This window comes from Puma concolor, chromosome B4 (genome assembly GCF_028749965.1).
Source record: "Puma concolor isolate L17-30 chromosome B4, mPumCon1.1.hap2, whole genome shotgun sequence".
Lineage (NCBI taxonomy): Eukaryota > Metazoa > Chordata > Mammalia > Carnivora > Felidae > Puma > Puma concolor.
In genome coordinates, this window is record NC_141673.1 from 49,992,056 (window position 1) to 50,280,413 (window position 288,358).

The following is a 288,358-nucleotide window of genomic DNA, read 5'->3' on the forward strand; positions in this document are numbered from 1 at the left end:
TTTTTTCTTGGCATTTATATTGTTTGGCATTCTCTGAGCTTCTGTGCTTTGGTATCTGACTTCAATTGAGGAGTAATTTTTAAGTCATCATTGTTTCAAAGATTTTTTCTGTTCCTTTCTCTCTTTCTTTGCCTTGTGGTCTTCCTATTGTGCATACGTTATATCATTTGTAGCTGTCCCACAGTCCTTGAATATTCTAGTGTTTTTGGTGGGGGCTGTTCTCTTTACTTTTCAGTTCTGGAGGTTTCTATCGAGATATCCTTGAGCACCGAGATTCTTCCCTCAGCTGTGTCCAATCTACTTATAAGCCCATCAAAGGCATTCTTTATTTCTGTTAGAGTGTTTTTGATCTCTAGCATTTCTTTCTGGTTCTTCTTTAAAATTTCCATCTCTCTGCTTACGCTGCCCGTCCGTTCCTGCATGCTGTCTCCTTTATCCACCAGCGCTCCTGGCGTATTGATCGTTATTGTTTTAAATTCCCTCTCTGATAATTCCAACATCTCTCGCATGTCTGGTTCTGATGCCTGCTCTGTCCCTTCAAATTGTGTGTTTTGCCTTTTGGTATGCCTTGTCATTTTTTGTTGGTAGCTGGGCATGATGGCCTGGGTAAACTGAACTGCTGTATGGAGATGGCACGGATGGGGAGAGAAGCGTTCTATAGTCCTGTGATTAGATCTCACTCTTTTAGGGAGCCCATGCCTCTGGGCCGTGAACTTCGCAAGGGTTCCTCAGATTTTTTTTTTTTCCTCATCAGGTGGGACAGGATGGCCAGTGTGGGCTGAATCTGGGTATTTCCTTCTCCCAGGCGGAAGGCTGGAGCCAGCTGGAATTTGGTATTTCTCTTCCCCTGGGGTTAATTAGGCTCTGATGATATCCCGGCAGGCTAGGTGCCAGTTAACGCGTTTCTGCTGATGGAAGGCCTTATTAAGGAGAACGGAGGGCGCCGGCAGATTTCAAGATGGATCCTCTTCGTCTCAGCCTCCTGGGGGCACATGAACTTTTTCTCTGCTATTTACCATGAGAACCTACTGGAGCTCCAGGAGGTAAATCCCACAAAACTGTGGGGTCCCTTCTATGACTGGATCTCCCTGGGGTTTTTGGCTCTCAGAGTCATCCACTTGGGGCATCCAACATTCATCAGGTGTTCACAGCCTGGCTTTTCCACCCGTGATTCTCTGCCCTGGTAAGCAGCGACTCCCTGCTTCTCTCATCCTGGGGGCAGTAGTCTGACCTGTGTCCTCCCCTCTCTTATGAATCCAAGAAGAGTTGTTGGTTTTTCAGTTCAGATTTGTGCTGGTTTGGATGGAGTGGCAAGCTCCAAGCTATTTACATGTGGGACGAGAAACTGGACATTTGTTTGCTTTTTAAAAGCCTATATAAATTGCGGGGTGCCTGGGTGACTCAGTTAAGCGTCAGACTCTTGGTTTTGGCACAGGTCACGATCCCACGGTTTGTGAGTTTGAGCCCCGTGTTGGGGGTCTCTGCTGACAGCATGGAGTCTGCTTAAGATTCTCTCTGACCCTCCCCTGCTCACACACATCTGTGCACTCTCTCTCCAAATAAGTAAACTCTAAAAGCCTGTATAAGTTATTAATTTTTAAGTAAGTCCTAGCTATTAATCTTGTCCACTGTGAATTCGGTCTTTGTTTTTATGTTTGGGATAGCCTTGCCCTCAATAAAGTGAGAAAGTAACGGATCCATGTTTCTTTATAATTTGGTGGGGTTTTTCTTAATTGTTTAAAGTTTATTTATTTTGAGAGAGAGAGACACAAAGAGAGAGAGAATCCCAAGCAGACTCTGCACTGACAGTGCAGACACGGAGCTCAATCGCACGAACCATAAGATCATGACCCGAACAGAAACCAAGAGTCAGACGCTCAACTGCCTGAGCCACCAAGGCACCCCTCCTTCTAGTTTTGTAAAAGTTTCTTACGTTGTGTGTGTATGGGAAGGTTAGAAAGCAGTGTTGCAAAGATACTCCCCTCTTCTGCAGTATGGTTTGTCCAAATCCTGGTTGTGCAACAGGCTTCTCACTAAAGAACCAGGAACAGGGAAACACTGAAAGTCGACATGTTTCATGATTGTAATAGGAGTTGAGAAGCCAGCTTCTCTTTGTTCCATTAGCATGTGTACTTCTCCATAGGAAGGATATGATGGGGTCTTTCATCTAACGTATGGTAGATGGAATAAGATCCTCCAAAAATGTACATATCCTAGTCCTTGAAACTTGTGAATATGTTCCCTTCTGTGGCAAAGGATTTTGCAGATATGATTAGGTTAATGATCTTGAGATAATGAGATTATCCCAGAGGGCCCAAAGTAATCACAAAGGCCTTTGGAAGAGGGAGAACAAGGGTCAGAATCAGAGAAGGTAATGACAATGTAAGCAGAGGTCAGAGAGAAAGAAAGAAATTTGAAAATGCTGTGCTGCTAACTTTCAAGATAGAGGAAAGGGCCATGAGCCAAGAATTGCAGGTGGCTTATAGGGGCCTGGAAAAGTCCAGGAAATAGATTCTCCCTTAGAGCTTCCAGAAGGAATGCAGCCATGCTGACACCTTGGTTTTAGGACTTCTGACCTTCAGAGCTGTAAAACAACAAATCTGTGTTGTTTAAGCCACTGCGTTTGTTTAATTTGTCACAGCAGCAATAGGAAACTAATATGGGATTGTCAGAGTACAAGTCAAGTGCAGGCCAAGTCCCCGCGGTGGTTCCTGAACACCACTGTTTCCTAGCCTGGGTCCAATTTAGTTGGCTGTTGCCAGGACAGTGGGGTTGATTTCACCACCATTGCGTGGTCTCGGAACCCTGCTATCTTATCTTACCCGGAAAGAGCCAGCTGGAGTCCTTTGCCTAAAAGTAAAAGGGCAGGAACTTGAGGCTTTTGGTTCTTCTCCTTGAATTAGCCCAGAAACATTCATAGGAGTCATCAGAATATGTCATTCTGATTAGTTTCTAACAGGGACAAACATCGGCCTCCTTTTCCGGTTACTATGAGGATTAAGAGTTAATACATCCAGGTGTGGCCCTTAAAACATTGCCGGGCACTTTTTAACGTCTTTAGTAGGTGTTAGCGGTTATTTGTATTAGTCATAGTTCTCCAGAGAAACAGAACCAATAAGGGGTGTGTGTGTGTGTGTGTTATACACATAGAGAAATTTACTTTAAGGGTTTGACTGACACAACTGTGAGGTCTGGCAAATCTGAAATCTGCAGGGCAGGCCAACTGACTGGAGACCTAGGGAAGAATTAATGAAGTCTTGAATTCAAAGGCAGTCTAAAAGCAGAATCTGTCCTTCCCTGGGGACTTGAGTCTTTCTCTGAAGGCCTTCCACTGATTGGATAAGGCCCACCCACATTATGGAGAGTTATCTGCTTTATTTGAAGTCTATGGATTTAAAAAAAATTTTTTTTCAATGTTGATTTATTTTTGAGAGACAGAGTGTGAACGGGGGAGGGGAAGAGAGAGAGGGAGACACCGAATCCAAAGCAGGTTCCAGGCACCGAGCTGTCAGCACAGAGCCCAAAGTGGGGCTTGAACTCATGAACTGTGAGATCATGACCTGAGTTGAAGTCAGACGCTTAACCGGCTGAGCCACCCAGGTGCCCCTCAAAGTCTGTGGATTTAAAAATTAATTCCACTTCAGGGACTCCTGGGTGGCTCAGCTGGTTGAGTGACCTCGGCTCAGGGCATGATCTCACGATCTGTGGGTTCAAGCCCCACGTCGGGCTCTGTGCTCAGAGCCTGGAGCCTGCTTCTGATCCTGTGTCTCCCTCTCTCTCTGCCCTCCCCACTCTCATTTTGTCTCACCCTGTCTCTCAAAATTAAATCTAAAAAAAATTTTTTTTTAATTAATTACACTTCAAAAAATCATCATAGCAACATCTAAACGGATATTTGACCAAACGTCTCAGTACCATAGCCTCGCCATGTTGATGTGTAAAATTAACTATCACATGGTTAATTGTTCCCTATCTTCTATCCGTGGCTAAAGCTTCCAGAAAAATATAAAATCCTAAAAGTAATCCTGGAGATCCGTATCCTGTTTCTAGTTCTGACAAGAATGCTGCCCAGGTCTTCAGTTGGTATCTCTATTAACTACAGTTAAGAAACTATTCTCTAACTCCACTTTAGTATATTTTTAATCCTAAATGGGTACCATCTGCTAAGATGATTATATAATTTTTCTCTTTTGACTTATTGAAGTGTTTTATTTATAGGTTTCCTATTAATAAACTATTCCTTGCATTCCCATGGTAAATCTTACTTGGTCAGATTGTAGTCTTTTCAAAGATGCTGCTGCATGTAATTTCTTAGTATTCCAGTTCATTTTTAATTTGGATTCCTAAGTCGGTGTCAGTTGTCTGAGGGTTTTATTTTTCATGGTTTGGGCCGGAGGGTCTGTTTGTGGGACCTTTGTTAAAACGTGGTATTTCTGTTTTGCTCCCGTCACAAAGTGGGTTGGTCAGCATGCCGTGTTTCTGTGCCATGTGACGATTCATAAAGCATGGGACCAAACGTGTTCTTGCGGCAAGATACATAGACTGTATCATTACGAAAGTAATCTGGTGTTTCCTTCCCTTGCAAATTCCCTTCCATTGGCTCTGTATTAACATTATATCAAATTAATATTACGTTAAACACCAATATTTTTTAAAAATGTACCTTACCCTTACAACAACATGACCTTTCTTTTTCTGCCTTTTGGATCTCCTACATGCTTTCTGTAACTCTCTGTAAACCTCCCCCCTAAAAAAAAAAAAAAAATCCTGTAGGAATAGCCAGCCAGCTGTTTTTCAAGAGGGGTAGCCATCCAAACCCCCGGTCTCTTTATGAGTCATCTTGTTTTAGGAATCCATCCTATGTTCTTTGACAAATGTAACTTTCCTCTTCAAAAGCATCACTGTGTGGAGCTTCTTCTACACTGAGACCAGCCTAGGCTGACTTGTTTGACACTTCATGTGGTTTCCTACAAAACGAACCCAAACAAAAGTCGAAAATATGTGTGGCCATTCCTGACTTTAAAAAGAGAGTCAGTGTTTGGCCTGGGTGGTCCTAGTGAGGCTAGTGCAGAACTCAGGCCTTTTCTTCAGGGGATGGAGGTGCTACTTAGAGGTCTGGGTGGCTTCTGTTTCAATTTTTTTTTTTTATGTTTATTTATTTTTGAGACAGAGACAGAGCATGAAGGGGGGAGGGTCAGAGAGGGAGACACAGAATCTGAAACAGGCTCCAGGCTCCGAGCTGTCAGCACAGAGTCCGACGCAGGGCTCGAACTCACGGACAGTGAGATCATGACCTGAGCCGAAGTCGGACGCTTAACCGACTGAGCCACCCAGGCGCCCCTGGGTGGCTTCTGTTTCAGAGTGAAGCCAGCAGTTAAAACAGTAGATTCTGATTAACTAGTCACACAACTAAGAATTATTTTCACAAATGAGCATCATTGAAACAGTGCTCTGGGGCACGCTAGTGAGGTTAGTAGTTCTAAGAGGAAAATAGATTCTGTCTTCAAATAAACTTGGGACAAGGTGGGTTACACAAAACTCTACTGACCGCTTTACTGCACAACCCCACAGAGCTGTGAGTATGTTAATATTCTCTGTGACCTCTGAAACTTTTCCCCCACATTATAGTTGTTAACATACCCAAGTGCACTATTCCTGGGTGGAATATATTTTGAGGAATATTAAGTAATCATCATTATCATCACCTACACTGAGTGCTTACTAGATATTGAGTACTGTTGGGGATTTTACATGCTGTATCTCACTTAATCCTTTCAACATCTCTGGGCAATGGGCGCTATTCATTGTCCAGTGGTGCAGAGCACAATGACAGCACTAGTGAATCACAAATCCTAATATGCATCCAGGTCTGTCTGATTCCAAAGGCTGCATGCTTAGCCAGTAAGCTACATTTGTTATAGCACTACTGAACTTTGAAATAGTCACCTCGTGGAGTAATACAGTGCATGACATTGATATATACTTTCCTGATACTCTGAGAACTATCCTATCTTCTCACGCCCTGAGATCCAGCCTGGCAGATCCGTCTATCAGTGAGCACCTTCCCACCATGCTGCAGCCACTCAACCAATGAGAGCTGTATCAAGCATACTGGAAATGTGCGTTGTTTTCTTCCTGAGGGCCTCTCTGTGTGACCTCTATGTATGTGTCAAGAGATGTCTAAATGATGGCACCCGACCTCCTACAGAAAAATAACAAAAGACACCAAGCTGGATGTTAAAGTTTGATAGCGTGTCCGAGGACACAGTGGAGGAAACAGAAGGTAAAGATTAGTGGGCAACTAGGGGTTGGTGGCAATCCTTTGGCAAATGAAGGGCACCACTGTGGCCTGGGAGCAGTCACCAGCCATTGTGTGAAGCTCTGGCTGGAGGCTTGCCCATAACCTCAGGATCTGAAGAAGACAGAAAAGCTAACGCCAAAGAACTTGCTGGAAATCCCTCTCCACGGGGGCCATTCCGTATACTGCCGTGATTGCTCCCATTTAAAGACCCTATCTCCTGTGCTAATGGGACAGCCTTGTGCGGCCTCTTCTAATAGACTCCACACGTCTCAAAGCAGTGACCAGACTTCTTCCACGCTGCACTACAGTCTTCCACACCTAGGGATGAGAAGTTGGCAATGATATAATTCTGCCTATCAGAGAACTATTCCCCGAGGGCTATGGCAATATGTTCTGTGGGAAGAACGCCCAGTCTGAAAACTTCCCATCTCAGGAAATCTGGGAATAAAAATGGCCAGACTTGGAAGACCTGGTTTAGGGGAACCCTATTCCTATTCCCCCCTCTCTTAAAGTGTCCCCTCATCTTCCCCATTCAAAAAGTTAGGACTTCTCCATGCATACGAATTAGGCTTTGTTACATAAGAACCCACCTCTAATGCTAATGGCTTAAAATTGCTTGCACTTGTCTTTTATTATGAATCTGATTGGCTGCGGAGTTCTGCTGATTCGAGCTTGACTTAGCTGATTTTAGCTGGGCATACACATGCATCTGTGGTTGACTGGTTAATCGTCAGGAAGCGGGCTGCCCTAGTATGGCCTGAGCTAGGAGAACTCCCCTCTATCTCTACCAGGCTAGCCTGGGTTCATTCTCATGGTGATGATGTGGGTTGAAGAGAGGAAAAAAGTAAATCCCCACATGTGAGAAGTTTTGAAGCCACTGGCTGTGGTACGTTTGCTAACGGTCCACCGGCTAACGCAAGTCTCATGATGAGCTCAAGGTCAGAATGGAAGGAAACAACTGTAGGGCGAAGGCCAAGATAGGCACTCATAGACCTCAAACGAGTCTCTCGACTTGAATTTAAATCGGATGGTGAACAGAATGGTAAAAGTAGCTGGGTTACAGCTAAGAATCCTACCAACCGAGGCCCTTCAGTGACTTGTAATTCTAGAATTAGCCTAAAACCTCATTCAGAATACTGGATTGACCGCTTTGTGTAACTGACCAACTGAAAGAATGCAGTAATGCCAGAGACCAAGATATGCCACCCCCAAATATGCCATTTTGATATCAGAATTGTTTTAAACTGAAGACATTTGAAATTCAACAGATGCAGAATGGTGGCTTCATGGAGCTTATCTGATGAAAAGCAGAAATTCCTAGAAAATCAGGCCACCATAAATTCCCTCATTGGGGTGGGTCTGTTCCTGGAACAGAGACCAAGAGTAAACCTACCATAAATCCTCTCTCTAGGGAAATTTTATGGCCCTGAAAGAGCGTATATACAGCATCATTCCTATATAGACCAGCATCACAAATCACAAATCTCTCTTGTTCTCCTAAAACTTCGTCATCCTAAAAAAAAAACTCTTTGTTTCCATAGAAACGTTTTCTCCCTCTTTTTCCCCTATTAAGGTGTATGAGCCCCAATTCTAACCCCTTTAAGTAACTCCTCATCAAGCATGCCTCCGTGTATCCACGTTGTGTGTGTAAATCATTTTTTTTTTCTCCTGTTAATCTGTCTTTTTGTCAACTTAATTTGCAGGGCTCAGTCACTCCACATAAGTGAGTGCAGGAAAGGCTTTCCCCTCTCATACAGCACCATCTCTATGGCCCACCAGGTCAGGAACCATACTCTAAGAATGCCCTTGCTATTTAAACCATTTAAGTTGGGGTCTTCTGTTGCTCACAGCTACTAACATCCTATCTAATCGAATATTACGTTTGAGTTGCTTCTTGAATAACTAAAGGGAGCTATGAAGGAAACAAATGGACACGTGAATCTATATTTGGAAATAGAGATAAGGTCAGGAGATAGATATTTGAAGGTCCTAGGCATATAGATGTTACTTAGAGTCACGTGACTAGATGAAACCACATCGGAAGGATTGTAAAAAGAGCAGAGAGCTCAAAATGGTGCCGTGGGGCACTCAGATATTTAGAAGTTGAGCAGGGGAGAAGCTATCAAAGAGACTCAGAGTGACCAATGAAGTAGAAGGGAAACCAGAACAGGGTGCTACCAAAGAACAAAGGGGAAAAAAGGAATCTCAAGAGAAAAGAGGAGTTGGATTGCGTTGAACATTTGTGAGAAATCCTGCTCTAAGTGCTTCAGGACCTACAGAGCTTCCTCTGTTCCGGAACTTGCACCCTTGCCCCCTATGCTCCAGGTTACTGAACTTCCTCTTCCTCTGTGTCACATCTCAGGCTGTACTCTCCTTACCTCTGGCTTCACCTACGTTGCAACCGCCACATGAAACATTCCCCCCCTTCGTCTCCCCTCTCCAACTCCTGCTGCTGTTCCAGGTCTCAACTCAGACACTGCTGCTTCAGATGTGGTTGTGGGGTCCCTACCCTATGCCCCCCAAGAACCCCACACTTCTCCTGTTGAATTTGTCTCGGCTGCCATAACAGAATCCTATAGACTGGGAAAATAGAGGCTTATTTTCTCACAGTTTTGGAGGCTAGATGTCCAACATCAAGGTGCCATCACTGTTGGTTTCTGGTGAGGACTCTCTCCTTGGCTTCCAGACGGCTGCCTTCTTGCTGTGCCCTCACGTGGCCTTTCCTCTGTGCGTGAATGCAGAGAATGCGCTGGTGTCTCTCTTTCTCATAAGGACATCAGTCCTGTAGGATGAGGGCCCCACTCTTAGGCCCTCACTTAGCTTTCCTCACCTCCTTAAAGGCCCGATCTCAAAAACAGTCCATTGGGGGTTCAGGCTTCAGCACGAAAATTGGTGGGACACCGCTCAGTTGATAACACCCATCGGACATGTATTGGAAGAGAACTTGTCTCTGTTGGACTATAAGTGCTGTGGAGCCAAGTCCAGGCAAAGTGTATATTCTATTTTCTATTATCTTCACATACCACAGTGCCTGGAGGTGCTAAAAATATTTACGGCCCAAATGAATGAGATCATGAATGTAGGGTCCACCTCTGCTATACCATCTGGCTAACCCACATAGCTAGCCAAGGCTTTACCCTAATTGGGAATTCTCCCAGGAGTGTCCCATTTTCAGCGCTCAGTAAAATCTCACCCATTTGGAATAAATGGAGGGAAGCCTAGTGTGAATTAGGGAGAAATTATAGGATTTTAAAAGTTTTGGTATTTTCGAGGAAGCTCAAAAAAAACAAAAAAAAACAAAAAAAAAACAAAAAAACCCTTATCTGAAATACTGCTTTGTAATCTGTTCACTGTTTGCCTTCAAACAAATGATGTTACAATTGTTTAAAATGTGATGAAAACACCCTTTCTTTAGTAAATGAAGCAATCATCCCAAAATGAGTTTTTACTATCCTCTTACTTCGTAAATTCTACTTGCTACATACAGATGAGGCAAAGGTAAACTTAACCAGGCTTCCAAAAAAAAAAAGTGAGTCCCAAATTCAGGATTCCAAAGGTCTCTATACTTTAGGAAAGCTAAAAATGATGAGAAGAGGGCATTGCAGATGGGCTCAGAACTGCAGTATTTCAAAGCTCTGTCTTTTGCTATATAAAGTCAAAGTAGTGAGTTTGATTTATAGATATTAGGATACTATCTTTAGAAATAGGAAGTCAGCAGTGGTATATATATTCTCCTTCCCTTGAAGATTGCACACACTTTTTTTTTTTTTTTTTTTTTAAGATACAAAGATGATTTGGGAGCATAGAGAGAAACTTGTTTTTTTTTTTTTTTTTTTTTAAGGGTATCTCATTTCTAGGTTTTCTTAAACTCTAAAATACGTTAGGGGGGAAAATCTCTTAAGTTCCTAACCGTTCACTAGTGGTAACCCTTCAAGGATGCCTTTCTTCCTTTTTCTAAAAATAGAATGTGTTTAGGTAAAGGCTGACTTGGGATGTAAATGCCTAGTTGCAGTTAGACAGAGAGAGAAAAGGCACTCAGCTCCCGGAGGGTTCCAGCTTTCTCTGTGGGGCTGGATTAGGGCTATTATCCCAGTGGTTGCCCGGTGAGGCTCAGTGACATGTGACAAACAAGCTGACACGCAGCCCGTGCTGACCCAGACGGTACTAACAATAACACCCGGGCTGCCACACTCAGGCCTGCCCCTCCCTCCAACCAAGACCGTGTCAAGTGGAAACATGTCTCTGAGACGCGGCACAGACAATACCTCTGGCTTTAAGGACCATCACACGGAGCCGATTCCTTAAACAACTGTACAGCGCCACAGGGAAGGGACAGAGGCCAGGAAAAAACTACTACACTTGTCTAATTATTTCAGCGCAGCCCCAATGCAACGTTACCTTGACCACTTTGACCCTTGGCGTAAATGCAGATTTGTGGAGATCTCCTATTCCATGGGCGAGTTCTTGTGATATCATAAAGAGGAACACTATGGCTCAGGGATTTGAAGAGATTGCCCAGAATCAATAACACCCAAAAGGAAAGAGTGCAGTGACCACGTGCACCATGGGCGGATTCCGGGGTGGCCTCTTTGTTCGGATTTATTGATAATTGTTCTCAGAGAAAAAGCCTCTGGCAAAAGCCACCTTATAATGAGTACTTTTCTCTTTGGCCCACAGGCAGTTCCCTAACGTAGCTGTGGCCCACAGGCCCTGAATTATGAAAAAAGCCTTCAGTTTCGTCACAATGCAGAGTTTGAAGGTAAGCGTGACACCATGTTTGAATTGAGAGAGTGTGAAGGTTTGGGGGGAGACCATTGGATCTGGTGGATATCTGTAGGTGAACGCTGTATCTTAAATGTCTGGATGCTCTTGGCAAGGTCCAATTTGGCCCCGCAAGAAGATGATGAGTCTCTCTCAATCACAGAGTCTGAGACGATAAGAAGCACACTCTGGTCCTGGCAATAACCCACCGATAAGATTGCCTTTCCTTGTCCTGATGGGATAAGAAAGACCTTGGCACTCTTCAGGCACTCAGGCTGCCAGGATAACACTGATGTGCACACGCGCGCGCGCACACACTCCAGCCTTACGTGTGCACCGGCCCAGCTTGCTGAAAACAGCAATCCTTGCTCTCCTTTGGCCTGGGACTCTCTCCTTCCTTCTCACTGAATTTATAGGCTGTGGAGACTATCAAACTTATTTTTATTTTGCTCCTATCTGATAAATCAGAATCCCCTCTGGAGAGGAGCCTGTTCAATCAGCTTCCCCTTAGGAAATAGAGCATCAGTGCTTAGCCAGAGTATACTCACAAACGCCCCTAGGATTGATTTGCTTTCACAGTTTCCTGAATTTGGGCCTTAGTTTTTTCATTGTGCAGTGGGATTACAATCACTTCCTCACAGAATTGTTGTGAGGCTTGAATAAGAGGAAACGATGTATATGACAGCTTTGTAAACTGGGGGGGCGGGGCAGGCTGGGGGAAATAACCATCATTAAGAAGATCCATTGATCAATAGCCAAGTTTATTCATGTAGATATAAGAAGAGGATTCTGGGAGCATGCATTCTTAGCCATTTTCTAGCGGTATGAACTTTAACAAGCTAATTCAATTCTTAAAGGCTTGATATTCTTACCTGTATTATTAAGAAAACAACGCCCACTCTCACCAAGCTATGGCAAGAGTTAAAAGGATACCCTCTTGCACTGCGATGCCTAACACATAGTGGAGGCTTTCTAAATGGTCGTTATGGCTGTTGTGTTCACCCGGAAGAAGTTATGGCTGCTGTGTTCACCCGGAAGAAGTTATGGCTGCTGTGTTCACTGTACAAATAGAATATTTCTTTCTTCCCTAACTTGTTAGCGTCCTTCTCTGCTCAAGAATTGAATCCTGACCTCAGTTATTGCTATGAGTGTGTAAGACTGTGGCCAATGAGACTGATGTTTGGGGCATGAAAAGAAATAATTCACGGACCGCGCTCTGAACACTTTGTTTGCATTTATGTGAGGCTTAGTATTTCAACTTCCTAGATTGAAAACAGAAAAGGTACCAAGAAACTTAAAAGGCGGGGGGGAGGGGGAGCAAACCGAAACAACTAACGAACCTTCCTAGTACACAGTTTGCTAAATTTTCTGTCAATTTTGCGAGAGGTTGGGTTCTTTACTGACTCCGAGGTGAATGGGAAGAGTTATATATTAGGCCTACCAAATGATAAACTGTAACTTTCAACTTCTAAGTTTAGTAAAGGAAAAAAGCCCCCGAATTCTTTCAATAAATAAGGTAGCTCTCAGAGCCATATTATGGTCTGTTGAGAGAGAAAGAAGAAAAGAGCAACATCAGGAAGCAGTGGGTGAGCTACAGGGAAACAGTCTTCCCTAAGGTAAAGATCCCATCGTAGGACCCTGGGATACGGCCGCGTCCCATATTTGCACCCACGCGCTTATGTGAGGCTACCTTGTCCCTCTTCTCACCGAAGTTATGTGACACAGAACTACACAAGTTCCTAGATGAACTTTTGTACATTTCTGCTATTATTCAGCACCCGAAAGAAGCTGATGGGCCTGGGGACCAGAGTCCCCCATGGCTGGGCTGACACTGGATCCCATTATATCCTCCAAAGAAAACAGGAGCTGGTGTTGAGGTGAAATAGCAGAAACCAAGGAGGCAGGAGTTAGAATTGCAGTGGGCTGAAAAAAAAAAAAAAAAAAAAACAAAACCAAAAAACTGTAGCGCCTCCATCCCCCAGGCTCAGAGCTCCTCTCTGTCTCTTTCTCTCTCACACGCACTGAAAGGTGATATCCACTCACTCTTCCCAGGATAGTTCCATCTTGGTGCCATTTTTGTGAACGCAGATGACATGGCAGTGCAGTGTTGGGTGCTGCAAAACTTTGTCCAGGAGCGTAGTAACCTGACGCCCAGTTTAGGAGTTTCTCTCTTAACAACCCTGAATAGCGCGTTCTTATTTGTCGCTTTGCAAACAAACATATGGAAAAGACCGAAAACACCGTAGAGACTGCAAATAGATCTCCCCTCCCACGCCAACCCGCATCACCGAATCCTGCGTAGAGAATGGCTCTGAGGCCATTTTCATGTGTGGTGGTGGTGTGGTCTATCAGGGAGGTTCACGGAGGGCTCTGAACGGTGGAGGGGGGAGACACGAAGGATGCATTTACCATCTTCGAACTACAGCTGTATTAAATAGACGCCCAAAATAATCACATGTGCATAGCAGTAGTGTTAGTGTCACCTAAAAATTACCTCCTCTGCAGCATGTTCGTCTTTGGGTTATCGGTTGTTCTTCAAACAGACTTGCCCCACCTCCAGAAAGGTATCACCCCTCGGATTTTCTCACACTAAGCTTGCATTACTTGGAGTTTCTGCCCTATCTGGGTTGGGTGTTGTTGCTGCTATAATTCTCTCTCTCTCTCTGTCTGTCTTTGTATCTGCAAAATCTCACCTGAATTACACTTCTGAGAAATATCTCTGGCTAGTTATGAAAGTTGATAACTCTTTGTTTGAATCTCACACACGTTGTCTGTGATATCTTTCATTTAGGTTCACTTGGCTCAATTTATCCTGCGCAACCCTAACCAGATAACGAATCTGTGCCTCTAACTGTGCTTTTTGCATCATTTCTCAAGGTAGTGATTTGTCTTTGGCACCTGCCCCCTTAAAGTAAGTCTAAGGTCTTTGGGTCCTTTAACACCACAAGCTTGCCCAAGCAACTGCCAAGTTAATGACTTCACTGACTACGAAACATTTACCCCAGGCTCCAATAACCACAGGATCCATACTGGCCATCAATAATTCTCTGTGTGTTATTGTTCAGGTCCCGCTTCCCAGGAGGGGCCACCCTATGATGTGGTGCAGGAAAGACCAGCTTCTAGGCAGACTGCCAACAAAAGTTCTTAAGAAACTGACCCATTTCAAACACGTCCCCTTACCTAATTAAAATGACTGCTACCTCTGCGGAAGAAGTCCTTTAAACCTTCAAGACCTTTTCAGACTCTTGCCTAACTTTGGGCAGGTAGCAGACAACAGTTTCAGTCCCATCTTAGGGCGGCCACAAGTGCAAGGAGGCAAAGAGGAAACAGAAGAGGGATTTGACAGGTGACAAAGATACCTTCCCTTGTGCCAAAACTGTCCTTGCTTTCATCAGCTATGCCTCTGTTTGTCTCAAGTGCCAACCAACCCCGCACTGCCTTATGCATAGAGGCAGCCCAGAGGGGGCAGAAACCCTTCTTCACAACAGGGAGAGAGTAGATGGAGCTTGTTAGCTTGAAGGGGGAGAAATGAAAACAAAATAGTTTTGCGACTGTCACCTGCCCCTTTATATACATCTGGCTACGTGAGTACACTCCTTCAGACTCTTTCTGGATGTCTTATTTTTTTTTTAATGTTTATTTATTTTTGAGACAGAGACAGAGCATGAACGGGGGAGGGTCAGAGAGAGAGGGAGACACAGAATCGGAAGCAGGCTCCAAGCTCTGAGCTGTCAGCACAGAGCCTGATGCGGGGCTCGAACTCACGGACCGTGAGATCATGACCTGAGCCGAAGTCGGACACTCAACCTACTGAGCCACCCAGGCGCCCCGATGTCTTCTTATTTAAAAATGACAGTAACCATCTGATGGTGCCATCATGGCCACCAAAAAAAAAAAAAAAAAAAAAAAACATAAATTCATGGAAATGAATTCAAAATAGATTATCAGGCAAAAATTAAGCGTGCACCTGGCAGATATCAGGGTGAGTAGCTCCCGGGTTGTCCAATATTATTAAATCGATAAACAACTGTCAGAATGGAGAGTGAAATGGGTGACTAATTGGATCCTGAGAAAAATTAAGGTATATTTATTTCTCAGATAGATTTACCTTCCAGTCTTCCACGTGGGAAAAACATTTTGCTTTCTTTTCATTTTTTCAGCCACTTGCGACAAGTACACAGTCTCGAATTCCCATGATAGGATTACATCACTATAAATAGACCTTGGAAACTCCACTCTGACTTTTAGACCCTGCCATTTACATTCAGGAATTTCCCCTCTCCCTTCCTGATATTTAAAAAGAGAAAAAATCTTTGCTATGCTTTTTTGGTCTGTGAGTTTCTCTTCTACATGATTTTTCATGCTACATGATGAAAAGCCTGCAGGAGGACCAAGAATGCAGAATTGTGTATCGTTTCTTAAAGTGAACAGAAGCCTTGGAATAAATGCCTACGTGTGATCCTCAGAGCCAGTCAATAATTCCAGGCACCTGCAGGCGGCAAACGTAAATTTGATAATCTGAGAAAATCCTATTCTAACAACTGGCCTATTTAAATTAATTTACAGTGTGCTTAAATCATATATCCTATTCAAATTACAAACAAATAAATATGTAATGCTAACCATATCTCTGAGAGATGGGTTCATGTAGCTCCTACCCACTCAGAGGAGGTAGCTGTGGGCTTACCGAAAAGCTAACTTACCTTAAATTATGCAGATGTCTGCTTGGACACATTGATCTCACAGGATGGAATAAAATAAAAGATATCAGTTCATTGTAACCTGGTTTTAATGGGGCTCAATCGAACTGAAAGGAAAGAACGTGAATCACAAGAGACACAACTATTATACCAGAATCTATACCCTGAAACTTGAGTGTTAATAAAAAGGGGCTTTGCCATTTCTCTAAATTGGTGATGGATATTATTTTTAGAGACTAAATTTTTACTGTTCTCACTAGGTAATCTTAGTTTAAGAAACTCTTCAGTTGACATGCACATGTATGAACTGTGTGTAGAGATAGAATTCCACCCTACTATTCCTACACCCAGTGCCCCGGTGAGAATATTTAATCCTGAATATTTGGCACTAACTTGGTAGGCTAAATACATTGTTAATACAGTAGTTGTATGTTAGATTGTAAACTCCCTCCAGACAAAATATAATTAATGTGCAGTCAAGAGGTGTATATTGTTTTGGTGACAATGATGGTTGGGTGTCTTCAACATTTTACCGGCTACTCCTATCAAACGCATTAAAAGAGGGGCGCCTGGGTGGCTCCGTCGGCTGAGCGTCTGACTTCATCTCAGGTCATGATCTCACAGCTTGTGAGTTCGAGCCCCGCGTCGGGCTCTGTGCTGACAGCTCAGAGCCTGGAGCCTGCTTCGGATTCTGTGTGTTCCCCTCTCTCTGCCCCTAACCCGCTCGCATTCGGTCTCTGTCTCTCTCAAAAATAAACATTAAAAAAAAATTTTTTTTTAAACGCATTAAAAGAGTTGTCATAATATGGCTCTAAGTTTCTAGGGGACATAACTTTTAAAAAATTTTTTTGACAATGTTAGTAGAAAAATCATCAAAGCCAGAAAGTAGAACGATCCCTGGAGTCAGCAATAAAGACAGGAAAATATTTCGTGGGGATGATACAAAGTGATTCCTATAGGCCCATTAATGCAAAAGGCCCAAGATTGGGATGAAGAAAGCATGGGTGGAGTCTTGTGAGGAAGCGATAGGATGGGAAATAAAAATCCTCTCGGTGTCTGAAATGAGGTAAGTCTAGGTTAAGAATGAGCATAAGGTGGTGTTTTTCTTCAGGGTGCTCTGGAATAAGGGAAGAAATATTGGTGTGCGGGTGCAGGAGGAAGAAGCTACTGACTCCCTCGCATCCAAAACTGGACCAGTAGGTCCCCATCAACGGCACGGGACCTATGAGCGTAGATGTTACTGCTACCGTCTACTGATGTCACAGCTCGTGATGCCTGTGACCGTGTGCCTTCTAAATACGTATGGGCTGCCCTCTGGTATATTCAGATCTGGCCACTCAAGGCACACTGGTCGTATGGCAGACAGAAGAGGTCAATCACCCTCTGCAAGTGGAGATCTAGGTTTTCATCCCCAGTGTTTTGACTCTGAGTGACATGAAGAAAGTGAGTAGTCGGTCCTCCTGGCGGGTTTGGCTGAATAGGAAGAACAAGTCAAACCAAATAAATAATGACCTCCCTTTCAGCAAGTTGAGGTATTCACTTCAAAGACACCAAAGCATCCTTCCCTGAATCCCTCCCATTCCTGCTCCAACCACAGTGGTTGCCTGTTTACAGAAATAACCCTGAAGGGAGGGGCTGGGAAATGAACATGACGGCTGCCACTGGGGGCCGTGCTCGCTCGTTTCCCCACAGTTGGGAAAGTCTTGGTTTCTCAAGAGTTCCGACAAATCTTGCGGCCAGTGTTCCCGCTCCCAGGGTTCTCTTCAAGACCTGCTACTCCGTCCCTCAGTAATGGAGAGTCCTTCATATCCTTCCTGGGTTCTGACCTTCAAGTCTCACTTAGTATTGTGTCCCAGTGACCACATTTTAGGGATTGAGCATTCTGCAATGTAATTGTAAATCCTATTGCCAGGCACTCAAGAAGCCAGTCAGGTTAGTCTAACCTTTAAGAAATACACTCACCACTATCTAGAAAACAAGCAAGATATGAATACTCCAACGGCTAAATTTTGTCAGCTGGCTTTTTTTTTTTTAATGGTTGTTTATTTTTGAAAGAGAGCAAAAGGGAGCAAGTGGGGGAGGTGCGGGGGCGGGGGGGGGGGGAGACAGAACCCAAAAAGCAAGCTTCTTGCTGTCACTGCAGACCCTGACATGGGGCTCGAACTTCCGAGCCGTGAGATCATGACCTGAGTCGAAGACAGATGCTCAACCAACTGAGCCACCCAGGCGCTCCTGGAGCTTTTTTTTTTAATGGAAAAATTTTGTCTAGAACACCCTATATACGTATTTGACACTTCAGAATATTTCTAAAAAAAGAATAGCATTAATGCGAGGATGGCTATAAAAAAATTTTACAACCCTTTATTTCCCAGATTAAAAAAAAAAAAACAAACCAGACACAGAGACTAAGTGACTCGCTCAGGGTAATTATACTCCAAAATTCCTTTTAGGTTCTTATTTAATCAAATAAATTTAATAAAAATTGAAAACTCCAAGCCCGATATACATTTTATCAACAAGCCTGTGGCTCTGACTTTTGTCACAGTGTGAAAACCACACTGTGCCTGGGGGATCCTTTCTGCTCAGGACGGTGTTTCCTCTCTTTCGTTCAGGAAACGGTCGGCGGAGTGAGCAGACCCTGCCCGCAGATGGTCACGGGGTAGGATTTTCCTGCTGCACAAAGAGAACTTGTAGACCCAAGAGAAGGATTCCTTCTAGATCAAGCCTTCCTGGAAAATTCCACTTCAATCCGTGAATCAGAGAAACACTGGAGACAGGCCCAGTCTTAAAGTATAGCAGTTCTTAACCACTGCTCAGTATGCCCACCTCGCATCTAGCAGGAGATGGCAGGGGAGTCCGCTAACAGACTCAGTCTTGCTTAAAACAGCTGCTGTCCCAGCCACTGGTTTCCTGGCTCTCCCGGGACTTGGAAAGGGCTTCAGGGAGGAAAAGGAAGGCCCCAGTGCCAAGCGTGGCATTTTCTAGGGACACTGAGCACATGGAGAAAGCAAGAGAGCCACAGTGGCCGCCCCTGTCCCCCTCCAACCCCACCCTCACCCCTACCTCTCCCACCCCCTCAAAGCTTCGCAGGAATTCTTTGGCTTCCTAATTTAACATCCTCCAGGGCGTCTGGCTGGCTCAGTCGGTGGAGCCTGTGACTCTTGATTTCAGGGGTTTAAGTTAGAGCCCCATGTTGGGTACAGAGATGCCTTAAAAATAAAGAGACAAACCTTTAAGACAAAGAGATAAGATAACATCCAGAGAAATTCCCAGGGAGGCCACACCCCCAGTTATGTCTATTTTCCTTGCTTTCCCAACAATTACACAGAAGTTAAGAAAACCTTGAAATATTAATCACTGTTGTTTTCTTTCTTTCCAGCACTTCCTGACCTTTCCCCTAGTGGGCAGAAGTATCTACTTTGCAGAAGAACTAATGTTGTGACTGGAAGGCTGGAAGGAAAGGTTAGTTTTCAGAAGTTTTATTTCCACCTAACAGATCACAGATCTACCTATAACAATGGATATTTTGCTACTACACATACTGCTGCAATGAACTTGGACATACATTCCTTGCTCACTAGTCTATTCCTTGTGACAATTCCTATCAACAAACTTTGCTAGATCAGATCATAGACATTTTTTTCAAGGCCTCTGATACATATGCCAAAATCGCGTCTCCCCCCCCAGAAAACTTGGCCTCATTTTCAACCTCACTGACTTCATGAGAGTGCATTAAAAAAAATTTTTTTTTCAACGTTTATATCCACAAAGATTAGTGGTGGTCTCTCCAGGCAGGCTTCCTGCTCCCCCCCACCCCAACCGGTTCCCTTCCTGGCTGCATGGGGGGCCTCCCGCCCTCCCAGGACATGTCCCCACCATCCCACGTGATCTTCCCCTGACCTGGGCAGTTGCCGAGCCCGCCCGAACTGCCCCCCACGTGGCCGGCCCTCTGTCCACAGTCCAACAGCACTCACAAACTGGACCCGTTGACCCCTTGGCAGGCGTTCGTGAAGGGGAAAGACCCAGCCTCGTAGGTCAGTGGACATGGGGCTGGAGTGGAGGAATTTACCCCATAACACAACAAGCTGTAGGGTTTCTGGATGGGCAGAGTATTTTTAAACAGCTCACCACCACAACAAAAGTTGCCAATGCCGGCCTTTCTAAATCCCAAAGAATTCTGGGAAGGTGCTGGCTAAGGTGGATTGTGACCCTGCAGCGGTGGTGGTATTTACCACTGGCCACCATTAATTGGTCTGTGCCAAGCCGGCAGTGTGTACTTCCAAAACATTGTTTTATTTCGTTCTCACGACAACCCAACTATCTTATGGATGGAGGAACAAAGACTCCAGTGCTTCTGACCTTGACCACCGGACAATGCTCCCTCCTAACGAGAATAAAGATACTACTTTCCCCAAATACTCTACTCCCTAAAATATATTTTTATGAAAGATTCTACTTTAAATAAATACAGGAAGCTGTACTTTTCATTAGGACTTGAAAGGTTCCCCCCTGAGTAAAATAAAATCTGGCCTACCAGGTGGTTTAAGACTCAGCTTCTAAGTGGGCGAATATGTCCATTTAGTACAAATGTGTACGAGGAAGGGTCTCCTTGGTCACTCACATGAAGGCATGAGAATCAAAACTGATTCTTTAAGGGACTAGTGAAAGCAGCCATGAACCTTGACCTCCCCTTCAGGGCATGGAGGTCCTAGCAGCTTGTCCCGTACAGCAAACTGGTCCTGTCACCTCTCCCTGGACCCCCACTTGAGAAGTCCTGACAGGTGTAAGCTTTTGGAGAGTTTGGCTAATGGCAAGAAAGTGGCAAAGCAGACATGTTCCTCCTTAGTGTTCATGCCCCGTCCTTTCCAGGGAAATTTGCTGGGGAAGTCCCCTTCCATCTCAGAAGTAAAGAGGACAGTTCTCCATGTGACCCCTCCCCTCTCAACACAGATTAGTGCAACAGAATGAGTGGGTAAACACTGACCAGGTCATAAGGCTAATTTTAGGAGGTTTTAGGTTATTTGCCAATTAGGTCCTTTGATTCATTTCCCCCCGTGTGCGTAAAGCAACATATTTCTGCATCATTTAAGAGAAAAGAGAATTAGTATGAGCTACCAACAGCTGGCTGACAACCTTGAGCCCTGGGTGTGTTGGCACTGATCCAGATTTCACATGAGGAGTTCATTCTTGGTTAGTCAAAAAAGGGAAGGGGTTGGCCCAGATCCTGTTTCACACGTTCAGGAGCAAGGATTCGCCGTTCCCTTCAGAAATTGCTGGAGGGTGGCTCTGCAGGTGCACTTGTCTCTCCACCTGATACAAAAAGGGCCGTTCAGCTGTCTGGGTTCTCCCTCTGACAAGTCTGTGCTTCAGTGCAGCAATTACACCAAGCAAAGGTTAATTCCCCTTTTTCTCCAAATCCCCTTTTATAAAGATCTATTATGTCTGCAGATTCCAGATTTTTTCTTAAGCTTCTTTTTCTTCCTCATGAGTCCTACTCACCCTCACTTCGAGGTTAGTTTTTAGACTGAGGCTGAGTTTACTAGCACAATAAAGACCTTCATATTTGTTGGAGAATGAAATCCTCTTAGTTTCCTAATCTGTGAGTCACCATTTCAGAATAATAAAAATTTCATGTTTCAAAATGGTCCTAGCCTTTCTTATTTTCATGTAACAAGTAATCAATGCAAAAGAAAATTAATTGGGATAAAAAAAAATCCTCCCAAATCCCACCACTAGAGAAGACTAACCACCATTAACATTTTAATGTCTATGATTTTCATTATTTTTTCCCCACAAATTACAAGCTATTTAATAATTTGATTTTTTTTTTTTTACATTTTGGATGTTAGATGAAAATAGAATAGATAAATGTCACTGTTTTTAAGAGGGGCAGAATACTGCAAAATATTAACATGCTTTAATCTACCTATAACAATGGATATTTTGCTACTACACATACTGCTGCAATGAACTTGGACACACATTCCTTGCTCACTAGTCTATTCCTTGTGACAATTCCTATAAACAAACTTTGCTAGGTCAGATCATATACATTTTTTTCAAGGCCTCTGATACATATGCCAAATCGTGTCTCCCCCCTCAGAAAACTTGGCCTCATTTTCAACGTCACTGACTTCCTTAGAGTGCATTAAAAAAATTTTTTTTTCAACGTTTATTTATTTTTGAGACAGAGACAGAACATGAACGGGGGAGGGTCAGAGAGAGAGGGAGACACAGAATCTGAAACAGGCTCCAGGCTTTGAGTTGTCCGCACAGAGCCCAATGCAGGGCTCGAACTCACAGACCACGAGATCATGACCTGAGCCGAAGTCAGACTCTTAACCGACTGAGCCACCCAGGTGCCCCTAGGGTGCATTTTTAAAATCCAACTCTCACAAATACTAAGTAAAATAGGTCTTTTTAAAATTTTTGCTCATTAGGGGCGCCTGGGTGGCGCAGTCAGTTAAGCGTCCGACTTCAGCCAGGTCACGATCTCGCGGTCCGTGAGTTCGAGCCCCGCGTCAGGCTCTGGGCTGATGGCTCGGAGCCTGGAGCCTGTTTCCGATTCTGTGTCTCCCTCTCTCTCTGCCCCTCCCCCGTTCATGCTCTGTCTCTCTCTGTCCCAAAAATAAATAAAAAACGTTGAAAAAAAAAATTTTTGCTCATTTGAGAGAGGAAAAAAATGGTACCTCCATGCTTTTTTAAAAAAAAAAATTCTAGTATAATTAATATACAGTGTTACGTTAGTTTCAGGTGAACAATACAGCAATTGAACACTTGTATACGTTACTCAGTACTCATCATGCCAACTGTGCTTTTAATCCCCTCCACCTCTTTAACCCATTCGCCCACCTGCCTCCCCTCTGGTGGCCATCAGTTTCTTCTCCATAGTTAAGAGTGTTTTTTGGTTTGTGTCTTTTTTGTTTGTTTTGTATCTTAAATTCCATGAGTGAAATCATGCGTTATTTGTCTTTCTCTGACTTATTTCACTTGGCGTTATACTCTCTAGGTCCACCTATGTTGTTGCATATGGCGAGATTTCATTTTTTATGGCTGAGTAACATTCTATTATATATATACCACATCTTATTTGTCAGTTCTATGGATGGATGGACACTCAGGCTCCTTCCATAATTTGGCTGTTGTAAACAATGCTGCAATAAACATAAGAGTGCATGTATCTTCTCGAACTAGTGTTTTTGTATTCTTTGGGTAAAGAGTAGTGGCATTACTGGATCATATGGTCATTCTATTTTTAATTTTGGGGGGAAGCTTCATACGGTTTTCCAATGTGGCTGCACCACTTTGCATTCCTGCCAACAACGCAAGAGGGTTCCTCTTTCTCTATATGCATACCAATATCTGTTGTTTCTTGTGTTGCTGATTTTAACCACTCTGACTGCTGTGAGGTGATATCTCACTGTGGTTTTGATCCGCATCTCCCTGATTAGTGATACCGTGCATCTTTTCATGTGTCTGTTGGCCATCTGTATGTCTTCTTTGGAGAAATGTCTGTTCACGTCTTCTGCCCATTTTTAAATTGTGTGTGTGTGTGTGTGTGTGTGTGTGTGTGTGAAGTTGTATAAATTCTTTATATATTTTTGATACTAACCCTTTATCTGACATGTCATTTACAGATACCTTCTTCCATTCAGCAGGGTGTCTTTTAGTTTTGTTTATTAGTTCCTTTTCGGAGCAGAAACTTTTTATCTTGATGCAGTCCCAATAGTTTATTTTTGCTTTTGTTTGCATTGCCTCAGGAGACCTATGCAGGAAAATGTTGCTATGGCCAGTGTCAAAGAGGTTACTGTCTGTGCTCTCTTCTAGGGTTTTTATCAGGATTTTTCACGTCTCACAATTAGGTGTTTAATCCATTGCAAGTTTATTTTTGTGTACGGTGTAAGTGGTCCAGTTTCATTTTTTTGCATGTAGCTATCCAGTTTTCCCAGCTCCATTTGGGAAAGAGATGGTCTTTTTCCCACTTCTCATTCATGTCTCCTTTATCAAAGATAATTGACCATAATATCATGGTTTTATTTCCAGATTCTCTATTCTGCTCCATTGATCTATGGGTCTATTTTTAGCTAGTATCATAGTATTTTTGATTACTACAGTTCTGTAGTATATCTTGAGATCGGGGATTGTGATACCTCCAGTTTTGTTCCTTTTTTCCAAGATTGCTTTGGCTATTTGGGGTCTTTTGTGGTTCCACACGAATTTTAGGATTATTTGTTCTAATTTTGTGAAAAATGCTGTTGGTGTTTTGATAGGGACTGTATTAAGTCTGTACATTGCTTTGGGTTGTGTGGACATTTTTTTTTCTCTTTTTTTTTTTTTATATTTTTATTTATTTTTTTTTCAACGTTTATTTATTTTTGGGACAGAGAGAGACAGAGCATGAACGGGGGAGGGGCAGAGAGAGAGGGAGACACAGAATCGGAAACAGGCTCCAGGCTCTGAGCCATCAGCCCAGACCCTGACGCGGGGCTCGAACTCCCGGACCGCGAGATCGTGACCTGGCTGAAGTCGGACGCTTAACCGACTGCGCCACCCAGGCGCCCCTGTGTGGACATTTTAACAAAATTTGTTCTCCCAGTCCACAAGCATGGACTTTCTTTCCACTTGTTTTGGTCATCTTCAGTTTCTGTCATCAATGTTTTTATAGTTCTCAGAGTACAGGTCTTTCCCTTCCTTGGTTAAGTTTATTCCTAGATACTGTTTTTGGTGCCATCGTAAATGGGACTTTTTTCTTAAATTCTCTTTCTGCTATTTCATCATTAGTGTATATAAATGCAATGGATTTCTATATATTGATTTTGTATCTTGCAACTTGATTGAATTCATTTATCAGTTTTGGAAGGTTTTTTTTTGGTGGAGTCATTAGGGTTTTCTATGTATAGTACCATATCATCTGCAAATAGTAAAGGCTTTACTTCTTCCTTACCAACTTGGATGCCTTTTTTGCTTTTTCTTGTCTGAGTGCTGTGCCTAGGACTTCCAGTACTAAATTGAATAAAAGTGGTCAGAGTAGACACCCTTATCTTGTTCCTGATCAGTTTTTCGCCATTGAGTATGTTAGCTATGAGTTTTTTATATATGGCCTTTATCATGTTGAGGTGTGTTATTCCCTCTCAACCTAAGTCACTGTGTCCTTGTTGATTTTCTGTTTGAATGAGCCATCCATTGATGTAAGTAGAGTGTTAAAGTCCCCTAGTATTTTATTACTATCGATAATATTCTGTTTGTTTGTTATTAGCTGCTTTATTTATTTGGGTTCCTCCATCTTGGGTGCATAAATGTTGATAATCGTTTATATCTTCCTATTGGATCGTTCCATTTATTATTACGTACTGTCTTTCTAAAGAAAGACGAAAGACTCTTGTTACAGTCTGTTTTAAAGTCTATTTTATCTGATGTAAGTATTGCTACTCTGGCTTTTGCACTTCCATTTGCATGGTAAATGCTTTTCTGTCTGTTCCCTTTTCATCTGCATGTGTCTTTAGGTTTGAAATGAGCCTCTTGTAGGCAGCATGTAGATGGGTCTTGCTTTTTTATACATCCTATCACCCTATGTCTTTCGATTGAAGCACTTAGTCCCTTTACATTCACAGTAATTATTGATAACTACATACTTATTGCCATTTTGTTACTCGTTTTTGTAGTTCTTCTCTGTTTCTTTCTTCTCTCGCTCTCTTCTCTCATGGTTTCTTGGCTTTCTTTAGTGATATACTTGGATTTCTAAATGATAGCCTCGACAGATAGAGTATTCTTGGTTGCAGATTTTTTTTTTTTTCTCTCAGCACTTTGAATATATCATGCCACTCCCTTCTGATCTGCAAAGTTTCTACTGAAAAACCAGATGATCGCCTTGGAGAATTCCCTTTCCACGTAACTGTTTTCTTTCGCTGCTTTTAAAATTCTCTTTTTATCGCTACCTTTTGTCATTTAATTATTTTTTTTAACGTTTATTTATTTTTGAGACAGAGAGAGACAGAGCATGAACGGGGGAGCGGCAGAGGGAGAGGGAGACACAGAATCGGAAGCAGGCTCCAGGCTCTGAGCCGTCAGCCCCAGAGCACGACGCGGGGCTCCAACTCACGGACCGCCAGATCGTGACCTGAGCTGAAGTCGGATGCTTAACCGACTGAGCCACCCAGGCGCCCCGCCTGGCACTTCAGGAGCATTTCCTGTGTGTGTTGTGTGCACCCTACTAGTGTGGCTGAGCCACGTTTTCCTTCAGCCCAGTCATCTACAAAGGCTCTCTTTGCCTGTTGGCAGGGTTTGGTCCCTGTGCTGTCAGTAGGCCAGTCCAGGGCCCCCTTGGGCTTGAGTTGAGTCAGAAAAGGCATTTGCCAGAGCTAGATGCTTTCCCTGGGTTATCCCCCCGAGAAGCTTTTATTGGTGGCCATGACCTGGAGTCAGACCACATGTCTTCTCCCAGTCCAGTGCTGGAGCTACAGTTGGATTGGTGTGTGTGGCTATCTTCCCCTCTCCATTTTGGAGTGGCGCTGACCCTTGTCGGGGCTGCTTGCACACTGCCAGGCTTACGGCACCACTTCGGATAGACTCCTGCCAGTGGCAGGTCCATAGAAAAAAGGCAGGGTCAGAGCTGTGATGCCAGCAAGGTTCATGCTGGTCTGCTATGGAGGGGGTTCTGCAGTCACCCAGGAAGACTCCTGCTGAGGCCAGGAGGGAGGAGGCCAGTCTGCAGGAGAACACAGGGGCAGAACACATCGTTAGCAAACTAGGTGGAGAGTTTTTGTGCTAAGCTGGTTCCCATGGGTGTCTGTGTATCTAGGCTTGGGGGTAAGGGAGGGAAATGGCACTTGCCAGCTCCTCTGTTCTTAGGTCTCCCAAGGATCCCTGCCTCTCTAACACAAACTCTTAGATCGGTAAGTAAATCTCCCTCCCGTATACCCCAGGTATTTTTCAAATTGCTTCTTCTAAGCTATATCTCTCTTGGACCGTTTGTTTTGCTCCTTAAGGACAGGGACTCAGTTTCCTCTCACCATCCCTGGTCTCACAGAGATAAGCCCGCTGATTTTTAAACTTCCAGGTGGTTAGCCCCACTGGATTATAAGAACTCAAGAAGTTAAGCCTCTCTGTTTTCAAAACCAAATGTTAGTGGTTCATCGTCCCTATGCAGGTTCCCCATGCCTGGGGTGCCTGGGGTGCCTGGGGTGGGGTATGCTCCTCCCCCTTCTCTTGGCACGTGACATCCCTCCCTCCAGCAGACAGTCCCATGGGTCCCTTTAGTTCCCAACTGTATCTCCATTCTTTGTGGCCTCTTCTCTACATTTTGCTCTGGAGAGTCTGTTCCGCCAGTGTTTGGGTTGCTTTCTGGGTCAACACCTCTATTTCTGATGTAGGTGTTATGTAGGTGTAACCATGGGACAAGGTGAGCTTAGGGTCCTCCTACACTGTCATCATCCCTGAGAAGTTTGTGGGGGTTTATTATTATTATTAACAAGGTTTTCATATGCTAATAACTGTTTGCACTTTTTTTTTCTTTTTTGCATTGTCTATTCTCTTGTGCTCATTTTTCTTTTGGGATATTTATATTTTCCTTCCTGATTGTAGGAACTCATTACACACAAAGATGACATTTTCTAGACTCTATTTCAGGGAATTTATTGCACTTTGAGATGTTAATAGGTGTGTTGAGGGGAGGAAAAGACTTCCACGGTCAGATTTAACACATCATTTCCTAAGCTTAATTGACCATCAAACATTTTCTTCTCCTCCTCCTCCTCCCCCTCCCCCCTCCTCCCCTCCCCCTCCCCCTCCCCCTCCTCCCCCTCCCCCTCCCCCTCCTTCTTCTTCTTCTTGTTCTTCTTCTTCTTCTTCTTCTTCTTCTTCTTCTTCTTCTTCTCTCCCCCCTCCCCCCCCCCCCAGAATACCCTCTGGCATCATTCAGGACACGAGTGTTCTGGGCAATAACATTTGAGAAAATGTTCTATGTAAGATAATTAATGTTTTATGTGTTAGGTATGTGGCATGATTTTTCCCTATTACCGTTTGTCTTTTACTCTGCATGATTTTTTCCATACACTGTTTAATTCATGTATTGAAATCTCTCCGTATTTTCCTTTGCCGTTAAGTAATTTAGAATATGGACCCTGAAGTCACAATTATTTGCTTTGAATCCTGGCACCATTACTTGTGGGGATCTTGGGAGAATTACTTAACCTCTCTATGGCTCAACTGTATCATTGAGAAAACGGGAAAAGTACATATAATAAGTACCTATAAGCTTTTGTGAGGATTAAATCACTTAATACAGATAAAGCTTTAGAATTGTTTTTGACACAGAGTGTCATATAATGATGATGGGTTATTTTTTGGATGATGGAGAAAGTCTTTCCCCATTATACATGTTGTGAAAAAAAAAAAAAAAAACTATTCGGGGCGCCTGGGTGGCTCAGTCGGTTGAGCGTCCGACTTCGGCTCAGATCACCATCTCGCGGTCTGTGAGTTTGAGCCCCGCGTCGGGCTCTGTGCTGACAGCTCGGAGCCTGGAGCCTGGTTCAGATTCTATGTCTCCCTCTCTCTCTGACCCTCCCCCGTTCATGCTCTGTCTCTCTCTGTCTCAAAAATAAATAAATGTTAAAAAAAAAAACACAAAAACTATTCATAGTATTGTTTTGGAAGTTAGTATTTTTATGGAAATTAATATGGGTATTAGCTATAAAGCAAAGAGTTTACTTTTTCCCCCAGTGGTTGAGTAAGTTTTTCCAACACCATACATTGATAACGTTTCCCTTTATCATTTCCTGTTACTTTCTTTTTCTAGATTTTTCTCTCCTGATCAGTCTGTTCTGATGCCAAGACCCCTGCTTTCCTATTTCCTTTCAGAAAAGTCACAGCTACGTTGGCCGGAATCGAGAGCACATGTTGGATTCCCCCTTAGAGTTGCCCCAGGAGACACTTGGGCAGGGTGTGAGGGACCTTGAAAGTAGGATTTGGTTTTCTATGATGCAGATGGGAAAGATAGGCCCCACGGGCCTTTGATTTTAACTGTTACGGTGCCTGCCAATACTCATGTTCTGCTGAGGCCTAGTTGGGATTATAGCCTGTTGGATTCCCTCAGGAATGTTTGAACCCTGTGTGCATTCTATCACAGAAAAATTAGTGTCTTCAAATTCCATCTGGTCTTTCTCCTTCCTGTGGCCTCAGCCACGTAACCTCTAAATTACTAGGAAAGATGTGAGAGGAAGGAGACATTAACCTGATCCATCACAGGTGGTGGGAGGAGAACCAAGTGGGCCCAGTTGGAAGGAAGATCTGATACTGGGAGGCTTCCTAGAGGTGGGACCAGAACAGCTTTTGAGGACATTTCAGTCACAGCTGAGGGAAAACCAGAGCACTCAGAATTATCCACAAGGCCCAACGCAGCCGCCTTCTTCTCTGCACCCCGTTATCTCTTGTTCCCCCTGTTCCCAACAGCCTCTTTACTGTTCCTCAAACATATTCGTACCTCAGGGCATTTGCGCCTGTGCTGATCCCCCTGGAAGTTTCTTCCCCCAATACCCACATTGCTTGTTTCCAAGTCAGTGTGAGTGCTGTGCTCAAACGTCAGCTTGGTGAGGCCGTCCCTCACCATCCCATTTAAACCTGTGCCGGCCCTTCCCGCTCGCTGATTTACTTGTCTCAATAGCCCTGGTCACTGCTCAACACGCTATTTTACTTCTTGTTTATTGTCTGTCTGTCCACCCAAGAACGTGAACTTCCTAAGAGGGTTCGCTGTGTGTTGCGTCTCTTGAAAGTTACAACAGGCACGCGCCTATGGTGACTTCTTTCATTAGATACCTGAACTTCATACCTGAGGCTTCCACAAAAGCCAAGCAAGACGAAATGTAAGCTGAAACCACCGTGCGGTATCACCACACACCCACCACGCTGGCTAAAACGAAAATACAGAAAACGCCAACCGTGGCAAGGGTGGGGAGGGGAGAATTCTGACACGTGTTGAAATACCGGTAGCACAGAGCTGAAAGGTCGACGAGTGCCCCTGCGAAAGACAGGCGACACGATGTTCACAGCAGTACTGTTTACAGTGGCCGAAATCTGGAGCAAAACAGGAAAATCGATTTTTGAAAATGTGCTATGTTCCCGGAGTAGAATACCGCACCGGACATGAAATGCATGATCTATGACCCCGTGCAATCATGTGGATGAAGTGCGCAGACGGAACGCCGAACGAAAAAGACACAAAACAGCGTCTCGTGTGTGTTTCCATCTGTGTAAGATTACAAGCAAGTAAAACTAATCCGTTCTGCTAGGAAGTCTGGAGAGACTAGGAAGGCATGTGAGCGGCACTCTGGGCTTCCGATGGCACTGTGCTTTTTGATCTGAGCGCTGGTTGCACAGGGATATCCATCTTTTGAAGATTCGTCGAGCTGTATACTGATATGTCGACTCTTGTGCACGTAAAATTTGCTGAAAAGCCTCAGAGGTGCGGGCCGCTCATTTGTTAAAGCGACTTGGCACTTCCTACAAACTGAACCTATTCGGGGAAGCCCTGCTCCAGCCCTGTGGAGGTGGAATAGGGTGGGGTGGAGGGCACCTTCCAACTGTGGCAGAAACACACCGCTGAGATGCTGCCAGAATGCAAAATGGCGGGAGCCTGATTGGGGGGGGAGGGGGGAAGAAAGCCGGTGGAGAGCCTTGAGTGCCTGCTGTCTTAGGTCACTTATGGCCCCAGGGCAAACGCTGCCTCCCATCGGGGCAGAATTGTGAAGACTCTCCAGCCAGCCTTTGGGAGAGCAGCCACAGGCTGTGCAGGGCGCTTTTCTAACCAGATATTGAAGGAGAATACCCTCTGCTTAGAAGCTGAATGTGGAAACTTTGTTTTAGAAGGCGGCAGAAAAACAGCAGAGAGAAAACATAGCGGGAGGGCAGGTCCTGAGTAATTTCCGAAGAGAACGCTGCAGCAGAAACTGTGGCTGACAGGCCAGAGATAGCCCCATGTTTCTTCCCATTAGCAAACATAAACAGGAAAAGGAGGGCCAGAACATATAGGAGCTACAAGGCCCCTCTAGGGTGTTGATGGCTCACCCCACCGCCGACCTACACGCTTTGGAGCACGCAGCGCAGCGTCCCCGGCAAAGCTTCGAGGATCCCACTGCTAACACTGGAGAGCGTAGTCCTGGGAGCAAGGCAGGACCTGAAGGAAGAAAAAGACGATCCCGTGACATTCAATCGCTGTGGAAAGGAAGGGGACAGACAAAGACCTGTAGCTGAAAGAGAACCTTTCTTCAGTATTGCAGGGTTATAGGCCCCTTGGAGAAGGTTGGGAAACAATGAATTAGCCAGGGATGTGCATCCTTTCCAGCCTTCCAAGGAGCAGGCTCTTGCTGGAGACAACCTCCAGCCCTCAGTCCCCCGGATCTGGATAAGGCCCAGCAGAAAAGGCTGCCAAGAGAGGAGAGATTTGGATCTCAGCGTTGCTAGTTAGGGAGTCTTTAATGACACTCAAGAGCCAGCACCTGCACCAACATCCTGGCCTCGGATTCTGCGGCCGCAGGGCAGAAGCCTCCCAGCACTCATATACGTGAGAGACAGAGAAGGAGTGGGAGTGGGTGGTGGTCAGAGAAGAACACGGCAAATGCAGGATGTTTGCAAGAGGTAGATGGGTGCACAGGGCCGGCTCTAGCATGCTTACTGTACGTGTCCAGACCTATAGGCAGCATATTTGGGCAGTTAGCATGGCTATCCTTAAGCACGCCCCATGTGCAGAAAGCTACACAAATATTCAAGCGCTGGCTTGTCCCATTTCCTCTCCCAAACCGATCCCTCAGAGGATGGAAAGTTTCGGTTGTTTTACCTGAGGAAATGCAGATGAGGCTAATAAGGAGGTTCCAAGCCGAGGTCAAGTCAGTTGACCTTCTGCGAGCGCAGGGTTCACTGTTCCTAGGCTGAGAGCAATCTAGAGTCGACAGACAAAACTCCTGACCATTTAGGGAATTGCACTTTCTGAGGAGAATAAGAGATAGCAGCTACTAGCTCTGAGCCTCACCGCATGTGCGTTGGGAAGAATAAAAATTCAGATAAAAGTTACATTTGGGTAGACTATTGCTTTCTAAAGAGACACCAAAAGAGACCCGAACCTGAAACCTAGGTCGAGAATGCCCAACACTGCTTACCGGAGACAGTTTTTAAAGCCGATTTTCAGGAGCAAACAGAATCAGACCCAGATGCTACCAAGAACAAGGAAAAGACAATTTTGCTGCCTGGTTTTAAGTGATATTCACATAACTGAGGCACGTAACTGCTGCCTCAGTTTTAAGTGATATTCACATAACTGAGGCACATAATATGAGGCACATAACTGCTGCCTCAGTTTTAAGTGATATTCACAAGATATCCTGGGGCTCCTGATACTTGCAAAGGGTTGATAGAAAGGATGATGCTGATATGAAATATACGGAAGTACTGATTTCTTTAGATAATAACATATTTTACAAGGCCTCAGGAGCACAGGAATTCTGATCCCCCAGATTCAGAGCTGCCTGGAAGAATCAGGGTTGACCTTGTCCATTTTCAAATACAGGCTCCACCGGATGCATAGCATCATAACAAGGTATGGGCATATCCTGAGTGGATCTTTCCTAACACTCCTTGTCCATTTCCCACAAATCTTGGAGAATCAAAGAACTCAGAGGCTTAGTGGATATTATAGGAGATTTGAGGGTAGCCATGCCATTAGGACAAACCCTTTCTCTGACCTGACCCAGGAATATCAGGCCCAAGCTAAAAAGAAAAGGGGCCAGAAGAGGCATCCGTGGACAAAGAGACGCCAGAGCGGAAGTCTTTGAACTCTGGTAAGGGAAGACCGACAGGCAGATGCTCAAAGCCTTAGTGGCCCTTTTTCAACCAGGTTCTTGACTAGTATCTGCTGATAGCACCTGGTTTTAAATCCCTTAGTTTAAACACACTGACACCTACATGGGGAGCTTCAGAGTTGGACTGTCTCAGGAAGATGCTGAAACATGGCTCAATTTTGCTGCAGAAGCTTGAACTCCGTGGGATCCAATATCCCATTTGCAAATCAGAGATTCTGGCCCTAAGTTAGGCAGTGAGATACAAGTTTTAGGAAGTGTGCATGTGAGGTACAAGGATAATCAACAAAAACCCTCTCACCTCTGGGCCCACCATGCCAAGCGGGATATGACAACGGTAGCGGGTGGTGGTGTTGGGTGACTATTTTCAGGACTGCTGTCTTCTTGTAGCTTCATCTACAAAATGCCACACATCTCTTGAAGGAGTCAGAGCCCTGTGAGATCCCCAGGGTCCAGGGAGATAGTTTTCTTTACGCGACAGAACTTGGGGGCTTTCCAGGATGGAGCCAGTGAGGCTTCTTACTTCTGGGGCTCTGGTAAATCTAATAACGGCTCCAGCAGGGAGGGGCCAAAGGGAAACTCAGAATAGCTAACGGTCAAGGAAAGAGACCCAGTCCTGTTGGGCTGACCAGAGTTTTCTGTAGGTGAATTTGAATGTGACGTTGAGATGAGCACAAATTCCAACTATGTATGTTATTAAAATGGGTACTGGAATGTCCTCTATGAAGACACTTTCCCAAGAGTCCTATAGTATGGTTCTGAAAGACGTACAGAGCTTTGAGTGGAATATATGAATGTTGGAAAGCTTTACACCTGTGGAAATCTTTAGTGGGCAGAACTCGGGTGCCGTGTCCTCTTTATACATCCCACCCTAACAGTTTTGATGGTACTGAAAATAATAACTTTTAAAATTATATTCAGTTCTCTAAACTAAAATCTGAGTTTTGTTACTATGACTATTATCCCAGAACTCTTCCTTGTTTTCTCCTAGGCGTCACTGAGAGGTCTCCAATTTCTTTTCTTTTTTTTTTTCCGGATAAAGTTCTAGCCATTTATTTCTTGATATCTATCTAGCTCGGCCTCCCACCCGCCGGCACTTTCATTCCCGTCAAATTTCACTTTATAGATCCCTGTATCTGATCAGTGAGTTTCTTGCTTAACATCTTTCAAGACCTCCTGGAAGTATCTTGCCGGAAACCCACTGTCCCATCGTTTAAAAAGATAGGGGCGCCTGCCTGGGTGGCTCAGTCGGTTAAGCGTCCAACTTTGGCTCCTGTCATGATCTCATGGCTCATGGGTTCGAGCCACAAGTGGGGCCCGGTGCTGACAGCTCGGCGCCTGGAGCCTGCTTCAGAGTCTGTGTCTCCTTCTCGCTCTCTGCCCCTCCCCCACTTGTGTTCACTCTCTCTCTCAAAAATAAATAAACTTTAAAAAATTCAGCTAAGTCTTCATTTTCCATATTTTTTTGATTCCGAGGGTAATAATACCAACCAAAGTGCATGTAACCTGTGTTTCCTAAGGCCTCTTCAGCCTGGGATTTTTAAAGGATCATATTAAACCCTTAATTATTCCTCTTTGCTTCTTCTCCTTTCCAAGCCAGTGTGCCTGCAGAGAGATCACAGAGGGGAATGACTGTCAGTCAAAGAGCCACTCCCTAGATGGCTTGAGGCACTCCTAATCTACTTCAACCAGTTAATCTCAACCCTAGTTTTTGAATACAATTACCAGGGAATTTAAAGAAAAATACACTAATGTCAGGTCCTATCCCACACCTTAGCATAAAGCTCTAGCATCAGAATTAATTTTTTTTTTTAGGGGCACCTGGGTGGCTCAGTCAGTTGGGCGACCGACTTCGGCTCAGGTCATGATCTCGCACTCCGTGAGTTCGAGCCCTGCATCGGGCTCTGTGCTGACAGCTCAGAGCCTGGAGCCTGTTTCAGATTCTGTGTCTCCCTCTCTCTCTGACCCTCCCCTGTTCATGCTCTCTCTCTGTCTCAAAAATAAATAAACGTAAAAAAAATTTTTTTAAATGATTTTTTAAAATACATTATTTAAAAAATATATATATTTATCTTTTTTTTTTTTTAATTTTTTTTTTCAACGTTTATTTATTTTTGGGACAGAGACAGAGCATGAACGGGGGAGGGGCAGAGAGAGAGAGGGAGACACAGAATCAGAAACAGGCTCCAGGCTCTGAGCCATCAGCCATCAGCCCAGAGCCTGACGCGGGGCTCGAACTCCCGGACCGCGAGATCGTGACCTGGTTGAAGTCGGACGCTTAACCGACTGCGCCACCCAGGCGCCCCTATATATTTATCTTTAAGAAAGAGAGACAGCATACACAGGGGAGGGCCAGAAAGAGAAGAAGACACAGAATCCCAAGCAGGGTCTAAGCCCTCTGTGCAGAGCCCGATATGGGGCTCGAATTCACAAACAGATCATGACCTGAGCCAAAATCAAGAGGCCACTTAACCCACTGAGCCACCCAGGTGCCCCCCTGCAAATGATTCTAATGTGCACCCGCAGTTGTGAGGAACCACTATGAGCCATGGTAGCCGTGAGTCCTTGCTGAGAGCATCTATGTGTGTCCAGATGTCAGTGCATGCAATCACGGCACGGAGAAGTAGCACAAGGAATCTCCAAGTCATCCACATTCCCCCACTCACTGCTTTCTGCCTTTTTTTTTTTTTTTTTTTTTTTTTTTTTTGCCTTTCCTACTCTTCAAAGCAGCGCTCCTGTCATTCAAGTGACTTCTGAGAACACAAGGGTGCTCTCTGTTCTTTCATGAACTCCTCTGCAAATTTCTTAGCAATTAGCACTTCAATCACTATCATCCATTCAGAAAACGTAAATCACCTTTTTGCTTTGAGTTAATCGTTTTCCATTTTCCTAAGGTGATTCAGAAATTCAGAGCTCCCTGAAAGTGAGTGAGCAGGTGTGGGGGGCTGTGGACACACTTCACTGTTCCATTAATGGCAGAATACACCTTGAGAGGTAACTGGCAATGCCAACAACAACGAAAATGAGTATTTGTCCAGCTATGATAAAATAGAGAGCCTAAGTCTGAAAACAAATTTTGATTTCTCTAGATTTCGGGCAGCGTTAAAATACACAATCAGTTCTAACCTTGTTTGCGTTAATCTCGACAGATATGGCCCATTTGTTTTCAAAGCATCGGGTTGGAACATTTTGCTGCTACGTGGAAACCATGTCAACGATCATACTCAGGACGTGAAATCCACTTGCACAGGGAGTCTGTGCAATTTTAATAATGTCTGCTAACCCGTTGATAAGCATACAGGAAGGAACATAGAAGAACTAGAATAGAGAACCATTAAGCCAGCAAATGTGTACTTTTAGAAAGTCCTCACTTTCTGTGATTAATTAGTACCCTCACCAGCCCTCTTACCAGAGGTTAAGTCATTTATTTACTCATTCATTCATTCAACCAACATTTTCTTAGAGATCTGTTTGGGTGCCACGTTCTGTGCTTTGAGTTAGGGCTGGACCAATGAACAAAATATAGTCTCAGCCTCCAAAATCTACGGTCTATAATCATATAAGCAGAAAATGACCTTTGCAAATTCTTTTTTTCTCCCTGGTATGCTCTTCTCCCATATCTTTGTCTGGCTAATTCTATTCAACTCTTTAGAGCTTGACTAGGATGTTACTTCATCTGGAAAGCTTCCCTTAACACTTCAAGTGAGGGGGCACCTCAGTGGCTCAGTCTGTTGAGCATCCAACTCTTGATATCGTCTCAGGTCATAATCTCATGGTTCATGGAATTGAGCCCTCTGTCAGGCTCTGTGCTGACAGTGTGGAGCCTGCTTGAGATTTTCTTTCTCCCTCTCTCTCTCCCTCCCCAACTTGCACACACACACACACACTCTCTCTCTCAAAATAAATAAATAAACTTAAAAAAAAAAAACACTTCAAGTCAGGGTTAGGTGCCTTTTCTATATATTTCCATAGCAATCATAGCTTAGGACTTTGTACTTTTTTTTTTTTTTTTTTAAATTTTTTTTTCAACGTTTATTTATTTTTGCGACAGAGAGAGACAGAGCATGAATGGGGGAGGGGCAGAGAGAGAGGGAGACACAGAATCGGAAACAGGCTCCAGGCTCTGAGCCATCAGCCCAGAGCCTGACGCGGGGCTCGAACTCATGGACGGCGAGATCGTGACCTGGCTGAAGTCGGACGCTTAACCGACTGCGCCACCCAGGCGCCCCAGGACTTTGTACTTTCTAGTATAGTTACTTGTTTACGTATCTTGTTTACATATTCCCTTACTAAATAATGAGGAACTTAAGGACAAGTGTCGTGTCCATCTTTCTGTCTTTGATGTCTAGCACATAACAGTAACTCAATAGATAATTAAATAAGTGATGGATATGTTCACAGGGTATTATGAGAATGCAGAGACGATACACCAAAAGAGACCTCCCGTAAAAAGTGGCTGCTAAGTGAAGTCGTAAATGCAACATCAGAGTTACCCAGACTTAGGAATGCTTGGGAGGTAGAAGCAGGAGGGCAACACGGTCTATGTTAGAAAACCCCAGCAAAATGGTGTTGCTAGAGGGCAAAATGTGAGGTAGGGTAGAGTAGAGGACAAGTTGGGGCAGCTAGAATAAGGTCATGGAGCATGGAGGGTTGTGACCAAACCAGACTCAAACTCTATTTTCCCTTTTGTTGCCATCGAAATAAATGAACACACAGCTTCAAACAGTCTCAGAAGCTGATCTCCAGGGGTTACCCATTTGTTCCCAGCATAGACAGGAGTCCCTGAGACACAAAACACACTAAAAACTCTTCTCTAAGAACCATTCTATACCCTGCCCCATGAGATTCAGTACATGGGTGGAGGGGAGCTCCACGGGGGAGTTGCCATGTCACCTGCTTGACACGCGTGGAAGGTTTCTGTCCTTAACTACAAATTATGGGTAAAACACCTTATCAAATGTGATGGGCTCATCTTTGCTCGGTGTCCTCCTCAAACCCAGCTCTTTTTGTTCAACCTGGGCAGGCCTGGAAAGAGTATATTGCCTAATTTCTCCTTACTCCATTGTGTTTTTAATATAAATCTTAGTAATTTAATGATTTACAATCAGTGCAACCCATTGAAGGCAGTCCCAGGCCTTTAGAAAACCTGCTTCTGTGTTAAGATCAACTGGTAGGATTCAGTCATTAATTAACTCAACAAGCATTTGATGACTACTTTCTTTTTTTTTTTTTAATTTTTTTTTTTAACGTTTATTTATTTTTGAGACAGAGAGAGACAGAGCATGAACAGGGGAGGGGCAGAGAGAGAGGGAGACACAGAATCCGAAACAGGCTTCAGGCTCTGAGCCATCAGCCCAGAGCCTGACGCGGGGCTCGAACTCACGGACTGTGAGATCATGACCTGAGCCGAAGTCGGACGCTTAACCGACCGAGTCACCCAGGCGCCCCTAATGACTACTTTCTAAGGGCACCTGGGTAGCTTAGTCGGTTAAGTGTCCGTGTCCGACTCTTGGTGTCAGCTCATGTCATGATCTCATAGTTTGTGAGTTCGAGCTGCACATCGGCTCTGTCCTGACAGTGCAGAGCCTGCTTGGGATTCTCTCTCCCTCCCTCTTTCTCTGCCCCTCCCCCAATCTCTCTCTCTCAAAAAGAAATAAGCTTTAAAAAAATTTAATGAGCACTCTCTCTGTGTCAGACACTTTGCTGGATTCTGGAGACCTGATAGTGAATGAGGCATGGTCTCTGCCCTCAGACTGCACAGTGGAAGAAGCTCGAGGACATGGAAACTGCTTATGCACAGACAGTGTTGAGGCCACAGTTGACCTGCCCGAGCTAGTGCTTCTTGTAATGCGGTCATCTGGGAACTGCTTAGAAATTCACAGCCTGTGGTGTCCATTCCAATTGAATGCGGACCCCCAATTGTGGGGTGACAATTGGATGGAAGTCGATGGCGGGTCCTGAAAGAATTCACCCAAATCAGAACAAAGGAGATAGAAGTTTCTTGAGTCCACCACAAGCGGAGCAGTGGGCAGGACAGTGAGGGAGAGGCTGTCTGCAATGTGCTAGTGGGTGGGGGCTGTATCTAAAGGAGGAAAGTGAGGGGATATGGCAACGTATGGGATTTCCCCTTTTTTGATAACTGTGTCTGGTTGTCAGTAGCCCCTTGGTCAGTTAGGGTCTATGGGTATTTTGAGGTGGGTCACCTGATGGGCCTGTCTGTGTTTAGCCAGGGGTTCTCTATGGGCCCCTGTCTACATTCCATCCCTCAAGTCTGTTTGCCTAAAAGCAGCCTGTACATGACCTTGAGCCCTTCTTCCAGATCTACTGAATCAGAACTTGGGACGTTGGGCCCAGCAATCTGGGTGTTAGCAGGTCCTGCAGGAGACGACAGAGCTCATTTCTGTTTGGGATTCTCTGGCCTAAGCTCGGCACTGAATCATTAGCCATTCCCAGACTTCCTGTCCACAATTCCCCTTCTCAGGGAACTCCTGACAGAAATGGAAAACACCAACCCAGAGTGACACTACCCAAAATAAAGTAGAATGCTGTTTTATCCTGTAATGGCAACCCCAGACCCTTCCCGCTAGAATCACAGAGATGGACAGCTTCATGAAGATTGTTATGGTATGGACTAGACGGGTCAGAACCATTTCAGTGTCATCATAGACGGAATCAACGGGGGTAATGTCATTCTCGTCTCCATTCTGCTCCCTGCCACTTAGCGGTGGAGACGAATTTTTTTTTTTTTTAATTTAAATTTCATTAAAAAGATATTTTTAAAGACCAACCATATCAGCTCGGCTGCACAAACCAACCAACCGACCAACCAACAAGGAGCTTCAGAGTTATTTCAGCGCATGGGAATAGAAACAGGATAAACTGAAACCGTAAAACAAGCAACTTAAATGCTTCAGAAAATAAAGGAAGGGGGAGTGAGATCACAATCTGAGCATGTGTGTTTTGCAATCCTGTGGTGGTTCTAAACAAATTCAGGCAGATTGCTTTCTTTCTGGAGTTCCAGCAAAATGGATCTTGCCACCAGTGGACGGTTCAGAGATCCTGGCTGAGGCTTTTTGGCTTATTGCCATGTGTCATTAGTGACCTAGTTTCAATGCGGTGAGACCAGCCATGTCTGCAGGCCCCTGAATCAGCAGTTTCTCCTCCACTCACTAGCTCCAAGCTGGCAAAGCTGATACTACTTTTCACAGAATGTGCCCTCCCCTTGCCCCTGCACTCCCCCTACGAGCAGGGAAAGCACCATTTTTTTCATAAAGATGTCGGCTTTGACCGGAGGCTGCCCTGAGAGCCCAGCTGTCATGACTCCTTCAAGTAAGCTGCTAAACTCGGAATTATCTTGGCCTAATAATTAATCAGGACTAAAAATAGCCCCAAACTGCCCGAGCTTTGCTTAAATCCCACCCAGGTGGGAGAGGTGGTTTTAAAAAAGGGCTCATTGCAAAACCATACTTTGTGAGGCTTTGCACAAAAATATGAAAATAATTAACCAACATGCCAGCGTGGGAGACAATTCACATTTAATCTGACCCTTTAAAAAAAAAAAAATAATGCAACCTTTTCCATTGCACACTGACTTGAAATTATCAGCTCGTGGTGGATATTAAAAGCAGCTAGGAATTGTACTCAGAATATTCTAAGAATACCCTCAAACACAAATTCAGGGAAAGAAAATAACTATTGGTTTAGAGCTACAAAATATAGTCTGTTGTCAGGCAGATTAGAGGATGAGTAGAGTTCCACCAGAGGGCGTCTTTGCCACCCTTCCGTCAAACCCAGTGCTCGGCATTTCCCAGATGGTTGGCAGGTCTTTGCCCTCTACAGTGTGTGCTCATAAAAGCAAAGGCTCTGTGTCCTGAAGAATGCTGCTTCTGTGACAGCTTTCTGGCTGCAAATGCTATCTCTGTGACATCACAGAAGCAGTTTCAAATGAGGGGAAAGCAAGCAAAACTTTAAAAGGGAAAAAAACGAATACATCTAGGTTGACTTCTCTCCATCGTGATCTATGTGTGTTCACTTTCTTGACACTCTAATGGTAAGAGCATGATAAAACAGAAGTACATTTATCACAGTTATCTGTGTCCAGCCCAAAGTCAGGAACCGCCATGGCACCAATCAAACAGTGACAATTGGCAGGGCCAGGTGTATTTCAGCACACCCTTCACCCTCATCATCATTTCCCTCCTCCCCCTACACACACCTCTGCCTCACACTAAGCTGTGCCCCTAGGGCCGTTTCTTCCTGATCTAAATCCCATGGCCTCTATCCTACTCCCTCATCCCCAGTTCTAAACTCACCTCCTCAAGGACAGTCAGGGAGGACTAACTGATGAATGAAATAATAGATGTGCCCCATCTAGCCACAAGTGAAGGCCATCTAGCTTTGGTCTCTCCTGACCAAGGGAGTGACATAACATACTAGGCAGGCAGCAGAGCTTTGCGAAAAGACCTTTACTCCCACCCCCACCTACACCCCCCACATATCTGAATTCAGAAACCAAGATTCTACCGTGGACCAGCAGCAGAAATTAGAGGGGTCACTCATCCCCTCTGAGTTCAGCCTTCTTATTTGAAAAAAAATGATAATAAAAATATCTGTTCTACTGTATAGGTTATTCTGGGGCTAACATAAGATACTGTACGTGAAATTTTTTGTGAGTTATAAGGAGCTATGTAAACATACTGAGTACCTAACCCTGGAGCTGTTCAAACATTAATTGATTCGCAGGAGTAAATATGAGAGGAGGGAAAAGTTAAATTAGGTTGTATTATTATTTTCACATTTCAGCAAAGAAAGGATCACTGAGTTTCTTCTTGAGAATCTATACTATGAATCTCTCTTGTCATAGATGAATCAGTGTTATAGACTGAATGTTTGAGTCCCCCTAGAATTCCCATGTTGAAACCATAACTCACAATGTGGTGATATTAGGAGGTGAGGGTCTTTGGGAAGTAATCAGATGAGGTCATAAGAACAGAACCCTCATGAATGGGATTAGTGCCCTTATAAGAGTCATGAGAGTTATTGCCCTCTGCTTTCCACCATGTGAGCATACAATGAGAAGTTGGTAGCCTGCAACCCCCCACCCCCAAAAAATGGTTGTCACCAGAATTCAACCATGCTGTTACTCTGATCTTGAACAATGAGAAACAAATTTGTTTATAAGCCACCAGAGTGTGGTATTTGTTATAGGCAGCCAAAATGGGCTAAAACATCCAAGTTACCTTGACTCAGGGAAATGTTCCTGAAGATAAGTATCTAGAGACGCTTTGCAAAGATTTTTCTGTGAGAAATGTCTATTATAGACTTCTGTAAAATTGGAAACTCTATCCCACAATGGAGTGGTTTCATTAAATCTCTCTACATAATGAATTATTATGCATCCATTAAAATGACATAGAGCAACATGTAATAATATTAAAAAGAGTCCATAATAAGGAATTAACAGAGAAAAAATAATCAAACAACATGTATATAGTAGACATTTAAAATGTGTGCACCTACTCAGGTAGAATGCATACTGAAGAGTCCAGAAGAATACAGGTCAACAAGCATGTTTGTTATAATCTAAGCAGGTTGGAATTAAGAATTTTCTTTAATTTTTATACTTTTGGCCTTTATTTTTTACTGTTCTATAAAGAACATATATTATTGGGGTATTACAGGAAAAAACCCTATTAATAGTTATATTAATATATTAATTATATTATTAATTATAATTATATAAATATTATAATTGTATTATTGATTGTGTTAATTATATTAATATAACTATTATATAATATATAACTATATTAATAATAATATAATTATATAATATAATAACCCCTACTAAGAGTTATATATAAAATAAATAATTCTGGCCTCTGGAGATCAATGGGAGACTTTTGAGGCCAGGGGTTCTTTGAGGACACCCTGCACTTCTATGGAAGAAGAGGCACCCCGGCCAGAGCTCTACCCCACTGGAGCCCTTATCTAGGATGACTCAGGCCCTCATCTGAGATTTCTGTTCAATCAGCACTATTGTGCTCACTTATCAGAGGAGGCCTAAATTAGAGATAAAGAGAGAGTTGCCCCTAGAGTGTGGGTGGAGGAAGAAATAACATCAAAACCTAATAAAAATATTTAGTCTCAAGCCGATGAGTGACCAATGGGTGACTGAGCAACGTAATGATTCTGTAAAAGGAAGAAGGTCTCTAGAATACAGCAAAGGTGTAAACTCCTCATTCATTGCCTTTGACATGGGCTGGGTAAGAATCATAAAGAATAAGAGAAGAACTGTGATAGTTGTCACAGAAATACTATTCGTCTTGAAAAAACTCTTGCTCTCTCCTCAGAAGTATCTAATAGACTTTATTAATGCATTTTCCCTACTTAGTATCGTCAGTCAATGTGTAATAAGAGTCCTGAAGGTCACAGCTTATATTATTAAAATTCTAGTAAGTATACCAGGTCCTGGGCTTGGAAATGCATGCAAATCTCCTCATTTTAATAGTTGATTTATTATTGTTAGTTCTACCCTATATCATCTGGTTAGAGCTCAGATCTAATGAAGCCTCAGGAGCTTATTTTATTCCCATACAGGCTTGTTAGCTTCAGAGAGAGAATTTTCCCCATAGCCATAAAACCTAAGCCCTTAACCTAGATATGTCAGAAGGAGCATGAGGCATCATAAGTCCTGGGAAAACATCCCTAAATCCTTGTCCCACTGAGACAGTATCCCTGTGTTCCCATAAACAGGAAGTCATTGGTCATTTGTTGTGGGGTGGCCAGAGGAGGCTAGGAGGGAAGCTTGGTTTGGCAAAAATGAGGCAGATGGAACAGGAAAGGTGAAAAGATAATGTCTTCAAACTACCTAGAAAGTCAACCAAATGAGCAGTAATGATTTGTGGCCTGTGGGTCTGCAGAGTCAGGAAAAAAGAAGAAAAGGCAATGGAAGCACCTAGAGGAGGAGACTGGCAGAAGCACAGAGAGGCTTTTCTGCCCCTCTTCAAAATAGTAGCATCCCTCCTTTCCCTCCTCTGTGTTCCCCACACATCCTGTTTTACTTCTATTAAAGCACTTGTCACCCCATGTAACTCTTGCCTATTGGTCTGTGCCTCTTAGTAAATTTCAAGCTTCCTCTGAGTAAGAGCCATATTTACTCATCTGTAATGGTGGGTAGGTTGGTATTGTCTGAGCCTTGCACACTGCAGGTTCATAGTAAATGCTTGATAAATATGAATCAGTGAATGATGTATGCAGAAATTAGTCCTAAAGTAGGAATGAACAACACATCCTAACAAAGATGTACACAGCACAGAACTTGGAGATCAAAGTCAGCCCCTTGGGTGGACTTCAGGGACAGGTTTTAACAAGGAGGCAGAGAGAACTCTGTCATTACTTGTTGATGAGATGAATGAGCCTCTGGAATTGAATTGGCCTAGAAATCTCGTGCACTTGCAACACCCACTTTGTGTGATATGAGTTGTAGAATATTTTCTTTGGTTCCTTATGCCTTTTTTTTTTAAATGTTTATATATTTATATTGAGGGAGAGAGAGAGAGAGAGAGAGCAGAGGAGGGGCAGAGAGAGAAGGAGACAGAGAATCCCAAGCAAGCTCCATGCTATGCTGTCAGCACAGAGCCCAACACAGGGCTTGATTCCACGAACCATGAGATCATGACCTGAGCTGAAATCAAGAGTTGGATGCTCAACTGACTGAGCCACCTGGGCATCCTGGTTCCTTATATCTTTTAATTTAACTCTGTGGGAAAAATTGGTTGCTATGTATTTTAAATACTCCCAGGACTGATGGGCACATAAACAGAAAAAGGATGGAGGGAGAGAGGCCACGTCACCAGGCAATTTCTTTTAGGCATCTTGGGGCACTTGTATAAGAACGCTCTCATGGGGCATTACATTGCAAGTAAGATAGTTCTTAACGTCTAGCAAATAATTTTCCTATCTGAAAGCTGCTTCTCTTTCTCCTACATCACTGACTTATAAAGGGAGTTTTTTCACTCCCAATTCTTCTTGATAAAGCCCATCAATACAAACCAGGAGGCTGGTGTCTGTTCACAGGTGTCCTTTCTTAAATGGGCATTCTTAAATCCCATTAAAAGTTCCCAGACTGAGGTCTATGTCTGAAGATTAAAGGTCACAATGTCTAGTAGAGGAGGAGGTGGGGGAAGAGTTAGGAAAAACTGTATACCAATTTTGGCTTCAGTAAGCATTGTAGACAGAGATCTCTGCAAAGGTTTAGGGAGCTTAGCTAGAAACAGGGGTAATTGAGGAAAGGCAGTAACTTGAAGCCCGTTATACCATCTGTGTTACTCTCTTTGTTAGAAAACGCCCGGCAAAAGGGGAGAAAATCAGCAGCGAAGTAGACAGCCCATTTTCTTAAACCTACGGGTTTAAGTGACATGGCTTAGGGAGCAGAAAACATCTGGGAGTCTGTATGCCCAGCTGTTTCAATGTCAGTGAAACAGCACTAATTTCTCAGCACATGAGCTGGGCCTTTTCCGCCCTCACACTTGAGTTCCCCTAACAGAGACTGCTCTGTCCCAGATCCCCCTGTCCTCAGGTCTCAGGTCAAATGCACTTCTTCAGAGAGGCCTTCCTAGGTATGCCCCTCCTTGGTCATTCTCTAGCGCGTCACTCTTTCTCCTTCATTCACTGTCTGAAGCTGTTTTGTACACAGGCTTGTTTGTTTTATTGACTGTGTCCTCCCACTTCATAAAAGAAGGGACCCTGTCTCTTTTATTCACTACTTTATTACAAGCACTTAGAACAGCATCTGGCACATAGTAGGCCCTCAATTTACAAGTAAACGAGTGAGTGAATGAAGGGATGACTGAATGAATGGAATAGCCTGAATATGAGGTTCAAAATAGCAATGAGAAAGTACTTTCCATTACCAGTAGGGTAGGTCTCTTCCCTTGAAGAGGAAATAGGCATTTCCTAACAGTAAGGAACAAAGTGGATATTTACATCAAAGGGAAAGCCCTTTATTTCCACATTGAAGCGCTAATATTTCCTCCCCAGAGGAAATATTTCCACACCAGAAGGCAGCTGTGAAGCTGGGTTGGGAAGGGAGCGGGCTGGGGGCCAGGCAGTACGGAGTTACAAACTCGCCGAGTTATCACTGTGATGTAGAACAGAGTGTTTACATACAGCCCCAAGACACAGAGGCTGGCTTTGTCTTACCATTTGGGCGCAGTGAGAAAATATAACTAATCAAAACTCTCTGGGAGTTTGTGTCGTTCCTTTGAACAACTGCTGTCCACGGGAAGGTGCTCAGGAAAGGGACACGAGCAAGCCCAGACAGCCCTCGTTCGGTTGTTTCCCATCTATCCGTGCAGCTCAGAAGACGAAGGAGAAATGGGTCTTTCCACGGTGGCCCTCACTCACGGTGCACACCCTCGGGCCAGTTCTTCCAGGAGCAGTGGTGGCCTGCCCCCTCTGTCCAGAGGTGTCCCTGCTCTAGCCTCCTTCTCTCTGAGTACCTTTATTTGGTAGAATGAGGGAAGATATTCACCATGACTACTTAACAGTATGGAGTTAACGCCTTATTTGTCGATCACTTCACTTATAGAAGATGCAGTGTTCTAACGAGAGGGGTGGGGGAAAGGCATGCTGGGAACAGTAACCCTCCCATGAGGTTGTTCGGTGCCTGATGCAGTTGATAGCTCCCTCATACAGATCGTCTTGTTTTCATTGGAATCCTCATCACTGCCCTTCATGTAAAAAGGAGCAGGTATTTTTCCACCATCATTTTATAGAGGAAAAAAATCTGAGGTCAAAAGAGGTGAACGAGTTGCTCTAGGTCCCGGAGGTGGGAGGACCCAGGTGTCCTCATCTCCAGATGCAGCATCAAAAGGCAAATTTCTAGGGAACAAACAAAGACTGACAGTCTCTTTTGTCACAACCAAATTATCTCTACGTAAAGTGTATTTTTGTTTAAGTTTGTTTATTTTGAGGAGGAGCGTGAGTGAGCCAGGGAAGGGCAGAGAGAGAGGGAGAGAGAATCCCAAGCAGGCTCATTGCTGTCAGCACCCAGGCCAATGTGGGGCTCAAAATCGTGAACCATGAGACCATGACCTGAGCTGAAATCAAGAGACAGTCACTTAACTGCCTGAGCTGCCCAGGTGCCCCATTATCTCTACATAAAGTTGTATGCAGATACAAGAAGAACCTGTCTTATAATTTTGTTGTGTCTGATCAGGATCCATGGCTAGACAGGCTTAGTGTGGTGCCTGGCACATGAAGCAATTATTGAATGGTGAAAAGAAAGAAGGAGGGAAAGGGAAGAAGAAAGTTCTTCTGTTGTAGGGAATGACATTGGCCACACAGTACACCCAAACCCTCCTTATGAGAATGATGTTATGGCAGAAACCCACTGCAGTTGACTCACACTCAGTAAATAGGAACTGACTAAGCAGAATTCTGGAACTGACAGAGACCTTAGAGGTCATACTAAGCCATGCAGTTTTGTTTGCTAAGTTACTTACGCCCCTCTGCGGGCACTTGTTTGCCCCTGACTATCAGCTGATCTCAACTCACATTCCACACACCAATATTTAAAGCAAATACTTCCTGGACTAAAAATAAAGTACACATAAAAGTCTGTTTAAATGAATCATTCTTCTTTTGGAAGCTAAAAAGGAGAGGGAGAAGAGCAGCTGATATGCTCTGGGACTACTGGCAATGTGAACAGTCTCTCTTTGATCCTCTGAGAATTTCCAAGTTGAAAACACCATGTGGAGATGACTCCTTCCCTCGGGATATGGGCTGCGTCTGACCTTCCCCTATGAGTGTTAGTTTTGACTCTCTCTCCCTCTCTCTCTCTCTCACCCTCTCTCTCCTCCCCTTCCCTCCCCCATCACTCCTTCTCCTTCCCCTTCCTCTCTCCCTTGCCTGCCTGTAAATGACTTACTCAGTAAATTGTGGCTGAGGAAATGAGAGAGGCTGCAATGTGTCCTAGCCTGGAGCCAAACAAGGAACCTTATTTAAAATAAGGTTAGGGGTGCCTGAGTGGCTCAGTGGGTTAAACATCCAACTTCAGCTCAGGTCATGATCTCACAATTCATGGGTTCAAGCCCCGCGTCAGGTTCTGTGCTGACAGCTCAGAGCCAGGAGCCTGCCTTGGATTCTGTGTCTCCCTCTCTCTCTGCCCCTCCCCTGCTTGAGCTCTCTCTAAAAAAAAATAAACAAACATTTAAAAATAAATAAAATAAAATAAAATAAAATAAAATAAAATAAAATAAGTTAGAAGTTGGCCATTAAGCCTGTGGAATGGCCTTCCTTTTCCTCTCACCTCCCATCACATGTTCATTCATTCATTTGTCCTACAAACATTCACTCATTGTCCACATATAGGTACATATACGAATAAGAAATCATCTCTACTGCCAAGGAGCTCTAGTCAAGTAAGGAGGAGCAGGTATGGGGGGAAGGTGCAGGAACGAGGCTGAAGAGTGGTAGAGAGAACACACAAAGGGCCTCGTGTGCTATTCTAAGGAATTTGCACTTGATCCCACAGGTCACTATTTCCTGAACATGGTGTGGAAAATTGTGTTGATCAGTATTCTAAAAAAGAGGGGTGCCTGGGTCGCTCAGTCGGTTAAGCGGCTGACTCTTGGTTTCAGTTCAGGTCGCGATCTCATGGTCCATGGGTTCGAGCCCCACATCCGGCTCTGGGCTGACAGTGCAGAACCTGCTCGGGATTCTCTCTATCCCTCTCTCCCTGCCCTTCCCCCTCTCACCCTCTCTGTCTCTCTCTCAAAATAAATAAACTTAAAAAAATATTCTAAAAGAGAACGTATCACCTATTCTTATGTATCCACAACTTATTTTTATTACAACATCATCCAGATGTATACAAACACAAACCAGGTATAATTTCCCAATGTTTATAACCATGATACAATAATAAAACCAAAACAAATTTATAAAATAAAACCCAATCTAATTCAAATTAACAAAACCCACTCGAGGCAACGCAGGTTATTATTTAACTGGAAGCAAATGACTACTGGCATGTGAACACGGCACTCACTACAAGCATGTGTGTTATTTTTAATTCAGCATGCCTACATGACCATGCACTAACTCTTCCAATCCTTCTTTCTAGTCAAACTAGCATGAAACTGTCATCAAAAGAGACTGTGGTGATGTCACGTGGCCACCACATCCCTTGCCTGTGCGTCAACTGCACTTCCTTTCTCGGTAGCCTGGGACAATAAAAATAGGGCAACTTGGCTCCTTGATTACAAGTGGTCATTAAATGTCCTAGAAGATGCCTCTATTTACATTTTAAACTGTCCTTAAAATTAAAAAAAAAAAAAAAGATGCTTAAAAATGTCTGAGAGAACCCATCAGCCCCAAGAGCACTTTACTAAAGACCATAGCCTGAAGTTTGAGGAAATATTACATAAGTGCTTGGGGCCCATCGCTGACAGACTTTGAACAAGAAAGTGATGTGATCAGATTTCCATCTTAGGGCAATTATGCCAGGGGCAGCAATGATGGCACATTAGAGGAGAGAGATACCAGGAGAGAGGAGGTCACTTGGGAGACAACTATGATCATGTAGGCAAATGATGATGAGTGACCTTGCAAGCATAAGATGAGTGATGAGGTATAAGAGAATAGACTGGAAATGTCTGCAAAAGGCAGAATTCATAGAACTCAAAGACTCATTACTTGTGACAGGTGAAAAAAAAAAGGCATTTCTAGCTTAGGCAACACTGTTAAACCTGGGGGAGGATGTAAAGGTGAGTTTAGTTTCAGACAGGGCTCCTTTGGAGAGGCTGTGAACTATTGGCTTGGACACAGGCAAATACAGCAGGCTCGAACTGAAGAGAAAAAGCTTCTGGGTGAAGCTGGCATGCCAGGATGGCCAAGTAGTCACCAGCCTACCAACTGTAACTTCTACATCCAAGATTATCTCAGTGCCCACTCCCCCAATTCCCAAACACAATGTTTGTCCTGCCTCCTAGTTGCCACCCAAAGTTCCAACCCCATGTGATCATGGCTGCAATAATCTAATACTCTGATACTAAAGTACAAAATCTGAAAAGACTGGCACTTAGTCTGACACTTAATCTGACATTTAGTGTGTGATTGATGGTCTGAATCCTGAAGTGCTACGGTGGACAGAACATGAAATTTGCAATCATTCAGACCATCATTCCAATTCCTACTCCACCACGTAACTAGTTGTGAAAGCTCAGCAAGTCACTTACTTCTTGCCTTCCTTTTTGCAAATTGGGGTTATAAAATTTTATATCAAAAGCTCATTAGGAGCATTAAGTAAAATAGTGCTTATGGTATCTCGCACAGTGCCTTCAACATCTTGGTCAATGAATCTTTCCCATTCTCCTTATATAATAACTAAGATCGTGGACAAAACCAGACTCTGTGGGTCCAAACCATGCTCTACAACATTCTACTGACATCACCTTGGGTAATTAAACTAACTTCTCTGTAACACAGAGGGATAATTATATTCTCTAGTGCAGAGAGTTATTAGAGTAAGTCATTAACTCAACATTCACAAAACTCTGGGCACCATGTGTCTTGCACATAGTATGCACTAAGCCTAAGCTATTATCAATATAATCACTCTTTCCACTCTTCTAATCATTAAGTTTGAGATTCTTTCTTAGTCATCATTTTGATGGAAGAGGATGAACATTCAACATGGCGCTGGGTACCTAAGCCACTCGGTGTGAGGCCCCACACAGAGAGGAAGAAGAGGAAGGTTGATAGCCCTAAAGACATTCTTTGCCTATTTCTCGATACAGGCTGGGCTCTGCAGTGCAGCAAGGAGGGAGACATAGAGTGACTGAAGTCCAAGGTCCAGTGGTGAAATGAAAAGACCGTCAGCAGATATTTGACCCAAGAAGGAGGCATCCGGATGGAAGTACTGTGAGTTCTTATGAGGTATGACAACACTCATTGTTTTCAGCAAACTTTATTTTTCACTTAATGGTAGTTAAATGCCACAATTATGCAGGATTTTGTCCCAAACTAGGAAAAGAAGCAAAACACACGCGCGTGCGCGCGCACACACACACACACACACACACACCCTTCAAAACCAACTTTCATATACCAAGGGCTAAATCCAGAAAAGTTAGAGCTGGAGAAGACTAGTCAGGAACATGGGCCAGTGAGCAAACATAGATTTTTCTGATATATTCAGCCTTATCATGTCAAGTTTCTGACCCTAATCAACCAAGGTGATGAACAAACTAGTCCCTTTAAAATGTTTATGAAAGAAACCGCTGTGCATTTTTCTCTCTGGACTCTCACTTGGAATTCAAATGCAGCCTGGCTTTTGCAACAATTTAGGCCTGAGAACTGAGCTGAGTTCTCAGTGATTTGCTGCCTCCATCAGGATCAGAGAAGAATATTCTTTACTGCATTTCAATCTGTTTAATCCATAGAGGAGGGAATGACTTCTGTGTCAAAATGGAGCAGAGGGGTCTATTGGAGATGGACATTGTTTATTCGGGTATAAATTTTAATTAGACTTTTTCCCAAATTAAAAAAAAAAAACATGCAGAGGAATAATGTAAAGGTAGTTCTGTCTTTGGGTGAGGCAGATATTATATCTAATCCCAGTTCTGCCACCCACTGTGTGATTTGGGGCATGTCACTTAACCCACTGAGCTCATTGGCCGCAAGTGTAAAATTACAGTGCTACCTGCCTTATAGGCTGGTTATAAAATCCATCATGCTCTGTCCCTAACTCCTGCCTCTGTTTTCTAGCCACTTCCCATGGGCACAGTGTTCTTTAGTCATAACAGGCTACTCAGGGCTCCCTCTGGTCTCTGGTTCTCATTCAAGTCAAGATTCATCTGTCTGAAACAATCTCCCACCCCACACCCATTTTCCAGGCTGATAGCCTCTCATCCAACAAGCCTCTTTATAGATGTCACTTCCTCCAGGAAGTCTTCTTTAACACCACCTCCCCCAGTTAAAGTTTAAGTTGTGTGCCCTCCCATGAGTCCAGGGCATCTATGCATATTCCATCGAAGCACTTGTTACACTACCGTATTGATTTTCCATCATGTCCCTGGACTGTGGACTCTGTGTGAGCAGAAACCATGTCCTTCTAATGGCATAGTATCTCTAGGGCTTAGTGCAAGACAAGACATATATGATGCATCCAATATATGTTTGTAAAATTAATTGAAATTTTAAAAAAATTTTTTAAAAAAGTAAATGCTGTTCCGTTGCTGTTTATGTGGTTCTGAGATGAAAGTTAGTGCATTAGAAGTTAGACATATTAGAGCATGCTCCAGGATATTTTTCCACGTTGCTGTGGCTAATACTTGCAGTTGTCCTCATGGCCAGACCTTCCTCCCCCCCTCCCCCCCACTTTAGCCCAGACTCCACCTTCCCTTGAAGCTGAGACTTCTGGCTTTCCTTTTGAACACATTCTGCCACCTACCTATGACACTCCAGCCAAGACCCCAACCAAACAAAGCTCAATGCCTGATCTTCTCCTACCTTTGTTGATATAGCACAGCCCGACTCAAAGGGTTACATAAGATTCACTCTAACTTGCTATCTTTGAAACCATGTGACTAAATAACAGTTCTATTGGTCTTTAGTGAAGAAAGATCTAACTCAAGTATCCTCCTTTCTTCCTCTTCCCCTCCTACAGGTCAGATTTTCTAAGAACATATTGGAAGGGGAGATATACTTCACATCACTTCTCTACTTGGAACTTGCTTCTTAGCACCCTGTTCTCCTTCCCATTCTGCCATGGGCCTCTGCCCCTCCTCACTGATCACCACTGGGAACTCCCAGTCAACCCCCTTTAATGGGTTCCTCTCCCTTCTCATAGGATCAGACAAGAGGTTGATGTGGGTCTGACCACACCTCAGTCAAGTGTGTGGACCTTCCATTCTACATTGTGTCAACACAAAGGAGTAGAGGTATTTTGGTCTTGTCTGAAAACTAGGGTAATTCAAGAAACAAACAACATATTTTCCTATTACAAAACTCAAGTCTGTACACTGCTCATGATTCTTTCTATGGCCTAAGGGAGAAATATCAAATAAGTAGATGTTTCTCATGGGGTTTCCATCATGGGCACATGCCTATTCCCGAAGAGGCTCTCACTTCTTCAAATGCCTCATTCTTCCACTCTGCAGAGCAATGACCCCAAACTGAAAAATCTAACTCACTACCCAAAACTGATCCAGAATCTATCACCTTCCCAGTGATACATTTCTCTAAGTCTGGGTCAGTCAGCCTAAGGAAACTCAGAGGCACTTCATCAGCAATGGGGGAACATCCTGATTCCAGTGAAGTCTGGACCCCAGAGTAGGAGAGTGCTGTGGCTCCAAGCAGGATTTCTGCACCCAGGTGACCAGGGCTTGAATATGGCTCTGATTTTCCCAGCTGTGTGACTTTTGTCACGATTCTTTTTTTTTTTTTTAATGTTTATTTATTTTTGAAAGAGAAATAGAGCACGCGAGAGCTGGGGGTGTGGTGGACAGAGAGGGGGAGGACAGAGGATCCATAGCAGGCTCTAATGTGGGGCTCAAATCCGCAAACCATGAGATCATCACTTGAGCTGAAACCAAGAGTCAGACGTTCAATTGACTGGGCCACCTAGGTACCCCTGGTCATGTTTCTTAACCTGTCTACACCTCAGCCTCCTTATTTGTGATATGATGATAATAATAGTGATACTTTGCAAGTAGTCAGGCTTTAAAGAGTTAAGACATTAATAGAACAGAGCTTAGCAAAGAAAAAGTGCTCAATAAATTTTAGCTACCGCTATATATACATTTCCCCATTAATGTAGACATGTCTATCACTTTTTCTGTTTAGCAAGTAATTGTTGAAGCAGACATAAACACATTCACAGGCATCTTCTGAGAACAAATACTAATTCCCAGAGATAGCACAATCTGGAAACATTTTTCTGAATGACTCAGGAGGAAATCTCAAAGTGGAGTCAGTACATCAAGTTCACTCCTTATGAACCTTCAACTTACAGGGGTCCATTAGGTGCAAATAGAACTTTTCCTGCTCTCTGCATTTTGGCTGGGGTCCCTAAGGTGACAACAATAAATAGCAAGCACCTCCTTCCTCAGTTCTATAGGGACCTACTGGATACCAAAACTCACTAAAAGGTAGCCCACCTGGTCTTTCACACCCAGACTATATAAAAGGAGACTAAGCCACACTTGCTAAAAGCCTGGAGAGACTAGAAAGGGACATGAGGGGTGCTTTGTGTACTGATAATACTCAGCTTCTTGATCTGGTGCTTGAATCTTGAAATTCTCAAAGGGAGCTCATCGAAGGGAATTCCTAGGAATAGAGATCACTTGGTTATTTTTATTTTGCTTTGAAGGTTTGAGGACATAGTAGTTGAACAGAGACCACAGCCCGCCTCATGTGCAGACCATTTCTGAAGGCAGGAGTCTGCCTGAAGCTGCCCAAGAGAGCAGGCAAAGACAGCAGCAGCAGGGGAGCATGTTCTCATGATGGTGGAGCATGACTGTATGAGTCCTCATGAGCCTTGTGGGCACCATGAAATATGTATTGAGACATCTTAAAAGGACCCCACCCTACAAGGTGGCCTGCTAGAGCAAGGAGACTCCCATATGGGAGGAGACTCCTCCCATAAGAGGCAGGAGATAAGACCACTGGGACAGGAGTTGAGATGGAAGGAAGAAAGTGGGTCACAAGAGGTCAGCTGAAGAATATATCACCCATTTCAGGAACCAGTACAGCGCAAAAGTCTCAAAGTGGAGGATCTACAGATGCACATCGTGAAAAAAGGTATCAAAGGGCCCAGCACCTTAGCAGTGCCAGCCAAGAGAAAATCAAAAAGAGCCCCAATTACATAAAAGGCTATTTGCCCTTCTTTCCCTTTTGCCTAACTCCTTAACCTGGAGAAACCAAAAACAGCAAAGAAAGTGGAGGAGGGGGAGTGAGTCAGAAAGAATATTGCTTAAGCAGACTCTAAGATCAGACCCTCCTTCCCCATTTCAGGACCCCCAGTCAATGGTCAGGCCTATGCTATGGAAACAAGAGAAGTTTTGAATTGGATCTGAGATCCAAGATTTGATTTAGACTCTATTGAGTCTTTTAATACTTGAGGAGTCACAATTAACAAATTAAGATTTGTTTGTTTTTTTAATGTGAAAATGACCAGACTTTAGAAGGGGACAGGGGAAGAAAACTGAGCAGCATACATTTTCAAGGCGGTCGTGGTGGCAATAATTTGGCAGGTTCCTGTGCGTAGCTGTTGGGCAATGCATTCACAATACGTTAGTCAAAACAAAACAAAACATATGCCAAGCAAAATTTCATCAGTCCTGCCCTCCACCAACAGAGACTTCTGAGTTGTTGCTTGCACAGGCTTGTCATAAATTGACCTGATCCTTGGCAAAAAGGTCTTTGTCTGTAAGACTGTTATGAAGGACCTAGTTCATTCCTTTCTTTTACTCCCTTTTCCTCCAGCCTGCTGGGCAGAGGAAAGTATACCCTTCAATCACTCCTTGAACCCACAAAGACCTACCCATAGGTCTCAATTTCTCTCTAGGGAGAGACAAGTGGCATTTTTATTTTTCTGGCCACAAAGACTTTGGGTATTTAATGCTGGGTGGAGAAGGAGAGGTACAATTTAGTTTGGAGAAAAGTAATTTAAGGACCTTTCCCAAGAAATAAAAACTTTTTCAGAAGGAAGCAAATTTAGAAATCCAAATGACTTCAAAGAGGGCTCAAGAATGGACTGGAATGATCCTTCCTTTCTCAAAACAATAAAACAAATCACAACAAATCACAACAAAAAAACCCATACCATGCCAGTAAACATCAAGAACTCAGGGATGTATGTGGACATCCCCTTTTCTCCTTCTTTCCTCTTTTCTATTCACTTCACTCTCATCCAGGATGAACTCAAATTGTTTTTCCGTCATTTATCCCACCTTGTTATTGGTCCCACCATTCTTTGAAAGCGAGCCACTTGGTCAGCCATATCTTCCTTTCACAGAGACTCAGGGAAGCAAATAAAAATTCCATGTGGAAACCAAAAGAGCCCGGAGGAAAGTGCTGTTCATTTTCTTCTGATAATCTACTCTCCTGAAAGCTTACAGTTTGGTAGACATTCTGAATTTTCTTGAAGTAACTAGAGGTAGCACAGCTGGAATAGCAATATCTAAATAAAAATGCTGCCGACCTGCTGATATTAACTAGTCTAAAAATACCATGAAGCATGTGGTTTTCGTTACAGCAACAAAGCAACTATAGTATGACAAGCAGCCTGCCTTCCAAGATTACCCTCATTTACATGATATTATGTTACACGTGGAGCTGGACTCTTGGGCTTAAAGAAAAACAAGAGTTCCACGGCAAGAGGTGAAATGAAGAGTCAGGCACTCCGCCAGAGGTTTGAGATTACCCAGAAATGACTGAGCTCACAGTCACATGGCCTCCCTCTGCTCAGCACTCTAGCCTCACGTCATTTATTCCATTCATTTGGAACTTCTCACACGTGGCTCTTATCACAGGCCATTGTATGTAAGATCGGGGCAGAGACTACCTCTTGATCAAAACCACATAGAACCTTCCACATAGTCTTCAGCACCCATGGAGCTCACGGGCAGTGATGCCATGTAGTTAGATGCAATATGGGTGGAAGGAACACAGACTCTGGTGCCCCAGAGCTGAGTCTCAAGCCTAGATGGCCTCTTTAAAGCTGTTTAACCTTCGGCAAGTTTTCCACTTCCCCAAGTCTCAGTTTGCTCATAAAAAGAATATTAGTATAAAAGTGGATTAATGCTATTATATTCAGACGTAAGATTCATCGCATGCTTATAACACACCATGGGTTCCACTTCACGTTGTCACGTGCACTATTTTATTGACCATCCACAGTCCTCTCACGAGGAAAGTAGTAGTATTAACCCCATTTAGAGATAAAGATACTGTGGGCCAAGGAAATTACAAAACTTGCCAAGATGACACGATAAGTAAGTAGCTGATTCAGACCCAAGTCTGACTCATGTCAAAGCTTGTGCTCTCATCCACAGAGTTTAAAGTCAACACCTAACATGACTACACCAGGCAAGGAGCAAAGTGGTTAAAGCAGAGACTCTGGTCTCTACCAGTTCCTTGATGGTACTTGTCTGAACTTCAGTTTTCTCACCTGTGAAACGGGGACAACAGGACCTACATCTGAGTATGGCTGTAAGGATAAAATGACTTAATATGCATATGGCTATGGGATAATTCCCAGTACATAGAGGTGACTCTGCTATGTTTACTGTTTTTATTTTGATAAACCACTGACATATCAGTGATGGCGGGGGCTGAAATAAGAGAATAAGAAAGAATAAGCATGGGAGGCCACCAGATGACTGCTCTGTGGCACTTGTAAAACCCCCATGGGAAACTTGCAGAGATGACTAGGAGCAATTTCAAGGGTGCTGAGTTCATACTTATGCAGAAGGAGGGATCTCGGAGATATTAACATTTTACCATATTTATAGGATTCTAGCTGGTACAACCAAGAGACATCTAGAAAGAAATGTAATGCTAAGCAGATGTATACTTCACGTATGGCCTCACAGTTGAAGTCTGGAGAGTCAGGCTAGAGCAGTGCCCTGATGGCTTGGTCCCGGCTGCACCCCTGGAGGTACCGCTCCAGCCATGATGTCACTATGTGAAGTCACGTGACGATCATGAAGCTCACATGCCAGCTGATGCACCGTGAGGGAGCTGACTTGCCCTGTTCGTCAACCCCATAAAATCATGTTCAGATCACGCCCATTTTGGAATGCTAGAAGGATACCTAGTGGGAGGCTTCCATGATGATAAGATGTTGTACCAAAACTGACCTGGGAATTTCGTAACAAACCATGCAAACAAGAAAAACAAAATCTCTCTAAGATGTGAGGTGAGGTGGGATTCAATGATCAAGGAGAAAATGCAAACCACTTCCAAATAATTATGGAATTGCTGTCAACATTAAAGCTGTGGAAACTGATCAACTCTCATTTCCCAAATAAGATCTGAAGGAAGAGCTTTTTAGTCTCAAGATGTAACTGAGGGACCAAGAAAAAAACCTTTACGGCGCAAAGCCAGAAACAACTTCATCTTGGGGTGTGTTCCTGGATTTTGGTTCCACGTGTGAACTTCTGGCTGTAACAAAAATGATAAGCAAGTAAGTAAGCATTTTACCTTTTTCCAACTCTTTATTGCACAATTAGATTTAACCTCAGGTCTATTATTTTAGTTTTAATATCCGTCACCAGCTAACTCACAGCGTCCTGGATATAAAGCCTTATCTTACCAAAAAAAAAAAAAAGAAAAAATCTAAATAAGAGGATGGCAAGGCTGCTTATGGGAAAGGCCCTCAGCCTTAGGAGGCAATATGTAGAAATGACCAAAGACAATGGAAAAAAAAAAAAAAAAACAGGAATATAAAATCCGGCCATACTGCGTTTTATGTCTCCTGACTCAGTGATTTTAAATTATCGCTTTATTTTGGCAATACTATAAAAGTAATGCTGATAAGCTAGTTACTAAAATCTGGACATGACTTTAATAGAACAAGGAAATAACAAAATTTTATTTTTAAAGCTGTTGATGAAATTTCTCTTAAGGAGAAAGCACCTTTGGCTTAGCAAAATGCCTTGAAGAGCCATTTGGTTGTGGAAAAGTAGGCTTTTGAAATATTGTTCAGAAGGAAGACCATTAAGCCCAAGAAAAGTATATTTTTGTACCCAATACTATAAGAAAAAATAAGTTTCCAAGGGCACACTGAGATGGTAGGGACAGAATAAGTTGATAGAAGAAATAGGTAGGTAAAGACGCAAGGCAGGAAGGAGAGGATCCAGGAGAGGAGAGCTCAAGAGAAATTCTCACACTGGTGGAAAGAGCTGGGAATATCTCAATCTAGAAATCCATAGAGATATCTCATATGTAGTTTTAAAGAATTTGCTGTGTTCTGAGGCAATGCAATCCCCGCTGTCTCAAACTCTTTGTAAAAATGGGCTATACACAAACGGCATCAAAGAAAAAAATAACTGTGTTTGAGATTGAGGAAAGAAAAACCACAGGAGGCAAGTTAGAAGCAAGATCAAGAATTTAGTAGAAGCAGAAAAGCTAGAAGAGTTACCCCACCCCACCCCAGCCCCTGAGAATTTCCATAGAGGGTGAGTAGAAATGTACGCTGGATTTCCCTTTACGTGCATGTGATGGGGGTCTCAAGCCATTTTTTTATGTGAGTGCTAATGGGTAGGGTGATCTATAAGCCTGGCAGAATTGGGGAACACGCAGACAGACGGTATCTGGATTACATTCAATAAGTGTCATCTCGCCTGATGCAAAAATCTCCCTTATTAAAGATTAGGTAGCATCACTACTGTCCCTGCAGCTGGGGCCATTACCAAAATATTCTGATAATCATTAGGAAAGCAGCTGGTGAAATTCAAATATAGCCCTTACAGCTAGAAAAATAGTTCTATCTCAAAAGTGATTACTCAGGATACAGCTGCCAGAGCAGGATTTCTTTATGTACAGAGAAAACTTTCCTATGAGCTTTTGGGGTGGCAATGGAACGAGCAATAAATCTATGGGCCTGGAAATCTGCACGACTGTGACAAAGACATGATTTTAAGGGAAGAGTCAAGTTGTTCCTCTGGAAGAAGGATGAACTTTCTACTCTGGAAGTGATGTCCTCTGAAGTCAGTGTATCTTAAAGATCTGAGAGGCACTATTAGACGTACCCAGCTACAGATCTTACGTTGCTGAAAGAGGGTATTCTCTTAAGATTTCTACACCCACGATGGCAAGTATTATAGAAAGTTCTGACAGTAACTGTGTGTCAAATTGTTCCGCCATGGTCTGTTGCAGACCATTGTAAAGAATTGCTTTTCAATACGGACCTCCCCATCGCTTTCCTCTTCAAGTCCTTCTGGGGGTCATTCTACTTGTAATCTGCCCTTACTTCCTGTTCTCTCCTGAACTGTTCTTTCAAAGGCCAATGGTGGCCCCGCTAAGTGAGAACTGAGCAACCTCTCTGCAGGCTGAGGCCTGCCTTACCTCCCTACCTTGCCTTACCACCTAAGGTAAAGTAAGAATGACACAGGGCTGAACTGACCAGTCTTGAGAACTGTGAAGGCTCCGTGGGATCTCTCCTATTCATTTTTATTTACTGCCATTGACAAAGCTCCTTCCTTTGACCAGTTCTGAGGCAGGCTCCTGTAAGTCCGATCTCTATCCTTGGCTCACTTAGCCCAGTTTTAACAAGAAACCTGCCGTGTCAGTTAAGTAAAAATCCCTCACTCTTAGTATCTGATCACCCTTGACGTCTGATCAAATTCCTCACCCCGCACCCTCGATGTCCGATCACACTAGTCTGCCTTCAGTCAGAGGCCCGTCACATCAGTTTGGCCAGACCGCCCTAGCCTTGATGTTTTCTCTCGGTAATTTTCTATCCACTGACCCCTACTCTGCTCCTTGGCTATACATTTCTACTTTTCCTTGTGGTATTTGGAATTGAACTTGATCTCTCTCTCCTACTGTGAAACTCCCATTGCAACAGTTTCTCTTAATAAAGCCATCCTTTTGGTCTTTAACAAGTATCTGAATAATTTTTCTTTAGCACCAACCATCCAGGCTGCTTCCATGGCACACTTCTTTTTTTTTTTTTTTTTTTTTTTTAATTTTTTTTTTTTCAACGTTTATTTATTTTTGGGACAGAGAGAGACAGAGCATGAACGGGGGAGGGGCAGAGAGAGAGGGAGACACAGAATCGGAAACAGGCTCCAGGCTCTGAGCCATCAGCCCAGAGCCTGACGCGGGGCTCGAACTCACGGACCGTGAGATCGTGACCTGTCTGAAGTCGGACGCTTAACCGACTGCGCCACCCAGGCGCCCCGGCACACTTCTGGAAAAGCCGCCTTTGCTCCCTTCTCAGACCTCTCAGGACCCTGAACTCCAGATCCACTCTCCCTGATTTTTGCCTCCAAACCCTTCTCCATCTCATTGCTAGTCGCTTAGATCAGGCACTGTTGGCTCTCCTCTGACCATGTGATCACTCTTATCTCTGGCCTTCTAATGGTTTCACTGCTTGTTGCCAGATCATTCCCACCTCCCCTGATACCCCCCACACACACACATACACACACCATACTTCCTCCACACTGATGGTCACAGCAACACAAACACAGCTCTGACCTTGCTCCCTGATGTAAATCCTTCAGTGTCTCTCCACATACACCAAGATACAACTCTGCGTCTAATTCTCCAAACATTTTTTTTGCTGTCCCCCTTGCTCAAAAAGGTCACTGCTGTTTCACACTCCTGGACCTGATGCTTCCCCTCCTGGAACTATCCATTCTTCTCCCTCTGTCTTTCTAAATGTACTTCTAAAGTCAGTGTAGCCATCACCAGGCTTCCTCCAGGAAGCCTTCCCTAACCCTGCCCAGTGAGAAGTGGGGTCCCTCCTGTGCCTGAAAGAATCCTAAAGAGAACTTGGTAGGCTTGGTGAACTGAGCCCCTCACACACACATCTCACAGAAATGAGAAGTGAGTACGATAATGGCAACGTGCGCATTCTCACCAGGGCCACACCGTTCAAAAATCAGACAGGGAGGGAGTTGGTGGACGTGGATTCCCAACGTTCCCCTTAACTTATGGACACCTACTCACATTGGTGGTGTTATGGCGACGTTCCGTAAGGTTACGGTGAGTCTCGAGTCGTGCCCTACAGGCCTTGTAGAACCCTGACCACATCAACGCAAAAGTCCAACATTATTAATTTATGTGACTTGGAAAAACAGCCTGTACCAGAACGTACCTCCTGCGTCAACACCCTAGTTCGTCCAGCACAGCGCCACCACCCCGCCTCCTGCACAGGCCCACGGCGCATGCCCATGGTGCTGCGGCTGCGCAGTGGGGATCACCGCGCGGGCGGGTAGCACCCGTTTTGCCTCCATTATCATGGGAGCTGAAAGGCACTGAAAACAGCAGGTTGGCCAGAGGCTATGGCAGTGTTCTCATGGAATCCTAATTAACGTGTCAGAGACGCATTAATCTATGAGAGCCTTTCGTGGCCTGAGAGTTGTAGTAGTTGCCTTTCTCGTCAATCAAGCTGCGAATTCCTTGAGAGCAGAGGCCATATCTCCTTCAACTGTGTATCTCAAGGAATTCCGCTTGGTAAGCAGTCTATAAACTTTGTGTGGAGGGATGAATAAAACTGAACTAAGAATTCCATGAGGACAGGGTCCATGCCACGCATCTTCCTGGCACTTAACGCAGTGCCAACACTTAATACGTCAGATGTTCTCAATTAGGAGTCTCCAAAGGTAAAGATATATGTGTGTGTATATATCTATGTCTATCTCCACATTTTTCATGTGTCATTTTTATAACATATTGACAATATATGTAATATTACAAAAATCCTAAACTATAACATTACACTCAACATTGCTGCTCATAGCAGAAATTGTAGGGGCGCCTGGGTGGCTCAGTCGGTTGAGCGGCCGACTTCGCCTCAGGTCATGATCTCTCCGTCCGTGAGTTCTAGCCCCGTGTCGGGCTCTGTGCTGACAACTCAGAGCCTGGAGCCTGTTTCAGATTCTGTGTCTCCCTCTCTGTGACCCTCCCCTGTTCATGCTCTGTCTCTCCCTGTCTCAACAATAAATAAAACGTTAAAAATTTTTTTAAAAAAAAAGAAAGTATATCAGTTTGATGTAGAAATGCTGGTTTTAGCAAATGACAATATGTTCTGATTCATTGCTTTTTATAAATTGATTTATTTCATAGAGCAAAAACAAATCCATAATTATTTAGTACAGTGTTTTGGTAAGCAAAATCTTGCACACAAAGAAGAAATAAAAGGGGTTCTTGGTGCTGAATAGCTTGAGAGCCAGTGCAGTGCAACTCAATTTTGAAAAATTAGATATCTCTAGTATTTACTTTCGTCAAAAACTGCGGTCACAACAGCTGTGTCCTTAGTTATACGACATGGCTACGTGAGGTGGATGCAGAAGAATCAGGAGACTGAGTTAAAACTTTCAGGTATTCCATATGGATGACAGAAAAGCAGGAACAAAGCAAAGCCTTCATTCGTTCATAGCTGATACCAGGAGCTAACTTACTGGCCCTCACGAGGTCCTCCTTGGGATGGTACCAGTATGTGGGGTAAATGAATCCTATTTGTTCACTTCCTGTTTGTGTGACCAGAAGTTTCTGCATATGTTGTTGTATTGGTCAAGGCATTGCCAGTTTCGAATGACGAATATCCAACTTTGTTTGACCCAAATGTCAATTTATTCGTTCTCCTATTTGAAAAGATGAGGAGGAACGGGTCTGAGTTCAGGTGTGGCTGGATCCAGGACATCAGATTATGTCATTAAGATGCAGTTGCTCCAGCTCCCCCTTTAGGCTCTGCTTCACTCCTCCTTAAGCAAGTTTTCTCTACTTGATGGCACAGATTATCTCAGCAGCTACAGACTTCAATGGGTCTTTGCTCTTGCAGTCTTCAGAAGGAGCAAACTTCTCTCTGTGAGCCCCTAATATGACTCTGAATGAATGGCTCTGCTTGAGTTGGATGTCTACCACGGGACATATTGCTGTATTAGAGAGATGGGGTACGACTGTCCAGTCTGGTTCAGATGCCCAACCCTCAGGGGAAATCTCCTTGTGAGGGACAGACCACCAAATATGGGAGGAGAATTTCCCAACTGAAAGATGCTGGGCAGACAGAGTCAGAGCCAAGATCTATGTGTCGTGTCTCCTCAAGCACTGTGTCTACAACCTCCCTATATGTGGCCTAATCGTATATTTTTCCTGAAAGGCCTGAAAAATTTACTCCTAGGTGTAGTTCAAAGTAAAGCAAAGCAAAACAAAACAAGACAAAAACCACTTGTGATTGGAGAAGCCATGAGGTTCCAGACGCTGTAACAACATAAAAGACTTTGAATGCTCAACTTCTGACAAATACTCGCTCAACCGTGATGCCTCAGTTTCAGCGAAAAAGTGCGTGTTCTTTAAAAAAGATTTACCTCTTCAGCTAAGATGGAGATTCTGAGGCAGGATAATTTAAGAGCCGGAAAAAGCCAAATAACGTTTTCATCAGGGGAATAAGATAGCATCCGTTCTCTGGACTGGACGCCACCCAAGAAAAGCCATTACCCAGCAGTGACACGTGAAAGATCTGCTTTGATTTCATGCGGGAGAGTATTTAGCAGTGTCAAGACAAAAACATGCCAATTCCCATGGGTTGTCAAAAAAAATGCCATTATAAGCACAACCCTGAAAAAAACAAATCCACTCCCATTGCAAGTGTCACCAAGCTTTTGATGGAAAATGGATACATTTGCCAGCCTAGAAGAATAAAGAGAATGCTGGAAGGAGTGAGAGAAGGGAGGGAGGGAGGAAGAAAGGGAGAGAAGGAGGGAGGAAAGAATAAATGAAAGAGAAGAAGAGAATATGAGAGAAAGGTGACCCTTTAGCCTGCTCCAGATTTGTGTGAAAAGTGTAATAATTAAGAATACAGGCTTTGACCAGAAACAGAAAGACAAATACTGTGATGTGAAATATGTGAAATAATAAAATAGTCAAACTCCTAGAAGCAGAGAGTACCATGGTGGTTGCCAGGGGTTGGAGGGAGAGGGAAAAGAGAGGTGATGGTCAAAGGGTACAAATATTTAGTTTTGCACGATGAGTAAATTCTGGATATCTGCTGTACAGCCTGGAGCCTGGAGCCAACAATACCATTTTGTATACTTAAAATTTGCTAAGAGGGTAAATCTTATGTTAAGGGTTTTTACCACAATAATAATGATAATGATAGTGTCAATGATGATAATAAAGGGGGCAGGAGGAAAGTTGGGGAGGTAACGGATAATGTCTGTGGCCTTGATGGTTGTGATGTTTTCACGTGTGTCTGCTTATCCTCAAACTCATCAAGTGGTACACATTACATACGTACAGTTTTTTAACGTATCAATCCTACCCCAGTGAAGTAGTTTTTAAAAAATTGATTGCCTTGGGGCGCCCGGGTGGCTCAGTCGGTTAAGCGTCCAGCTCAGGTCATGATCTCACGGTTTATGGTTCAAGCCCCGCGTCGGGCTGTGTGCTGACAGCACAGAGCCTGCTTGGGATTTCTCTCTCCCTCTCTCTCTCTGCCTCTCCCCTGCTTTCTCTCTCTTAATAAATAAGTAAACTTTAAAAAATAAAATAACATTTAAAAAAATTGATTGCCTTAGAGAGTGATCGTTAAGGGGCTCAGGGTTCCCTTTTGGGGTGATGAAAATGTCCTAAAAGGATTATAGCGATGGTTCTACAATTCTGTAAATATAAGAAGTCACCGAATTGTATACTTTAAATGGGTGAATTATGTGATGTGTGGATTATATCTCCATAAAGCTGTTCAAGAAAAAATATTTCAATTGAAAAAAGAAGAAGACCGGCTTTGGACTCAGGATATCAAGGTCGGACCCTGCCACTGAATTGTTACCTAAAGTTGGTCACTTGACCTCCCCAGGTCTCCGATTCTTCACCTGCAAAGCAAGGAGAAAAATAATAGTGTGGTTAACGCTTAAAAGCAGCGATGGCTGACAGTGCTGAGCCAGGTGCCAGGGCAGGGCTTGCAGTAAATGCTCAGGAAATTAGATGTGGTGTCACTATAGGCTGATGGAGACAGCGTATCCTGGAGCTCCGTGGAGAACATTTCCTGTACAGAGAAGGTATTTAAATTCACCCACTTCAAAATGCCTGGTTGGGAATCCTGAATAGGCTTTGCCTCTGTATTTCATAGGTAGAATGGCAGGCTGTAAATAGAAGTACACTCTTGTTTGACAGCTGGAAACTAGGAAATGACATCTAAAGAATCTTCTGCCTTACGGAGCTCGACTTTTCGCAGAACACTAGAGGTCCCTCTTGGCACTGAATCTTCCAGCCCTCGTGGTGTAGAATTCAGAGTGACAATTTTCTACCTCAGCCCCACTAGATGTCTCTTCAATAAAGTTATAAGACAGTGCTCTGACATCGGTTCGGTGCCCACAAATCATCGCACAGAGAGGACACAGTTTAAAAGCCAAGCAGTTGGCCTGAATGTGCATGCATCCTAGAAGCCACCTTCTGCTGCCACACATACGATCCCGATGGAAGAAGTCGTTCTCCGGAAGCATTTTCTGGTAGTAAGATATGGGGGGTGGAGGGGCAGAGGCAACGTTAATTAGGAACCATAGAGGGTACTTTGAAGTCATAGAGGAAGTGCTGTGTAAGACATTAAAAACAAGGTTGCTCTCCCAGAGTCAAATTATCAAGTCAGCAATGGAGGTGTTAGAGATGGGCAGTTACCTTAAAACAGATAAAGCAGTCCACAGGCCAGAGCAAGACTTAGCTGTGTGTTGTTGGAAGGGACTGATGCATCCAAAGCAAAACAGTGTTCCTTTGGCAGCTGGTCATCCCAGGAAAGCTGGAGAGAGCGAGAGAGACATGTTTGGGTAATGTAGCAGAGAAAGAGGTTCCCTGACCCTGGTTCTGTGGCAGCATCGTAATCCCCAGTGAGTGATTGGACCATCTCACTACTGAAACCTCAAGTGCCTTAGCAGTCACATCACCAGATTCCACCCTGACCGGCATGGCTTCTGTCATTTGAGCCCCTGTGGTCATCTGCCGACGGGGAGCGAAGATGCCACTTAAGCCGCGTGGGTGAGAGTTCTAGTCCGCATGGGTAACAGGTCCATTTCTGATTCTGAACTTTATATCTCACATTCTGGCATGTTCTTCAATCCCTTCTGAATTTGGTAGCATGAGTTAGCCTCCCCCAGACTCATGAACTCTAGGACATTAACAAGATTGAGGTTCCCACCCTGTGAGGCATGTCCTGGGTTGGGGTGTTTTCACCAAAGCAATTCTACCTGTTAAGCTGGTAATTCTACCAGCTAGCTCCTGGAAATACCTCCTGTAGATACATGGCTTCCATGCTTGGATTTCCAATTTACATAGTCCTGAATCTTGTTTTGCTGCGAAGCTAATTGTTTTTCAGTGTCAGTAAATTGTGCTGAGACAGTGCTCTCCATGACAGTGTTGACTGAGGGGCTTTCCTGAAGGAAAACACTAAAGGATAATCTAATGCTAGCATTCTTTGGGCTTCTTTCTTATTTTTTTTTTCAACGTTTATTTATTTTTGGGACAGAGAGAGACAGAGCATGAACGGGCGAGGGGCAGAGAGAGAGGGAGACACAGAATCGGAAACAGGCTCCAGGCTCTGAGCCATCAGCCCAGAGCCCGACGCGGGGCTCGAACTCACGGACCGCGAGATCGTGACCTGGCTGAAGTCGGATGCCCAACCGACTGTGCCACTCAGGCGCCCCTGGCCTTCTTTCTTATTAACAGAGGATGACAACTCTAATGACCTCTTGGCTGACACCAGGTTAAGTAGCCGTGGCCAGGCTGACCATAGAAACGTATTCAATCGTTCAGCGAATATTGAATGAGCACTTGCTGCCTCCAGGTGCTGTCCCAAAACCAGGATGCGGCAGTGGATTAGACCAAACCCTTGCCCTTGGGGGGCTATTAGTTATCGTTGCATAAACGTAACTAGTAAACAAACACATAACTAAAGTACAGAATGTACTCCCATCGTGACGAGGGCAGTGAAAAAACTAACGCAAGGAAGGAGCACCAGAATCGCCGGTGATGCAAGTGATCAGGGTAAGCTGCACTGAGGTCGAACTCGAAGGAGGCGAGGGAGCCAGCCATGTGCTTCCCTGGGAGAGGACTGTTCCAACAAAATACAGCAAGTACAAAAGCCCCAGGGTGAAAGCCTGTCTGCGGCATCCACGTGGCTGGTGTGGAGTGGGCGAGAGAGAGAAGGTAATGCCACAGACATAAGGTTGGGAGAGGGGATTTGATTAAGCCAGGCATTTCGGAAATGTAAGCATAACCCTAAATTGAAAACGTGCTAGAGACGCCTGGGTGGCTCAGTTGGTTAAGCATCTGACTTTGGCTCGGGTCATGATCTCACGGTTCTTGAGTTCCAGCCCCGCATCAGGCTCTGTGCTGACAGCTCAGAGCCTTGGAGCCTGCTTCGGATTCTGTGTCTCCCTCTCTCTCTTTGCCCCTTCCCTGCTCACGCTCTCTCTCTGTCTCTCAAAAGTAAATAAATGTTTAAAAAAATTTGTTTTAAAACATGCTAATAATTTTCCTCATTTCACAATCAAGGCTGGGTTTGCCACACACACACACACACACACACACACACACATTAAGAAAGTGTGTTCTTACTACTTTTTAATGAAACCATTAAAACTATGAGCAGTGCACCGAGGGAATGGCAGTGTGCTGGTGTATGTCATGCCTATATGGTGACAATCTCTCCCCTATGGCTCTTCTCCTCTAAGCTCCTTCACATCCCTGGGATGGCTCTTTCCACATAGTCATATAGTTACTTATCTACTTGTCTGTCTTCCCCCTGATTATGAATGACTTTCAGGCAAGAGCTTCACTTGTTTTTTGTAACTCCAGCACAAGCTAACTACAGGGCACAAAACGGGAGCTGAATAATGGCCTTCTCATTTAAACTGAACTCAGTGGCTACTTAGTATGTGGGCAATAGCTGCTAACTTCTTGAGGAGCCCTCAGTATATCAGTTTAAAAAAAAAAAAATCCACACCTATTCTTGAGAAAAGAAGTGTAACACAGCGAATCACCTCCAGAAACTCAACATACGTTATTCTGATAGGGTAAGAATGTATAATGGGGAGAGCAGGCTTTGGGTCAATGCATTGACCGAAATGCTGAAAATTGAAGTAGGAGCACAGAGGTAATCTGATTATATTTCAGGATGGCTAATTACATTCCCACGAGACATGCAAGCACAGTAAGCAAAAAGCACTGCCCTCCAACTTGGCCTGGGTACAATGGCATCGTGACCACAGACTCAAGCCCATTCGAGTCAGACTGCCCTGGGTTCTACTCTCAGCTCTATTCTTTATTAGCCAGCTGGCCCTGGGCAAGTTACTTAACCACTCTGATCCTCAGTTTTCTCGTCTATTAAAAAAAGGGGGGGGGGGTCATAAAATAGTACATTCCTCAGAAAGATCTGAAGTGTAATAAATGATATTATCAATGGTGAGCACCCAACACGATTCCTGACATCCTGACAAAGCATTCCACCTGATGTGATGTATTATAATGGACAGAAGAAGCCAGTATTCCACCTTTTATCATCCTGTCTAACTTTCATTTGGTTTTCCTAATTTTCATAGTTGCCACTTGTTTTTTCATCTGTGTTATGGAGCACTACAGATCAAAATCTACGGTAACAGATCCCTGAGCCAGTCCATAGTGCCTTATCTGCAACCAAAATACAGAAAGACGTAAAAATTTGCAAGTTTTTTCACATGTCCTTTGGAAGTAAAATCTGAGCTGACCTAGGTCACATGGTTGTACACCCTTGCTGGAACTCCTGAGGAAATCTATTTAGTCTTTATTTACTGTACTTGATCGTGAACAGTCATAGTTTTGCTGCCGACATATTAGTGTATTTGGGTATGAGGTACGGCCCCAGATTCTGCTGGTATGTTGCATAATACACGGCATGTGCTCTGCATTGCTTTTCTAAAATCCAAAAGCATCTGGATTCGGAAACACATCTGGCCACCAGGGGTTCAGGTAAGAGCTTGTGGGCCTGACAGCACTGAGGGGCGGGATCTGTGCATTGCTCTGCGTGCTGGGATTGACCAAGGTCCTCATTTATGCTTACGGTGGCCTTGATGGCCCAGATTCCACTTAGCAGAAAAGTCAGACATCTGACTTCTGACTTCCTCAAAACACAAAGGGAGAGAGCGTGCCTTCCTGAAGGAAGGCAGTGTCTCTTAGTCACCTCTGAGGAAAGCTGTATTGAGTTGACCTTGGCTGTTGTTTTCTTTCCTAGGGAACCCTGAATACCAGGATGGTACTTGATTACCACCGGCTACAGATTCTCAACAGCCCTAGTTTTCCGGGTGCAAACCAGCATCATCAACCAGGTAGTTCAGACAAGATTTTGTCTCCCACTTCACAAGCTTCACAGCTCACAGGGTCACCTGGCCTTCACATCCAGCATTTAAACATCCGTCTCAATGGATGATGGATCACCTCTTGGGCCTAATAACCGGTTGTGGTTGTGTTTTGTGGCAAAGCACGGTGGTTGTGTTAGGGGAAGGGAGGGAGCTGCAGACAGGAAACGTCACGTTTGGGAGGTCTAACACCTCAAGGACTCTGTAGTTGGGGCAGAGGAGGCTGAGAGGAGCTGGGGGCAGGGGTGAAAGGGTGTGTGGGTGACTGCAAGGAACTTGGGCTACACCGTGGTTTGAAGACCCTCTAATTAAAAGGCCTCAGGCGTGGCACCCACCCTGGGGAGCCACAATTCACAGCATATCCTATTATCTTAGGCCTGAGATAATTTGATAGTATTAAACGCCTGCCCTCTTTGGCCTGGGCCAGAACTTACATCTATTTATTTATTTATTTATTTATTTATTTATTTATTTATTTAGGTTTGGGGGGGGTGGGGGAAGAGGTAACGGATAATCTTATTTTTAAGAAATGCACACTGAAGTGTATGAGGGTACAGGGACAAGATAAAAATCCAGATCTACAAAATGAGACTCTCTAGAAGTGAAGCCCAGACACCAAGCAGCTTGTAGAAAATGGGCCAAGGGATTTTCAGGCACACTCAAGTTTGAGAACGCATGAAATATATATCGTCGCTGCTGCAAGTGGGTGGTGCTCACGGCAGCTCTGGCCTCATTTGGGAGCTCGTTAGAAACGTGGAATCTCTGACCCCACAAAGACTGACTGCATCTGACCCTGCATCTTTAATATGATCCCCCAGGTGATTCCTGACACCCTGAAGTTTGAGAGGTCCTGATCCAGATCACCTGCTTACAAATGCAGGTGTTACAGGTGCACAAAACTCATTTGCCAAGGTTTTCTTAAAGGCTTTTCTTTGCTGTTCTCCCTGGTTGCCTTCAGCCGCCAGGAAGAAGGAAGGGTAGGGAGAAGGGCAGCCTCAGCAGACATAGCTGTCATTTATGACGACCGTCACTCTGCATTCGGCTCTGGTGGAAAATTTACTGCTGTTTCACAGATGTCACTGGAGTCCGTCAGGGCATCACTCTTACGTTCTCCCTTCCAGACTCACTGCCTGGGTGGGACATATCACGTCCGACAGACACATCAGTTGCTGCCCCTGATCGACCCTTAGAGCTGGCATAGCAAGTGTCACCACGGAGCTGGAACTACAAGCTTAGTCAGATACCGGGCAGGAGTTATTCCTGATGCCAAAGACTCACTTAGAATTGCAGTAAAAGCACCTTTTGAAATGGACCTAGGTTGTTTAATGATACGAACAAAGCAAAACAAAAAAAACTCTTCTTGCCTCAAAATATGTGAAACAGAACTGATCAGGGGCGCCTGGGTGGCGCAGTCAGTTAAGCGTCCGACTTCAGCCAGGTCACGATCTCGCGGCCCGTGAGTTTGAGCCCCGCGTCAGGCTCTGGGCTGATGGCTCAGAGCCTGGAGCCTGTTTCCGATTCTGTGTCTCCCTCTCTCGCTGCCCCTCCCCCGTTCATGCTCTGTCTCTCTCTGTCCCCAAAAAAATAAATAAACGTTGAAAAAAAAAATTAAAAAAAAAAAAAAGAAACAGAACTGATCTTCCAGTGCTGAGGATAAGGCTTCTCTAGTCACCAGGAAGCATTCTTTCCTGAAGAATGTTCCAAAGAACACTAGCCTAATAGATGCTCCTGGCAAAAAAAAGACTCCATAACTGAATAAGGAAACACTATATTTAGGACTATAGTTTAAAACACTATATTTTCAATTTCTCCTCTTGGAAATTGAAAATGTACATTAGCATGTTAAATGCTCTGAGAAGTCCTGCATTAAAAAAAAAAAAAGTCTGGTTCTGCCTAGCAGTGTTTCCCAAATGTATTCTTTGATGGGATTCCGATTTTCTCCAGTACTTACATTTTCTAAAACTCGTGTCTTAAGGGAAACATTGAGGGAACATCTTGCAGAGAATTTATATATAAAGGAAGAGCTCGATTAGTCCCATAAATGGACAGTCAAAAGGAGAAAGAAAGGCAGTTGTGAAGAATATCTAAAAATATTGACCAGGCCTCTGGACATGGGAACTGGGCTTCCATTCCGTCAGGAAACTGCCAGAGGGGTAAAGAGGCTCCTCGGATCCTGAACAGAAAAGAAACAATATTCCTCGTCTGCTTTAGAGTGAAGAATTGGGATGATTAGTGAGCTTCCAGAAGATCCACCTTCCCCCCCCCCCCATTCTTCAACCCCCTACCCACTCCACCACCAAATCCTACCTCCCTTCTCAGTATCCCACTTCTCACACGCCCACTGCCCCCACCCTGGGTCCAGCTGCCTGGGCCACTGAAGGGCCAGCGATGGCCAATGCATGGCCATCCATTACTGGATCTCCCGACCTCCACTTCTGTCCCCCTAATGTGCCACCCACACTGCAGTCCACTGGTTAAAACCTTCCCAGAGCTGCCCTTTGCCAGGAAGAAAGCAGAACAGGCCTGGCATTTTCCAGCTGACTCACCTCGATTGATTCCCCCACTCCTTCTCACGTTCCAGCGGTATGCGCTTTCTCCTGCCATCTCAAACATGGACTCTCCTTCCCATCTCAGTTTTGCCTATGCCTTCGTCCGATCACTAAGCAGAAGTCGTTTCCTCTAGGAAGACTTCCTGGATTTGATAGTCTAGGTCCACAGTTCAGTGCCGGTCCACAAGCTGTCCATAATGAGATCATTGCAGAAATGGAGAGATGAGCATTTAGAAACGTTGACAGTATTTTAATTATGACATCCAAACACGCGATCAGTAGACAAATCTTGTTGAAAAGGGAAAGGACCGGGCCAAATGTCATCTAACTCATGTGGTGAGTCTCTCATGGCGCCAAGTGATACGAGTATCGTCCATGACAGATTAGAGAGGAAAACTGATCCTCTATCACACAGGGTCCGAGAAGCATGGGTCAAGGTCACGTTGCCACGTGATACCCACTCATAGTACCAGATACCTTCCATTCAAAGCATTTATCATGAATGGTAGTTTCCCATAGATTTTTTTTGTTTTTTACACCGTCTCCTACACAGACGCCTAGCTTCGTGACAGCGGGCACCAGGCATGCTGCTGTCAGTGTCCTAGCCTAGCACAGTACCTGGCACAGACCTGATACTCAATAAATGTGTCTAATCAATAAGGGGAAAGAGTGAGCCTTGTTGATTTTAACTGTGTCACCTCAATAGCAATCTTTGTACTTCCTGAGTCACCTGTGGCTTATATATGAGGTTGGGAGCATGGTGGGGGGTATTGAGAGGGAGCTAAGAGAATTGTTCTATTTCGTGAACTCAGCCACACCCTTCCAGATCATGTTTCAATGGCAGAATGAACGTAAAATGCAAAGCAGACAGCGTTGTTGACATGAGTACAGAAGAACATTCTGTCGTGGGTAACTCAGATCTGGAGCTTTCTACTTTCACCCATCACAGGTGTTTTGTTTGATATTTCTATTTCACCCTAATTAAGTAACATCAGAAAATATTATTGCCCTTACAGGAACAGAGCTGGACACAGGCCAGCTTTCTGCGGTATTTCCTCATACAGCTCTCCCCTCCATGCCTTTGTTCCTAGCTGTTTTGCTGATCGAATGGAGAGAGAGAGACCTCGTGAGCTGGTATGACTCTGACAGCTTGACTTCTGGCAGCTGCTGGACCTCAGAGCATAATTTCCTCCCTCGTGGGTTATCAGAATCAAACACCCCTGGCTAATCAGGATTTCAAAGGATGCAGATATCCAGTTTAATTTAAGAGGATTATTCCAAAACAGCTCCGAGTAGGGCATTTGGACTTTGAGCCCCCTAACCGTTCGCTCACACAGGCATCAGAGGCGGCTGGAATCTTGAACTTTTTCCAAGAAAGGGAAGAGATTTCAATATAAAAGAGCAGTGGATGTCTTCAGACAGTCTTAGCCCCAGCACTGGGAAAGGTACCTAATCCCCCTGGGCCTTTACTTCCTCATATGTTTAAAAAAAGAGGATTTGACCAGATGACCTCTCCAATCTCTTCTAGCCCTGAAATTCTCTGACTGTAATCTCTAAGGCCTCTTCTAGCTGTAAAATTTGGGAACTGAATAATTCAAACTCCTCTCGGCCACAAGCATCAAGAACGCTGAAGAGCTCCGTATCTATTCCCTCTCTGCCTCAGTTTGGTACTGAAAGAGGTGGCAAAGGTCATATTTATACAAAGGACTTCCCATGTGCTACTCACTGAGTTTCTACTTTATTCTGAAAAGTCTGCGGCGTACAGCCTCACCCCCCATACTGTGAAGACAAAATTGTTTACAAAATCCCACGACTCGGAGATCTAACGCTAGTTCTACAGACGGAAGCGTATATACTAATATCATTCCTAAGAAGAGTGTGCCTGGGAAAAAGGCTCTAGGGTCACATAAAGTTCCAAAACACCGTCCTTGGTCCCCTCTCATTGATGGATCACCTTACAGAAGAGCATATTGGAGCGTAACACGCCCTGCACTGGAGAAAACTTCTTGAACTTTGCTTGCCTTACCATTTCCCAACATTTGACCACCGAAGTCTATTTATTTTCCCTCTGAAACATTTATTATCATTTTCTAAACTAGACCTCCACAAAACCTACGTAGGAAATGCTGCTCTGAGCATCACCTCCCACTTGGTAGATGCAGGGCGTTCCTTCAACCGGCAAATTCTTCAGCCCCACCCCCTGATTTACTGAATCAGCATCTTTGGAGATGGAGTCCAGATATATCAGCCTTCCCAAGCTCCCCAGTGGGAGCTGGAATTGTCCCCAGTGGGACAGTGCTGTAGTGCCGCTGGTAAGTACCAACTTTGAATAGCAGAATCAAATAGTTAAAATTTCAGGAACGGTAGGAATTTGTGAGCTAATTGATGCCATGTCGGTAGACTGACAATTGCCATGGTGAGAATATTTACACCATGAAAATCGGCAAATGCTACAGTGCAGGGCTTTTCTCTCTCCCGGGCTGAGGCTTGTTAGACATTTATTTGCAGATCACTGCCTCCAGGGGATCCTTATGTACAGCACAGTTTGAGAACCAGTAATAATGCAAATATGTGCTATTATTGCTAGGTGTTATGTGTCCAAATTCTGTTAAAATTGTAATCACTAGTTTTCCCATGCTTTTCGATATTTCCAAAAAGAACAAAAAACAAAAAACAAAAAAAAAAAAACAAATATGGTATGCAAAAGAAAGTCTTGCGTTTTGTCTTCAAAGTAGTTAGGAATTATCCAAGAATAGAGATAATCAAATAAGCAGAATCTCATCATGAAGTTTATGTTTTTACAGACTTTGTAAATTGAGACGTAAAATGGGCTCTGCTGACAGATATAGCTTTGTTATGGTCTAGTCTTTTAGTAATCTGGGGAAGAGAAAAATCTAGAGGTATAAAAATATTCCCAGACTGGTGTTGGTCACTTTTTCCTCTTAACTTTGTAAACTTCTCTTCACCACCACATTTTAGACTCAAAGGCAATATACCGCACACTTGTTGAGATTGTCTCTGGGCTCCCTTGTCCCTGGAGTGTTGGTGGTGGGGGAGAGGTAGAGTACATTTTTCTTCCTTCCTTCCTCCCTCCCTCCCTCCCTCCCTCTCTTTCTCTCTCTCATTCATTCATTCATTCATTCATTCTTAATTTGAGAGAGAGAAACAGAGCACAAGCTAGGGAGGGACAGAGAGAGAGGGAAACACAATCTGAAGCAGTCTCCAGGCTCCCAGCTGTCAGCACAGAGCCCGACGCGAGGCTCGAACTCACAAACCATGAAACCATGACCCGAGCCGAAGTCAGACCCTCAACCGACTGAGCCACCCAGGCGCCCCTATGTTATTTCTTTCGTAAAATGGACTCCTTTGACAGATCCAATTACAGTCTCATTTCATGTTCGATAGTAAACATAGAGCCCAGGGTGATCTTTTCATCATTTCTCTGGTTCAAGCAAAGTGCAAAATCCAACGACAGAACCAGAAAGTACCTTGTGAGACTGAGCAGTTTGAGTTTCCACTTAACATTTGTCCTTCTATTCCCTCTGAAGGTGGACAGCCTCAAGGTGACTGCAGGACTAAATACAGTTTTGCTTGAACAGCTTATCTGGCATAAACACACTCCAGTGGATGTCATATCCCCAGTCATTAGAACCTTGACCCGCCATCAACAAGTATTTAATCATTGTGAATCTAACAGCTCATTCTGACAGCCAAACACAATGACATTGCCTATCTCTCCTGTAAAATGCCAAGTGGTATATGCTTAAAGGCAGAAATCCCTCTTCTCCCCCATGCAAGCCTATGACTTCCCGACAGCCCCAAAATATACCTGAGGCAAAATGGTGACTAGGAAGGAAACGGGGGGGTGGATCCTGTGTTCACTGAACACTTAACATTTGCCAAGCTCTGTCCAGGCATGTTGTATATTATTTTAAGCAATCTTTACAGAAAACCTAAGAGATTATTTGCCCTGTCCATTCTTGTCCTGTCCTTTTAAACCAAGGGTTGGGCGCCTGGGTGGCTCAGTTGGTTAAGCGTCTGACTCTTGACTTCAGCTCAGGTCATGATCTCACAGTTCATGAGTTTGAGCCCCGCATTGGGCTCAGTGCTGACGGTGTGGAACCTGCTTGGGATTCTCTCTCTCTCTGTCCCCTCCGCTGCGTGCGCGCACACTCTCTCGGTCTGTCTCTCTCTCTGTGTCAAAATAAATAAATAAACTTTAAAAATATATAAAAAATAAATAAACTGGGGCGCCTGGGTGGCGCAGTCGGTTAAGCGTCCGACTTCAGCCAGGTCACGATCTCGCGGTCCGTGAGTTCGAGCCCCGCGTCAGGCTCTGGGCTGATGGCTCGGAGCCTGGAGCCTGTTTCCGATTCTGTGTCTCCCTCTCTCTCTGCCCCTCCCCCGTTCATGCTCTGTCTCTCTCTGTCCCAAAAATAAATAAAAATAAAAGTTGGAAAAAAAAAATAAAATAAACTAAGGGTCAAATTAAATACCTTTGAGGCCAGACAGGTTAATAAGGTAAATAAAGGAAATGAACAAGGTGAAATAGTAGAAACACAACTAAAACTGGCGACTTCTCAGTAGTGAGGAGACACAGGGAATGGCAGAGACTATGGCAAAATCTGATTTTCATGGCAATACTTTAATTTTTTTTTTAATATAGCCAAGTGGTTCAGTTAAAAACAAAACAAACAAGGGGCACCTGGGTGGCTCAGTCGGTTGGGCGTCCGACTTCAGCTCAGGTCACGATCTCGCGGACCTTGAGTTCGAGCCCCGCGTCGGGCTCTGGGCTGATGGCTCGGAGCCTGGAGCCTGCTTCCGATTCTGTGTCTCCCTCTCTTTCTGCCCCTCCCCTGTTCATGCTCTGTCTCTCTCTGTCTCAAAAATAAATAAACGTTAAAAACAAACAAACAAACAAAACTCTGTGGGCTGAACAAAACATATATGTGGGCTGGATCTGGCCGCCATTTTACATCATCTGCTTCAGACACAGTCCATCCAATCACCTACTGCTTCCCAGAGACCTAGCACAACAGCTGCAGGATGAGCTGGTTCTAGGCAGTGATGCCCAACCCTTCAAAAACGCACTAGCTTCACGTTTTTATGTATTTCTGGTCCTAAGCCTTCAGAACAGTGCTCTGGCTCTGGATGCCTCCATTTCCCTCCCCCCTCTTACACTCTTGAACCAGGTTTCCTCACTCACGTTTCAGCCCAGCTCTCTCTCTCTCTCTGGTGCTGTCGTCACCCCATAGTGAAGGGGAAAACTTCCTAGCCCATCCCTGGCCTTATAGACTCTACCCTTTAAACCTAAAACTGGGTTGGAGTGGAGTGGGAAGCATTTCCTAGAGAAAAATTAGGTCATCCCCATTCACAAGTGAAGAATCTGAGATCTACTTAGATCAGGTCATTTGGCTGGGAAGTAAAGTAGGGGCAATTTGGACCCAGATTAATTCCTCCTCCAAAATCCCTTCCTCAGAGAGTCTCTCCTTTTCCACTAAAAGAGCTCTGAACTGAGCAGGAACCTCTAGAAGACCTGGGATGATACATTTTACCGTGAAATTCTATAGAAATGTAGCTTTCTATTCCGCAATATATTTGTATTTGTTCTAATAAAGAATTTGATATTTTTTTCCTGCAGGTAAAAATAATGTCTCAAATACTTGCTATGCTGTTATGTTAAATCTTCTTATTCTCTAGACTCTGAACCACATCTCCAGGGGCACATGCACCCCTGTCCCATTGGTGACATGCACGTGTCACATTGATGCCATCAATACTGCCATCCTCTTCCTCTACCAGCCTCTCCCAGGCTCCCCCAACCCAGACCGCCAACAGTCACCCCATTGTTAGAAGGCAAAACTTGCCACCTGGGTCTCATGAAACTTGTAAAAAAAATCAATCAATAAAGTAATTCATTGATTTTTTTTTACCTTGAAAATAACAGTTGAAAACCCCCAATTGTGAGTTTATTTGTCTGTTTTTTCAGATCAGATAAAGTGAGCTCAAGGCTCAGTCACTCAAACCGTTTTGTCAGCAGAAAGGTGACTAGCCCTAGCCACCGTGGTGGATTTGACTGCTGTACAGTTTTATAGTGTTTATTTTTTGTCATTTGTCTTTTACCTATAATGGACCCTTGTAAAGAAAAAAAGCATTGAAATTTAAGTCGATGTGGAGCCCCAACTTAGAATCATACTATATTAATTCAGCAAGTGCATCACCTGGTTCTTTTCATCAGATACATACGTTACATGCATCTGATCAAAATGTATATACTGCATCAAGATGTTTCTAGTGCTTTTTTAAAAAAAAAATCAATGCTAAAAAAATGCAGCAACTTTTGCACCCAATTTGGCTTTAAACTTAATGGAAATGGAGACCTTGCATATTGGAATATGCTACTTGCAGAGATGTGCTTAAAAATAACAGCCTAACTCTTTCTGTCCTATCAGATAATTATGGCAGGAAAAACAAATTTATTTTAAAATTTCCCAGTTAATTTTTATGGCTCAAATGTTAAGAATGTGAGCATCAGATTTTGAAAAACAAAATTCATCTCTTTTCATGTTGTATTTTTAAATTTCAGTCTACATTTTTAAAAATATGTCTACTCAAAGCATGTCACTTTAAAAATATTGTAACATTTTATACTTTTATTTAAAGAAAGTGAAATACCTCATATCACTTATTGTTTTTTTGAATTAGAAAAGTAAAACGTATCTTTACATAGTTGAGCATTATGACATTTAAAATTAATTTCAAAAATATAATATTTAAGATTATTTTTTTTTCAGAAAGTTACTTTTTTCTCATATGCTTCATGGAGAACTTTTTAAAGGAAGTGTTTAAGATTTTGAATTAATTTGAAAATGGTTTGGAACTTGGAAACATTTTGCTAATTCTGCTTTCATGTAAATTCATGTCACATGAAGCATATGTTCTTTAAAAGCTTGCCATATTGGAATAACAACCCAAAGAAATGAGTCCCAAATGGTAGAGTGTCCAACCCATAACAGGGAAATATTTGGGTGAAACCCTTTTATCAAATTCTTTTAATCTAACTACAGAGGTGAATATCTACTTCCCAAGCGGTATAGATTATTCTATATTTTTAGCATATTAACCAAAGTTTCAACTGAAGTACCCATATTATAGATATGGGATTCCATATTGTAGGTATAGGATGTTGACACACTGTAAGTGTACAGAATTTATAAAGGAAATATTTAAAACCAACTTAAAGAAAATATAAAAACCATATATAAAAAGTGATATTGAGATGCTCAGCCCGAATAAAGATAGGCAAAGGAAGGATTTATGAAGAAATTTTCCTCTGTAGAGCTATTAACATACTATGAGTCCCTACACCACGCCCTCTACCCACAAGACTCTACCTTAAGCCTGTAGAAATGTAGGAATAGGTCGCCTGTTGTTCTGCAGTTTAAGGCAAGGGATGCATGAATGTTTCCCTTAGACAGATGCGGGCCATGGGAGAAAGCCAAAGTAGGGTCAGCAATAGGACCTCCCGCAGTGCTGGAAGAAAACTATCAGCAAGAAGCTGGAGGGGAAAGTTGGATGTCTACCGGTTCCAGAAGAAGTTAAAAACGACTGCTCAAACTCTAGACAAAGCAGTTAGCAAACTTGTTTTGGAAAGAGCCTGATAATAAATAATTTAGGCTTTTAGGGCTGTATGATCTGTGTCACAACTACGCAACTCTCTGTTTGTAGCATGAAAGCAACCATAAACAATCCATAAATAAATACATATGTCTCTGTTGCACTAAAACTTTATTAACAAATACAGGTAGCATGCTGGATGTGGCCCACAGCCATACTTCACCAGCTGTGCTCTAGACTCATCAGCCTGTCCCAAAGGAAGAGGAAGAAAGCAGAGCAGACCCCGGCTGTGGAAAAGCCCATGAAGACCCAGTCTACCCTAGCATCCTGCCATCCTGCTACCCTCGAGGAGTTAGAAACTGACTGGCAAGCTGGAGAGGGAGAGAAGGAAAAGCCAGATGAAGAGATATAAAGAGAGAGCAGCAACCACCCTCTCGTCCCAGGAAGCATCCAGCCTGAGGAAGACTGAGCTGAGAAAGAAGACAATATTTGAATTAAATCCATTTCAGAGGTCTTGGGCCAAATACACTTAATTTCTGAACTCAGAATGCATTTCCAATTTAAAATGACAATAGACCTGTTTACCTAAGAGTCAAAAAAGTCATGACTGAGGTTGAGAAAAAAGAAAATAAGTTATATGTTGATTTAACCACACTTGCTTTTCCAAAATACTAGGGCGTATACAATCGCAGAGTCCAGCATTTTCTTTTCTTTTCTTTTCTTAGCTGAAGACCCCAGCTATTATGGAGAAACAGGTGGTGACATCACCCACCTCAGTCGCCTTTTGCAAACTCTTGACAAGGAGCTCACCAAAAAGGCCACTCAGCAGTGTGAACGTTATTGACTCATTGTCCTGTCCAGTTTCTCCAACAGTCCAAGACAGATATTTGGTTAGAGAAGATAACTGGGGATTCTTTCGTCCTGCAATAAATATCATGACTAATTTATGTCTTTCTTCAAGTAAAGTGTGCACATCCACTTAGATGCTTTTAATTTGCCAGCAGGGTCACCTTTCTGAGGGCTCTCGTGCCTTTCCAAGGGCTGCTGGAAAGCTTATCTGTGGCCTGCGATTCAGAGCAAATGGCTAATTATAGGGGGTGCTGATCTTACTCTGCACTGAATGGGGCCCCTGGAGCATTTGCAAGGATCGGTGGAAAGCTTTATTCATTCTCCGCTCTTACACTAGCGAAGACAACAGTATGAAAATCCATCTGACTTTTGTTAAGACATCTGATTTGTTGGAGCTGAAAAGGTTTTTTTTTTTTTTAATTTTTTTTTTCAACGTTTTTTATTTATTTTTGGGACAGAGAGAGACAGAGCATGAACGGGGGAGGGGCAGAGAGAGAGGGAGACACAGAATGGGAAACAGGCTCCAGGCTCCGAGCCATCAGCCCAGAGCCTGACGCGGGGCTCGAACTCACGGACCGCGAGATCGTGACCTGGCTGAAGTCGGACGCTTAACCGACTGCGCCACCCAGGCGCCCCTGAAAAGGTTTTTAAAGCAAATGGCGTCATCTTCTATTGATCTTAGTGCCTTTGTGCTATGCATGTTATGTCATCAGATTATCTAACTCATTCATCCACCTTTTCCAAAATGTGTGACTCCTCTTCATTGTCTCCAACTGCTACCACACAGTCACGCTTTTCCTGATAATGGTATAATTCTATTATGGTATTTCCCGGTGTTTTGCTTTGTGTTTGATCACAGTGAAGTTCTCTTCTTAACGTATTAGCTGCCACTAGGGAGCATGGATACGTGTCTATCTCCTGATTTATACAGTTCTCACAGGTGTAATATGCATTACAGGTGTCATATGCATCACATTTACTTGGATAATTTTTCTTCTTTTAAAATTCCATAACATCCACCCAAGAAATGGCGATGAGAAAAAGAGTGAGAGAGAGAGAGAGAGGAGGTTGATGGTTATATGAATCTTGGTTGACTGCCAACTCCAATAATCATTTTATTTTTGAGAATTTTATATATATGCAATAGCAATTATTTATCTAAAGTTAGTAGTGAATTGGGTTTTTACCCCCTCTTTTGCTTTCTTTTTTCAGCATCTCATTGTCATCAAGAATAAAAGACTCTTGGGGTGCCTGGGTGGCTCAGTCAGGTAAGCATCAGACTTTGGCTCAGGTCATGATCTCACATTTTGTGGGTTCGAGCCCCATGTTGGGCTCTGTGCTGACAGCTCAGAACCTGGAGCCTGTTTCAAGTTCTGTATCTCCCTTTTTCTCTCTGTCTCTGTCTCTCTCTCTCCCAAAAATGAATAAACATTTAAAAAATTGATTTTAAAAAAAAGAATAAAAGACTCTAAATCAAAACTGAACTTTTGTCTTCAAAATGTTGGATTATGTGGAAAACTGTCAGAGTGCTATTTTCAGGTTTGAGTTATAAATACCATTCTTAATGAAAGGAAAATTAGGTAAGTTCAGCCTTTCACACTATTCAACATTTCTTTTCTCATTTTCATTCAACAAATACGTAGGGAGAGCCCACCACATTTGAGAAAATGTGGGAAAATACTAGGCCTTGGGATATGACAGAGAAAGAGACAAGGCCAAGAACAGTATTAGAGGGTGATCAATGTTATGCCAGGATGTAAAAGTAGGAGGAGGTAAGAGAGTGACTTTGTAGTAAACTTAGATTGAGTGGGTCTAGGAAAGGCCTCTCTTTGAAGGTAAATTAACACTGGGGATGCCTGAGTGGCTCAGTCTGGTTGAGCATCCGCCTCTTGATTTGGCTCAGGTCATGATCCCAGGGTCGTGGGATTGAGCCCCACATGGGGCTCTGCACTGAGCATGGAGCCTGCTTGAGATTCTCTGTCTCCCTCCCTCTGCCCTTCTCCCCAACTCGTGCTCTCTCTCTCTCTCTCTCTCTCTATATATATATATATATATATATCTCTTTCTCTCTCTCAAATAAAAAGAAGAAAAAATAAAGTTGATCTGTGTGATGAGAAACAGTCATGCAAAGATCAAGGAATAATAAACACATTCCAGAGAAAGATGTTAATGCAAAGCACCTACAGTAGGAACCAATTGCAGGGAGCCAAAAGAAGCTTAGTGTGGCTGGAGAGTTGTTGCTGATGTGAAGATGCTAAAAGTTGAGCACAGGGTCGTAAGATGAGGCCTTCCTAAGAAGGGATAAAGACTGGATTTTTTTCCCCCAAGTTTTAGAAGAACTCAGACAAGAAGGGTATTTAAGTCGGAAGAATAACATAACCATAATCTGATCTACAATGTTTTAATATTGTGTTCTGGCTGCAATGGGAAGAATGGATGATGAGGCAAGATAGAGAATTAATATGGAAACTGTTATATTCCTCCAGAGAAGAGATGATGATGTCTTGGATTAGGGGATAGTAAAGATGTAGAAAAGTAGAAGAATGCAGGATAGATTTTGAAGTAGAATTGGTAGATCTTTCTGAGAGATAAATGTTGGAGTAAAGGAAATAGAGGAAACAAGGATAATGCCTAGATTTTTGTCATGCCCAACAGGATGGGGTAGTGGTGCCACTTACTGCAATGGGACCTAAGGAATAGGAGCAGAGTGAGGAGGTCCACAAAGAATGGTTGTTTTAGTGGTATTAGGTTTAAAATATCCTCTGGAGGAGTACCTGTGGGGCTCAGCCGGTTGAGCATCTGACTCCTGATGTTGTCTCAGGTCATGATCTCACAGTCATGAGATTGTGGCACGTGTTGGGCTCTGCACCGACAGCTTGGGGTTCTGTCTCTCCTCCTCCCCTACTCACTCACTCTAAATAAATAAATAAATAAATAAATAAACATTTAAAAATAAATAAAATATCATCTGGAAACCCAAGTGGAGTCGCCAGGCAAGCAGACAGATTTTGGGGAAGTCTGTGCTGGAAACAAGTATTTGAGGGTGATGAGTATAGAAATAGTATTTGATGCCAAGAGGATAGTTGAAGTCACCAAAGGAGAGAAGAACAGAAAGAAAAGTAAAGAAGAAATCCAAGGTCCAATTGTTTATATTAAGAAGAAAGAAGCTCCATCAAAGGAGCCTGCAGAAAGGTAGCCAGCAAAAAGAAAAACCAAGCAAATGTGGTGCCACAGAAGCCAGAAAAAGAAAGTGCCCTCTAAAGAAAGAAGGAACCAACTGTACCTAAAGCTGTGGAGATGCCAAGTAAGGGAAGGGAAGAAGGGTGACCATCATAACCAGTAAGCAGCACAGATGGCACTGGCGAGTAGTTCCAGAACAGCCTCGATGGAGGGGTCAGGTCAGAAGCCCAGTAAAATGGGGATGATGTCCTTAACCACAGAAAAGTCACTTAGGACGTTTCACTGAAAAGAGAAACAGAGTAATAAGGAAGTAATGGAGGGTAATTTTGTCCCAACAAATATTTATTGGCCAAGTGCTAAGTGTAAGGTGCTCTGCTAAGTACTGCTAGGGAACAGAAAGGGGAATACCACATAGTGCCTGTTTTAAAAAGTCTCACAATGGTTGGTAAAGCATTGGGAGAGTATTAACAGTCACCTAGATTTGTTATCTATTGCTGTAATACTACATAACAAAGTGTCCCCAAACTCAAACACAGCAAGCGTTTATTATTGTTCATAAGCCAGGTGGGGGGTTCTGCTGATCCAAGTCTGGCTCAGTTACGCGGGGATGGGCTTGTTCACATGCCTGTGCTCAGGTCCCTTCCAGTGCCAGGACCTTTGTGAGCATGAGAGTCACATACCCATGAGACTGGCCTTGACCACTAGTCTGGAAGAAGACCACGTGCCAAAGAAAAGAATGGGGCCAGCATCCAAAGAGGAACAGAGATAATCACTGAAGAGTCTTAACAGTACCATTGAGCCTGAATCCAAACATACCTGGTGGTTTCCATCCTAGACTTCCTAGTCATGGAACCCCAAAACTTCCCCTTTATGTTGAATATAATCTGACTTAGGCTCTGTTACTTGCTTGCAACCCAAAGAGTTCTAATACACCCAAGTTAGAATTTTTGGACCTTTAAGAAAAAATATCCACTGATGATATAATCAAAGAGAGATTTTTTTTTTTTTTTTAAGGGGGATTTAGGAAGATTCTTTCTCACTGGTTAGGAGAGATAAGCACCTGCTGAAGGGAAGTCCAGCTGGCGAGAATTTCATAATTTAGTTCCTGAGGATAAAAAAGGAGAATCCCATTTCCCTGTCCCCCAGCTGATAGGGGGTACACACCAGGGCAGCCTTGCCAGTTGCTTAATGCCAGCGTCCGTTCTGATAAGGAACATCCACATTTTATGATTGTTAAGTATCTTGATGATCATCCTTGCCCATCCCTGCGCTGCAATATATTTTCAATAAAGTGAAATGGCTTCGAAACGTTTGAGAATTCTGTTTTCTGCCTGCCTGTGATGTGTGACCTCAATTTTTTCCACCTTGGATATCAAGATGCAACAGAAATAAATTTGCCTGCAGCCTGGATGAACTGTCTCCCCATGAGAGGGACTGACTTCGCTTGCTCTTCTCCTTTGACCAAGTCGTGCTGAAATAATCAGAACAGACCCAAGTGGAATGCAAATGGCAATAACATCCAGACTGTCAAAGACACAGACAGGAGGCTGACCTCTGGCCGCAAAGTGCCAGGAGCAGACAGGCAGGAAGGAAGCCAGGAAGAAACAGGGATATGAGTAACTACAAGAATTATGTTGGCGATGCACGATGTGCCACTGAGTCAACTTGTATTATCAACAAAATCCGGAGGGTCATTGTACTGTGGAATACACCCAAAAAGATGGCTGCTCCCCACCCCCAAACACTGTCTCATCCACTGGCTACTTCTCAAACTTCCGCCCCACACGTGATTCTTTCGTCTAAGGAAATAATCAGGCAAACGGGCAGTGACTGAAACTTTATTTATAGCAGAAATAATTCAAAAACAGTCTCCATGTGTAGAGCTTCCGGGGCTCGAACTCACAGACCGTGACATCATGACCTGAGCGGAAGTCGGACGCTCCACCGACTGAGCCACCCAGGCGCCCCGAGAATATTGCTGTTTTGAACAAAATCAGAGTTGTCTTCATCAGAAAGAAGAATGGATATTCATAAGCAACTTGCTACATCTGTCACACAGCTTAAATTTCATGAAATACGGGATTGTTTAAGTAACGAACGGTACAGCCACGGGGTGGAATACTCTGCAGCTGTCTGTAGCTATTAGGAAAGATGCCGTAGGAAATTGTATAGTAAATGTTCTGCACATTTTAAATGAAAAAAGCAAGGTAAAGAAATGTGAATAATAGGATCATGAGTGCGTGTGCGCATGCATGTATCTCATTCATGCACGTGAAATATTTGAAAGGATGTATAAGAAAGTGTTATCAGTAGTTACTTTTGGAAGATGAGACTAAAAAAGAGTATGACATTCACTTTTCACTTAAATCCATGCTATTTCTTTTGCAATTGGAATCAGAATTTCTTGATATGAAAATACTCCATTCAAATCTGGTAACTTGCTTCCAGATAGGTCTAAATATAACAACATTCTGGGAAATTTTGCCTCAGCCCTGCCCTCTGAGATCATTAGCAAGAAGTGTGTTCACCATGATTCCAGTTCAGCAAAGAAGGCTCATCAGAAGAAGGAAGCACACCCCCCAGGTGAGACTCCATCTCAGAGAGAAGACACCCAAGGTTTGGAGGGCAGCATATCCAGTCCGCTCCACGTTACCCTTTTCTTTAAGGTAAGAAGTATATTCTTGTTTCTAAATTCACTTGATGATCTGATGTGTTTGTATTCACCCTGATGAAAGTCCTCCTTTGTATTGAAGTTAAAAATCCTCTGTGTATCCCATAATTCTAGTTCTTTTTTTTTTTTTAATTTTTTTTCAACGTTTATTTATTTTTGGGACAGAGAGAGACAGAGCATGAACGGGGGAGGGGCAGAGAGAGAGAGGGAGACACAGAATCGGAAACAGGCTCCAGGCTCTGAGCCACCAGCCCAGAGCCCGATGCGGGGCTCGAACTCCCGGACCGCGAGATCGTGACCTGGCTGAAGTCGGACGCTTAACCGACTGCGCCACCCAGGCGCCCCAATAATTCTAGTTCTTTTGAGCTGGTAAGAAGTTGGTCACCATCTTCCTCCATGTTGTAATTGAAAACTGGGTGCTTCTAGATGGCTAAAGAAATTAAATGTGTATACCCAGGATTCAAAAAACTAAACCATGGCAACTCAGATGAAAGCTTAACATTTCTTTTGTGTTTTATGTTAACAATTTGTGAGAATTTTGCACTCTCATCATATAGCTATGACGGAGTCACACAAAAATGATCTTCTCCCAGGGCACCTGGGTGGCTCAGTCGGTTAAGTGGACAACTCTTGGTTTGGGCTCAGGTCATGATCTCGTGGCTTCGTGGGTTTGAGCCCCACATCAGGCTCTGTGCTGGCGGCTCAGAGTCTGCTTGGGATTCTCTCCCTCTCTCTCTCTCTCTCTCTCTCTGCTCCTTCCACACTTGTGCTATCTCTGTCTCTCTCAAAATAAATAAACTTAAAAAAATAATCTTCTCCCCCACACTGATATTTACATAAATTGATGCCCTGGGAAGATGTGTCATGTCTTTGCAAAGACCACCTTCAAAACTATATTCCCACAGATTATGCTTCCATATGACCGCACCCCACAGACTTCTCAACTTTTCAGTCAACCACCCCGATTCTCTTAACCCATGTACATGGGCCTCAACTCTTCAGTCCTTCACATGTTTCCATCATTTTTCTCCAAAGCCTATTCTTAAAACATGGTGCTCAAAAATTCACTGCAGCACCCCAATGAGATGTTGTTTTAAAAGGCCCATACTCATGGCCCCCTCTTTCTCTCCCCTTATTTGTACACCCCCTACTTATTTGTACCTCTGTACTTCCTGGAAAAAAAAAATGAAAGCACTGAAAAATCAAATCAATTAGTATTACTGAGCCTCTCCACTAAAGACTCATGTGCCATTGTATGGTGCACCACAGGATTAACATGCCAGAATGAAGATACTGGAAGAATAAACTAGAAAAGTCCAAGAGAATTTTTAATAGACTGCATGAGTTATAGAATAGAAAAGTGGACAGAAGTCAGTAAGAGATATAGGAAATCAAGCAAGTATTGCATAAAGTGACAACCAAATGGTAAGTTTCTAATACCTGGCATCAGGGCCAATCTGCCCATTGCTTCCCAGCCTGAGTGAGAGGGCACCCCAAGAAGTCTCCTTTGTTCCCTGAGCGATACCAGGCCATCCTGCCTGGCCACACCCCACACTCATATTTTCTAGCCTGTTCTGATGACTCCAGCATCAGACATCTCTTGTAAGCTGCTGCCTCTGACCTCCTTACTTTGTCCAATGCCAGATATTATAGCTTCTCTCATAGCGAACTTGGTTCCCTGAAAGTGCATTCACCCCTCAAATTACATTTGCTCCAGAGAACATCCAGGCATTGTCCAGCATGTCCCCCAGACAAAATCCAGGCTGGAACTAGCCAGTAAGATTGAAGTTGCTTCTGGGATGGTGTCAGGCCCTGAAGAGAACTGAACAGTGGTCTGGCAAAATTTCCAGCATATTTTAAAAGGGAAATGTTTTTGTCCAGATATACATAGTTGGACTTGAATAATGCACATATAATAGAACTGGAAATGTGTGAAGGATTTGGATAGAAGCTAGGAAAGAATAAGCATAGAATAAATATAAGGCAAAACATGCTTTGAACCTTTCATTGTAGGTGGAAATTTTTATTTGGTTGTAAAGAAAAAGTTTCTGACTCTCAGGTCAAAAAATAAGAAGAAATGTTTCAGATTATGAGTATCTTTCCCTGAAAACCCTTTAAATAAGATCTTTGCTATCCAGAAGCCAGAGTATACAGTAGATCGGTGGTCCCCAAATCTACTTAATTAATAGCATCAGTAAAGAAGATTTTAAATGCAGATTTCAGATTTAATGAATCAGAATCTTAAAGGAGAACCAGGAAACTTATTTCTAAATCTAAACATCTAAATCTAAATTTGTTTCTCGTAATTGTCCAGGTTTGGGAGCCATTGTGAGTATGACATCCTATTGAACCTTCCAGAGCTAAGATCAAAATTTTGTTTAATTTTTTTAATGTCTATTTATTTATTTTGGGAGAGAGAGAGATAGAGAGTGTGCACTAGCAAGGGAGGGGCAGAGGGAGAGAAAGAATCCCAAGCAGGCTCCGCACTGCCAGCACAGAGCCCGATGCAGAACTCAAAGTCGTAAACTATGACATAGCCCATGACCTGAGCCAAAATCAGGAGTTGGACGCTTAATTGACTGAGCCACCTAGGCACTCCATAGTTTCAAACTTTTTGTTCTCTAAGGCTGCTCAGTAGTTAACAGGTTTTTGTCTTGCTTTATTGAACTTTTAAATAATAATCCCTGCTTTTGATCAAGCCTAATGTCATACACTTTGGAGTATGTTTGCCCCACTTACAACAATTCTTCCTTCTCCAAGAACTTCCCAATCTATCGGGAGGACCCAGCAGACCTTTTTATATGATACAACTGAATTCCCTGGTCTCAGTTTAGTGGAATGAGAATGTTCCAAGCTGAGCAAGTGAGAAGCCCCAACCTCCTAGAAATCTGAAATTGGGAGCAAGAATGAAAGTTGGTCCCTCAGTGTGGCTAGACCTTGTGAACATGGAAACTGCTGGCTGCCATCTTCCACTGGGCTGAGACACAGGAAAAGCTGTTCCCCAAGAAAGAAGGCAACAGATGCACAGAAAGAAGCAAGAGACCAGAGAGAGTACTCAGGATTTCCCACAGGTTTCCAGGCAACTATTGCAACCTTCCCAAGGCCCAGCTGCATTCTAGCCCTTGGGTTCCATAAGCCACCCCTCTTTCTTATAATTATTTTGGCTATTCTAAAGATAGCAACCTGCAGCAAGGGATCTACCTAATGTGCCTACTTACACTTGATAATGAATGACATATTCTCGAGACAAGAGACGTTCCGTGTCCCTCCCCCTATGGTGACTGAAGTCATTCTTTTTCCAACTATAACAGTTCGGATGACATATGACAGCTTCCTTTACATTTGAAGATCTATATGCACAACATGTGTCTGTGAGTACTGATATGATTGAAAAAATCAGCTATGTTCTTTATTAATATGGAAAAAATGCCCAAACGTGGTCTGATTACAAAAATCATTTTATAAGATTATTTACAAATTCTTCTGGGGAAAAATTACCATTCCTGAATAAAAATGCTTAAAGGATTTTCTGATAAACTTTAATTAGCCTCAGATCTCTTCTGGGAACTTGCTACCCACACTTTCAGTTCTCTGTCAGGAATCAAATGGTATTTAACCAGACATTGTTTTTGTTTATTCCTGTCAAACAAAGACTATCCAGCCATTCTCTTTTCCTAGAAAACATTCTTACCGAAAGAATATCTTTGCATTGGTAAGATCTCTTTGCTTGTAGCAGGTGTGAAATGAAATTTAATGCCAGCTCATAGCAAAATTGTCTGAAAATTTAAAAAATCATTTGGTTGGGTCTTTATAAAGGCCTTTTTAGTTTATTGCCGAAGTTTACATTAGCCAATTGGCTGTGACTTTACTTTAGACTGCTTTAGAGAAGTCTTGTATTGCGTTGTTCAAAAACATCCGAGTTACTTTCGATACTGGATTAGAATATTTGCTGTCCTTTTAGAGCTCTTCAAAATCCTGCCGCTATACCATTTAAAATGCTTCAGAACTATGCCTAAAATTTTTGCCTGTCCCCAGCTCTCTCACTTTTACCCCTTGCTCATTTAGAGAGTGGTTTGGCATCTGGTACAACTAATTTGCTCCTTCCAGAAAAAATCCTTTCTGGCATTACTTAGATCCTGATTGCTGGGCATATTACAAAACAACATCACTCTCCTTTTCTTTTGCCAAATAATGTATGTGTGTGTTCATTCATTACTTCACCATCTTTATTAGTATCCAAAATGTGCAAAGTATCCTTGACGTTTCCTGTCCTCGAGAAGCTGAGGGAATAGATGATAGAAAAACAAACTCAGCCAGGCAACAAATGCAGACCACCTCATGTTTCAGAATGGCGTTGCGCTTAAACACATCAGATGACATTGAAGAAAATTTTTAAATATTGAAAAGAAATGTATAAATGTACTGAAGTCTTTCAAATAAGCAACTAACAGACCTGACAGTGTACAACCCAAAGCAGCTGTCCTAAGGATCCTTTCCTCAAAACCCTTCAGTGTCTGCTTCCTTTAAATCTATTCTCCTATCCCAATTCCAGCAAGGGGTTACCTTTTTCTTTCTCTCTCGCAATCCCCTTACCTTAGTCTAACATCCCAAACTAGACCTGTTCTTTCAGAAGTAGCTCCAGGACCTTTGTAGCCATTGAAGATTTTTTTGTTGTTGTTGTTTGGCTTTTTTTTTTTTTTTTTTTTTTTTGAGCATGTGCAGTTTTATTTTCTTAATGAGTAAAGTCCAAGCCTGGAAGCTGTTCCACCAATCAAATGTCCTTTGCCTTTACTAGTAGGTCCAAGGGAGTCAGCAAGACTGTTTCTACTCACATAACAATAACTCTGTCTCCAGTAGAGCTGTGATGTGATACAACATAGGATAAGGGCCATATACAAGTTCGAAGGTACCAAGGGCATCTAGAAGAGCACAACCTTGTGAGGATTAGCCAAGTTTCATGGGCCAAGGGATGCAAATCAACTCAAAGCTGAGACATGAGTCATGTAGACCACATCAAGCCTGAATAGCACATGGATATAAGACAGGAACTTGCTACACCAGACCTCCCTTTCTGATACTCTGCAGTCTGGCCAAAGCCATTCTATTTGCATGTCTGTCTAGATATTGCAAGTCAATTTGCTGATAGACTGGGCCAAGGTTGTCATGGACCAGCCACATGGAAGAGCATGAAAGAGTTTATGCTAGTAGAGCAACCTACCTGTCCAAAAAGGAGTAAACACAGCAGTCCTGAAAATGCCGCTTTCTAGAAAGGCCTGCTACCAAGCTTGCCCTCTGACTGACACATGGGAACTTGGATTTCAGGACAACTCCCACCATTCCAAGAACTGATACTAATGGCTTACTCTCCAAAATTGTGCAAGCCATGTGATCTATGCTGAACACCTGCTTTCTTTCTGGGAGTCTAGAATTTTAGTGTATGCTAAGGAAAGTAAGCCTATGTGACCAGTTTCCAGCAAGAATCCTGGACATTGAGTCTCTAGTGAGCTTTGCTGGTCACAGCTCATTGCTGAGGAAATCAGGTACAAGGAAAAGTTAAGATGGCAGAGAAGTAGGGGGACTCTGGGCTTTCCTTGTCCCTCAAACACAGCTGTGTTCAGGTCAGATCGCTTGGAATACCCAGAAAATCGATCTGTGGACTGACAGAGGGATCTCCACAGTTGGAGGGAGACAGCTTGGTAGGTATGAGGTGTGTGGAAGTGAATTGGGGGAGAGAAAAATGGCAGTGCTGTGGAGGAGAGGGAACCTTCTGTGGAAAGACAAAAGGGAGAGAAAGAGAAGGGGTTGAGAAAGTGTGGCATTGAGTTAGCACAAGAGGAAAACCTCTCTAGACCACAGAGAAGTACTGAGTGTCCCAGTTATTTTTTTTTGCAAATGGCATTTGAAACTCAAACCCTAATGTTTGAGTTCTGCAACTTTCTCTGGAGCAGAGCCGTGTATGTGCATTCCTGGGGAGGAGGGTGCTGGCCCTGAAGAGCATAGCAGGGTGTAGCAGTCTCAAGGGTGCACTGAGAGAGAATAGTCCCCTTCCTGGAGGAGACACTGCAGGCACTTTCATCAGCAGGGTGCAGAGGCACACCCAGAGAGAATATAACCTTTGCTGCTTTCAGCAGTGCTACACCATAGATTTCATGCACTGTGCAGGTGTGGGGCTGTTTCTCAGGGACAGAAGACTTCACATAGCATAGAGGGGCCCTACTCTGGAGGAGGGAGTCCTTTAAGATTCTTTTTCAGTTTATTTATTTGGAGAAAGAGGGAGAGAGAGAGCATGAGCAGGGGAGGGGCAGAGAGAGAGGGAGAGAGAGAGAATCCCAAGCAGGCTCCCCACTGTCAGCACAGAGCCTAACGTGGGGCTCAAAGTCATAAGCTGTGAGATGATGACCTGAGCTCAAATCAAGAGTCATTCGCTTAACCAACCGAGCCACCCAGGTGCCCCATAAGATTTTGGGTTTTGAATTCTAGCCACCCACCAAGGAAAAAACGCAGGAGAGTTGTGGCTCAGGGTGAGCTTACTGCCCTCGCTATTCTGTGACGTCTGTCTGAACAGAAGGTGTATGAGATCCACAGTCAGAGAGGAGACAAGATTGGGGAGGCACAATTTTCCCCCAATACCAGCACGGTGGGAATTCAGAGAGCAACACAGTGGTTGCCCATGGAGGCAGAACCCACTTATGCCAAACCCCAAATCCACTCACCCCCATGCCTGGCAACTGCTTATTTACTGGGGCAAGACTGACTCTAAGCCAAAGCAGCAGACCTCTCCTCTAGAAGACCAGCGCATCCAACACCCCCCATGAACCAAGTGCACTGAAAATCCGGAACTTCAAAATGACACCTATAGTTCTTTTTGCTTTGTTTCTTTCTTCTTCTCTTTTTTCTTCTTGAATCAGTCTTCTAGTTTCTTATTTGTTTTTTTTTTTTTTTATTTCCTTTTTTCCTTTTTTTGGATTAGACTTTTTTTTTCTTTGTTTTTCTTTTCTTCTTCTTTTTTCTTTCTTCTTCTTTGGAATAATCCTTATAGTTTTTTGATTCTCTGATATTTTTTGTCCCCTTTCCTTTTCTCTTTTTTAAGGATCAGGCTTTCTCCCCAATGTTTTTTCCAGGGGTACTTCAACAAACAAATCAAAGCACACCTAGTTAAAGGTCCAAACGCTCCACCACTGCAAGGAAGGAGGAGCTCTGCAGAGGACTGACCATGAGAAAGAGCAGCCAAAATGCAACAGCAGAGTGCACACAGCAAGTGCCAGAAACACTTTCTGAAGTTCCAGGCCCTGGACAGTGTATGATGCCTTTTTAATATAGCAGTACTCTCAGGTGCAGGAAACATAACAGGCTTTTAAAACACACAAAAGACAGATGTAGCCAAATGATAAGATGGAGGAACCCCTCCCACCCACCCACCCTCCCCACACACACACATAAAGTAAGGCCAAGAATAAGTCACAGCCAGAGACTGGCTCAAAAAAGATCTAAGCAATATAGCTGAACAAGAATTTAGAACAACAGTCATAAGACTCCTAGCTGGGCCTGAAAAAAAACATAGAAGACACCAGAGAAACACATGCTACAGAGAGCAAAGACCTAAGAACTAGTCAGGATAAAATAAAAAATACTATAAGTGAGATGCAAAACAAATGGAATGCAGTGACAATGAGGATTAAAGAAGCAGAGGAGAGAAGAGGTGAAATAGAAGATAAAATTATGGAAAATAATGAAGTTGAAAAAAAGAGGGAACAGAAGTTAGTAAGTCATGAGGGGAGACTTAGGGAACTAAGTGATTCCATGAAATGAAGCAATATCCACATCATAGGAGTCTCAGAAGAAGAAAAGCAAGGAAAAGGAGTAGAAAGTTTATTTGAACAAATTATAGCTGAGAACTCCCCTAATCTGGGGAAGGAAACAGACATTCAAGTCCAAGAGGCACAGAGAACTCTGCTCAAAATCAACAATAACAGGTCAACACCATGACATAACATAATGAAACTTGCAAAATACAAAGATAAAGAGAGAATTCTGAAAGCATTTAGGGACAAACAGTCCTAAACCTACAAGGGTAGGCACATAAGGTTAGTAGTAGACCTGTCCACAGAAGCTGGGTAGGCCAGAAGAGAGTGGCAGGAAATATTCAATGTGCTGAATGGGAAAAATATGCAGTCAAGAATCCTTGATCCAGCAAGGTTGTCATTCAGAATGGAAAGAGAGATAAAGACTTTATCAGATAAAGAATAACTAAAGGAGTTTGTGACCATTAAACCAGCCCTGCAAGAAATTTTAAGGGGAACTCTGGACAAAAAAAAGAAGAAGAACAAAGCAACAAAGTCTACAAAGGATCAGACAATATCACCAGAAACACCAACTCATCAGGTAACACGATGGCACTAAATTCATAACTTTCAGTGATCACTCTGAATGTAAATGCACTAAATGCTCCAATCAAAAGACATAGGGTACCAGAATGAATAAAAAAACAAGACCCATCTATATGCTGCCTTTAAGAGGCAGACTAGATTTTAAAACAAAGACTGTAACAAGAGATGAAGAAGGGCATTATATCATAATTAAGGGGTCTATCCATCAACAAGATATAATAATTGTAAATATTTATGCCCCCAACTTGAAAACACCCAAACATATAAACCAATTAATAGCAAAATAAAGAAACTCATTGATAATAACACCATAAGAGTAGGAGACTTTAATACCCCACTTACAACAATGGACAGATCATCTAAGGAGATAATCAACAAGGAAACAATGGCTTTGAATGGCACACTGGACCAGATGAACTTAACAGATATATTCAGGAGGGTGCCTGTGTGGCTCAGTCAGTTGGGCATCTGACTTCAGCTCAGGTCATGATCTCACAGTTGGTGAGGACCAGCCCCGCTCTGGGTAAGCCCAAGCCCCACATCATTTGAACATGAGCCCTGCTTCGGGTGAGCCAGCGCTCTGCTTCTGGTGAGCTCCAGCCCAGCTTCAGATAAAAACACAAGCCCCAGGTGAGCCCTGCTTTATTCTCTCTCTCTCCCTCTCCCTTCCTCTCTCCCCTGCCCCCCCCCCCCCACCATCATGGGATTCTGTCTCTGTCCCTCGCTCACTTGCACCCTCTCTCTCAAAAAAAAAAAATATATATGTGTGTGTGTATATATATATATATATATATATATATATATATATTCAGAACATTTCATCCTAAAGTGGCAGAATACACATTCTTTTCAAGTGCACATGGAACATTCTTCAGAATAGACCACATTCTAGGTCACAAATCAGTCCTCGATAGATACAGAAAGATAAAGATCAAGATCATACCATGCATATTTTCAAACCATTAGTGAAAGTCAACCACAAGAAACAATTTGGAAAGACCACAAATACATGGAGGTTAAAGAACATGCTACTAAAGAATGAATGGGTTAACCAGAATATTAAAGAAGATATTAAAAAATACACAGGTACAAATTAAAATGAAAACACGACACTCCAAAACCTCTGGGATGCAGCAAAGGTAGCCCTAAAAGGGAAGTGTATTGCAATAGAGACTGATCTCAAGAAGCAAGACTCAAATACACAACCTAACCTTACACCTAAAGGAGCTAGAAAGGGAAGACAAACTAAGCCTAATGTTGGTACAAGAAGAGAAATAATAAGGATTGGAGTAGAAATAAATGATATAGAAACAAACAAAAAACAACAACAACAACAACAACAAAAACCTAGTAGAACAGATCACTGAAACTAAGAGCTGGTTCTTTGAAAGAATTAATAAACTTGATAAACCCCTAGCCAGACTTAACAAAAAGAAAAGAGAGAGGACCCAAATAAATAAAATCATGAATGAAAGAGGAGAGATCATAACCAATACCACAGAAGTATAAACAATCATAAGAGAATATTATGAAAAATTATAGTTCAGCAAACTGGGCAATCTGGAAGAAATGGATTGATTCCTAGAAACATACAAACTACCAAAGCTGAAATAGGAAGAAATAGAAAATTTGATCAGACCCATAACCAGCAAAGAAATTGAATCAGTCAGCAAAAATCTCCCAAGAAACAAAAGTCCAGGGCCAGATGGCTTCCCAAGGGAATGCTACCAGACATTTAAAGCAGAATTAGTACCTATTCTTCTCAAACTGTTCAAGAAAGTAGAGATGGAAGGAAAACTTCCAAACTCATTCTATAAGGCCAGCATTACCTTGATTCCAAAACCAGAAAAAGACCCTGCTAGAATGGAGAATTACAGGCCAATATCCCTGATGAACATGGATGAAAAAATTCTCAACAAGATACTAGTAAATTGAATCCAACAGGACAGTAAAAGAATTATTCACCACAATCAACTGAGATTTATTCCTGGGCTGCAGGGGTGGTTCAATATTCACAAACCAATCAACGTGATACACCATGTTAATAAAGGAAAGGATAAGAACCATATGATCCTCTCGACAGATGCAGAAAAAAGCATTTCACAAAATACATCATCCGTTCTTGATAAAAACCCTCAACAAAAAGCATAGAGATGGAACATACCCCAACATCCTATACGAAAGACCTACAGCTAATATCATTGTCAATGGGGAAAAACTGAGAGCTTTTCTTCTAAGGTCAAAAACAAGACAGGGATGTCTACTCTCACTATTATTATTTTTTTTTTTAATTTTTTTTTCAACGTTTATTTTTGGGACAGAGAGAGACAGAGCATGAACGGGGGAGGGGCAGAGAGAGAGGGAGACACAGAATCGGAAACAGGCTCCAGGCTCTGAGCCATCAGCCCAGAGCCTGATGCGGGGCTCGAACTCACGGACCGCGAGATCGTGACCTGGCTGAAGTCGGACGCTTAACCGACTGCGCCACCCAGGCGCCCCTCTCACTATTATTATTTAACACAGTACTGGAAGTCCTAGCCTCAGCAATCAGAAAATAAAAATAAATAAAAGGCATCCAAATCAGCAAGGAGGAAGTCAAACTTTCACTATTTGCAGACAACATGGTACTCTATGTAGAAAACCTAAAAGACTTCACCAAAGAATTGCCAGAACAAATACATGAATTCAGCAAAATTGCAGGATATAAAATCAATGTACAAAAATCTGTTGCATTTCTATATACCAATAATGAAACAGAAGAAAAGGAAATCAAGGAATCGATCCCATTTACAATTATACCCAAAACAAGATACCAAGGAATAAACCTAACCAAAGAGGTAAAACATCTGTACTTTGAAAACTACTGAACGCTTACCCCCAAAAATGGAAAAGCATCCCATGCTCATGAGGCGGAAGAATGAACATTGTTAAAATGTTGACACTACCCAAAGCTATCTACATTTTTTTAAATGTTTATTTATTTTTGAGACAGAGAGAGACAGAGCATGAAGGGGGGAGGGGCAGAGAGAGAAGGAGACACAGAATCGGAAGCAGGCTCCAGGCTCCGAGCCATCAACCCAGAGCCCGACGTGGGGCTCGAACTCACAGACCACGAGATCGTGACCTGAGCTGAAGTCGGACGCTCAACCGACTGTGCCACCCAGGCACCCCACTATCTACATTTTTAATGCAATCCCTATCAAAATACCACCAGCATTTTTCACAGAGCTAGAACAAACAATCCTAAAAATTGTATGGAACTACAAAAGACTTCAAATAGCTAAAGCAATCCTGAAAAAGCAAAGCAAAGCTGGAGGCATCACAATTCTGGATTTTAAGCTATATTACAAAGCTATAGTCATCAAGACAGTATGGTATTGGCACAAAAACAGACACATAGATCAATGGAATAGAAGAGAGAACCCAGAAGTAGACCCACAAATGTATGATCAACCCATCTTCGACAAAGCAGGAAGAATGAAAGGAGTGTCTGGGTGGCTCAGTCGATTAAGTGTCTGACTTCGGCTCAGGTCATGATCTCATAGTCTGTAGGTTTGAGCCCTGTGTCAGGCTCCTCACTGACAACTCAGAGCCTAGAGCCTGCCTCAGATCCTGTGTCTCCTATTGTCTCTGCTCCTCCCCCACTTCTCTCTCTCTCTCTCTCTCAAAAATAAATAAACATTTTTTAAAAAGAATATCCAATGTTAATAGTCTCTTCAACAAATGGTATTGGGAAAACTAGACAGCAATATTCAGAAGAATAAAACTGGACCATTTACTTATACCATACATAAAAATAAACTCAAAAATGCATGAAAGACCAAAATGTGAGACAGAAAACCATCAAAATCCTAGAGGAGAACACAGGCAGCAACCTTTTTGGCCTTGGCCACAGCAACTTCTTACTAGACACGTCACCAGAGGCAAGGAAAACCAAAGCAAAAATGAACTATTGGGACTTCATTAAGATGAAAAGTTCCTGCACAGTGAAGTAACCTGTCAATAAAACTAAAATGCAACTGATGGAATGGGAGAAGATATTTGTAAATGAAATATCTGATAAGGGGTTAATATCCACAGTCTACAAAGAACTTATCAAACTCAACACCCAAAAAACAAAGAAGCCAGTAAAGAGATGGGCAAAAGACATGAATAGACACTTCTCCAAAGAAGACATCCAGATGGCCAACTGACACATGAAAAAATGCTCCACATCACTCATTATCAGGGAAATACAAATCAAAACCAAGATGAGATACCACCTCACACCTGTCAGGATGGCTGCAATTAACAACTCAGGAAACAACAGATGTTGGCAAGGATGAAGAGAAAGGGGAACCCCTTTGCACTGTTAGTGGGAATGCCAACTGGTGCAGCCTCTCTGGAAAACAGTATGGAGGTTCTTCAGAAAGTTAAAAATAGAACTACTCTGTGACCCAGCAATTGCACTACTAGGTATTTACCCAAAGGATATAAACATACAGATTCAGAGGATTACATGCACCCTGATGTTTACAACAGCATTATCAACAATACCCCAAATATGGAAAGAACCCAAATATGGATAATGGATAAAGAAGATTTTGTATACACACACACACACACACACACACACACACACATACACACACACACACAATGGAACATTACTCAGCCATCGAAAAGAATGGAATCTTGCCATTTGCAATGACATGGATGGAGTTAGAGTGTATTGTGTTAAACAAAATAAGTCAGTCAGAGAAAGAGAAGTAGCATATGATTTCACTTACATGTGGCATTTAAGAAACAAAACAGATAAGCATTTGAGAAGGGAAAACAAAGAAAGAGAGGGAAGCAAACCATAAGAGATTCTTAAGAGAACAAACTGAGGGTTGCAGGAAGGCAGGTGTGTGTGTGTGGGGGGGAGGTTGGGCTAAATGGGTGATGGATATGAAGGAAGGCACTTGTGATGAGCACTGGGTGTTATATGTAAGTGATCACTAGATTCCACTCCTGAAACCAATATCACACTATATGTTAACCATAATTTAGACAAAAATTTGAAAATTTAAAATGAATATATCCTCGCATTCAGATCAAAATATCCAAGGAAGTAGGATTCTTAGAAATCCATTCCAGCATCTTCCATCCTATTAGAAGTCCATTTTACATACACTGGAATTCCTTAAAAAAAGAAAAGAAAAGAAAAGAAAAGAAAAGAAAAGAAAAGAAAAGAAAAGAAAAGAGAAGACTGCTGTTCTTTGTATGTGTCCTTTCAGAGCTGGTTTTAGCACTTCTCCTAAGACACTGCAAACATTTTAGTCCCTAGTTCAAACAGCTGGCTGTAATGGACCTGAACTCATGTTTCACTGTGAGACTTAGAAATTAGTGATGATCCTGCTTGCTATTAAGTAAGAACTCATATTCTGGCAAGGTAGTGCTCTGTCAACATACATCAAAATGCTTACTCCCTAGTGACCTTCTCCTCTTTGCATATATTCACAAGAGTTATAAAACAAATGCCAAATGCTGAGCAATAAAAAAAACTTCAGTTTATATTTCAAACGTCAGTTGCTCTACAAAAACACAAAATAATATTGCCAAAATATGAAACAAAGAGAAGTACGAATAACTTCCCTAATGACTTCCTTTTTTCCAGGAGCTCTTGGATCACTCAAAGGACTTGACCCTATATTCTAAAAACTGTCATTCTTAACTTCTGCCAAATGAAAAAAGCAGAGGTCAAAGACAAGGGCTCTTCTAAAATGCACTGCTATTTTTTTTTTCAACGTTTATTTATTTTTGGGACAGAGAGAGACAGAACATGAACGGGTGAGGGGCAGAGAGAGAGGGAGACACAGAATCGGAAACAGGCTCCAGGCTCTGAGCCATCAGCCCAGAGCCTGACGCGGGGCTCGAACTCACGGACCGTGAGATCATGACCTGGCTGAAGTCGGACGCTTAACCGACTGCGCCACCCAGGCGCCCCTAAAATGCACTGCTATTTAAGGACTCCTTCATGATCAGCGTTCAAAGCCAGCAGATTTCAATGAAGTACTACAGCTCATCTGGCTATCTAGGATAAGTTTTTATTTTGCAAAGATAGGGGTGTGTCTTAGGTATAGAAAGAGACCTCATCTTGCTTTACATTTGGCTGTCAGAGACATGATGAAATTTGCTAGATGCAACCTCCTTTGCCTTTGTTGTGCATGTCTTTGGCCTTGACCTAAACTGTGCTAACCTTTCAAAGTTAAACCTCCTACCACTTCCCAACGTATACCTTAAGCTTCTATCATATTTGAAATTGTCAGTTATTTAGATATGCCAAGGTCTTTTACATTTCTGCGTCTTTGTACACAACCTTTCTCGATCTGTATGTATTTCTCCTTCCTTTTCTACCTTGAGGAAAACTACTCATTCTCCAAGAAACTGATCATGCAATTCCCTTGGTGAAACCTTCCCAAATTTCCCTCCTGGCTCCCTCCTCTGTTACCTTTTGGGGAAACCCTGGTTATAGCACTTAGGATATTATATTTTAAGTGTGTGTGTGTGTGTGTGTGTGTGTGTGTGTGTGTGTGTGTGTGTATGCATGTGTTTCTCCCCTGCAGCCAGGCTGTGAGTTCTTTGGGGCAGCCAACTTCATTCATCTTTGTATATTTATAGCTTGGTAGCTTCATAAATGCTGATCAACTGAGTAAAGAATCAGAATTGAGACTTCAGGTGTTTGACTCCAAGTACTAACCTTTGGACTGTTAAGATAAAGAAAACTGAATGTAATACGTTGTAATGTGTTGGATATTCCATTTATAGCATTTGAAAAGGTTTGACACACAAAAAAATTGAAGAATTTTATATACCAAAGGAAGCATCAATTATGTCCTATCTTCTTTTAAATACAAACAGGCTGTATATCAAAATTTTCTTCCCTCTCGGGGTATTAGAGCCTATACTCTATAAATTTTGTTCATGGTTTATAGAGTATAGAACCCTCTGGAGCCCAGCCCCCCACCCCCACCTCATTGAGCTTGTGTGCTCAGGGAGGTCTTTACACACCAAGGGAATGTTAATACCCAAGCTTTATGGAAGATTGACTGTAGAAAAATTAACTGATGAAGCCCAGGACCATAGGAAGAGAATTATGGTATCTGTGGCTATTTATCTCCAAGAAGATTTACTATCTCACCTGAAGACATACGCTGCTGTGTGACAGGAATTTATTTACAGTTCAAGCCTGACCTTTTTCCATGTTGAGGGAGATTGCATTACTGGGTAGCTTGGGGATTTATTGTCCCTGTTTAGCCACAGTGACATTTCCTGACTATTGGCTGCAGAAGCCCTTCTGAGCTCAAGCACAGAAAATCCTGACCCTGATGTCCCACCTCTACCTAGGGGCACATTTCTTGGGGCAAAGTATTAATAGGTTTAAAGGACAAAGTTTCTTGGAAGAGAGCGAGAGCACAGGGGACAGACAGCGTGATGCCTTGCCACCTCCTGTAGAAATCAAGACGAGTAAGTTCAAATAGAGTTGGGTCCCTAGAAGCCCTGCAGGGTGAGAAGACAGGTGGCAGATGTGAGGATGTGAAACCACAGGAAAATGAAATAGGACCCCCCTCTCTCTGTCCCCTTTGGTGTCCCTTTGCACCAGATCAAGTCACAGCACCAGTTTTCCAAACCAGAGAAGCAATTCTCAAACTGGCTTCTGCTTCCATTTCAGGGAATCTTTATCCATATACTGAACAAATGCCAAGCAGCTCCCTGTATCCCAGGTATATTTTAAATTTCCTTTTGCTAAATCCTTATTTTTCTTTCTTTTTCCCTCCCCTCTCACCCTTTCTATAAACCTTGGGAGTTTTTTAAAAATATTTTTAGGGGCGCCTGGGTGGCGCAGTCGGTTAAGCGTCCGACTTCAACCAGGTCACGATCTCACGGTCCGTGAGTTCGAGCCCCGCGTCGGGCTCTGGGCTGATGGCTCAGAGCCTGGAGCCTGTTTCCGATTCTGTGTCTCCCTCTCTCTCTGCCCCTCGCCCGTTCATGCTCTGTCTCTCTCTGTCCCAAAAATAAATAAACGTTGAAAAATAAATTTTTTTTTAAAAAAAATATTTTTAAAATACTTCCAAGGAAATTCCAAATTAATAAAAAATACCTCTCAGACTAAGAAAACACAACGTATTGGTAATTGTGATTAATAAAACCAATGTTCCCAATTAAATTAGATAGTGAAATTGATTCAATATAAGGACATTTTTAACTGAGAGAACTGTTTATATGAACTGAATTTATTTTATTTTATTTTTTTTTTAATTTTTTTTTTCAACGTTTATTTATTTTTGGGACAGAGAGAGACAGAGCATGAACGGGGGAGGGGCAGAGAGAGAGGGAGACACAGAATCGAAACAGGCTCCAGACTCTGAGCCATCAGCCCAGAGCCCGACGCGGGGCTCGAACTCAGGGACCGCGAGATCGTCACCCAGCTGAAGTCGGACGCTTAACCGACTGCGCCACCCAGGCGCCCCTGAATTTATTTTTTTTAATGTTTTTAATGTTTATTTATTTTTGAGAGAGAGAGCAGGGGAAGGACAGAGAGAGGGAGACACAGAATCCGAAGCAGGCTCCAGGCTCAGAGCTGTCAGCACAGAGCCCAACGTAGGGCTCGAACTCACAGACGGGGAGATCATGACCTGAGCCCAAGTATGATGCTTAACCGACCGAGCCACCCAGGCTCATATGAACTGAATTTAAAGAGTCACTTCAAGTAGAGCCTGCCTGACTTCATTAGATTCACAGAGATAAATATCATATGCAGCAAATAGCCAAGAGAATGTCGATTCCAAGACTGCCTTTCCCCTCTGCAGTGTGTTCCATTAATCGCAGTCATATATAAAATTTCAAGCCACAATTGGACAGGAATTACTGTGTTCTTCCAACGGCATTTCTTTTTAAAATTACATGCGTCTTTCATTCATGTTGCAAGTTACATCTACTGCTTCAAAGTATGGAATGAAAAGCTAGAAAGAAATCTAGTTATCATCTTGGACAGAGTTTTTCCAACCCATTTGTTAAGCAGAGAAACTCCTCCCACCCCCGCCCCCAAAGGCACAACAAACTTAAAAAAGCAGAGTTTCTCATCAGGAAGGTCTTAGAGACCCATTTCTTTGGGGCTTCCTCCCTTCCTTGCTATTGGCTGGCCCCCAGCCCAAGAGCTCCTGGAATATCAATGTAGGGTATAGAAGTTGAAAGCAGATATCTGGGGGGAAAAAAACCCTCTCGTTTTATGGTTAAAACGAATCCACAATAGTTAAACTACTTTCTTAAATTGACACAATCAGCTGGTTGCTAACCTGAAACTAGAATCTAGGTGTCTACGACACCAAACTAAACCAAGCAGTAATTTGCTGCTGCCTTCATTATATTTTTGATTATATAATTCGATATAGCAGTTAATGAACATCTGTCAAGCCACAGTCATGGTGTTTCTTCTGTTAAAAATAGAACTGTTGTACTACTCACAAGAGCCAAGGTGTGGAAACAACCTGTGTCCATCAGCAAATGAATTGATAAAGAAGATATGATATATGTACATACACGCAATGGAATATAAAGAAGATATGATATATACACATACACGCAATGGAATATTAGCCACGAGAAGGAAGGAAATCCCACCTTTTGTGACAATGTGAATGGAACTTGAGGACATTATGCTCAGGGAAATAAGCCAGAGAAAGGCAAATACTGCATGGTGTCGCATATATGTATCATCCTTTTTAAAAAATCAAACCCATGAAAACAGAATGGAAAAGTAGCCAGGGGCTGGGGGTTGGGGTAAATAGGGAGAGGTTGGTAAATGGGTACAAACTTTAAGCTATGAGATAAGCACGTCTGAGGATCTAACGTAAAACATAGTGACTGTAGTTGATGACACTGGATTGTATAACTAAAATTTGCGAAGAGAGAACTTAAATATCCTCACCAAAATAAATAAATAAGGAAACAAATAAATAAAAAGTGAGGTGATGGATGTTTTAATTAACTAGACAGGGGGAATCTTTTTGCAATGTGTAAGTTTTTTATTGTCACCATGATGTACATTTTAAATATCTTATCATTTTACATGTGAATGATATCTCAATAAAGCTGACATTTTAAAAAAAATTAGGCGTATTCCACATAATCTATCGCCATGTATCTCCACCAAGAACAACCCTCTGATTGTCAAATTTGTCTTATGAACAACTAATAATGATTTAAAAAGCATTAAAACAGGGGCGCCTGGGTGGCGCAGTCGGTTAAGCGTCCGACTTCAGCCAGGTCATGATCTCGCGGTCCGTGAGTTCGAGCCCCGCGTCGGGCTCTGGGCTGATGACTCTGAGCCTGGAGCCTGTTTCCGATTCTGTGTCTCCCTCTCTCTCTGCCCCTCCCCCGTTCATGCTCTGTCTCTCTCTGTCCCAAAAATAAATAAACGTTGAAAAAAAAAAAAAGCATTAAAAAATATAAAGTGCATAATTGAGACATAAGAATATGAAGTTGTTTCCTAAAACTGAGAACACGGATCCTTAAGTCTTATTGCCTAAACACTGGGTACCTGTCTATGTAACAGTTGCCTCTCGCCAGACATCACTGATATAATGTCACAGACAAAAGAGAGCAGCCAATGACACAAAGAAGCAAATATGGTCCACAATTGAAGTGGTCTCTTCAGACATTCAGATGTTCAGAGTGGCGGCTGGCTGTATGTTCGTTGTTTGTTTTCTACAGTAAGCTTGTATTTCTCACCATTTACATCAACCCTGAACTTAAGGTAACTATTTCCTGTCACTGTTCATTTTACTTTGTCCTGGAAAAAAAAGAGAAAAGGAGATAAGGCATTTCTGGTATAGTATAAAGTGATCCAAGCTAATTAAATGCAGTAAGAAAGAGCCAAGTGACGGATTAGCCTTTCATCCCATTAGCCCACATGCATAAACCAAAGTCATAAACATTTAGCAAGTTCTTTGTCATTTATTTTAATGCTTTTTAAATGTGCTAAGGAGAAAAAATTTATGAGGTGTTTCTACAGCATTCTGGTTATGAAGTTTCTATTTATCAATAGCTAATTTATTTCTATAATGGAATACCAGGTTACCAAGAAAGCTTCCTATAATAAATATGAGGAATTAATGTAAGAGTCACTAATTATTGAATAATATAGGTAAGAATATAAGTAGTTACTGAAAAAAAATTACATGTACTGAATCTGCAAAAAACAATATAAGGAGGTATTAGGTATTTTAGGGGAAAGACCGATTTTTAAAAACCACACAGGTAAGACAAATACCATATGATCTTATTTACGTGTGGAATTTTAAAAACAAAACAAAACAAGAAAACCAAGCTCAGAGATCCAGAGAACAGATTGGCGGTTGCCAGAGGTGGGATGGAGATTGGGCAAAATGGGTGAAGGAACTCAAAAGTTACAAACCCCAGTTATAAAATAAATAAGTCACGGGAACATAATGTACAGCATGGAGAATATAGTTAGTCACATTGTATTGCATTATTTGCAAGTTACTAAGAGAGCAGATCTTAAAAGTTCTCATTACAAAAAAAAAAAAACTTCTGTAACCACGTATGCTGACAGACGTTAACTAGCCTTATTGCGGTGATCATGTCGCAATATATACAAATATCAAATCATTACATTGTACACCTGAAACTAATATCATGTTACATGTCAATGATACCTCAATAAAAAAATAATAACAAAATTAAAATGCTAAAAAGTTACACAGGTTCAAAATTTTCCCATAAATAAAGGGTTCCAAAGCTCAGTTTACCATCCACTCATTAAAAGCCTAAATTCCAGTCCAAAGAATTTAGCACCACCCCAGCAAGGTTACTGTAATAGGATTTAAAGGATTACCACGATATATCTGTTAGGTAAAAATGACTAACTATGTCACATTTGCTGGGAGGTTTACTTTAGTTAACCTATTAAGTCAAACGTAGTCACATAAGTTTAATCCAATAAATCCAAAGCTTCATTATCACCAGCAGTTTGCTAAACTTGATAAATTAACCTGGCATTCCATTATTTAAAAATACCTTAATAGAAACAAAAATCGTAAATAATTTTAAGTAATTCACCTGTTTTCTGTGTGCACACTGCTCCAGCATCGTCCCAGCTAAGGTTCGCTGGACCTTATGTTACACAACCAAGTTTTTATCCATAAGGTGGCTGAAATTGATGACCATTCTTCTCAGTCACAGGTGGTGATCTTATAACGGACCACACAATTTCTTTGCTATAACCACCTAACTCAGCTTGATTTGAGTGTTTATGGGGCCAATGCATCCTGACCAAAGGAGAGACGGTAGCAGTGAAAAATACTTGACATGTATTGAGGAATATTGAAAGTATATGTCAGTGCAATTCTCAACATTCCTTTATGTCGCAAGGAAAACCCAGCCCCAGGCAATGGAGGAGACCCTCAGAAGATCCACTAAGGAAGGCACTCCTTTCTCAACCGGTTCTAAGATGAACCAAGCTGCAAGCAACCCAGCTGCTCACAGAAAGTTACTAAGCAGGTCAAACCACAGACATAATATTCAAAGACCCTATTTGGTCTGCCCTCCTTTAAAACAATTCAGTTCAAGTCTTCGAATATGTCTTTGAAGTGTGCCCGTTGTGCATGCTAAACACCAAAATTCTATTGAGGAGACAGGATATGCACAAAAGTGCTCCAGCGGGCTGTGGCATGGTAACTAGAATACAAAAGGTACATAAGTCATGGTTGACAGTACTAGGTAATCTCAGAGAGATTAGACAGTCTGAGAAGGCCTTCTGAGAAAAGGGGGTTTGGCTCGCCCTTAAAGAGAGGAGTGATACTGGGGTGCCTGGGTGGCTCAGTCGGTTAAGCGTCCGACTTCGGCTCAGGTCATGATCTCACGGTCTGTGAGTTCGAGCCCCGCGTCGGGCTCTGTGCTGACAGCTCAGAGCCTGGAGCCTGCTTTGGATTCTGTGTCTCCCTCTCTCTCTCTCTGACCCTGCCCCTTTCATGCTCTGTCTCCGTCTCAAAAATAAACATTAAAAAAAATTTTTTTTTAAAGAAAGGAGTGATATTGTAAAGGTAGAAAAAATAGGATAAGGCATTCCAGGCTAGGGACCCAGAAGAGCAAATCTATAAAGGTGATGGTGACCAGGTCTCATTCAGAAGATAACAGGGACATTTTCCTGAAGACAGGGCACCTGTCAGGGTGTTGATGTTGGGGGAGGGGCAAGCGGATAGTAAGGGTCTTCATTGCTGCAATGATGACTTTAAATTTCGTTTAATAAGGCCCCCATAAAAATGAAAATATCATGTCAAATATGTCTTCTTCCAGATTTTTATTTAACTGCTAGTTAATTAACCTACAGTGCAATATTGGTTTCAGGAGTAGAATTCAGTGACTCGTCAGTTGCACACAACACCCAGTGCTCATCCCAACAAGTGCCCCCCTTAGGACCCATCACCCATCTAGCCCATCCCCCACCCACCTCCCTCCATCAACCCTCAGTTTGTTCTCTAAGAGTCTCTCATGATTTGTTTCCCTCTTTTTCCTCCTTCCTGTATGTTCATCTGCTTTGCTTCTTAAACTTCACATATGAGTGAAATTATGTGGTATTTGTCTTTCTCTGACTGACTTATTTCACTTAGCATAATACATTCTAGCTCCATCCACATCATTGCAAATGGCAAGATTCCATTCTTTCTGGTGGCTGAGTAATATTCCATTGTATGTATATTCCATGTCTTCTTTATCCATTCATCAGTTGATGGACATTTGGACTCCCTCCATTGTTTGGCTATTGTTAGTAGTGCCGCTTAAATTATGTTAAATATTATCCCATTTATGAGTGAAGAATAGGCAGAGGTGCATATTTATCCCCACATAAAAATGCTCAGAAAACAATCTGTATGATACACACAAAGAAACTATTATCAGTGGCTGCCTCTGGACTGGGGAGGAGTTGGAGTTGAAATGGATTAAAGAGAAATATTAGCCTTTTATTTTATACATTTCTGTGTTTCATGGTTTTCTGTTTTGAGGGTTTTTTAACAACAGGTTGTATTATATTTCACTTATATACATACCACTTACATACATTTAAAACACAAATTTGGCGGGGAGGGGTGCCCGGTGGCTCAGTTGGTTAGGTGTCCAACTCTTGATTTGGGCTCAGGTCCTGATGTTGCAGTTCGTGAGATCGAGCCCTGCCTCGGTCTCTGTGCTGCAGTGTGGAGCCTGCTTGGGATTCTCTCTCCCCCTCTCTCTCTTTGCCCCTCTTCTGCTTGCACGCTCCCATGCTCGCTCGCTCTCTCTCTCTCTCTCTCTCTCTCTAATAAATAAACTTAAAAAAAACCACATTTTTAAGAGTAAATTTATGGTGGTTTGTTCAATTTTTAAAACACAAATGTGACCAAAACCCAACACTTAACCAATTTTTAGGTAAAAGAAGAAAATAAAATCCAGCGTCAACTTGTGCGGCATAGTCTTTGCTGACTGGAGCCTCGTGCCATTACTCTTGACATTCTAAATGGAAGCGCTTCCTCAGATGTAAGTGTGTATTAAAATGGAAAGACGCTTGGGGCGCCTGGGTGGCTCAGTCGGTTGAGCGTCCGACTTCAGCCAGGTCAGGATCTCGTGGTCCGTGGGTTCGAGCCCCGCGTCAGGCTCTGGGCTGATGGCTCAGAGCCTGGAGCCTGTTTCCGTTTCTGTGTCTCCCTCTCTCTCTGCCCCTCGCCCGTTCATGCTCTGTCTCTCTCTGTCCCAAAAATAAATAAACGTTGAAAAAAAAAAGAGTCAAGGAGTTGGAATTTCAAACAGAATCTATGGTTTGCTCTCTCAACACAGACTCTTGGCTTCAGGGGCTGGTGCATGGTATGTGGCTCGAGGACATAACCTTCAGGATGTCGGTTCGTTGACATGAATTGAGTCAACAGGGAAGTCTTGTTTTCACCCTTTTTTTTTTTTACAGATGACGAAACAGACGCATGGACGGGTTATATGACGTGGTCCAAATTACACAAGCAAAAGTGGTGTTCCCAATTCATTGGATCCCTGAGCCTGGGTTCTGAGATCTTATACCATCAGGCCATCAGCTGATGGCCATCAGCTTCGCATCACAGCCACCAGCTTTATGACCCAGCTTCTCTCCAAACTCCAGATTTCTCATCTGTTAGGTAAGAGTGAAGTGAGATCTTGGATTAAAGAACCTGGCCTACTGCCTGACCCATGTTAAGTGCTCTATCAATTGTAGCTGCTCTTATTATTATTATGATTATCTTATTATATAATGTTGGGGATATAACAATAATGCCAATCCAAAGGCTTCCTTTTTCTGATTTGACCACAAGTTTCTAAAGGCTTCCTTGAGCGTGCCTCCCATTTGCAATGGTTTTTGTGCCACACAGACAAGCTTAGAGCACATCGTTCTGGAAAATCTGTGATTAAAGCAGAGCTGCAAGAAGGGCTGACATTGAAATGCGGGAGGGGCGCCTGGGTGGCACAGTCGGTTAAGCGCCCGACTTCAGCCAGGTCACGATCTCGCGGTCCATGAGTTCGAGCCCCGCGTCAGGCTCTGGGCTGATGGCTCAGAGCCTGGAGCTTGTTTCCAATTCTGTGTCTCCCTCTCTCTCTGCCCCTCCCCCGTTCATGCTCTGTCTCTCTCTGTCCTCAAAAATAAATAAACGTAGAAAAAAAAAAAAAAAAAGAAAGAAATGCGGGAGACTTGGGGCTCCTGGTGGCTCAGTCGGTTAAGCACTTGACTTTGGCTCAGGTCATGATCTCACAGTTCGAGCCCCGCGTCGGGCTCTGTGCTGACAGCTCAGAGCCTGGAGCCTGCTTCAGATTCTGTGTCTCCCTCTCTGCCCTCCCCCACTTGTGCTCTTTTTCTCTCTCTCAAAAATAAATAAAACATTAAAAAAAAAAAAAGAGGGCCACCTGGGTGGCTCAGTCGGTTGAGTGTCCGGCTTCAGCTCAGGTCATGATCTCACGGTCTGTGAGTTCGAGCCCCGCGTCGGGCTCTGTGCTGACAGCTCAGAGCCTGGGGCCTGCTTCAGATTCTGTGTCCCCCTCTCTCTCTGCCCCACCCTGCTTGTGCTCTGTCTCTCTCTGTCGTCCAGACATGAATAAACATTTTTTTAAGCATTTAAAAAGAAAAAGAAAGAAATGCAGGAGACATCTCTTTCCTATTCATGGGACGGAGGGCCTGCCAACTTACAAGCAAGGAGAAGGCCTACAAATTGCCACTCTCCAGAATATCTACATTCATGCACATGTGCAGTTTTCTACTGACTCCACCCCGGATCTCAAAAGGGAGCCATACGTCAAAGGCTGTTCACTGATCAATCATCATTTTTGGAGGGTTTGGGGTTTTTTTTTAATCAATTGAAACCTTGCTCATTGATACATTTTCTGTAATGAAAGTTTAAATTAAGCATTAATGCAGCCTGTTTTGTGAGGGCTTTTAAAGAGCAATTTAAAATAGAAAAAAAGTTTAAATGCTGTCGATCTGTGTGGATTGAGCTACCCGGGGGGAAAAGGTGTGGGACGTGAGCTGCGTGGTGTTGGTGAGCAGCTTTTGCGTTCTGTCCTCTTCAACCTCACTTTGTTTCTTTATCATCATTTCCTCTGTCAACTGGCAAACTTGAAAAAGCTTTAAGGCTTTCAAATATCTGTGGTGACAAGTTGCAAACGAACCTAAAACAGTCACGGTTTTTTTTTCTTTTTCTCTCCAGGTGATTCTCGCTCATGCCTTTCTGAGAAAATGTCATGAATATTTCATCAAACGTGAGAGACAAGAATGCCATCACTGTGAGCATATTTTTTTATTCTATTATTTTGTTACGCAGCTGCTATTGAATTCTTTCTGATAGAGCACCTACTATTATTCAGGTCCTTTGTGATTTTGGTTTTCTCAAGCCATCTGCTCCCCCTCTAACCACAAGAAGAACTTTTAGTTTCCCAAACTACCCACGGCTGAATTCACAAGGTTTGGAGGGACAGAAGTGACCCATTTGTCAGCAACTGCTGGCTTTCTAGATAGCTCTTTGATGATCCCTTGATTCCCACTGTCTTATATGAACACTGCAGAGATACTGACCATTTCTCATTCCTACAGCTCACTTTGTGCCTTGGGCAAGTTACTTCTCCTCCCTGAGTCTTTCTACTCATCTGTAGTAAGGGAATAATGATACGTACTTTGTGGGTCATTATGGAGATTAAATATATGTAAAGTTCTGCTTGTACTACCTAGTACAGAGTAAGCCAATATTTGATGCCTATTATTATAATTATTTGCCTTAAACTTATCTGACTACTTAAGTAAATGAAGGAGGTGCCATTATAATGAAACGGTTACAAATGAATAACCCTGTTCTATGGGCCTCCAGGCGAACTTGTCCTTTGGGTCAGAATGGCCAGGCTGTCCCTGTGGGAAGTCTCTTCCCAGCTTCCTTAGTGCCTGCAGGAGTGACCCCCGGGGCGTGTGTCAGAGGTGATAGGCCTTGGTGATGCCATACTCACCGTGCGGACGAAGACTGGGATTTCAATGTCAGCCCCACCATTTATTAGCTTGGGACTGTGACAGTGAACACTATTCAATCTCAGTTTCTTCATCTGTAAATTGGAGATCGATTATAATAGTATCCCCAGTAGCTCTTGCAAGGATTGAATGAGACAGTGTCGTCAAACACGCAGTGGGATTCAGTAAACTCTCACTAGTCAGCTTGCTAGCCCAGTCCAGGTGGTGGTCAGAAGGATCAAAGGCATGTGGATTTGCTCTCCTTTCCGTCTTGACAGTTGTATCCCAGCCCTTGGGGTCAAGACAACCTCACCATAGCTTTTTACTGTTTTGAATATTAAGACGTTCTTATATTGAATCTGCTTAAATTAGAATTCCCCTCGGGTGCCTGGGTGGCTCGGTTGGTTACGCGTCCGACTTTGGCTCAGGTCATGATCTCGCGGTTCGTGGGTTCATGCCCTGTATCGGGCTCTGAGCTGACAGTTCGGAGCCTGGAGCCTGCTTCGGATTCTGTGTCTTGCTCTCTCTCTGCCCCTCCCCACTCTCACTGTCTCTCGCTCTCTCAAAAATAAGTAAACAGGGGCGCCTGGGTGGCGCAGTCGGTTAAGCGTCCGACTTCAGCCAGGTCACGATCTCGCAGTCCGTGAGTTCGAGCCCCGCGTCGGGCTCTGGGCTGATGGCTCAGAGCCTGGAGCCTGTTTCCGATTCTGTGTCTCCCTCTCTCTCTGCCCCTCCCCCGTTCATGCTCTGTCTCTCTCTGTCCCAAAAATAAATAAACGTTGAAAAAAAAAATTTAAAAAATAAGTAAACATAAAAAAAAGTTAAAAACAAAAAAGAATTCTCCTCTACTTAGTTATCCAAAGACAATCATCCTTACTGGTGTTTACTCACAAGCCTTTATAATACAAGCATTGAGTAAATGGATTTGCACATCAATAATCAAAGCTAAGACCTACCGAGGGCTTCTGTGTCAATCACTTGTGTCATTTAATTTCTACATCAATGTTTTGAAGTGCTCTTCTCACTCTACAAATGAAAAAACTGAAGCTCAGAGAGGTAACCTTACCCAGATTTACAGAGCTAATAAGTTATTACATTATTACATTACATTAGCTATTACATTAGCTAATAAGCTAATAGACCCTGTATTTGAATATAGAGAATTTAAATCCACAACTACTTGTAGTATGATATACATCCCTCAAAATGCTTTACCACGTTACATACCATATATATATATATATATATATATATATATATATATATATATATATAATTTCAACCCATGTGTGACAGACCTCTCACTGACATGCGCCCTGGGGACACCACTCCGGCAGGACCAAGCCCTCCACTTCACCATTGGATTGTCCTGAATCTCTGAACCTGGGCCAAGCTATGGCCATTGTTCATGAAAATCTTTCCATGGGATCGTGCAAAGAAAACAGAGAGGAAATGCTAAAAACCCAATAGCAATCTAGAGCTGACACACTATATAGAGAATGGGCAGTCTGTCAATCAAACATTCTAGTTAAATCAGAGGTTTTAGCATTTGTATGGGACATTAAATGTCAGTTCCCAAAGAATATGCATATAATTTCTAAAACCCAAACTGAGCATGTTTTCATCTTTCTTTGGCAATTCAGAAGTCATGGGTTGTGTCTCCAGGTCATTATCAGACACATTAGTCACCTCAGTATAAACTACCAGCCAAAAAGGAAAGTGCAATTTAAATGGGATATACCTGGGGCACCTGGGTGGCCCAGTCGGTTAAGCGTCAGACTTCGGCTTAGGTTACGATCTCACGGTTTGTGAGTTTGAGCCCCACGTCAGGCTCTGTCCTGACAGTTCAAAGCCTGGGGCCTGCTTCGGGTTCTGTGTCTCCCTCTCTCTCTGCCCCCCACCCCTGCTCACACTCTGTCTCTCTCTCCTTCAAAATAAATAAACATTAAAAAAAATTAATGGGATATACTGGATTATAGAGAGTATATTGTATTTGACTATTGGCTGAAAGTGTCCTAAGTTTTCATTTCCACATTTCATCGTACTTAATCCGTAATTCATGAGAGCCCTCAGCTAAGCGAAAACCATGTGAATGTTTATTTGCCTAGAATAGTTTACATCATGTTCATTTGTAAATGTGCTTTTTCTGTTGCCTTAGCCCTTGCAACCTTCCTAGTGTGGATTGAAGGATGAGAACTGTGAACACAGAGATGGGCAAATGGAAAAGTCACTGGGATCTGTCCAAAACATTGGCTTAGGAATTTAGGGAACATCAGAAAAATGCCCCACTTCTCAGGGTCTCCCTTTCCTTTATCCTCTATTAACCACAGAGAAACCGCCTCCCTCCCAGCCCTGGGAGTCTTTCTCCACTACTGTATTCTTTCAGCTTCCTTGAGGTTCAGCTTCAACGTGCCAGGAGACCTTAGTTCTAAGTCATCACTTTCTCAATCCCACTGCCCCACGTGAGGTCATTAGTAAAGCCATCTCCAGCTCTAACCTGATCCCTAGTGGGCTGTGTCAGATGAGGGAGTCAGCACTTTGAGAGCTAAGGCAATGCTGACCCTCTACAGATACCTTTGGAGTCTTGGTACGTCTGGGCTAAACAGAGAAAGATTATCTATGGATTCTACTTTATGTATATATATTGTTGGTTCGAAACCTCAGAAGCTTCCCGGGTAAAATCTGAAACTGGCCCAACACACAGAGGGTAAGGAGAGACCTGAGAAAGAGGCAGGCCACTCCAGATTGGTAGGTGGCAGTTTTAATAAGCAGGGAACTTACCAGTCTCCTTGTGGGTGGCCACAAGACAAATAGATCTCCACACCACCTGCCACATCTCAAAAGTTTATACAGAGACCTTAACTGGGTCCAGTCACATACACTGTCCAGATGGTCTTAACAACACATTGCTCTCTCAAGGCTGCATCCTTGAAAACAGCTCTGGCTATAAGAACCATGGGCAGAAGGTACATTCCAAGGACAGGGGAGGGTTGAGTAGCCTCCAACTGCCTGGGTCTAGTTCCCTGGTCCTGTCCTCTCCATGACCTCCTGCAACGTATTTCCAGTGACTTTATAAACACACAAGTGATTTCTCATTTCAGTATATATGTAAATTCCCTTTGGTTACATTAAAATCTATTTCTGTATACTGACTACATAATTTATTGATCATCTGATGGTCTTCTTCTTACAAACTAAAAATATTAGAGGTAGCAGTGATGTGGAATTCTAAATCAAACTTTGCCACCAATCCACATCTGGCCAAGGAGACACTAATGGGTGACCTCCGCTATATTCACTGCTATGGTAGACAGAACTCTAAAGATGGCCCTCCAAGATTATTCAACCAAACACAAATCTAGGTATTGTTGTGGGAAAAAAAAAAAAAACAACTTTGCAGATGTAATTACATTTACAGATCTTAAAATAGGGAGATTATCCTGGATTATCTGGATGAGCCAAATATAATCAGTGGAGCCCTTAAAGGAGAGCTACGTCTCTGGCTGCAGTCAGTGGGATGTAGCAGCAGAAAGCAGCAAAGAGAAGATGAGGCAGGATCGAACGAAGGTCTGAGAGATATGAAGTGTCATGAGATCTGAGCCACCTTTGTTGGCTTTGAAGATGGAGGAAGGGAACCATGAGCCAGGGAATGCGGGTGGCTCTAGGAGCTGAGTAAAACCTCCTGTGGGCAGCTAGCAAGAAAACGAAGACCTCAGTTCTTCAACAGCAAAGAACCAGATTGAGCGAACAACCTGAATGAGACTAGAGGGAGAGATTCTGGCCGAAGAGCCTCCAGGAAGGAGCACAGCCCTACTGACACCTTGATGTTAGCCTGTGGGACCGTAAGATGAGCCTACCAGACATCTAACCCACAAAACTGAAAGAAAAGAAATGGATGTTGTTTGAAGCTACTAGGATAGTGGTAATTTGCTACAGCAGCAGTAGGAAACTAATGAACTAATCTCCAGTGAGGAGTTCCTGTTTTCCAAATCCTATTCCCTATTTGGTTTTCTTACCAAAATCATCTTTGATTCAATTGCTCACCTTTTCACTCCCATTTACTGGGATATAGAGATAGATCCATAAAGTCTATGTTCAGTCTAAAAATGAAATCCAGGGGCGCCTGGGTGGCGCAGTCGGTTGAGCGTCCGACTTCAGCCAGGTCACGATCTTGCGGTCCGTGAGTTTGAGCCCCGCGTCGGGCTCTGGGCTGATGGCTCAGAGCCTGGAGCCTGTTTCCGATTCTGTGTCTCCCTCTCTCTCTGCCCCTCCCCCGTTCATGCTCTGTCTATCTCTGTCCCAAAAAATAAATAAATAAAAAAACGTTGAAAAAAAAAAATTAAAAAAAAAAATAAATAAAAATGAAATCCATATCCATTATAAAGTGAGGGTCATACTGAACATCTAATTGTGTGACATTTTTCTGCCATTGACACACTGTTAGAGTGCAGGAAAGTCATTGTATCATAGAAATGCGTGGGGTTTTTTAAACACAAAGCCAGTCAGTTTGGAGAGACAAAAGAAAGGCTTAAAAATTCAGTCAAATGCATTTGACCTCAGCTTACACTGAGCTTTTATAGGAAAGAGACCCACTTTTGGAAGTAACCTTTAGGTACCTAAATTGAATGTTGGAAAGTCTCAAACGCAAAGTCCCAGGAATGGATACAGTATTATTTTTCACAAAACCTTGCAGTGGAAATTGAGCGAATTCAGTCAGAAATGCCAACAGTTATGGTAGACCTTAAGGAAGCCGTGGTTTATGGCCTTCGACCATTTTGTTCACAGCTTGGATCCCATTTATAACAAACGTGATGACAAATAATATATATTGTGTAATGTCTCTCAGTCATAGTTCCTAAGTGAAATTTGAAAGAGCTAACCCAAGAACAGCACAATTTTAACAGGATTTGGTTTATTGGAATTCGTGATAATGTCTCTGCCTTTGGAACCAACAGCAAGCATGAAATCCTACGGCAGCAACTAGTAGGTAGCCTTACCTACTGCTGAGGAAAAGATTAGAAAGATGGGTGGGCTCTGAAACCCAGTATGCCTGCTTTCCCACTGAGACTTCTCTTTGTGATAAAATCACTAACGACCAGTAAGGAGACTTCCAGGGCTCTGAGCTGCCCTCTCTGTGTTGACGTGGTGTTGACATGAAGACAAAGAGAGTTCTGAGGTGGACCTAGCCTGGCCTGGGTTTGGGCATTCTGCATTTCTGCTCACCAGAGTGGACTATAGAGTAACCAAAGGCACAAGCATGCATTTTGTGCGCAGTTTAAAAAAAATAATTCCTATTGGTATATGTTTTACTCCGGATCTATTTCCTGAAACAGTGAAAAAGGAAACGCTTTCCAAAGAAGCAAAAGCAGCCAATTAGCTTTCAATGGACCAAGGCTCAAAAATCTGGATTCCATTTGTGGTTCTGCCGGTGACCCAGAATGAGAAAATTAACAACTTGAAGCTTGGGGGCCTTTGGCTTACTCTTTCTACCATAAAATGACAGAAAGAAACAGTGTGGTGCCTAAAGGCACAGACTCCCAAGTCAGACAAACCTTGCTTCCTGTCCCAGCTCTGTCGCCTAGTGCCCATGTGCCTCCGCATTACTTAAGCTCTCTAAATGTCAGTTTCTTTACCTTTAAGTGAATACAACAGTATCTACCTCAAAAAAGATGATGTTATAACCAAATAACCTGATAAGTTTAGCACAATTTCTTGCCCGCAGTGAGCACGCACAAATTTGAACTGTTAGTATTATGACAGCTATTAAGGAGGACTCCCACCGCCCCTCGTGTAACACAGACAACTTACGTTCATCGGGCATTCCTAACTTTGCACTCATCTATAGCTTTCCATCCTCAGCACCAAGTGGCGACCAAATAAATTGCTTTACATAATCGATTTCATAAAAGTAAAAGTAAATCTCACTGGACTCACACCTTCCACCTCCACAACTTTGTATTCCTGACATGCCCTAACCTGTAAAACTGCCTTTCACGGTGTGAATGCAAATGACACTGCTTGAAAAGGAAAAGAGAGAGAGAGAGCACGCGCGTGACAGTGACAGTGTGAGAAGGAAGCTGTTAGGACAGGGCAAAGCGGACACCCAGAGGGCAGACAAAGCACATCTGTCTCTGTCATTGCCACCTGGCCCCGTTTCCAGCGCTTAGAGACCGTTTTTGTGTGTTCGGTGTATTAATTGGGTTTCTGTCACCCACAGAGTCCACCTCTGTCAGTCTCAAGGCAGCGTCGAGGCCTGGAGTCTCGACGCTCACCTTAGGAGGAAGCTTCCTAAAAGCCACAACTAGGAAGGCTGGGAGGTGTCACAGCAAGGTGACAGTCCCTGCCAGTGCCTAGGGAAAGGAGGAACGGTGCTTACTCTCCGAGGACTGATGCATTTCTCTTTGAATCGATCAAGAAACGTTTCAGATAAGTAAACTTGTCAAGCAAATGGAAATATCAAAAGAGTGAGGTTACCATATCTGGGTCTGCTGCTCACATGTATGCTGGCAAAGAATGAGGCGCTAAGAGGCAACATTTGCTTCCTTGCCACCATTTGATGACTGCGAGAAGCTAGACATGGATATGGGCAGCAGTTACATGAGCCTCTGAGTCAGAAAATAAGGGTTTTGACTCTGGATCTCTGTGGCCTTATCTAGTAAGTTAAACTGCTCTGAGTCTCAGTTTCTTCATCTCCAAAATAATATAGATAGATAGATAGATAGATAGATAGATAGATAGATAGATAGATGTTAGATAGATACAGATACAGACAGATATAGACACTGATACAGATATTGATAGATACAGATATAGATACAGATATAGATAGATCCTGTTCTATAGAGAGATCCTATATGTACAGAGTGGTAAAGAGTTAAATGAGGCACCACATGGAAAGCCCCTGGCTTTAGGATGTTCTTAATAAATCTTCATGTCCTGCTTTAAGTCCTTGACCTCTACCAACTCCGGGTTATTCATCAGTTGATTACATTGGTCAGGGATTGCACAGATCTTTTCTCACACTCTTTCCTTCTCTTTGTGTTTTGTCATTTTCATAGTTTCTAGTCTCTTCATTTAAGGCTATCCCTACCAGAAGGGGAAAGCAAAGAGGGGACTTAGCAAGCATTCTCATAAGACATTATAAAAGAAAGTTATTGGTACTAGGCTTAAATAAAACTGGTGAATTTTATTTCTCTAGATTTTCCTTAGAATCTATCAAAAACTCGAATGTGTAGTAGCATTATAGGTATAAATAAGGGCCAATATTATTTCTTTGAGCCTCGCTTGGCTTAAAAAGAGCAGAAACCTGGGATAGTATTTCAATAGCAAAATCATTTTGCATCAATCAACACCATTTCAGAATGGTTATTATTGTTAAGAAGCATTTTCATAAAATCTTAATTTCTTATTTTACCTTTCTTACTTAAAACATCGTAATAAAATTTTCCTCTGACTTCCCTGGCCTTGATAGTTACCCAAATAATATTTGAACTCACAGGAGAGAATTAAATGGCTTCTGTCCAAATGAGATATTATTCTAGTTAATTATTAGCCATTAAAATTCCAATTTAGTGTTCAACACACCAGTAGACAGATGCTGCCCCTGCCGTGGGTCAGTGCTTTTGTAAAAAACAATCCCATACTAGTCAGGTATGAAATTACTCTGAAAGGTTGGATGAGCTAACGGCACCGTGTATTGCGAATGTGTGCTCAGATCTCTCTGCACAGAATAAAGCCCACAGAGGTTCCCTGGGGTATGTCTAGGACTTTGGAAAGTGAAGTTCATTTACATTCTGCAAATTGCTTCTATTAATAGCATTGAAAGAAGAAAATATAGTAAAGAGCACTCTGGGGGATTTCAAGAGAAACAGCCCCTCTGGCTCCTGGAGGGGCCGTGAGGGTGGAGAAAAACGAATCACATGGAGAACAGCTTTAAAAAGTAACATACCGACATGCCTCCCTTAAAACAGTTCCGAGGCCTCGTCTCGTAAGCATTTAGAGGGCTCCAACAAAAAGAAAGGAACAGAGATCAGAGGACTCAGTCAGGAAAGTCTTTGAGGGGTGAGTAGAAGAAGCAGTAAGTGATGATCTGTGTAGATGCTTGAGTCAGAAACGAGCAATTTATGTGAGAAAGGAAGGAAATGTACTTGCTGCAGTAGAAGAAGGTCTGCAGCAGACTAATAAAAGGTGGGAACATCTGAGAATTGTTCTGTATTTTGACAGTGAGGACGGTTGCCCAGGTGCATACATTTGTCAAAGCTCACTGAAATATAAATGTTAAATGGGTGCAATTTTGTAACTGTAAGTTATATCCCCGTAACGAATAGTTTGAAAAGATGAAAAAAAAATTAATTAAAGAAGTTCAATCAGCAGGGAATGAACTTCTTCAAAAGATGATTTCTCGACCTTTTTTTCTTTCCCTGTTTTAAAAATTGAATTTCAAATCTAATAGAGAGGGACTAGAGAGCATGCTTCCCAAACTTAACGTTTTTGAAAAAAGGCACTCATAAAAATCACACTTTTGGAATTGGATACAATTTTGATTTAACTGTGTGTACACTTTTATGACCAATGGCAAACTGAATTTGGAATATTTTTCATTCTCAGCAGCTGATTAAACTAAGATTTTGTCTTCTTGTACATTCTCTGGTAATGTATTTAGACCTTAAATCCTCAGTTGTAGATTAATACACAATTTACATAGGCTAAGCAAGTATATTGCCTTGTCTCGTGTAAACTACGTTGGAATTTGAAGGTGTAGGTCTCCAATCACCAGCATCAGCACTATTAAATGTAAAATAGAATGTCACAGGTTACAGAGGGCCAACATTCCCACTGCAATAAACAAAAGACAAACTGCAAAAAAAAAAAAAAAAAAAAAACCACATTATTTTAAGATATTAGAGTTTTCTGGAGGCAATGAGGTTTAGATTAACTCAAAAATCCCATCCAGAGTAGGGAAAACTCTTCCTAGGTGAGTTGACCATAACCACCTGTTTTCTTCCTTTGGGGCACTCACCAAGAGATAAATGCCATTGGTGAGAGACCAGTGATTGAGCTTGGCCCAGGTAGAGTGAAACCAGCAGAGCTTTTTGTGTTCACACACATCCAGCATACTGAAAACTACAGGACACCCAAATGCAGGGCTAGGTTTTACCAGGGATCATTGGCTGCCCTCAGTCTTTTGTTGCATAGAAGGCAAAATCCTACTGGAAAGAAGGAGGCTGCAAAAATACAACTGGTCTCCTCCCGAAGATAGTTCTCAGATTTTGAATTTGCATGGGTCTGAAAGTTAGAGAGTTTAACACTGCAGAATCATCAAAGAGCAAAACTTTCAGACTAAAGAGACAGACTGCCACCTACGCCTGGGTACAAAACGGGCTGTGCACAACTCGTCCACCAGAGGGTTTCCCTTCCATGCAGCAGCTGGAGTGAGCAACTTTTCTGAACCCAGCCACTCTATTCCTAGGTATTAACTCAAGAGAAAGGAAAGCGTACGTCCATACAAAGACATAAATGTCCATAAATTGCCCAAAAAATGTTCATAGGTTTTATTTGTAATGGGCGAAAACTGAAGACAGCCCAAATGCCCATTAATAGAGGGATAACCAAATGGGGGCATACTTGGCACAATATGGATAAATCTCAAACTAATGACACTGAGTAACAGAGGCCAAACGAGAAAGGGCACATGCTATATGATTCCACTTCTGTAAAATTGTCAATGCAAACTTACCTACGGTGACAGAAAGCAGATCGCTGGTTGCTCAGGGATATGTGTGAGAGAGAAGGGAGGGACAGGGAGGGACAGGTGGTAGGAATTACAAAAAAGACAGCAGAAAATGTGGGGTAGTGATGGAAATTAACTTTTAGTTCCGTATTCTCAAATGCTTTCGGGGCGCCTGGGTGGCTCAGTCAATTAAGCGTCTGACTTCAGCTCAGGTCATGATCTCACGGTTTGTGAATTCGCAGCCCCACGTGGGGCTCTGTGCTGACAGCTCAGAGCCTGGAGCCTGCTTCAGATTCTCTTTCCCTCTCTCTCTCTGTCCCTCCCCTGCTTGTGTACTTTCTCTCTCTCTCTTTCTCTCTCTCTCTCTCTCTCTCTCTCTCTCTCTCTCTCAAAAGTAAATAAATAAACATTAAACATTTTTACATAATAAATAAATAAAGTTACAAGCACGAGGTTCAAGATCAAGATCTAGGACTTTAGAAAAGTTATTCAATCCAAACCGCACCTTCTTCGTCTGTACCACAGAGATAAATGGTCCCTGACCCATTTTCAGTCACTGGGTTATTGTAATTTTCAAGTGAGATCATGTCTATAAGGGCATTTTGAAATAAAATCCTTAAAGGTCTATGTCACTGCGATAATAATTAATTTAGGCAGAGCCCTGCCTGCTATGTGGGGCTCTTGTACAGAACAGAACAAGAAACTCCCTCTGGGTGCGTGAATTACATACAGGTCCCCATGGGCTGCCTCAGTCCCCACAGGGTACACAGTAGGAAAAATGGCGCCACTTGGCCAAGAAAGGGGCAGAGCATGGTGGGTGATGCACAGTTTGACTTCTGCCCGGGCTTGGTATTTTGGGTCACTGCAAAAACCCTGACCCTTCCTCTGTGGTTCTGGGCGTAGTCCAATCCTTCCTTTCAAACTAGGTAGGAGCAGCATACCTGTGTTAGAGTTTAAGTTGAGTGGATGAGAGGCGGAGGAGGAAGAGGAGGAGGAGGGTGTACCCCGAATGTCAGTGACTGGCAGACTCACAGATTCCTTGAAGGCCCGGGATACTTATGAAGCAGGTGCGAAGGAGAAGGGAGGACTCAGCAACAGGACCACTACCTCTTTCCTGCAAGGTCTTGCCTTGGCCTGGCCCAGGCTCTGCAGAGCGGAGCTTCATTTGGAAGGCGAATAAACCATGTGCACCAACAGACCTGAACCGGAAGCAAGCCAGGGTCAAGCTTCTGTTTCCTTTCTAAATTACCTTGCTCCAAATTACTAAACCAAATGCCATTATCTCAACATCATAAACCTTATTTCTAATTAAGATGATCTATGCCTCTTTCAGAATCACACATTCCAATTAGCCAGGGAATAAAGTTATTCCTATTGTGTACTGACACGTTAAAATTATCATGAAAAAGTAAAAAATTACTTCAATTAAAAGAAAGTATTACTCTTCTGCCAGGCTTGTTCTGAAATATGGATTCTTCACACGGCATTACAACTTCATTAAATATATTTTTGCTTGTAACAATATATATATTCTTCAATATTTTAACAGAATGTCCTCAATGCTTCTAAGTGGCAGCACGTATGTCCATGAGCTGTGAGAGCTCATGTCCCATGCTCAGGTTATTTGCATCTAAATCTTCTAACATTATGACAGGAGATAATTTTGCCCTAGGGAGACATACAAGACCTGGTATCAGATTTCCTTTCGTATTTCCCCCTCATGTAATTACTCGGTGTTTTTTTCTAGAAAAGCTCCACACATTCTATAAAAAGAAGATTCCGGGAAAATAACCGTAACTACGTGTGGTGATGGGTGTTAACCAGACTTATTGTGGTAATCATTTTGCAATAAATCATGTTGTACACCTGAAACAAATATAGGATAAAAAAAGTCAATTATATCTGAATTTAAAAATAAACACTGACAATCCCATGTATTTGCAAGGATGTGGAGCAACTGGAACTCCCCTACCCTGTTAGTAGGAGTGAAAATTGGCTTAAACACTATGGAAAGCTTTTGATAGTATATTTAATAAAAATAGATATACACGTGTTTTATGACCAAGCCAAAAAAAAAAAAAATCCCGTTAGCTCTCTTCTAGACACACAGACCAAATAAAAATTCAGAAATTTGATACCTAAGAGTTCAGCCTCGTGGAGGACATGAGGAACTAGATTCGAATTCCAGCTCTGCCACTCCCCACCCCGTGGCTGAACATTCTCTGGGTTTAGGTTTTATCACCTGCCAAATGGGTTCTGAGGAGATGAAGTAAAGTAATATATGCAAATCTCATGTCATGTAATAGGTGCTCATGAAATGCCAATATCGCCTCACTCAATATCTTAGCCCTTCATGGTGGCTTCAAAAATATTTATTCAGTCAACTGAAAATGGGAGTCCCAAAGAAGTTTTTATTTGTTCTGCAAATCAGGGATATTCTTTCTGGAAGTAAAGTTTGAAGAGGCAACAGGCTAAGTTCTGGGCAAAATTTCCCGTAAGTCAACTGCCTTCCTTGCTCTTTCATGCTGCCTAAATGTATCTTGGCAATCTTCCCCTTCCCCTACTCCACGCACAGAAACTCCAAAATCCTGTCCTTCCCTGATGTGCATTATAATCTCCAAGAAGGCTTAGGTTGCTGGAAAGCAATCCAGTTAAATCAATTCTTATTTGGCAGTAACTGCCTAACCCATCTAGAGATATTTGCATTTTAAAAGGAAGCCCAGAGTGTTCATTCAAAAGAACACATTGGCAGAATTTCAGGCAGCAAATCAAACAGAAGAAATCCTGTTGGATAGGAGAGGCATTTAGGGTGAGGACAGGCTTGGCACCCATACCCTTTAAATTATTGTATTAACGGGAGCCCTTATTGGCACAATGGCCAAGGTGGTCATTCCTAAGTGTCGCTTCTTTGGGGGGAGATGACTCTTACACTGTGGGCGCTTTTTCTCCTGGAGACCCTTTGGCTATACTTTTTCCTCCCTTGGCACCATCACTCTGACTCCAAGAAAGATCAGTGCAAAGTACCAAAACCAAAGTTTTATTTCACAAAACTGTAATAACTGTAATAGTTCAATAACTTTAACGTTTTTTCCCCCTAAAGTCGGAATTTGTGACAAAGGAATATTCTTCTTCATATAAGAAAAAACCCATTGCGTTACAAATTGCAAAAGTAATTCGACTTGCAGAAACTGGGAATTGTTTGCATTAGGATCATAGATCATCTATGAACCTAGATGTTACTTTCTGTCATCTTTCTCAACCTGCCTTACCTCAAATATTTCATCAAAGATATTGATAAACAAGAAAGCCAACCAGTTTTACAGATACTAGAACATAATTATGATGACTCCAACACTGGTGGAGATCTTAATGAGAAAAGGAAAAGCACAGACAGGGGAAGAAATGGAAAGACATAGAGAATCTATTAGCTGAATGATTTCTGAATCATTTATCATTTTTCCTTGAAATAAAATCTTTGACCTTGGCTTTGAAAGTGCCAGAGACAGTATTTTCATATCAGTGTGGTGGGAAATATCTATTACCATGTATGAACCTATTTCTTTTTTGTTTCTCTTGTGTCTAATGGGTTTTTTTCCCCCTTCTAATCCTTATAGCTCAAAGCAGAAAATAAAATCATCAAAAGTTTCCTCCAAAAGTACCAGATGACCTTTGCTCAGAATTGTTTTCCCTTCAGATGAAGTTGGGTGAGGATATCACTGGGAAACCAGAATTTTAGACTCCAGCGTTTCCTCTTAAAATATCACCCCCAGTGATATTTCCCAGTGATAAGCACAGTCTCCTCTAAAGCACAGTGAGAATTTTTCCTCAAAGCTTCTTCACGCCCTCCCTCAATTAGAGCCTCACTGGTAGCCTCTGGGAACAAGTGTTTTAGAAGAATAAGAATTGCCAACATCCACAGCATCTTCGGAAATGCTGCTGCCAGACCCCCTAGGTAGTTTGACTGGCAAGAATGGCCTCCCAGGTAGCTTGGCTCCTAGAAACGTGAACAAACACAGCTGGCTCTCCATCACACTTGAGATACACTTGAGATAAGCGGAGAGCACTGAGCCCAAGTCCTCAGCTCCCCGGGGTGGAGTGGCACCTCAAGGGCAGGGCCACCCCACACTTAAGCAAGCCGAGAGCCTGCTCCAAGACCACGCCCCCTTGGCTGCTGTTCCGAAAGAGTTTCCATGGCTGCTACTACCCGCCCTGATGTAACAACCAGCTCACACCTTGCATTCACTCTCACTTCTTTTTATCAACCTCTCCTATTCTTCAAACACCTCCGTTCTCCTTCTCTTGCTCCCTGCCAACCAGCCAGAGAAATACTGAGTAGTTGGGTTGACATCCTCCCTACAGGGCGCTAGTGAGGCCCTGGAAGAAATGGTGGCTTCCTGCCTTTGTGAATTGCAGGGTTGCCTCACCCTTTCCCCTTTTAAACTCTCCCAACACCTCTCTAACCAGTGTCCCTAATAAATACCCTCTACTACCTGTGGTGGGTTCTGCCTTCCTGACTAGACCCTGACCAATGCAAACACACCTCAACAATGGTTATCGGCATGTGCTCCAGGTTTTGCGGGTGTTTGAAGAATGGCTGATCTTCTGTGGGCCTCTACAACATCCTCTGAGGTCCCTTGTCTCCCTTCAGGCCTTAAGGGGCATTGAGCCGATGTCTCAATAGGCTACAGTCTATGATCCCAACTGTTTGCCTCCAGTTAAGACAGGTCCTCAAATTCTGCACCTGTTTCTCTGACCCCAAACCTCTGTGGTTCTCTGGCTTCTGAGCACCTCCAAGTCCCTTCATCAGGGCACACAGGTGCTCTGAGGTCTCCTGAAGGCTGTGGTTCCCCATGGCCTCAGGCTGTCTCTGTCTCACTCTCTTTCTCTCCCTGTCCCCCACCCCATTCCACTTTACTGCCTTTTCTCCTATTTTGGATATGGTGTCCACTTAAATACAGGGTGTCTAGAAGCTTGCATCCTTCCCTAGGCTATTCCCATGGAAGCAGGCCACTACCTTCAATTCCATTATGTCCCCTCATGCTTACATGGGTGTGTGTATACCTCACCCCTCAGCCCTAAGAGAGGAGGAGAAAGCACAGACACCGATGTCTCACTCTACTCTACTCTACTCTACTCTACTCTCTGCTGTCTACTTGTCTCCTCCTTAGATCAGAAACATCTGCTTTTACTTCTTTGTCTTATTTGATGGAGACTTGCCCCAGATTATTTCCTTCTCCCCAAAGTGTTATTTATATTCACTGCTTTCTGGGGAATCATACTGACAGAAAGGCTGTAGGAAAACATGATTTCAAGTTGGAGGAAAAGGAAATGAAAAATATATTCATTTAGTATTTTAACATCTTCCTCCCACTGCGTGCTCCCTCTGGTATATATATTTTTGTGCCCTCAGAGGACCTTTTTTCTTATCTAGATCTCTTTGTAAGTGAGAGCTAGCCCCCTGCATTCACCCCGTGGGTCGGTGCTGTTCAACATGGTAGCCACTAACCACATGTCGCTGTTGAGCACTTGAAATGTGGCTCATCCGCGTTAAGATGTGCTCTAAGTGTATTAAATGGCACACCAGATACTGAAGACTAAGTCTTAAAACAGAATGTAATATATTGCATTCTTAATCTTTATATTGGTTGCAGGTTGAAAAGAGAGGTTTGATGTACTGGGATTCATAAAATAGACTAAGATTAACTTCACTGGTTTCTTGCTCCTTTTTAACGTAGCTGTTGGAGAATTTCGCATTACACACACGCACATGGCATGTTTCTGTTAGTCAGCTGCCGGCTTCACGGGACTTAGGATAGTTGCTGTGTGTTGACTATTATAGTCATGGCTGGTACCCCATACATTTGCCACTGGGGGCCCATACCAGCTGTTTACTGATGTGGTCAATTTGGGTTGGTGCCTTGCCATCAATTGTGATTAAATACCTTTCCTATCACTTGAGTGGATGGCCATCGGCTGGCACCGTGCTGGCCTATAGCACTGGTTGAATGAATGAATAAGTGAACACTCAGGTGATACTTTCCTTAGTTTCTACAGTTACTGCACAACGCTGACATGACAGAAAATTACATGAATCTGTCACACTGGCCAGATCTCCATTCTCTGCCCTGTGATTAGAAAGACCAAGCTAGAGGGTTACATTAATGGCCAACTACAAATGGTTTAAAAGAAAAGCCTCCTGCCCTATCTCTTGAGTGTGATGAGGTCATATTAGAGTAGGGTGAGTTCCTGATCCAATATGACTAGTGTCCTTATAAAAAGGGGAAATTTGGACACAAATGTGCACCACGTGAAGGGATCAGGGTGATGCTTCCAGAAGCCAAGCGACACAAGGATGGCTAGCCAACCACCAGGAGATAGGATAGATGCACCGAACAGAGTCTCCTCATGACCCTCAAAGGGAACCAATCTTACTGAAGCCTTGATCTCACACTGCTAGCCTCCAGAAGCGTGAAATAACAAATTTCTGTTGTTTCAGCCTCTCTGTTCTTGGTACTTGGTTACAGCAGCCCTAAGAAATTAACACACTCCCGCAGTCTGAATGAGAATCCGGGCTCCTTTGTCTCCTATTGGTTTCTTCACGGTAGTGGATTACTTCCAACAATAATCTGTAGATATTTTTTTCGGGTCTGTCGGTGTAATGTCTGGGTCCCGTTTTTCTCTCCAAATTCAGTGAGACACCAGTGTCCGCTTTGCCCCCCATTGTATACCCAGCATCTAGAAATAAAGAGCCACTCCATAAACATGTTATAACGAATACATGGGCTGTCCTACCTACCGCCGGAAACAGAATTAAAACGGTTCCAGGACCACACACATCCCTCCTCAGGAAAAAAAATGTCACAAAGCCTGAGAACGTACACTAACAGTTTGTCTCAGCAGAAACAAACTCCTTTTTTTTTTTTTTAAGTTTTTATTTTTCTATTTTGAGAGAGAGAGAGCTAGTGAGGGAGGTGCACAAGAGGGAAGGAGAGAGAATCCCAGCAGGCTCCACACCGCCAGCGCAGAGCCCAGTGTGGGGCTCGAACCCACGAACTGTGAGATCATGACCTGAGTTGAAGGCAAGAGTTGGGCCCTTAACCGACTGAGCCACCTAGTTGCCCCAGCAGCCCTCCTTAATACAAGCTAAAAGGTGACATTTATCCTAGATCTCTTAGGCACAGGCTAGTTCATCAGATTAGCTGGATGGTATTAGACAGGGACTGGGAGTCTGAGATAAGTTCTAGAAATAGAACCCTATGCCTCTGGAGACAGCAGGCCTACAGGACGCACCACAGTGTGCATGCAACTTTGAAAAGGCTGGGGGGCGGGGGGTGTTTCCCTAGGATCACAGCAACAAGCAAGCAGAGGGCACCAAGCCCTCACTAGTGGGAAGGGAGCCAGCCAAAGGGAGACAAGCAGAAATGATCACCGTAGCTACCACTTACTGAATCTGAACCAAATACCATACCAAACGCTGGACTTAACATTATTTCATCCGATTCCCACATCGAGTATTATTATTCCCACTTTCCATGAGGAAACTAAAATTTAGAGACTTTCAAGAATTTGCCCAAGGTCATACAGTTAGTGAGTGATAAGACAGGGCTTAAAACCGGGGATTTGCTGTTATGATATTTTCCCAGCTTCCCAGTCTAGCATACAGCTGGCCTAGATGACCCCTGAAAGCGGAAAAATCCATGTATTTTAGAAAGTACTATTTACCGATGTCGGTTCACTTGTTCATCTACGAGACAGCAAACATCTTGAGACAGCAGTACTTTGTCTCCTTTATATGTGCGTACCCAAATTTAATTAGGTTTGCATTCCTACTTCCTAACACAGGACCCAGCTTATAGCAGGAGCTCAAAAATGTGTGTGTCATGAATAAATTGGGTAAACACTTGGTGGTCACTTATATATACGTTAAAAGAAATTAATCAATCTTAGAACCCTTCTTGTCAGTAAAAGAGCAGTTACAAAAATACTGGTCTGGAAAGGAGCATTTATCTTTGCCACTCTTCAATTATGGAGCACTGCAGTATGGTTCTATTTTTTTGTGAATAGAAAAGTATTCAGGGGACGCCTGGGTGGCTGAGTCAGTTAAGCGACCGACTTTTGCCTTCCGCTTAGGTCATGATCTCACAGTTTGTGAGTTCGAGCCTTGCATAGGACTCTGCCCTGACAGCACAGAGCCTGCTTGGGACCCTGTCTCTCCTTCTGTCTCTCCCCTCTCCTACTCGTGCTCTCTCTCTCTCTCTGTCTCAAAATAAATACACTTAGAAAAAAGCATTCGGGGCCACCCTACGGAAAGTCCCTATCCTTAGTTGCCAAGCTGCCCTTGGGAGCTGGCCTCTAGATGCCCAATGTCTCTCCCCTTCTAGATTCTTTTTCTTCCCCTTCTAGATTCTTGTACTTCATTCTCCATTGGATTCCCTTTTGCTCACCTATTCCAATTTTTCTTGGAGTTGTTTTGCTAAATCAGGAATTTTTATTTTAATAAAACCTCCAAGGTAATCAAACAATTGATATTTTCAAATTAGATCACTCTGAAAGGTCGCTAATTTTAGACAGGCAGCTACCGATGATAGACCTCAGAATAATTCCTCCCTTCTAATAAGGAAACCAGAAGTTCGCTGGTGGATGGACAAGCAGGATGCAGAATTTCCATTCCCAACCAAGGTCATGTGAAATGGTTTCTTGGCAAATATCCTTTTGTTTCTTTTGCTTGCCTGTATCCTAAGCGGAGAAGGGAGGCCGGCCAAATACCAACTTGAACAGTCTGTAGAGTTGCCAGTCCCCAGAGAAGGCCTGGGTTCTCATTAGCAAAGAGATATGAGAGCCTATTTTGCAATGAAATAGCTCACACAGGGCTCAAATCCTGAATAATTATCCACACTAGTGTAGGCTCTAGAATGGGAGGCCTTGAGGGGGCCAAACCCTTGCATATTGTAATTTGATATTTATGATGTTCTATCGCCATCTCCTGGAAGGAAAGACCAAGAACACACAAAAAGGATATCAGGCTTCCGGGAAGAGAATTTTCTTCACTTCTCAAGAAAGGTGAAGACCCTGCAGTCACTGAAGAGACATACTTACATCACGTTCCAGGTGAATTAGCATAACGTTGGGCAACCAAGAAAGCTAAGAGGCAAATGTTCAGAACGCCAGCGTCTGTTATTTGAGAGCGAGAGATAACATCAAGCCTATGAGTGATGAGTCTTTCCAGTTGCCAGTCCCCAGAGAAGGTCTGCATTCTCATTAGTAAAGAGATACGAGATCCCATTTTGCAAGAGTCAATTGCACTCCAGGAGCACAAAGAGATACCGAAGGAAGGATTTCCATGCTTGGCATCGAAAGTAATCATCCTTATCTTTGCTTTTTAAGTCTCAGAATTTGGCAAAACCGTGCCAAGGATTTTAAAACATTATGAATGTTTTAAGAATTTTTCCAGATTAACTCTTCTTCCCAGGCTAGCTGGTGTTGGAGTTATGTACACATTTGGCACAAATACAGCCGAATGAATTGAAATGCTTGACTCACTCTACACAAGATCCCATCAGTCTTCATATCTCAAGGTTTAGTTTACATATCAACAAAGGCTCATAGTGTAACTCTTTAAAATATTGTTTTAAAACAATTTTATTTTGGTCACCATGTCTTCTCCATCAATATCCTCATGCAAGGGGGGTGAAAAAAATCATAAAACCGTAGAATAAGAAGTATTTTAGTCCAACCACTTCATAGTCCCAAATCCAAGCTTCAGTCACACAAAGAGGGGGACTCTAAGGTTAATTCTCATGAGTCATCTGTTCTCCCTGAAATTGTTCTCCCATCCTGCCCCACCATCCTGACTTTGGGGGAGTTTTACAGCTTATACAACTCACCAACATCCTGAAGTAGCCAGGAATTGTTGACTTCTTTTCTGAATATACATTATGCTTATTCACAAAGCACAGAATATGAAACAGGTTTCAGATTTTAGAACTGGAAGGGACCTCTCCTTCATAACCGATAAAAGTGATTTGTTGGTGATACCTGATGGCCTATTTTGAAAGATGGCAGGTTTGAACATGGCATTGAAATATGTCAGGCCTTTTTTTTTTTTTTTTTTTAATTCAACTTTTCCTGAGGGCTTGCCCTGTAAAAAGCACTGTGAGGAACTTCTAGAAGATTTATTTCTATTCCCCAAAAGTTGACTATGTTGTCTGAATTGGGCTTCCCAAGCTACCCATAAACTGAAAGGAAAAGTCCGTTAGAAAAGTGGATACAAAGAAGCCTCATCCTTTCCTGGGTTCTGTCTCTTTACAGTGTATCTCATGCAACATGATACTCAGGAGGGTTACTTGACAGTCAGTCACCACCTCGGAACTCTTTCCAAAGCTGCTGGCCAGAAAGAGAATTACCCTTTGTTACTGCTAAATTTCTTACGACAGGAACTCTGCCCACACACCCTCAACAACAGTTCAGCATCCCAGCCTCGCATTCAATCCACATTTGGGGTCAGAAGTGCAATGTTCATAAGTATCCAAAAAATCGAAGTGCTTCACTGGCACACAACCAAATTCTTGGAATCTTTACAGTCCGTCCTGTCCTCCTCTTTTTTTCCTTTTCCTCTCTCACGATGAAATCAGGGTTGCCTCGACAATCGAGCAGTTTTGGGTAAACTTCCCGTTCATCTTTCAGCTATTTGCCAGCTGAATATTTGCAGAACATCATTGTGTTTAACGATAAATCCATGGAAGTCAGACATGTGACCAAGACATACAAGGTTTTGATGCAATTGAGTTGGCGATTATCTTTCAACTTCCTGCATCCTGTCCTCAAAATGAGACAGCCATGTGCTAACCTGACAGTAAGACTACATAAAAGTAAACTGAGAGGCTGGCTGCCTTCATCAAATTCATTTCAAATATATATCTACAAATATATTTCACAAATATATCTAAATTGCCATGGATCCTTTCCCTGTAGATTTCACCAGTCTCTCATGGGTTGAGTTTAGACAATTTCTCATCTTCCAGTCTCTCACCACGAGCTCAACTAGTAGCACACAGAACTACTTAGAAGTTTCTCGAAATGTGCCAGGTTCCCTCGGGTCTCTGTGCTTCACCTACGCTCTTGCTTCTTTCTGCCTCTAATAGCGTCCCCCTTGACCTCTAGATAATGCCTATTTGTTCTTTAAACTGCAGCTCAGAAGTTGCTTTCCCTTTATCTCCTCCAGGGAGTCTGGAGTCCTTCACCTCCACGCTCCTACAAGACCCTGTTTATACCTCCATCGTGGTGCATTGCAAACCAGTAAAGTTGTTTGTTTTCCCCTCCTGCCACCCATGGGTAAGGACTAACCATTGACTACCTTAGCACTCAGGACTGTGTCTAACACACAGCAAGCAAGTTGCAGATGTTTGCATGGACACTATGGACAGCCTGCCAGTTCACACAGGCAGGAAGACAGGACCACTTACTTTCCTCCTTCTCCTTCTTACCATCTATTTGGTGTTCTAGACAGTCCCATTTCCCCATCAGCCAAAGTTTTGGACCCACAGGAGTAAACCTTTCGTGGAAGTGGTTATAACTTCTCAGCTTTTCCAGGCTTCCCTGGAGAACCACTACGTCTCTCTGAAGTCCAACAATGAATGGGCCACCCATGCCCATGTGACTAGTCCCTCTAATATGCAGGCACATAGCACCATGCCAGGCATGCCATGACACTTGGGTATTATGCAAATCTGATTTTTTTAGCCATGGACTCAGAACAGACATCAGAACTTTCCCTCTTCTCCCAGCTCAACTCGCTCAAAATCTAGGCTTCATTATTTTTTCTCCTAAAGTCAACTTTGTTATAAAGGGAGTTCTGTTTCCAGTGTAGAAATTAACTAATCAGTCCAGACTGAAAATTTCTCACTGACTCTATAAAGGCACCATTACTAAATCCAGAGAAGGAGGATATTCGGGCAAATCTCTTAACTTCTGAAGAGCCTGTGACCAAGGGAAACCGCAGCTCCCCAAATTAACATGCTTTGGTGTCAATGTCAGAAAATACCAGGCTTGCTAGAAAACAGACTTGACATATAGTTTCCAATATTATTTACGATCTCAATATTCCAGATTATGAACTGTCAGCTTACTCCTTTCACCAATTTTGATGATCTGCGGAGACTTGAGATACATAAAGGTCAGAACGCACATATTTTATAATGTCAGTTTTTCGGTCTACTCATCACTAACACTTTGTTCAAATATCCCCTTTCAGGAAAGCCTTTTTTTTTTTTTAAGTCTCCAAGTAATTATTTTGCTTTCAATAGTACACTTTTGCCATGCTATAATAATAGAGTAATATCTTAATACTGACCTATAGTATGTGTCCCTGCCCCCCTTCCCCCCCCCCCCGCCCCCCTGCAGCTCTGGGCCCCACACCCACACTGGGGCAGCCGCAGGGTTTCCCCTATAGGTGCTGCCTTCAATTGCAAAAGCCCTGGCTTTCAATTGTAAAAGCCGGGACTTTGAGAAAGAATGGCTTCTTGGTTTTGTTTTTTGGATTCAGCTGATTTTCTGTCTTTTGTTTCTAACTTCTAAAACACTAGGCCTTAAGTATCATACACTCAAGGACCGAGGACACAGACTTTACACAATAACCCCTACAGTGCAATGACAAGAGTTGCTACCGTACTCCTGAAATAAATAAAACAAGAGTTTGACTAGAGAGCGGAAAAGGGAGAATCAGAAGGGCTGTGACAGCATAAAGAAGCCGGAGGGTCCCGCAGAAACGCCCAGCGCTCCAGGCCGTAGACCGAATCCTGGGAGCAAGGAGACGGCAGGACTACAGAAACTACAACAGAAATCACAGGAAAATGTGAGGGGATCCCAGAGCAGAAGCTTCCCAGAGTATTGTCCAGGAGGGTACAAGTCTTAGGAAGAAGGCCACATTTAATCTGGTGGCAAAGGACAGAGAAGATAAGTAGGCTGTTGGGTGTGGGGGAGGTCCCAGCAAGTCCCACCCTCCTCACTCCCAAGCTTCCAGAGAAGTGTACGAAGTGGCTGAGAACTGGCCCGCAGCTCCCAAGAGCTGCCTGGGGAAGCAGCGTGAAGGCGGCGGTGGTGACAACCAGGGGATCACAGTCCCCTCAAGGGAAGTAATGGCCGTGAGGCCTGAAGCCTGAGAACCAGGCGGAGACCCACATCTCCACGGAGACTGGACTGACACCCAATGCCAGGATGAGGCCTATCATAATCCGTTCGGGCTGCTAGAACAAAATACCACACACTAGCTGGCTTATCAACAACAGAAGTTTCTCACAGTTCTGGAGGCTGGGATGTCCAAGAACAAGACACCTACAGATTCCGTGTCTGGTGACAACACTCTTCCTGGTATGTGGCTGTCTTCTCACTGGGTCCTCACGTGGCAGAAGGGGTGAGAAAACTCTCTTGGGCCTCTTGTATAAGATCACTAATTCTGCTTCTGAGGTCTCCACCCTCATGACCTAATCACCTCCCAAAGGCCCACCTCCTAATACCATCATTTTGGGGGTGATTAGGTTTTAACATAAGAGTTTTGTGGAAGTCAGTGGATAGCAGGCCCTGAGGAAGTTAGGCCACCTGAACCTCTTCTGAGGAAAAGGGTAGAGAATTCTGAAAGAGGCGGAGCCTTAAACCAGAACAGACTACGAAAGACTGAGTTTTCCATTACCCAGTAAAAATGGAGGCTTATGACTTACGCCAATTTTAATTTTAATAAAATAAATTTAAGCTTTTTCAAATATATTTTTAAAACAAGATTATAAGTCTGTGTATACTTTTTTGAAGTCCTTGCTCTATAAAAATGACAACGTAATACATTGACATCATTCATTCATTCAACCAAGAATCGAATATTCCAAGCACTATAATGTAAGCTAGAGATATAAGGTAAATAAGATGTCTTTAAGAAATTTATGTTTTAGTGCAGCAGACCCTACAGTTACATGTGATAAGTACTATTGTAAAGGCATATGTATTTGTTTTCTGAGGCTGCTGTAACAAATTACCATAAACTTGGTGACTTGAAACAACAGACAGTCATTTTCTCACACTTCTGGAGGCCAGAGTCTAAAACCAAAATTGTGGTAAAATCAATATTTGCTAAATTAAGAAATCCAGGAAGCACTAATATGCAATTCACAAATCATACATAAATCTGTCCAATGATTATGGAAGAATCTGCCAATTAAAATAGAGTGATTTTTACATATTTTATATCACTATACATAGTTAAAATAACTAAACTACAAAACTGAGGTGAGGAAGCTGATGTTGAAAAACAGTAACTTAGGGGCGCCTGGGTGGCGCAGTCGGTTAAGCGTCCGACTTCAGCCAGGTCACGATCTCGCGGTGCGTGAGTTCGAGCCCCGCGTCAGGCTCTGGGCTGATGGCTCAGAGCCTGGAGCCTGTTTCCGATTCTGTGTCTCCCTCTCTCTCTGCCCTTCCCCCGTTCATGCTCTGTCTCTCTCTATCCCAAAAATAAATAAACGTTGAAAAAAAAAAATTAAAAAAAAAAAAAAAAAAAAAAGAAAAACAGTAACTTAGCATGTTTTCTCTGCTGCCTTTTATCAGTTTGATTTTTGAAGTGCTTGATTCTTTAAACAAATTACCTTTTAAATCGACATAAGCAGCCTACAACGGTATGAGGCATTTTTGTAAGCAAATTCTCTACACTTTGGTTGCATTTTATTTGAAAGTATGGGATCTTTATTTATCAAGGCATTCAACAAATGGAGGACCAAAAAAACTTCAGCTTGCTAAATGTTTTAGGAAATTAAGGCTATTGAAAACAGACATTACAAACAGACAAGCAGGGAATGTAGTCCCCATGAAAGCAAGGAACTGAACGACTGTGACAATAAACGATTAAAATGGTTACAGTGTTTAATTTTGAAATTTCATAATTGCGCTTTAAAATGTCTTGACTTGGGGAAAATCTTTTGAGATGGAGCACCTATTTTTAATTAGAGAAATTGCATTCAGTTCCAGAATAGAACGGAATATGGTTGAGAAGCTTATACTTTTACAACATTTGCATTTGGTGAACCATTTCAAATAATCATAAAGACAACCTCTTTGATGAATTTTGTCTTATAAAAATACATGTCAAAGAAAAGTATTCTGGATTGAAACAAAAATATCTGGGCTAAAATTTTTACTCGCTTTAATATTTAAAAAAATAGAACTGAGAATATCTTCAACTGAGCAGAATTTGCTCTGAGCTTACTAAGTACCCCAGCGCCCACAGAGAGAATATATTCTCATTAAAAATAGGATCTTCAGAGAAAAGTCAATTAAGAGTGTCAAAAACTTCCAAGTTATATACCATAAATCCAATTTTGAATATTATAGGGAATTTTATGACAATGTTAGAACTATAGTGACAAAATGAAAGAAAAAGGAGAAATACAGTATCATAGATCCAGCTAAGAAACAAAATAAAATACAGTAATGTTTCTAGAATAATTGTTATACTTATGTTATTTTTAAACATTTAGATAATCAGTATGTCTGCTTTAATGCTGTTATAAAACCTCATTTTTTGGAATTGTTTTATCTATCCACCAATAAGATAAAGCCAATTGGTTGATCAAAAAGTAAACGTTTCCAAAGTCAGATGATTTTAATTATTTTTAAAATAATTACTTAATCTCAAAAACAATTTGGTTCGTAAATTATATTCTTATCGAAACTCAGTCCAAGTGCAGACTGGGGGGCAACACCGGAGGGTGGAAACAAGGCCTTTGAGGCCGTGCTGAGGGGCTCTGATTGGATCCTGACAGTTCAGAGGACCAGACCGGATGCAAGAGGAGAGAGGAGGTGAAGCCAGGCAGACAGGTCCCCCCCCACCCACTCCTCCGCCTGGAGCAGCTCAGCCTATGTCCAATACCTACTGGACTTCCACGAACACTCTGATTTGAAGAAATGGTCCTCTGGCTAAAAATAGGCCTGAAAACACCACTGTGGAGCAATGGAGTGAGTGTCAAGGATAAATTTTAAGCAAGGGAGTAACATGATCAGGTTTGCCTTTTTAAAAGTCACTCTGGCAACAAGAGGGAGGATGAACAACTTAAGGGAAGTAAACAGCGGGATATGTGGGTTTAGCACCTGCATGGAGGACCACACTGAGGTTTAATGGCTTTTACCAAAACAAAAGAAAACAAAAACAAAAAAAACAATTCTGTTTCTAGAGCCCCTAATGTGAGGATCTACGCATTAAATTATGATTAGAAGTCCATGAAAAGTTCTGTTTCTTTAGACCACCTAATTTGATTTCAATTACGCATCACCAAGAACTATCTTACATAATGTGTTTCCTTGTTTTGATCTAGCTGCCTGGGTGCTCAGAACTAAATTAAATGTTTGAGTGTAGCAACTAATTTATTCTAGCTACTTGAGTGCAATTTTTTCCTCTACTCTGTTTCTTTGTTTTGTTTTGCTTTTTTTCCCCCCTGAATTGACATTTTCAGTATCATTTGGGAGTACAGAATCTAAGTGACAAGTAATAACTGTAATGATTGCTAACATTTTATAGGACTGACATATGTCAGACAATGTTCTAGACTCTTTATGTACATTAACTCATTTATTCTCACCAAAAATATGGAACTCTCTCTGGCTTTGTGATTAGTAAACTTATTTAGAAAACACTGGTGATATCGAATGGCATCTGTTTCTCTTCATCACCAGTCTAGGCTTAACTAGTCATGTCTGTGTTTAAAACCTATCAAAGGATTGGGGTGCCTGGGTGGTTTAGTCAGTTAAGCGTCTGACTGTCGATCTCAGCTTAGGTCTTGATCTCAGGGCTGTGAGTTCAAGCTCCGTGCTGGGGTCCATGCTGGGCGTGGCATCTACTTAAAGAAAAAGAAAAAATCAAAGCATTGAAATAGCCAATTTCAAGAAAATAACTTTTATGAAATAAAACGAGAATCACTAGAAGCCCCCTCTCTGATCCTTAACTCCCTGTTACTTAAATTAAGTATTAAAATGATACACAACAACGGCATAGGGAGTTCCGACGAGAAAATTAGTGCAAAGTCATGTTGAACATTTTACTGGGGTAAACAAATGTCAGTTATTGTTTTTCTGAGAAAGCTACAACGAGGATGTCTCTGTTACAGTCTTACGCCTCTCATGGGCTCCATGGGCAACTCATTCTTCACAATGATTCCGGAATTTGATCACTTCTCAACACCTCTGCCCTGGTCCAGGACACCAGCATCTCTTACCAGCACCACGGCCACAGCCTGCTAATGGGTCTCCTGCTACACAGTCTTTCCCCCTTGCACATGACAGGCAGGGTGATGGCTTTCAAAATACCATGCAGAGGGGCCCCCCGGGTGTCTCAGTCGGCTCAATGTTGGTTTCAGCTCAGGTCATAATCTCGCTGTTCGTGAATTCGAACCCCACATCAGGCTCTGCATTGATAGTGCAGAGCCTGCTTGGGATTCTCCCTCTCTCTGTCTGCCCCTCCCCTGTATGTGCTCTCTCTCTCTCTCTCTCAAAATAAATAGATAAACTTTAAAATAAGGGAAGCAGATATTGCCCCCTCAGAAATGTCTGAGTCCTAATCCCCGGCATCTGTGGATATGTTCCCTTTCGTGGCAAAAGGATCTTTGCAGATGTGGTGAAGTTAAGGATCTTGAGGTGGGGGTAGATTATTCTTGATTTTCCAGATGTAATCACAAGTGTCCTTATAAAGAGGGAGGCAAGAGTGTCAGAGTCAGAAAAGGAGATGTGACCACAGAAGGAGAGGTTGGAACTGTGTCGTTGCTGGAGGAGGGCAATGAGCCGAGGAATGTGGGCAACCTCTAGAAGACAGAAAAGTCAGAAAACGGGTTCTCCCGTGAAGTTCCCAGAGGGACAGCAGCCCTGCCATCACTTTGACTTTAGCCCCAGGTTATAGACTGAAGTGGGCCTCCCCCCCAGAAATATGTAGGAGTCCTAACTCCTAGTACCTCAGAATGTGACCTTCTTTGAAGATAGAGCCTTTACAGAGGTAATCAAGTTAGAACGAGCTCGTCAGGGTGGGTTCTATTCCAATATGACTGTTGTGTTTATAAAGAGGAAATTTGGAGACAGACATGCTCGGGGCGATGCTTCTAGAAGCCCAAAGAATGCCAAAGACTGCTAGCAAAATGCCAGAAATTAGTGGAGAGGCATGACCTCCTTTTGCACTTCCCCTCACTCCCTTTGTCCCAGACCCACTGGCCTCCTTGCTGTTCTTTGAACATCCTCGCTCACTCACCCCAGGGCCTTTGTATTTGCTGCCTCCTCTGACCAAAGGTTCTTCCTCCTCTTATGCTGCCTCACTTCCATCAAGTCCCTGGTCATACGTCACCTTATCAGAGAGGCCTTCCTTCAACCTTCTATATGAAAGAGCACTCTCTGTCTCCTTTCTCTGCTTTAATTTTTCTTAGCATGTATCACCATTTGACATGCTCTGCACTTGTTAATTTGTGATCATCATCTCCTTTCTTCCCCATGAGAACATGAGCACCTGGAAAGCAGGGGGTTGTCGGGCTCACTCCTGTGTCCCCACTGCCTATCACAGTGCCAATTGCAGAGGAAACACTCAGTACATCTTTCTGGTTTGAGTGAATTCAAACCACTGCTATCTTCTGCCTCTAGACTTCTTTCCACATCAACTATTTTCGGTATCTTTGTCTTTGCGCACGTAAACAACGAAACCACAGGTTCTGGGGTCAGAAATCCAATATTCGCACTCCATGTGACCTTCATCAAAACAGATTGGAAGATGAGCTCATAAGGGAGGCAGCGGCGCAGCTTTTCCAACAAAACTTCAAAACCTTTCAGACCAGATAGTCAAGCGCACAACGAGGCAGGCCGCTCCTGACCAGAGAAACCAGTCAGTTGTAATGACAGCTCTGGACTTATAATTAATCCCAAAAGGCTGGCTCGGCAATTAAGCCTGGGTTTGGAACTAGATGTTAAAATATTAACACACTAAAACATTTTTAATGCAGTAATAAAAGGGGGTAGATGTGGGTTGTTTATAAGGAATTCAAAATTAATTATAGCTTTCAAAAGCGCTCCCATTTCCAACTTTAAATTTTATCTCCTAGGATGTGCCTGTGGTGACAACATAGGCAGGCTCGCGATGAAAGTTACAATGCGGGTAGATAGGCTGGGGAGTGCAGCTCGGAAGGAATCTGCAGCTCGGAAGGAATCTGCGGCTCAATCCCACGCTCTTGCGATTTTTTTCCCCTTAAACTTAGAAGTCAGATCAAGCTCAACATGTGAGTATAGGGGAAGATATAAGCGCTTTTGTTTTAACCATAAGATAAATAGCATGCAGTCGATTCATCTCACATCTTGGGAGATCCTTCTAGACTCCTGTAATCGCCGTCATAGGAAGAGGCATGCTTCTGCCCTCCCTAGACAGTCTCAACAGAAGGAGCCAATCTGATTGGTCAGAATAGGACATGTTGATTAATATGTTTCTGGTAGCTGTTTCCCTTGGGTGAATCTCTGCCTCCTGTTCATTCCGTAGGGCAGGAATAGTCCCTGGGTCAGGGCTGCCTCTGGGGCCCAGCAGTCTTGCTCTGCCCCGTCACATGCCCACACATGTTGGTCACTGATGAGAGAGCTCCTCTACTGGGAGGCCAAGCAGAGGTGGTAAGACTCCAAACTTTGGCTGTAGGCTCGAGAGGAACTCAGAAGTCCCATTGAGGCCTCAAACGTAAGCCAAAAGTTCCCTTCATGTATACCATTGAGAGACCATATTGGCCTAGTCTCCCCTCCCCCCCAACAGTGAAGTGACCCCTTTCCTTTGTTTCCCATGTGCTACTGGTCCTTATATCCATCTCCCCCTTGCTCAATATTATTAGAACTCTGCCTTTTATTCCACTCTACATATAATTTCCCCCTACAGTGTACAGAGAAACGTATCCACTCTGGCATGATCCCTTGGGTTTCTTAATGAGCATGACAGCACAACGGCCATTGGCTGAGAACCACCCCGGCGATTGGTGGGGCTCCCTCACCAGTTAATCGGCTCTCCCTAATTTAGATGATGTGAAATTATATTACAGCGAAACCACATGAACCTGCAGGGCTGCTTGTGAGCAGTCAAATCTGTCAGCGTGAACTGCAAGATTGCTGTGTCCACTGTTTTATTTTCAGCAATGTCGACATTCTGTAGATTCCTGCAGGCAGCCTTACGTAGGTGTTAAATGCACGGGCTGAGGAGTTAGGCAGCCCGAGACGGAATTCTCAGCCTGTCATCACAAAGTATGTGACCTTGAGCATATTCCTCGGGACTTTGTGTCCTCAACTCTCCAGAGGGAATAATAATACTTACTTGATGGGTTTTGGGGAGGATTACACAAAAAGCATTTTTCACGATGTTTGCCACCTGGCGAACACTCAATAAATGTCAGGAGAGATTGCTATTGTTACTCCTATTGTTACTTCATTACCAAACGAGTTAGTCTCCATAAATACAGAAATGATGAAGACTCACTCAATTAATGTTCTTTTTGGAAAGGCATCTAAAAGTAAAGCCATCCTACAGTTTTACATGGGGAAATAGCATACATAACTAAATAGAACAATCAACCAGTCATCACAGTGTGCCCCCATAATAACCCCAATGTCCTGTTCTAAAGCCTCAGAGAGAAAAAAAAATTGACCTCCATGGAAAAAGAATACAAAGTATGGCAAACTGGGGTTTTCCACTGCTATCTAATAAATTACCAAAATTTAGTGGCTTGAAACAATACAAACTATTGCATCACATGGATTAGGTGTCCAGGTACATGTTAGCTGGGTACTCTCCTCGGGGGTCGTATGAGGCTAAAATGTCAATCATGGCCTCAATCTCATCCAAGACCTGGGTCCTCTTCCAAGTTTGCTGGTTGTTGGTAGAATCAGTTCCGTGTGATTATAGGACTGTGTCCTCATCTTTCTAGTTGACTGTTGCCTGGGAATTACTCTGTTACTACATGCCATCTTAGGTCCCTGACACATGGCGCCCACCAGGAGCATTTCACATGATTGTTTGCTTCTTCAAAGCCAGCAGGAGAACATCTCTGCTGCTTGGAATTTCCCTGACCTATAGATTTCACCACCCACCCCCACCCCCCACCTGATTAGGTCCAGCCCACCCAGGACAAATTCCCTTTCAATTAATTCAGTCAAACGACTGGGTCAATTAATTCAGTCAAATGACTGGGTCAATTAATTCAGTCAAACGACTGGGGACCTTAATTACATCTGCAAAAAAATCCCTCCATCTTTGTCATGCAATAACATATGTTTGACATATGATAACATATATAACCTAACCATGGGTAACCATGATATCCATCACTTTCACACCTCCTGCCCCTACTCAAGGGGAAGGGATTACATGGGGTATATACACCAGGTGACAGGAATCATGAGGGCTAGTTTAGAATTACACCAACCACAATCGGAAATCAAATACTAAAATCATAAAACAGAATTCACAGATTTACTTATTCTCAGGTCAAGTAACATTTGCATTACTTTTAAATAAAGATAGAAATTGAGAAATCACAGATTCTGGAATAAACATAGTGGGTTGAGCACATTCACTTATCTCCTCTGTCCCCCCCTAAATGCACTCAAATTACAGTAAAAGAATAACACAAGGCAAAGCTTCCAGGACAAGGAAAATAAGAGTATGAACAAGAGATGTTGATAAGCATTTGGAAAATGAAAATGGATAGAGACATGGTGAACGGCCCTGACAGAAGAGAGAAAACTGAACCCAAGTGCTCACAGAGGCAGATAGCAACCAACAGAAACCCAGAAAGACGCAGGGATCAGGGTCCCTATGGTAAGGAGCAGGTTAAGGAATGAAGAAGAGCCTCTCCCAAGATCAACATCCCCCACCACGGTGATACAATCATCACAACTGATGAACCCACATCGACACATCATAATCGCCCTAAATCCATAGATTACATTAGAGTCCACTCTTGGTGTTGTACATTCTGTGGGTTTGGACAAATGTATAATATGACACATATTCATCACTATGGCATCCTGAAGGGTATTTTCACTGCCCTGAAAATCCCCCATGCTTTGCCTATTCATTGCCCCTCACCCCTACAAACCTCGGAAAACACTCATCTTTCTCCTGTCCTAATAATTTTACCTCTTCCAGAATATCATATAGTTGGAATCTTACAATATATAGACTTTTCAGATTGACTTCTTTTACTTAGTGATATACATGTAAGGGTTCTCTATGAATAAAGCTGCTATGCGTAAACATCCGTGTGCAGGCATTTGAGTGGAAATAAGTTTTTCAATTCCGTTTAGGTAAATACCAAAGAGCATGATTGCTACATCATAAGGTAAGAATGCTTAGTTTTTTAAGAAACCACAAACTGTCTTCCAAAGTGGCTGTGCCATTTTGCATTCCACCAGCAATAAATGAGAGTTCCTGTTGCTTCACATCCTCACCAGCATTTGGTGTTCCTGTGCGAGATTTTGGCCATCTAATAGATGTATAGTGGTATCGCCTTGTTATTCTAATTTGCATTTCCCTGATGACATTTGATCTGGGGCGTCTTCTCATATGCTCATTTGCCATCTGTATATCTTCTTTGGTGAGATGCCTGTTAAAGTCTGACCAATTTTTAGAATCAGTTTGTTTAATTTTGCAGGCTACAGAATTCTAAATTCTAGGTTGATGGGGTTTTTTTTTTCCCTCTCCATGCATAAAATATTTTACTTCACTCTCTTGTTTACATGGTTTCTGAGCAGAAGTCAGATACAATTTTTATCTTTGTTCCTCGACACTTAAGGTGTTCTTTCTTCCTCCTCGGGTTTCTTTGGGATTTTTTTCTTTATCCTTGATTTACTTTCATTGGAAAATGATATACCCAAGTGTAGTTTGTGGGGTTTTGTTTGTTTTGGCATTTGTCCTACTTGGTGTTCTCTGAACTTCCTGTAGCTATGGTTTAGTGTCTGACATTAATTTGGGGAAAATTCTTGGGGCACCTGGGTGGCTCAGTCAGTTAAGCCTCTCACTTTGACTTAGGTCATGATCTTGCGGTCCGTGAGTTCGAGCCCCTCATAGGACTCTGTGCTGACAGCTCAGAGCCTGGAGCCTGCTTCAGATTCTGTGTCTCCCTCTCTCTCTCTCTCTGCCTCTCCTTGTTTGCATTCTGCCTCTCTCTCAAAAATAAATAAACATTAAAAAAATTTTTTTTTAATTTGGGGGAAATTCTCAATCATCGTTTCAAAGATTTCGTCTGTTCCTTTCTCTCTTTCTTTTCCTTGTGGTATTCCCATTATGAATATGTCACATCATTTGTAGTTGTCCCACACAGTCCCTGGATATTTTACTCTGTCCTTTTCAATCTTTATTTTCTTTGCTTTTCAGTTGTAAAGGTTTTTATTGAAATATCCTCAAGCAGCGACTCTTCCCTCAGCTGTGTCCAATCTGCTAATAAGCCCATCAAAGGCATTCCTCATTCCTTTTACAATGTTTTTGATCTCTAGTATTTCTTTTTGGTTTTTTTCTTGGGATTCCCATTTCTCGGCCCCCGTTGCCCATCCTTGCATGCTGTCTGCTTTATCCACTAGCACCGCTGGCATTTGATTAGAGTTGTTTTAAATTCTCTGTCAGAGAAAGACAAACACCATGTGATTTCACTTATACGTGGAGTCAAAAACAACAACAAACAAACAAATGAGCAAACAAAAAAATAGAAACAGACTCACAAATACAGAGAACTTGCGGCTGCCAGAGGAGATGGGGTGGGGAATGGGTGAAATAGGTGAAGGGCATTGCTAAGAGGTACAAACTTCCAGTTAGGAAATAAATAAGTCAAGGGAATGAAAAGTTTAATGTAGGGAATATAGTCAGTAGTATTGGAATCATTTTATGTGGTGACTGTACTTATCATGGTGAACATTACGTAAGATATGGAATTGTCAAACCACTCATTATAATTAATATAACACCGTTATACGGGGCGCCTGGGTGGCTCAGTTGGTTGAGAGTCCGACTTCGGCTCAGGTCATGATCTCACAGTTCGTGGGTTCGAGCCCCACGTCGGGCTCTGTGCTGACAGCTCAGAGCTCAGAGCCCGGAGCCTACTTCCGATTCTGTGTCTCCCTCTCTCTCTGCCCCTCCCCCACTCACACTCTGTCTCTCCTTCAAAAATAAATAAACATTAAAAAAAATTAAAAAAAAAATATATATATAACACCGTTATAACCATAGTTCAATAAAAAAAAACAAACAAACAAAACCCTGTCTGATAATCCCAACATCCCTGACACGTCTGGTTCTGATGCCTGTTCTGTCTCTTCAGTTGTGTTTTCTGCCTTTTGGTATGCTTCGTGAGTTTTTCTTGATCGCTGGACACGATGGACTGGGTGAATTGAATTGATGTAAGTAGGCTTTTAGTAATGTGGTTGTGAGGTGGAGGGGGGGGGTGGGAAGAGAAGCATTTTTGTAGTCCTAGGATTAGGCCTCAGTCTTTTAGTAAGCTGTGAACTTCACAGGTGTTTCTCAGTTCCGCCCCTCTCAGGTGGGACAGGATGGCTAGATTGGGCTGAAGTTGGCTATTTTCCTCCTCCCGTGTGGAAGGCTAGAGCCAGCTGGAGTTGGGTATTTCCATTCTCCCTGGTCAGTTAGATGCTGATAATACTCTAACCCGTTAGGGTGTGGTCAATTAGTTTCCCCTGAAGGCAGGCCTTATTAAGAAGAACAGAGTGCTCTTGCGTATTTCAAAATGGCTCCTCACCCTGCTGGAAGCCCAAGATTTTTCACCAATAGTTACTATGAGAACCTGGTCAAACTCCTAGAGGTAGGGAGTGTGGGGGCCCCCTAAGACTGAGTCTGCGTGGAATTCTTAACAGAGTGGTCTGCACCAAGCTCCCGGCAATTTGCAGTTACAGTTGCAATTTCCTTCCAGCCATGCTTTCCAATATGGTTTCCACTGGTCTCTGTTCAGGTAAGCTGTGACTCCCTGCATTTGTCTGTCTCTCCAATCTTAGGGACAGTGGTTTGTCCTGTGTCCTCCTCTTTCTTCAGATCCCAAGAGAGTTGATCCTTTAGTCTGGTTAGCACTTGTCAAGCTAGCTCTTGTCAGTTTTCATCTGGTCTAAACATTGATTCTGTTGTCCTTTTCTCCCATGTTCTCTTTTTCCTATCCATCTTTTCACAGCCTGCAATTTAGCTTTCTCTTCTATTCTTCTATCCCCCCTGCATATGCTATTTTCATTTTCCAGTACTTCCATTATTCACCTATCAAAATCTTATTACGTGATTTAAGATTCTAGTGGTTACAAGTGGAAGAAAAAACAACTCAAGCTGAGGTAAGTATAGAAAGGGAATTGGTTGGCTTATGGAGCTGAATTTGTGGGGTAAGCTGGCTTCAGGAATAACTGGATTAAGGGCTCAAAATTTGTCCTGGGGACTCTGTTTTTCTCCATCACTCTGCTTATCCCTGCTTTTTGACATGTGTTGATTTAATTCTCAGTGACCTCACACTAGCAAGTGGCTGTGATAATTCCAGCCTCTATTCTTGAGGCTTAAGTCTAGCTAGGATGAGAGAATATCTCTTTCCAGGCATCTCAGTAGCTCTGACTGACTCAAGTCATGTGACCACCCCAGCCCCAACTGCTAAACCCAAAGAAAATGAAAGCATTTGTTGGCTTAGATCTGGGTCACCCTGTTTGTCATGAGCCTATCCCATTGCTCCACCAGACCACAAGGACTAAAAATAGCAAAGGGATGAATCTTCTGCTAAAAAATGGGGGCTGTTACCCTAAGTAGCATAAATGGCCACTAGATGACTAAAGCACAATTGTCCACTATTTTTTTAAGACTCAGTTTAAGCATCCCCACTAGACTGAGGATGCTCTTTAAGGGCAGGGATTATGTCTTTTTCATCCTTGTATCCTAATTCCTTAAACATACTAAGTCAATAAGCATTCATTAACAAATGAAGAACGTGCCTACAGGAAAACAATAGGGGCAGTGATTAACTTCCAGGGGAAGTTAGGGGAAGTTTCAAAGAGAAGGTAGCACTTCAAACAAGTCTGACAGATGAGTTTGGATGCACCAGGAGTGGGGGAAATAGCAAGAAGAACATCCAAAAAAGAGTAACAGCTTGTGAAAATGCATGGACTAGCAGGGAATGTGTAAACCTAAATCATCTAGATTAGGAGAAGTAGGAGATAAAGTGGCAGGTGAGGGGACAGGACAGGGAGATGGGGGAACGCTTAGGAAAGACCAGAAGACAGTGAAAACCTCAAGATTTATACTTATCTCTAGGCAATGGGGAATTACTGAAAGATTTTAACTGAAAGATGAATACCATCAAATATTTCACTTTTTTTTTTTTTAATTTTTTTTTTTTCAACGTTTATTTATTTTTGGGACAGAGAGAGACAGAGCATGAACGGGGGAGGGGCAGAGAGAGAGGGAGACACAGAATCGGAAACAGGCTCCAGGCTCTGAGCCATCAGCCCAGAGCCCAACGCGGGGCTCGAACTCACGGACCACGAGATCGTGACCTGGCTGAAGTCGGACGCTTAACCGACTGCGCCACCCAGGCGCCCCACAAATATTTCACTTTAAAATGTTCATTTTGGGGCACCTGGGTCGCTCAGTCGGTTGAGCGTCTGACTTCGGCTCAGGTCATGATCTCACTATCTGTGGGTTGGAGCCCTGCTGCATCCAGCTCTGTGCTGACAGCTCAGAGCCTGGCACTTGCTTTGGATTCTATGTCTCCCTTGCTATCTGCCCCTCCCCCCTCTCATGCTCACTCGCTCTCTTGCTGTCTCTCAAAAATAAACATTAAAAAAATTAATTTTTATTTAAATTTAAAATAAGTTTAATAAAGTTAAATATTTTAAAATTATTTTTAATGTTTATTTTTGAGAGAGCAAGAAAACACACATGCATGCAAGTGAGAGAGGGGCAGAAGGGGAGGGAGAGAGAATCCCAAGCAGGCTCCACGCCCAGTGCGGAGGCTGACATGGGGGCTCAATGCCACAACTGTGAGATCAAACACCCAAGCCAATGCCAAGAATCGGTTGCTCAACCAACTGAGCCACCCAGGCACCCCAAATATTTTACTTTAGAAAGACAACATTGATTTCTTTCTTCTTCCAATGTATCCTCCCCACTGCTGTGAGAGTCAAAAAACCAATTAGGAGACTGGTACCGAATCAGGCCAGAGGATATGAGGGAAATCAAAAGAAGTATTTTTTAGGAGGTAGAATTGAGAACTGATAGTGATCGCATCTATTCAGAGACGGATGCATGAGAATGTAGGAGATTATCAGACTGTCTGACCAGGTAGGTGGCAATGTCATGCACAAAAATAAAGAATGCAGAAAAAGAAAGGCATTCTGAAATATGCCTCTTCCTTCTCTTTGCTATTCTGTGCTGTTTTGCTTTGCTTTTCAATCCAAGAAAACCTTCAACCCATACTATGTACATCACAGTTAGGTGAGATCTCCCCCCAAGTTGACTATCTTGCCAAGGCTCTACGGACAAACATGGGGTGACGTTTCTCAAAACTTGTAAAGAGGGGTTCTGGTGTCAAATCATCTGCGTAGATAATCATTTTTCCAGGAGAGCATGATGGAAAATAGAGCGTTTGAGAAATCTGACCATAGGACCAAGTCCTTGCAAAGGAGAAGGGAAGGCAGGGAAAGTGGCAAAGATGAGGTCTAATCCTACATTTGCTGACAGTAACTGCCTTTGCTATTGTTAGAGTATTGTATTTCAGGACTCTCTGATAGGTCAGTCTGGGCTTTAAAGCACTTACAGTAGAAAGATTAACTTCCTTTTTGGAGTCCGTGAACACCAATCCCCTGTACATATGGGAGAATCACACTCCTACTATAATACTATTAAATGTTCTCCTAACAACAGGGTCTGCCTTCTTAACCATTTTATATCTAATAGCATCCTGTTGTTGGGGGTTAACCATGATCATGATACCCAGTATTAGTGGGAGTGGGGGAATTGGACACTTTCAGACAGGTTCAGGTGTAAGTTTTGAGCCTTTCTGGCCAGGACACTATGCTTCAAGAAGGCTTCCTATGTGTATAATGTCTTCTCCTGCAATTCCATTTCCAGGGAGTATTTTTGCACATGTGCAAAAATTTACTACAGGTACGTTTAGGGTGTTCTTTAATCATAAAGATTGGAACTACCCTAAATATCTAAAATTAAGGATGTTTAGGTTTTTTCAAAATAATGGACTTCATTCAGATAATGAATTTCAATAAAGATATTGAAGTGAATACAGATGTGTATGTATTGATTGTGACAAGAAATTGTTGACATTTTAGAAACTAAGACACCTTACAGAACAGAGGCTATAACCTAGTGCTATTTTCTGAAAGTGAACTAGAATACTACTTGAAAGTATTAATTATTCTTCACCCCCCACCCCCATGATGATCTCCCACTCAGACTTTGAAACGCGGGGCCCCCAAAACACTAGGAGGAGTTTTAGAAATAGATTAAGAAAGAAACTAAAAAATACAAAGAAATTCTTGTCTCCCAAGTTCAAGAGCAAAAGGCTGAAGTATGAGAAAGTGAAGATTTGAAAATGGATAGGAGGTGGCCAAGCCAGTTTTTTCCTGCCTCTTCAAAAAAAAAAAAAAAAAAAAAAAAAAAAAAAAAAAAAGGCTCTCAGAGAGGAGGGAGAGAGGATTCAAGTAAACTGGAAAAGTAGACTAGAATGTGTGCTGCCCTCCTCCGTGGGCTGAACCTTACAGGTGGACTCCCTCCTGCACTTAGAGACTGGAGAGCAGGGTGACCTTCCCGTCAGAAGTCTGGAAGTCCTTGGTGTCCAGGTGGAGAGGAGTTTGGCCCCACAAAGGGAAGGAGAGGACAGGAGTAGGAGATTGGTCACTGGCGGGACAGCATTTGCCTCCCAAGCTCCCCTCATTCCAGGGATGTCCCAGGGGGCACCCAAGGACTGAGCTGAGCAAGGTGGCTCTGCCTGTGGCCTTGCTGCCAGGAGGAAGGGTTACTCAGCAGAGAGGGGGGAGGGGGAAGGAGGTGTCCCTGCTGAGCTTCAAGTGAGGGCTCAGCTGCAGCTACTCAGGTTTCTTATGGGGGGTGGAGAAAACACCAGAGAGAAGGCACACCTGCTTCTTACAAACCAAAGAGGTCCAAAGCAACCTAGCTCACTTCTTCACTTCTCACCACCTAGCTCACTTCTTCACTTCTCACCACCTAGCTCACTTCTCACCGGATTAGTTCCCCATCAGGAACTCCTCCATTTTTAAACTGCTCTTCGTGTAGGTGTGGCCGTGGAGTTCATGGCTGGGCAGCAGCCTCCCATTGTCCATCCCACGCTGTGGAGAGAGGAGCACACGTGTTTGGTTTCTCCTATAGCTTTACCCCTGGTACTTCTGAAAAACTTCCAATATTTACAAAGAATGTATAAAAACTTCTAGAAGCAATGAAAGAGATTTAGCGGGTAAAATATAGACGTTCATTGGATTTCCATGAAAAAAGCGATAATAGCAAGGGAGCACCAGCTTTTGCGTAGGGTGGCAGCGTAATCTTTATTGTTTGCACTGAAATGAAGACAAATACTAGAAATTGATCTATGGACTGTGAAACTGAAGATTTAGTGTGAGTTGTAGTCTCTATATTCCAAATTTAGCAGTATTCAATCTACAGTTGGTATAATTGGACTGTTGTTGGTAGTATAAACTTCTAAAAGTTACATAAAAATGGTTTAATAACCATTTGATCTAGTAATTTTACTCCTGGAAATTTATTCTAATAGCGGCATCAAAACATGCACATTTTAACCATAACTAGATAGATGATAGATTTTTTAATTGGTACTAGAAGAAACAGAAAGAGTATAACCAAAAATAAGACCAATAAGTAAACAATGGTACATACGCTCCATGAACTACTAAAACTAAATTAGAAATAAGTTTTAATGACCAGAAAAAATTATTACTATATAATAAGTATAGACGGTATAGTTTAAAATTGTATGTACTACTTGACAATTGTTTAAGAAAAATCTATGCGTAGAAAACTCTGGAAAGCGACTTACCACAATGCTATATTTTAAGGGATCAAATGATTTTTTTCTTCGTGTTTTAAAATTTTTAATGACATTACTAGATTTAGAATAAAGGTTATTTTAGACATCCTATGTAAACTTGCCTCTAACCATTAAAAGATAATACAGATGTTTGTTATAGTAGAATATTTAATTTGATAGTGTTATCAACTGAAAATGAAAGTTTTGGCAACTTCCTATCAATAGTTGATGATAGTTTTCAAATTCCACTTAAAATTTTTAATGAAACAACCTAGGATATTACCTTGTACAAAGTTTCATTTCCGTTAGATTTTTTTTAACCCTATTTATCTTATGGAATTTTAAATTCATAAATCATTTCTTTTCCTGTAAGTATTTAAAAGCCTAATATTAAATATGCATTTTTCATGATTGTTTCCTTGAAGGAAAAAATTAACTTCAGTAAGCAAAAGCTGTATAGAGATCTATAAGTCTATAAAATAAGGCTATTCTGGGATAGCCTTCAGAATTTCCTAGGCTTTGAAAACATTATACCAATATCACATAATTATCATGTCCTACAATTTCTTTATCTCGAAAACACTTTGACCTTTAAATATTACATGTTAAATATTTTCCCATTTTCATTGCTAGTAAAACAAGTCCAAGAGTTTCCTATCATAATGTGTGGCTTAAACTATTTTTGATATTTATTTCTAGAGAAAACTCCTTTCTATCCCCATTTATCACTTCAACTCCTTCACAGTTAATTAGAATTGTTTACTTATTTGTACTTAAATTCCCACACCTAAGGCTATTATAGAAGTCACCAAAGTAAAATGCTGACAAGTTCATTTTTATAATTCTTTGTCTATGGAAGGGTTCAGAAATTTTATAGCCAATACTCCATGAACATCAAATACTCGTAATTCTTTTCTATTAAGGCACCAAATCTGTAGAGGCAAAAGGATCAAGCGAAAACCCAAAGAAAAAATAATTTCCACCACAAGATACACATTAACACTCAACTAAGTCTTAAAAAAGTTAATAAATTTAATTTAAAAAATAGATCACTAGTCTTTTATGTATATTTTGACTGTTAACTGTAGAAAAGTTATGTAAAGAGCAAATCCGGGAAAGAAGACACCAGAAGTTGTGGATGGAGGACAGAGGGACAGATGGGCCAGACGGGGTGGACAAAATGACAAGCCAGGCCATTTGAACCCACTTGAATCAAAATCATCCTATCTAAAACCTAAATCTCTGGAGCCTTACGTTTTATGACAAAAATAATATGCAAAATAGACATAACTGACTTTTACTGCCTCTAGTAACCCAATCCTGACTACAGGAGACTTATTCAGTTCTATATTTGGGTTTTTTCACCTTGTGTGTGTTATTACCATTATAAACTATATATGTTTAAAATACAAAAATATTTTAGGGGCACCTGGCAGCTCAGTTGTTTGAGAGTCTAACTCTTGATCGGCTTAAGTCACGACCCCAGGGTCATGGGATTGAGTCCCCACCCCCCACCCCGCCCCCGCATGGATCCTCTCTCTCTTCTCCCCACTCAGCCTCCTCCACTGCCGTGCTGGTGCACACGCTCGCTCGCTCTTAAGTAAAAATAAACATATATGTATTTATATTTTATATGTAAATATATATAATTATATATATATTATGTATATATAATTATGTATAATTTTTAAAAGTCTTTTAAAACTGAGTTAGCCTCTAAGGATATCCCAATCCTCTCTCTCAAGACACCATTTTAAAGGAGTTTTTCAGAGCACCTGGGTGGCTCAGTTGGTTGGGCATCAGTTGGTTGGACTTTGGCTCAGGTCATGATCTCCTGGCTCGTTAGTCCCAGCCCGGGTCGGGCTTTGTGCTGACAGCCTGGAGCCTGCTTTGGATTCTGTATCTCCCTCTCTCTCTGCCCCTCCCCTGCTCACACTCTATCTCTCCTTCAAAAATAAACGTTTAAAAAAAATTTTTTTAATGAGTGTTTCAATCTTAAATATAAAACATGTTTATAACTGAGACAAGGTATCTGTTATAAATCTGAGGATTGCCTGTGCCATCCAGACGTGAGAATAAGGGATCGTATTTTGCTCCAGATTCGGCCTCCAACTTCTCACTCTCAGGGAAGGTTGACAATAGCATAATTGTGACTTGCAGGGTCTAGAATCCATTCTCAGGATTTTCAGATTGAAAACAATGTCTCATTAAGCAATGACTTACTAGTAAAAATGTACATTAATAATGCTCAAAGAAAAATAATTTATAAAACCTAGATTAGAAAATGTGCAGACAATCTGCTTTGGAAAATGGATGGCAGTGCAGTAACCTCGTGGTTATACAGCTTGCCTGCAGCATCGTTCAGAGGCAGGATAGACAGAGCACTGGGGGCGATGGAGCATAGTAAGGAAGAAGTTCAGTAACGGGGCAACTGCAGAGACCGTCTGACCCATACTGATCCTGATTCACACCCTAGGAATGGTAGCTGATGATGAAGTAAGGCTAAATATGTTGAACTTTTAATAGGGACATTTTCGTGTGGTCAAAACAAACCAAAAGAGAAGAAAAGAACAATTGGTTTACAAACTACTTCGTTAAAATATGTTTTAAGTCACTTTATTTAAACTAAAATCAAAAACAAAAAATGTATCCATTTTCCCACCTGCCTATTGCAAACAGCAGTATGTTCTCTGTATCTATGTGCGTGCTTTTTCCCTTTTATTTACAGTCCACCTATAATAGAGCTCTCCCTATCTGACTTATATCACTTAGCATAATGCCTTAAGGTCCATCCATGATGTTGTAAATAGCAATAGTTTCTTTTTTTTTTTTATAGCTGAATAATATTCCTGTATGTATGTGTGTGGTGTGTATCTCATGATTTCTTTATTCACTTATCCATCAATGAACATGTAGACGATTGTAAATAATGATGCAATGTACGTTGGGGGTACATATATCCTTTTCTTCAGATAAATGCCCAGAAGTAGAATTAATGGTTCATAAGGTACTTCTATTTTTCATTTTTTTAGAAACTTCCAAACTGTTTTCCATAGTGATTGTACCAATTTACATGCCCACCAACAAAAGAAGTTCCATTTTTTCCATAGCCTCACCAACACATGTTATTTCTAGCCTTTTTGATAAGAGTCATTCTACCAGGAGTGAGGTGATATCTTATTATGGTTTCATTTGCATGTCCCTATTGATGAGCAATGTAGGGTATCTTTTCACATACCTGTTGGCCATCTGTATGTCTTCTTTGGAAAATGTCTATTCAAATATTCAGTCCATTTTTTAATTGGATTGTGGGTTTTTTTTTTGCTACTGAGTTGTGCAAGTTTTTTATACATTTTGCGTATTAGCCCCTTATCAGGTACATGATGTGAAAATATTTTCTCTTTCAATACATTGCCTTTTCATTTTGTTGATGCATTCATTTATTTGCTGTGCAGAAAGTTTTAATAAGCAAGATGTAGTCCCACTTGCTTATTTTTGCCTTTGTAGCTTTGGCTTTTGGTGTCAGATTAAAAACATGACTGTCAAGACTGAGGTCAAGGATATTACTGCCTGTGTTTTCTTCTAGAAGTTTCTTTTTTAAATTTTTTTTAATGTTTATTTTTGAGAGAGAGAGAGACAGAGTGTGAGTAGGGGAGGGGCAGAGAGAGAGGGAGACACAGAATCCGAAGCAGGCTCCAGGCTGCGAGCTGTCAGCACCGAGCCCACCATGGGGCTAGAACTCATGAAATGCGACATCATTACCTGAGCTGAAGTTGGATGCTTTAACCAACTGAGCCACCCAGGTGCCCCTAGAAGTTTCTTTTTTAATTGAAGTATAGTTGACATATAAAGTTATAGTAGTTTCAGACGCATAGCCTACTAATTCAACAAATACATTATGAAATGTTCACCACTGTCCTCGCACACATTCATTTCAATATTATTGACTATATTTTCTATGCTATACTTTATTTTATAACTGACAGTTTGTACCTCTCAATCCCCTTAACTTATTTCACCTATCCCTCTTACTCCCTGTACTCTGAAAACCACCATTTGTCCACTGTATTTATGAGTCTCTTTCTTGCTGTTCATTTGTTTTGTTTTCTAGATTCAAGATATACCTGAATTCACATAGCATTTGTCTTTCTCTGTCCAACCGATTTCACTTAAGATAATACCGTCTGGGTCCATTCATGTTGTCACAAATGGCAAGATTTCATACTTTTTATTGTAGCTGAGCAACAGTCCATTTTATGGACTTTAAACATTCATCTATTGGGAGACACTTAAGTTGTTACTATATCTTGGCTATTGTAAGTAATGCTGCAGTAAACATAGAAGTGCATGTCTTTTTGAAATAGTGTTTTAATTTTCTTTGGAAAACACCCAGAAGTGGAATTACTGGGTCCTATAGTACTTCTATTTTTAACTTTTTTTACTCCTCTTAATTTTTTGAGTAACCTCCATACTGTTTTCCATGGTGGCTTCACCAATTTGCATGACCACCAGCAGTGCATAAAAGTTCCATTTTCTGCACATCCTTGCCACCTCTTACTTTTTGAGTTTTTTATACTAGTTATTCTGATTGGTGTGCGGTGATAGCTCATTATGGTTTTGATTTGGATTTGCATTTCCCTGATGATCAGTGACATCGAGCATCCTTCATGTGCGTGTCGGCCATCTTATGTCTTTGGAAAATGCATATTCAGGCCCTCTGCCCATTTTTATTTTCAGTTTAAGTATTTGGGTGTTTGGCAACCATTCCCAAATACAACACACCAAACAATTTACAAATATCTTCTCCAAATCAGGTTGCCTTTTCCTCTTGGGAATGGTTGCCTTCACTGTGCGAAAGCTTTTCTATTTGATGTAGTCCCTGTTGTTTATTTTGGCTTTTGTTTCCCTTGCCTGAGCAGACATATCCATAAAAATATTGCTAGGGCCAGGGGCGCCTGGGTGGCGCAGTCGGTTAAGCGTCCGACTTCAGCCAGGTCACGATCTCGCAGTCGGGGAGCTCGAGCCCCGCGTCAGGCTCTGGGCTGATGGCTCAGAGCCTGGAACCTGTTTCCGATTCTGTGTCTCCCTCTCTCTCTGCCCCTCCTCCGTTCATGCTCTGTCTCTCTCTGTCCCCAAAAAAATAAATAAACGTTGAAAAAAAAAATTAAAAAAAAAAATATTGCTAGGGCCAACGTCCAAGAGATTACTGCCTCTGGTTTTGTTTAGGGTTTTAAGGTTTCAGATCCTTAATCCATTTTGAGTTGAATTTTATATACGGTGTAAAAAAGCTGCCCAGTTCCATTCTTCTACACGTAGCTCTCTGGTTTAACCATCACCGTATGTTAAAGAGACCCTCTTTTCCCCACTGTGTATTCTTGCCTCCCGTGTCATAGATTGACCACTAAGCATGGGTTTATCTGGGCTCTCTATGCTGTTCCACTGAACTATGATCTATTTTTGTACCAATGCCATACTGTTTTGATCACTGTAGATATGCAGTATTGCTTAAGTTCTGGGATTGTGTTTCCTCAAGCTTTGTCCTTCATCAAGATTGCTCTGGCTATTGGGGCCCCTGGGTGGCTCAATCAGTTAAGTGTCTGATTTCGGCCCAGGTCATGATCCCATGGTTCATGGGTTCAAGCCCTGTGTCTGCCTCTGTGCTGATGGCTTGGAGCCTGGAATCTGCTTCAGATTCTGTTTCCTCCTCTCTCAGCTCCTCCCCCACTCGCACTCTGTCTCTCTCACAAAAAATAAACTGTAAGAACATTTTTAATTTTAAAAAAAGAAAAGATTGTTTTGGCTATTTAGAGCTTTTTGTGTCTCCATACACATTTCAGGGTTCTTTGTTCTCTTTCTGTGAAAAACACATTGGAATATCGGTAGGGATTGCAATGCATCTGGGTATTACTCTGAATAGTATGGGCTTTTTAACAATATTCCTCTAATCCATGAGCATGGAATATCTTCTATTTGTGCCATCCTCGGTGTCTTTCATCAATGTCCTATTTTTCAGAGTACAACTTTTTACTTCCTAGGTTAAATTTATTCATAGGTATTTTATTATGTTTGATGCAATTTTCATTGGAATTGCTGTCTTAATTTCTCTTTTGGATAGTTTGTCATTAGTGTATGAAAACACAACAGATTTCTTTTTTTTTTTTTACAACAGATTTCTGTATATTGATTTTTGTATCTTGTGATTTTATTGAATTTATTTATTCTAATAGTTTTTTGGTAGAGTCTTTAGGATTTTCTACATATCTTACAATGTCATGTGTAAATAAGACATTTTTACTTCTTCTTTACCCATTTGAATGTCTCTTATTTCCTTTTCCTTACTGACTGCTGTGGATAGGATTTCCAGTACTATGTTGAATAAAAGTGGCAAGAGTAGGCATCCCTGTCTTGTTCCTGATCTTAAAGGAAAAGTTTGCAGCTTTTCACCATTGACTATGATGTTTGTTGTGGGTTTGTTTACATGGCCTTTATTATATTGAGGTGTGTTCCCTTTAAACTCACTTTGCTGAGAATTTTTATCATGAATGGATGTTGAATTTTGTGAAATGCTTTTTTGCATCTATTGAAGTGATCATAATTTTTATCCTTCATTTTGTTAATGTGCATTACTTTGAAATGTGGATAATAAATAAGTCTTGAATCCCTGGAATATTCCCACTTGAATGAGGTGAATTATTTTTAAAATTATTTTTGAATTCAGTTTGCTAAATATTTTTGCTTTTTTTTTTTTTGCATTTTTTTATATCTATGTTCATCTGTTCATCAGGGCTATTGGTCTGTAATTGTCTGTTATTTACTTCTTTTTTGTTGTCTGTGTGTGTGTGTGTGTGTGTGTGTGTGTGTGTCCGTGTCCTTAACTGGTTTTAGAGTCAGACTAATGCTAGCCTTGTAAACTAAACTTGGAAGCCTAAATTTCTCCTCTTTTTTGGAATAGTTTGAGAAGGATAGATATTAACTCTTCTTTAAATGTTTGGTAAAATTTATCTGTGAAGCCATCTGGTTCTGGACTTTTGTTGGGAATTTTTTGATTACTGATTCAATTTCATTAGCAGTAATTGGTCAATTCAGATTTTCTATTTCTTAGTCAATCTTGGGAGATTGTATTTGCAGTCTATCCATTTCTGCAAGGTTGTTTAATTTGTTGGCAGATAATTTTTCATAGTAGAACCTTATATTTCTTTGTATTTCTGTGATGTCTATTGTAATTTCTCTTTTATTTCTGCTTTTGAGTTCTCTCTTTTTTTCTTGGTGAGTCTAACTAATGGTTTATCAATTTAATCTTTAAAAAAAAGCACTTAGTTCTATTGATCTTTTTTATAATTTTTTAGTCTCTATTTAATTTATTTCTATTCTAATCTTTATTATTTCCTTCATTCTATTAACTTTGGGCTTTGTTTTTTACTAGTTTCTTTAAGTGTAAGGTTATATTGTTTGAGGTTTTTCTTGTTTCTTGAGGTAGGCCTGTATTGCTCTATACTTCCTTTTTAGCATGCCTTTTGTTGCATCCCAAAGATTTTGAACCATTGTGTTTCCGTTTCCATTTGTCTCTAGATATTTTTTTATTTCTTCTGATTTCTCCATTGATCCATTGGTTGGTTACTAGCATGTTGGTTAACCTCCAGGTGTTTGTTTTTTCCCAATTTTTTTTTCTTTTTATTGATTTCTACAATTATAGAGTCATAGCATTATGGTCAGAAAAGATGCTGGATATGGTTTCAATCTTCTTAAATTTACTGAGATTTGATTTGTGGCCTAACATGTGATCTATCCTAAAAAAAATGTTTCCATATGCACTTGAAAAGAATGTGTATACTGCTCTTTTTGGATAGAATGTTCTGTATACATCTGTGAAGTCCATCTGGTCTAATGTCTTGCAAAGCCACTGTTTCCTTGTTAATTTTCTGTCTGCATGATCTATCCATTGATGTAAGGGAGTGTTAAGTCCCTGCTAGTATTTTATTACTGTCAATCTCTTCCTGTAGGTCTGTTAATATTTGCTTTATATATTTAGGTACCTCTATATGCATAGATATTTACAGTTGTTATATAGTTGTCAGATTGACCCTGTTATCATTATAGAATGGCCTTCTTTGTCTCTTTTTACAGTCTTTGTCTTAAAGTCTATTTTTGTCTGATATAATTTGCTACCCAGCAATTTTTTTCTTCCACTTGCATGGTCTATTTTTTCCATCCCTTCATTTTTAGTGTGTATATGTCTTTTGGTCCGAAGTAAGTCTTTTGGAGGAAGCATATAGATGAATCTTGTTTTTCTATCCAATCAGTTACCCTGTATCCTTTGACTGGAGCATTTAGTCCATTTACATTTGAAGTAATTATTGATAGCTATGTGCTTATTGCCATTTTGTTCATTATTTTCTTAGCTGCTTTTGTAGTTTTTCTCTGTTCTTTTCTCCTCTTGCTCTCCACCCTTGTGATCTGATGACTTTTTTTTAACTGTTATGCTTGTATTCCTTTCTCTTAATTTTTATGTATCACAAGTTTTTGGTTGGTGGTCGACATGAAGTTGATACAGAACATCCTGGTTTATAGCAATCTATATTAAGTTAATGCGGCTTAAATTAGAACACATTCTAAATGCATTACATTTTTTACCCCCTCCTCCATGTTTTACGTATATGATGTCCTATTTTACATCTTATTCATGTATCCCATAACTAATTTTTGTAGCTCTCACTGATTTTACTACTTTTGTTTTTTAATCTTCTTGATAGCTTTAAAAATGACTGATTATTACCTTTACTGTACGTTTGCTTCCACCAATTAAGTTTTTTCCTTTCATAGTTTTTTTAATGTTTATTTTTGAGAGACAGAGAGAGACAGAGTGTGAGTGGGGAACGGGCAGACAGGGAGGCACAGAATCTGAAGCAGGCTCCAGGCTGTAAGCTGTCAGCACAGAGCCCGATGTGGGACTCGAACTCACGAACCATGAGATCATGACCTGAGCTGAAGTTGGATGCTTAACCGACTGAGCCACCCAGACTCCCACCTTTCATAATTTTTTATACTTATGGCTTTTTCTCTTCACTGAACAAAATTTCTTTAACATTTCTTGTCAGGGCAGTTTAATGAACTCCTTTAACTGTTGTTTGGGAAACTTTTTATCTGTCCTTCAATTCTGACTGACAACCTTGCTATGTAACATATTTTAGTTTGTAGGTTTTTTCCTTTCAGCACTTAGATTACATCATGCTGGGACACCAGGGTGTCTTGGGCGTTTGAGTGTCCAACTTTTGATCGTGGTCCAGGTCATAATCTCACGGTTCGTGGGCTTGAGCCCCACGTCAGGCTCTGCCTTGATAGTGTGGATCCTGCTTGGGCTTCTCTGTCTCCCTCTCTCTCTGCCTGTCTTTCTTTTTCTCTCTCAAAATAAATAAACTTAAAAAAAAAAGAATATATTGTGCCACTCACTTCTGGCCTGCAAAGTTCTTTTTTTTCACGTTAACACATAACTTTAAGACTGCGTACATTACAACAGTGCATTGGTGATACAGGTTGTAAAATGTTTTCCACTCCTTTGGGTTTTGCATATGATGATTTTTCACTAGTCACTACAGGTAGATTGATCAAGCTTTATTTCTACGGAGATTTTTTTAGCTTTTTTTTCTTTTAAACTTTTTTTTTAATTTTTTTTTTTTTTAATTTTTTTTTTCAACGTTTATTTATTTTTGGGACAGAGAGAGACAGAGCATGAACAGGGGAGGGGCAGAGAGAGAGGGAGACACAGAATCGGAAACAGGCTCCAGGCTCTGAGCCATCAGCCCAGAGCCCGACGCTGGGCTCGAACTCACGGACCGCGAGATCGTGACCTGGCTGAAGTCGGACGCTTAACCGACTGCGCCACCCAGGCGCCCCTTTTTTTTAATGTTTTTATTTATTTTTGAAACAGAGAGAGACAGAGAATGAGCAGGGGAGGGGAAGAGAGAGGGAGACACAGAATCTGAAGCGGGCTCCAGGCTCTGAGCTGTCAGCACAGAGCCCGACATGGGGCTCGAACTCATGGTGTGTGAGATCATGACCTGAGCTGAAGTCGGACACTCAACCGAGCCACCCAGGTGCCCCACTTTTTTAATTAATCCAAGTCAGTTAATGTATAGTGTAGTAACGATTTCAGGAATAGAATTTAGTGATTCATCACTTACATGTAACACCCAGTGCTTATCCCAGCAAGTGCCCCCTTAATGCCCATCACCCATCTAGCCCATCCCCATACCCAACATCCCTCCAGCAACTCTGAGTTTGTTCTCTGTATTTAAGAGTCTTTTATGGTTTGTCTCCCTCTCTGTTTTTATCTTATTTTTGCTTCCCTTCCCCTATGTTCATCTATTTTGTTTCTTATTATTTCACTCATATGTGGAATTTATCATATTTGTCTTTCTTTGACTTCTTTTGCTTAACATAATACACTCTTGTTCCATCTCCATTGTTGCAAATGGCAAGATTTCATTCTTTTTGATCGCCAAGTAATCCGTTTAGTGTGTGTGTGTGTGTGTGTGTGTGTGTGTGTGTAGACACACACCACATCTTTATTCATTGTCGATCGACATTTGGTCGCTTTCCATGCTTTGGCTATTGTCAATAGTGCTGCTATAAACACTGGGGTGCATGTGGCCCTTCGAATCCGCATTTTCGTATCCTTTGGATAATTCCTAGTTGTGCAATTACTGGGTTGTAGGGTAGTTCTATTTTTAATTTTTTGAGGAAACTCCGTACTGTTTTTCAGAGCGGCCGCACCAGTTTGCATTCCCACCAGCAGTACAAAAGGGTTCCTTTCTCTGCCTCCTCACCAACATCTGTTGTTTCCTGAGTTGTTAATTTTAGCCATTCTGACAGGTGTGAGGTTGTATCTCCTTGTGGTTTTGACTTGTATTTCCCTAATGATGAGTGATATTGAGCATCTTTTCATGTGTGTCTTAACCATCTGGATGTCTTCTTTGTAAAAGTGTCTATTCATATCTTTTGCCCATTTTTTCACTGGATTATTTGTTTTTTTGATGTTGAGTTTGGTAAGTTATTTATAGATTTTGGATACTAACCTTTTATCTGTCATTTGCAAACATCTTCTCCCATTCCATCAGTTGCCTTTTAGTTTTGTTGATTCCTTTGCTTTTTATCTTGAGGAGGTCCCAATAATTCATTTTTGCTTTTGTTTCCCCTGCCTCTGGAGACCTGTCAGGTAAGAAGTTGCTACAGCTGAAGTCCAAGAGGTTGTTGCCTGTTTTGTCCTCTAGGATTTTGATTGCTTCCTGTCTTATGTTTAGGCCTTTTATTCATTTTGAGTTTATTTTTGTGTATGGTGTAAGAAAGTGGTCCAAGTTCATTCTTCTGCATGTTGCTGTCCAGTTTTCCCAACACCATTTCTGAAGAGACTGTCTTTATTCCACTGGATATTCTTTTCTGCTTTGTCAAAGATTAGTTGGCCATACATTTGTGGCCCCATTTATGGGTTCTCTATTCTATTTCATTGATCTATGTGTCTTTTTTTTGTGTCAATACCATACTGTCTTGATGATTACAGCTTTGTAATACAGCTTGGAGTCTGGAAATATGATGCCTCCAGCTTTGGTTTTCTTTTTCAATATTACTTTGCTATTCAGGGTCTTTTCTGTTTCCATACAAATTTTAGGATTGTTTGTTTGAGCTCTGTGAAGAATGCTGGTGTTATTTTGATAGGGATTGCGTTGAACATGTAGATTGCTTTGGGTAGTATCGACATTTTAACAATATTTGTTCTTCCAGTCCATGAGCATGGAATGTTTTTCCATTTTTTTGTGTGTGTCTTCTTCATTTCTTTCATAAGTTTTCTATAGTTTTCAGCATATAGATCTTTTACCTCTTTGGTAAGGTTTATTCCTAGGTATTTTATGGTTTTCAGTGTCAGTGGAAATGGGATCAATTCCTTGATTTCTCTTTCTGCTCTGCTGCCTCATTATTGGTGTAGAGAAATGCAAACAATTTCTGTACATTGATTTTATATTCTGCGACTTTGTTGAATTCATGGATCAGTTCTAGCAGTTTTTTAGTGGATTTTGGTGGAGTCTTCTGGGTTTTCCATGTGCATTCAACTATATATGAATCAGAATACATTAATACTCCCTTTTTATCATTACACTTATCTAAAAAATTACCAGGAGACCACAAGGCAGGATTTGCTTTAAGACCAATACACAGAGCTAGTTGGTGACTAATGGTGCTGGGACTTGCTGGGCCAGGTCATAGTAGCATTTAGCTAAAATGTCAAAACCATCAAGAAGAAAGTCCAGGTTTGAGGCAGTAGGTCTGCAGCACCTGCTGTGAAACCTCCTTGATGTGACTGCATAGCTCCATCCTTGAACATTTGCAGGGTGATCACCACTGAGGGAGCACTTAGCTGTAGGTGGGCATTCCTGGAGCCCAATATGTAAGCACAGTGACTGGGTGGGGGCAATAGGAGTTGGGGAGTGGGCGGTCAGCAGGATACCTGCTGACATGGCCATAGTGGTTCCAGCCACCATGCCTATAGTAACACTGCTGCCCCTAAGTGGAGAGATGGGAACAGGGTACACTGTCACTAACATGTCATTGGGCTGTGGATGGTGTGGTGGATGATGTGAGGGGGTCCTGCCTACAGTGGCTGTGTGTGGTACATGGCCTTGCTGTACACAGGGACTCTGCTGGGGATAAGCGCTTCCACATGGGGTATACAGTGGTCTGGTAGGGGTTGGGGGAGCAGGAATATGGTGGCACTGTCATGCTGGTGGGGGAACAGGATGCTTTGTAAGGGGTGTTAGGAATGTAACCTGTTTGGAAGGTAGGATTCACTCCAGGTACATGTTGAGAGTAGGCAGGAGCTGTGGCTCCATAGCCCATGGGGAAATCAGCTGGATAATAATTGTTTTGACATTTGCATAGGGAACCCCAAAAGAACCAGGACTATAAATGGGATTCATGATTTCAAGGACAGACCATATTGGAGGCAGCTTGGGCTTCAATGACCAATGCACACCAGCCCAGGGCAGGCTCAGGGAGGGGCCAGCACACTGGAGGCCCTCTCCAATGGTGGGCTGAGCCAGGAGGCCCCCATCTCTGCCACCGCCTCTCTGGCTAGTGCTTGCAGTCACTCTGGTCTGCCTAGTCTGCCTCTCCTCCTGGCCTGCAAAGTTTCTACTGAAAAATCATCCGACGGCCTTACAGTGTTACCCTTGTATGTAACAGTTTGCTTTTCTCTTGCTGCTTTTAAGTTTCTCTTTATCTTTAATTTTTGCCATTTTAATTATTATGAGTATTGGTGTGGACCTCCTTGCATTCATCTTATTTGGAGCTCTCTGTATATGTTGAAACTGGATGTTTGTTTCCTTCTCAATTTAAGGAGGTGGTCAGATTGTATTGTTTCATATAAGTTTTTTACCCTTTTACCTCTCTTCTTCTTTAGGAATCCTTATAATGTGGGTGCTTCATGTCGTCACAGAGATACCTTAACCTAGCCTAATCTTGTTTTTATATTCTTTTTCTTTTTGCAGTTCAGGTTGGTTTTCTTTCCACTATTTCATAGTGCTGATCCATCTTCCTGTATTCTTTAATATGCTATTGATTCCCTCCAGATTGTTTTAATTTCAGTTCTTGTGTTCATCAACTATGGCTGGTTCATTTTTGTATTTTTGACCTTCTGCTGAAGGTCCTGCTGAAGTCCTCACTAATTTCACTCACTTTTCTCTTATTTCAGTGGATATCTTTAAGTCCGTTACTTTGAACTCTTTATCAAGTATGTTGCTTGCCTCCATTTTTGTTTAGCTCTTCTGGGAATTTGTCGTGTTCCTTCGTTTGGATATTATTCCTCTGTCTCCTCCTTTTGTCTGAATCCTGTTTGTTACTATACATTGTGTAGGACAGCTATGTCCCCTGGCCTCGTAAGTAATGGGCTTATATAAAAGGTCTCTTGTGGTGACTAGAAGCATAATCCCCCCTGGTCACCAGAACTAAACATTCAAAAAATATCCCCTGTGTGGGTTGCATGAGGCTTCTTGTTGTGGATGAGCCACAACTACTCTGGGAGCACTGATGGACAGGGCTTGCCCCGAAGCAGCTAAATAAGAAACCCAGATATAGCTACAGCAGGCAGGCTGGTGGATGTGGCTTGCTGCCCCCATGTCCCCAGGGTGGGAGTTGACCTAACTGTGTGCCTAACTTGCTGTTGACAGCAAGGACTGCCTGCCAAGTATGGCAGGGCAGTAGTCACTCCGAGGGAACACCAGAGAAGCTACTTGCTAGTGTGGTAGAGAGGGAGCCACATGGGAGGACCACCTGCCAGTGTGAGTGGGTTCGGTCCACAGGGAAATACCTAGGTGGGCCAAGCAGTGCTAGCAATGTAGATAGATCGTGTCAGTACTAGTTCCAGTAAGCAGCCATCTGGCTAGGCAAACAAGAAGGAAAGAAAATGGTACATCCATTCCCACAGACATCCTTGAAAATTCCTGCCTCTGTAGCACATATACTAAATTAGTCAGTGAATCACCTTCACATACACTGCAGCTGTTTTTCAAACTGTTGCTTCATGCTAGGTCTCAAGACAAGTGATATAGAGTGCTGGCCCTTTAACAGCAGAGACTTGGTTTAACCCTGTAGCTCCCCCAGAGTTATGCACTACTGATTTTTCAAGGGCCGACGTTATAGGGAATTGCCACCACAGTCTACTTCCTCAAGGCCAGGCAGGTCCAGTTTATTAATCCTATTCCTTCTCAGGGAATGTCTGTGATATCCTTTTCATGTGAGGTTGCTGTTGGACTGCAGAATTTTATTCTATACTGCATTTCATAGCAACTACATTCTAAATGAAAACTTTTTATGCCATTAGTTGTATAAGATCTCTGATTCTGAAGTAATTTTCAGAGTAAGTTGCATTACATGATGTTCTTGCGTAAGTTTGTCCTTGGGTGGAGGTGAGGTCAAGATCCTCCTACTCTACCATCATTTTCTCTATCAATATTTCTAGGATTTTTATGGTTCCAAGACTTAACATTAAAGTCTTTAATCCATTTTCAGTTTAATTTTGTTTATGGTATACAAAGGGAGCCCAGTTCCATTCTTTTGCATGTGGCTGTCCAGTTTAGCCAACACCATGTGTTGAAGATACTGTCTTTCCTCCATTGTGTATTCTTGCCTCCTGTGCCATAGATTAATTGGTCATATCATTGTGGGTGTATCTGGGCTTTCTGTTCTATTGAACATTGGTCTATTTTTGTGCCAACACCATACTGTTTTGATCAGCGTAGATGTGTAGTATAGTTTGAGTTCTGGGACTGGGATTCCTTCTTTGTCAGCATCGCTGTGGCTATTCAGAGTCCCCCCACCACCATTCACATTTCAGGGTTTTTCTCTTTGTGTGAAAAATGCCATGGATAGGGGATGCATGCAATCTGTGTATGACTTAGGGTAGTGGGGACATTTTAAAAACACTAACTCTTCCAATCCACTAGCAAGGAGTATCTTTCCATTGGCTTATTGTCTTCACTTTCATTCACGTGTTGTGGTTTTCCGTAATCCGATCTTTCACCTCCTGAAACAGATTCATTCTGAAATGTTTTATTCTTTCTGATGCACTTGTAAGTGGGATTCTTTTCTTTATGTCTCACTCTGTTGGTTAATGGTCGGTGTGTAGAAATGAAACAGAATTTTTGTATATGGAATTTGCATCCTGCAACTTTACTGAATTTGTTTCCTAGTTCTGTGTTTTGGCAGAATCTTTAGGGTACTCCGTGTGTAGTGTAATGCCTCCTGCAAATAGTGACAGTTTACTTCTCCCTTTCTGATTTGGAGGAGTTTTCCTCCTTTTCCCTGCTTAAATGCTGTGGCCAGGACTTCCACCATTATGTTGACTAAACATGACAAGAGTGTGGGCATCCTGGTCATGTTCCTTCTCTTACAGGAAAAACACTCCATTTGCACTTTCTGAGTATGATGTCATCTCTGGCATTGCCATGTACAGCCTATAGTATGTTCCCTCTCAACCCATTTGGTTGAGAGATTTGGCCATCACCAGATATGAAGGTTACTTTCAAATGCTTTTTCTGAATCTCCTGAGAGGGGCATCTGATTTTTGTCCTTCATTTTATTTGTGTATCACACGTGCAAATTTATGGATGTTGAACCATCAGTGTCTCACAGGAAGAAATCCCCATGGATCATGGTGTATGACTACTGTAATGTATTCTTGAATTTGCTTTGCCAGTATTTTGTTGACAATTTGTTACAGCTCTGTTCATCAGGGATATTGGCCTCTATTTTTCTTTCAGTGGGTGCCCTGGTTTTGCTATCAGGATGATGCTGGCTTCATTAAGTGAATTTGGAAGTGTCCTCACCTCTTCTGCTTGGGGAAGAGTGTGAGAAGGATTGGTATTTGTTTTCTTTGAATGCTTGGTAGAATCGACTGGTGAAGCTGTGTGGTCCTGGATTCTTATTGGGAGGCTTCTGATTACTGACGCAAGCTGATACTGGTACTTGGTCCAATCAAATTTTCTATTTCTTGAGGGGTCAGTCTTAGGAGGTTATAGGTTTCCAGGAATTTATCCATTTCCATAGTGTCCCCTGTTTTCTGAAAATACTTGCTCATTGGAGTCTCTTGTGATCCTTTGCATTTCTGTGGTATCAATCGGAACGTCTCCCCTTTCATTTGTGATTTTATTTGAGGCCCCCCCCTTTTTTTTTTCTTGGTGGGTGTGGCTAAAGACTGTCAATTTTGTTTGTTTTCAAAGAACCAGTTCTTAGTTTCATTGATTTTTTTTTTTTTTCTAATGCCTTGTTAGACTCCATTTTATTTATTTCCATGGGGATCTTTGTTATTCTGTTCCTTTGCCTGACATTGGGATTCATTTTTGATCTTCTCTCTCAAGTTCTCTGAGGTGTAAACTTTGGTTGTTTGAGATTTTCCTGATTTCTTGAGGTAGGCATGTATCACTATGAACTTCCCTCCTAGAACTGCTTTATCTGCATCCCATAAGTTTTGGTATGATGCCAATCTGTTCTCACCTGTCTCAGGGTTTGTTTTGCTTTGTTTAGTTTTTCCTCCTAATTTTTTCCTTGACTCACAGGTCGCTCAGGAACATGGGGTTTAATCTCTACATAGTTGTGAATTTCCCAGTTTCCTTCTCATACTTGAGTGTCCTGAGATCACGCTTCATAGCATTTCAATCTTCTTAAATGTATCAAGGCTTGTGTTGTGGGCCAACATAGGATCTATCTTGGAGAATGTTCTTTGTGCTCATGAGCAAATGTATGCTGTGCTGCTTTGGGAGGGGTATTGTATATATACCCACAAAGTCCATCTGGCCTAATGTGTCACTGAAGGCTAATAGGTTTCCCTATTGACTTTCTGACGGATGACCTATTCCTTGATGTAAGTGAGGTACTAGAGTCCCCTGCTGTCACTTTCTGTTTCTCCCTTTAAGCCTTTTAATATTGGCTTGACATATTTAGGTGCCCCTTTGGTTGCACAAATATTTATAAATGTTGTCATGTCTTCCCGTTGGAATGACCCCTTTACTATTATATAATGTGCTTTGTTGTCTCTTGTAACAGCCTTCCCATTTAAGTCTGTTTTGTCTGATAGAAGCATAGCTCCTTCAGGTTTCTCTTGGTTTCCATTTGCATGGAACATATTTCTGTATCCATTCATGTTTGATCTGTGTGTGTCCTTACATCTTAGATGAATCTGTTTTAGGCCACAGACAGATGGGTCTGGTTTTGCCAGTCATTCAGCCATTCTGTCTTTTAGTTGGAACATTTAACCCATTTACATTTAATGTAATTATCGAAAGGCATGTGCTTACTGCCATTTTGTTACTGACTATTTTCTGGCTGTTTTCATAGTGTCTCTCTATTCTTTCTTTCTCCCTTGCTCTGTTCCTTTGTGGTTTGATGATTTTCTTTAGTACTGTGCTGATACAGTGGATCCTTAACAACAGGTTTGAACTGCGTGGGTCCACTTAGACTTGGATTTTTCTCCTGATGATTTGTTTAAATTGAAGTACAATTAACAGTGTTATATTCGTTTCAGGTTTATAATATGATGGAACAGTCCTACACATTTTTCTGTGCTCGATTAGTGTACTCTTAATCCTTTTCATCATTTCACCTGTCCCCCTCCCACCTTCATCTGGCAACGATTAATATTTCTCTGTATTTAAGACTGTTTTTTGTGCTTGTCTCTTTTTTTCTTTGTGTGTTCCTCTGTTTTGGGTCTTAAGTGCCACGTTTGAGTGAAATCATACAGTATTTGTCTTTCTCTGCTGACTTATTTCGCTTAGCCTTACACCCTCTAGGTTCATCCATGTTGCTGCAAATGGCAAGATTTCGTTCCTTTTTGTGGCTGTGTACTATTCTATTAGGCAGACACCACATCTTCTGTATCTATTCACCTGTGGTTGGACATGTGGGTTGCTGCTATTCCTGGGCTATTGTAAATGATGCTGCAAGAAACATATGGGTGCATGTACTCTTGGTGTTAGTGTTTTTCATCTCCTTTGGGTCAATACACAGGAGTCAAATTACTGGAGCCTACAGTAATTCTATTAAGTTTCTGAGGAAGCTCCATAGCGTTTTCCACAGCGGTTCCACTACATGGCCTTGCCACCCACAATGCATGAGGGTTCCTTTTTCTTCATATCCTGCCCCACACGTATTATTCCCTGTGCTTTTTAAGCTTAGTGATTCTGACAGTGTAAAGTGATAGGTCATTGTGGTTTTAACTGGCAGTTCCCTGATGATTAGTGGCATTGGGCATCTTTTCATGTGTCAGCCCTCTGTATGTCTTCTTTGGAAAAATATCTATTCAGGTCCTCTGCCCATTTTTGTTTTCAGTTGAAGTATTTGGGTGTTTGGTGTTGAGCTATATGCTTTCTTTATATATTTTGAATTTTAACCTCCCTGCTCTTCAGAATCAGGTGACAAGTGGTGTATTCTAGCCTTGGCCGTAAAAATCAGGACATCAGTTTTGTGCATTCGCTCCCTCAGGATATACTGACTGTGTCGATAGTGACAGAAGCAGATTGTGAAGATGGCACCTCCTAAGACAAAGGAAAAAAAGAAAAGCTGACTCTTACTATTTCTCTTGTTCCCAGAGAGTATCCCAATGTGTCCCTGCCCCTACTGATTATACATTAAGATTATCCAATGAATCTTGGGGTGCCTGAGTGGCTCAGTCATCTAAATGCCTGACTTTGGCTTAGGTCATGATCTCACGGTTCTTGAGTTCAAGTCCCACGTGGGGCTCTCTGCTGATAGTAGAGAGCCTGCTTGAGATTCTCCATCTCCTTCTCTCTCTGCCCCTCCCCCACATTCTCTCTCAAAAATAAATAAAATAAAACATTTTTTAAAATTAGCCAATAGGGGCGCCTGGGTGGCGCAGTCGGTTAAGCGTCCGACTTCAGCCAGGTCACGATCTTACGGTCCGTGAGTTCGAGCCCCATGTCGGGCTCTGGGCTGATGGCTCAGAGCCTGGAGCCTGTTTCTGATTCTGTGTCTCCCTCTCTCCCTGCCCCTCCCCCGTTCATGCTCTGTCTCTCTCTGTCCCAAAAATAAATAAACGTTGAAAAAATAAATAAATAAAATAAAATTAGCCAATAAATCTCTTCCCCATAATAATGTCTGGGACCCTTCAAACGGCTGCTTTTGTGCTGATCTTTGGGATGAGTAATTAACGCGTTAGCCCTTTAAGAGACTTCTGTCTCCTTTGGGTCTCACCAGCATGTATGCTGTTGGTTTGTTTGTTTTTAACATTTATTTAGTTTTGAGAGACAGAGACAGAGCACAAGTGGGGGAGGGGCAGAGAGTGAAGGAGGCACAGAATCTGAAAAAGGCTCCAGGCTCTGAGCTGTCAGCACAGAGCCCGATTGGGGGCTGGGACTCACAAACCGTGAGATCGTGACCTGAGCCAAAGTTGGGTGCTTAACCAACTGAGCCACCCAGGAGCCCCCTGCTGTTGGTTTTTAAAGCTAGATATTTTGAGGGGTCATCTTGTGCAGGAGATACAAATTTGCGTGCCTGATGTGGGGTACAAATCCTTCACTCTTCGGGGAGATGTTCCTCATTTGTGATTTCCCTCTCAATTGTAGATTGCTGCACCAGGGATGGTCTTTATGGTGAGACCATGTCTCAGCCTCTTCTACCCCCCCTGATGTGGTCCCCTTTCTTGTTTGCCAATGTGAATGAGCTGCTCAGCTAGCTTTCAGATCTTTTTCGGAGCAAATTTTTCCACGTGTACTTGTAGATTCAATGTGTCTATGGGAGGAGTTGGGTTTAGGATCTTCCTCCATTGCCATCTGGAACCACCCTCTTCTCTCTCTCTCTCTCTCTCTCTTTTTGAAGTTATTTATTTTGAGAGAGAGAGAGAGAGAGAGAGAGAGCAAGAGAGCACAAGTAGGGGAGGGGCAGAGAGAGAGAAGGGAAGAGAATCCAAGCCTGCTTTGCACGACCAACACAGAGCCTGATGCGGGGCTCCATCTCGCAACCATGAGATCATAACCTGAGCCGAAATCGAGTCATACTCTTAACTGACTGAGCTACCCAGGTGCCCCTCTTTTCTAATTAATAACATTCATTACTATTTCTTTCATTTTTTTTAAGCCTCCAGGAAAACGCTATATTATGCTGATGGCCTAGCACCTTACTTTAAATCAAATTGTTTTAATGTTTCACCATTCAGGATACTATTTATTATCATTTCTGGTAACTACTCTATAATTTTATTATTTTGGTTTTCTAGTATAATGACTTATGTTTTTATGGCTTCAAATATTAAGCCACACTAGCAGGTTCAAAGTTTGGTGTAAAATGTTCTCCCTCAAAGTATATCCCTTCCTCTCCATTTGGAAAAATCCAACTAGTCAGCAATGGGAGTAATATAAGGAAAATCTGTAGGTGGACTATTAAGCTCCCATAGTCATTCATGTATGAATAAATGTATTTCTCAAAATATATTTGAGTGCTAAATTATGTACCATCCTCTGCGGTGTGGGTATGTGTGTGTTAACCTTCTTAACAATCTTTTGAGGCTGGTACGCCTGATTCTATTTTACTGATGAAGAAACAGACCTGAGGACATTAATAATTTGGCCAAAGTCCCACAATTAAGATAGAATCAGATTTGAACTCAGGATCACAGCCTGAGCTGTCACCAACTATGTCATAAGGTTTCCCATTAATCCATTAGAAAGAACAAGAAATAACAGAAGCTTCAAGATGGCAGACATATGTCACGTACTATTTATTCAGTTTCAAAATTCTGCTGAAATGATAGCAAACATTTGTAAAATATAAATCCAAACAATGTAGAGAGCAAAAGGGAACGTCCAAGTATTTCAGCAATTCTGGCAAATTTCTAGAAGACAGAAAGCAGGGTGGGCAATGGAATAAAGGAAGTCACAAACCAGACAAAACAGGAATCCTTTTAGGCCAGCCAAGTCCCAGAGAGGACTCCAAACTGTGAGACATTAGGTACAGAGGAGGCCCGGGTTGCTGGTAGTATTAGGTTATACATAAAGGACTGTCTGCGAACAGTTGATTCAGTCAACTCTTCCCTTTGTCCTCCCCTACTCAGCAATCATAGGCAATGGCATGAGGAATAGCAGTGTCAGCACAACGGTAACAGAGGTGCTTTAAAAAAAAAAAAAAAAATTGGACTATACTACATGTGTGGAAATGGGACAGGCTCCAAACATGGGAGTCGGCCCCTAGGTTATGCCCTCTTTGTCACTTAGCAGCAAGGAAAGCTCCCCAGACTCCTTGTCTCAGCCTACAAGACAGTATCCAGTCATATTAAAGGGAAGAGAAAACAATATATTCTAGTCAAAGGCATCTTTTAAACTTGAGCAAAGATACGAAGGTAAAGAACAGTGTGGTGGCTCAGGAAAACAGTTCTTTCTTGCCAGAGGATAAAGGTCAGTCCTTGGTGTGACAGATGCTAAGGCTAGCGGGACAGACAGTAAGTAACCACATCTGGAGATTGTACTTGCCCTATGGGCAGAAGGGAACCACTGAGGGATGTACTGCAAGGATATGAAATGGTCAAGACCGCTGTTTTGGCAATTGTGTACAGAAAGGAGTTGGGCATGCATGCTCTCCGGGTATTTTAATACGGTAGTTCCCAAAGTGTGGTCTGGAGAGGCAGAATCCGGGCCAGGCAACTTATGAGAAACGCAAATTATTGGGCCCCACACCAGCCTACTGGACCTGAACCTCCGAAGTTAGGGCCCAGCGACCTGTCTTAACAAGCCCTCCAGGTGATTGTGACGCATACTCACTTGAAACCACTCTGCTAAGGAAGACCTCTTACCTTGAAGCATTTCATCTTTCCTACGAACATTTTCTGCCTCGCCCAGGTAGAGTGGATCATATTCTCCATTGTCATCCTCTCAGTCCCCTATCCCTCCTTATATAGTAGAATTTTGTGGTGCTTCTGTAGGTCTGTTCTGTCGTGGCAATGAGCCCACTTCTTCATATCAGGTACTGTCTCTCACCCGCCTTTGCAGGCCAGCAGGACCTAGCAAACCACTTAATAAATTAGCTTGCTGAATGCATGAACACAAAAAATACCTATTAGGAGGCATTTGCAGTAGTCCAATCGAGCTAAGGAGAAAGTGAGGTCTTGAGCCAAGAGGAGTTGGGATGGACCTGAGAAGTGTTCAGGAAATCAAATGGGCAAGATGCTAATAAGAGCTAACAATTACATAGCACTTACTTTGTACCAAGCTGTCTTATGGGCTTTACAAGTATTTCTACTCATCCTCACGATAACCCAATGAGGTAGCTACTATTTTTATCCCCATGCTATAAATGAGGAAACTGAGGCTAAGAAATTTACCCAAGTGGAGCAGCTAATATTCAGCCGACATTCAAACCCAGGCAATGTTTGGCAGCAGAATCCTTGGGCTTGACATTATTCTGCCTCCAAACTTGTGCTAAGATTTTGAGTGGTTGGGTAAATGGAGGGCCTTCCCCAAAGACATAAAGACAGGAAAAACTCGGGGAGGATGCTGAGGTCAGCCTTAGATATGCTGTGTTTCACATACCTTGGCGGGGGTCTAGCCAGTGGTTTGATGTAATAGTCTGAAATACAGGGGCATGGACTGGGCTCAGTATACGGATTTTAAAACCAACATGTAAACAATGAGAATGGATGAAGTGACCTAGGAAGTATTTGTTACAGGTATCCCCACTTTTCAAAAGTTAATGTTACGCCGCTGTGCTTTTATTAGAGGCCTACATGAGTACGTGTGTTCACTAACAAAAAGAAACCCCAAGAGGGTTTCTGCTTTTATGAAAGAAAGCAAAAACAGCATTCAGCAGTTGATTTGCAGCAGTTAATAGAGGCAGTGCACGCTCCGAGAGTGGCGCCACCAACTCCTTCCCTGGAACCACACTCAGCAGCTCAGCAACAAGCTGCCATAGCTTTGAACTGTGTCTGTGGGCAGATGCGCTTTGTCTCCATTCATTTTCATTCATTCACTCCATTCATTCATTCATTCATTCATTCTGTTGGAAAGACGTGTTCAAAGGTGTCAGAAAAGCTGGCAGGTTAGCTTTTGGCTTTGGGAACACTCAGAAATGTTTCCATGTAAGTCAACGATAGTTGCATCTTCACTTTATGCCATTTCGTCTTATGAAAGCTTTGATAGAAGGCTCAACTTTTGGTAGCAGGGGAAACCTGTGTATATAAGAAGACATGTGGACCGAAAGCCCTAGTGAACAATATTTGAGGGAATCTTGAGATGCAGGGGCCTCATAAGGAAACCCCAGGAGACAGCAGAGTCTTAGAAGCCAAGGCAGCAGGTAGTCTCATGAAGGAAGTGATGAACAGTATTAGTATCCATACATTCAACTAAGAAAAAGAACGAAGTACATCTTTTGGCCAAAAGAACGAAGGCCATTCGTCTTTTGGCATCTAAGATGTCACTAATAAAGGGATGAAAGCCAGATTAGACTATGTTCAGTGGAAAGGCGGCAAGAAAATTGGGAAAGCAAACCTCATTCTCTATAGATAACAGGATATCTTGTGGAAGATGCAATTAAACAAAGTGAAGTTTTTAAGATGAGACTTCAGTGTACTTTTGCGGCCAGCGGCTGGAACCAGTGGAAGTGGTGTCGAGAATAAAGGGAAGAAATGAACCAACTTAACCAAAACCTGGGAAAGGCTGGAGAGCGCAGGGCTCTGGGAGCTAACGGTTGGTCTTGAGCTAATGGGTAATAACTCAATCTCTGAGATGAGGGTATGAGTGAAGATGGGAATGGATGTGAGAATTTTAGATGGAAGGATGACCTTAATTTTACTGATAAAATTAGACTAATGGTAATCCAGTAGGTATGGAGAAGAAAGCTAAGCATAAAACTTAAAGCAAGATTTAGGGAGTGAGTGAGCATCCTTAAATGCAAATAATTTTATGAGTGAGCCATTTAGAAAATCAAACCAGGAGATCAATACTGGGTGGAAAACAGGTTAGGAAGGACTGAGAACAAAAGTGTGGGAAATACAGACTGCAGGACTCTATGAGGTCAAGATCAGTTTAGAGACAGTGAGCACAGAATTTGATGGACAGGAAGTTGTAGTTGAAGTAGGATATCTGGGGTTAAGTTCAAATAGCTCTAAATGAAAATATCTAAGCTGTATCCCTCAGAAGGGTTGGTTGAAATAGTAAAGATGAAAGTTGATAAAAGGAGAGATCACAGGGTTGGTTATCTACATACGTATGTTAGAAAATAACCAACATTGCTGGTACTTTTATTTGAATACACTTGAAATGGGGAGGGATGAAGGGGACTTGAGGTAGGCGATCCATTTCCCATGGCCCTGGGTGCCAGTGTTGAAAACGGGTAAAATTTTATTCTGGAAAGGGTGAGGGTAGTCATAGAGGATAAAGAGAAAAGATGGAGAGGAGTCAGACACTGGCACTGAGTGAAGAAAAAGTTTCAGAGAAACTCGGCATGTTGATTGAAAAGAACTTGTTATAGGTAGGAACATGTAATTTTGAGTTGTGGTGGGGCATGCAAAGCGACAACTCTTCTACATCCCTTGCCTCTATTTAACAAACAAAAATCACAACTCAGCTATCACAATTGCCTCGAGAGTGAACGTTGAGCTGTTACATATGGCCATGACTTCTTGCCCATCAAAATGTGATAAGTGATTATGTCATGGTTGGGCACAAGCAATAGGAGACAGATGTGATTCACTTTCCCTCCGTCACAGCAATGGACAGGTAGCCCGGTCATACTGCGTCCTAGTGAGATGGGAAGGCGACTCCCCCATGCTATCTACAGTAGACCTGTAGAGTAATAAACAAGTTGTCCTAGACTCCCTATTTGGGGGACTGTTCATATTGCAGTATTATTTTATATACTTCTGCCCATTTGATTTCAAACATCCTGACTTCCATTCCAAACTATATTCATTATTCGTTCAGCGTTAGCATTCCTTCTCACCTGTTTATACCAGTAATGTCCTAATCATCAACAAATGTCTGACCTTCCTTTTAACCCATTCTCTAAACTAATTTTTCAAAAAAATACAAATCTGATCACATGACTGCCTAGCTTGTAAGTCTTTCTGTGGTTTGCCATCATCCCTGAAATTAAATCCAAACTGTTTACAAGGCCCCATATAATCTGCCCTTTCTAGCCTCTCATTATTATATTGCCAAGTACAGCCATAGCTTCTGAATATGCCATGACCCCTTGTCTCTACGCTTTTGCCAGTTCTGTTCCCATTGGAGTACACAGCTTCCTTGGCTTAGGCTTGTTCTGAACCCCAGACCAGGAACCACTGTGGTACAAACCATGCACAACCTTGTATTTCCTCTATTACAACACTAATAGTAATTATGCAGTGTGTTTTCCCTGTAGGTACTGTCTCCACTACCAAGCACATAGTACTAAAAAGTAGGAGGTACCAAGGAAAGGTGCGGGGGCGGGGGGGAGGTAATTAGCTTTGCCTCTGATACATTTACAGGAAGGGAAGCATGGTAGTATATTTTATATAAATCTTGACATGTGGAACTCTGTGAGTAGGGGCTATTGCAGAACACTTATCAGTCAGGGCTCTTATCTGGAGAGCAACACATGGTCCTCTGATAATCCTTGACTGCATCTTAGAAGACAACTGATGCTGAAACAAATTTCGGAATCTTTTAAATGGCAATTTTGAAGACTGATTTGTCAAGGTTATTCTGGACCTACGCTGTGAACCAATAACCTCATTAATATTTCAGTATCATGTAAAAGGAGAGAAACTCTTGTTTTTGCTTATGCCAAGTCTCCCAAGCGGTACTTGAAAGATGACTCACACAGGAGTCTTGTTTCACAGAACAGGCAACCTTGTGGTCGTTTTTCTGCCACTTGCCTACCACCATCTGTCTTTAAAATCCCATGTGTGGGTATCAAGATTCATACGGAAGCATTTTGTTGTCTCCAAACGTCAACTAATGCCAGAAAAATAGCAAAAATCTGCTATAGTCAGCTTTTCAAGGTTCAAATAGATATTGCCTTGGACTTACAAGAAACAGCACTATTCGGCAGGTCTTCACATATTCTAGCTAAATAGGAAATTACCTGTACTGGGAAAGAAATCATTAGTTCAATAAGGTAAATTAATCAACTACTCTCGAAGAGAAAATGAACAAATCTTATTCTTTTTGTAAGAATTAAGGAAAACGTACCAGTTGCTCATGGCTCCTGTCCCTAAACTTTTGTATACAGTGCATTGATCCCAAAGCGTTCAAACTGCTTCACGTCCCCTGTATAGTAGCAGCCCCTTTATGTTCGTATTTCTATTAGGTGTGCAGAAAGCATTTTACAGCCAGAGAAAAAGCGTGTTAAGGGATTTAAGACCACCCATTTCAATCAGAGGCGCGAACAGTAGAGAGTGGAAACCTATTTTCACTAAATCATGAGACTCGAACTTAACGATTAGGAAGAAAATAGGTTCATCTGAAGTAGTACTTAGGAAGATGAACTGACACAAGAAGGTCTGAAAGCTTCTACGTGTACAGTTGTCGGTTGGGTTTAGCTGCTAGAAAGAAATCTCTGCCACAATGTTTCTTAATCGGGGCAATTTTGCATACACGGGGGAGGGACATTTGGCAGTATCTGGAGACAATTTGGTAGTTAACAGCTGGGGCTGGTGATGGTACTACTGGTATCTAAGTGGGTAGAGGCAAGGGGATATCTTACTGCACAGGGCAGCCCTCATGCTACAGAATTATCTAGTCCAGAATGTCCATTGTGCCAGGGATAAGAAATCCCGGTCTAAAAAAGAACAGGTCTTTCTCCATTGAAATCTAAACCTTGGAGGAAAGCACAGATTTTAGATCTAGAATAAAGAGCCAGGAGTTTATTTCCAGCCCTTTTAGGAAAGCCTAACTAAACTGAGTTCATAGAGGGTAATGATTCCAAACAGAATCACACATTTGTGTGTCTTCTAAAAATACTACACTAGGATTATAGTAAGCTACCATCACACACATTTAGCTGCCCTTACCTAAGAAAGCAGTTGGGCTTCTATTAAAAGTGAAATGTCTGTGAAACAAGTAAAACGGCTTTTCAGAATAACAGGGTTATTAGTCCAGGCTACTAAAACATGAGGTTACTATGATGCCATACATTAACCAGTTCTGGAGTACAATTCTTTACGTGTGTGTGTGTGTGTGTGTGAGCATTCTAGAATAATATCACTCAATGTCCTTAGTTACTGATAATGGCTAAATACACACTAATTCCAATACTACCTAATCTGGAAAATTTTCAGTTGATAGAATGTAAGCTTTTTCTAAGACCTAAGTGAAAATTGAATTTGCCAAAATCATCAAGAATAATTACTTAAGATCAGAATTAAAAGGTAGGAAGAGGTCAGGGTATTAAGATTCCCTCTAGTAAAAATTTTATTCTATTCTGAAACCTGACACACATTGACATCACAGGGTCTAAATAAAGTAAAACCTGCAATATCCCCTCTAGTTTTAATTGAAGTTGGTTTTTTATGATGCCCAATGAAAAATCCCAATTTCAATTAGAACTTTATAAGCAGAAACGTGTTGCTGATAGATCTCGTCCTAATGTGTAGCATAGGTGTTCACAACATCTTTTCTAGGAATAGGAAAAGAAGTAAATTTTACTGTGTATGCTTGAGAAAATGGCCTCCTCTGGTGAGCCCTTTGGGAGCTCGCCACCAAAGACTTCCATAGTGTTCCATATTTACAACCAAAGGTATCAAAGGAAAACTTATCACATTTAAAACCAGAATATCCTTTTCCCAAACAGTAATATGAAGTGTTACTCCATTTTCCATTCTACAGATTAAATAAGATTTTAAAAAGATGGATCTGGGGTGGCATTGCTTTGAAAAACAGGATTCAATTTAAGATAGAGCTAGAATCCAAAACATGCTGAAATTTTTAAGCTCTTTAATATCAAAATATTTACGAAGCATAATATATGTAAAGAATGGCAGTTAACTTTAACAATTTAAATTTTTGGTAAAATTTAATGTGGGCAGAAAATGTTACTTCAACGTTTTAATTGTGAAGTATTGCTATATACTTTGTCACGTGGCTGAATAAAGCTCACGGCTTATTAACTAGTGAAGTGTTTCAGTGACTAGGGATTTTAAATATCTCATTCTTTTGAACTTCAACCATGACTGTATAATCACATTCGTTTGTTGTCCCCGAGCCTGAACGAGGTATAAACAAAAATCCCTTAGAAATGGTTAAAATAGATATGCTCGTATGTTATCATTTACCCAACAAAAATGTAAAAAAAAAAAAAACTGATTTGAGTAATTATGGTTACATAAAATTTTTTGTTAACTATTCAATCTTTTAAGCATTCGAATTCCCAATGGTCAGAAAGTTTTAGCCATCACTACTGAAGACATGACCACCTTTTCACAAATTATCATCATTCAGTTGGTTAAGCATCTGACTCTTGATTTCAGCTCAGGTAGTGATCCCAGAGTCACGGGATCAAGCCCCATGTTGGGTTCTGTGTGGAGCATGGAGCCTGCTTAAGATTCTCTCTCATCTCCTCTCCCCTGCTTACACTCTCCAAAATTAAAAATTATTCAGTGCTATTGATTTTATATGCAAATTTTTAGGTTAGGCCTTGCCATACCAAATTTCCTTTCTGCCTTGGTTTCATAAAATAGCCTCAAAATGCAACCCTGTATTGAACTTTTTTTTTTAATTTTTTTTTTCAACGTTTTTATTTATTTATGGGACAGACAGAGACAGAGCATGAACGGGGGAGGGGCAGAGAGAGAGGGAGACACAGAATCGGAAACAGGCTCCAGGCTCCGAGCCATCAGCCCAGAGCCTGACGCGGGGCTCGAACTCACGGACCGTGAGATCGTGACCTGAAGTCAGACGCTTAACCGACTGCGCCACCCAGGCGCCCGTGAACTTTTTTTTAAAGAGTCAGATCTAAACAGTTTATATGTCAAGAAAATCGGCAAACAGCTGTTTTCTATTAACTTGTAGCTCTCCAGAGAAACCTACATATTATGGAGGTTTTGCTTAATGGTTGTCCATAGTAGGTAAAAGACCAGTAAGTAGTATGAATGGCAGACTACGACCAGACCCCACACCTCGCAACCTCGGTTCCAGAATTAGTACATCGCCACTATAAGTACCAAGTTAATCAGTCTGACTCAACATTTAAAATCGGAGTATTCTTCTCTGTTAACTAATTCTGTCATGTATGTAAATATATATATGTGAATATATATATTTTAAAAACTACTAAAACCAGATCTACTAGAAAAAAGTGTAATCTACTTTCGTATTAAAAGAATTTCAGCTGTTAGAAAAATCAGCTGTCTTCCAAGACAAAAAAAAACATGCATCTTGGAAGTTAAAAAAAAAAAAAAATCCAATACATGAGAAGTATTTGGATTTAACGTTAGACAATTAACTAAGACAGTCACACAACATATGCATGTCAGTCTCCTATATGGTCCTAGAGCCTGCAGTATTGTAATTTATTGTGAAACCATGTAACCAAATACTTAAATATATCCACAACATCTATACCACGGTAATGCATAGTACATAATATACTAACATCTCAAAATAAATTTCTATTACAGTTTTATGCAAATTATGGTAGAAGATTATCACCTGCCACATTTTGAAATGGCACCAACTTCATGTAACGTTCTAGAGTAATGTACTAAAATCCTTACTGGTAATGATGTCTTATGCATTATCATCTGAACATTTGAAATCAAGCTGTTAATCGAATCACCACAGTATGTTATCAATTAAAATCACTGCATATTCAGATGTTAAAGCAGGAAGTTATACAGCAGGAAAAATATTTCTAATTCACAGTTTCAAAAATAAAGGGTGCAGTTTTCAAATATCTGATTGCTTAAATTGGTCGATTTAACAACTGCCTCCTTCAATACATGTAAACTATGTTTGCACAGCATTAGGAGATGTCTTTTATTTCAGAAGTTAGTTCTTACTGTTACAGGAGCACCACAAATTTGAAGGAAGAGGCTACAGTGTGAAATGAGCTCACTGAAGGATATGTTAAATAAAAATTTAACTACAATATAAGGTACTGCAAAGCTTTGCTTCCCCCCAGCACAGACCCCTTAATCAGGAAAAGTAGTCAACACTTACCAAATACAATATGTGAATTAGCGCTACAAGAGGGGGGGAAAATCTAACTCAACTAAAAGAAAACACTATATTAGCTAACAAACCTGTGACAGCTTCAGAATTTTCCTAAAAATAAAATTCAAAAGTGTACACAGTATTTGTATCCTTCAATAAGGAATGTAGGGATCCAAAGGGAATGAAAGAAACATCTGGCTTTAAAAATTTCTAAGTTGGAAACACACGCACACAAATGGGTAACTGAGAAAAACTGAGTACTTAAATATTCAAATTTTAAATGTGTAAGAAAATTTATAATAGAAAAAGTGGCAAACTGTTATTGTGACTTGATTTGCTGAAAACATCTGCAAATTCACACTGGCATTAAGAAAACCAAAGTTTCAAAAATTTACTCCTCTCTCTCTCTTTCTCCAGATATGTTTTCTGTGCAAAAATAAATATCTGAAAATTGCACTAATACAATAATACTATTTTAACTTTTGTTATTATGAATAATCTGCACATGCTGCTTTACAGACAATACATATTTGTAAACTTGCTCATGCAAAATTAGTGTGCACAATAGGGATACTGTTAATCCCCACACTTAAAAAAAAATGATACCTTATCTTTTTTTAAACTGCCAAACCCTCTGAAACGTAACAAATCTTACACAGATATTCTTGTCTGCCAGCTAAAAATCGATTTATGTTGCTGAAACAAAAAGTTATACGAGAAAAACATGGTTTTCGTCTTGTAAAATTTTTTGATTTTTTTTTTTAAAGAAAAATTATAAAAGAAAGAAATTCATGGTCACAAAATTTCAACATTTTAATCCTAAACATTACAGGGCAAATAGATACTGGACCCTATCTCCATAAATCCTAAATTTTAATTTCCATTTTTTAAATGTTGCCCTAACCACTAAAACATTAGTGGCTTTACAACCTCTGGAGATTGTGGAAATACATGTTTCTGAAATAAATGCTACAAAAACAACAATGGAAGAAAGCCAAACTGTCTCCATGAGAAGAGGGAAAAAAAATGGAACATTTTGAAGCCTTAAATACTTCTCTTTCCATGTCTTATGGTTAACCTGTCAATTCAGTGCATCATATGGTCAAAGTGATGGTCCCCGTGTTGAACAAACATCTAACTAGTGTCCATTGATTCCAAGTTAGTAGACGATGAATCTTTTTGGATACTTTCAAAGATGGCCGCCAGCTCAGGGTTAGAACTGATCTGTGACTGGAATTCACTCATCAGTGGACTCTTCTCTGCTTCTGGAATGGTTAGCAATGCTGCTACTGCTCTCATGGCAGATCGCTTTAGTTCATCTTGCTTTTCAAACTCCTGCTTTACTGAATTTGCTTTCACCTGTAACATTGAGTAAATTTATATTATAGGTTATAAAGACAGCTCCTGAACAAAATTTAAGCATGTAGAAATTTCTGGTAAATAAAGCAAAGCCACTGTCTTATAGGTCCAAAAGATACATTATACCTAAACACAGTTATTTTTAAACTGTTGAGCAGTAGCTCTCTTCCTTTGAGGGAACATTTTATACAAAGCCGCCTTATAAAAACAAAATCCAGAGCCCTCATGGTTGAAAATAGAATGGGACCCAGAGCCTTACCTGCTTAAGCAAGTCCTACTCTGGCCTCCAAGAAACTATTCTTCTAGCTACCCTGTTCACTCATTTTTCTTCAAACATGTCATGTACTGCCATGAACTGTGTATTTCTTCTGTGAAAAGTCCCGTTTCCTTCTGAATCTAAAAATAATTCTAACTTTTCAAGGTCCATTTTATATGTCATCGTGTTCATATGAAGTTTTCTAGGACTCCCACTCACCACCTCCTCTACCAGAATACACCATTTCCTCCTTTATGGTCTCAGAATCGATACTTCAACATATGATACATAACTATAACACTAAACAAAAGCTTTTAAGAATGGCATTTAATGGTGCTACATTTTCTAAAACATCCACATCTAAAAGGTTAACTTTTTAAATTTTTTAATGTTTGTTTTTGAGAGAAACACAGAGTGTGAGTGGGGAAGGGGCAGAGAGAGAGGAAGACAGAATCTGAAGTAGGCTCCAGGCTCTGAGCTGTTAGCACAGAGACCAACGCGGGGCTCAAACCCACCAACCTCGAGATCGTGACCTGAGCCAAAGTCAGATGCTTAACTAAGCTACCCAGGAGCCCCTAAAAGATTCACTTTTAAAGCCAACTAATACATAGGGTGTTAGCATGGTTAAATTTGGAAAACTACGGTATGGAATCAACTAGGATTCTTGAATATACCAAGTCTGGCCTAGGGTGATGTCTATCAGTGATTACCTTAGTTGTACATGTGGCACGTAATGGCTCAACAAGTCGGTCCAACCTCTGTAGCACTGCACTTGGACAAAGGGTGGAGAGTCTCACCAACATTAAAAATGTGAGCATCTATTAGAAATTAAAACAAAAAATTTAGACTTTGCATTATTTTCTAAAGACAAAATTCCAAATCCTGACAAAGCTTTTAAGAGGAAATGCATAGCATGTACCATCAAGTTTCATTTTAATGTAATCTGCCATTTGGAATCACATAAATTTGTTTCAAACTTTATTCTGAGGAATATTAATTATGAGCATTAGGCAGATCGACCTTAGAATGTGGTCCTAGAGTCCAAAACTAGTAAAGTGGTTCTCAATCCTGGCTGCACATTAGCGCTGAAAAGCTTTAGAAATCTGCCCAATTCCTCAACCCCTTTCCCAGAGATTTTTACTTAACCTGTCAGGATAGGATCACAGATACAATATTTGTTAAAAAGCCTTGTGTGTAACAGAATGGAAACCAATGAACAAGAAAATAACTAGGAGAAAAGCTCTGTAATAAGTTTCCACTGTCTTAGCAGATATTCCTAAAAAAAAAATCAAAAAGACTGGTTATTCAGTCTTATATTATCCTTATATTATAATATATAGATTATATATATAATATAGATTATATATATTATTCTATATAATATCTATATATTATATATAGAACATATGTATAGAATAATATATTATATTATCCTTATATTATCCATATAAAGCCCAGTAACTCATAATCTTTTTTTTCTCTTACACTATAAACTACAGAATAAAACAGGAGGATCCTATTACTTCTTTTGGGGTTCTCTTCATTGAATTTGGGAGGGTCAGGTTACTACCACATAGGAAACAAGTAGGAATTCTGATAGTATGGCTGAATTACTTTTCAACTACCACTTTTGCCCTGTTTGACTAAAGGGCCTGAAGAAGAGACAATGAACGGTTTTTAAATCACCCTTTTATAGTTCATATTTAAAATGGACATGAGCAAATAAAACAAAGAGCAGCTATGCAAAGTTCCTACTCTAAAACTTTGAAGGGTATTTCTAATTTCTACAGATTGCTATGTATATGTGGAAACAGTCCTTCTGTATTATCCTTTAACAACACTTTTGATATTAAGCCTATTATACTGGAAAATAAAAATCCCCCATTCATGTAAGTAAAACAGTTATCATACAGAACAGCTCTAAAGACAGACAAAAGAATTAGCCAAGACACTGATGGAAAACTAAAAAGGAAAAGAAAAAACTCCCTTGAGAAGATTACTGTCCAATATTAAGACAGGCCAAAAAAAAAAAAAAAAAATATATATATAGTAGTAGTAGTAATAATTTCACTCCTTATACTCTGAACACCAAAACCTGCCTGGACTCTTCTTTTAAGTAATGGAAAGATCTCTGGTCTATGCATTAAAGCAAGCTGGCATACAGAATTTGAGAATTTTCCATCCATAACTTAGACTTGACTTCCTCCTCCAATGAGGTTTCTGGATTTTCCCTGTAATGTTACACTGTATTACTATTACTTTTGCATATTCTAGTTTATAGTACACTTATTAAATCATGACAAGCAAATCAATTTTTCTTAATACACAAGAGTAAATTGCAAGGGTGAAAGTCACTATAGCAAAGTCTTCCTCTAAAGCAATTTATAAACAGGCACAAATATCTTACCTTAATATCATAATGGTCCTTCAAACCATCTTCAACATGATTTAGAAATTCAAAGATATCTAGTCTATCAAGACAACTGTCTAAAAGTGTGTACATACACTCAAAAGCTGCCTTTCTAATATCCAGTCCATCATCAACTGTATGCTTAAATGGACCCATTTCTACCTGTTGAAACAAAAAAGAATGTGTGGATATACTTAAAAGTAAAGGACAAGCTTAGATAAACAGTAATGTAACTAACTTACCTCTCTTATAAGCTCCTTTCTAACTTTTGTTTCATTATAAAGATGTGGCAGAACAGTATCTAGAAGATCCCTTATTAATGACGGTTTATTATGTGCTGCTGAATTGAATGTGACCAAGGCTACTCTTCTTACATTCAAATCTGGGTCTTCCAGTGTTTTTAGGAAATCACCTGAAAATTTTAAGAGAAACATCATATAGTCATGGTAGGCTTAAAATACAATATACATTATATATTTTTTCTAAATGGCTAAGTTTATGTTGATATTATTATTTCTTCCATGCAGGTGACAGAAGGACACGATAAGTGAAATACAGAACTTCTTTTGGCAACAGGTAATCAATTAGACCCACTCACATTCAGACATGATAACCGATTCTTAGCACCATTATATAATGCAGAGGGTATGGAATGAGTGAGCCCCAAAAGTTCTTCAATTACGTTTACAGATAATTTATTTTTTTTTTATTTAAAAAAAAAATTTTTTTTAAAGTTTATTTATTTTTGAGACAGAGAGAGACAGAGCATGAACGGTGGAGGAGCAGAGAGAGAGGGAGACACAGAATCGGAAGCAGGCTCCAGGCTCTGAGCCATCAGCCCAGAGCCCGACGTGGGGCTCGAACTCACGAACCGTGAGATTGTGACCTGAGCTGAAGTCGGACACTCAACCGACTGAGCCACCCAGGCGCCCCTACAGATACTTAATTTTAAAAAAAAGGTAGGTTGCACAGAGAAGTGACGGAACCAGCAGCTATAAAAATATTGCGAATGGTGCACTCAAGAGTTCAAAATTAGTATTTTCACTAAAAGCAACAAAAACAGAAAAAACTGAGTTCGAATAAAATAATTAGCCTGAGACAGATCTGCTACTTGATAAACTGAACACTATTAACAAGTACACAATTTATCGGATGATAAGGAGACATGCGCCTTCAAAATACTTTTATTTCTATCTTTAATGCCGAATGTATGAATTGGTAAGAGGTTAAGAATACAGAAGGAGGGGGCGCCTGGGTGGCGCAGTCGGTTAAGCGTCCGACTTCAGCCAGGTCACCATCTCGCGGTCCGTGAGTTCGAGCCCCGCGTCGGGCTCTGGGCTGATGGCTCAGAGCCTGGAGCCTGTTTCCGATTCTGTGTCTCCCTCTCTCTCTGCCCCTCCCCCGTTCATGCTCTGTCTCTCTCTGTCCCAAAAATAAATAAATGTTGAAAAAAAAAAAATTAAAAAAAAAAAAAAAGAATACAGAAGGAGGAACCTGAAACTCAACACAGAACAAAAAGTAGAAACTGCAAATGTGGGGAAGAAATTATAGTGCAAAGATGTTTGGAGTCACACAGAGGGGGATCCAAATCACTTCATTTGCCAATTTTATGACTTTTGGCAAGGTACTTTAGGCAAGAGCCTCAGTTTCTCAGCTTATAAAGTGAGCATTCCAAACCTTTTAAGACTACATGAGTAGAATAAGCTGCATGTACACTGTTGAATAGTCTGGGACATACCTGGTATTCTTATGGAGCTACCATTCTTCATTATGCAGTCTCAACCCTACAATCAGCAATCTTTTGGAATACATGGGGAAAAAGAGCAGTGCCAACACTTGACTGTATCACAACGGCAATTTGAAAAAATGGAAAGGAAGTAATACTTCAGACATCATACACTGGGGGGCAAACTCAAGGCTGACCCCCCAGGAAACTTCTGATTACAAAAAAGTTCAGGAGATACCTTGGATTCAAAAAGAATTCAAATACACCAGACTAAATCTCCTCATCCCTCTCTTTGCTTAGAATTACTAAGACAGTAAATGAGAATAATACTTTATTCTAATTATCTGCTTTCAGAAAAGCATCTAAAATATTGCTATTATTATGGACAAATGATGACATGGACTAGGATCAAAGATCCCCAAATCTTCAGTTTAAAAATTATAATTTTTAAAAAGCTTCCTAGGTGGTTCTGATGTTCATATTAGTCACAAATAATACTAAACTAGATCATAATTCAAAGAGAATGACAATCATCTGATCAAATAACTACACCAACGATACACAATAGTTGACTTGTCAACTTGGAAATATGTCTCTAGAGATGCGGTGTAGGATTCTTTGTCCTATCTTGTACAACACAAAAAATGTCAACAAATATATCAAAGCAAAAAAACAGGTGAGGAGAACAAAGGCAAGAATCTTCCAATACAGACCTTCTTTAAATTATTTCTAGGTCCCAGCGATAGCATCCATTTATCCCTGCATCCCTCTTATTAACTGGTAATCCATTTCTTAACTGAAAATCCATTTTCATTTTTATTTAATCCAAGTTAGTTAACATGTAGTGTAATCATGGTTTCAGGAGTAGAATTTAGTGATTCATCACTTACATATAACACCCAATGCTCATCCCAACAAGTGCCCTCCTTCATGCCCATCACTCAGCCCATCTCCCCACCCAGTACCCCTCCAGCAACCCTCAGTTTGTTCTCTGTATTTAAGAGTCTCTTATGATTTGCCTCCCTGTTTTAACCTTATTTTTCCTTCCCTTCCCTATGTTCATCTGTTTTCTTAAATTCCACATGAGTGAAATCATGATATTCATCTTGCTCTGATTTATCTCTTAGCGTAATACATTCTAGTTCCATCCATGTTGTTACAAATGACAAGATTTCCTTCTTTTTGATCACCAGGTAATCCACTGCAATTCTTTTAAATTGTGTTTTTTCCCTTTGTTGGCCTACTGCACAATGGCACGAAACTACAAAGCTTCTTTGCCATATCCCTCTATTCTCTCTGCTGTTATTGTCATTGCTCTGTTTCCAAGAAAACACCAAACTAAGCTCTAAAGGTTTTTAGTTTTACCAACTCTAAGAAAATTGATGATGATGAAATCAACACAAGAAATTATAAAATCATTACTAATAATCCTAGAAGCTAATTCTTGACGTCACAGAAACAGAGACAGCCCTAGTCTTTCTTGGCTATCTTAGTTCTACCCGACTCAGTTTTTTATTCTTCCACCGTTTCCACCTTACATATGAAGTCTTCACAGTTCTCCCTGGGAGCTGGAGGGTTTACAAGTAATAACAGAAAACCGGGGCTCCCACAGATAAAGCAAGAACCAAATATGTAGTTGACTCTGAAGGACATCCTAGTGTTATTTACCAATTTCAGTGATTTGCAAGATTATCTGGTAACAACTGCAAACTGAGGGATGATAGATAATCACACATTATCAATTATCTTTTTAATGAAATAATTACCAGACCCTTAAAAGCATTTTAGTTCCTTGGTAGTATTTTTGGCTACTGAAATTATTAATCAGTATGTTCACCTTTGTTTCCACTTACCTATGCAGTTCTTTAACAATGGATCAATAGGTTGCGGATGATCAGAAATAGTAAACTTCACAGCTGTAACCACAGAGCTTCGGGCATACGATGAGCCTAATTAAAAATAAATTTTAAGTCTACTGGTATGTAAATTCACTAAAATCCACGGGCATCTTTATCATTTTCAAACCACTTTCAACTAACACCAGTGTCTTCAATTCCTTAAAATTCTCTTTGGTCCAGAGGGGTGACACTTACTGTTCTCAGGGAAGCAAAGTTTTACTCGTAAACTATAATCCCATTAGGTTTCAAAAGAAATAATGTCTTCTGGGAAGGAGAAGGGCTGGAAGAACAGCAGTGGGGGATCTAAGCCCTCACAAAAGGGAAGTGTTTAAACCCACAATTTCTTAAAAAAGCAGCTTCTAAAAAAAGCAATGGCTATTATTATCCCCTATTTGGTCGAAAGGAGTTGACACTGGTAATCTGAAAACAAAACTCTCCTAGGTTCTTTCCTTTGAACTAAATTCATTAATTTTAGTATTATAATTAGTACTACCAAGCTCCTTAGGAGACGTTAATTCAACAAACATCTGTCTTTTCCACAATTTTAAGATTAAAAAGTAGCACTGAAATATAATGAACACTGGAAATTAGAACAGATTCATTTAACCGTTATCTTATTATTCTAGCTTTTTAAACAACAAAATGTCACTTGAATATGGCAATAGGTTGTTACCAACTGCTAATAAAATTTTAAGTAAGAAAATCTAGGTACCCACCTGATATCAAATACCCCTTAAGCCGTGGAAGGAGAGTTTCTGGATCAATTAGAGTGAGTTTCCCTAGACATTCAGCAACAACATTTCTGGTTCCTTCTTCTGCACACTCACAGTGCTTTAGCAATAAGGCCCAGATATTTTCAACATATGGTTTAAGGCCCACCACTGATGCAGAGCTAATAATTTCCTTCAAGGAATGAAGCAGAAGATACTGCCTTTTGGGTTGACTGGTTATTTCTTGTAAGACAAATGGCAGATACTCAGGAAGGTTGCCCACGCTAATGCTGCCTAGTGCATAGGAGGCGGCTGATTTAACTTCTTCACTAGGAGATGAAAAGGCTTCTAATATTACAGATTTTAGTTCCAGCTGCCCACTTAAGTCAATATGATGCCCAACTTCTCCAAGAGAAAGCAGAGCTAAGAGACGAATGGAATCTGTAGACCTTGAGTTCTTAACATCTTGAATAAATTGACCTACTACGGCTGGTCCTTCTTTAGGGCATGCTCGAGTAAGGGCAGCTACACATTTGGCAATAGAATAGTAAGACTGCTTGTGAGTAAGAGCTGTGCTCTGAGAATAAACTGGACCAGTCAGCATGCGCAACAAATCCATGTAGCCTAGATTATTTGTTCCAGTGACAACCAGAGCTTGGAAAAAGTCTAGCATGGCGCTAAGAGCTCCCCCCTGCAATAAAGGTGATCTCACAAGTCCAATAAGTTCATTGAGAATGGATCCACTTATTTTTGAAAGGGAGGAGGGATACACTTTCGCCAGTGTGGTAAGAAAACTGATAGCCATCTGTGAAACATGCATATCGCTTTCGCTGATAAGAGGTGGGAGCTCATCTAGAACTGCATCTATCATGGCAGCTGTCAAGCTGTCACTATAGTTTTTAATTAGAATATCTAGAGCAGAAAGGGTACCCAGTTTCAAAGCTCTCTGGTTTTTCCTGAGAAATGAAGCAAGGATAGGAACCCCTTCTCCCAGGACAGGCCTCAAATCTATCTTCAAAGGCGACCCAGCAATCAGTGTCAACGCCTTCACTGTGGTTAACCGGGTAATTTCATTCTTTAGTCTCTCCAAGAAAATCTGAAGCGTATTAGGCAAATCAGAACCCAAATTGTCTCCAAGGTTGCAAATAATTTGCCCCATACAAGAAATAGCCCTTTCCTTGACTTCCTGATCAATGTCGGCTGCTTTTAACCTCTTAATGGTGCAGGTAAATAGATCTTTGATATAAGGAGTTGCATCAAACGAGGAAGGCTGATCTAAAGGACGAATTACTTTGACAAGCTGTTGGGTAACAAGAAGTGCTTCAGATGTAATCTTGTAAAATGGGTCTCCGACACAAGCCACCACTGGAGGGACCAAAGCCTGAACGTGAGGATGGAAGACTTGAGGAGAGTGGTTACAGAGGATTACATACAGACACGACAGAGCATCAATCTTCAAATTTGATGAACTTGATTTATCATTCAGTGAGAAAATGATTCCTAAAAGGCCAACAAAAAAAAAGTCCAATAATTCTTAGTTTCATGAAAGAAAAAAATTAAAACCTAATCCCTAAAATATTACTAAAGTTCCCACTTCGTCATACTATCTCTAAAGTAGTAGAGACTCCACAATCTACGATAAATAGGACAGCCAAGAAAGTTACAGTAAGGTTTTAAACTTTGTACTTGAAAGTTTCTAACTTGAGTTCAAGATGGTTGTACGTGCAAATTAAGTTGTCACAAATTACGCTTTTGAAGGAAACAACGATTTAAGCTTATCGAAGACTTAATAATAGTCTGTGGTAAGTCCCCAAAGTGATTTATCTTTCATACCTGGTACAAGTACAGGAATGTGTTGCGTTAGGGCTCCAGGTAGTACATTTACCAGTTCAGTTAACATGTTAAAACAACACTGCCGGGTCTTGACACTTTTTTCTTTCATCTGTTTGTGCAGAGCTTTAACAATGTTGGGAACCTGTAATTATCACACACTCATTAGCTATTGGTATTTCCTCAGTACACTTACCACAAATTATAGGGGACGGGGAGAATGAACAGTTTATCTTTTTTTGTCAAATTCCTAATTCCGCTATCTACTAACAAGATTGTCTGATGCAGCTTTTGTTGTACCCACTACATTTGTGTTCTTTGAACTGTATTGCTTTATACTGATAACAGAGAAAAGCTAGCATTAGCTCTCTAACAGAGCAACAAGTCTTCCTTAATTAATTTTTGATTCTGAAATACCTAAGACTAAGTAGAAATCTAACCAAATAGTAAATTTTCAACCAAAATTTTAGCAACATAATTTATAAATGGCTTTTTGAACAAAAATAGCACAGATACGCATTAAACGAAAAGGGACAAACTATGGAAAATAAACCATTAAACAGGTCTTTATTTTTGCTTTTAGTTTGCTCTCACAATGAAGTTAAGACCTCACTTCAAAATATAGCTACATGCAGCAAGTTTATGATTCAAAGACATCTGCTTCTAAACTTTCTACCGTTTTGTTAGCTGGTAAAACATAAATAGGGTATTTGGGTGGGAGGATACATACAGACACATACCATGTTGAGTGATCTGAGGGCTAGAGACAAAAGACCACAACCTGATTTGTCAAACCATCAGAATGTCCCATGATTTTACCTGACTTCTATACATTTATTTAATGGCTTGTGTCCTCCATACACTTTATCTCGTTTCCTTCTACAGTGCATTCTTCAATGTTCACCTTTAAGTTCACCAGGAATTTTCTGTTAATTTGTACTACTTGAAAGCAAGAGACATACGGTATGTACATCTCCCATAGTTTCGTTGTTCAGTCCCTCTCAACATCTGTTTTGTAATCTATAAAAATGAACCAATGTGTACACCATTGGGCTGCTGTAGGGATTAAATACAAGATAGGAAAATGCCTAGCGTGCACCAAACATTCAATAGGAGCTATCTAGCTCTGATCTTTAGAATCTTAGAGATGTCCTAAAGTGAAAAATATCAATGCCAGCTCTTATTAATAAAAATCCGTAAGTACTTACTATGTACTAGGCACTACACTAAATGTTTACATAGATCATCTCATCTCTTACTTCCCTGGGTAGACAATTCTAAGTAAACCATTACTACGCGTGAGAAAAGTGAGGTTTAAAAAAATAACTACCTTGTCCAGGATCATGCAGCTAAATTAGAGCTGTGGAGTCACACTACTTGTGTTCATACTTTGCTTCACTCCTAAGATTCCTCTGTTAACATCAGAGATAATTTTACTGAATCTTAAAATTATTTTAATATTGCTTATCTAATAAATCAAGAATACCTCAATCAGGATAAACTATAAGTGACACAGCATGAATGAGTATACATAAACTCCTATAGAAGTATATCCCAGAACTCTGCTTCTCTGAAGATGTTCTGAGACTCACATTTCCATATAAAAACCCAATTTTACAAGATCATATTTATGAACATGACTTCCAATCATACTTTTTAATTTTTTTTTTTAACGTTTATTTATTTTTGAGACAGAGAGAGACAGAGGATGAACGGGGGAGGGTCAGAGAGAGGGAGACAAAGAATCCGAAACAGGCTCCAGGCTCTGAGCTGTCAGCACAGAGCCTGACGCGGGGCTCGAACTTACGGACCGCGAGATCATGACCTGAGCCGAAGTCGGCCGCTTAACTGACTGAGCCACCCAGGCGCCCCTCAATCATGCTTTTAAACTGACCTGACTCTGAAGCATTGTCAGAGGTGTTTCTCCCTGCTCCATAGCATCAGGGTCACACAGCCAACTTTGTACAGGACGAGTTTGCTTCAAAAGAGAAAGGTATGCATGAAAAACATCTGCCTTTACATTCTCTTCACGCTCTTTAAATCTCGATATCAGTGCAGGAGAGACAGTCTTGTAGAATTCTGGAAGCATTTCATGCCTTGTGCTAACTACAGCATCCAAGCACTTAGCGGCCGCACGTCTCACTTTCCAGCTCATGTCGTCATCATCACTGTATTCGTCGTCACTCCCTAGAGAGAAGTTTTAATGTTAACAGGTAAGAAAAGTTTATCATTTAATACAGAAAGTGAATCGATATTCAAACTAAGACAGTTTTAAAACTTTTCACTTAAGTACAGCAAGTCTTAAAAGAGCAAGTACTTAACAGATAGAAATTATACCAAGTTACATATAAATTAACCTCTAAAGAAAATAATCGTAATTGTTTTTAACTCGTTAATCATCTTCTCACTTATTACGGGTAATGAGCAGCTTAAATCATTTAAAATCATTTTTAAATTATTAACACATGAAACTTCTTTCCAAAATAAACACTTGTAAAACATAAATCTCTCATCCCAACCTTTTAAACAGTATGTTTACTTACTTGACACTATAGGAAAAGCAATCAATCAATCACAGAGGCGTTAATAAGATAAACCAGCAAATATGATTTGTGACTATAGATGATATATTAAAAAGCATGGTTACAATCCTAGGACATGCTGTAGACTAATTTTCTGGGGAGAGAAAGAATCCTGACTGACATCAGCTTTCTTTGGGATTACAAGGGTTTTCACTACATTTAATGACGGGCTTTTAGGAAAAAATATGTGTATTTTCAACCTTTCAACATATTCTCATGACAGTTTAAAAACACAAGACTTCCTCAATTACAAGAAAATCCTTCTAACAACAAAGCACCATCTTCTCCAAATTCCTGTTAAGCCTTAAAACAATAAGCATTCCAAGTATAAGCATTATCAACTCCACCTCACTTATGTATGCTTCATTACATACATATGTAATGTGTGTGAAATCTCTGAAAATTATTTCCTTCCAACACTATCAGACTGAATCAGTTGGGCAACATAAAGTCAGGAGGATGGCAAAAATGCTAGCGTTCTTAGAACAGTCTAAAATTAACAATAATTTTGTTATTAGATAAGATTATAGCCCTGACACGCTGATTCCTCAGTGGGGGGAAAAGAGGTCATCTCTTCACTGGCTTATATTCCAATTAGCTTAATGACAGCTAAATGTGGCCAGCTATGCCTTACAAAATCCTAGGATGATATTAAAGTTTTGTTTACTTAATTTCATTTTGGCACATTATAGGAAAACCTAACCAAATACTACTAAACCCAAGGCATATGACTTATTTGCAAATACATATTTGAAAATTAAAAGGTACTATATCAAAATAGATTATTTAAAAGCAAACAAATAAATGAAGTTTTCCCCATGGCAACCCATGTGAATTATTTTGTAGAAATATACTTTATTGGAAAAAAAGGGTTATTAAAACATTAAATATCCTAATCACTGAAATTATGGTGCTTTTATGTTACAGTAACACTATGGTGCAAAGACGGTCATTAGGTATAACCCATGAAAACTGATGTAACAGCTAAAGGACTTGGTTAGTTATTCAACATAAGTACCTGGCACACTAAAAACCAACAATCAAAACTTGGAAGATATCGCTACTGCTTTTTTCAAAGGATATTCTATTATAATCCCTTCATTAATACAACACATTTACTGAGTGCCTACTGTGTGCCAAGCACTACCCTAGGCACTGGGATAAAGCAGTCAACAGAGAGACTAAAACTCTCTGTCTTCATGAAACTTACATCCTAGATGTGGAAAATAATTACAATATGTCAAAAGGGATTAAATGCAATGAAAATAAAAACACTGAGAAGGAATAAATAAAGAGGAAAGCCCGGAGATGAGAGACTGAATGAGGGGGGTATACAAGAAAAAGTAATTATGTATAACCTCAAAGTTTTTGGCCTGAGAGACTAAGATGAGATGGAAAAGGCTAAAGAATAAACTGGTTAGGCAGGAGATAGGGGAAAAGTGGGGAGAAGATATTTTATACATCTAAGCAGTGAATCAATTAAGCAGATGTATACATGAACTTAAAAGTCACAGGAAAGATCTGGAATAAAGAAAAATTTGGGTTTTCAGCATAATGATATTAAATGACATTTAAGGATATTAAACCTAGGAGACTAGGTAAGATTAACAAGAATATGAGTTCACAGAGAAGTCTAAGCCCTGGAATACTCTGAAGTTTAGTGGTCAGGATTATGAAGAGCAACCAGAACAGAGACTGAAAAGGGATAATCACAAAAACAGGACTACACCCAGGAGAGTGTGGTACCCTGGAAGTTCAAGAAACACTGCCGAACTTAGTAACAGGCAAACATTTGAGATCACTGGTGATCCTGTCCATCACTGAAGACTAGATTTAAGAGAGAAGAAAAAAGGAATTAGCGTTCTTTTCAGTTCGGTTGTAAGAGACACTGGGCATTAGCTGCCTGTGTAATATTGGGTTAAGGGAGATTTTTTTTTATAGTCACTTGTTGTTTTAAGACAAATGAAATTATAGACTTAAGAGGACATAAATTCAAAAATCAAAAGTATGAAAACTATTATGAAATCCACCAACCCATATACCACATAACTTACCCATTTAATTATCTCCACTATGATTCTTTTAATACTAGCAGAAACAACTTAACACAAACATCTATGTTCCTAAAAGTGCTATCCCTTTCCAGAGTAAATACTACAAATCACAGCATGAGGACATCAATCTTAGGAGCCTGAGAAATGTCTAGATTATTTATGAAAGTTAAATGGAGCCTCAAACAATATTTAGGATTTTTCATGAAAGTATGTATACAACCAGCCAAACAACTGAATATGTAGATCTACATCACAGTTTAAAATAAAATTCATTTCCCTCCTTACAAAATCTTTGTAGAAATTTGAATAAGGAAAAATAAAAACAAAACAAAACACACACACACACACACACACACACAAAACACAGATATCGTTTATATTGCTAGCTAAGGGAAAAATACTAACATCTTTTTTTTCTGTATATTAAAAAAAATAAAACTGGGACATAACTTTGTCCCACTTTTTCACAAAGCTTATTAATAAGTGCCTTAATATTTTTCTAGAACAGGACTCTGAAAATGTTGTATAGCAGTTTAATACATAGATGCCCCATAATTTATTTAATCAACTTGCTATTGTTGAATACTGAGGTCATTTCCACTTTCACTATTATAAATAAATGGTACAATTTGGGGATAAGAATCCTCTCCATCTATAACACTGGCTCTTTGATGAAAATTTAACACATTGCTTCCATATAATTTGAAATACCTTGGTCGTCATCATCACCACCGTCTGCATCCATGGCATTTTCATCTTCATCTTCATCATCATAATTATAATTTGGATCATAGGTAAGATATTTAAGACAAATATTTATAATGGTAGAAACATGAGGATATACTTCCTTAGGACATCTGAAGAAAAAAAATAAAAGCTGCCTTGAATAACTATTTTTCCCCTTCATTTAATATCTGACACATATTGCTTTATTACCAGATTTCTTTCTTCCCTTTAACATAGCACAGAAAAAGTGGTTCTTAGCCTTTTCAATAGCAATGACTCGACATATTTTAAAATATTTACTTTTCAAATGACACTTGATTTTAAGATGAACTTTCCCCCTCACATTTTCACATCTCTGAAATCAGGATGATTCTTACAATAAATGATATACTGTGGTTAATTTAGGGTGGAATAGAAATCTGTATATTTATGTCTATCTTCTGAACATATGACTAGAAGACCAAGCCCAAGTGAACATGCTCTTCAGCAACTAGGACTGTTTGTAAAAATGCCAGTGCACACTCTTCTAGGCTAGGTCTTCTAGCTATATGCTATATGTTCTAGCTCTGGCTATATGTTCTGAGACAGAACATAGAAATGCCCCACAATAAAGGAATAATTAAAAGAACAGAAACAAATCCCACAATTTCTGATTTTAAAAATTTGGATGGGGCGCCTGGGTGGCTCAGTCGGTTAAGCGCCCGACTTCAGCTCAGGTCATGATCTCGCGGTCCGTGAGTTCAAGCCCCGCGTCGGGCTCTGGGTTGATGGCTCAGAGCCTGGAGCCTGCTTCCGATTCTGTGTCTCCCTCTCTCTCTGCCCCTCCCCCGTTCATGCTCTGTCTCTCTCTGTCTCAAAAATAAATAAACGTTGGGGCACCTGGGTGGCTCAGTCGGTTAAGCATCCGACTTCGGCTCAGGTCATGATCTCACAGTCCGTGAGTTCGAGCCCCACGTCGGGCTCTGTGCTGACAGCTCAGAGCCTGGAGCCTGCTTCACATTCTATGTCTCCCTCTCTCTCTGACCCTTCCCTGCTCATGCTCTCTGTCTCAAAAATAAATAAACATTAAAAAAAATTTTTAAAAAAATAAATAAAATAAATAAATGTTAAAAAAAATTAAAAAAAAATAAAAATAATAATTTGGTATAGGGGCGACTGGGTGGCCCAGTTAGTTAAGCGTCCGACTTCGGTTCAGGTCATGATCTCACGGTTGATGAGTTCAAGCCCCACGTCAGGCTCTGTGCGACAGCTCGGAGCCTGGTGCCCGCTTCGGATTCTGTGTCTCCCTCTCTCTCTCTGCCCCTCCCCTACCCATGCTCTGTCTCTCATAAATAAACATAAAAAAAAAAATTTGGTATGACCATGAAGCTGCTTCTCAAAACCATGAGTGGGACAAAGGATTATTGCAGATAACAAGTGAAGTCTCAAGACACTGTGCTACCAAACTTAATTCTCACCAAAGGCAAAACAAAACAAAAAAAATCTGCTACTTAGCCAGTATGGCCTTCTAGCACATAAATGCAGATTTTATTATTAGAACCAAGGTTTCCAAATTGAGATCCACTGTCCTAGCAAAATGGAGGTGATAAACCTCAACAATTGCTGAAAAGATATAAAATTCACTATTGATTTTTGGCCAGATAATTAATTTACCCTAATGCCCTTTAGGATAGTAACCACATTATCAAATTAAACCAAAAGACAACAATAAATGACTTTCTAAGTTCAAGTCCTAAGAATGAAATGGAAACATTTCAAAATAAAGACTGTATTCTGAAATATAAGATGATATCCACTTCAAATACTATATGATCAGCTTAATAACTTAATCAAGATACATCTGAAATCCAAAACTCAAATCTTGACTGTCAAAACAATCCATTTCTCCACACCCACCTAACCTAAAGCATAATTATTACTCTAAGGGAACATTTTTATTTGAAAAATAGAGATCTTAAGACTTACCTTCTCACAAATGACTCAAAGGCTTGAATGCAATACTCTCTTAGTTCATCGTCATCTACATTACAAAATTTTACCACCAAAGGAATTATCTTCTCAAGGTATTCACCTAAGAAAAGCATACTGGTTCTTAAAAATATTCATTTTTTTCTTTAAAGAAAATTTTAAAGTATTTAAATATTTCTTACCTATTCTATGACCAGCTTGCCTACTAATTGCGGCAATACATTGTATGTAGGTCCTTGTTGTTGACATGGAATCATTTTTGGACAATTCTGACAACAGATGTTCAATAAGATCTACAAAAACTATATTTCCACAGCTCATAACCAGATGGCCAAGAGCAATAATGGTTCTTTTCCTCACTGCAAGTCTAGGGCTGGTCAACTGGGGGAGCAGACAGGTCAGAATTGAAGGATGGAAATTAACAAGAAGTCCTCCTTGCCTTAAAATAAAAAAGAAAACAATAAATAAATTCAAAATGTTTGAGCACTACTTAAATATCTGGCCTCTGACCCCAATGTAGTCAAAGAGTAAAAATGTTAGAAGGCACTAATTCAAATTCAGAATTCAAGTAAAACTAAATTCTTACTCTCTCTACCAACCCAACTAAAAAGTTAAGTAAACACAGTTTTGAAATTTGTATCCCAAAATTCCCTTCTGCAATCTAGAACTGTATCCCTATCCAACCAACAAGCTTGAGAATACATGAAAAAACCAATGGTCTTGTCCCTTTCTCCCCCTCCCAGATTTCTAATTGTTTTCTCTATTAATAGCTTTTTCTCTATTATAGCTTTTTGGGAGTTCACAACACTCAAAATCTCAGCATCTCTTGACTTTCCCTGCGGCCTTCCTCAACACATCTATATACGAAGTTGCATTGATCTTGTTGATTCAACCCTCTCTTCTAAATCATTTCACATGGGCAGTTCAGGGAGTCAATAGCAGTTAAGCATCTATGTGCCAGGACACTGCAACTGATCCAGTCACAGGACAAGAAGTCTAACTGAATAGTTCCTACTTAACCAAATTAAGTATAAATCCCTCACCCTCTTCAACATAACCACAACCTATGAAAATGATTTCCTACTACTCTTCTATTCATTTCATATATGATGGAAAACAAGAATACAATGTTTCCCAACTCCAAGATTACTTAATGCTAATATATTCTAAGCCTGGGCACATACACCAGTGTCCTATCCATTCTTCAAAATTAAATTCAAATGCCAGTCTTTCTTGGAATCTTGGAATCGTCCATTTTAAACCCAAAAATACACTTAATAGTTTCAGTATTTAGTCTCATTCAATCTTACATTGTGGTCATTTTTGTCCTTATCTCCTATAGTACCATATAAGCTCTTGTGTGTGCCAGGATGACTGCTCTTACCTTTCACTATAAGTATGTACCAGACGAAGGCATTTGATTATTTTCAAGTTGCAGTGGATCAGGCAAAAACAATATACAATGAAGACATAATGATTTGGAGAATTAGGGACAAAATGAAATTGACAGGTCTTTTAAGGTATATTCCCCCTAAGAGTTGCTTAGATCTTCCTATCTTCCCAAGTTTGACCTCCAGATGAAAGCAAACACGGAACAAATGTACAAAGTCAAGCTCCCTCCTCTCAAAACATGCAGTATAATCATGGGTGCTAAAATGTATACCAGCATTATTTTAACTGGAAAATTTGTTACTTCTACCCACACAACTCTTATCTAAATAGATCATTATATTCAAAATATAAGAGTAAAAAACTAAATATAAAAACTGTGATGAAACATTCAAATGACAAATTTTATTACTTTTCAAAACTACAAAAAATGCTTGCTGTGCAGGATTACATGATAAATAATTAGCTTATTTCTCCTCTTACCCCTAACCACATATCTATAAAACAGCCACAATTTAAATATAATTAAAAAATAACAATATTAAAAATAAACAAACATGAACAATTTTAGGCCAAATTTTATTTTTATCAAAAGGCGTTTTAATAAATGCACAGTTTTTGTATTACAAGTAATATAAATCACAGGCATGTTTACCTGCTCAACATATCAGCCATAATATCCAAAGCTTCTAGCTGAACAGAGACATCTTCCTGCTTTGCTATTGCACTGGTAAGACGTCCAGTAATCTTTTTACATACATTAGCAGCTAATGCAGAGCCTGCATAAATAATAAACCAATTATAATTTCAAGGCAAGTAAGTATGTTGATTCCACCTTGTATTTATGGTGGTTACCAGATATTCAACAACTCAAAACTTGATAATAATCAAGACTGACTCAAGAGATTCATGTCAGAAAAATATGTATTTCAAAACAGACTGTTTTCCAATAAAATAATTTATTAGACATAAACAATAAGAAATAATAACTGCAGAAGGAGTACATGACATAGGCAAAACAATACCAATTCAACAGACTCTCCTGGACAACTACTTCTAGATACAGAAATGACTCGCCTGTGGAGCCAGTATGGCTACAGTGTTTGCACCTCTAGACTGGAAAGCAGAAATGATTATTCTTCTACTTGAATACTCTTATTACTAGTAACCTAGATATTTTAAAATTTCTGTGAACTAAAAACCAAATATATTCTAATCTCCAATACCTAACATGGTCTCTTAAAAAAAAAAGAGAGAGAGAGAGAGCTGTAACCTAAAATAAGATCCTTCATACTCCAATCCAAAGATCCCAAAACTTCATTATGAAGTAGAAATGCTGTTCCAAAGAACTCATAAATCAAGGTTATTACTATTCTGAAGTAGATTCGTATTGTTACTGGCAAGTGGAAGAAAAAAAGGAACAAGAAATAATCTAAATGGTTAGAATTCTTGTTAGAACCAGAAACCAACTAAAACATGTTTCAATGAGAGAAAAGAACTAAGGATGATTATCAGTGTTAACTAATACAAGAGATATTTTATCGACATAATTAATCAATGTAATAATATAAGAGATATTTTATTGAAATAATTAATAAGAGTAAGGACAAACTGGTAAGATACAGTAGAAAAAGCATCAGCTTTGGATTAAAAGATAATGGAGGATTTGAATCTTTACCCAAACAGGTAATCAAAACTTTGGGTGAATTAACCTCGTCTTTCTTTCAGTTCCCTCAACAATAAACTGGAAATATTAAGACCTCCCATATGGCTGATCTTTAGACTAACTGAAATAATACACGTGAATCATCTAGCATGGTAGCTAGTAGAGCAAATGATTAATCAATACTTGTTAAGTAAAGGAGTAAAACCTACACACTTAGACTACATTACCACCAGTCTCCATCTTTCCACGAAATAGGGAGGTAATAATTTCACCCCATCTGTGAATCAGACCATCAAAAACCTTAGCCTGCTGATTTTAGCTGATAGCTTAGTAGTCAAAACCAATTCTAAAATCTGCATTACCTAAATATTTGTGCCAGAGACCAAAATCTAATTAATAGACAAATTCATTAATTGTAGTTTTAAATTACCAAGGTAGCTGTAGATTCAGCCTTAAAGATACTAGTAAACTCAACTATTTCACAGCTGTTTTAATGGTGTTAAGTATTACTCATCATAAATTTTGATACAAAGCAAAATTAATACTGAAAATAGAGAACTAATCAGAAATAACTCAAAATTTTGGTTATCTTTTCCCTCATTGCATAGGTTGGCATTAACTCTATTCTGTAGTTATGGTACAAACAACAATATAAAATCTTGGTATTCCTACAAGATACTTCAATCAAAAGATATTCATTTAAAACTGAAAACTGAATTTATTTTTAAGCAAAAATAGGACTTCAGGCTTTTTTTTCCCTTGATTGTTCAATGGGATCTTTACAAAGACCTTTTGACAGGCACTGCTCTCCCTCCCTGACCAGGAGAAAAAAAGGTGGAGGGCAAATACCTCCAAGTAAAAAGGAACTAGGAAGAAAATGGTGCTCTTGCTTACCACTGGAAGCTGGAGGAAGTTCTCCAATTACTGTTTTAAGGCCAATACTTGAAATATCTCGAAGTTGTTCTTTATCAGAAAGCATGTTAGTGCAGAGGGTATCTACAATTGTCTCTACTTGGTATTCTTTCACTTTACTCACTAAGGGGCCAAGACTGTAATATAAAATAGAAAATAAAGTTTTTAATTTACATTAAATACAAAAACAGAAAAATAGACAAGTAAAAGAATTTCTTCTGCCTAGCAACTACCGGCACAAAGCAAATACACTATGCCTGAATCACAGATAGTATATGAATAAGGGTTTAAAACAATTTGATTGATGGGTTTCCCACATCTCCCCACTGATTTCTACCATGGTATCATGAAACAAGATGCTTACCACCCCCCCAACCCTTCAAAGACACAACACATTTTTTTAGTAATAAAAAGGTTAATTAGGAGTCTGCTCCTAACAGGGATTCTACGGTTTAAATGAAATAGCAATGCCATCCAATATTTCACTTTGCCAATTTTAACCCTTCCTTCCTCCTATCATCACCAACTCTATCTTGTGAACCAAAAAAATTTACATCCCTCTTATTTTCTTGTTTAAATTTTTAAAGCACTAAATAATCTGCTGCAAAAAGTTAGTACTACTCTGTCTTCCCAAAGAACCTTGCATATTCCTTCCATATTAGTATCTTACACTATTATTATAGGTTTGCATGCAGGTCAACTGTTTGAGGATGAAGAAAAGTTCTTCCTTTGCATGCTTCCCATAGAATTTAAGATAGTGGTTGTTTGGTGCATGAATTTTCACTGAAGAGCCATTGTATTCAAGACTATACTGAATAAGAAAAGTATGGCTCCTATCTCCATACATTTACCACTGGTTGATAAGGTAAGGAATTCACACAACTACTTGAGAAATGAAGGCATTCACTACTCTGCACAATTTCTTAAAAAAAAAAAATTTAAAAAAAACCTTTTAAATTCAATGTTATTAGCATTTACAGGACAGGAGACTGAAACTTAGGGACAGATTTTTAGGTACTGGACTTTGATGGAATATTGTTAAAAAAAAGAAGAGCATTGGGGCGCCTGGGTGGCGCAGTCGGTTAAGCGTCCGACTTCAGCCAGGTCACGATCTCGCGGTCCGTGAGTTCGAGCCCCGCGTCAGGCTCTGGGCTGATGGCTCAGAGCCTGGAGCCTGTTTCCGATTCTGTGTCTCCCTCTCTCTCTGCCCCTCCCCCGTTCATGCTCTGTCTCTCTCTGTCCCAAAAATAAATAAAAACGTTGGGAAAAAAAAAATTAAAAAAAAAAAAAAAAGAGCATTTCAAATGGAAAGATCAGAGAACAGAATGAGTGGAATGCATACTGAAAGAAATGAGGGGTGAAAAGAACTGTTTGATACAAAATACACATAAAAGAAAACAGGAAAGGTAGGCCCCTGTGACATTATGGAAACCTTTAAAGTCAGGCCAGCAAATTTAAATGTGATGTGGTAAAACTGGGAGCCAATGCACTTTGTCAAGCACACGTGACATGATAAAAATAGTTTAATTTGATAAATATCAGATCATATACAGACGCTCAAATAGCTGTCAACTACTTGACTAGAGAAGTCAAAGGCAGTGCAATTTGGAGAATTAGGAGAAGGACGAAAAAAAATCAGGAAGATTGGATTTCTCCAACAACAGTCCAATCCAAAATGATGGCAATGACAAAAGAGACATGGCATATATGTAGAGACCCAGGTGAAACAATGAAAACATTGAGAGTGAAAATAAAAGGGATTCCAAAAAGGAATTTAAAGAGTTTAGCTTCTGACAATAGCAAAATAGTTTTGTTGGACTAACCCTTCTGCAATAATGTCTGTCAACTCTCTAAAACTGTATTTTTGAAAACAACAACTTGAATGCCAGATAATGATGTAACTAAAACCAGAGAAAGATCTACTTAGAACTCCAAATCCAATGAAATTATTCCTTAAAACTGTAAAGATAATTTATTATCACAAGCTGAAAATTTCTCACCACCAAACCTATACTACAAGAATTGCCAAAGAAAAGTTCTTTAGGCTGAAGAAAAATTAAACCAGATAGTTACTCAGATTTACAAAGATCACCAGAAATGTAAATGTGCGTAAACATAAAAGGCTATATTTAGAAGACTATATGGGGCACCTGGCTGGCTCAGTGGTAGGGCATGCAACTCTTGATCTCAAGCCCTCCCACTGGGTATAGAGTACTAAAAAACAAGTAAATAAATTTAAAATTTAAAAAGACTATATAGTTTTTCTTCAAACTATAATATTGTATTATAGACACACATACATATATTTTAAAAAAAAGCACAAATACAGGAAGAAAGTAAATGAAAAATGTTTCAAGCTTTTTATACAATTTATATCAACTAGTACAATATTAACTTTTAATAGATTGCCATAAATTTAAGATGCAATTTATAACCCCTAGAGTGACAATTCTCAACTTTTTGGTTTTAACACTTTGAAAATCAATCAAGATCCCAAAGAGCTTTTCTCTATGTGCACTGTACCTGTCGATGTTTATACCATATTAAAAATTACAAGTAATGAAAATAAACTATACTCTCAAAAAAGGTGAGAATAATAGCACTGTTTTATATGTTTGCGCTTAAAAAAATGGATCTCATTATCTGATTTTGCATTCAGTCTGTTGTGATATCACATGTCATGTGGCCTCTGGAAAATTAAACCATGCACTTAAAAGAAAATGGAGAGCCAAGGGGAAAATAACACCTCAGAATTATTCACATGATAATTTTGACACTTCCAGGGTCATGGGATGTTTCAAGGTCCCCTGAATCAAACTTTAAGAACTGTTGCTATAAAATATTTGATTAATCCAGGGGCCCCTGGGTGGCTCAGTCAGTTGAGTGTCAACCCTTCCTATCAGTTCAGGTCATGATCTTGCAGTCCTGAGATCGCCCAGTCAGGCTTTGAGCTGACAGTGCATAGCCTGCTTGGGATTCTGTCTCCCTCTCTCTGCTCCCCCACTCCTGTTTTTTCTTTGTCTCTGTCTCTGTCTCAAAAGTAAATAAACATTTTTTAAAAATGTATTTGATTAACCCAAAAGAAGGCAGGGGAAAAAAAAAAAAGAACCCAGAACAACAACAAAAACAAAATAAGAAGAATGACACACACCTAAATCCAAACAAATCAAATATTTACAATAAATGTCAATGGACTACATAGGCACTCCTATTAAAGGGCAAAAACCATGAAACAATCAGAAAAAAAAGCAAGAATTAACTATCTGCTGTCTACAAGACACATCATTTAAAGATAAAAACACAGATTCAGATTAAACTGAAAAATAAAAAAAAGATACATTATGCAAACACTAATCTTAAAAAAGCTGGGGTGGGGGTGCCTGGGTGGCTCAAGTCAGTTGAGTGTCCAACTTCGGCTTAGGTCATGATCTCATGGTTTCTGAGTTTGAGCCCCACATCCGACTCACTACTCTCAGTGCGGATCCTGCTTCAGATCCTCGGCACCTCCCTCTCTCTGCCCCTCCCCTACCTACCTGTTTTTATTCTCTCTCTAAAGTAAATAAAACATTTTTTAAAAAGCTTTGAAAAAAAGCTAGGGTGGCTTTTCCATATAACATAAGAGAAAATATATTTCACAATAAGGTATATTTAAAGAGAAACATTCTATGCCCATAAAGGTCAAACATCAAGAAGACATAATTATAAATGTATATGCACTTAAGTCATATAGCTTTAAAATACATGGGAGCAAAAACTGATTATCAAAGATAAACTATCATAGTTGGAAATCTTAAACACTCCTTGGTATTTAATACCAACAACAACAAAAAAATCACAAAGGATATAAATCTGAACCTTATCAACTACCCTGACCTTTCTAAAACAAATTATACCCAACTACTGCAGAATATACTTTCTTCCAAGTATAGATGGGACATTCACCAAGGCGTACCACACGCTGAACCATAAAAGAAACCTAAGTAGACAAAACAAACATCCTGAAATTTTAGAGTATGGTTCTCTGACCAAAATGGAATTAAATTAGATACCAGTAAAAATAAACATCTGGATAACCTCCAAACATTTGACAATTGCTTCTAATAACCCATGGATCAAAGAAAAATCACGCTGAATTAAAAATGTTTCAGACTAGGGGCACTGGCTGGCTCAGTAGAGCATGCAACGCTTGTTCTCAGGGCTGTGAGTTTAAGCTCCACATTGGATATGGAGATTATTTAAAAATAAAATCTTGGGGTGCCTGGGTGGCTCAGTCAGTTGAGCGTCCGTCCGGCTTCAGCTCAGGTCATGATCTCATGGTTTTTGAGTTCGAGCCCCACGTCGGGCTCTGGGCTGACAGAGCCTGGAGCCTGTTTCGGATTCTGTGTCTCCCTCTCTCTCTGCTCCTCCCCTGCTCGTGCTCTGTCTCTCGCTCTCAAAAATAAATAAATAAACATTAAAAAAAATTAAAAATAAAATTAAAATCTTAAAAAATAGATTTCTACCAGAATTTGTAGAATGTAGCTCAAGAAGTAATTAGAGGCACATATATGTCTTTAAATGCTTAAAAATGTGAAAGGAAGAAGATGAAAAGAAAATAGTAAAAGAGAAGCAATCTATGAAATAGGCAACAAACAATAGAGAAAATTAACAAAACTTGGTTCTTTAGTAAGTAAAGTTGGTAAATCCCTAATTAGATGAATTGAGGGAAAAAAAGAGAAAACACAAATTATCAAAATCAGAACTGAAAGATATTCACCGATGACACTGATGACCCCTGTTTAGGTAGAAAATCCCGAGGAATTAACAAAAACTACTATTAACCAGGAAAGTATGAGATACTATGGTTCCCTGTGAAAACACTCAGTATTGTTAAGATGTTGATTCTCTTCAGAAATCTATATCGCTTCAACACAATCCCCATCAAAATTTGAGCAAACTTATTTGAAGAAGAGAAATTGACAAACTGATTCTAAAATTTACATGGAAATTCAAAACAACAAAAACAAAAACCAACAACTAAAAATCAAAGTTCTCTTGGGAAAGGAAGAATGAAACTACAGAACTTACACTACCATACATCAGGCTTCTACAGATCTATACCAGCATTTTTGCACAAAGGGCAATTTTTACCCTCCAACAGACAGCTACCAATGTCTGGAGACATTTTTGGTTGTCACTCCCGGGGGAAGAAGGAATGAATGGTACTAGCAAATAGTGGCTAATGGCCACGATGCTACTAAACATCCTACAATACACAGGAGACACAGGATAGCTCTTCACAACAAAGAATTATCTGCCCAAAAAGTCAATAGTGGCAAGGCTGACTAATACACTACACTAATGTAACAGTTTTGTACTGGCAAAAGAATACACAGAGACACAACAGAGCCTCGGAATAAACCCACATTTAATAGTCAATGATTTTTGACAAAGATATCAATGCAATTCAATAGAGAAAAGAAGGTGTTTCAAGAAATGTTGCTTCAGCAACTGGAAATTTATGTGAAAAAAATGAACTTGGGGTAGCTCAGTTGCTTAAGCATCCGACTTTGGCTCAGGTCATGATACTGCATTTCCTGCGTTCGAGCCCCACATCAGGCTCTGTGCTGACAACTCGGAGCCTGGAGCCTGCTTTCAATTCTGCGTATCCCTCTCTCCCTCCCCCACTTGCACACGTGCTCTCTCTCTAAATAAACATTAAAAAAATTAAATTAAAAAAAAAACCCAATTCTTACTTCACAAAAAATTCAAGACAGATCACAGGACTAAAAGTAAAAGCTGAAACTCCTAGGCTTTTAGAAAAAAACAAGAGAAAATTGTTGCAACAAAAGGTAAAACTAAGGGAAAACAATTACCATGAAAGTTAAAATTAATTTATAAATTAAATCAAACAAAACTGAATTTAAAACTAAAATTAAAAACTGAAGCTTATCAAGTTGGGAGAAAATATAAAATATATGCTTATATATGAACTGCATATATTTCCCCGCCTCAACTGGGAAAAGTCCAGCAAAAAAAAAAAAAAAAAGTCTAACAAACACAAAACAGCACTGTCATCATGGACATGTAATTAAAACTACACCTATACAAAAACAAAAACAAAAAAACTACACCTATACACTTATTGGAATGGCTAAAATTAAAAAGTGACAAAACCAAACGCTGAGGAGAATGTGGAGACAACTGGGACATTCGTGTAAAATGATAAAATACTTTGGGAAACAACTGGGAAGTTTCTTAAAAATCTAAATGGACAACAGCAATTTCATTCTTAGGTATTTATCCATAAGGAAAGACCTATATCCTAAAGAGGACTCATACAAGAATGTTCATTTTATCTCTATTCAAAATAGCCAAACCCAAGAAAGAAACCAAATACATAAATAGATATCAATGGACTACTAATCAGTAATAAAAAGTCAAGAAATACTAATACACTCAACATGGATGAATCTCACAGATATGGTGAGTGAGAACAGCTGACACAAAAGAGGACATACTGTATAACTCCATTTATATGAAGTTCTAAAACAGGCAAAACTACTTTAAGGTAAACAAAACAATGGTGACCTTAAGTAGGAATGTTGTATGTGAGATAAGGATACAATTTTATCTTTTTCAAATGGTTAACCAGTCTTTAAAAAAAAAAGTTCAACTTCCCATCACGTAGTTTCTATTCTATTCTACTCCATTTGTCCATTAATGCCTCACTACTGTGATTAGAGAAACATAATAGTCTCTTCATATCTAGTAGGGCTGAGCAATACCTCTCCAACTTCAGCAATTGATATACTTTTTCAGACTTTTCTTGGCAAACACCTGCCTCCTTCCCTCTCCCATCAAAATATACTTTAAAATGGGGCGCCTAGGTGGCTCAGTTGGTTAAGCGTCCAACTTCGGCTCAGGTCATCATCTCACAGAGTTCATGAGTTCAAGCTCCACATCGGGCTCTATGCTGCCAGCTCAGAGCCTGGACCCTGCTTCAGATTCATCGTCTCCCTCTCTCTCTGCCCCTCCCCATCTCGTGCTCACTCTCTCAAAAATAAATAAACATTAAAAGAAAATTTAAAAATATTTATTAAAATATACTTTAGAATCAACTTGTCTAGCTTGTGGAAATAACTGATTTTTACAAGTAAGTTAGCACTAAGCTTGGAGAGAACCAACAACTTTGTTGAGTTATCCTATCCAAAGGCATGGAATGTCTTTCCATTTATTCCAAGTACATTTTTGTTAGCGGTCAAAAATATTTTAAAGTTTTCCTTAAGTTTTGAAAAAGATAAAACTATAACCTTACATACACCATACAATACCCTTACTCAAGGTCACCACTTCACATTTCTTGTTACATTTCATTCCTAGGCATTTTGTCTTTCTGTTGCTGTAATAAATGAACATTTGATTCCATGAGATATTCCAACTGGTTACTGCTTGCTTATATGAAAGCTACAGATTTTTGTTCATTACTTTCACATCGTATTACTTCACTGAATTCTTCCTATTTGCGTTAAATTTTTTTGACTGACTTGATTATTCCCACGTTCCCATGAACCTCTTCCAATTCTTACGTGTCCAGTTTTATTACCCACTTGTCCTACAGTGACTAATACCTTCAAAGAGAATCTAGTGGAGATAGAGACCATCTTTGCTTTGTAGCTGATTTTAGTGTAAAGGTATCTGGTAATTTATTGGCTTTTGGGCTGAGGTATGAAAGTATATGTTTGTGTACTTGTAATGCTAAAAAAGGTCTTGTCAACTCCATGTTATTAAATGTTTCCCTTGAAACAGGTAGCGAATTTTCCCTAGTCAGATAAAGCATCCCTGACCTGACCTGTTCTTCACTCCAATGACATATTAAGTAGGATATTGGTCTTTGGAAGGTGTTTCACTCCTCTAATTACACTAAGTAACCTAACTAAGTGTTCTGTTTTGTGTTGTTGTTGTTGTTGACCTAAGTGTTGTGTTTTGTGTTGTTGTTTTTTAATTGTCAATGCTGAATCTTACCAGTGCATTGACAACTGTTTTTTCTTCCTCTTATCTGTTAACATGATGAGATATACTGATCAAGCACATAATACTGAATTGTCCTCATATTCCTGGGATTGATCTCACTTGATCGTGGTCTATTACACTTGCTATATTGTTGGATTATACTTTTAACATTTAAATGGTTTGTACTTTTCTTTTTTAGTATTATCTTCAGTCAGGATTTGTTATCAGTAGTTGGGTTTAAATAAAAGACAGGGACGTTTTCATACTTTATGTTCTGAAATAGTCCTAGAACTCTCTGTACTGGAGTTATCTGTTCTTTGAGGTTTCAAAGACTTGTGTGAAAGATTTCTGGGCCTGAGTTTCTTTTGGGTGATAGGTTCTTTAACAATTTTCCCAATTTCTCAATAAGGCTACTTAGTAATTTATCTACTGTGATTTTCCCTCCTCCAAGAATCACTCTTGGGTTTTATCTCCTACTGTATTACTTTTGTTTACATCTTAATTCCTTTCTTTTTTCCTGAACATATGTCATTTCTTCCCCCAACCTGTTAATTTTAAGTATAAAAGGTCTTCAAAACATCAAAAGCTCAGGTTCCTAATGATACATCCAAGTAAGAGCTATGTACCTCTCAACTCTCAACCTGGGACAAACACTACTTTCAAAAGCTGGTAAATGCTCAGCATATATTTTGAACAGAACTTAATTTTATTAAGCACAGGCAAAAACAATAAAAGATAAAAAATCATGATTAAAGTAAATTATACTCATTTGCATTATTCTGCATCTTATCTTTTGAAGACACATTTTATTTTAAACTTGCAAATGTCCCAAGTTAAAGAAAATTGTACTGCAGGTCTAGAAATTCTATGATGACCAATGATTTCTCACATTTTTGCCTGTTTTTACAGCAAGTATGTAAAAGCTAAGCCTAAAACAAACTTAAAACCTTTATAAATAAAATGCAATAAAAAAGTAATCAAGAGACAATGCTTTATTTAAACTGATGCCTAATTATCATACGGCATACAAAATGACAACATTCCCTAATCTGTCATATCAAACTAAACGTTATACTTTCTAATAACTTACTATGTAAATTGTTAAGGTTTTCTAGTATTTGATATGCATAAATTAAACTATTTGTTAATAGAATTTACTGAGAACTCAAATTCTGTACCTGATTACTAAAAGTAAGAGGCAAACTGTCAATATCATGCCCAATTAGATGCTCCTACTGCACTGTACACAAACACAATTGGAATTCCCACAATTTTTAGGAACAATTCTTTGTAACTGCTGTGTCATCACTGTTAATTTGGACTAACTATGGCTTTAACTGCTGCTATTGTTTACGAAGTCTTCTTATTTTTTACTTCCCTTGATCATTGGTTCTTAAATTTTCATACAGAGATGAATAGAGGCAGGGAGGACTTGTAACCCAGCTAAAAAAAAAAAATCAAGTCAAACAAGTGAAAGAACCGCTCTTTCTGAAGTTTCATATATATATTTCACGCAAATTAAAATACCATAGGTGCACTTGCGTGGCTCAGCCGGTTTAGCATCCAACTTCAGCTTAGGTCATGATCTCAGGGTTCATGAGTTTGAGCCCTGCATTGGGCTCCATGCCAACAGTGCAGAGCCTGCTTAGAATTCTCTCTCTCCCACTCTCTCTCCCCCTCCCCTCCCTCCCTCCCTCCCTCCCTCCCTCTCTCAAAACTTTAAAAATAAATAAATAGGGGCATCTGGGTGGCTCGGTCGGTTAAGTGTCTAACTTCATGATCTCTAGGTATAAGAGTCGAGGCTCCCTCCAGGTTGGGCTCTGTGCTGACAGCTCAGAGCCTGGAGCCTGCCTCAGATTCTGTGTCTCCCTCTCTCTCTCTGCCCCTCCTCCACTCACACTTTGTGTGTCTCTCTCTCAAAAATAAATGAACATTAAAAATTTTTTTAAATAATAAATACCATAAAAAAGCCACATCTAGTCAATATAGAAACTTTAAGAAGTGTGTATGTATCACTTACAAACATTAAACACCCACGACTCACCTGCAAACCCTAAAGAAAACTACAGAAAGACACAGCACAAGACTAAAATAATTTACCAACTATTACACTAAATTTTTTAATGGGGTGGTGGAGGTGGGAAGCAAGTAAAAAACACTTACCATTTGACAGCTAAATTCTGTACCTCTCCATTTTTATCTTCCAGTAACTTCAAAATCATTTTCACTACTTTCCTTTCACTATCATCATCCAACTTGATGGAATCTTTCTGCAGTTCTGTCATCAAATCATTTGTAGCCATAAACCTATCAAAAAATTAAATTGATTGGTAATTAAACATTTTTAAGCATTAATTTAAAAAAAAAGATTCTCCTCCAGGTTAGTCCTGTTTTAAGTTACTGACAGGACCTACAGTGAATGCTCTTTCATTCTAATTAATAGCATCATTGCTTCCAGGAGGAGAAAGGTGCCTTTATTTTTTCTTTGCATGCAGTTTGAATTTTATCTAGGAAGCCTTTAACTACAAACATTAAGAATACCTTCTTGTTTACTATTGTGTGTGTTGGGGCACGGGGGGTGGGTCACACATTACAAAATTACTGGGAAACTTCCAAAATCCAAATTCTCACCTCTACCCCAACTCCCATCACAAGGTATCAGGTGTATTTTCAAAATGATAAAGAGGTGATTCTAGAACATCATTCCATCTGACATCCAGACCCCTCAAAAACCACTTCCACAGACAAGTTTAATACTGAATAGTCTGACAAAAAACCCAGATTGATCAACTGTCTAATCTCAGCTTTAAAGTAAAGGGTTAACAGGAGACAAAAATAAGGTAAACAGATGTTCAGATTTTTTCCTCATATACCTCACCAAACAACGGTCTTAAAAGTAATTTCTCGTAGTAATATATAATCACATTGAAATAAAGCCTCTCAAATCTGTTTAAGGGCCAAATGAATTTTTCCCATAGTTCTTGGTTCTTCTCTACTTATTGAAATAACCTTACTTAAATAACAATTACTTAATGCTTTTCTCCTGTATTTGAACCAGATCCAGTTTGAGGAAAAGTGTAGTTATTTTATGTTATGTACAGAAATGTCAAATCCATGTTTAGATCAATTAAAAAACACAACTATTGGAGCTGAAACGATAAATAACTACACAGATAGTCTGGCAATATAGGCAATAAACTATGGGATAAGGACTAGCAAAACAACTTATTTAGGAATTTAAGGAGTTAGTATGTTCATTCACTTAATGCTGATTTGACAAAGTTTTAAACTATAATGCAAGCACAATTCTTACCAAGTTTTATCAAACAGCTTATAAAGAAAAGCCTGTGTTCAAATTGGCATTATACAAGGTAAAGTAAGCATGCATTTTTTAAATGAACACAGTTCTAATTGGAAGCTCCTCTCCATTTTATATGATGACAAATGAAATTAAAACCACACAATATTCTAGAAAATAAAAAACCGAAATGAGCAGCATACTAATGCAGGCACTTTACACACCTTAAGCCATTTAACATCTTAGCCATTCAACTTACATAAAATCCATGAAATAAAACGTCAGTAGTTAGTAGTCAGGCGCTCTAAAGACCCCTGAAACGCTTATTATCTGGTTGAAGAGAATATGGCAATCTTCAACTTAGGTAAAAAAGCAAATAATCTAAAGGCAAAAAGTTGTTTTATGGTTCTGAAGGGAGTCTACTGGTACACAGGTTCTTTCCTTTATTTACCACTTATTTATTCACTGCCTATTACGCTACAAAGGCTGGACTATGAGCAAAGGACAAAAAGTAAATAAACCTTGGCTCCTGACCTCAGAGGAGTCTACTCATTTTCAAAAATCTATGATTAATCCAAAACCACAAGGTATCACCTCACACCAGTCAGATTGGCCAATATTAAAAATACAAGAAAAAACAAGTATTGGCAAGGATGTGGAAAAAAGGGAACCCTCATGCCCTGATGGTTAAGATGCAAACTGGTACAGTCACTAGGAAAAACGGTATGGAGGTTCCTCAAAAAATTGAAAATAGAAATACCATAGGACGCAGCAATTCCACTAATGGGTATCTGCCCCCCAAAAACAAAAGCACTAATTCAAAAAGATATATACACGGAGCACCTGGGTAGCTCAGTTGGCTGAGCGTTTGACTTCAGCTCAGGTCATGATCTCAGACTCTGTGAGTTCGAGCCCTGTGTCAGGCTCTGTGCTGACAGCTCAGAGCCTGGAGCCTGCTTCAGGTTCTGTGTCTCCCTCTCTCTCTCTCTGTCTCTCAAAAATAAATGAACACTAAACAAATTAAAAAAAAAGATATATGCACCCCTATCTTCATTGCACCATTATTTATAATAGCCAAGATACGGAAGCAACCTAACTGTCCACTCATTGATAAAGAATGATGGAATATTACTCAGCCATAAAAAAGAATCAAATCTTGTCATTTTCAACAGCATATATGGACCTAGAGGGTGTTAAAGGGGATTCAGAGGCACAAACTCTAGTTCTGAAATAAATGGCAGGGATAAAAAGTAAAGCATAGGGAATATAGTCAATATTGTAATAATTTAGTATGATGACAGATAGTGACTATACTTATGGTGACGACTGTGTAATGTACAAAATTAAAACTGTCAAATCGTTGTCATACACCTGAAATATAACACTGTATGTCAACTATACTTCAATAGAAGTATTTTTTAATTTAAACCTATGATTAATGGTTAAACATTTTTTTTAAAGTTGAAATAAGCACCAGTAAAATTAGCAACAGGTATTTTTACAAATGAGAAAAAACAGATTGAAATAGTATTAAGTTATACCAAAAGTTACTTTTTATGGTGATCCCAAAACCAGAAGGTTCTAAGAATTTCTTCCTTCTGTTAATTTGATATAAAAATTTGCACTATAAATCATCTTATAAGAAAGTTGTTTGACGAGCTTAAAATCTGTCCATGGCAGATTCAAAAGACAATTTGTAAAATGTCTCTTAAGCATTTACTATTTTAGGTACTAAGAACGAAGATGATAAAATAGACTCAGTCCCTTCCTCTTAACCTTTTCATCTAATACGGCAGACAGGTAAATGTACAAATCCCAATCTTACAGATTTTGAAAAATACTCAAGGACATTTGACAATCATCCCACCAAAGAACAGACTATTGGTTTGGATCTCAAAGGATTAACACCTTTGAGTGTTAATTTGCATGGGGAAAGCTGGTTTGGGATTTAAAATTTTCCTTTTTGTCTGTGTTAGTGTGGGGTGGGGTTGGTAGCACCAACAGCAATGCTAAGGGATGTAACGCTTCAGAGTGAAGGGCCAAGAAGCAGTTAAGAATGGCTGGGACACAAATAGAAAGAAATGTAACAAGAAGAAGACGGAAATGTAGGTTGAGGTCAGGATAAGAAAGGTCTTATATACTCATTGACTATGTAGTGAGAACCTATTATCTATCAAGTACTATGCTAGGCTCTGTATAAACAAGAGATGGTAAAAGCACATAGTTCTGCGGTCTTGAAATTTACAATACAGTCAAATAGAGACATTTTAATTAAAAAAAAACTACATATATGGGTTAATTATATATGTAATTATGAACAGAGATAAATGCTAAGAAGGGAAGGAAAGGAATATGGCACAAAGAGAACTCAATGGTATAACAAAACAACCTGATGTAGACTGCATTGGGGGTTGTGCACCAGGGAAGAGTGAGACCTGAAGCATGAGCAGGAATTTTTTTTTTTTTGGGCAGGGAGCAGGGAGATGGCCAAGTAAGCAAGGACCAGGAGGTTAAAGAGATTTGGGGGTCTTATTAGGATTTTAGTCTTTATTTTAAAAGCAATGGGGGGGTGCCTGGGTGGCGCAGTCGGTTAAGCGTCCGACTTCAGCCAGGTCACGATCTCGCGGTCTGTGAGTTCGAGCCCCGCGTCAGGCTCTGGGCTGATGGCTCAGAGCCTGGAGCCTGTTTCCGATTCTGTGTCTTCCTCTCTCTCTGCCCCTCCCCCGTTCATGCTCTGTCTCTCTCTGTCCCAAAAATAAATAAACGTTGAAAAAAAAATTTTTTTTAAATAAAAGCAATGGGAAGCTACTGAAAGCCATCTGAGGTAGAGATGGGGAGACTATGGAAATGATTAAATGTGCATTTCAGAAACATTACTCCAGCTACATACACTATGGTAAGAGTTTGGAGAGAACCAAGCTTCCTTCAGCCAAATTGAATGGAGAACAGTTAGGAGAGTTCGTGCAGCAGTCTAAGTGAGAAATGATGGTAGCCAGAATCAGGGTTATGACAATCAATGGAGGAAGAAAATTGGACATACAATCGATCCTCATTATTAGCAGAGTAAATGCATTCTTGTTTCAGCTCACACACTGTAGAGTATCCTCTTCTCTATGTATTGCCACATCTTTTGCATGTTTGTGCTTTCTGTTAGTAAGTTTGCTGTTTAAAATGAACCCCAAGCATAGTGAAGTACTGTCTAGTGTTACCAAACTACAAGAAGGCTGTGATGTATCTTCCAGAAAAAAATACATATATTAGATAAGCTTCTTTCAAGCATGAAGTTAGTGCTGCTGGTCATGAGCATGTGTGAATGAATCAACAACGTAGTTTAAATAAGGTGTCTTTAAACAGGAATACACAAAACAAGGTTATGAGCTAACCAACTATGAAAATGTTGTGACTAGAGGCTCACAGGAACCTACCACTATACTTCTAGAAGGCTTAGAATCACTAATTCAACATTCTAGTAACTTTATAGTACTAACTACTGAGAATAATAAGAACCAATCATTTGAGATTTAAAAGGTTAAAGTAAGTCTTTGAAATGGATTAGATATGGGGATGGTAAGGGATGAGTTAGAAAATGGACAAAGGAGGAGGAGGAAAACCACAGGACTTGGGTGTTACAGTCAGGTATGTACCCCTTCAGGAGTCTTACTGTGATTTAACAGCCACTGCCACGTTTGATGGTTCAACCACTCATCTTACAACAGGAGAAAGGATTAAGAAACCTGGCTCAACTACAGACTACACTGAATGTCCATTCCTCAGAATCCTAATCAACAAAATCTCGGCAAGAGTGAAGGTGTGCACACCATAATCAATGCCCTGCAGCCAAAAGTGAGGACTGAGAAGGAAAAAAACTGTAGCTCTGCACTTCAGGAACTGATCTGAGGCTTATACCTCTATCTCAATGTTATTTCAAACCAATCTGATGCTTATAGCTAAAATATATTGTTTTCCTGTACATAAACAACCTCATAGAACATCCATCTCAGACAAGTTCACTTACCACAAAATATGGAACATCCCCTTTCTAACTCATTAAGTGACTGCTTCTTCTTCAATTAGTTTTGCCTCTGCTTTAGTCTTGCCCTCCGTGTATTAGGATGTCCAATGATGGAATTGCCCCACTTTCCAACAATCCAATCTAATGTGAAACTCCACTTCCTCAGACCCTTCCCAAAATTACCCAAATGAATAGGACCCAACATCTTTTTACTGAGACTTCACATAGTGTGTGTTCTCCCTCACTGTAATGGTAATAAACCCAACCTGTGTCAGGGATGACTCTACAAGAGAATTTCAAGGAGTAACAAGTGGTAAACAGTCCTTGTCTATCAGGTAGATAAACAAAGAAAATATCCACTGAATTAGTTACATAGAGCTTGTTAGAAATTTGGGGAAAAGTAGCATCGGTGATCTTAGGTGGGCAACAGCTAAGGAGTTTAGAGTTTGTCTTGCAGTCAATGGGAATTAGTGGGGTAGGCAATGATCAGCTGTGACATTTGGAAAGAAAACTCCAATGGAAGAGTTACCAACAGACTGGATTAAAAAGAGGCCTGAGACAGGAAGACTAATTTGAGAAATACTCATCAGGGAACTAAATGAGACAGAGAAAGGTAGAAGGGTGACATCAAGGTTTTCCAAATTGGGCCATCTGGTAGATGGTAATCTAACAGGACAAAATAAGAATAAAAATGGCTTAAGATGGGAGACAGGGAAGTTAGAACGTTAACTTCCAGGCTTCTACAGGAGTCCTAGGTGGATGTAACCTACAGGCAGTGCAATTTCATTCATTATTCAATAAGCAGTTGGGGGGTACCATCATTAGGAACCGTGCCAGGCTCTGCAAACAGTTAGGAACACCTGGCTTATTCTACTGAACTGAAAGTTCCTTGAGGTGAGTTATTCATCTCTAGTAAATCCAAGGTAGAGATGTAGAAACAGCGGTAGAAATAGACACCTTGTATTGCACAATGAGCAGCTCTCACAACCCTCCCCTCATGTACAAACACAATTTTACCCGTTACCAAAAGAAAGCTAAATAATACCGGCCAAGTGCATCATGTAGTGAACCAATTATCTTTCAAAGAACTTACCACTATCTCATTTTTTCTTATTTATTCCCTTACAACATGAATTTAGGACAGTCTTAGTACTGTTCATGTAAATAAGACTAATTTTTAGTACTCTTTCTTCTTCCCAGTTTCCTCAATGAGGTCTTTCTTCTATTTTTCAGTGGTGAGCCTTAATCATTGCTGATAATCAGCGTTAGCAGTACACCTTTATCAAGAAAAATCACGTAAGTGAAATCCCGTAGCTTACTGCCATCAACCAGCAAAGTACGTAAAAAGTGCCCAGACATCACCTTCTTAACCTCTACAAATCTACTTCTTCTGATTAAACTTACTTTTCTACAAGTACAAGTTGTCCAGAGAACTTAGCTAGTATTTATTGTTACATTATTGTAAATGCCCATGTAGTACTTTCAGCTGTAAGACCTCTACGGTCCCTTCCAGCTCTGAAAGGCTATGATTCCATACCAGACCTGAGGTTTTTATTAATTAGCATTTTAAAGTTTCCAAGAGAAAATACCTTCTAATGTCCAAAACAACACATAAATAAATAAATTTGGTAACATAAACCATTATCAAGCTAGGAAATTCTGCAATGCACTAAAAAATTATTTTAAATTGTATCAAATGATATTAAAAAAAAAAAAAAGATTGGGAGATTTTACAGTGGTTTCTGGAAGACATTTCCCAAAATCCTTACATGCTTTTCTCTCAACTCTGGAATTAAAATCCAATTCAACTAAAACAAGCACCTATTAAGAACCCGCAAGGCCAAAACAGTACAGGATTCAGTTCAGTGAAACAAGGTCCCCACCCTCAATCAGTTCCCTACACAATACTGACCCCCAGCTCCAGTCAAAATTACCTACTCCCTCTCCCCCAATGGAGTTTTGTACAGTGTGCTTTCATACTTATACTCATTTTCTCTACCTACAATTTCAAGGCCTAGCTCAGATCACTCTATGAACATCAACCTCCTTGCTTTCATCTTCTCTGCCACTTAAGCCTAATAACTGCGTACTGCCCTGGGTTCTTCACCTTTTTATAAAAATGTCTTAACCATTCCACAAGCATGGAGTATTACTGAGGGCAAGCACTAGATCTTAAACATTTTGTAGTCCTTCTCAGGGAATTACTAAAAGCATCTTCTAGCACAAAATATTCCATAAGCCTGAGAAGGAACTGAAATTTAAGTTCTTAGTCTTAAATGTGCCCTAGTCAAAATTCTGGAGAAGTAACATAACATGGTAGCTAAGAGTTCATGCTCTGGGGGTGTCTGGAAATCCCAGATCTAATGTCTAACCCACCTTGGGCAAGTACTTAATTAATATCACCACATCTAAGATTCCTCAACTGGAAGAGAGACTGTTAGTATTCACTTTACTAGTATCATAATAAAGATAATTAGGATCAAGTGTACGAAGTCGACAGTAAGCATTAATGTTAACTATTATGTAGAAAAAAATAAAATAATGGTAAATTTTCTTTAGCTCTTGATTCCTCGTAATACCATAATTCAGTTAGTGGTGAAGCATATGAAAATAAAAGCAAAACTTTAGTTACCTCAACTCACTGAATTTTCAACATTAATATTCATAAGTGGAGCATTCACATGATTCGTGAACACTAAAGTGTTCATTTTGTTATCTACAGAATTACCTAACTACTGGCACTAAACCTTAACATACCACCTTCAGGGACGCCTGGGTGGCTCAGTTGGTTAAGCGTCCAACTTCGGCTCAGATCATGATCTCCCAGTTTGTGAGTTCGAGCCCGGCATCGAGCTCTGTGCTGACAGCTCAGAGCCTGGAGCCTGCTTCGGATTCTGTGTCTCCCTCTCTCTCTGGCCCTTCCCCTCTCAAGCTCGTGCTCGTGCGCTCGCTCTCTCTCTCTCAAAAATAAACATTAAAAAGATACCACCTTCAAAGAATACAGAATACTAAAACACGAAAGAAAAGGACATTAGACCCCCCCCAATTGAACCCATGATTTAAATCTTACAAAATGATTCTTTAAAAATGCTGACATCTGAAAATTTTGAAGCCTATACCCATTTCTTTACATGAACGGACTATGTAGTTATCCAGAGACCTAAAATTTCAGGCCTATTAGGGACCTTTTGTAATCACTCATGTACAAAGTGAAAATGTAATCCTAAATAAAGTAGCCTGCCCAAGATTTCACAGATGGTTCACAGAAAAGACTCCTTAGAACCCATGACTAGAACCCATATTTTGTGACCAGCAGGTCATATTCTCTATGGATTCCACCATGAGAATAATAATCTTTTTTTTCTTTTTAGATATAGCATTGTTTTCTTCTGCCCTTAGCACAAGTAGTGCTAAGTGCCCTTGCACATGTTTGATATTCCAGACTTTTAACTTTGTCCTCAAGATCTTTCTGTTGGTAGATATTTTAAAACATGTAGCAACAAAGTATGATATTTATACCAAAATAAATTTCAAGTGAGAAGTTAAAAGGCATAATTTTAAAATAGAACACATACATTCAAATGTCTGTACTGCAATTATACAGAAAAATGTTCAAAATACTTGACTTCAAGTGCTCACTATTTTAATCAATCTGTTAAATATCTGTAATTTAATATACACAGTGCTTTAGTTCCAAAGACTTGTCTGTTAACTAGATGGCTTGAACATAAGACATGTCTTTAGAACAGAGTTAATAAAAATCTTAATGTCAAGGGGCACCTGGGTGGCTCAGTCGGTTGAGCGTCCGACTTCAGCTCAGGTCATGATCTCACACTCCGTGAGTTTGAGCCCCACGTCGGGCTCTGTGATGACAGCTCAGAGCCTGGAGCCTGCCTCAGATTCGGTGTCTCCCTCTCTCTCTGCCCCTCCCCCACTCACATTCTGTGTGTGTGTGTGTCTCTCTCTTTCTCTCTCAAAAATAAACATTAAAAAATTTTTTTAAAAAAATCTTAATGTCAAATTGCTCAAGTCACGGTTTCCACACTTATCTTTCTATAATGTTCACCAACTATTAGAAATATATCAATATTACACTTTTTTTTTTTAATTTTTTTTTTTTCAACGTTTATTTATTTTTGGGACAGAGAGAGACAGAGCATGAACGGGGGAGGGGCAGAGAGAGAGGGAGACACAGAATCGGAAACAGGCTCCAGGCTCTGAGCCATCAGCCCAGAGCCCGACGCGGGGCTCGAACTCACGGACCGCAAGATCGTGACCTGGCTGAAGTCGGACGCTTAACCGACTGCGCCACCCAGGCGCCCCAATATTACACTTTTAGAAAAATAATCCACCAAGCAGTGTTTTGATTTACTCTGGCTGAAACTGGCAGATAATCCTTATCAAGTTCAACACTGACTATAACTTAACATCAGAGCAATATTTCTTTCATATAGTTTATTTAAAAAAGAAAACATGAAAGCATGTATGTATTATCTTTATAAGAAATTTAAGTGTCTTCAGTCAAAAATCACATATGCAACATTCACATGACTTGATTTGTTTATACCAAACATATTACCCATACACAAGTCTCACTGGCTGACCAAAACAGTGCCATTATAGGAAAGTGCTACCTACCTCTAGTATGAAATTGCATACAATCAGAATGATATTGAGTACTTTTACAGAATGAGCCAAACTGACAGAAATGGGAAGGGGGCAAATCTCACCACACACTCTACACGGCCGTAAGTATGAATACACACACACACACACACTTAAATGTGTGTGTGTACATATCACCCAAATATGTATTTCAATTTCAGTGTCTTGCACTGGGAGCAAGCAAAGGTCCAAAGGGAAGTAAACAGAATTCTAACTCTAAAAAAAGCAAAAAAAAAAACTTTTATTTTCTCCAATAATCTTGATTTTGATCTACACTACCCAAAACAAACACGTCTCTTCCAAAAAGTCACAACACTAAAATCTTCGGTATTAGCAAACCAGGTTTAAAAAGTTTCAAATGCAATACTTAACTCCCTAGGTAGCAAAACTTTAAAAAATTCATTTCTGGCTTTGAAGTCACAGAACCAGAACTGTATTTCACTGGCCATCTGAATACGCCAGCACATCAATTTAATTAGGAACGTGATCATTACATTTTTCATGGTTCTCTTTTCACAAATGGGGAAATTTCTTCCTGGCAGGTAAGGTCTGGATGGGCTTTCAGGTGTTAAAGGGTACTGTTCATATCTACATAAAACTTGTGTAGACTTATAACTTATAGCCTTAAGACTTTGATTTCAGCCACGATTTTAATAGAAGACTATCTGTTCTTTTCTTTAAAATGCACACAAAACACAATCAACGAGCCTTAGAGAACAAAACAGGTATCAAAGAAATATAAAGCTTGTTTTAGACCAGGAGCTTATTTATTCTGTGATAAGTAAGGATAGGAGGTAGGAAGGAAGAAATCCAACAATTACTGTAATGCAAAAAATAAAAATAAAAGAGAGAGAGAGAGAGAGAGAGAAACCAAGATAACCCGTGAAAATATAATATTTCTTCAATATGCATGCTACAAGGTTTGGAAACGGTTGTACAAGTCTTCTGGAACAGAACTGCTAATAAATGAGGCTTCATATTCACCACCCTCGTATTTGAAAACTTCTATCAGTAAGATCCATTTGCTCATTTTACTCTTCTGTGTAAGGTTCAGGAATTCACCTTTCTGGCAGTAATTCTGGATATAAGCAAATGAGACTGGAATCCCCAATTCCTGCTTAGTTTTTACCTGACAAGGAAAAATGACAAGAGACGCTGGCGGGAAAACCCTGCGAGTCAAGTTTCCCCAGCCTGGCTCCCCTCCACCCCACCCCCTTCTTCCCACCTTCCCGAAAGGAATGGTCCAAAGAAAAAGTTTATAACCTAATCCAGGAACAGCCACCCCAAAACAAGCACATCATTGAAGCTGAATGCACCTAGGCCCACTCCCAGCTGCGGGAAAAGAGGCGGCACCTGGGGCCCGGAGTGGGCAGCAGCCAGAGCCCCAGCGAGCAGGGCGGCCTAGTGCCTGAGGCGGGCGGGCCGGTAGGCCCGGCCTCCCGGTCCCCAAGCCTAGAGCAACTCCCTTCCCCACAACGGCGGGTGATTTTGCCCCTTCACGCCACCTGGGACGCGAGAATCATGTCTCGGGATTGGGGGTGGGGGCAGGGAATGCAGTGGCGGCGTCTGGGGACGCAGAAGGGGCCTCAGACCAGCGGCGGGCAACCGCCTAGAGTAAAGAATGGGGGGAGGGGGCTGGAAGGTGGGAGCGCACAGGAGCCTGCGGGAGCGGGGAGCGGGGTGGTGGGCCGGAGACCTCGGGAAGGCAGAGGGACCCGCCAAGGCCAAAGGGGTGGGGCAAGGCCTGTGTGAGGGCCAGGGCCGCGGATGGGGCACCCCAAGGTGGGCGCAGGGTCGGATTTCGGCCTCACCTGAAGTCCTTGTCGCTGGATGTCATTTTTTCCAGCAAATTGGAAATGTGGTACGAGGCGCTCGCCATGTTGACGGCCTCGATCCCGCCCGCTGGCGTTGCTGGTGCTGCTGCCCGCTGCCGGCGCCGCTGTAGCTGGGGCTCCTCCTCTCGCTTGCGGCGGCTCCCGCTTCCAGGGTCGCAGAGCGACGCCGACGCGGACTAGGGAGGCGCCTCGACAGGCTGCCTCCTCCTCGGCGAGGAGCGGGCCTGTCCCGGAGGAAGCAGAGGCTTCGGGGCCGGCCTAACGACGGCGCTGCTCGCAGGAGAACGAGCTCATGGGCAGCGAGGAATACAGCAGGGCCTCTCCGGGGAGCTAGACGCCTCTACTCGGATCCGTCTCGCTCCCACTCTCTCCGCACTCGCTCCCTAGGGCAAGAGGCCAAAACCCGCCTCCTTCGCTCCAGGGGCGGGGGCGGCGAACGCGGGACGCCACGGAGAACTGAGGTCAGGGTTCACGAAGGTCTCCCCACGCACGCTGTAGGGACGCTAGTTAAAAGGCAATCCTGTTGGCTGAAGACTCCGTCAGTCTTCGCGTGACCCGCCTTTCAGAAAGCATGACAACGACCAAAAGGGGCTGTTCTCGCGAGACTTGAAAGCGACGGTTAAAGGACGGGGGGGTGAGGGGGAAGAGCATGCTGTAATCGGAGAATAGCTTGATTTTTTTTTTTTTCCTGTACGACAGTACTGGGGAAGGTTTACGATTCTTAAGGAGTATAAGGCCATAGAGTACTGATAATTAAGGTGCAGCGTGGCAACCAACATAAGAATTATTAAAAGGAGCTTTCATTTCGAATCGGACGCGTGGCCTACTTCGCCTCCACCACGGGGGAATAGTGTTGCCACGTGAAAACCACAAATCCCAGAATGCAGTCGGGGTTGTTACACTGAGTCAGGATGTGATTGGCTGAAGGAACTTGTAGCTTCCTCATTGGCTTCCGTGAGAGGAGCGGATGCCGGGATTTGTAGTCTAGCGAGGCAGTTGTGGTGGCTAAAACGTTTAGCTCCCCGCGCCCTTGGTTTCTGCCGCGGGTTCGGATTTCCTCTTGCAGCTCTTTTTGCTGTTGTGGGGTGTCTGCGGAGCTTGGCTGCTGCGGTTTGGGCAGGCGCATTGCGGATCAGTTAGTGTTCTTGGCAGAGATGTAATAGAGATTTCCTAGCGCTAATCCTTGAGAATGATGGTAGTGTCATCCTCTGAAGGCAGCGGAGTCTCTGCTGGCTCCCTCAGTGCATGAAAGAGCTAGCTAGCTCCCTAAAGCAAGGAAGGTCAACGACCAACGATTGTATTCAGGCCTACTCGTTTTATTCAGATTACCTAAAGGACTATCCTCTGTAGTCAGCTCTTATGGATTTAATAATCCTGCAGTTGTGTATTTTATTGTTTCCAGACACACACATACACACACACAGCAGTGGGAGATCAGATACCAAATCTTTTGCTTTAGTACCCACGTTTTTATCTGTTTAATTGGAATTGGAGCTAGCTAACAGGCCTTTCTAAAAGAAGAATGGGAAAGCCCAGTCAGGCGACAACGAAAATTGTCTCTCTTACTGCTCTTGTTAAGAAAAAGAAAAAGCTCCTTCCTTCCAACTATAAAATCTGACGCTTCCCTACTGTTCTTTCCTGTAGTTGTCTTTTCTAAAAGTCAGGCACTGTTATAATCAATAACGGTTAAAACCGATGAAATGTGATCTGGCCTCATAATTCATACCTAAATTTTCCCCTCGTTTACCCCCACATGTCCTTTTACTTTAATGCTGTGTTTCTCCCTAGTAGCACCGTATCTTTTCACTCATTCTACCCAAGTCAACCATCATTCTCTAAGAGTTTCAGCCACAGTTAACTCCCTTCTGAACAACCTTTCCACAATATTTATGCAAACTATGCTTTGCACATCACACACAAACAAGCTGGTCATTTACCTCGGGTGGACCCCAAGGCTTAAAATCTCAGTCATCTGGTGATAACATTTTTTTTTTTAGCCTGAATCTAGTCAGACACCAACTCGTGTTTTCTCCATTTGTGTATTAAATCCTTTCATTTTTCAGTTTCCAACTGAACTATGATATTTGTTGCCAGACAGCTTGAATATAAATTCTGCTTACTGACACTTATTAGCTGTCTTAAGCAATTCATTTTAAGGTCTCTGAGCCTCGTTTCTTTATGGCTAACACTACAATCATCAGAGTACAGTATTATCCAATCTGGCTGTTTTAAGAGTCAGGGTGGCTCAGCAGGTTAAGCGACCGGCTTCAGCTCAGGTCATGATCTCACAGTTTGTGGGTTCGAGACCCGGTTGGGGTTCTGTGCCGAGCGCTCAGAGCCTGGAGCCTGCCTCAGATTCTGTGTCTCCCTCTCTCTCTGCCCCTCCCCTTCTCATGCTCTCTCTCTCTCTTTCTCTCTCTCTAAGATAAAGTAAAAACATAAAAAAAAAAAAAAAAAAAAAGAGTCTAAGGAGCCATTGTCTGAGCCAGCTAGTGTTGCCATAACTAAATACCATAGATTGGGTGGCTCAAAGAACAAGAACTTGATTTCTCATAGTTTTGGAGGCTAGAAATCCAAGTCCAAGGTAATAGCAAGGTCAGTTTATCCTAAGGGCTTAGTTTGCAGATGGTGGCCTTCTCATTGTGTCCTCATGTAGTCTTTCCTGTGTGCACCCACACCCCTAGTATCTCCTTCTCTTCTTTTAAGGACACCAATCCTATTGCATTAGGGTCCCTCCCTTTTAACTTCATTCGATTGTAGTTGTGTCCTCATTTAACCTCAGAGATCTCTTTAGCGGTTCTGTCTTCAAATACAGTCACACTGGAAGTTAGGGCTTCAACATTTGAATTTTGGGGGGCACACAGTTCAGTCTATAACAGATATCCCATATAAACTGTTCAGCACAGTACTTGGAACGTAATAATATTTGTAAATAATATTTCTGGCATTACAAAGGTCGTGGAAAGCATCTAATAAAAGTCAGCTATTATTAGAAGTATATTCTCTCGGTCTTTTACTTGTCCTATCCCAAACCATTCTGCGTAGCCAGTTTAGAGTGTTTTAAAACATTGTTTTTAGAGTGCCACTCAGCAATTTAAAAAGTTCAGTGGCTCTCTACTACTGAATGAAGTTCAAATGTTTTGGCAATCAGTGGCCCCCTTCATCTGTCCCTAACCCTTTTTTTCCTGAACTTTCTCCCACTATTCTAATATAGGAATTGCTCCCATCAATTTTTGGAGTCCCTCAAAGACCCAACTCCAAGTTTTTGTACAATCATCACTATAATAAGCCCTTACTTATAGGTCAGGTGCTAAATTCATTTAATCCACATTTTAAGTATGAGAGGCACAAACAGCTGAAGTAACTTGCTAAAGGTCACCAATAAGGTACAGTTGGGATTAAAATTCAGGCAATGTGGTTTCAGAGCCTATGCTCCAAAATCTCGATACTAAAATGCTTGTCCCCACCTGGAATGCTATTCATCTCCCCTGTCTCTTTCTAGGATCTTGAACCACTATTAATGGTGTTTATATTCTAGCCTCCAACTAGAGTGTAAGTTTCTTAAGAGCGTATACCAACTTTAAACAACTACTGCTTCTTTCAAGTACTTAGCCCATGCCAAATTCATAAGAGACACTCAAAAGTATTTAATTTGGGGGTGCCTCAGTCAGCTAAGCATTAGACTCTTGATTTCAGCTCAGGTCATGATCTCATGATCATGAGATAGATCCCCGTGTTGGGTTCCACACCAGGCATGGAGCCTTCTTAAGATTCTCTCTCTCTCTCTCTCTCTCTCTCTCTCTCTTTCTCTCTCTCTCTCCCCCTTTCCCCTGCTCACGCTCTCTTTCTTTTTCACACACACAAAAAATACTTAATTCTATTTTGTATTCTTGACCTCTTAGAGATTTGATCTGTGTATTGTTGAATATAGCTTGTAACTAAACAGTGGGAAAATGCTTTCCTTTAAGGATCTGTAAATGCTAAATTAATTTTAAGTGCAAAAGGAAATAAATAAACCTAGACAAGGCTGTCGTCCAAGAGTTGTCTTTCTAGTCAATGGTCATAATGGAAAACTGAGACAAGAAAAGAAGAAAAATGGTGTCCTTCAGCTCTTCGAAGCTTCTTCAAATATCAACCAGTAGGTTGGCTTAATTCACATTTATTGAGTGACTACACTGTTCTAGGCAGTGTACTAGATACTGGGGATGCAAAGATGAGCAAGAAGACATTTTCCTTCGTTTGGGGGAGGCATTCATGTTGACCAAATCTTAAATTTCATACAATGTTTTTTCTGTATTTTGTCTAAAGGAATGGATCCTGAAATTGCCTTTAAGATGTAAATATGATAAAAGGTAAATATGGTAAAATGTAAATAACTATTAAAAGATAACTATCAGTAAAGAGAAGGCAATGGAAACAATACAATTGACTTAGGAAGTCATATGAAGTTGTTGGGGTACAAGCATGAAATATTACTTTGTGTTTTGTTTTTCAAAGAAACGCTGTTAATTCTTTCACATGACTCTTAATGACATATTGGGCAGATCCCAGAACTTTACCTTTAAAGTCTTCAAAGTTCAGTCTAGTTTTGTTCAATGTCCATCCTGACACCACCTCCTGCTTCTATACCCCTTACAGCTAAAGGGAATGACAAGGGAGAAGATAAGGGGAAAGAGGAAATTTTTCTTTATTTACCTGCTTATAGTTCTACCTCTCTCGACTGTTGATCGCAGATACCCAAAGACCGACTGGCTCGTGAAGGTCAAGGTTGTAAGTTCTTTAACGTGTCTTTCAGAGGTCTTCCTTCTGCACACGTCCATGACTTAACACATCTGAGCATTCCCTAGTCCTCCACGTGGCAAATAGCACTCACAGATGGAGTCCCTCACGAAGGCTCCTGCCTATCTTATCTTGAAGGGAGTTGCTTACTTCGCCTGCTGAAACTCAGGCATCCTCTTGCCACTATGGAGGGGGTTCAGGCTGTTCAGGCCGCAAGACCTCTTCCTGTACTGCCATTTCTCACCATTTTTCTTCTGCTCTCCTCAAAAGGGCACAAATCAGTAGGCGACCACCCAAGGGGGAGTTGGGGGGTACCAACATGAAATTTATTTATTGTTTTGGTTTTTTTCATCACTGCTCTCAAATACACTCTGTCAAATACTTTACCCTTAAGAACACATCTTGGGCAGACCTCAAAGCTCTCTAGAACTTTCTCTTCCTTCAGAGAGTCTCATTTCTTCTGGGTGGTGGGGATATTTTGTTGGTTGGTTGGTTGGTTTTTTAGAACGGGAAGGGGAGGAAAGACCCAGCACCAAGCACTTTCTGTCAACTGATGATTTCCACATTTCTCTTAGAATGTTCTCTTATCCCATGGTAGCCCTCTTCTATGGACTGAGAGGATGTTGCTAGGATGATGGTAACAAAGTCACTTCTAAGAGAGATGGCTTGGTGGGTCTCTTTAAAAATGGGATATTTTATGCCTAACATTTTCAACCTAAGGGCTTCTAAGAAAATAGAAGTGTCTCATTTCATACATATGTGGAGGGAATGTGTAGAAAGAGACATCTGAGAATGTGGAAGGGCAACAAAGACAAGTTTAAAATGACAATGACTCTTGTATAGGGAAATGATAGGTCTGGAGTGATATGACAAAGAATGAAACTTTCTTTTTCTGTGTTATGACTATTGAAGGTTTAATAAGTACCGTACAATTTCCCAGTGATTTGAGAGGAATGCTATTCAGTTCAGGTTAATTTTCCAAAAGATGCTTTAGGGCTTTATATCAGTTTCCATTATTACAAGGAGGCTCCCCATTATTACAAGGGGGCTATAACATAGCATTTCCCAAACCATGTACTGGTCCCAAATACTAGTTCCATAAGATGTCAATAGAAGCAGATATTATTGGGGGGTGTGTGTTATGGCGGGTAGCATTTTGGTTTAAAAAAAAGTTTAGGAAACAGTTTTATTAAATCCAGAAAAATCTCAGGACATTCCATATGCTAATGTGATGTGAATACCCAAGAAGAATATATAGAATCCCTATGGACTGACCTGTGTGTTTCATTCACTCCCCACCCTTACAGGGGTGACGGGTTCAGATGCTGAAGGACCAGCTTCCAGTGGTATGGTATTTGGAGACAGGACCTTGGGAGGTATTTTGGTTTAGATGAGGTCATAAGGATGGGGCCCTCATGATGAGATTAATGCCCTTAAGAAGAAACACCATGAGTTCTTTCTCTCTCTGGGTCATGGGTCTTTCTCTCTCTAGGTCTCTCTTCTGTGAGGACACAGAAAGGCAGTCAACTACAAGCCAGGGGGAGAGCTCTCACTGGTACTCAACCATGCTGACACCCTAATCTGGGACTTCCAGCCTCCAGAATTGTGGGAAATACGTTTCTGTTGTTTTAAGCCACCCCAGTCTATGGTATTTTCTTATAGCAGCTTAAGCTGACTAATACAAGTATGCAGGTACTTTACACATTTGAGCATAGAGGTTTTTTTAGAGTCCTACCTAATACCATTTCAAGGAATGAGTACTACGAAACATTGAAAATCTTGTTTCATTGGTGAATTTTATTCTGAATTGAATGCTGCATGGGTGATGGGGGGAAAGACAATCTTGGCAGAAAGTAAGTTTATTTGACATTCATTTTAAAACAGCCTTCTGCCAAATAAATGTGGATTGTGCTTAATTCATAGATTTGCTGTAAACTGAGTTAAAGGAAATAAAGAGAACAGAACTATACTTATTCAACCAGTTACTAATTTCTGAAATATAATTCTTTGTAAAATGTCAAAGCTGATGTGTTAATAGTGGAGGAAAAGGGCGGTTGTCATTGTGCGTCAGCATAGACAGCTTTGCACACAAATAAACACAAAATGCACCTGTAACAGATCATTCGTTAATAATGAATTCACCTTAGATGCAAAAGGAAGTAAATGCTGTAGAAGACTGATCTTAAGAAGATTTATTTCCAATTGTTTGGAAACAATTCCACAGCTAGTTTTTTCTATGATCTACTCTCTTCTAAACAACTGCTAGACACTCTTGGTTAATTTTTAGTGGCACTCTAAATCAAACTGAATTGTTATTCTATGGAGGGATTATTCTTTTAGAGTTAGAAATACATTTGTAGCGTATTAGAGAACATTACAAAGATTATTTATATCACAGAGGTGTTTCCTTTGGAACATCTACCATTGCATTATTACTTTTGACTCATAAGTCTGGCATTTTAAAATCATAACACCCTCTGATTTAAATTTATAAGAACACTGTCCAGGATTTTCAGACAACTAAAAATATAACTTTACAAATGTAAATCTGGTTATCAGCTTTTACAGAAGGATGCAGAAGAAAGTGCTAGAATTCAGCAAACGCTGCATTTTGCTTTAAATATGGATGTTGTAGTGATGAGGTCTGATCCCGTTGTTTAAAATGGTATTCTGCTTACCACCAGATGCAAGTTTTGACTTTTGAGAAAAAGTGTGAAAAAGTAATTAAAGGGAAATAATGAGTCCACAGGATCAGAGATTGAAAAAAAAGGTACAGTAAAATGAGGTTGGAAAAAATGGCAATTTTAATAAAAATAAATTAAATGAAATGGTACTGGGATTCTTTCAACAGTGGGTATTTATACAGTGAAATTAGTCCATCATTATTATATATACTAATAGGTGAAGTGATAGAAATAACACATTCTAGAAAGAAATTGCTGATTATATAAAATACTTTTTTATTGTATTTATATCACTTTGGAAAATACAAAATTTTCTGTATGATCTAAGCAAAAAAACCTCAAACTCATTTTACATTTCGTGGAGAATGGTACAAAAAAATTGCATCATTTCCTAACAAGTGTGAAAGCTTTATTATAATGGAAGCAGTTGTTAACTCTTAACATATGTCACAATCTAGAATTGGTTTAAGGAAAATGTTTCTTGTTTGGGGCAAACTATTACTTTTAATAGTCCAAATAAGGCTTAAAACAGGAGAAAATACTTACAGAAGATACATTTGAGAAAGGACTTGTACTCAGAACTTATAGAGCTCAATAAGAAGACAGAAATTCCTATTAAAGAAATGGACAAAAGATTTGACCAAACTCTTCACAAAAGAAGTTACAGGATGACAAATAAACACATGAAAACGTGCCCAATATCATTAGCATCAAAGGACAAATCAAAGCTACAAAGAGATGCTGCTACAAAGTTTTTAGAATATTAAAATCAAAAAGGCTGCTCATACTATGTGTTGGTAAGGATACAGCACAACTGGAACATTAAGACACTGCTCTTGGATATCAATTTGGCAGTTTCTCCAAAAGCTAAACACACATCTACCATATATCCCAGCCACTCCATTCCTGGGTGTCTACCGCAAAGAGAAGAACATGAATGTTAATATCAGATTTATTTGTAGTAGTGCAAACTGGAAACAACCCAAATGTCTGCTGACAGGTGAACAGAAAGACAACCTGTGATATATGTACACAGTGGCTTACTTCCTAGCAGCAAAATGGAACGAACCACTGATAAACCCACCAGCATGGATGAATCTCAAAAGCATCATTTTACATGAGAGAAATCAGAGGAAAAAAAGAGTACAGACTCTGAGTCTATTGATACGTAATTTTAGAAACTGCAAACTCATCTGTAAAGACACAAAGCAGATCAATGGGTGGCCAAGGGATGAGGGTGGAGGACAGATTAAGACTCCAGGACGGTTTTGGAATTGATGGAAATGTGTGTTATTTTAACTGTAGTGATGATTTTGCAAGTGTATACATATGTCAAAATCCATTAACGTGTGCACTTTAAATGTGTGCTGTTTGTTGGATGTCAATTATACCTCAACAAAGATGCCAAAATAATGGTTAAAATAGAAGCGAGTTACCTAAAAATAAACAAACTTTTTTAAAATACAAGAGTCAGAATAACTTCAGTTTCTTTCATGGATTTTCCCTCAAAGAGAGCATTTGCTCCAAGACATTAGAAGAATAATTCAGGGGGCGCCTGGGTGGCGCAGTCGGTTAAGCGTCCGACTTCAGCCAGGTCACGATCTCGCGGTCCGGGAGTTCGAGCCCCGCGTCGGGCTCTGGGCTGATGGCTCAGAGCCTGGAGCCTGTTTCCGATTCTGTGTCTCCCTCTCTCTCTGCCCCTCCCCCGTTCATGCTCTGTCTCTCTCTGTCCCAAAAATAAATAAACGTTGAAAAAAAAAAAATTAAAAAAAAAAAAAAAAAAAAAAGAAGAATAATTCAGTATTGTCACCCCGGGAGAGCAAGAGATACTTACTACAAAGGAGGAACCAGGAATTGTAGAATAAAGAGTATATATTGACCATATACCTATTTACAGTCTTGGGGTGCCTGGGTGGCTCAGTTGGTTAAGCGTCAACTGTTGATTTCGGCTCAAGTTATAATCCCAGGGTGGTGGGATAGAGTTCCACATTGGGCGTGGAACCTGCTTAAGATTCTCTCTCTTCCTCTCTGCCCCTCCTACTCTCTCTCTCTCTCAAACACAAACAAACAAAATACATTTACAGTCTTGATAAAAAAATTTTAGGAGCTAGTGATACTATATTTATGACACTTAAAAATATTTATGTGCTAATGCCTCATTTGAAATAACTTAGTATATACATTTATTTAAAAACTATTCACTACTCAAACATAAACCATTTTGCCTGTGCTCCATCCCCATAGGTCCAAGTGTTCTGGCATGTTTCTGCTTACAAATTGCACATTCACCTTAAACCCAAGTTGCCATATTGTATAGCCAGGTGATTCAGAGAGCAGACTCGACCTCACAGAGACCTGGATTCAAAGCCTGGCTATACCACTTATCCTGTAATCTTGGGCAAGGTCTCTAAAATGAGAATACTACTGATAGTACCTAGGATTGTATGAGGCTTAAACTAGATCTATATAAAATGCCTGGCACAGGTACTTAATAAATATTACCTACAGAGAAAGACAGATACCATATGTGTTCACTCTTATGTGGATCCTGAGAAACTTACCAGGAACCCATGGGGGAGGGAAAGGGGGGAAAAAAAGAGGTCAGAGTGGGAGAGAGCCAAAGCATAAGAGACTCTTAAAAACTGAGAACAAACGGAGGGTTGATGGGGGGGGGAGGGGTATTGAGGAGGGCACCTTTTGGGATGAGCACTGGGTGTTGTATGGAAACCAATTTGACAATAAATTTCATATATTTAAAAAAAAAACTGAGAACAAACTGAGGGTTGATGGGGGGTGGGAGGGAGGGGAGGGTGGGTGATGGGCATTGAGGAGGGCATCTTTTGGGATGAGCATTGGGTGCTGTACAGAAACCAATTTGGCAATAAATTTCATATATTTAAAAAAAAGAAAAAATAAAATTACATTGACCATTTGTTAAAATAAACAAATAAATAAATAAATAAATATTACCCATTCTTATTTAAGAACAAAATTAGTTTTCTCTAAAAATTTAACCCTCCTTCCCTATCACCGTATTTCTTTTTGTAGCTCCCGCAAATATTTGCATCTTTTAGACTGAAAATCTTGGGAAAAATATTTGAATTTTGTGTTCCCTTCATTATCTTCATTCACTGGAACACCAATTTTTCATGAGAACGTTACTTAGATTTTTCTTTTCTAATCAACTCCCGGTACAATTGGTCTCTCCAGACCCTCTTGAACTCTTTGCTATATAGTTGTTCAGCAAACCATAACCACAGTAGACACTAGCTGGGTGATTGAGGCACTAGCTGGGTTACTTAGCCTCAGCAAGCTTCAGTGTCTCCACTACAAATGCGGGGTGGGGGGTGGTAATATCGACCTCGTAGAGTTATGCGAGGACTAAAAATCTTTTCTACGGTGCCCGTACAAGAGTGATTATCTGACAAACGGGGGTTACTTTTACCATTTTCTAATTCTCTGTTCAATATTTACAACTTAAGATCATGTTAGCTTTTTCAGTCACCACGTCTCACTGTTGCTTCGCTGATTTTACAGCCCACAAAGCCTCCGAACATTTCCCTACACACACTGGGCTTCGGTTATTCTACACACCATCCTCCTCTCCTTGCACAGTTAGTGATTCTCAGCTGGCTCAACTGAGAATGAACTGGAATGCCCCTAAAAATACTGATGCTCAGGCCACACTCAGACCAATTAAATAAAAATCTCTCTACGTCAATTCTAACATGCAGCGTTGGCATTGAGAACCGCAGCTTTGTTTTGCTGGTTTGGGTTCGGTTGCATTGTTCATGTTTGCTTGGTTTTGTTTCGGACCTACTTGTAGAATTTTGCGTCCATTTCTGAAGATATTTTTGGATCTTGGTTTTACCGTAAGACATGCTACCTACCCCTTGTGCTACCCAGTTTCTGCAAATTTAGGCATCGTGTTAGCAACGTCCTTAACCAAATCATTCATAAAAATTAGAGAATAAGACCCTAACATACTCCTGGAGAATTCTCCATAACTTGGCATCAACTCATTAGTCAGCACTTTGGGGAATATCATTAATCGATTACTCTAATTATAAATCCACATAACTACACTGACAATATTTCTTGATGTGCAAACATCATTCCTTCTAAATCTTTTCCTACTAAGGGTACTATAAGAGAGCTTGTTAAGGACTCTGTAAAAGCAATATATATATTATGATCCTATCTAAAAATGATATGAAGTTTGTATGGCCTGATTTTTCTAGTAAACCTGCTCTCCTCCTGATCACAAGTTTCCTTTCTCAGTTCGTAAAGACTCAACAGTTCATCCTAGAGTCTCACTGGGAGTTATAGCATGCTCTCAACTCAATAGCTTGCAGATTCTTTTTTTTTCTTTTTAATTTGAGACTTTATTTTCCAGTATTTTAAGCACCCTTCAGTTCTCTCAAAATTCCTGAAGATTATCAATAGCCACTTAGTAATCATCCACAGCTCTTTGATGGATAGATATGATGGTATCTTTTTGAGATATTGTTCACCCAGGCCTTGAGATAAACTTGACCAGATGGGTATTTCTTTGCTACTTTACTCTCTTGATCTCCCTTGCTTCTTGTTACTATTTATTTTGTCCTTTCTAAGCGATGATAAATCTTCATAGAAAAAAAATGGAAACGCCTTTTTTTTTTTTTATTTTGTTTTTTAAATTTTTTTTTTCAACGTTTATTTATTTTTGGGACAGAGAGAGACAGAGCATGAACGGGGGAGGAGCAGAGAGAAAGGGAGACACAGAATCAGAAACAGGCTCCAGGCTCTGAGCCATCAGCCCAGAGCCCGACGCGGGGCTCGAACTCCCGGACCGCGAGATCGTGACCTGGCTGAAGTCGGACGCTTAACCGACTGCGCCACCCAGGCGCCCCTGGAAACGCCTTTAAAGTTAGTAAAAGTAAAGTTAGTAAAGAGAGTTCTGTAGCTGAATTTAATTTTTTTTCTATTCAGTAGCACCGTGCCGTTCACCCCAAGGTGTAGCCGTGTACCCCATTCTTGTTTCCTTAACTTACAAGTCTTTTTTTTTTTTTGCTATTCATAATTTTCACAAGCCTCAGTATCTTGTGAACTTTTAGCTTCACTGACATTTTCCATATATTCCTTGCTACTCCGCCCAATTATTTCCCCTTCTTCCTCCTCCACAAATTCCCCTCCTCCCCCTCCTCCTTTCACCTCTACCTCTTCCTTCCCCTCCTCCTCCTCCTCTTCTTCTTGTCCTCCTCCTCCTCCTTCTGCCTTTGCATTGTATTTATTTTTCATTTTTTCAAGAGTCTTTTACATATAAACTTCCTGGAGATTTCTCCATGCATTCATATCCATCACTTTATCTTTCTCCCTTTTTCTCCCCCATCAATGTAGATCAGAGGTACAAGATTTTTTTCTGTAAAGAAGCAGAGTATTGGGGCGCCTGGGTGGCGCAGTCGGTTGAGCTTCCGACTTCAGCCAGGTCACGATCTCGCGGTCCGTGAGTTCGAGCCCCGCGTCGGGCTCTGGGCTGATGGCTCAGAGCCTGGAGCCTGTTTCCGATTCTGTGTCTCCCTCTCTCTCTGCCCCTCCCCCGTTCATGCTCTGTCTCTCTCTGTCCCAAAAAATAAAATAAACGTTGAAAAAAACAATTTAAAAAAAAAAAAAAAAAAAGAAGCAGAGTATTACCTGCAGGGTTATCGGCAGCAGTAGAAGCTAAGAGAATGGCATAGAACAGATTCTTCCCCAGAGCCTTCAGAGAGAACATGGTACTACCAGCACCTTGATTTTGAACTTCTAGCCAGCCATGGGAGAATAAATTACTGTTGTTTTGAACCACACAGTTAGTTTTACTTTGTTACAACAGCCATAGGAAATGAAAATAGAAACGCATACAAACTCACCTTGCAAATGATGGTATCTCAGCCTCAAGGTTTGTAAAGGTCTCTTCCGGATATTTGTTTATTTCCTCAGGGGTTCTCTCTCTTCTCTTCTATGCTGTCTTGCTTTCCAAAATGGCATCAGGCCATACAAGAAACATTTATATGTCATGGCTGCATTTGGGATGGAGGGCCTGGTCTTCTATGACCTATGGTTGATGTCAATTGTGACTTCTTAACCCAACTGAGACTTTTTTTTTTTTCCAACTGAGATTTCTTAACCCAGGGTCTCTATACCCTCGTGTCCAATCTCACTTCCTTCACTATGGTACAGCTTTGTCTTCCTGACTGAGGTATAGTTGGTCCTACCTAGTGTTTGGGGTCATACATTGGCAGCCATTGATGATGAACATAACCTTTCCCCTGACTCTTATTCCAAAGTGCCTGTTCTCTGTGGCCTGCCCCCAAATGAAGCCTGTTTGGTTATCATTGTCTCTTCTCTATTTGTGCTATCTTCTTGTAGGCTCAGGACCTCTCAGTGAGATACTTTCTTTGCATGAAGTCAGACGGTGCTGGACACTGGGAGGCTGCCTTCCGACCCACAAATCTAGGGCCCTCCCTCAGCCTTCTACTCTACCATTTCTATAGCCTAAAGTCTGTGATGCTATATTAACCACGGCTTTCTTTGGGAGACATTGAAAGTGTTTTCAGTCTTCACCTGAGGAAGCCAGCTACAGACTTCTGACCTGGAATTCTCCTAAACATATCTGGTTGCTTCTACTGCTGTGTTCTCCTCTGAAATTCACCTCTAGGCTAGGGAGGGAGAAAGCCACAGCTCTCCTGTTTCCACCCCTCAGCAGCAGGCAGACTATTTCTTTCCCTTACAGGGTGGCAAGAACTTTTCCACATTACATTCTCATTGTTTCTTCTGTATATCCAAGTTACGGTCAGTCCTTTTTCTTTAAAGTTTATTTATTTTGAGGGAGAGAGAGCAAGCACAGGGGAGGGGCAGAGAGAGAGGGAAAGAGAGAGTCCCCAGTAGACTCTGAGCCAGCAGCTCAAAGCCCAACACAGGGCTCGATCCCATGAATTGTGAGATCATAACCTGAGCTGAAATCAAGAGTCAGACGCTTAACCAATTGAGCCACCAAGCACCCCTCTGGTCAATCCTTTAAACTTTGGTTCTAGAATAAAATTTAAACTTTGATGATGGTGAGAAAATCCTTTTTTCTCTCCTAAAAACCACCTTTCAAGACTGTTGTCTTCCTATAAATTTTTACAAGTCAAATTTGGAACTAAAGTCTGATCAATGACTTTTTCTTTCAAAACTCTACTTGTTTCCTTTTCCCAGAGATAAGATGCCCACAGGTAAGCCAACTCTACTTGGCAGAAGGACTATGGATGGTAAAGATGAGTTCTTGAAAAAGGAAAATACACCAGAAGATATTTCAAAATAGTTCTACAACAGAGTCATTCATAACTTTATTATCAGAACTTCATTTTTTTTTGAGAGCTTTCCTAACGTGTTGAGCTTTATGTCTTTTACGTCCAAAGAGTTGTTTTGTTTTGTCTTTACTTCTCTTAGAAGACCTTGAATTGAGTTTACATGATGAATACAGCTATTTGGGGCTCTGATGAGTTAGCCATACTCTTTTAGCTTTAGAAACATCTCTACGGGACATTCAGAACGATTTCTCAAGAGCTGCCCTGGAGGGCATTCAGAAACCCTCCAGAGTTTATTCTCAAAAAACCTCTCTTGTATCCAAGCTGAAATTCCCAAGGCCAGACTCATCTTCCATGACATAATTCTCTCCTATCTCTGGAAGGAATTTCTGTCTCCATAGGCATCTGCTAGTATCCTGTAATCCCCTACACCGGCATTCCCAAGGGTCTCAACAAAGGTATCTTCATGGTTTCTCCTGGGAAGCTCCAGTCAAAGAGGATTTCTGATGGCTTATTCTGACATCCAGAATTGTTGAGAAGGGTGTGCAAATACTACTATGTGGCAGTGAATTTCCTGTCAAATTCTTCTATATTTTTAATATGTATCATTAACCATATACTGTGAATTGAGAAAAGTGAAAAAAGAACAAAAATTTTCAATGTAGATCACAAAAGTAGCCCATTCTCTCAAGTGATGAATTTATTTTTTCAGTATTTTCCCACTTAAATTGTGTTCTTTTATTTTCTAGTACTTTTCTTTATTTCTTTAATGTTTACTTATTTGTTTTGAGGGAGAAAGAGAGAGAGAGAGCATGAGCAGGCTCTGTGCTGTCAGCACAGAGCCCATCAGGGGGGCTCCATCTCACAAACTGTGAGATCATGACCTGAGCCAAAATCAAGAATTGGGCACTCAACTAACTAAGCCACCCAGGTGCTCCTAGTACTTTTCTTTAGAACAGTACATTATTGTAGTCCACCGATTGTCTTCCCACATTCCTTTCCACATTCTTTTCCTTCAAAAGATGACAAAAATATATTTAAAGAACAATATGAATTTTAAATGTCAATTTAAGGACTTATTAAATTATATGAATATATATAATTTGAATGTATACCTTCAAGGTAGCTGTTTTGCATTTATTGACTCAAATTACCAAACGTTTGTGATTCCACATTTTGTACAAGGTGCTGTGTTAGCTGTTGCAATACGATACCAACCCTTTAACAACCGCAATCTGGTTATTATAATTCACAAGATACAGTATGGCAGAAGGGCATGGACTTGGAAGTCAGATCGATTTCAGCTCTTCTTTGATCTGCCATTTACAAACTGTGACATTGGGCAAAATAGCTATTATTATTATTATTATTATTATTCAGGCTGCTGATGAAAAGTACCACAATGTTCAGCGTGTGCACTGAAGGGAAGTGACTAGTTCTGAGATTAGTAAGGATGAATTTCAAAATATTTGGCAAAGAAATGGAATTAGAGGGAAACTTTCAAACATGAGTAGGACTGCAGAGGGTGAAACTAAGGCAGGGCCAGGAGAAAAAAAATACTCCTTGGTTTATAAATAAAACACCCAAAGTTTAAAAGTATCTGTGTCTTCTTATTTGCCCTATCCATTTAATTAATATAAGGGTTCTAAATGTTATAATTAATTATATTAATTATATAATATAAATGTAATAATTAACTATATGTAATGAACATACATGTTGTTTTACCACTGTACATAAATGTGCTACTTTGTTGTTTATATTTTATGACACATCCAAGTGAATATGCTTTGAAAATGTTATAATCTGATAAAACCCAAAGCATATACACTTTTTGACCTGGTATCGTATATAGTTAACCAAAAATGATCTTTAAAGTAAACAATTAAGGAATTCTGTACGTTAGTCCCACCTTTATCCGTGGGGTCTTTATTACTAACCTTGTGTTAAAATCTTGCACAGCCCAAAATCTATTTTCCTGGCTTCTCTCAAACTGGGTGCAACTCTGTTTTAAGCAGAATGCTTCACAACGTGACAAATAGCTTAGATGGTAGGGAAATTGTTTTTTCACTGTTGCACACAATCTCTCTAGAAATGTTGTTCCTAAATGAATGTGCTGTTTGTTTGTTTTTTTTTTTAAATGTTCCCTAATCTTGTTCCTGAAAGTTAAATACATTAAGATAGTTGCTAATCAGGGGACTTGTGGATTCCAAAGAAAGGACAGGCCAGCCTGTACTTGTCTAGTTCAGACTAGCAGTGCACCAAGTGGGGGGTGAGGGGAGGTTTGTGCATGCAGGCATGCTCAAAACCACCCACTGAGATACAGCTGGAAAATATGAGGACTTATGTTTACATACATGTTTTTTACATTCTCCTTGTATACGTTGTTTCATCGTGCGCATACTTGGTTACCATCATAACATATGTATCCAATTTGTACAAAACAAAAAAAGCATTTAGATAAGTTGGGAGGAACGTGCTCAGTTGTTTTTAAACGTTAGGGATGTGCAATTGCAAACACTGATGCACTGCATAAGAGTTAGCGCCCTTTGAATCTTATGCTCCGGGGACTAAGTTGGGGTTGGTCACACAACAGAAACAACCCGAACCTTCAGTGTCATTTAGCATATCTTCTGTCAGACAATAGATGGGTTTATGAGCTACATTTGGACTTTTGTGCTTGCTTCACCATTGTAGGTGTTTTTTATTTTATTTTTTTCTTAAACAACAACAACAAAAACAGAAGCACTCCATATTGCTTGGCCCCCGGCTTCAGTAAGTATCATTGTGCTGTTCTATTTATCAGCTTGAGATTGGCAATAGCAAATAATTAGCAGTAACTTCATAATTGCCACAGTGCTATCATTTATTGAATAATTTTGGACCTCACAGAAAATATAATGGGTAAAATGGGAACGGGCTTCTCTCACCTGCATTGACTCCAGAAGGGGAGGATTTTAATCTCAAACACAGAAACTATTTGTTAACTTTTCTTATGGGAAGCCCCCTTCACCACCACCCCTTTCCTTCCCTACCACACACGCACGCGCGCGCGCGCGCACACACACACACACACACACACACACACACACACACACAAAGGTTGTTAATCAGAGATACTCTCAATTAGGGGAATGAAGGATTCTCTAGTCAGTTTTTTGTTCCCTGAATAAATTTTGATTAATATAAAAATGATTTTTAACCAATGCTCATGTTGAAAATGACTTCAGAGGAGCACCTGGGTGGCTCACTCAGTTAAATATCGGACTTCGGCTCATGGTTCGTGAGTTCATGCCCTTTATCAGGCTCTGTGCTGACAGCTAAGAGCCTGGAGTCTGTTTCAGAGTCTGGGTCTCCCTCTCTCTCTCTGCCCCTCCCCCACTCTCTCTCTCTCTCTCTCTCTCTGTCTCAAAAAAACATTAAAAAATTTTTTAATGACTTCCAGATGTTATAGTGTACTTCATTTTAATAAACTGAACTAAATCTGTCTTTTTTTCTGATAAAGCATTTTGTAAGACCAAGGATTCCCATTCCTTATACCAACTTTCAACCTCTAGAATTATAGCAGGAGGAGAATAAATGTCTATATGGACCTCAAAAAACGTTTGACATTTAGGGATAATTTTCACAAAATATTTAGGTTGACATCCTTTTCTTATCATCTATCTTTTTCCCTGAAAGTGTTACTGTCAGACTATTTTGGTTAAATTGAAGATTCTGGTCAATTGCATGTAGGGGGAGAAGGTGGGTGTCCTATGAAGTCCCGTCTTACTTGAAGTATTCCTTTGAGTGACCAGTGCCTTAAAAAATAAGTCTAGACAGAATCAACCATTAACACTCTTTAGAGTGTTAATGAAACATTTAACACCCTTTCTGATCCTGTTTTCTTCTTCTTTTTTAAAGATCTTTCTTTTAAGTAATCTCTACACCCAATGTGGGGCTCAAACTCACAACCCTGAGATCAAGAGTCACACGCTCCACTGACTGAACCAGCTAGGCGCCCCTCTGTTTTCTGACTTTTTCTGTGAAAATTTAGCACCGAGGGCGTTGAAACTATTTTACATATTCTTTTCGCCAGAAAGTGTAGGAAATCTCTGGTATAAAAAAAAAAAAAAATAGAGAAAGATCTTATAGCCACAAACATTTGGAAATCCTAGGTGTAAAGGAAACTAATTTTCTTCTGGTTTCCAATTTCTACCAACACATGCTATCAAGTTTGTTTTATATGATGAGCCCACTCACTGCCTGAGTCCACAAAATCTCAGAGATGAGAGGGTCTCGCATCCACTCTACAAGAGATAAGACGCAGGGTACTTGTTTAATTTGGGCTGTCGATAGTGGTGAGCCATGACGCTTGCTTCCAGTCTTTTCAGAAAGAAGCATTCGTGCCTTCAAAGGTAAACACGAGTGTTTGGGTGATGCAGTCAGTGAAGCGTCCAGCTCTTGATCTCGGCTCAGGTCATGATCTCACGGTTTGTGAGTTCGAGCCCCGAATCAGGCCGTGTGCTGATGGCACAGAGCCTGCTTGGGATTCTGTCTCTTCTTCTCTCTTCCCCTCCCCTGCTTGTGCTCTCTCTCTCTGTCTCTCTCTCTCTCTCAAAATAAATAAAAATTAAAAAAAAAAAAAGGTGAACTCAAAGAATGTAATTTCCATACTGGTTTATGGTATTGTTTGAGTGTTGTCTAAGGCTAGTCTCTCCTAAAATTATTTCTGGAAGAGTAGGCCAAACTTCACCATGAAACAAATCACCTGATAGTATTTTTTTTTCCAAAGGTGGCACTAGTACAACAAATTGTTAGAATAGAAGGTGCTTGATAACATTTTTGAGTAATAATACAAAATATTGCATCTATTTGCACAGTTTACAATAGCTATTATGTACAAGATGACCTTCAAATATATAATTATGTAGGAGCATTTTATGATTTTTAGAAATGAATATAGATCATCTCACCTTTAAATTACTTGATTGGGGTGCCTAGGTGACTCAGGTGGTTAAGTGTCCCGCTTGAGCTCAGGTCATGGTCTTTCAGTTTGTGGGTTCGAGCCCCGAGTCGGGCTTTTGCTGGCAGCTCAGAGCCTGGAACCTGCTTCGGATTCTAGGTCTCCCTCTTTCTCTTCTCCTCCCCCACTTGTGCTCTGTCTCAAAAATAAATACACATTAAAAAAATTTTTTTAGGGGCGCCTGGGTGGCGCAGTCGGTTAAGCGTCCGACTTCAGCCAGGTCACGATCTCGCAGTCCGTGAGTTCGAGCCCCGCGTCAGGCTCTGGGCTGATGGCTCAGAGCCTGGAGCCTGTTTCCGATTCTGTGTCTCCCTCTCTCTCTGCCCCTCCCCCGTTCATGCTCTGTCTCTCTCTGTCCCAAAAATAAATAAAAAACGTTGAAAAAAAAAATTTTTTTAATCGCTTGAAGTTACTCAGTTTTATTTATTTATTTATTTATTTATTTATGGCAAGAACACCTTAAGGCATAAAAGTAAAATGCTGATCTAATTGCAGCTAATGGCAGCGATAAGGCTCCGGAGTTGGACAGAAATGCATGAGTTAGAAAACAGAATCTGGAGCTTAATCAGCCTTATTTTATACAAGAATAACAACCTCTAGTCCACAGATGTGTTGTGAAGACGGAATGGAAACATGCAGGTGCAAGACTTCACCCAGCATCTGGCACATGGGAAGCCCTCTCTTGGAGGGGGCTATTAATAGTAATGCCGTGATAGTTTGTAGGAGGTCTTAGAACAGAATTGTACCCTCTCCTGGAGAGCGAGAGAAAGATTTTGAGAAAGTGGCAGTAGTGTTTGTTATCTCGGAACAAGGCAGGTCATCTCCCTCCAAATGTTTACTGTCTTCATCAGCAGTATCCCGCCTATCGTTCAGAAATAGAGCAAACTATTCTCAGAAGTTAAAACATTTCATTAACGTCATTCCCATGGAAACTTCTGCAGAAAAGAAGTCATGCTGATCAATGGTAATTGATTATGTTAGAATCAGATACAAAATTCAACTCTCACTGCTTTTTAATCCAAGCCTGCTCCTTTACACCCATTCAGGATTTAGCCAGGCCATTGCTGGCTCTGGCATGACTCAAGAAATTAGGCAGACACCTAGCCCATTTATGTTCACAGGCAGAAAATATTTATTCCTCTTTATCTCTACCAAACCATTTTGCAAATTTTCTTTGTAACATGCACACATGCTTTTGCACTTGCAAAAATTTGGGCCAATAGACAAGCAGTTCTTACCACAAATGTAATAGTTGAGTATAATTCGGTCTTTATTTTCAGCAGTCACAATAAAAGGAAATTCAAATTTATCAAATAGATAGCTTAGGGAGTGGTTATTCATATCAGAATTTATCATTAGCTTCTAGAATAAAACAAAGGGCCGTCAGAGAAGCATGAAGCTAAAATGTTAGGAGCTCTTGAGCAATGAAGCAATGAAAAAAATAATAAATTTACCAAACTTTTACTTATATACAGTCTGCTGGGGCAGATTTACCTCTGGATACTCCTGGGTCTAGTTGTTTATTTGTTTTAATAATATTAACTTTTTAAAAATAATTCAATATATAAATAAAATTATTATGCCCCAAAGAAAAATATTCTGAGTTGAGGTACTTTTATGTCTTTTGTGTATGAAATGAAACGGACTCATGTCCTGTTAGGGACAAAGATAAGGATAAAACACTAAAATAAACAGAGCTGTTGTTAGTAAGGAGACATATTGAAAAGCCATGATGAAGTTTCTGCCTCTTCATTAGGCTTTTCAGTAGACACCTATAATGGATGGTCAGTAATCTGAGTGGTTCTAGAGTCTGGTGGTAGTTAATTCTGGTTAGAGGATTAGTCTCCAGTGTGCCTTGGCATAGATCTTGTACTTGGCCATGTTTTCCTTTGTCGTCTTTGGACAAAATTATAATAATAGTGCGGAATCATTGTTTCTTGCTTGAGCTTAATGACATCACAGAATTTTCCAGTTCATGCTGGTCAGCTACCTCTCCATTTGCTCCTGGGCTACCATCAAGTTCTGGATTCAGATGAATTAGGTGCTATGACACACCATTCACCCCAATATTCCTTTTTTTGAAATCTAAATTATCACAAAAGGGAACACATAACTGTTGGCCTTTAACATAAATCTTAGAGAGTATAGAAAAAAATATCATCTAAAGTAGGGGTTTTCAGACATATTTTCAGTATGTCACACATTAAGAAAAACATTTTTATATCACAACTGAATACATGCAAATTTATAGCTATATACACACATAAGCATATGTGATATTGTGATTTATAATAAGTATACATGTGGTCTTTATCCCTTTCCAGCACAGAGCTCCTTAAACTCTTGGAATTTCCTAAGTGACAGGAGAGAGAAAGTTATCTTTTGTTTTGCTGATGAGGTGACTTTTGGACCCTACTTGGGGGCTGGTTGCCAGTGGAACCAACCACGTGATTAGAGGGATGGAAATTTCAGTCCTACTATCCCACCTCCACACCTCACCCCCGCATCTCAACCTCTAGGAAGAGGAGAGGCGCTAGAGGTTGAATCAATACCAGTGGCCATGAGTTCATCATTCATGCCTTTGTAATAGGCCTCCATGAAAATCCAAAAGGAGTTCTGGCTCAAGATGGCAATGCATGAGGACCTTGAACTCATCCCCTCCACAAAACATACCAAATTACATGTAGAGCTAGAACGATTCCTCTTGAAGAAGAATTGAGAGCCAACTGCAATGCAAAAGACAGAGAGAATGGTGAAAGAGAATACCGAGAGAGCCAGAAACATGGTAACAAAGGGAATGCCTACCTCCCACACTACAAACTGCAGTGGGAAGAGATAGTACTGAGGGACCAAGAACAAATTCCTTGGTCTTTGGGCACAGAAACAAAGCCAAAGTTAAAAATGCAACTCACATAGAGAAGAGACAGCACCAGAACTTGGCCAAATGGCTGCAGAGGAGCTACAAGAAGTCTCTCTGGGTCAGAAGGACTGGAGAAGGATGCGGTTTACGTTCCCAATTCTCCTTAAGACGACCCTGGTGGAGCAGGGTCAGAGCCCATGACTGGTAGGTCTGATCTACAAAGCGAGCTGGCTGCCTCAGCAAGCTCCAGGTCCGCAAGCCCCCACCAGCCCTGGTGGTGCTGGGGCATGGAATTTAAACCACCCGTGTTTCGTTATGTTTTGTTTTGTTGGTTTTGCTCTTGTTGTTTGTTCATTCCTTTTCTTTTTTTCCTTCTGTTTTCTTTATTTCCTTTGTTTATTCTCTTTTTTCTTTAAAAAGCCACAGTTTAAAGGGCAACTAGCACAAAAAAAAGCCAGTCCTGGAACTCCACCCAAGGTGGCGTAGTGGTTGCTGGAATGCTCTCTGGATGGAAGGGGACTACTGACAGACTCTCCACTGGCTCCCTTTGCATTGAAAGCAGAGACCAGTGTACCATGCGGGTGCCATAACAGGCCTGCCACTTCAGTGAGTCCTGAGCTCCTAGCCCACAGGCCTACCAAGGTGGCCAAAGGCCATTGCACACCGGGACACCCTTGGTTAGAGCTCACTACAGCCCCAGCCTTTGTGTCAAGATGCCACAGGCACAGAACACCCCGGAATACTCTAGGCCTATACAACATTAGCTTCAGATGGCTAGCAAAAGCACCCCTGCCGCAGAGCACTCTGGAACCTCTCTGCTGACATCTACTTCAGACCCAACCACCCTGCCAGGGTAACCCCTGCATTAAGAGCCCTGGAACACTCCTGCCCATGCTGTACTGGGCTCCAGACAACTGGCCAGGGCACCCCCTCGGCTGAACACCTTGTGACGCCTTGGCTTGTACCCAATTCATCTTCGGCTATCCTGCAGATTACCCTCAATTTGGAGAGCCCCCGGATAACCCGGCTCGCAACCACTTCAGCTGTGGCTGTCCTGCCAGGACACATTTTGCATGCAGAGCCCAAGAATCACACCAAGCCCTGTCCATTTTAGCATTAGCTGTCCTGCAAGGAAGCTCCCTGCACAGAGTGCCCCAGGACCTCCCAACCTGTACCCTGCCTTAGCTCCAGTGTCCCCTTTAGGGTACCATTGGTGCAGAGAGTCCTGGAACACCCCAGTTTACATACACTTCAACTTTAGCTGTCCTGCCAAGTTGCCCCCTGTGTGTAGAGCCCTGGGTCCCCCTGGTTTGTGCCCACTTTAGTTTCAGCTATCCTGCCAGGGCACCCTCTGCATAGAGAACTCAGTGACCTCCTGGTCCACACACCACATCAGCTCTGGGTTCCCCACCAAGACACCCTGCACAGAGCATCCCAGGACACCCCAGTTTGCATCCATTTAAGTTTCCGCTTGAAACATATGGAACCTCAGGACACTTCACCTGCATTTTCTTCAGCTTTAACTGACCTAAAAGTGTGCCTACTATGTGGAAAGCCCCAAGATCTCCAGCCAAGCCAGTTACAGCTTCAGCCAGCCAATGAAAGTTACCAACCACACACAGTCTAAATTGGGGATGACCATATACAAGACCATTCCTTCAATTTTAAAAAAAAGTAGCTTTTCTGCCTACTCCATAGAAACAAACACAGAAAGTCAAACAAAATGGGTGGGAGGGGGAATATGCTCCAAAAGAAAACACAGGGGAAAAACAACTCAGAAAAAACTAAATAAAAGGGAGATAAGTAATATGCCTGATGAAGGAATTAAAGTAATGATTGTGAAGATATTCACCAGGCTGGAGAGAAGAATGGAAGAACTCAGTGAGATCTTCAACAAAGAGATAGAAAATATTAAAAAGAACCAATCAGAGTTGAGGAATACAATAACTGAAATAAAAAACACACCAGGGGGAATCAACAGTTGGTTAGAGGATGCAAAAGAACATATCAGCAATCTGGAAGACAGGGTAATGGAAAACATGGAAGCTGAAGAGTGAAAAGAGAAAATAGTTTTTAAAAACAAGAGTAGGTTAAGGGATCTCTAGGACAACATCAAGTGAATAAATATCCACATTAGAGGGGTCCCAGAAGAGAGAGAGAGAGGTCAGAAAATTTATTTGAAGAAATAATAGCTGAAAACTCTTCTAACCTGGAGAAGGAAGTAGATATCCAACTCCAGAAAGCAGAGTTCCAAACAAGATGAATTCAAGGAGGTCCACACCATGACACATACTGAGTATAATGCCAAGGGTTTAAGATAAGGAGAGAATTTTAAAAGCAGCAAGAGAGAAGCAAAAAGTTATTTATAAGGGAAAACCTAAAAGCCTACCAGCTGATTTTTTGAGTGGAAACTTTATAGGCCAGGTAGGAGTGACATGGTATATTCAAAGTACTGAAGAAAAGAAAAAACAAACCTATAACCAAGAATACTCTACCCTGTAAGGTTATCATTCAGATCTGAAGGAGAGATGAAGAGTTCCACCAACAAACAAAAGATAAAGGAATTTATCACCACTAAACTAGCCTTATAAGAAGTGTTCAAGGGATTTCTTTAAGTGGAAAAGAAATAGTCATAATGAGACTCTGAATATAAAAATGTAAAATATGATAGCATGTGCATAAAGTGTGGAATAGTTTAAAAAAAGAAGGAAAAAAAGGAAAAGAAAAAAGTCTTTTTAAAATTTTCCCTTTCTATTTATTTTTCTTTTTCCTTCCTTTCTTTTTTTTTCTTTTTGTTTTTAGAATGTATTTGAACTTAAAAGACCATCAAATTAATATAGACTATTGTTTAACAGCGACATGCAAAAGAATGAACCTGACCACTTTCTTACACCATACACAAAAATAAACTCAAAATGGATGAAAGATCTCAATGTAAGACAGGAAGCCATCAAAATCCTCAAGGAGAAATCAGGCAAAAACCTCTTTGACCTTGGCCACAGCAACTTCTTACTCAACACGTTTCCGGAGGCAAGGGAAACAAAAGCAAAAATGAACTACTGGGACCTCATCAAAATAAAAAACTTCTGCACAGTGAAGGAAACAATCAGCAAAACTAAAAGGCAACTGACAGAATGGGAGAAGATATTTGCAAATGACATATCAGATAAAGGGTTAGTATCCAAAATCTATAAAGAACTTATCAAACTCAACACCCAAAAAACAAATAATCCAGTGAAGAAATGGGCAAAAGACATGAATAGACACTTCTCCAAGGAAGACATCCAGATGGCCAACTGACACATGAAAAAATGCTCAACATCACTCATCATCAGGGAAATACAAACCAAAACCATAATGAGGTGTAAAGTGTACCACCTTACACCTGTCAGAATGGCTAACATTAACAACTCAGGCAACAACAGATGTTGGCGAGGTTGTGGAGAAAGAGGATCTCTTTTGCATTGTTGGTGGGAATGCAAGCTGGTGCAGCCACTCTGGAAAACAGTATGGAGGTTTCTCAAAAAACTAAAAATAGAACTACCCTACAACCCAGCAATTGCACTATTAGGCATTTATCCACAGGCTACATCTGTGCTGTTTCAAAGGGACACATGCACCCCCATGTTTATAGCAGCACTATCAACAATAGCCAAAGTATGGAAAGAGCCCAAATGTCCATCAGTGGATAAATGGATAAAGAAGATGTGGTATATATATACAATGGAGTATTACTCAGCAATCAAAAAGAATGAAATCTTGCCATTTGCAACTACGTGGATGGAACTGGAGGGTATTATGCTAAGTGAAATTAGTCAGTCAGAGAAAGACAAAAATCACATGACTTCACTCATATGAGAAGTTTAAGAGACAAAACAGATGAACATAAGGGAAGGGAAACAAAAATAATATAAAAATGGGGAGGGGGACAAAACAGAAGAGACTTGTAAATATGGAGAACAAACTGAGGGTTACTAGAGGGGTTGTGGGAGGGAGGATGGACTAAATGGGTAAGAGGAATCAAGGAATCTACTCCTGAAATCATTGTTGCACTATGTGCTAACTAATTTGGATATAAATTAAAAAAAAAATATATATATATATAGACTGTTTTTTTAGTTAGGATGTTATATATGAACCTCATGGTACCCACAAACCCAAAACCTATGATAGATACACAAAAAATAAAGAGAAAGAAAACCATACATAACCTATAGAAACTCATCAATCACAGAGAAAGAGAGCAAGAGAAGAAAGGAACAGAGAAGAACTACAAAAACAACCAAAAACAAATAAAATGACAATAAGTACATATCTACCAGTAATTACTTTAAATCTATGTAGTTTAAATGCTCCAATCAAAAGACATATGATGGCAGAATGGATGTTTAAAAAAAATAACCAAGACCCATCTATATGCTGCCTATAAGACACTCAGCTCTGATCTCAAAATATATATAGACTGAAAATAAAGAGATGGAAAAGCATTTGTCATGCAAGTGGAAGTGCAAAAAACGCCTGGGGTAGTAATATTTATATCAGAGAAAATAGACTTTAAAGACTATAACAAGAGACAAAGAAGAATATTACATAATGATAAAGGAATCAATCCAACAAGAAGATACAGCACATGTAAATATCTCCGCACCCAACACTGGAGGGCCTAAACACAAATATTGATATACAGAGAGAAATTGATGGTAATAGAACGTAGCAGGGGACTTTAACACCCTACTTACATCAATGGATAAATCATACAGGCAGAAAATCAACAAGAGAACGGTGTCTTTGAATGATACATTGGACCAAATGAACATAACAGATATATACAGAACATTCCATCCAAAAACAACAATATACACATTTTTTTCAAGTGCACATGGAACATTCTCCAGAATAGATCACATATTAGTTTACAAAACAAGACTCAGTAAATTTAAGATTTAAATCAGGGGCACCTGGGTGGCTCAGTTAAGCATCTGACTCTTTATTTTAGTTCACATCATGATCTTACAGTTTGTGAGATCCACACTGTCAGTGCAGAGCATGCTTGGAATATTCTCTCGCTCTCTCTCTCTCTCTCTCTCTCTCTTTCTCTCTTCTCTCTCTGCCCCTCTCCCATTCAGGCCTTAAAAAAAAAGAATATTGAAATCATGCCATGCATCTTTTCCAATCACAACAGTATGAAACTGGAAATGAATCCCATGGAAAAAAAATGGAGAAAACACAAACACATAGAGGCTAAATAACATGATACTAAACAACCAGTGGGTCAATGAAGCAATCAAAGGAGAAATTTAAAATACATGGAGACAAATAAAAATGAAAACACATGATCCAAAGTCTTTGGGACACAGTAAAAGCAGTTCTAAGAGGGAAATAAATAGCAATACAGGTCTACTTCAAGAAAGAAAAAAAGCTCAAATAAACAATCTAACCTAATACCTAAAGGAACTAGAAAAAAAAAACAAATCCCAAGGTGAATGGAAGGAAGAAAATAATAAATATCAGAGCAGAAATAAAAGACACAGAGACTAAACAAAAATAGAAAAAAAAAATCAATAAAACCAAGAGCTGGTTGTTTGAAAAAGTAAACAAAATTTATAAACTCTTAGCCAGACTCATCAAGAACAAAAGAAAAGAAACCCAAATAAATAATATCAGAAACAAAAGAGAAGTAATAACTGATACCACAGAAATACAATGGGTTATAAGAGAATACTAAAACAAATTATATGCCAACACTTTGGACAAACTAGAAGAAATGCATAAATTCCTAGACATATACAAACCTCCAAACTGAAATTGAATTGGTACTCAAAAAACTACCAAAAAAATAAAAGTCCAGGACCAGATGGATCACAGATGACTTCTACTAAACATTTAAAGAATAGTTAATACCTATACTCCTCAAACTATTCTAAAAAATAGAAAAGGAAGAAAAGCTTCCAAATGCATCCTATGAGGCCAGCATTACCCTGATGACAAAACCAGACAAAGACACCACAAAAAAAAGAAAACTGCAGGCCAATATCCTTGATGAACATAGATGTAAAACTCCTCAATAAAATATTAACAAACCACACACAACAGTACATTAAACAGATCATTCACCACAATCAAGTGGGATTTATTCTGGGGATACAAGGATGATATTTTTGTGTATCAATCAGTGTCATACACCACATCAACAAATGAAGGTTGGGGAACCTGGGTGGCTCAATTGGTTAGGCATCTGATGTCAGCTCTGGTTGTCATCTTGTGGTTCATGGGTTTGGGCCCTGTGTTGGGCTCTGTGCTGACAGCTCAGAGCCTGGAGCCTGGTTTGGATTCTGTGTCCCCCTCTCTCCCTGCCCCTCCCCTGCTCATGGTCTGTCTCTCTCTCACTCTCTCTTAAAAATAAATAAACATTAAAAAATAAATAAACAAAATGAAGGATAAAAAACATATGACCATCTCAATAGATGCAGAAAAGGCATTTGACAAAATTCAACATCCATTCACAATTAAAACTCTCAACAAAGTGGTCTTAAAGGAAATATACCTCAACATAATAAAGGCCATATACAAAAAACCTACAGCTAACACCATACTCAATAGTGAAAAACTGAGAGATTTTCCTCAAGATGAAAATGAAACAAGGATGTCGAGTCTCACTACTTTTATTCAACATAGTATTAGAAGTCTTAGCCACAGCAATTAGACAAGAGAAAGAAATTAGACGCATCTATATTGGTAAAGAAGAAGTTAAACTGTCTCTATTTGCAGATGACACGATATTATACATGGAAAATCCTAAAGACTACCAAAAAACTACTAGAAGTAGTAAATGAATTCAGCAAAGTTGCAGGATACAAAGTTAATACTCAGAAATTGGTTGCATTCCTATATACTAATAATGAAGTAGCAGAAATAGAAATTAAGAAAACAACAGCATTTACAATTGTACCAAAAAGAATACAATACCTAGGAATAAACTGAACCAAAGAGGTGAAAGACCTATACTACAAAAAATATAAAAAATTGATGAAAGTAATCAAAGATGACACAAACAAGTGGGAAAGATATTCCATGCTCATGGATTGGAAGAATTTAGTGTTAAAAAGTCCATTTTACACAAAGCAATCTATAGATTCAATTCCTTATCAAAATACCAATAGCATTTTTCACAAAACTAGACCAAATAATCTTAAAATTTGGACACAACCAAAAAAGACCCCAAATAAAGTAATCCTAAAAAAGAATAAAACTGGAGATATTGCAATCTCAGATTACAAGAAATATTTCAAAGTTGTAATAATCAAAATAGTATTGTACTGGCACAAAAATAGACATATAAATCAATAGAACAAAATAGAGAACCCAGAAATAAATGCATGCTTAAACAATCAATTTCTCTAGGACAACTATGCAATGTAGAAGACAGTATCTTCAATGAATGATTCTGGGAAAACTGGACAGCAATGGTTGAAAGAATGAAAGTGGACCACTTTTTAACACCACACACAAATATAAACTCAAAATGTATTAAAGACCTATATGTGAGACCTGAATCCCTAAAAATTGTAGAAGAAATACAGGCAGTAATTCCTCTGATATAGGCCATAGCACCATTCTTCTAGGTATGTCTCCTAAGGCAAGGGAAACAAAAGGAAAAATAAACTACATCAGAAAAAAAAAAAGAAGAAGAAAGAAAGAACAAAAACAATTTTGCACAGTGAAGGGAACTATCAACAAAATGAAAAGGCAATCTACTGAATGGGAGAAGAGATTTGCAAATGATATATTCAATAAGGGGTTAATATCCAAAATATATAGAGAATGCACACAAACCAACACCCAAATACCAAACAATCCAATTAAAAAATGGGCAGAGGAACTGAACAGACATTTTTCCAAAGAAGATATGCAAATGGCCAAGAGACACGTGAAAAGATGCCCAACATCACTAATCATTAGGCAAATGCAAGTCAAAACCACAATGAAATATCACCTTACACCTTGCAGAATGGGTAAAATCAAAAAGACAATAACAAAGTGCTGGTGAGGATGTGGGAAGAAAAGTTTCATACACTTTTGGTGCAAATGTAAATTGGTATAGCCACTATGGAAAACAGTATGGAGTTTCCTCAAAAATTAAAAATAGAAATACCATTTGATACCCTCCCAATAATTCCACTATTGGGTATTGTATCTTCTACCTCTTCCTAAAAAACAAACAAACAAAAAACAAAACAAAACAAAAAAAAATGCCCACTAATTTGAAAAGATGTATGCTTATTACAGCTTTATTTACAGTAGCCAAGATATGGAAGTAACCTAAGTGCTCATTGATCATTGATAGATGAATGGTTAAGGAATATGTATTATGTATATCACACACACACACACACACACACGCACACACACACAGGAATATTACACAATCATAAAAAGGATGAGATTGTGCCATTTGAGACAACATGGATGGACCTGTAGGGTGTTATGTTAAGTGAAATAAGTCAAAGTGAGAAAGAAAAATACTATATGATTTCACTAATATGTGGAATACCTCCCCCCCCCAAAAAAACCCAACAACAAATGAATAAAAAACAAAAAGCAGAACCAGACCTATAAATACAGAGGACAAACTGATGGTTGCCAGAGGGAAGATGGGTCTGGGGTTGGGCAAAATGGGTGAAGAGAAGTGGAAGATACAGTCTTTTCAGTTATGGAATGAATAAGTCATGGGAATAAAAGGTACAGCCTAGGGAATATAGTCAGTGATATTGAATGGCAATTCACAGGGATAGATGGTAGCTACACTTGTGAACATAGCATAACATATAAACTTGTCAAATCCCCATGTTGTATGCCTGAAATTAATGTAACATTGTGTGTCAAGTATACTCAAAACATAACAAAATAAAACTCGAGAGGACTTGGTTCAGAGAGCTTCTGAGTTGGTGAACATGCGGGCATTGAGAGAGAGTGGTGCCCTAGAGAAGGAATGGAAGCTCCTCACCCTTTCCCCATACCTTAACGTATGCATCTGTTCCATCTAGCTATTCCTGAGTTATATCTTTTTATAATAAACCAGTTATCCAGTAAATAAAATGTTTCTTTGAGTTCTGTGAACTACTCTAGCAAATTAATTGTACCCAAGGAGGGGGGCTTGGGAACCTCTGACCTATAGCCAGTTGGTCAGAGAAGTGCAGGTAACAACCAGGACTTGGGATTGGCATCCTGAGTTAGATGAGGTTGTGGCAATCTCCAAACCTCAGAAGGCTTTGGTTGGAAGCACAGTTGATGACTGGGGCTTATAACTGGCATCTGAAGGAGCTGGGTGGAAATCTTATAGGACTAACCTCCTACATACGGGATCCTTTGCTATCTCTGGGTAGTGTGAAAATTGAATTAAACTATATATAGGATGCCTAGCTAGTGTTCAGAGAATGGCTTGCTGGTGTGTGGGGAAGTCTACTCCCTACTTCTAGGAACTGGTTCTAGGAACTCAAAAAAAAAAAAAGCACGGATACACACACACACACACACACACACACACACACACACAATGTGAAACTAAAATTTCATCAAACAGTACTTACTCTTACCATAGGCAACACATTTAAAATTTTTCTAACTTTTTATTTTATTTTATTTTATTTTATTTTATTTTATTTTATTTTATTTTACTTTTCTAAATGGTTGGGATCCACTAATAGATTGTGACCTGCAGTTTGAAAAACCCCCTTCTCCGGAGAGTCCCTAGAACTTGCTTCTTCTGGTGAAAATCTGCTGAGCTTGTCACTGTTAGTGTACAGGATAAAACCCTTCCCTTATGCTAAGCATTTGTATAATTTCTGTATGGCAGAAACCAGTAGGAAACAGATTTTTGTCTCCGCAATGGTAAATAAGTCCAAAGACATAGGCTTACAGTCTGCTTAAATATAATCAAATAATTTCTACTTGATTACATTCTAATGAACTTGTTAAACATACTGTGAGCTACAGGGAAGAATACAAAGTACTTTAAAATAAAAATGTAACATTATCTCTGCTGGTTCCAGAATGACACCCGCAAATATTTTGCTTAGGGCAAAAGGACAGTGCCCCTTGCCAAAGGAAAGGATGTTAGCTCCTTGTCTGAGGTCAATTTAACATAACAGTAAAAGGTACACATACCCATTTTGTCCTAAAATGGGCAAGATCTATAGTCAAGGCTTTCCCTGCCCCTCACTTTCTAGATGCCTTTATTCCTGAAATCTGTTTGTAGTCCATGGTTGGAAATAGGTTCTTCATATAGCTGTGTGTACAGCTGGTGACCAGAATCAGGGAGACTTCTGTCTGCCACAGTAGAAGCGAGAAGAGGCAGATGTGGCCGTTGGATGGAGCTTGGATTCAGAAAACTGGGGTTTGAAGATTCCACTCCTTGGTGAATTACACTGCCTTGAACAAAAAGCATTCACCTTCTCTGAGCCACAGGATAATAAACACGTAGGATGCTATACACCTGCCATTTGCCAAGTATGGTGCTAGATTTTTACAAAGATGACAAAGAAGACTAAAATATACTGCATATCCCTAAAATGGAAATGACAATACTGTATAACACTGTTCTCATAGTTATTATCAGAATGAGAAGAGAGAACAAACAGGAAATACGCAGCACAATGTTCTACCCATCTTAGGATTATTTGTTCATTTCTTTTTGTATTGGAAGCCATCTTATTATGCAATATAACTCACATTTAGAAAAGCGCAAAGGCATATCTGTTCAGCTAATTGAATTATTAAAAAGCAAACATCATGTAACTGTCACCCAGGTATAGAAATCGAATATTACCATTACTCCAGAAATCTCTACTTGCTCCACCAAATCACAACCCCTTACCCGTGCTAAAAGTAGCCATTTGCTTGACTTTTACTGTTATCACTGTCTTGCTTTTCGTTATGTACACATACGTTTTTTTAAACCACATAAGTATGCATCCTAAACATTATAGTTTGATTTAGCCTGATTTTGAACTTTATATGTAATCTGGTCCAGCTGGCATTATTTTTATCGCATTATTTTTAACATTCACCCACATTGTAAATGTGAGTTGTAGTTAGTTCATTTCTGTTGCTATCTAATATTCAGTTAAATAAACATCCCACATTTTCTTTTTTAATCCACTCTATCATTGATAGATGTTTGATTTGTTTCTACTATTTGACTATTACACAACATCCATGATGAAAATTCTTGTACACGTCTTTTGGCACATCTAAGTTTGCATTTCTGTAGAGTATATATTCAGGAGAAGAATTTCTGGGTCATAGGACATATGTGTCTTCATTCCTCCTAGATAACCTGTAATTATTCTCAAAAGTGTTTACACCAATTTACCATCAAACCAGCAATGGGTGATAGTTGCTTTTTATCACTTTCTCACCAACTCTTGGTACTGTCAGATTTTGAATTTTAGCTAGGGTATATAGATTTAATTTTAACTTAAATTTCTCATTCCTGATTGCTAATAAGATCAAACACCTTTATTAGCCATTTGGATTTCCTCTTATGTAAATTGCCTATTTGAGATTTTGGTGCATTTTTAATTTTTATTTTATTTTATTTTTTTGTTTTCTTTTTTTCCTTTTAAAATTTTTTAATGTTTATTTATTTTTGAGAGACAAGAGAGGTAGAGCATGAGCAGGGGAGGAGCAGAGGGAGAGGGAGACAGAATCCAAAGCAGCTCCAGGCTCTGAGCTATTAGCACAGAGCCCAACCAGAGCTCGAACTCACAAACCATGAGATCATGACCTGAGCCAAAGTTGGACACTTAACCGAGACCCAGGTGCCCCAATTTTGGCCCATTTTTTAAAAATTGAGTTGTGTGTCTTTTTCATAATGCTTTGGATATGATTTCTTGGTTATATATGTAATATAAAGGCTATGCAAATGAATTCTCTCACTTTGTACCTTTTCTTTTCATCTCTTACTGATGTCTTTTAATGAACAAATGTTCATGATTTTAATTAGTCTATGTTATCAATCTTTTTCTTTATTTTAAGTGCTTTTTTTTGGTCCTGACAATATTTTTTTTATGGTTATTTATTTATTTACTTATTTAAAAAATTTTTTTTTACATTTATTCATTTTTTTGATAGAGACAGAGCACAAGCAGAGGAGGGGGAGAGAGAGAGAGGGAGACACAGAATGTGAAGCAGGCTACAGGTTCCGAGCCATCAGCACAGAGCCCGACACAGGGCTCGAACTCACAAACTTGCGAGATCATGACCTGAGCCGAAGCCAGACGCTTAACCGACTGAGTCACCCAAGCTCCCCCTTGTTTATTTTTGAGAGAGAGAGAGAGAGAGAGAGAGAGGGAGAGAGAAAGCATGAGCAGGGGAGGGGCAGAGAGTGAGGGAGACACAGGATCCGAAGCATGTTCCAGTTTCTGAGCTGTCAGCACAGAGCCCATTGCGGGGCTCAAAGTCACAAACCATGAGATCATGACCTGAGCCAAAGTCAGACGCCCAACCGACTGAGCCACACAGGCACCTCTGACAATGTTTTTTAAAAAGAGTTTTTCCCTCTCCATACTCAGGTGCTACTTCTGTGATGAATCAAGTGTTCATATATGTGTGGGTCTGTGAGTTCTCTTTATGGTCCCATTGATCTATGTGTCTATCATTGCAACAATCCCACAAATATATATCTTTATTAATTTTTATCAATTTATTTACTGAAAAACTGTTACAACTTTTCAATATGATTGTGGACTTCACTTTTGTAACTTTGTATTAATTTTTGCTTTCTATATTTGGAGGCTAAGTTATTAGACACATACATTTTAAAGTTTATTATAAATTTCTTGTGAGTTAAATGTCTTACCATAATGAAATTCTTTTATTTCTAGTAATTGAAATAAAAAATTTTTTTCTTATCTTCTACATCTTTATTTCTTAAATGTTTCTTGTAAACATCACCTAGTTGTAATTGTTGGAAAATCTTTGTCTTTTAATTGGATCATTTTGTTTACTTATATTTAATATAACTATGGACTCATTAGTTTATACTATTATTGATCTATTGCCTCTGTGGTCCAAATCCACCCTTCATTGCTGTGCCTGTGATATTGAAACAATTCTCTCTTGACAGCTGGTATGATGTTAAGCTTCATCAGCTGAAGCCACTGGAGACAGAATGAAAGAGAATGCAGAAATAAAAAGCATGTAGCATCTCCCCATAGACAGCTTCCTCTGGCACTTAGAAGGAACTTCCCAGGGAGTTCTATCACTGGGACACCTCACTGGACTCTGTCATATTTTAACTACTTCCTTTTCCATGCTGTTTCTCGTGTTGAACTTTTCACAGTGCTTTATAATTAATCTAGGCATCAGATTCTTTTCACTACTAGGATATAACTTCCTTAAGAATAGGGTCTATGTCAACAATAGCCAAAGTATGGAAAGAGACCAAATTGTCCATCAATGGATGAATGGATAAAGAAGATGTGGTATTTATATATATATATATATATAATGAAGTATTACCCGGCAATCAAAAAGAATGAAATCTTACCATTTGCAACTACGTGGTTGGAACTAAAGGGTATTATGTGAAGAGAAATTAGTCAGAGAAAGACGAATATCATATGACTTCACTCATATGAGGACTTTAAGATACAAAACAGATGAACATAGGTAAGGGAAGAAAAAATAATATAAGAACAGAGAGGGGGACAAAACATAAGAGACTTAAATATGGAGAACAGAGAGTTGCTAGAGGGCTTGTGGGAGATGGGCTAAATGGGTAAGGGGCATTAAGGAATCTACTCCTGAAATCATTGTTTCACTATATGCTAACTAACTTGGATGTAAGCTAAAAAAATAAGTTAAGAAAAAAAGGAATAGGGTCTATGTATTTATTATCTCTACTCCACAGTGCTCAAGCAGTGTTCTAAGCAAAAACAGTAACAGCTAACTTATTATATTCTAGACATTATCTCGTGTTTGAATATAGTTGATGTTTGGCCAATGTTTGTTGATGTAATAGCAAATTATTATTCCCGTTTTTCAGGTGAAGTGGCTGAGGATCACAAAAGGAAAATAACTTGCTGAAGTTCACATAATTAGTTAGCGGCATGATAAAAATTTAAGCATAGAATATGTTTCTCTCCTCTGTTCTGCACTTATTAGGATACAAGGATGCTTCATGCCAAGAGGGGTTTTTTTAATTTTGTTACGTAGAGTAAAATCCTTTGTTGAATTTGAACTCAATAGTAGAAAATAAGGAAGAGTCATACATAGCAATATGTGCCAAGCACCTTGCATAATACATTAACTGATAAGATGGGTATTACTATCATCATGTTACAGGAAAACACACTGAAGCCCAGTGAGGTTAAGTGCAACTTCTCAGGTCACACAGCTCCTAAATGGCAGAGACAGAACTCAAACCCAGTTGGTCAAGCTCTTGAATCTATACTCTTGACCGTTAATAAATGTATCGACTGTTGAGGTACCTAAAAAAGGTAAGAAAACCAATGTAACAAATAGCCATGTACCTATCACTCACCATAAGAAAACATTAACCCCATGTACTAATCACATTCTCCTGTATTTGGTGGCTTTGATTTGTATGCATATCTTTATGTTTTTATAATATGTATCTGAAAGTACTGTACAATATACAGTATTAGTGTCCATGTAGGTATACTTATAAAATGACCTTTCTCAGCAAATATTTGAGCATCTACTCTGTTCCAACCACTCTTTTAAGTACAGAGAACACAGTAGTGACAGAACAAAATCTCTGCTGTCATGAAATTTAATTTTGTAGTTGGGAGACAGACACTAAAGCATAAATAGAACAATATACAATATCTCTGGTAGTAATCAGTAAAACAAAATAATGCATAGTAAGAGGTAAAGAGTGATGAGACTGTGGAATAAGATAAAGCCCTCTTTTAACCAGAGATACTGAGCAGATATCTGAAAGAAATAATAGAGTGATGTCCTACATTAAAAAAAAAAGACAATCTTGTCACTGTGGAGAGTAGATGGCAGTGGGCCAAGTGTGGAAACAGGAAGACCTGTTGCAGAAAGTTCAGGTGAGAGATAATGATGGCGTGGATGGTTGAGGAGATCGTAAGTGGTCAGATTTTGCTTGCATTTTAAGGTAGCGTTTATAAGAGAAATGGTCTGTAAAATTTGTTTGTTTGTCCTTATGTTTCTAGAGTCAAGATTATATTAGCCCCATAAAATGATCTGGGCTGCTTTTGTACCATCTTTAGGGAAATTCATTTCAAATAGGAACTAACTTTTCCATAATATGTTGGTAGAACTCACTGTAAACGCATTCAGCTGGGAAATGTGAGGGTGGAATGAGATGGGATAGAGGTCTTTGGCTACCATTTCAATTTCTTTAATTCCTAGTATTTTCTTCAAATTCTTACACTTAATTTTAGCATCTTTTTGTTTTTGTGGGTGTTGTCTAATGCTTCCCCTGACTCCATGCTCCCACGCTCTTATATCAAATGTTTAGCTAATATATTCTCATGGCTCAAAAACCCAAAAGTACAGAACATTTTATAGCAGAAGCCTGACCTTCCATACTTGTCCCCATATGCTCAGGTCTTACCGTGATACCCATAGATGACTATTGTTCTGTTTTTTTAAGTTTATTTTTATTTATTTTGATAGAGAGATAGAGAGCAAGTGGGGGAGGGGCAGAGAGAGAGGGAGACAGAATCCCAAGCAAGCTTTGCACTGTCAGCACAGAGCTCGATGCGGGGCTCAAGGTCATGAACCATGAGATCATGACCTGAGCCGAAATCAAGAACCTGATGCTTAAACAACTGAACCATCCAGGCGCTCCAGTGAGTACTGTTCTTAATTTCATATGTGTCATTCCAGAGTTTATGCATATTTCAGTGGATTTAAATATAGTCTCATTTTCCCACTTTTTAATTAAAGTTTGTATGTTATAAATGCTCATCTGTACCATTCTTTTAACCTAATATTATATTTTATAGATTTTCCATAACAATACATAAAATATTTTCTAATTATTTTTTAGAGTTACATAATATTATTTGTATTTCATTCCATCATTCTCCTAGTGATATACTTTCAGGTAGTTTCTCATCATTTTTGTTATAAACAATGTTTGTAGCAGTTACTACTTGTGTCTTTTCAGCCTCAGCAGGGTCATTTTTCACTATTTTGTTTTCCTATTTATTCCTGTGTTGACCCATCTAGCATGAGCTATTGCTTACTCCAACAAGACCGCACCTTGTTCCTTGCCCAAGATGTGTGACTTTCACTTCCTGTTTCAGGGAGGCCAGTTGCTACTGAGGCATGAGATACCCTAGGACAGACTCCGCTCTCATGCATTTAAAGCAGAATTGCACAAAAATAAATGTTAAAGAGAACCCCTGAGGGTAACTCTTCGAAGAAAGGGAGATGGGAACCAACGGTAAAGTGACCCACCCTCTCTCCCTCCCAAGGATTGCCCTGAAATACAGTAGTTCATAGGCTCTTAGGATCCTGCAAGATCAAGCAATGAGTTTTCTCTGAAACCGGGTGGGTAGCCTGCTCAGTATTAGACCTTGAGGTAGTTCTCTCTACTTCCTTGCCTCTTTCACCTTTGCCTTCACTCTTGGGCTTCCATTCTCTGGTAAAGTAGCAACACATAAGGGTTTGCCTCAGGCTCGGCACTTGAGAACTGAGACCTCTAAAAACCAGGGGTAACCCTTGAAAGCAGCCCTCTCAGGATAAGATTGGGGAGTTGTGTTTCTCGCCAGTTGGACGCCAATAGGGACCCTATTGCTGGTAGTAAGTGGAAGTGGCAATATCTCCCGCTTGTAATAGCATCAGGATCACTAGGGCTTTCATCCAGGACTTCATTGGGATGACGTATGGGGGAAACTGAGGCCCTGGCATGTACTGTGGCTTTAGCACATCTCATGTCTCAGGGGATAAGGCAACAACTACAAACATAAGGATTATGGAGGAGTTTGGATCCTGTTCATGGCATTAGGCATGTAAGGTCACACAGAGTAAGGTCACACAGAGCCAATTGCCACTGTGAGAGTCTGAGGGGTGCCTTGCTGATTATTAAGCTATTGTTTGTCTGCTCCAACCCCTCTTGTCTACATTTTGCTTTATGATGCTCTCTGTATTTCTGTTTTAGCAGTGGGCTTCCTGTTCGGTTTTTCCAAAAGGGAACACTAGAGGGAGGCTGGAAGCCTGGAGGAGAAGAAACAACTAGCTCCTTGGTTTTTTGTGTTCTGTGCCTGTCGACATCACCTCCTCAGAGATACCAGCTTCCAGACCCCTCCTCAGAAGCCTGAGTTCCTGCTACAGGGAGGTTCTCCAAGCTTCTGGGCTTTAATAAATCCAATCTCTTTGATCCCCAGCCCTTGAAATGGTAGCGTCCTTCTATGCTATTGCTTCTGTGTTCTCTCAGTATTTTCCTTTTGCCTTTTCAATCTTTCAATATCTGTTCAACCAATTCCTTATGATACATTGTCTCTGTTACATAACTGGATTGAGTCAAATAAATTGAAAGGGGTACCCTTTTCAGAGACTATGGTGTAATGTGTTATTTTACACATCTGGAAGTGGCTCTAGTCATTTACTTCGTTGGTTGACAGAACTTGGGTCCAGTGATGATCTGCATTCACTGAGATGGGGATGCAGAACCTTCCTCCACATAAGGCAGGGGTAGGAACTTAGAGGTTTGGAGGACTGGGATATTGGAGTAGACTTATCATAAGTGGCCTGTACACTAACCCCCCTGATCCACCTTCATTGCATCATCTTAAATGCCTCAGAAGACATTTCTTTCACTGGGGCATTAAGCAATATGTAGGTGAGGGGAGCACCAGTATCCTAGAAAAGTTCTGTGGTCTTTGTGGTCAGCAGGCCAGGCAAGATGTTGAGAAATGCTGCCATTGCAATGGGTCCCTGATTTCAACAAGGCATAGTGGCACCAAGTGGTAGCACTTACCTACTAGAGACAGTGAGGACACATTTCCAAGAGATGAGCATCCCCAATGAAGGGATAATCAAAATGTTTGGCCACCGGCCACAGAAATGAAATAGATAGACATACTACTCAAATGTTACTTGATGCTTAGAACAGGAAAATAAAATAATCCGGGTCTCATGACCAGAAAGCTGACTTGAGCCACCACAATGGAGAGTCAAAGCCTCTCATCTAGCTTACAGACCTAAGCCCGTTCACAAGTTTTGATTGGGTGGATCTGGGATACTTGGCTGGCTGAGTCAGAAGAGCATGTGACTCTTGATTTCAGGGTCATGAGTTTGAGCCCCACGTTGGGGTTAGAGATTAATTTTAAAAAGGGTGGGTCCCTTGAGAAAGTAACCTGCAACGCGGCACCAAGTATATAGTGTAAATCTTCCTCAAAGCTTCCCTTGGTGAGACATACCAGAGATTTACTATCATGACTGTGTACTAAGTGAAAGAAAATACTTAGATCTTGGCTGATAAAACTTCTGGAGGAGTTTATAAGAAAATGCTTGACTTCTGCAGTTACAAGGCAGACTGCCCTGAAAATCAGGCTCCAGATCCGATTTTAAGGGTGGCGGTGCAGCAAGGGACACTCGCTGCAAACTTGACAGATTTCTCATGTGAAACACAGGACATTGCTAGAATATGAATAGGGTCTGAGATCTGGAATTAGGGCTCTTAGATAGGTGAGTCTAAGATTCTGGGATGGCTAAATACTTCTGAACCCTCTAGACTGACAAAGAAAGACCCTTCCATTTGTTAGGAAGAGAGGCTTTCTTATATCCAGAGACCCTGCATGAATTCAGCTACAGCTCTAGCATAGCTATAGTATCTCATAAGGTGGTGCCAACTATCAGCACACATACCCCACTCCAGGCTGAAAACCAAGATCAGATTTCAGCACAGGTCGAATATGGAGGTAGTCTGCTCCGGGAAGAAGTAGCTTACATATCAAGGGAATTGAATAATGTGAATCGTACATACAAGCATAAACCAGGGGAACCCGTGAGGTACCAGATTGTTAAGAGCACTGGACCGGGTAGGAATGTGAAATATAAGGCTGGCTAGGGGATGATTATTGATATGAGGACACTATCTATCCCTCGGGATTCAATGTTTTGGGTCAGGCACATGAACCCAGTCTTCCCAGTCTGCTGGGATGGCTCTTTGCAGTTTGGATATCGCAATAGACTGTGTAATACCTGAGGACCTACCACCTCATAGTTCATCAGAGGTCCTGAAGGATGTCCTCTTTTTAAACGCAACAGAATGTGCTTGTAAAGCATCACCGATAACTTTGAGAAGTTTAATGGTTGTTGTCCTGTGTAGGCTGGAGTTGACGGTGTGAGATGCTGCAATTGAAGTTGTGATCCTTGGAATTCAGGAGGATAAAGTGATTAAGAAATGGCAGAAGCCAGGTGGCAGCACTGAATCATCAGAGGCAAGATGAATCCAATTAACATGATGAGTAAGGTCAGCATATGTCACTGTTTGCTCAGGATACTTTTTGCCAGTTGTCCCAGTATAATTATTAATAGTGCCAGCTTTCACTCTCAAAAGTGCCCTCGTTTTGACAATAAATCTTTGGTTACCCTAGCAATGGACAGAAAGAGTAAATGACAATCAGGATGCCTTGATCCACAGGGATCTAGGGTGATGACTATTAGATCATAATACATCTAGTGTCAAAACAGAAGGACAACAGACAGCAGTGGTACCTGATTTGCAGAACGTCAACAAAAGCAATTTTTAAAAATGAGAGCTGATGGTTTGTAGGCTAATGTCAGCTATAGGAAATTGCAATTTCTCATTCACTTTCCAGAGCTAAGCCAGTTCACAGACACAGAGCCAACTGATTGACGCAGAGATGTATGCCCTTGAAGAAGTACCCCTCACAAGTACATATTTTTTCAATCCTTCCCTAAAGAGACCTATGATTTTTTTTCCCCCAGGATAACTGTCCAGTGGAGAAAGGAGAACATTCAGACTTTTTGAGGGCCAGGGATAAGGTAAAATTTATGCATTCTCATTGATAAATGGAGTCTTGGCCCACGTCCATCATATGGTGGATCCACTGAGCCCACAGATTCATCTTGTGGTAGTTTTCCTGGTCCTGAATATGTAATTGGAATAAATACTCTCAGCACAAACAGAACTTTTACATTTGACTATAGACGTGTGAAACAAGGACCACAGTGCTATTAAGAACCGAGTGAAGGGGCGCCTGGGTGGCTCAGTCGGTTAAGCGTCCGACTTCGGCTCAGGTCACGATCTCGCAGTCCGTGAGTTCAAGCCCCGCGTCGGGCTCTGTGCTGACAGCTCAGAGCCTGGAGCCTGTCTTCAGATTCTGTGTCTCCCTCTCTCTCTGACCCTCCCCCGTTCATGCTTTGTCTCTCTCTGTCTCAAAAATAAATAAACGTTAAAAAAAAAAAAAAAAAAAAAAAAAGAACCGAGTGAAAGTCCCTGAAACTGCCACCAACCCTAGGCAAAGAGAGTAAATTAGAAGTAATACCATCCTAGAGAATTACAGATTGGTGCCACTGTACAAGACAGAAAAGGATGCGGGGATAGTGCTTCCCATAATGTCAAGGTTTGAAACTTGCTCCTGCCAAAAAAGGGGGGTATGTTATTGGAATACCATAAATATAGACAGTTGGTAGCCCCAATGGCAGCTGCCATGCCAAATATAGCAGTTTTAATGGAGCAGATCAACATAGTACTGGCATTCAGTATCCAACTATTGATTTGGTAAATAAATGTGTTTTGCTTAGTCTCAATTAGTAGAAAGGATCAAAAGCGGTTTACTTTCATATAGCAAGGACAAACTTACTAATCTTGATGCACGCCTATGTTAACTTTCTTACTTTCTGTCATAATGTGTCCACAGGCTGTTAGTCATTTTGATATTTCATGAAACATCACCAGTCCACTATACTGATGACATCATGCTATTGAATCGTATAGCCAAGAAATGGCAAGTACCCTGGATGATGCCCTAACAACACTAGAAAGTGGAAGGAAAGTCCCGTGGAGATTCAGGAGCTTGCCATATTAGTAAAGTTTTCTGGAGTCAATGGATTGAATAATGCTGGGATCTCTCCTTCTAAGATGAAGGATATATTGTTGCCCCTCACACTTCTGTCACAAGAAAAGCAGCACTGTGTTTGCTGGGCCTCTGGATTTTGGAGTAAGTAGGTACTGTAATACAGAATACTGCTTTGACTCATTTGTTGCATGACTTGGAAGGTTTTCCATTTTCTAAGAGACCCAGAGCAAGAGAGGGCTCTGCAATAGGTCCAGGATAAACTGCAAGCTTCTTTGCCACTCAGGTCCCATACACCAGCCATTTAGTTTTGAGTATATAAGTTTTTCACATCTTTTTATAGATTCATCCCTAAGTATTTCATATTCTTGATGTCATTTAAAATGGTGTTTTTATTTCAATTTTTAGCTGTACACTGTTGGTATATAAAAATACAGTTTAGTTTCACATATTACATCATACTCAGCAAACTTGCTAAGCTCACTCATTAGTTGACCGGATGACAGATATTAAAATGTTGCCGGGGCGCCTGGGTGGCACAGTCGGTTAAGCGTCCGACTTCAGCTCAGGTCACGATCTCGCGGTCCGTGAGTTCGAGCCCCGCGTCGGGCTCTGGGCTGATGGCTCAGAGCCTGGGGCCTGTTTCCGATTCTGTGTCTCCCTCTCTCTCTGCCCCTCCCCCATTCATGCTCTGTCTCTCTCTGTCTCAAAAATAAATAAACGTTAAAAAAAAAATAAAATGTTACCTTGTTATGTGAATATTTTTGTGTTTCTACAATATTTTTCAGATTTGTTCTGGGATCTAATGAATTTAGATACAAAAATACAAATAATCTGATCTTTTTCTGATTGGGTTCCCAGACCCAGAGTAGTGCTCAATGCAATTATTCCCAACTACTGAGGCAACTTCCTAAGATTATTAATCATTGCCCTGCAAAATTTTTTTCAGTCTTATTGGTGGAAACAGGCACTATTACCAGCCAAGCACTGTTCTCCAATGTTTTCATCTGGGTTTTATCCTAACATTAGAGGGGGATTCTGCAGATGTCAGAGTTCTCTCTCTGTCAAACTCTCTCATCTCTAGGACTCTGGTCTGCAAACTCTAGCTATTTTGGTCTACTCAGACTCTCAGCTTTACCTCCTCAACCGAGAGTGTCCACCAGGAATTCCTGAGTTCCCCTCCTCATGCAGTCATAGGGCAGTCTGAGCAATTGGGCAATCATAAGGCTCACCTCATTTTTATTCTCTAAGGATTGCTATTTTTAATTCTTAATATCCTTGAAAAACATTTGGTTCATATATTTGTTTTTGTTTTGGGGGGGGTATTTTGGTTGGGAGGGTGAGTCTAGTTCCCATTATTCCCCCTTGGATGGAAATGGAAGTCTCAAAAATGAATTTTAAGAATACATTTATGGGGTTTCTGGGTGGTTCAGTCGGTTACACGTCTGACTCTTGGTTTCGGCTCAGGTCATGATCTTATGGTTGGCGAAATGGAGCCGTGTATGGACGTCACACTGACAGCAGGAAGCCTGCTTGGGATTCTCTCTCCCTCTCTCTCTGCCCCTTCTCCACTCGCTCTCTCTCAAAATAAATAAATAAACTGAAAAAAAGAATACATTTATTACATTTTATCTGAAATTTAAATAAATAGACTTAAAAAAGAGAATACATTTATTACATTTTATCTGAAGTTTGTAAGTATTCTATAGCTTAAGGATTTTCGTGTTTTTTAAAGTGGTGGCATCTGCTAGTTGCCTTCTTCCACATGCAAGTTCCCTTTCCATTTCAGTAACAGAACGCAGATTAAAGACACACCGAACTGAGAGACACAGTTCGCATTCCTCCTTGTGTCTAGGTATGTGTATTTGACTAACTGTTGCTCATAAAGTTGTTAACAGTAATGTTTGAACTTCCAGGATTCTCCTTAATTTGTTTCTTTCCCCCTTCCTCTTGATTAGAATGTAACAGAATAACTGGAGCTCTGGTAGCCATCTTGGTCCATAAAGAAAATTTGCATATTGTTAATGACTGATCAGAAAACTAAAATGGCCTGGTGTTTGATGATCCTAAGGAGCCACCATGGCATCTTGAGTCTGAATTTCTTTCTTTCTTTCTTTCTTTCTTTCTTTCTTTCTTTCTTTCTTTCTTTCTTTCTTTCTTTCTTTTTGTATAAAAAAAGTTACCTTTTTCTTCTTTAAGCCAGTGTGCTTGGAAGTGTTCTATATATGCTCTGAATCATTCTGTCTCATGTCTAGTTTGCCAAATTGCCAGAAACCTAAACCAACAGCTAGAGACAAAACCTGCCACAAAGAAAAATTTGAGGTAGGGGAAATTTACTTGTGATTATGACTCACCATTTAGTGTCTTTTCTCTACTTTCTACCAACTAATATGCTCAGTGCTTTCACAGTCTCTATCTCCCTGTTATCAAAAATTGCTTTCAAGAAAGGATCCAGGGCACCTGGGTGGCTCAGTCAGTTGAGAGTCCAAATCTTGATCTCGCAATTTGTGGGCTCAAGATTTGCATCGGGCTCCACTCTGACGTTGCGGAGCCTGCTTGGGATTCTCTCTCTCCCTCTTTCTCTGTTCCTCCCCAGCTCACATTCTCTTTCTTTCTCAGAATTAATAAGCTTAAATAAAAAAGAAATTAAATTCTAATAGTGAATTTTTCAGTAAGTCCAGACACTTTATTTAAAATTACCAGTTTTTAGTTGGGAAGGGATCCCTCGTGAAATTCTACTTTTCATGGGGTGCCTGGGTGGCTCAGTTGGTTAACTGCTCAACTTCGGCTCAGGTCATGATCTCACAGTTCATGGGTTCGAGCCCCACATCAGGCTGTCTGCTGTCAGCACATAGCCCACTTCAGATCCTCTGTCCCCCTGCCTCCCACCTTCCCCTGTTCTGTCTTCCTCAAAAATACACATTAATTTTTTTTTTTAAAAAGAAATTCTATTTTTCATAGAAGCTCAAGTGGGAAAGGTGGGTTTAGCTAATGAGTAGAATTTCCATGCATGTTTTAGATAGGCAATATGAAATATATGCCTCATCAACATGCCTCCATCTTGAATTCAGAACCAGAGAGTAATATATTTGAGAGAAACCTCATTATTTATCTTCTCTGAAACTGTACTACAAAACTTAGGCATATCATCGCTATAGTTTCTCTCTGTCTCTGTCTCTCTCTCATCTGCTCTGGGAAGCTCATATGTTACAGTGAACAGACTCAGTTGACCAGACATCCACATGCAATTGAACCATTTACATGTAAACAATCATAGCAGGTAGAGAAACAAGTGTAATATAGTATGTCTCCCATTTACAAACCCCTCAATTCTTTTATTTATTCAACTTCTCAATGTCACCTCTACATTTTGATCTTGAATGTAGTTCTCTAGGCTTCTGAGGGGTGAAAAAGATCTGTGAGGTGAGGATGGTATTTTTTATCAATTTTCTCCTTGTCTGCTATTTGTAGCAGTAGCAACAATTGCTTACTATATGCCAGAAAAAAAGCACAGGGATAAGATAATCCCTTCCCGTCCTATGGGATCCATATAAGGCTATAATTTTGTGGCATTGGCAGAGACTCCCTGAGAATTTCTTAGCCCTGGGGATATGTGTAATTCTTGGACCTGGTAAACAAACTCATTCATAACTCATATGTATATAATTTAATAGGACTGCCAAGGCATGTTTGCTTGGTTATGGATTTACGGGTGTGAATGACAGATACAGAACAGAATTTCTTTTAAAAAGGAAAATGCACTTTGAATTTTTTATTCTCACTTGCTTGGTAAGTAGAGAAAAGCATGTGAAAGGGAAATATGCAAAAAACTGTAATGTAGATTGCAAAATGAATTGTCAGTGAAATACTGTTAATCAACATATACTATTCATTCATTCATCTATAATACACACATTCATCAAGAGCACTTGCTTTCTTTCTCCAAGCCCTGTGTATGACCTCATATGGCATTCTCATCCTTCATTTGTCAGCTGGAAGCCCACCTACTTAGAGAGACCTTCCTGTGCCCTCCTATCTAAAATAGCCTCCCCTGCTTATGCTTTATCTCTTTACCTGTTTTATTTGTAAGATTCATCACGGTCTGCAATGATCTTCCTGACAATAACTGAGCTTTATGAAGTCAGGGATCTTTTTTTTTTTTTTTTCCATCTTGTTCATCTCTGTGATCTGCAGTCTAGTACAGAGTCCAGTACCTGGGATAGTCTCACGAAAATAGTAGTTGGATAAGTATGACTGAAACAGTGAGCTCCTACTCTATGCCAGGTATCACCTAGCTAAGTGCCCTCAACTTACTCAAAGTCTTATAGGTAAAGACAGGTGTGTCAATAGTAAATATTAACAATATAATCAGTTTTATTATTTTGTGAAGGTGCTTTGCAAACACATAAAAAGCTTCTAACTCAGAGATTCTCCATCTCTGCCCCGCCAACATTTTGGGGCCAGATAATTCTTTGTTATGGACAATTCTTTGTGGGGGGTGGGAACTAGGAGGAGGGCTCTCCTGTGCATTGTAGGATATTTAGTGGCATCTATGGCTTCTACACACCAGTTGCCTCTAGAAACCCTCCTCTGAGTTGTGACAACTGTAAATGTCTCCAGACATTGCCAAATGTCCCTTGGGAGCAATATTATCCTAGGTTTTATAACCACTGATCCAACTCAATCTATATGGTAAAGGTTTGAAGTTTAAATTTATTTTCCTATTCATCTACCCATTATAATAGAAAATTTAAAAGGTACAGGAGCAAAGAAAAAAAAAATCCATAATCCTACCTGGCTATGTCTTGGGATAACCATTATTTTAATGTATTGACACATTTCTTATTTATTTATTTATTTATCTATTTATTTATTTATTTTTACTTATTTTTTTAAGTAGGCTCCACTCCCAATGTGAGCTTGAGCTCATGACCCTGAGATCAAGAGTTGCATGCTCCACTGACTGAGGAAGCCAAGCACCCCTTGACATATTTCTTTCAACTAATTTCACTCTGTACTTTTCCCTTTTCATAGATGAGATCACATATATTAATATGGCATAATATAATTTTGGCTTGATATTATTCTTCTGTAATTAAAAAATATGTAATCATCAAAACAGTATGGTATTGGCACAAAAACAGACACATAGACCAATGGAGTAGAATACAGAACCCAGAATTGGACGCACAAATGTATGGCCAACTAATCTTTGACAAAGCAGCAAAGAGTATCCAATGGAGAAAAGGCAGTCTCTTTAGCAAATGGTGTTGGGAGAACTGGACAGCAACATGCAGAAGAATGAAACTGTACTACTTTCTTACACCATACACAAAAATAAACTCGAAATGGATGAAAGACCTAGATTTGAGACAGGAAACCATCAAAACCCTAGAGAAAACAGGTAACAACCTCTTTGACCTCAGCCACAGCAACTTCTTACTCAACACGTCTCTGAAGGCAAGGGAAATAAAAGCAAAATGGAACTATTGGGACCTTATCAAGATAAAAATCTCCTGCACTGCAAAGGAAACAATCAATAAAACTAAAAGGCAACCAATGGAATGGGAGAATATATTTGCAAATGACATATCAGATAAAGGATTAGTATCCAAAATCTATAAAGAACTTATCAAACTCAACACATGAAAAACAACTAATTCAGTGAAGAAATGGGCAGAACACATGAATAGATGCTTTTCCAAAGAAGACATCCAGGTGGCCAACAGACACATGAAAAGATGCTCAACATCACTCACCACCAAGGAAATACAAATCAAAACCACATTGAGATACCACTTCACACTGGTCAGAGTGGCTATAATTAACAACTCAGGAAACAGATGTTGACAAGGATGCGGAGAAACGGGAACCCTCTTGCACTGTTGGTGGGAATCCAAACTGGTGCAGCCACTCTGGAAAACAGTGTGGAGGTTCCTCAAAAAAATTAAAAATAGAACTATCCTATGACCCAGGAACAGCACTACTAGGACTTTATCCTAAGGATACAGGAGTGCTGATTAATAGGGGCACTTGTACCCCAATGTTTACAGCAGCACTTTCAACAATAGCCAAATCATGTAAAGAGTCCAAATGTCCATCAACTGATGAATGGATAAAGAAGATGTGGTTTATATACACAATGGAGTACTACTAGGCAATGAGAAAGAATGAAATCCTGCCATTTGCAACAATGTAGATGGAACTGGAGGGTATTATGCTAGGTGAAATAAGTCAGTCAGAGAAAGAGAGATCATATGTTTTCACTTATATGTGGAACTTGAGAAACTGAATATGATAGGGGAAGGGAAGGGGAAAAATAGTTTCAACTAAGAGGGAGGAAAACCCACAAGAGACTCTTAAATACAGAGAACAAATTGAGGGTTGATGGGGGAGAGGGGAAAATGGGTGATGGGCACTGAGGAGGGCACTTGTTTGGATGAACATGGGTGTTAAACGTAAGCAATGAATCACGGGAATCTACCCCCAAAACCAAGAGCACACCGTATACAATGCATGTTACCTAATTTGACAATAAATTATATTAAAAAACATTAAAATAAATAAAATAAATAAAAAATGATTTAAAGGCTTTACAAATTAAAAAAATAAAAAATATATTCATGTAAATGATTTTAATAATTATAACTATATAATAAGTATTTTATATATATGGTATCTATTTAGTAATATATAACATATAATATTCCATAAGGATTTTTATCATAATTGATATAACAATTCTCTTAATATTAGGTGATTTTAATTCTTTCAAAGTTCATACCAACTTACTCTACCACCAGTGGTATATAAAACTGCAAATTTTACTGTAACTTTACTAATATTATAATATTTAAAATGTTTGCTACATTTGATGGACAAAAAATTCCTCATTTTTACTCACATTTGCACAAAAACCATTTTTTTAAAGTTCACTTATTTTGAGAGAAAGTGTGTGTAAGCAGGAGAGAAACAGAGACAGAGGGAGAGAGAGAAGCCCAAACAGGTTCCACGCTGTCAGTGCATAGCCCAACACGGGGTTCAAACTCATGAACCCTGAGATCATGACCCGAGCTGAAATCAAGATGCTTCACTGACTGAACCACCCATACACCCCCTCATATTTGCATTTTTGTTAATTCATTTGCTTTGCATGTTAACAGAGTTTGACTGCTTATCCTGGTGTTTTCCTTAGCTATTTTGAGAACTACTTTATGCGTTAAATTCTTTATATGTCATGTATTAAATTTTTGGTCATATACTCCAGGTTTTTAAAAATAAGGTATTTAACATTTAATTTGGTTTATGGTATTCTTAAAGAAACAGTGGCCAATTTTAAGATACATTTAAGTTTGATCTTTTTGTTTATGATTTTTTCCACTGGTTTGAAACTTGAAAGTCCTCTGTGTCTAGAGGATCAGATAAATATTTATTTATTTATTTTGTTTATTTATTTATTTATTTATTTACTTACTTACTTACTTATTTATTTATTATTTATACTTTCTGCTGCTTTAAAAAATATGTTATATATATTTTTCACTCTGTTACCCCTGGAATTTATTTTAGTATGTGAAGTGAGAGCAGACTACACTTGATATTCTTCCAAATAGCCAGACAATCATTCATGACATTTTTATTGAATCATCTTTTCTTCCCTTAATTTGTGTTGACTATTTTATAACAGTGTAAGTTTGTACACATCCTTGTGAGTGATCTTACAAACTAGGAATAATACTCTGATACAAGAATGAAACTTTATAGTTCATGTTTTATTTTTTAAATTAATGTTATTGTGGTATAATTTACATACAACAAAATGCAGCAATTTTATTTTATTTTATTTTATTTTATTATATGAAATTTATTGTCAAATTAGTTTCCATACAACACCCAGTGCTCATCCCAAAAGATGCTCTCTTCAATGCCCATCACCTACCCTCCCCTCCGTCCCACCCCCCATCAACCCTCAGTTTGTTCTCAGTTTTTAAGAGTCTCTTATGCTTTGGCTCTCTCTCCCACTCTAACCTCTTTTTTTTTCTTTTTTTTTCTTCCCCTCCCCCATGGGTTTCTGTTAAGTTTCTCAAGGTTCCACATAAGAGTGAAAACATATGGTATCTATCTTTCTCTGTATGGCTTATTTCACTTAGCATCACACTCTCCAGTTCCATCCACGTTGCTACAAAGGGCCAATTTGGCTATTGTTGAGAGTGCTAAAATGCAACAATTTAAATATGTACAGGTGAAAGATTTTGACAAATATAGACATTCATATATGCACTATGACACTGAAGTCATACCAGGCATCTTTTCTGACCATAGTGCTTTGTAACTAGAAATGAACCACGAAACAAAAATCTGGATAGCATATAAATACATGCAGGTTAAATAAAATCCTATTAAATAATGAATGGCTCAACCAAGAAATCAAACAAGAAATTAAAAATTACATGGAAACAAATGAAAATGAAAACACAATGATCCAAAATCTTTGGGATGTGGCAAAAGCAGTTCTAAAAAGGAAGTTTATAGCAATACAGCCTACTTCAAGAAGCAAGAAAAATCACAAGTAAACAATTTAACCTTACATCTAAACAAGCTAGCAAAAGAACAAACAAAATCCAAATCCAACAGAGGGAAGAAAATAATAGAGATTAGAGCAGAAATAAATGATTTAGAAACAATAAACAAAACAACAATAACAACAACGACGAAACAATAGAACTAATCAATGAAACCAGGAGGTGATTTTTTGAAAAAATTAACAAAATTGATAAACCTCTAGCCAGACTTATCGGGGGTGGGGTGGGGAGGGGGACTCAAATAAACAAAATCACAAGTGAAAGAGAAGAAATAACAACCAAATACAACCAAATACAAACAATAATAAGAGAATATTACAAGCTATTATATGCCAACAAATTGGGCAATCTGGAAGAAATGGATAAATTCCTAGAAGCATATAAACTACCAAAACTGAAACAGAAAGAAACAGAAAATTTGAACAGACCCATTGCTAGCAAAGAAATGGAATCAGTAATCAAAAACCTCCCAACAAATAAAAATCCAGGACCAGACAGATTCACAGGAGAATTCTACCAAACATTTAAAGAAGAGTTAATACCTATTCTTCTTTTTTTATTATAAATTATTTTATTTTCTTTTTTACTTATCTACATGCTTTTATTTTACATTTACTACATTTTACTATCTACATATTTTTACATTTTTATGGTAAGAATATATATTGATTTCATTATAAGAGGAATCAAATAAACATTACTATAGATGTCAAAATCCTGGTAAGTAATACCTATTTTTCTTAAACTATTCCAAAAAATAGAAGAGGAAGAAAAATTTCCAAATTCATTCTATGAGGCCAGCAATACTTGGACACTAACATTGGAGAAAGACACCACACACACACAAAAATAACTACAGGCCAGTATCTCTGATGAATATAGGTGCAAACATCCTCAACAAAATACTAGAAAACTAAATCCTACAATACATTAAAAAGAATAATTCACCACAATCACGTGGGATTTATTCCTGGGATGCAAAGGTGCTTCAATATTCACAAATCAGTCAATGTGATACATCACATCAATAAGAGAAAGGATAAAAAACAAATGATCACTTCAATAAATGCAGAAAAAGCATTTGAGAAAGTACAACACTCATTCATGATTAAAAAAAACTCAACAAAAGTTTAGAAGGAACATACTTCAACATAATAAAGACCTTATACAAAAACCCACAGCAAACATCATACTGAATGGGAAAAATCTGAAAGCTTTTCCCCTAACATCAGGAACCTGACAAGGATGTCCACTCTCACCACTTTTGTTTAACATAGTACTGTAATCAGCTAGAGCAATAAGAAAGAAAGAAAGAAAGAAAGAAAGAAAGAAAGAAAGAAAGAAAGAAAGAGTGAAACAGGGAGGGAGGGAAGGAAGGAAGGAAGGAAGGAAGGAAGGAAGGAAGGAAGAAAGGCATCCAAACTGGTAAGGAAGAAGTTTAACTGTCACTCTTTGCAGATGACATGATACTATACATAGAAAACCCTAAAGACTCCACCAAAAAATGACCAGAACTGCGAAATGAATTCAATAAGATCGCAGGATACAAAAAAAAAATCAACGTACAGAAATCTGTTGCATTTCTATATACTAATAATGAAATAGCAGAAAGAGAAATTAAGACAATTATTACATTTATAATTGAACTCCAAATAATAAAGTACCTAGGAACAAACATAACCAGAGAGGTAAAAGACCAGCACTCTGAAAACTATAAATCATTGATGAAAGTAACTGAAGATGACACAAATGGAAAGACATTCCATGATCATGAATTGGAAAGCAAGTATTGTTAAAATGTCTATACTACCCAAAGCAATCTACAGATTTAATGCAATCCTTATCAAAATACCAATAGCATTTTTCCAGAACTGGAATAAAAAATCCTAAAATTCATATGAAACCACAAAAGACCCCAAAGAGCCAAAGCAATCTTGAAAAAGAAAAACAAAACTGGACGTATCACAATTCCAGACTTCAAGTTATACTACAAAGCTATAGTAATCGAACCAGAATGGTACTGGCACAAAAATAGACAGAAAGATCAATAGAACAAAATCAAAACTTAGAAATTAACCCATAATTAAATGGCCAATTAATCTCTGACAAAGAAGGCAAGCATATGCAATGGGAAATGGCAGTCTCTTCAACAGATGGTGTTGAGAAAACTGGACAGCTACATGCAAAAGAATGAAACCAGACCACCCTCTTTCACCATACACAAAAATAGATTAAAAATGGATTAAAGAGTTAAATGTGAGACCTGAAACCATAAAAACCCTAGAAGAGAACACAGGCAGTAATTTCTCTGACATCAGCCATAGCAACATTTATAGCAGCATTATTCACAATAGCCAAATTCTAGAAAAAAAACAAGTGTCCATCAACTGATGGATGGATAAAGACCCACACACACAATGGGGTATTACTCAGCCATAAAAAAGAATAAATCTTGCCCTTTGTAATGACATAGATGGAGCTAGAGAGTATAATGCAAAGCAAAATAAGTCTGTCAGAGAAAGACAAATACCATATGATTTCACTCATATGTCGAATTTAACAAACAAAACAAACAAGCAAAGGAAAAAAAAAAGAGAGAGAGAGAAACTAAGGAAATAGACTCTTAACTATAGAGAACAAACTGATGGTCACCAGAGGGAAGGTGGGTGGGGGGATAGGTGAAATAGGAGAAGGGGATTAAGAAGTGTACTTTTCATGATGAGCACAGTGTTGAATCACTATGGTATACACCTGAAACTAATGTAACACTATATGTTAACTATATTGGAATTAAAATTAAAACTTAATAAAAAGAGACTATACCTCTACTGAGCAAGGATGCCATAATTCTTTAAAAAAATTAAATATTTATTTTTGAGAGAGAGAGAATATGAGCAGGGAAGGGGCAGAGAGAGAGGGAGACACAGAATCAGAAGCAGGCTCCAGGCTTTGAGCCATCAGCACAGAGCCCGATGTGGGGCTTGAACTCATGGACCATGGGATCATGACCTGAGCCAGAGTTGGATGCTCAACTGACTGAGCCACCCAGGCACCCCATGGATGCCATAATTTTTGAATAAAGGATTTTGAACGGACTCCAGAAGTGTTATTTACCATTGTATCTCAAAGCCATAGATTAGCAGAGCAGTAGAAAGTAGAGCGAAGAATTTAGCAACAGATAACATAGATTTGAATTCTTTCTCTGTTTTGGTTCACTTCAGATCTCTCACCTTGAAAAAGGATACTGGTTTTATGTTGCAGGGTTAGTAGTAGTATTAAATGAGTTATAACAGAAGAAAGTATGTGGCACAGCATAAGTGCTAGTTTTATTTCTTCATTTATCTATTTTAAGTTTAATGTTGTTTGTCTCCAGTTGACTAAAGAGTGCACAATATTTTTAATTTATGTCCTTCCAATTTTACATTACCCCCACTGACTTATTCTCTTTCTGCGTCTTCTCCCGACCCAAGTAACATTACCCAACACTAGCTTGAGCAGAAAGCGCGCACAGCAGAAAGGAATACTATAAAAACAGTACGGTCATCGGTTTTGGTATGGCCATCAGAGTGGCAAAGAGTTCATGTTTTGTGTAAATTTTTTACGAGACACTGAAGGAATTTTTGTTATTTTGGTAAGGGGTCATATCAATGCTTGACAGTAATAATTTTAGTAATATTAGGTATGGTGAGTGGAAGAGAGGCCAAATATCAAGTAGTTAAAATAGTGGGCTCTGAAAGCAGAATGTCTGTGTCCTTCCCCAGCCCCACTTGCTAGCTATGGAACTTTGGACAAGTTGTTCAATCACTCTATATTTTGGTTACCTCATCAATGAATGGGAACATTACTAACTCAACCCTTTTTATTTTTATGAGAATTAATTATGGGTTATAATAAGTGCTCTTTAGATTTGCAACTCTTTAAGTCTCAAACTCATTTAAAAATTTTCAAATTTATGTTCATCTTTTATTGTCTTATTACTTAACAGCATCATAATATTTCTAACTACACAAATAATATTTATTCCTTTTGCTAATAGAGTATTCTCTGTTTACAAGCATGCCTCTGCTTTGCTTGAGTTAATTCTGGAATTTTGTCCAGGATTTTATAGCTTTCAGGTTGTAAAGCAGCCAGGAATTTTTTCTGTGTGTATTAGAAGTAAAAGTAATACGGGGCGCCTGGGTGGCTCGGTCGGTTAAGCGTCCGACTTCGACTCAGGTCATGATCTTCCGGTCCGTGAGTTCGAGCCCCGTCCGCTGTGCTGACAGCTCGGAGCCTGGAGCCTGTTTCAGATTCTGTGTCTCCCTCTCTCTCTGCCCCTCACCTGTTCACGCTCTGCCCCTCTCTGTCTCAAAAATAAAAAAAAAAAAAAAAAAAAAAAAGAAGTAATACAAGACTTGATGTTGTTTATAAGCCTGTGCACTGTAAAATAAGGTGATCATATCTGGGTTGACTAAAGATTTAGGTCAACAATGGAAAATGAAAATTCATGTTGATTTCATAAAGTTGCACATCAAGGAGTTTTTGTTGGCTTGTTCCTTCCTTGAAATAAGTTGAACTTATTTTAACGGATTAGCACAGTACACACCATACATTCCTCTTTGCTAGCCCCAAAAAAAATGTTACTATAATCTTAACCTTCCTTTAAAATTTTTTTTTTCTTCCTTCAATTTTTCTTTCCCCAGTTCTCTCTTTGCATTTCTCTGTAAATCCTAAACATTTGTGGGCCCAGGTACTATTTTATTTTTCTCAGTGATTTGGCCACGACGCTTTAGGACAAAGAAAGAAACATCTTTTCCTACTGATAGTGTATCAAATTATTTTTGGGAAAAATATAGAAAATTGGTAGAAGAATTAGAGTGACATCAGTATTTCCAAAGCTCACAAAGCTCCAGGTTATAGGAACGTAGGAAGCTGATTTGACTGTATTAGCGGCCACCTGGATGTTCTTGATAAATAATTTACAACTAATTTGCTTGTTTGAAAGATTAAAAATGGGTTTAAAGGGCCATTTGCACTCAGTCTGCCTGGTGTTGATCTAAGCAGTAAAGACAATAATGAAAAATCTCTCAGGAGATTACACTCCAAAGGAGGAATTTTGGGAGCCGGCATGAGGCCAGTTTTTGTCCAGTACTGTGAAAGCGTTTCAGAAACCAAGCGATAAAGTGTTGCAAGTGTTCCCAATTTCCCTCTTGATGTGTTTGGTGTAAAATTGCTCTCTGTATTTTCAGCCAAAAGATGCATGCATCTGCCTCTCAAAAATTAAACCATGTCTGGTGACAAGAAATAGGCACTGGGGAAGCATATTTGTTGTTAAAAGGTATGTTTTCTTTACACGAGGTGTTAAGGGAATGACAATAAATTAGCATTCTCCTGCTTTGTGTTAAGCTACAGAGTAAATTTTTGCTATACAACTCCAATCTCAGGAGACAGGATGCCTTGATTAATAGAGGAGGCCATAAGATCAAGAGAAAACCACTCTCTTGGCTCAGTCACCAACCTAGAACCATAATAATCATAAAACAATATTTGATCCCAAACTGTATACTGTCTCCAAATAATCAGTAACCTCTTACTATAGATACATTTCTCAAGGGATGTTTCATTTTTTCTTTCCATTCCCAGTAGGATTCCTACGTAATCTCCATCATAGAAGAAAACACAAAAATTAATTCACAAGACGTTTCAATCAATAATTTCTTTTACATCAGGTGTGTGTGCTTTTAAAAGTATTCAAATAACATAAACAGTTTAATTTGTTTTGATTTTTTTTCTTCTATTTCTAATTACAGTTGACCTTTGAATAACAGGGGTTTGAATTGGATGGGCCCTACTTATATGCAGATGTTTTTGATAAATACAATACAGTACTATATTTTCTCTTACAATTTTCTTAATAACATTTTTTTCTAGCTTACTTTATGGTAAGAATACAGTATATAATAAATACTGCTGTTTATGTTATCATTAAGGCTTCCAGTCAACAGCAGTCTCTTTGTAGTTGAGTTTTGGGGGAGTCAAAAGTTGTGTACAGATTTCAACTTCATGGAAGGTCAGTGGCCCTAACCTCTGTGTCGTTCAAAGGTCAATTGTATTTATCACCTTGATTTTTTTTCTATATTCTTGTTCTTAGTGTTTACTATTTTGAGAGAGAGAGAGACAGAGCATGAGCAGGAGAGAGGCAGAGAGAGAGAGAGAGAGAGAGAGAGAGAGAGAATACGAAGCAGGCTCCAGGCTCAGAGCTATCAGCACAGAGCCCAATGTAGGGCTCAAACTCACAAATTGCTCAACCAACTGAGCCACTCAGACTCCCCTCAATATTCTAATAATAACAGGAAATATATATACTGGGAGAACTATCTTGAATGTTTTACCCACATTTTAAAAACAAGGATTGAGGGGCGCCTGGGTGGCGCAGTCGGTTAAGTGTCCGACTTCAGCCAGGTCATGATCTCGCGGTCCGTGAGTTCGAGCCCCGCGTCAGGCTCTGGGCTGATGGCTCAGAGCCTGGAGCCTGTTTCCGATTCTGTGTCTCCCTCTCTCTCTGCCCCTCCCCCGTTCATGCTCTGTCTCTCTCTGTCCCAAAAATAAATAAATGTTGAAAAAAAAATTAAAAAAAAAAACAAGGATTGAGAAATTTATTAATTACATACAAACATTAATAAACAAAATTTAATATTTCAACAAAATTGTCCTGAAAGGTGACTGTAACATCCTTCTGTGGAAGGGAAGGAATAAACAGAATAAATGGCAAGAGATGTCTACATATAAAAATAGAGTTATTTTTGGATAAATGCCCTGAAATACTATTTAATACTTATATTTCAGAATTATGCAAGCAAGAACATTCCCCAAATTTATTTACATTATACATAACTCAGTGGGTTAATAGAGATTCAAATGCAAACTCTGAAGTCAGTATGATTGAAGTTTCAAAGGTGAAGGATTTCTCAGATAGTATTCTGCTTAATTCACTAAGAAGTATAGACATTATGCTAAGAAATGAGTTATATATTGTAATTATCATCATGAAAAACTGCTAATGTGCTAATACTCTTAAAATGCTATTTAAAAATTGAATACCAAAATGAATTACTGGGACCTTATGAAGATAAAAAGCTTCTGCACAGCAAAGGAAACAACCAACAAAACTAAAAGGCAACCAATGGAATGGGAAAAGATATTTGCAAATGACATATCGGACAAAGGGCTAGTATCCAAAATCTATAAAGAGCTTACCAAACTCCACACCCGAAAAACAAATAACCCAGTGAAGAAATGGGCAGAAAACATGAATAGACACTTCTCTAAAGAAGACATCCGGATGGCCAACAGGCACATGAAAAGATGCTCAACGTCGCTCCTCATCAGGGAAATACAAATCAAAACCACACTCAGATATCACCTCACGCCAGTCAGAGTGGCCAAAATGAACAAATCAGGAGACTATAGATGCTGGCGAGGATGTGGAGAAACGGGAACCCTCTTGCACTGTTGCTGGGAATGTAAATTGGTGCAGCCACTCTGGAAAACAGTGTGGAGGTTCCTCAGAAAATTAAAAATAGACCTACCCTGTGACCCAGCAATAGCACTGCTAGGAATTTACCCAAGGGATACAGGAGTACTGATGCATAGGGGCACTTGTACCCCAATGTTTATAGCAGCACTCTCAACAATAGCCACATTATGGAAAGAGCCTAAATGTCCATCAACTGATGAATGGATAAAGAAATTGTGGTTTATATACACAATGGAGTACTACGTGGCAATGAGAAAGAACGAAATATGGCCCTTTGTAGCAACGTGGATGGAACTGGAGAATGTGATGCTAAGTGAAATAAGCCATACAAAGACAGATACCATATGTTTTCACTCTTATGTGGATCCTGAGAAACTTAACAGAAACCCATGGAGGAGGGGAAGGAAAAAAAAAAAAAAGAGGTTAGAGTGGGAGAGAGACAAAGCATAAGAGACTCTTAAAAACTGAGAACAAACTGAAGGTTGATGGTGGGTGGGAGGGAGGGGAGGGTGGGTGATGGGTATTGAGGAGGGCACCTGTTGGGATGAGCACTGGGTGTTGTATGGAAACCAACTTGACAATAAATTTCATATATTGAAAAAAAAATACCAAATGAACACATTAATAAAATTACAAAATAAGGCTAACAAATAAAATAAAATAAAAATAAAAATTGAATACCAAAGATCCAACAAATTAAATTATATAATGAAGTTCTGAGATCAGAGAGTGGATAGGTAGAATACATTCTGGAACATAATTTTTGTTTTGGGGGGATTCTTCCTTTTATTAATATTAGATTTCTTTTTTTTTTGTTTTTGGCCCTTTTAATGTTGTTCACCAAACTATGCTATATTTATAATTTGAATGTTGTTATATCAGCTTCTTTATGTTGATATTTATCAAAATACTCATCCATTTTATCTATTTTTGGATAATTCTGGAGGCAGCAGATAGGTGGATTTATTTGTGCTAACTGAGACTCTCTTTCAAAAGATAAGTTTGATACTTTACACATTTTATGATTACTGATATACTTATTCTTGTGTCTGCCATATTATCTTATGTTATCTATCATACTTTTATTTTTTTGCTGATTTTTTTTCTTATTCTGTTTTCCTATCTTTTCTTCAAGTGATCAAGATTTTGTTTCCCCTCTCCCCTCTACTTACTTGGAAACTATGTGTTCTATTTCTTTCTTCCTTCCTTTTTAAGGTTGACCCTTAAAATTCTTTTCTCCCCACCTGCTCCCTCCCTGACCCTCAAAAATTTTTAACATTCATGCATATAGTTACATTTTCTTAACAAAGCCCAAAGTTAATTAGTATCTCTCTCCTCCTTCTGAAGAAGTCTACCTTAGCACACTTTACTTTTCTTCAACTGTTCCCCAACTTCTGCATAATTTTTGCCTGAAATTTTAGATCAGTTTTGTTACTAAACATATAAAATATCATTTTGTTTTTATTTACAAACATTCATTTGCATTTCCATTATAGTTTCCTGATTCTTGGCTCACTTTTTGTTCTTGCTTATCACAACTCCTTCTAATTCTATAAATTTATTTAGTTGAAAATAGACTTTCAAAGTTCTTCTTATGATGGTTTATTTTTATTTTAGAGGTGTATGTAGGCTTTAAAATACCTTTAAAATTATAGCTTGACTGGCTGTAGAATTATTGCACAGCTCTATTTTTCCTTTGTGTAGATACCAATCCACTTCATGGGTGTCTATTTTTACTGAGAAAACTCTACAGCTAATCTGATTTTTATCTTTGTTTTATAGGATTTTCACTTTATCTTACTATTCTGCAATTTTATTATAATGTGTCTAGATATGAATTTATTTATTTATTTATTTATTTATTTATTTATTTATTTATTTATGTTTTGAAAGAGTGCAAGCAGGGAGAGACAGAGAAAGAAAGAGGAGAGAATCCCAAGCAGGCTCAGCACTGTCGGCCCCATGTGGGGCTCAATCCCACAAAATACAAGATCATGACTTGAGCCAAAACCAAGAGCTGGTCACTTAACTCAGTGAGCTACCCAGGAGCTCCTAGATGTGAATTTCTAAAGTATATTTATCCCATTTGAAATGTGGTGGAATATATCAGTCTGAGTACTCTTTATTTGGTTCTGAGAAATTCTATGCCCTATCTCTGATGATATTGCTTTGTACCCATGTTCCCTCTTCTTCCTTTTGAGGTTCCCATTAGATTATGCCAGACCCATGGCTTCAGCGGGTTACAGCTATAGGTTTCTGTTTGATTTTGTTTGTTTTTATCATTTTTATGGTAATATCTTGGTTTCTGCAACGATATGTTCCCCTTTGTGTCTTTGAGTGTAGCCATGTGCTTTTCAATTTATTAAATATCTCTTAC

General features: G+C 40.5%; 1 protein-coding gene, 2 long non-coding RNA genes and 1 pseudogene across 4 annotated transcripts; 2 read left to right on the forward strand and 2 right to left on the reverse strand.

Moving 5' to 3' along the window:
* The first annotated feature begins 10,497 nt into the window (after positions 1-10,497).
* On the forward strand, positions 10,498-52,624 carry LOC147579057 (uncharacterized). Its single transcript, XR_015253128.1, has 5 exons — positions 10,498-10,735; positions 10,979-11,060; positions 19,142-19,224; positions 50,408-50,546; positions 52,279-52,624. It is a non-coding gene; the product is annotated as an uncharacterized LOC147579057 (long non-coding RNA).
* Positions 52,625-86,310: 33,686 nt separating this feature from the next.
* On the forward strand, positions 86,311-221,112 carry LOC147579058 (uncharacterized). Its single transcript, XR_015253506.1, has 6 exons — positions 86,311-86,525; positions 109,892-110,096; positions 111,654-111,729; positions 134,750-135,533; positions 187,463-187,511; positions 220,932-221,112. It is a non-coding gene; the product is annotated as an uncharacterized LOC147579058 (long non-coding RNA).
* On the reverse strand, positions 164,621-165,201 carry LOC112863895 (myelin-associated neurite-outgrowth inhibitor pseudogene; annotated as a pseudogene).
* Positions 182,709-226,642, reverse strand: CAND1 (cullin associated and neddylation dissociated 1). 2 transcript variants are annotated; one of them, XM_025926654.2, is made up of 15 exons: positions 226,175-226,642; positions 214,552-214,695; positions 204,379-204,533; positions 202,474-202,597; positions 200,612-200,868; positions 200,427-200,532; positions 198,447-198,592; positions 194,994-195,286; positions 193,103-193,244; positions 191,276-192,769; positions 190,515-190,610; positions 187,178-187,347; positions 186,933-187,097; positions 185,236-185,343; positions 182,709-184,269 (listed from the first exon to the last, which is right to left on the reverse strand). In XM_025926654.2, exons 1-15 carry the CDS (start codon positions 226,240-226,242, stop codon positions 184,045-184,047), a joined length of 3,693 nt encoding a protein of 1,230 aa, XP_025782439.1. In that variant the 5' UTR covers positions 226,243-226,642; the 3' UTR covers positions 182,709-184,044. The 2 variants fall into 2 exon arrangements, with proteins under 2 accessions (XP_025782439.1, XP_086569005.1); XM_086712879.1 differs by lacking the exons at positions 204,379-204,533; positions 226,175-226,642 and having other exon boundaries at positions 214,552-214,684.
* Positions 226,643-288,358: the final 61,716 nt, after the last annotated feature.

Bases quoted from the DNA above. Each gene is read 5' to 3' on its own strand.
- CAND1 (XM_025926654.2), bottom strand. From the start codon at position 226,242: ATGGCGAGCGCCTCGTACCACATTTCCAATTTGCTGGAAAAAATGACA. The intron at 190,611-191,275 runs GTGGGTACCTAG...ATTTTTAATTAG, and splicing joins TAAGGGGTATTTGATATCAG to GCTCATCGTATGCCCGAAGC. The intron at 185,344-186,932 runs GTAAGATATTTG...AATTTCTAATAG, and splicing joins AGGACCATTATGATATTAAG to ATGCTCACATTTTTAATGTT.